Genomic DNA, 234,421 nt, shown 5'->3' with positions numbered 1-234,421 from the left:
TGCTGCACACCGAAGTACGGTGGTGTCTAAAGGAAAGCACCTAGACAGTTCTTTGAGTTGTGAGCTGAACTAGCTGCTTTTTTCATGGAGCGCCACATTTACCTGCAGGAATGACTGACAGACAAACCATGGTTATCAGACTTGGGTATCTGGCAGGTCTTTTCTCGAAAAACAATACAAAAAACCAGAGTGTGTCGCTTCAGGGAAAAACCTGACGGTACTTGTTGCCAATGATACAACTCAAGCTTTCAAGTGAAAACTAGAATTTTAGAAAACTTGTTTCTGCCATGAGCTTTACAGCTTCCCCACACTTAAACTTTTCTGTTGAAACCATCATGATTTTTTAAATAATATATAATGAAATGTATTGACATTTGAAACATCTGCATAGCTCAGTGAATCATTTTCCAAATGACCAATGCTTGATGTTACAAAATTATCCCTGGGTAAAAGATCCAACCAAAGTGCAATACAGACTAATTGGTTACAATGAAACGTTGTACAAAAAGGTTATTGATATAGTTTCATTGCAACTAACCCTTAAGAGCATACCATCTGTCAAGTGTTGATGTAGCATCAAAGAAGAATATCCAGGATCACACAAAAAGGCTACAAATACCAATGACCCTCGAACAACATGGGTTTGAACAGCACTAGTCCACTTATATGTGGACTAGTTTATTACAGTACTACGTGATCTGCGGTTGGTTGAATCCAGGGTTGCAGAATCATGAATACTGAGGAACCGAGCATACAGAGGGTTAAGTTATGGGTTTTCAACTTCAGAGACCCCTGTCTTGTTCAAGGATCAGCTATATACTATTCTCTTTTCCAACTACGTATCTGTGTGAAACTAGATTCTCTTCCTATACGGTACTTTAAACAACCAATACATAGCAACAGATAGAAAGCTCAAGTAGATTTTGAGAATCCAGTTGTCCTCTATCAAGCCAGATATTAAAGAGATTTGCAAAAATGTAAAATAACTGCCATGCTCTCACAAATTTGGGGAGGTGAATATAGTTATTTTTCATTAAAAGTATGTTAACATGATAATGTGTAATGGGTTTGTTTCTGTTACTTTTAATGAATTAATAAATATTGAAATTTTTTCTTAGTTTCCATTTTAATATGGTAAGTATTGACAGATTGATAGATATGATAGATATGACTCCAACAAAAGCTTTTTGGATCTTCAAACGCCACTCTCAATTTTTAAGAGTGTATGGGGGTTCTAAGATGAAGAAGTTTGAGAATTGGCCCACTAGACCATGAGTTCCCCTAGATCCACATAGTATCTTTGTGAATTCTGAACCTGGTGCACAAAAAATTCACCAGGCAAATGTTTACCAAGTGCCAACTCTATGCCTGATGCTATGCTACACTGGGGATTCAGAATTGAAAAAGACAGTCCCTGTTCTGGAGATCAGTGAAGGAGGCAAACAGGTACAAGGACAGTTATAACAGGGACTATGAGAATGTCAGTTAGGAGCCTTCACCGAAAACATGCACCTATTAGGTGGAAAGGGTGGTCGGGACAAGTGGCTAGGGAAGGCTTCCCAGAAAAGCTGCCACTTGGTCTTTACAGCCACCAGGAATCAGCCAAGGGAAGAGCATTTTAGGGAGAGAGAACAGAAAGGTGGAAGCTTCAAGAAAAGTATGGTGATTTCCAGTTCCTGCACTTAGCTCAGTATGAATGCTGCACAGAAGTACAAGTCTGTGTACTGGGGGTGAGGTTGGATATGAAAGGAGGTAGAGCTAGAGAAGTGGGCAGGAGCCAAAACAAAGAGCCTTATATACCATATTAAGAGATGTGGATTTTTCCCATCAAAAGAGGGAGGGCGAAGGGAGGGGTTTGGGAGGATTTTAGGGTCCTATTTGCACCAACTTTAAAAAAAGACTTTTGTGTAACAATGTGGAGGAGAGCTGGGGAACCAGGAGTAAGACCACAACAGACACAGGCAGGAGGTAATATAAGGAGCTGCCCAAGGCAACCCCAGAGACTTCAGAGGAGGAACCTCATTTGTAGGAAGTAGAACCTACAGGATTAAGTGGATGTGGGAAGTGAGGGACGGGAGCTCTTGATTACCAGCCAGGGGTCTGGCACTGGCTACAGGGTGGATGGAAGCGACTCTCAAGTGTTTGGGGAAACAAGGAGACGGAGTGAACACCGCGAGATCAGTTTTGTTCCATGTGTAGCAGCAGTCGCCTAAGCAGATCTAAATACATTTCAGAGCCCCCTCCCTCCCCGCCCCCATCTCACCCGGGGCCCGGGACCCATGGTTCCCACGGTTCCCGACCCGCCAGCAAAAGCCAGGCCTCCCGCCCCTCTGCCCCTGGGGAGCAAGGCTTCCTCCGCCTGGTCTCCCCGTTCCCCCCTTCCAAGGCAGCTCTCCACTTCCTCTCCCCCCACCCCACCCCGAGAAAAACGAAAACAGCCTGGCGACCGTGCCTCTGATTTCCCGACCCTAGGCCCCAGCTCCCGGAGCTCTTTCTGGTGGCCTCGGTCCGAGGGGACACCGCACCCCCAGCTCCTGACGCCCAGCAGCTCAGTAACTCTTACCCTCGCCCCTGCCTTCCTCGCCCCAGCCCGGCTCCGCCTCCCCACGGGAAACATCCCAAAAAAGGGCAGAAAAGAAATTTCAGCGTAAAGCTGGCTCACAAGGGAAGAGAGGAGAGTCCGCCGGGAGAAGGGGAGGAGAAGGGAGGGCGCACGGGGAGGTTAGGCGAGAGCGGGGGTGGGTGGGGGTGAGTGGAGGGGCGGTGGGGCCGGTGGAGCCCGGAGCGGGGCAAGGAAGGGACGCAGAGGGACGCGTCCCGGGAGGGGATGGAGACGGGGGAGGAGAACGCGCCGCGTCCTGCCCGGCAGAAGCCGCGTGGAAAATATGCGGGGCACGTGGGGGTGGGGCAGGCGGGGCACGGAGCTGGGTTCCGAGGCCCGGCGACCATGGAGGAGGGGCCCTGGCTCCAGAGGCAGGGGCTGGAAGGGGCTGGAAGGGGGAAGAGAGGTCAGGCCCGCCCTCGGGGGCAGCCCGCCGGGCCTCGCCCCGCACTGCGACCGGGGCTCTGGGCTCCCCTCCTGACTCAGTTTCCCCAAGTCCCTGGAGAGACTCTCCGCTATCACTGCCACGTCGGTAACGCAAACCCAGAGTCTGGGACTCAGGGTAAACTGAGGCACTCGAAAGGCGGAGGAGCCCCGCCTTCCAAGAGACATTTAATCCGAGGGGATTTACAGGAAACTTCTAAATTAAGTGCAGCGGCTGCTGCAGCCGATGGGGGGGACACTCCGGTCCTTGCGCCCGGGCAGCTGCCGTGAGCTCAAACCCCGAAATAGCCCCAGGGCCCCCAGCCGCAGCTGCCACTGGGCCGGGCTGTCACTCAGAAGAAGCGCGGAGCCCCCAGCCCCAGGGTCCCCTCCCCTCTGCAGCTCTACGGTGTTTTCTTTCGACAGACTCTCCATCTACTTTCCCTTCAGACGGCCGTGGGGGGGGGGGTGGGGGGGGAAGGGAGGGGGGAGAGGCGGAGCCCCGAGGGGGTGGGCGCAGGGGGTGGCCGCGCCCCCCGACCCTGCAGCGCTTCTGCCCCTACAAGGTTTGGGCTGCGGTGGGGGAGGGTCCTGGCCCCCGGCTCCGCCCGGTCCCTCCGCGCCTTTTAGGCGCCCGCGCGGCTGGGACATCCCAGTCCCGGTTGGTCCTCCTCGCCTGCCACCCGTGCAACCACTTCGCGCAGCCAGCCCAGTCAGCCCGGTCCACCCCACAGCCCGCCGGCCGGCCGGTCTCCCACCGCAACCATGGACGCCATCAAGAAGAAGATGCAGATGCTAAAGCTGGACAAGGAGAATGCCATCGACCGCGCTGAGCAGGCTGAGGCCGACAAAAAGCAAGCTGAGGACCGCTGCAAGCAGGTGGGGGCCCCAGGCCCGGTGCATCCCCTGCCGCCACCCCACAATGCGGGTGGGGTAGGCCCTGCCCGGTGACCCCCAGCCTCTGGCCTGCTGTCCAAGGCTCTCTACTTTCCAGTGTGAGGGCTGCTGGGCCTTCACGGTACCCCCCAGGGCCCTAGCCAGAGCCATGCTTCATCTCACCCACCATAGCCTGGGGAGCCCCGGTGCCCCCCTTTCCACTCCTGCCCTTGCAGAGCCATGATGGCCCTTGCTCCTTGGGGTCGGAAGCTCTCTCTCCCCTCCCGCCAGGTCCCTACAACACCCCTGGCTGCACTGTCCCTCCTCTGCTATCCCTCTTCCTCCCTGACAGCCTCTACATATCTCTTAGTACCCCCTCGCACGCACCACTGCCTCCTGCCTGGGCCTGGGCCTGGCTGACTGAGGCTTTTCTCTCCCAGCTGGAGGAGGAGCAGCAGGCCCTCCAGAAGAAGCTGAAAGGGACGGAGGACGAGGTGGAAAAGTATTCCGAATCAGTGAAGGATGCCCAGGAGAAACTGGAGCAGGCTGAGAAGAAAGCCACCGATGTGAGTGTGGACCTGGGGGATGGTGGGAGAGTTAGTGCACTGGGAGGGGTCCCAGACATGGGGACGGAGGGGACCTTCAGCACCAGGACAGAAACCGTTTCCTCTCAGGAACCCAGGCTAGGGCAAAAGCTGGCACAAATAATCCAAGACAGTGGGTAAATCAAAACCACTTCCCACTTCCCCCAGAGGACACAGTGTTGTAATTTCGTTTGGTTCCAGCTCTTAGCGTGTACAGTGACCAAGCAATGAGTCACCGCGGGGGTGGGTGGTACAAGAATTTACCATCCATCTCAACTAATCCCCCAGCTGAACATGGAAAGGAGCCTGCAGCTACCTTTTCGGGGTGCGGGGCAGGGGGAGGGGAGAGGAGTTCAAAGAGGGGCCCTGACTTGAGCTACACCCCCGGGGGGGCCATTAGAAATTCCCTGGCCTTGACTTCTGGCTCCAGCGGCCCTGCTGTGCACAGGGGCGCCAGCTCAGGTTCTGTCGGTCCCTCACTTACCCTCATTAAGCTCTTGGCCTTGAGACCATGCCAGGCCACGGGGCAGAAGGACAGAGCCACAAACGCCACGGCAGCCACCTTGGCAAGTTCTGCTCACTCGGAGATTCCTCTGTCCACCGCCCGCTAACCAGACTTCTCCACCTCCTGCCATTCCCAACCCCTCCCCCCACGAGGTAGGAGAACGGCCATCAGACTTTGGACATGGTACTTTCTCTGCCTCATCCTCCCCGTTTGCCTTCCACCCAGGCTTAAGTTTAAGATGAGCCTGCGGTTGGGTGGATGGGGGGATTCGCATACGCACGGTCTGAACATCCAAGATCAGAGATGACATTACTGTTCGTATTGACCATTATCCTTGTTCCCCATCCCCCCCCTAGCCCCAAGGTTGGTTTCTCTGACCTCCAGCCTTCGGTTTTGGTTCTTCACCAGCCCTGGCACTTGGGAGGGAACTGACCTGCAGCTGCTAGTGAAGACGACCCTGGGCATCTGACACTCTATAAATAACTGAGGCCCAGTGCAGCTGGAGTAAGGACTGGAAACCCAAGGAGCTAGGTGGGGGCTGGAGGGAGGAGGGGAAGACAGGGACAGAGCTGGGGAAGCAGGGCAGCAGCACCAGTAGAAGATAGGAAACGGTGCCCAAACTTATTGTGTGACCTTGAACACAGCACTTAACTTACACGGTGCCTCAGTTTCTCCTTTCTCTCTTGCTTCTTATTTGTGCAGAGGGGACAGCACTGCCTGTCCTGCAGTTAGAGGGCAGCATCCGTAACTGGGAAGAACTTGAGAAGCAGAAAATGGCAAAAGTCATTCCTGTGATGCGGGCCCCAGGACTTCCCAGATTCTCCAGTCATTTGTCACCCCACTACCATGAAGAGTTTCCCTTTTGCAGAGTCTCATCTCTCTCTAGAATAGACCTCCAGTGTCCCCCAGAGTCATTCTTACCAACCCCAGTGCTGTCCCAGAATCCTTCCACACTGAGTCATATGGCCCTGTGCCCAGGATGGGCTCTTGTCACTCTAGGTGGCCTTCAGCACCTGGAGGATAAGCTGCAACTACTTTCTATATATGGTGTTGTTTCCCCTGCCCTACACTATCACTCAGGACCTGCTTTCTACTCCCTCTACCCCCAGTGCTGCCACCCATCTCTTCCCTGTCACTCTCTTCTTCCCCTACACTGGTCCTTTCTCCTTTCCAATCCTAAATCTCGCGGTTTCTGTGTTTTGTCCTTGAGGGAGAGACAAGGGATAACCTAACGTTTATGGGGTGTGGACTCTGCAGGCACATATTCAAGTGCTTTCTGCATATTATTTTACTATTTCCCAAGATTGCTTATCATCAGAATCCCTTGGAAGCTTTAAAAAAAAAAAAAAAAAAAAAAAGGGGGCTTCCCTGGTGGCACAGTGGTTGAGAGTCCGCCTGCCGATGCAGGGGACACAGGTTCGTGCCCCGGTCCCGGAAGATCTCACATGCCGTGGAGCGGCTGGGCCCGTGAGCCATGGCCGCTGAGCCTGCGCGTCCGGAGCCTGTGCTCCGCAACAGGAGAGGCCACGGCAGTGACAGGCCCACGTACCGCAAAAAAAAAAAAAGATGGAAAGATTTCCAAGCCCCTGCCCTGGAGATCTTAGTTCAGTGGCTCCAGCATGGAGCTAGAGAACCTGGTATTTTTTATACACCTCCCAGATGATCCTGTTATTAATCCAGTATTAGAAGCACTGCATTATCTCAGAACAGCCTACAAAGTAGGAACTGCTATTGTCAACTCCAATTTAAAAAGGAAGAAACTGAGGCTTAGAGAGACTAAATAAGTTACCCAAGGTCACACAAGTAGCTCAAAGACAACAGTGTCACTCAGAGCTGACGCTCTTAACACCAAGTTGCACTACTTCTCTCATTTTCCTTTATTGGGGCCCTTCTTGCTCTGTCCTCTCTTTCTCAAGGTATCGTCTGTTTCTGTGCACGTTCTCCAAAACCACCATGATTTTGCCTCTGTACTGCAGGATCAGTGGCTGATCTGCCACTCACACTGCCCTCGCACCGACCTCACTTGCCTCGGGCATTGGCAGGGAGTACCCTTGGTACAGCCTAGGGTGTCCTAAATAGGCCTGGCTTGCTTCCGGAGCCTCCCGCTAGGGGTCTGCCTGGCAGCGAGTGACATCACATAGCTTGATCCTGTGATTGGCGGTTTTTAGCAGCACTGCAGTCTGGTTGGCCTGATTCTTCCCCACCCCTTGCCTGGGCCAGGCTCTGGGGAGGAGTCGTCAGGGCTGCCTCAGACCTGGTCCCAGCAGTTGGAGGGCTCTCAGGAGGGATGGAGGGATCTGTGTGCAGATAACCATTGGAGATTATGCACCGTGCTGGAAGAGGCCCTGGAGCAGGGGAGTGGAGCTTGTCCAGGAGGGCATGTTTTGGGCTGGAGCACAGAGTCTGCACAGAAGACGGTTGGTTTGGGGGAAAAAAAAAATAGGTTGAAATTCTGGAGGTCAGGAAACCTAGGTTCGTCCTGACAAGAATCTTAACCATCCTCTGAAGCCTCTCTGACCTCTGACCTTTGACTCACAGGCCGAGGCAGACGTGGCCTCCCTGAACCGCCGCATTCAGCTGGTAGAGGAGGAGTTGGACCGGGCGCAGGAGCGCCTGGCTACAGCCCTGCAAAAGCTGGAGGAGGCTGAGAAGGCTGCTGATGAGAGCGAGAGGTGGGCAGGGGCGTCCTCAGAGGGTGGGCCGCGGAGGGGGCTGGGAGCCTGTCTCTGCTGGTCCTAACCCGACCCCTGCCCCTCTCCCTGACTCTCAGAGGAATGAAGGTCATCGAAAACCGAGCTATGAAGGATGAGGAAAAGATGGAGCTGCAGGAGATGCAGCTGAAGGAGGCCAAGCACATCGCTGAGGATTCAGACCGCAAATATGAGGAGGTGAGAGCCCTGCCCCACTTTCTTCTCACTCCCAAGCCCCAGACACCCCCAGTCATTCACCATGGATCTCCTCCTCCTCTCTTCCCTATCCCCACAGGTGGCCAGGAAGCTAGTGATCCTGGAAGGAGAGCTGGAGCGCTCAGAAGAGAGAGCTGAGGTGGCTGAGAGGTGAGGACACCACAGGGCGGCAAGTGAAACTCGGCTTGAGCCCATGGCTCTGGGGCACTCTGCACAGTGGGGAGGCAGTTTCCCAGGCGTGGGACCACAGGGACAGGTCCTGCCTCTGACCCCTACCTGCTGCCCCCAGCCGAGCCAGGCAGCTGGAGGAGGAACTGCGAACCATGGACCAGGCCCTCAAGTCCCTGACGGCCTCAGAGGAGGAGGTAGTCACCTCTCTGGACCTTTCTGGGCAATGGCACCTTCTCTAGGCTCACCTTCCCCTCCATCTCAGGCTGCTCTCTCTCACCTGCTGGGGGCCGGGAAGGGCCTGGGGCTCCTAAACTCTGCCTGCTGTCACTCTCACAACTTTGCTCTTCTCTTCTCTCCTCCACCCCTCCCCCACTGTGCCATCTCCACTGTCTCCCCCACTGTGCCCTCACACCCCACCCTGCCACACACCCCCTGCAGTAAATGTGGGGACCTAGAGGAGGAGCTGAAAATTGTTACCAACAACTTGAAATCCCTGGAAGCCCAAGCGGACAAGGTAGAGGGGGGTAGAGGGGCAGTGAGGATGGGGTCCTTCAGGGGAGGGAGGCGATGGGCCCAGGCAGGGCAGGGCCGGATGTTTGATGGAGACAAAATCAGGAGTAGCCTGTGGGGCTCCGTGGAGAAATGAAGGACTTGTGGAGGCGATGAACTGATGGCATGTGTCTGTCCCTAAAAGTATTCCACCAAAGAAGATAAATATGAAGAGGAGATCAAACTGCTGGAGGAGAAGCTAAAGGAGGTGAGAGTCCTTCCAGTCCAAATCCCCCTCAAGCCCCCCAGTACCCGCCAGAGACCTCCTGTGGCAGGGAATTTGGGGACAGGGACGGAAGAGAAAGTTGATAGCGTCTGGGAGGGCCTAAGCTCCTGTCATTTTCCCCATCTTGCCTTTATGCCCAGGCTGAGACCCGAGCAGAGTTTGCCGAAAGGTCGGTGGCAAAGTTGGAGAAAACCATTGATGACCTGGAAGGTAAAAGGGATATTCCTGTGTACCCCTGAACCTTTTAAAATAGGTCCATATTCCCCATGACTTATCTTCCCATCCCATGATACCTGCCAGTGGTAAATTAGGGTTGGACCACCTAGGACTCCACAGACTCTGGCGGTCTGTGCCTCCCATCCAAGTAGATGTAGCCCGGTCAACTCCAGTGCTTCTCGAACTTGAGCGAGCATGAAAATCCCCTCAGAGTTTTTAAAACACAGATTCCTGGGTGCTGCTCTGAAGCGACTGCTGACTTGGGGCTGAACCTGTGTCTAACGAGCCCCTGGGTAACGCAGATGCTGCTGGTCCTCACGTCGCACTCTGAGTAGCACTGATCTAGACAATTCTGTGTCCACGTGCAGCACCTTCTTCATTAAATAGAGAGGTATTTGGTTTAATATCTAGGTTTTCATGATAACATTAATGGAAAATACTTTTTGAAGCTAGATTTGGTGAAAACAAGCATCCAGGGATTTGCTAGTCTGTAGCTACTTCTCACTGTTACCGACAACGTTGTGCCTAAAGCTGTCTTTCCTTTTTACTTCACTTTCATAACTCCCTCTTCTCTTGCTTCCAGCCTTCTCAGGCAAGCCTCAGTTTTCTCTCCAACTTTAGGACTTTAGAACTTTCTGGCTTGAGCGCCCTCCCCTTGAAGCAAGCACTCCTGCTTATGCAAAGCACTGTGCCCCCAGGCCCCTGGGGGAGGCAGGAGCTCCTGGGGGGAAGCACCAGTTTGGGGTACAGAGAAGAGCAAAAGACATAGGGGTACAGAGAGGGGAGGAGGGGGCCCTGACAGCTGTCCAGCCTGTTCTCTGGCCTGTCTCTCTCACTCCATCTTCGTCCACCTCTCTCTGATTCTTGTTCTCTCTTTCCATTACCCTCTCTCCTTCCATTCCTCTTTCCCTCCATTCCCTCTCCCCACACTCCCACCTGGCCCCCCTCCCCTGGACCCCCCAGACGAAGTCTATGCACAGAAGATGAAGTACAAGGCCATCAGCGAGGAGCTGGACAACGCACTCAACGACATCACCTCCCTCTGAGCCTCTCACCAGTGTGGCCCGCGGCCCCTTCTCTCTTCTCCTTTCCATTCTCTGTATGGGGAGGGGGGCAAGCAGGAGGAGCGGAAATTGCCAACATTGCACAGCCAGGCCGGACGCAGCCTAGGAGAGCCCCCGTCACAGCTGCTGCCCACCCTGGCATTTGCTTCATCCTTCTATATCCATCCACTCCTCCCTCTACCCGCCAGCCTCTCCCGCTCTCTGCTGCTCAATAAACTCAACTTGGTCTCCACGCTGTTTTCCTGCCCTCCAGAGAGCACTTCCATCACCCCCACAGAGCACTGGTTCACTGCTGAGACCCTGGCTCCTACGGGCACCCCTGATCTTGTGACCCCCCCCTCCTCTACTGATCTCACCCACAAAACACTGTGGCCCACACCGGAACCCCCTCTGCATGACTCTTACTGCCGCATGTGGGCACTTATGACCACGTCAGTCAACCACGGGCCCTCTGGTGCCTCTGAGACACACGCCCTTCTACAGACCCAGGCATGTCACTGCCCTTGGAGCATTCAAGCTGTGATTCCAGGATCTAAAAGAATGACTGGAAGGGAAGTGGAATGGTGAGGTGCAGGGGAGGGGCGAGAAGGTTGTGAATGGTCTGGGATGAAGTTTGGAGAGACACTGGATGGCAGCACCATGGGGCTTTCCCTGCAGGTCTGTTTTCTGCCTCAAGTCTGTCTGTCTGTCTGTCTGACACTCCCTTTCCTGGCTCAGTCTTTGTCTTTCCTCCTGCTTCCAACTCTCTTCAACCTTTTAAAGAAGGAGGGTAAATTAGTTTATGACTCAGGCCTTCCCATCCCACCTCCACAGCCCCAAAGCCTTGAGTGAGGCATCCCTGTCTGCCTTGTTCAGTCCATCCATTTGTCCCACCCACAGGGTCCTCAGATCCCTGAATGTTTGGGTCTTCCTGTGCCTCCAGCCCACTCCGTGTCTATTTGTCACATTCCCTGTCCATGCCTCCCCATGTTTCTCCCCCACAAACCTCACGGGTTGCTTCCCCTCACAGAGACCTTGGCCAGTGCCAAGGAGGAGAACGTGGAGATCCACCAGACCCTCGACCAGACCCTGCTGGAGCTCAACAACCTGTGAGGGCTGGCCCTGCCCCCAGCCAGGCTGTAGTTGCCACCAAATAAAACTGATGTTACCAGTATCATGGGGCCCTTTAAGCCTTTCTTGGGTGTTGGGGATGGTGGTGGTGGTTTTCCAAAATGGAGAAGGTAGAAAGGATGCCCCAGGGGAAGAGTGGAGTTGGAAGGACCCCTGCGTGAGCCAGAGGGGTGGGGCACTGGGCTCACTGAGGAGGGGTTGTGAACAGGCTGTGTGAAGCAGAGAAGCCTGGCAGGGCTGGGGGAACATCTGGCCCTTACTCCCCACAGAGCAAAGGAGCTGCTATCAGCGGCACTGCCCCATTCCAGCAAGCAGCTGGGCCGGACAGCACAACTGGAAGGCAAAACTGCAAAGCTACATAGCTTTTACTTGAGCAGGGTGAAAACCCAAAAGCCTCAGTGTGATTTTAAGCCTAGAGACCAAGCCTGCCCACACACACACACACAGTCATTCCAACAATACCAGTCGTTTCTCCCTGCTTCCTGATAACATCTACATGAGGCAGAATCATGTCCCCCCACCAAAGATGTCCATACCCTAATCCTGTGAAATGTTACCTTACATGGGAAGGGGACTTTAGTTAAGCTAAGGATTTTGAGATGGGGAGGTTATCCTAGGTTAACTGGGTAGGTCCAACATAATCACAAGGGTCCTTATAAGAGGGTGGCAAGAAGGTTAAAAGCAGTTGTAGGAGATGTGACAATGGAAGCTAGAGATTGGAGCGATGCAAGGAAGGGGCCACAAGCCAAGGAATGCTTGGCTTCTAGAAGCTGAAAAAGGCAAGAAAATATCCTCTCCTCAGGAGTGTCCAGAAGGAACCAGCCCTGCCAACACCTTGACGTTAGCCCAGAAGATTCATTTTGAACATCTGACCTCTAGAACTCTTAAGAGGATAAATTTCCGTTACCACTGTTTGTGGTAATTTGTTACAGCAGCAATAGGAAATGAACACACCATCCTGTTGATTTGGGGAACAAGTACACGCCTTCCACAGATTTTATTAGAAATATTTATTAAAAAAAAAATCTTTGGAGGCTTAAAAGGAAGTAGTGTAATGGGCAGGACAAAGTCTCCAGCTCCCCCTCAGATTCCTCTGGCCAGCTTCTCTGCACATTCTCCAAGTTGCAGGCCTCTAGGCAACAGTCTCCGTGACCTCTGCCGGGTGGTACCTGACACTTCCTTTGGTCCCACTTGGGTGTCTACACAACAGGGAACCCTAATCAGAAATCTCACCAAGGATGAGCTCATTTGCATGCAATTTGCATGAAGCTGTTCTGGACTCCACTTGGGGAGCAGGGGCTGGGCCTAAGGGAGAGGGTTAGTAAAATACCTTTGCTGCCTTCTCATTTGCACAAGGAAGGCGATGCTGGTAACAGCAAAGAGAAGGCCAAAAACCAGGGCCAGGATGTCTCCTGGAGGGAGGAGGAGAGAGACTGCCTCAGGGAGTGAAGAGGAGTCTGTAGGGTTCCCTCAGAGCCTCTTCCACCTGAACCCCACCCCTGCCCCAAGTTCTCCAGCTGCCCCCAGCGTCTCCGAATCCAGCAGAGGCCAGCAAAGGGATGGGGGTGGATACACAAGAAGGGGTAAGATAAGCACTTTTTTCCTCTCTAAAAACAAAACGAAAGAGGTTGTTTGGGAAGGAGGATGCAAGGAGATTTCTGGAGCTTCATTCTGACCAACTCTTGCACTGGGGACAACAGGGGAACCCCCCTGCCTTGATCTGACGCTATCCTATTGGGGTTGGTGTGTGCTCTGCAGAAACAGAGAGGCAGCAGTGGTGGTCCTGACTAGCCCCTGAGGCTGAACGGTGCCAAGGGATGCCCCCAGCCTCAGGAACCAGAGGAGGGGCACAGACTCACCAGCAGCGAGACAGGAATTCAGGTGGACTGAGGAGAAAAAGGAGACGTTAGAGCCAGGGGTTGTGATCACCAGTGACAGACAAATGAGGACACATGGGGAGGATGAGGGACCTGTGGCTGGGGGTAGGGGGCATGGCATCAGTAGACAAAGCTGCACCTGGCCCAACGGTCCCAGGGCTGCTGTCCACTCCAGCAGGGAAGGAGGCCTCAATTATTCGCCCATTCAAAGGCTGTGTAGCTCGGAAGTTCAGCTGTAGCCGAGTGTCATCAGGTCCCCACAGGGAGTCAGAGAGGGCGTGGAGCTAGGGAGGTCAGCAGACAGTGGGGGTGGGCTCATGACACAGAAGCAAAAGGGTCACAGGCTTACAGCCAACACCTCAGGGACCCACTGTCCACGTCCCCCTCATCCCCAACACGGCCACTTCATCTCTTTATGCCTCCTCTTTCTCACCTCCACCTACAACCGTTTCCCCCTCATCCCCTATGTCACCACCACACCCCAGCCCCACCTGCTTAGCACTCAGCTTTACTGTCTGGTTGAACACAGTCCAGATGACTCCCTGGGCACAGGGGGGTGTGGTGAGAGACCCCTCATATCGGAAGTAGCGGCTGAGGTCAGAGGGCAGCAGTGCAGATACATCCAGTCCTGGGACCCAAGTCTCAGAGTCTGTGGAGAGGACCTGTGCTGGAGTCCCACATAGATTGACCCCCCCCCCGCCATACACACAACAAAGCTTTGGGGTACAGGAATACATTTTTATCTCCCAGAAGCCAAGCTGACTCAACTCCCTGAAACCACTTCTTCACTGAGTGTGTCCCTTCCCATAACTCAGCACAACAAGACATGACTCAGGAGGAAGTAAAAGGCTTTGGGGCGCACAGAGTGAGAGAATTGCTCCCCTGGCCCTCCCCCTGAGTCTTCACTCTTAGTTTGCACACTGTGATAACACGCTGGAATGCAGATTTAAGCCCAGAGTAAATCAAAAGAGAAAATGAGTTGAATAACTTGTAAATAAATACCTATAACTTTAAAAACAGACACAAAACTCAAAAAACACAGTTCTCTCTAGTTTAGCAAAACTTAAGGTCCAGTTGGGCAAGTGAGGTTTAAAATGACCTAGAGTGACTGAGAAGGAAAGAAAGATTTCCAACAAAAGCATTTACAAATTTAAAATATTTGATGCTTATGAAGGAGTAATAGACATCTCTCAGAAAAATTTTAGACTCAACCAGACTCAACCCCTGAAAGTTCCAAACACTATTTTTTTGGTCTTATTTGGTTTTTGTCTTATCTTAGTTTCTGTTTGGTTTTTAAACATAAAGCCTGTAGCCAGCAGTTTGCCTTTGCCTGTTTGCCTGTGTTCGGCTTCATAGTTATTATCAAGTTCACAGTAGGCCAGTTCACATTTCAACCCCTCTGTGTGGGAGGGAGCCCTTCTCCATCCTCAGACCTGAGGCTCCCCAAGGGCGGTTCTTTATGAACAAGGGTATCAAGGATGGTGGCCAAACCAACAAACTGACCTTCCTCGGCGATTTCTCCCAAATGTGACAGCAACTGCTCGTAGGCGCTGTTTTCTTCGGGGCCTTCCTAGGAGATGATAATGCAAGATAGATTCATACATGTATTTAGGGTCATGGCTGGAGGCCTGAAGGTGAGGTGGGTTCCCATAGTCCTCCCCCAGTTCCCAGCTCTGAGAACGCTGGGGGAACACAATATCTCATGTATTATTACTCAAGGTCGATATACTCCTACTTTGCAAACTGATGTAACTAGGCAGACTAGTTTTCAATGGCAAATTGGAGGAAGAGGAGGATGGTGGGTCACTTTACTAGGATACAAGGTTCTCAATGATGGGCTCTACTTACTTTTCCAATCTCACTCATCATTAACTCCACACACATTCTATGTCCCCACCACAGGAAACCCCAATAACCTTTGTATTCATGTTAGCTCTGCATTCACCTTAATAATTCATGTGTTTGAGTTTTGGAGCCAGGACATGCTATTTCCAAGGTGCTTCTCTGAACTTTGCGCTGTGAGGCTGGCGTTCATGAGTCAGGGAGGGAGTGAGCCTAACAGGTGTTTCACCATCCCTCCAACCTACTAGCCTCCTCTAATCATTGTGTATGTACTCCTGATCAGTATAGGTCCAAAGAGGTCACTAAATGCTTCTCTAGACAATATTGCATTTTGCAAAGGGGAAATTACGGGTTACAAGAGTATTAGAGAAATGACTCTTCCTTATGTCCATTCTACTGCATCTGCCATTCCCCGAATGGGCCATATTCTGAGTCTTTACATGTACCGTTCGCTCTGCATGGAATATCTCCTTTTCTTTCCCACTAGTGAAGGCTTCAAGTTTCACCTCCTCTGTGAGGCCTTCCCTGACTACCTTGTTGACTCTGCGTCCTGTGTATATGTCTATCCTGTCAGCCTCCCTCACTGGCTGTGGGGAGACAAGGATCCACAGTTTCGGAATCTTTTGTTGGAGCCCAGCTCACAGTGGGTGTTAATGAAAGAACTAATGAGTAAGTGAAGATGATAGCCAGGTGCGGGGTGGGGTCTCTGGGGCAAGATACTCTGAGCCCGAGGGCTGGGGAAGCAGCGGTGGGGGGTGTCCAGGGCTGGTACCTGCAGAAAGGCAGTCAGCACGGCCAAGCCCCCCGGGCGCCCCAAGGCCTCGTCAGCTTTGGCAAATGCAGTGCTGAGGTGAACCACGTGGATCTGGAGAGGACACGGTAGGAGTGGGCGAGATCCCCTACCCCGCGCCCCACTTCGACCCTCCGCGGACAGCTGCGCGCTCACCTCGGCAGGGAAACGGTGACCGCCAACCGTGTGCTCCGAGCCCGGGCGACCCGCAGCCCCCCAGTGCAGATGCAACTGCAGGGCCCGGTACTCCTGCCCGGGACCTAGGGCCATCTCCAGCCCGGGAGGCAGACTCAGCTGCACTGCGCGGTGAGAGGCAGGTGAGCCGGGCCCGCCCCTCTCTCCGCAGAGCGCGAGCCTAACTCCCAGGGACAGTCCCTCATCCCCAGCTAGCCTCCGCCCCTTCCCCGAGGCTCCGCCCCGAGACCGCCTCACCGGTGTGGCCATTGTTGCGCAGGCGCAGCTCTGGTTGTGGCGGGAGCTCAAAGCCAAGGAGTTCCAGGGGTCGCAGGGCTGGGCAAAACGCGGTGAGCTCTGGACGGATATCTACCGGGGACTGAAAACGGCCAGCGCAGGCGGGGGACACCTGGGGCCATGGCGGAGCGCCTGGAGTGGGAGAGTATGTACAGGAAGTTTGATGACAAGATCAGGAACTTTTAGGGAAGCTGAGTAGAAAAAGTGATGGGGTCGAGTCAGGAGGCATCCAGACAGGAGATAGAAATAAGGGATGTGGAGGGAGAGAGGCAGCGGGTGGTGTCAGGGACTGGCAGACGTGGATGCGGGGGAAGAGGGCGGGGGGTGCAGGCACTAGCAGAGCTGGGTGCCCACATTGGGTCTGTACAGGGGGTGGGTGTCTCACCTCCATAACGCCAATGACTGTGGTCATCCCCTGCATAAATGAGAAGAATGAAGCTGATCTTTGAGCCCAGTCCCTCCCCAGCGGCCAAAAGGAGGTGGGTCTCCTTCACTAGCAGAGGTTCACAAATTCAGATGTCTTACAGAAGCATAGCAGGTAACAGAAATGCCTGAAGCAGGCCAGGTGTAAAGCACTATAGATGGCAGCCAAGTAAAACGCCACAGCTTGACGGGCCACACAAAGATCCTGCTGGCCCGGGAGATACCAGTTTGCGACCACTGTCTCAGGGTCTCTAAAATGGGTGGAGGCCTCAGTTCCCAGGCCCAAATCAGTAGACCTTTTTCTCCCTTATTCATCCCTCCTCCCCACTCATCCTGTTCCCTTTCTGGTCTCCAGCTCGATTTCCAAAGTTCCTGGCTTGAGAGTCAAGATACCAGGTTCTCCTACCTGCTGTTTCCTTAGTCCTAGGTCTCAGTTTCCTCATCTGTAGGCTGAAGATGAGGTAATTTCTACAAGCCCTTCCTGCTCTTCCTCTGGTACACCCCCGTCCTTCCTCTTCTCTCCCCTTACTCTGACTTCTCTCCACCTTTGTTTTCTCTCCACATTCCTATCTTTCTCCTCTCCAGTCTCCCCCTTTCTTCTTTCCCATCTCTTCCTGCTTACCTCTCTCCATCTGTGCCCCTTTTTGTCTCCCCATCTAGCTCTGAAAGGGGGTAAAGGGCTAGTGGCATGGGAGCCCCTGGGGTTGGGAAAAACTACCATCAGAGTACAGGCTCCTCTCCTTCCCTGAATAATCCCTACCTGGGTTGGGGTTTAATGAGGGGAAGCATCAACCTCCTGGAGCCTAGATTTGCAGAGCTGATGACCACTTACCTTTTTTGTCTCTGTGGGCATTATTCTGGGGGCCTTGAGTACCCCTGGGAGTCTCAACAGTAGGTAGATCCTCTATCTTCAGAGAATCCTCCTCTCCTGCTTCAGTCTTCATTCCAGGTGGATCCAACTTTCCAGGTGGGTCCTCTTCTCCAGGTGGGTCCTCCTCTCCAGGTATATCCTCTTCACTGGGCAGGTCCTCCTCACGCAGTGGATCGTCTTCCCCAGATGAATCTCCTCCTGTGGTGGGAGCCCCCTGCATCCAGAGCAGGCTCTGGGGATGGGCAGGCACCAGGAGGAGCAGTAACAACAGCAACTGCACAGCGGGGCCTGGGGCAGGGGCCGGGATCCACAGAGGGAGCCAGGGGCTGGGGCACAGGGGAGCCATGCGGCTGACTGTGGGATGTCCTGGGACACGGTGTGTACGGTCTGTACGTGCATCAGAAACAGGAGCTGGATGGGGGAGGAGCAAGCCTGGAGGGGAGCAGACTGGCTCACAGAAGGCCCTTTTGTAGAGATGGAGCCAAAGCCCTGCAGGTCTGTCTGGCCCTGTGCCCCCTCCCTGATAGCAAAGTTGGGCATGGGGTGGAGTGAGCGGCAGGTATGTGCGCAGGCAGAAGGTTATCAGGGTCATGGGCTCAGCTTGGAACCCAAGGCACCACCTGGCACTATACAGGTTCCACCTGGCACTATACAGGTTCTCCCTGGCACTGCCTGGCTGCTCGCCAGCCAACCTCAGCTAACCCTGGCCTGCTTCCCAGTCCCAGGCAGCTGGGGACCCCACGTCCTCTGGCTGAGAGGGGAAGCAGCCCATATATACATCCCTGGCCCAGCCAGGGAGCAGGTGAAGGGGTAGGGCAAGCTGCGGGGGGAGTCTGGGGGTGGGAGGGTGGATGGATGGGTAGGTGGGAGGCGAATTTGAGTATGAATGGAAAACTGTATATATTTATTAGAGAGTCTGATAGGTTTAAACTAAATGTATTATTCATCATATTACACCTTTGCTCAAAAACCTCCATTGGCTTTCCACACTCTACCAAAGTATCTTCTATCTGCCCATCTTCTCCCTCTAGTTGACTTCCAAGTCCCCTCAAAATACTACCAAAGAGACTTTTCCATCTTTTCTCCTACTACTCTCCCTCATACCCTAGCCAAATTAAACTATTCATTTTTTACCCAAACCTTTGACCGCCTTTGTTCATTTAGTTCTCACTGCTGGGAATGCCTTTCACTCTTCTATTTATTTAGCATCTACCATATGTCAGGCATTGGGCTAATAGACTAGATGTATGGAAATGAATAAGACGCAGTCCCTGTCCCAAGGAGCTTGCTGTCTTGTGAGTGAGGGCAAAAATTATCATAATATTTGGGGGAGAGAGATGAATTCTGCCTCAGAAAGTAATACAGAAGTAGGCAAAATTTGATCCGGGCTTAAAGAAGTAGCAGTTCAATTGGTTTAAAAAAGAATGGGGGAGGGGCTTCCCTGGTGGCACAGTGGTTGAGAGTCCGCCTGCCGATGCAGGGGACACGGGTTCGTGCCCCGATCCGGCTGGGCCCGTGAGCCATGGCCGCTGAGCCTGCGCGTCCGGAGCCTGTGCCACGACAGTGAGAGGCCCGCGTACCACCAAAAGAAAAAAAAAAAAAAAATGGGGAAAATGGCATTCTGGGCAAAAGGGAGGCACCAAATACTTTGAGCAGAAGAATGACAGAATCCAAATCTCATTCTAGGTTATGTTGAAGGGTAGTGTGGAGTACGAATTGGAGGGGGAAAGTGGGTGCAAGGAGATGAATAGTGAGAGGACCCCAACAATGGGCTGGGATTCCCAGTCTGCCTATTCACTTAACATTTGGTAAGCTTCCTCTAGTCCTCCAGGCACTGTTCTAGACCCTAGGGATGCAGCATTGAACTGGAGAACAGCCTCTGCTGTTCTACAGCTCACATTCTAATAAGGCCCCTATGGCTTCAACAAACCAGAAGAGAGTAAGGCCATCTCAGGAGATCCTTATCTGGGGCTAACATTCAGTAGGTACACACACCAGTATGGTTGTATAGGTAATTAAATATATTGGAATATTTATAATCTGGTTTGTAACTAGCCCCTAACTCCAGGGTGCTCCTGCTACCCCACTCCTCCCTAGGGACTGTCCTGACCTTATGAACTCACTAAAGAAGTAATGCTTGACACAGCAGGGGCTCCAGGACCCCACTTGAATGCCCCAACCAGTTTCCACTCTGGTAGGTCAGTAGTTGTGCACGAATGCACCCACTAACATGTTAAACAGCTTTACTATCTCCTCTGTCTAAATCTCTTCTATTATTCAAGACTCAGTTCATACAACCACTATGGAAAACAGTATGGAGGTTCCTTAGAAAACTAAAAGTAGAACTACTATATGATCCAGCAATCCCACTCCTGGGCATATATCTGGAGAAAACCATAATTTGAAAAGACACATGCACCCCAATGTTCATTGCAGCACTATTTACAATAGCCAAGACATGGAAGCAACCTAAATGTCCATCGACAGAGGAATGGATAAAGAAGATGTGGTCCATATATACAGTGGAATGTTACTCAGCCATTAAAAAAGAATGAAATAAGCCATTTGCAGCAACATGGATAGACCTAGAGATTATCATAGTAAGTGAAGTAAGTCAGACAGAGAAAGACAAATATCATATGATATCACTTATATGTGGAATCTAAAAAAACATGATACAAGTGAACTTATTTACAAAACAGAAACAGACTCACAGACTAGAAAACAAATTTATGGTTACAAAGGGGAAGGTGGAGGGGAGGGGTAAATTAGGAGTTTGGGATTAACCTATACACACTACTATATATAAAATAGATAACCAACAAGGACCTACTATATAGCACAGGGAACTCTACTCAATATTCTGTAATACCCTATATGGGAAAAGAATCTGAAAAAGAATGGATATATGTATAACTGAGTCACTCTGCTGTACACCTGAAACTAACACAACACTGTAACTCAACTATACTCCAATATAAAATAAAAATTAAATAATAAAAAAAAAGACTCAGCTCAAAGGCCATCTCTTCTAGGAGGTCTTGCTTGACCAACTTTACACCACAGGAAGAGATTTCTGGTGCCTCTGAACCACCACAGTTCTTTGCCCTCACTAACAACCTTGTCTAGCATCCAATTCATATTAAGGTGATTTATGACATTATATCTGCTCTAATAGCCTCGAGGGCCATAAGGGCAGGGTCCAGTATTTGATTGATTGAGTCTGTCTTTTGTTCAGTATTACTTTATTATTGATCATTTTTCTCTCTGCAGATCACCGAGACAGGGCTTGAGAAAAACCAAACTAAATGCCTTCCCTGCCCTCAGGGAGCCCATTGTCAATGGCCTGTGTGTGTCAAACCGCAATTATTCCAGGAGCAGGACATCACATTTCTACAGCACCCCAAACTGTCTGCCTTGTCAGAGTGACTGTCATACTGTATGCCAAAACTTGTATGGCTGAACAAGAAGTCTTTTTAGGAGGTAGTCAGCCTAACGATCTAGGTTGCCATTTCTGGAGCTAAATTAAGAGCCATCCATGGCAATCTGATCCAGCGTGAACTCCTGATGGTCAGCTCATTGTCTTGGTCAGCTGTGTTGTCAGAACCTTGGTTGGACCCAGACACATGGAAAGTACATGGTAATATCTAAATTGGATGGGCCTGGACAAGACAGAATGTGGTAACAACTAATCTAGTTGAGGTGGAGGAGGTCATGGGAAGCATGGAGGACAGAAACACCATGCTAACTGAAGTCTGGAGTCTGTATGTCTAGAATTTTCTCCAACACCAATCTTAGTTTTATTTCATTTTCCCTCTTTCCAAATGTTTTGAATGTTTCCACCTTTTTCCTTTTTAGATCTCCGTCAGGGTCTCCTTGTACAATTCTCCTTGGCACTTCTATGTGTCCACGTGTCTCCCCTCCATCTCTGCTGCTTTTTCTCAGTATTTCAGAGTCCAGATTGCATCTAGGTACAGCTCTCTCTGTGTTACAGCTCCCTAATTTCCCAAGTGCCATTCTCCATGGTGCTGTCTCTTTCTTGAGCTCTCTGTCTCTGTGTGTGACTATGTCTCTGGTCTGGGTGGGGAATGTGGACTCTGACCCAAGATTGTGCTTTTGCAACTGGGAGTCTGCCAAACCCTAAAACAGGTTTGAGCTCCCAGAGTCTTGTTTCCTGAGTCTCCCCAGGGACAGAGTGTACTCAGGACTGATTGACTAAGGACACCCCCCTCCCCCCACCCCGGCCTGACACACGACCTCTCTGTGGTTGTTTAAGGCCAAGTTTTTGGTCATTAGGGTCTGTGTCTTAAGACATCGAGGGCCATGTCTCTGCTTATCCCAGGGCTGCAGAGGAGGGAGCTATTTGCTGGTGAAGTAGGAGGAAAAAGAGCCCCCTATTCCCCAGATATGGATTGGAAGCAAAGACAAATCACAGCCCTTCTGGGGCGCTGGGGACTTGTCTGTAGTCTATAGTCTGTACAGGAACTACAGGGACTTACCTGTAGTTCTGGCCCAGCTCACCGTCAGTATTATTTTCCTAGGACTGCTGTAACAAATTAACACAAACTGGGTGGCATAAAACAACACAGATTTATTCTTTCACAGTTCTGGAGGCTAGAAGTCTGAAATTAAGGTGTTGGCAGGGCCCTGTTCCTTCTGAAGGCTCTAAGGCCTCTTCTAGCTTCTGGTGGCTCCAGGCATTCCTTGGCTTGTGGCTGCATAACTTCAGTCTCTGCTTCTGACTTCACATGGCCTTCTTCTCTTGTCCTTATGTCTTCTACTGGATGTCTCTTATAGGAACACTTACCATTGGATTTAGGGCCCACCAGGATAATCCAGGATGATCTTAAGATTCTTAATTTAACTACATCTGCAAAGACCCTTTTTCCAAATAAGGTCACATTCACAGGTTCTAGGGGTTAGGACATGGACACATCTTTATGGGGGCCACCATTTAGCCCACTACACCATCAGCCATTTTGGAACTGAAGTGGGTGCACGGGATGAGAAGGAATGACCTTGTGTTGGGGACCCTCATGTCTTCTGCCCATATCCCTCTTCATGTCCTTTGTAGGCAGTTTCATTTACTCCCATGGCTTCTATACTAGATGACAGCCAAGTATCTCCAGGTTGGACTACCCCATGTCAGATCTATAACCACCTGCCAAATGGATATCCCCACTTGGATGTCCCACAAGTATCTCAAATTCAACAGGCCTCTAGCCAAATTCATTTGTCCCCAAAACCTCTTCTTCCATACTCCACCAAGTGGTCTAAGCCAGGAACCTGGTGCCATCTTTCATCTTTTCCTTCACGTCTGAAGGAAAGTCAAGTCATCAAGCACTATAGATTCTACCTTCTAAACTTTTCATCCTCATTTTTCAACCTAGTCCACACTTCCATCACTTCTTACCTGGGTAACTGCACCAGCCTCCTAATGGGTCTTGCTGAGTCCAGCTAGCCAGGGTGATCTCTCTAAAATGCACATATAATCTCACTCCCTATTTAAGACCTTTGAATGTTTCCCATTGCCCTTAGGATAAAGTCCATAGTACTACTTGACATGGCCTTCAGAGGGCTGCCATTGCCCTGTTCTCCTTGATGGGTTTGCAACCTAGGTGGGTCCAGTCAGAGTGAAGCTCTCTGTCTCAAGTATTTGATAACTGAGGGAATTCACTTTCACTTTGTCCAGACATGGATGAGGAAACACACAGCCTCTGGAACTGTGGGCAGCCACCTTGTAACCCCAATGGAAGCCAGCCTTAAGATGATAAAACCATGGAAGGCAGAGTAGAATGATAGAAAGCAGTCCCTGGTGATTTGACTGAGCTGCTGGATTAAGCTAACCCAAGTCCCTCCCACCCCGCCCCGTATCTGGACTTTTCAGTTGCATGAGCCGATAAATTATCTTATTGTTTAGCCACTTTGATTTACGATTACTTGTGACACAGTCTTACTGATATAAATTCCCTCTATGGTTTGGCCTGTGTCTACCTCTCCAGTCTCCTTTCTCATCACACTTTCCTTTGCAATCTGTGCTCTAGTCTTATTAAACTTATAGCAGTTCCTTGAATGCATTGCATGCCTGTGCATGTGTGTTTTATCTCCAAGCCTTTGTCCATGCTATTTGTCTCTCTGTCCACCACACCCACATTGCCGGCCCTGCCTAGCCAGGTTTTGTTTTGTTTATCCTCCTGGCATCCTTCAGTTCACATGTTACTTCCTCCAAGAAGCCTCCCTGACTCCTAGGCTAGGGCCAGTCCCTTCACTCCTGCATGCATAGAAGCCTATATTTCCTTTGTAACGTGTATCTCGCTTTATGGTGACTCCTTACCATGTGTGTCATGCTGGATTAAAAGCATTCATAAGGGCAGGGGTCACATTTCTCTTGTCCCCCATTTCATCTCCATGCCTAGCATAAGACCTGGTGCGTGAGAGGCATTTAATTTTTGTAGAATGACTGGTAATTATTATTCAAAGCATCCCTAGGGCTTCTCCAGTGAGTTGAAAGCAGAGGTTGAGGGTAATTAAAGGACAGAGGAAAAAAAAAATTTTTTTTGGCCGAGCTACGTGGATTGTGGGATCTTAGTTCCCTGACCAGGGATTGAACCTGGGCCCCCGGCAGTGAAAGCGCCGAGTCCTAACCACCGGACTGCCAGGGAATTCCACCCCCTCAATTATTTTTATTTTTAAAATTTATTTATTTATTTATTTGCGGTAGGCGGGCCTCTCGCTGTTGTGGCCTCTCCCGTTGCGGAGCACAGGCTCCGGACGCGCAGGCTCAGCGGCCATGGCTCACGGGCCTAGCTGCTCTGCAGCATGTGGGATCTTCCCGGACTGGGGCACGAACCCGTGTCCCCTGAATCAGCAGGCGGACTCTCAACCACTGCGCCACCAGGGAAGCCCTAAATTTTTTTTTTAATTAATTAATTAATTTATGGCTGCGTTGGGTCTTTGCTGCTGCTGCGCGCAGGCTTTCTCTAATTGTATTGAGTGGGGGGCTACTCTTCACTGAGATACGAGGGCTTCTTATTGCGGTGGCTTCTCTTATTGTGGAGCACGGGCTCTAGGCGCGCGGGCTTCAGTAGTTGTGGCTCAGGGGCTCTACAGCACAGGCTCAGTAGTTGTGGCACATGGGCTTAGTTGCTCCATAGCATGTGGGCTCTTCCCAGACCAGGGCTCGAACCCGTGTCCCCTGCATTGGCAGGCAGATTCTTAACCGTCTTCCCTGGCCCCTCTTTCCTTTGGCTTTAGGGGAGAGCTGCGGGCAGAATATGGTGTGCCTGACCTGCTCTGTGGGACACTTGGTCCCCAGGGAATCAGTTGTCTCCAAGTGTCCTCACTGTGTCTTGCTCAGCTTTGCCCTCTTCTTCCTCAAAAGTTGAGTGACTTCCCAACCTGAGCTCACAGCAGGCTCTATTCCCCTGTCCTCTTCCATCCACCTAAAGCACATTCGCACACTGGCAGGATACCCAAACACACCCATCACTGACTGCACCCTGGGAGTGTGCTCTGTTCCCATTACCTGGGCTCATGGTGATACCAATTGTCATGAGATTATCTGCCCCCTTCCACCCTTGAGCTCTTAGTGTGGACTGTCCCACATTCACCTGAGACAGTGTAGTCAGTCCTCCACCTATGTGGCATCACCAGTTCCCCTGTGACCCATCCAAGGTACAGTCTGACCCAAACTCTCTCTTGCTTCCATCGAGCCCTTCAAGTTTTTCCCTGATCTAAGTCCAGCATTTCTCCTTCCTCAGCATACTTAGAATGTCAGAGAGCTAGAGGCGACCTCAGAATCCTGACAATACCCTGGTTCTTGGCTTCGGGCCCAGATTCTTAGGAGTCCTCAGTGGTAGGAATAGGGTCTAAAGTTTCTAACATTTTGCTTTTTAATAGCATTTTTTTTCTAATTACAAAGTAATGCACGCATGCTCAAGCAGAAAACTTGGAAAAAGCAGAAAAGTATAAGGGAATTTTAAAAGTCACCCTATTTATCCCATTCACCCCCTCAGTGGGCCAGTGCCTGGAACAGATTTGGTGCGTAATAAATATTTGTTGAATGAATTATCTTTGATCCCATCACCCAGAGATAAAAGCCACAATCACCTTTTGATTGTTTATCCTTCCAGTCATAGCTATGTTATACTACCTAAATAAGATCATATGTACACAGTTTTATGGCCTACTTTTTTTCTCTCGGCAATATACTTGTGTTTTCCCATATTGATAGCTTTTGGCCAGAATTACAGCAATTCCGACCCACCATGTTAGTTATTGACACTTGCTGACCGGAAGCTAACTGGCTATCAGGTTTTGGATCAGTATGGAAAGAGAAAGCAAGTTAGTGACTTAAAGCCTATCAACTTTTCCGGGGGCCAAATTATTCAAAACCTGGTGACCCGTGAGGATTCCTAGTAATAAAAGCATTGGGGACAACTGGACCCCGGTGTCTGGCATGGGTCCCGGACAGAATCTTAATTCTACAGGTGGGGCACTGCGACCCTGCCTGCGTCTAAACCCCCAACTCTCCTGACTCGAAGTCCACGCTGCTGCCCCAACTTAGTGCTACTCAAAGGAGGGCCACCCACTTGCCCCAACCTGCCCTGCCCCTAAAGGTGCCGCACACCGGCAGCGCCGCCCTGGCGGTGACCTGATGCGGTTCAGCTTGCAGCTGCGCATGCTCCGTCCTGCGCGCAGCCTCTAGGCGCCAGAGGGCGCGCTCCCCTCCAAGGCCCCGCCCCCACGGCCCCGCCCTCTGAGCCGTTGGGATTTGAATCTCCGGTGGGCTGCGGCTGGAAGTGCCGACCCCTCAGTCCGGCATGGAAAGCCCGGGCCCCAGCGTACGGTGCCCGGTGCAAGAGCAGCGTGCCCGTTGGGAGCGGAAACGCGCCTGCACTGCCCGGGAGCTGCTGGAGACCGAGCGGCGCTACCAGGAACAGCTGGGGCTGGTGGCCACGGTGCGGGGCCCGCACACCCTCCCGTAGGGGCGGGGACCCCAGGGTGTGAGAGGGCCCCTACGAGGTCGGTGACCCTGACTGGGGTACCGTGGGTCCTGACCTGGACGCCTGCACGTAGGGACCTCAGGCCGACTTACACAGTTTCTAGCGGCGCCTTGGCACTGGCTTCATGTTTCTGCGGACTGCATACCGGTATTCTCTCCTTCCGCAGTACTTCGTGGGGATTCTGAGAGCCAAGGGCACCCTGCGACCACCAGAGCGCCAGGCCCTGTTTGGGCCCTGGGAGCTCATTTACGGCGCCAGCCAGTGAGTAGAAGGGGCGTGGGAAGAGAGAAGGAGGGAGAGCTCTGGCCTCTGGCAGTGCACGGAGCTCAGGGTCGGAGCGACCCCGGTTCACATTCGGAGTCTGCCAGTTACCTCACTTGTGGTCTTGGCCCAGTGCCTTAATCTGCCCCAATTCTCCACCCGTAAAATGGGGTAATAGCACTACCTCCGGGGCAGGGGTAGGAGAATTAAAAGAGGTGGTGCTTGAGTAGTTCTTGGGCTGCTCTTTTATTGTCCTGACCTACGCAGACAGCTGCTTCCCTACCTCGAAGGAGGGCGCTGGGGACAGGGGCTGGAGGGCTTCTGCCCCCACCTGGAGCTCTACACCCAATTTGCTGCCAACGCTGAGAGGTCCCGGACCACCCTGCAGGTAACCTGAAGATGACCTCAAGTCCTCCTTCCCCTCTTCCTCCATACATTGCCTCTTCATCTGCAGACCCAAACTTCATTTATACTGTTCCTGCATTTATAGAGCCCTATGGGTGTCCAGCTCTGTACTAAGTTCCCTGTAGGGAGACGGGGTTCTCTCAGGAGCACACAGCTTCCTGAGGGCTGGGGATGTGTACACCGAAGAATACAATAGTAGGAGAGGCTTCTCTCCTTGCTGCCAACTCTTTCCCCGTCACTCTAGGAGCAATTAAAGAAGAACAAACGTTTCCGGAGGTTTGTGCGACTTCAGGAAGGTCGCCCTGAGTTTGCGGGCCTTCAGCTCCAGGACCTGCTCCCTCTGCCTCTGCAGAGGCTCCAGCAGTGAGTGAACTCACCCTGACTCAGCCAACTTCTCTTAGAATTCTGAGTCTGTATGATTGCTGCTCTCAGCTTTGTGGGATTCCATGGGATTTGTCCCACTGTGTCTCTCCTGGGACAAATTGCTCCCAAAAACTTTTTGCAAGAGTAAATGTGAACCCACTGGAGTACCTGGGCTGTGCAGCCTCAGGCCCTTAGCTGGGATTGTGGAACTTACACTGAAGTGAGGGGCCTGTAATAAGGCTAGCAACAGGGTTTCTGGAGATGAAAGGCTCGCCTAGCTTAGAATTTGTCCCTGCGGATGAGTTAAGAACTTAGTTGTCTGTAGCATCCTCCTTAAGTTGATTAACTTTCACCTTGGGATCTGGCCTCCTGAACCTTGGTCATTCTGCCCCTCTGACTCTTCAATGTGCAATGGAAGAGGGCCATGTGGTGTGAACCCAGGTTCTGAGTCTCAGATGAAAGAGGGGGATAAAATAGCCACAAGTAGGTCTTTCCTGGCTTTGCAACTGAAGTTTGTACAGGGGGTGATCTGTGTGTCAGGCAGAGGAAATTTTGCCCAGCTCTACTTCCCCTCATAACTTCCAACTGTCTAATTCCAGGTATGAGAATCTTGCCATTGCTTTGGCTGAAAACACAGGTCCCAACAGCCCTGACCATGAACAGCTCACAAGTATGTTCTTGCTCCTCCACAGCAGTCCTTGGAGACTGCTTCTCTTGTATCCATTTCTGGTTCTGACCTCCAACAATGTCTGATATGCCCCTATCTTCCAATGACTTGTATACAATGTTCCTATTGCCCTACATACTCTTCAAGAAGTTAGACTCTGACCCTAGTCCTCTCTGGAATAGCCTGTCTTTCACCACCACCATTCACCCAAAGTCAAAGTTGTGTTGGGAGTGGGGCATGGAATATTATTCCAGGGGCTGCCCGGCGGATAAGTGATACTGCCCAGAGAGTCCACACCATCAGTCAGAAACAGGAGAATGACCAGCACCTCCAGCGTGTCCAGGCTCTGCTCAGTGGACGGCAGGCAAAGGGGCTTATCTCAGGTAGTCTGTGTGCTTCCCCTCAATCCTCAAACTGCCCTTTTCCTACCCCCATCCTCTCTTTTGCCAGCACCTACCCCCCATTTCCTCAGCCTCCCTTTCCTTCTATTCCGTGCATCACGGTCCTGAAGGTGCACCAGAATAACAGCTCTCCCATCCCCCAGGTCGCTGGTTCCTACGCCAGGGTTGGCTGCTGGTGGTGCCTCCCCGAGGGGAGCCTCGGCCCCGAATGTTCTTCCTCTTCTCTGATGCACTCCTCATGGCCAAGCCTCGACCTCCATTGCATCTGCTGCAGAGTGGCACCTTTGCTTGCCAGGCCCTCTACCCCATGGCTGAGTGTCAACTCCACAGGGTCTTTGGCCACTCAGGAGGCCCCTGTGGTGGACTGCTCAGCGTAAGTAACAGGCGAGAGCCCTAGGTGAGGTAGGCGAGGCCCAACATATACCTCAAGTGCCTGTGCACCATTCATCTCCTAGGCCTGGGCCCCCTCACAGGAACTGAGCCACCTACATCGAGAGCACAGTAGGGCTTGGGGTTCATACCTGGTTCTCACTTCAGCCCTAAATTACCTCAGTGGAAACAGCAGGGCCTTTAGCTTAAGGCTGGACATTTCTAAGCCATGTGCTAAGAGGTGGTCTCTCCCTAGCTGTCCTTTCCCCACGAGAAGCTACTGCTTATGTCCACAGACCAGGAGGAGCTGTCGCACTGGTACCGCAGTCTGACTTTGGCCAGCAGGTAAGTTATTTTCCTTCAGAAGAGTGCTGTGGTGAGGCCCACGAGCTGGAGGCAGCAGTTTGGGGCCTCTCTCACGTGTGGAACTCACTCGCACCCCTCACCCCACTCCTCCATCCAACACCCTGGGTGGTTTTGTCAGAATAGAGTGCTCGTGCCAGTGCCTGAACTATCTTCTCTCCACAGCAGCCAGAAGAACTAGAGGAATCTTACAAATTCGAGTCCAGGATACCTCAGAGTCGGGAGTACAAAGGAATCTTCTTCAGTACTAACAAAACACAGACTCTTCACGGTTTGAGAAGGGTCATTCTGTGTTTGCGTGAGACCAAGACACGCCATGTCATTTGACCAGCTCTTGAGAATCCGGACACCAAACCTGACCCAACTGAACCTCAGCTGAACCAGCTATTTTTATGTTGTATGTAGTTTCTATAATTTATTTTCCCACAGGATTTTAGTAAAGTTTTTTCTTTTTTGGAGAAGGCTTTTTATCTCAGCTATGCAATATGAGAAAAGGGGTTTCTGTGCCCTGAAGGCTGGCATGACGGTGGCCTCAGGAATACAAAGAGAAGGACTGGAGCTCCCTCTGTCTTCTCAGCTCCTGCACTGGAAGACAGGCTCTTTATGTCCTAATAAGGGAAGCTTTTCAAGAAGGCCCAGTTGTTTTTAGGCACCTAGTATGGGTGGGTGTGTGTGTGTGTGTGTGACCAACTGGAATGGAAAAAGCACACAGGATCATCCAGTCACAAGAACAGACTCTGTTTTACTAAACTGTCAGCTGTTGTCCCTCCTTCCCGGTGGGGGCTGTGACTGGGGCCCTTTGCTGCAGCCTTCCGGCATCTCCTCCTTAGCCCCTGCTCCATTTCCCTGGGAGTAGCTAGGTTCCTCGTCCCTGTGCTCCAGTTTAGGGGCTCCTCCCAGGCCTGACTGTCACCAGCCTCTTCCTCGTCCTCCTCTATAGATAAGTCCTCAGGAAAGGGTGTGCTGGCCTCTGTGAAGAGGAAGATCAGGCATGTTCCAGTCTGAGCGGCTTTGTCTCTACCTCCACCAGACTCTCACCTCCCAACCCTGTACCTGGTTCTGGAACCTCCACACCCTTGTTTGGTTTGCTCTCTCGTAGCAGCTGGTGGATGGCCTGTAGCTTCATGTGCAAAAGCTCCTGCTGGGCTCCAGCCAGGGTAGTCACACTGCAGATATGTCCACTCAGAGGCTGCCCAATCTCTGTGCCCACCTCTCCCACCTACCACAAGTTCCCCTGGCCACAGGGTCATTGCTCTGCTTACCGCTCAAAAAGGGGCTCCAGCTGGGCCATCAGACTGTTCAGGTGTTGTTCTGTCTGGGCCAGCTGTTGTGTCAGCTGGGCCAGCTGTTGCTCTGGGGGTAAGGGAGAAAAGGAGAGCAATGGTTACCAACCTTCTGCTGTCCCTTAATCCCCCCCAAGTACAGACTTCTGCAAAACCCACCTGACTGCAGTGAATCCTTCTTGCCTGCCTCCTCTTGGAGAAAAGTAGCCTCATCTTTCCCCTGCTGTGGAAAAAGGCAAGGGCAATGAGGTTCTCAATAACCTCAGTCTTGGGGCTTCCCTGTGTGGTGCAGTGGTTAGGAATCCGCCTGCCAGTGCAGGGGACACGGGTTCGAGCCCTGGTCCGGGAAGGTCCCACATGCCACGGAGCAACTGGGCCTGTGCGCCACAACTACTGAGCCTGCGCTCTAGAGCCCGTGAGCCACAACTACTGAGCCCACGTGCCACAACTAGTGAAACTTGCACACCTAGAGCCTGTGCTCTTTAACAAGAAGCCACTGCAGTGAGAAGCCCGCAAACCTCAGCAAAGAGCAGCCCCTGCTTGCTGCAACCAGAGAAAGCCCACGTACAGTAATGAAGACCCAATGCAGCCAAAATAAAATAAATAAATTTACAAAAAAATAAGTAAATAAATAACCTCAGTCTCCAAAGCCAGAAGGAGGAGGAGGACAATTTCAGGTAGACAAAACTAGTGGGTTTTTACCTCAGAGAATCACAATCACAACTCGTCCAGCTCCTCACCCAGGACAGGAAGCAACATGTCAGTATGCCCCGCACGTGGTTGTTTAGTCTACTGAAACACTTCCAGGAAGGAGCAGCTGTCATCAGTTTGATAAAGTTCTGGTTGTTAGTTTATACACAAAGCCAGAAACTGTGCTGTGTGCATCTTCTTTTCATGGTACTGATCAGAGCCTTCCAAAATCATATCTTTTCAACGTGATAGCCCCTCAGGAATTTGAAGAAATTGGTCATACCCCCTGTCTTCTCTGGTTTAATAGGGCCAATCTTTTGCAGTCAGTGCTCATTTGACACGGTTTTCTCTGGTTGCTTTACTCTGGTTTGTTTTAAGAGCATGTACTGCTCTTAAAACAGTGCCCTCAAGACAGTAAAGTTCTCCAGGAGTGTTCTGATCCGAAGATAAAGCACAATACCTCCTTCCTAGCATTGATTTGGGAAGTGGGTTATCACATCACACAACTGAACTCTGTCAAATAATAAACTGCTGCCAAATTACGTTTCTTTCGTACTATACTTGGGTCCAAGAAGAGAATTTATTATCTATCCTTGTCAAATTTCATCATTATATTCAGTCCCTCATTCTAGCCTGTCAAGTCTATTCTGGATCACGATTAGCCATCCCTTCTAGTTTCATATCCTCTCCAAATTGGCTCAGCCCTCTATATTCCAATGCAAGTAAGTGACAGGGCCAGGGCTAAAGGGAGAGAGCCCTGGGAGGTACTACTTTCCATTTCAACAGTTTCAGTCCACCACAATATACTGTCAGTTCACATTGCAGGGCCTCCTTCCCAAGGAGAACTTGAGACTGCTTGTTACCTCGAACTCTAAAAGCACTTTGGCTACAGTAATCAACTGCTCATGCCAAGGTTGGAATCTCACCGGGAACTGCACTTACTGTAGTATGGACATTTGCTGGGTTCAAATCCCAGCTCCACCAGTTACTAGCTCTGGGTGGTCTTGAGCAAGTGACTAAACCTCTTCACTGGATTGTTGGGAGGATTAAATGTGATGATCATTATTTATTTACAATTTACCAAGGGCCCTTCATATCCACTACCACGCTGGATGCTCAAAATAACCCCATAATCTTAGAAAGCCAGGGAACTCTTGTCATTTTACAGACTGAAGGGAAAATGTGTCTTCCTCTTGGTACCATAGCGTCCCCCTGGGAGATTCAGGCTCGGGGCATCCCCACCCCAGGTCGTCCCGCACCTGTAAACACTTGTATAGCACAAAAACCACGGCGGCTGCGGTGTACAGCGCCCCCAAGGGCAGCGCCCCGGCCCAGGCCCGCTCGCGCTGGTTCTTGGGCGGTGGCGGCGGCGGCCGCCGCCGGGTTTCCGTGGCCCCAGGGCCGACCTGGGCGGCGTCCCCTGAAGAGGAGGGCAGAAGCGGTCAGTACAGCTGGGGTTTGGGGCCTGTGGGCAGTCCCAGCCTCCCTCCAGCTGCCCTCGCTGGTACCTGGGTGTGCCCGGCGGTCGGGGCTGGTGCGGTCTCCGAGCACCTCGGGCAGCGCTGACACAAGTAGCAGCCCCAGCGAACCCGCGAGCGACACCACGCTCGCCATTGCAGGCAGACACCGCGAGAACCGAGGCGGCGCCGGCGTAGGTCGGACGCAACCGAGCGCTCCCGAGCCCGTTCAGCTCCGGGCTTCCCAGGAAGGTCACGCCCACCTAGTGTGTGGGCGGGGCCAGGTCTGTTTGCATAGCACTGTGGGTCCAGCTTAGTTCATTTAAGAAATTAGCTCATTTCTTACCTCTATATAGGTGTTCTGTTAGCCAGGATGTCTCCAGAAGCGTACAGTCTTAGAAGATTATAACTGGAAGTGGTTTTTATTTGCCACGCCACCAATTTCCTCACCCTAACCTTAAATAAATTTCCCCGTGGAGCTATAAACGGTTACAGCACACCACATACGACGTAGCTCGTGCTGAAGGCCTGTTTCCTAGGCTACAAACTGGGGACTAGTTCCTTACTTGCGCCTAGGGGAAAGTCCCCGGACTTCTGGCAGAGAGTGCCGCGTGCGCATGTACGTAGACCTTCCCTGCTTCTCACGGTTAAGCCCGCCAAGAAGCGATCCCGCAGGTGGTGGGGGAGCCGAGCGGCGTGTTGCGGGGGGTGTCATCCGTCTACTTCTATAGTTACGCAGGCAGTGCGCCATCGTGCGCACCAACCACACGGGGCTCATTCTCAGTGCGGCTACTTTTGTACCTTTATAGAAAGTAGGAACTTTTGTACCTTTATAGAAAGTAGGAAGTTGCACCCCTGAGCTACTCCTTATTCCTCCCCTTAACTACTTGTTCCTCCTGTGGCCTAATACATCACTGTATCATTTTTATGCAATTCCCATTTCGTGCAACGGCTTCCTCTTCCCCACCCTTTCCATCTGGCAAGTGCCTGTAATATCCACCATTTATCGTGTAGCATGGTAACACGATAAAATTTGATCTCTGCCTGGGCTAGAATCCTGCCTCTCCTATTTGACTAGCCGACCACCCAGAGGCAGCCTGGGCTGCCCAGCAGAGTAGTCCAAACCTCGACTCTAAGCCAGTTGACATAATCAATGTAAATAAGTGGTTCAGGCCAGGTGTAATAGGATAAATGGGCCCCAGCTGATTGTTGCCTTTAGGGAATTTGGGCCCACTATTGCCAGGTCTTCTGATTTTTTTCCAATAGATCAACAAATCGGGATTTCAAAATTTGGAAATCTCCAGTTTTTAAATGTTGACGAGGAATCAGTGGCAGACTTAGTATATTTGACACCTGAGAGATTTTTAAAAAGTCTCCTCTTCTATATAACAAAATTATTTTCAGTAATAATCAGGAAATGAAACAATAGGGTCCAGAAAAGAAACTAATAAGGGCCAGAAATTCAAACAGTGAATTATTTCTTTTATTGAACTCTGTAGATACAATCTTGACAATATAAAAAAATAGTTAAAATTAAATATACATTACAGAACAAGAAAGGGTAATGGGTTAATATTTCTTAGTTACATTATTGTATTTTTTGAGAAAGGGGCAAAAAACTTATACTTACATTTAACCTATCTGAGTAATGGATAACTCTAATTTCTTTTTTAAAGTTAACTTCTGCAAATTCGTCAAAAGTAATTTTTGCATATTCCTATTTAATAGAGAATATAGCTAGATTTGTCAATCTCCACGCATAGTTGATTAAAGAATGCTTTTTACTAATTTTCATATCAAAAAAGTTTCTTTCACATGAAGCAACAGACATACAAATAGGAAAAGAAAATCTTAAACATAAAGATGTTTGGCAAAGATTCATTAAAATTCCATTTGTCAGTAAATTCCAGAAATTTTCAATACAAATAAAAACTAAGTGGTCACCTAGAATGACAGAATTAAAGTAACTCAACGTCATTTTATTTGACTTTTTAATCACTGTGCTACCATTGTTCATTGTAAATCTACTGGTTAAATGCAGGACTGTGTAATATCATAGGAGACAGAAATTGTGCCCAAACCAAAGAATAACTCCAAATGGTTAAGAACTAATTCTGGCTATAAACACATGTAAGATGAACCTGTTTGTGTCAGGAGCCAGTTGTATAACTGGGCGTTCTACAGATTAACTTCCATGTAGATTATAATAGTTTTTTTTTTTTTTTTCCTGGCCGCGCCACACCGCAGGCAGGATCTTAATTTCCCTGACCAGGGATGGAACCCTCATCCCCTGCAGTGGAAGCATGGAGTCTTAACCACTGGACTGCCAGGGAAGTCGTGGATTAGAAAACTTCTAAAGGATAAGTAATATAAATGTGCTAATTTGAAGCTTATATAGTAGTATTAAAACTCATCAGTAACTACAACAATTTAGAATGTAGATCTACAAAATATTTATGAGAAAGGAATATGTTATCACTGACATTTTTTAGAATTGCTGAAACTTGGTGATAATAAAAAAGGACACTGATTTTTAGTCAGTTTTGTTTTTAAATTCTCTACAGACAATACCCTCTTACTGCCTGGAGGGGCAGGATCTCTCCTGCCATCCCCATCCTTGGCACATTACTGCAATGATTTTAAATTTTTGAAAAACATTGTATGGGCCAGACAAAACAGATCTCTGACCTCTGGTCTAAGGTTTATATTTGGAACTTAAATCCCTCTTCCCACATCAACAGCCTCCCATGTGGTTGGGCTGTTTCTGGGCAGGGCAGGTACTCTGCTGCTCCCTGAAGCAAACAAGTGCAAACACAGGGCTGTTTCCCAGGACAGATCTGGGGCAGAGGTTGCTCTAATTCAGCTAACTTTTTTTTTTTTTTAAGCCATCTTTAAATTTATTTTCCAAATATAAATCTCAATTAATGTTCATACACTGTCATTTAGCTTCAGGCTTTTTTAACCTAGAAAAAAATTCTCTTTTAAAAAATACATCTATTGAGGTATAACTGACAAACAATAAAGTACAAACAAAGGTGCACAATTTCATGATTGCTGACATATGTATAACGCATGAAAGCACAAGCATCACCAAGGCAATGAAAACATCCATCAGCCCCCACTCATCTTCAATCTAGAACACTGCTCCTGTCCCTCCCCATCTCTGTCTTTCATGATATTGACTTTCAGGAAAGCTTAAAGTCACTTGTCTGGTGGAGTGTCCCCCATTCTAGATTTGCCTAATTGTTTCTTCATAATTTGATTCCCATTGAACATTTTTGTCCAGGACATCACATGGGCAATGTAGAGTTCCTCCCACTGCATCCCATTAGGGACACAGAACATCACTTTGGGCACTTGGTTCAAGAGGTGTCTGCGAATGTCATGATAAAGGTCCCTTTCCCTGTCATCATCACAAGTGGTCTGTCTCTGGTACCCTGTTCCTTAACAAAGGCTTTGACCACCCGTGAGGATTCTTGCTGGCTCAGTGATGGCATTGTGGGTAGCAGATGGTGGTTCTCTAATTCTGCACAACTACACTTCACAGCTGGCATCTTCTCTAAAGACCTTTCCTTCCCCGACTCCCGCTCCTGTGTTTTTAAAGGCACCCTTGGGTTCATGAATTCTTTTCCTCCATCCAATGTGTGTAACCCAATATCTTCCTTTTTGAGGTCCAAAGTGTGCTGCAATGTGCCAGTAGAGCCCTTCACCCTGCCTCTGCATCCTTCTGGGTCCTAATTAGTTTTCAAGTACATCACTGCTGTCAGATATGAGCTTTCATTCTACTTCTTTCCTGAGAGTGGACCCAGAGCCAAGCATTTCTCCATGACACCCTGACTGCCTTTATTGGTGAAGGACATTGAAAAATCAAGATCTGGGGAAGTAAACCCTTTTCAGTGTTTGATGTAAAACATTTGAGGGTGTACATGTTAAGAACTATGAAGGATCTGAATCAGCTAACTTTTGAGCTTGACAGCTCCTAGGGACAGTTTGGATGAAGTGGACCAGGGGGAGGTAATCAAGCTTACTCTAGCCCCCAAACTATTATACCAATAATAATAACAACGACAAAGGTCATCTTAACACATGCCCCTCGGGTCAGCCTTAGGGTGTAGTAGGACTGTAAGTACCAGGGGGCCCCCTCATCACATTTCACTTCAAAACATGCTCACTGAGGAATACGTTCTCTGTTCTCTGTCATGGGACTCAGAGTTGGAGAGAAAAGGCATACACCCTGTGGCAGAAAGGAATCTCTGTCCTAAGGCCTGGCTTCCTTGTTTTGTCGCTCCCGCCTCATGCCGCTTCTGCCCGCCTTGGGGTCGTCATGAGCTCACCTGCCCAGTGGCTCAGTAAACTCAGGCCTGCCTCTTCTCTGGCCGAAGTTGCTACAGGGTACAGGGGAGAGATGGGGGTGGGGGCGGAAGCCCAGGATCTGCTGGGTAGTGCAGGTGCAGGCACAGGGTGGTGTCTTTGTTCTTTCACTCATCCCTCCCCGCCCCCTTCCTCCCCGGAAACCAGTAACTTTGCCACCACCCGTATTGGAGGTGCTGAGCCGTGGGGGCCAGGCCCAGGGAGGGGTGGGAGTAAAGGGGGCTGCCGCAGCTGTGTTAGGCCATAAATCAGGCTGACCCCTTGGCTCAGGGCAGGATGCCTGCAAATTTGGCTTCTGTACCAGCAGATCTGAGCAGAAGTGACAACTACACGGATCTGCTAGTGCCTGGTGAGCTGGGCGGGGCAGGGGCAGGGGGAGGGGTCACGTGGCTCCATGTCCCACCTGCTGGGACCTGGAGGGTTAGGCTGGGCAGTAACACACACACCCCCCCCCCCATCCTCTCACATCTACAGGAATCCCCTCCATGACCAAGGCCTGGGGACTATGGGCCCTCTTAGGGGCTGTGACGCTGTTGCTTCTCATCTCACTGGCTGTGCACTTATTCCAATGGACTAGTGGCTGGAGCAGGAACCATCCGGGACAGGGACGGTGAGTGGGGGGCAATAGAGATGGGTTGATCGAGAGTGCCCCCTTACCAACAAGCACTCTCTCATCCCCTAAACTCTGTGTTGCAGGCCTGGAGAGTCTGCGGAAGAGGTCCCTCTGTACGGGAACCTGCATTATCTACAGACAGGTAGGACGCTTTCAGAGGGTAGCGGCACAGTGGCCAGGGTGCAGGGGGAGGAACAAGAAGTGACCAGATTCCTGTTCCCTGTCCTAGGACGACTGTCTCAAGAACCGGGGCCAGACCAACAGAATCCAACACCTGGAGGCCCTGCCAGGGTGAGTCAGTTGTGGCTGACGAAGAGGGGAGGGAAGGTAGTGGGGGATTTTTCAAGGGTCCAGTGAACTTCTAACAGCCTTGCATCTCCAGGCTGCAGAGGAGGTGATGTGCTATACCAGCCTGCAGCTGCGGCCTCCTCAGGGCCGGATCCCCAGCCCTGGAAGCCCCATCAAGTACTCGGAGGTGGTGCTGGACTCTGAGCCAAAGCCCCAGGCCTCGAGCCCCGAGCCGGAGCTCTACGCCTCAGTGTGTGCCCAGACCCGCAGAGCCCGGGCTTCCTTTCCAGACCAGGCCTACGCCAACAGCCAGCCTGCACCCAGCTGAGACAGAGGGCCTGGCACAGTGGGGCATACAACTCCCCCGCCTCCTCTGTTGCCAGGGTTACTGCTACCCTGTCTGGGGCATGACTGTTTCCCAACCACCCCCTAAAGACAGGCAGCCATTGCTCAGTCACAGGAGTTATGCTCCCCGAACTTCCTATCTGAGCTGTGAGGGAGACATCAGAGGAATGGCAGGCCCCCCGTTTCTTGAGGGTGGAGGAAGCAAAGGCAGTGGCTCCCTCTCCACCGGTTTTTTCCCTCTATCTATTCCTCTCAATCCCCAAACTCCCAGGTCCTCACTCCTCCTTCCGGAGCTTAACCATATCCTCCCCACTCTGGCTGCCTCTTAGTCTACCCCTGACACCACAGTGTCTCCTCAGACACAAGAAGTGTGGGGGGGGGGAGGGGGTAAGAGTCTGAGAGGACACAGGTGGGCATCCTCCTCAGGAGCCCACAGGCTGGAGGGGTCCTGGAGCTCAGTGACCTGAGAAACCCAAGCCTGGTCTCTGACTTGAGAACCCTGGCAGAATACCAGTCTCCATCTTGCCATCTCTGTTATGTGCCCAAGTTTTTAAATAAAACTTCTGAAAAAGTGTTTAGATTTCACCTAGAAAGCCACACACCTGCAACAGGCCCCACATGGGCTCTCTGCACAGAACACTTCCGGGAGCGTCTACCTGGGAAAGAGGCGCCAAGAAGGGCCGCAGCATCAGTGATGCAGGGGTGGGTGCTACGGGTGGAGGCCCGAGCCCAGCTGCTGCGGGAACGTCCCCAGGATTTGCACACAGAGCCTCCCCACTCCCATCACCTGCGGTCTGCAAGTTTCCCACCCTCTGACCTACTTTCCCCAGGGCCATCACCCACAGCCTGAGGTCTGGGCCATTTCCCCTACAGCCTCTGTAGCTCTCTTGACAGACCCTACTGAGGTTTGAGCAGAAAAAAAGGGGAAGCTGAGGCTTTTACTTCCAAACTTCTCTCCTTCCTACTTAGAGTCCCAGAGAAAATCCCAGAGAAGGGAACCTTGAGCCTGAGACCAGCCTGGTGGTCCCAATGAGAAGGGTGACACGCCTCTCCACGCACACACAATAACCCAAATGCCCCAGGGTTCCTGGACCTCTGAGGACCCCCAACCTGGGCCTCCCCAGAAGAGGCCCCGGTCGCGGTTAACGGCAGGCAGCTGGGACTGTGTGGGAGGGAAGATGGCTTTGGGGGCGGGCACCGGATGCGGGGAACCGCGGGCAGCGGGATGTGGGGTTCTGAGGGCTGCTGCGCTAAAGACGGCTCAACGTGTCCGCGGCCTGGGAGACGTGACGCCCTGACCTTGGAAGAAGCAAGGGTTGGGGTCCCGCCAACCTCCTGGGACGAGCCGGGAGCCGCAGCCGAGGTCTTAAACGCCGCCAAAGTAGGAAGCCGACCTCCGCTCCCCAATCTCCCTCTCCCCGCGGGGTTCCGCGGCGCCCGAACCAAGGCCCGGGCGCCCCCGCCTGGTGCGACGCGGCCTCGCCACCACCTCTGCGCAGGCGTAATGCTGCCCTGCCCACAGCATGCTGGGAGATGTAGTCCAGACCGTGCGGGGCTGACCCCGAATGTCTCCCGGGACTTCTCGAAGCCCTGGCCGTGTAGCTCTCAGAGCTGCCGCCTCCCCCGTTCGCGGAACCTAGCGGACTCACTCTGTCTGAAGCTGGGTGCTATTTGAACTTTGTTCTCCTTCCAGTTCCCGAACGGTTTTTCTTACCGTCTTATCTCGCCTATCACCGAGGCTCGTGCCCTAGCCTAGGCCCTCAGGACTGAACGCCAGGACTGTGGCAACTTACTAATAGATCCCTGAGTCTAGGAAATAAGTCGGGGTAGCCAGATCCGCCTCAGACACCCTTGCCACATCTCGCTAGCTGATCAACTCGCCTCACGAAATACCTGGTAGTTCTCGCCCCTTCCACAGCTCCAGGTGCTTTCCCTAGCAGCCTACCTTCCCTCACTGGTGTCTGTTTCCAGCCAGAAGGAGAGCCCTGTCCTCGGCAAATTCCCAGGGGCGAATCCTTAGGGGAAGCCACCAGGGCCCGCGGGGGTGGGGGTGTGGCCCCGCGTTCCCCCTCTTCCTGAGATTCCGGCTGGGAGAACAGGGTTATGCTCAAGGCTCAAGAAGCAAAGAGGCACGGTCTTTGGGTCGTCAAAGGCTTAATGATAGGAAGTTCTTAAGGAATTACTTATAGGTGGGGAAGGGCCTCGAAGGCCCTTCAGGCAAGGCCCCTCCAACGTTGACCTTGCTCTGCACTGTCAAGATAACTCTAAACTTACAAGCTGGTTTTGTCTACAAAGGAGGGAAACAAAGCTGGGACACGGAGAGAGACCAAGTCTTAATGACTTCATTTGAAACCTTGAATCCAGCCATGCCCAGAGCTAGACCCGCCTACTGAAGTTTTTGGTTATGTAAGCTAATACAGTCCCTTTTTTGCTTAAGTCAGACTAAGTTAGATTTTCTAACTCTTCCAACTACGAGTTCTGACTAATTCTGTGGGGAAAGACCAGCTGACCAAGGCCAGCTGAAGATGCTAAACCTCATTGCTCAACTCCTCCACCAGCCACCCTCCTCTGATTTAATACTTGAATGTGCTATCATGCCATTTGACCCTAAGAGATTTCTGCATACTGTGAGTTAACCTAGCCTCTTGCCAAACTTTTACATTTCTATAGCATTGTATAGCTGGAAGGAGGCTGACAGATCTGACCCAAACTTATACCCACTGCAGGAACCACACTGTGAGCTTCTTCTTAAACACTCCCAGAGATTCGGAGCTCACTCCCTTACCAAATGCTGCTTTCCTATCTTTCTTATTGAGACTTTTTTTTTTTTTGGCGGGGGGAGCAAAATCTGCTTGCATGTTACTTTTCACTAATTCTGCCTCCTAAGCTACAGGCATACAATCAGTCTTCTTCCTCCTGTACATGACAGCCCTGGAGGAATTGGAAGCCAGCCTTGCTGGATGGCCTAAGCCTTTTTTCCCCCCTTCTTCCCAGGAAGAGCTTTCTAAAGTTCCTTTTACAGTTCTTTTATAGACCATATTTGCAGCCTACTCATCCTTCCCATTGTTTCACTTGACCAGAATCTCTCTTAAAGTGTGGTGCTAAGAAGGGAATATAATACTGGCAGCAACAGTGGGGAGCCATCTCTTTATTGGGCACTAAATCTACAGGGACTTTGTTGATAATGAATACACTCATTTAGCCTAGCTTAAGTAAAGGGGTATTTATTGTAAGGAAACCTGGGGTAATTAAGAGACTGGATGGAATGGGAATCCCAGAACAGTGGCTATGATCTGACTGGGCCTGTGCAGACTGTTATTGGATCTCAGATCTTGGCATCACTGGGGACCTTGGGACAGGAGGATGTGGGTCTTCACACTCCTGCTCCTCCAGTCCTGTGACTCAGATTCTCCGTCTCTGCCTCTTTTATTTCCCAATTTCTTCCCACTTTGCTAATTTGCATCAGCATCCCTTAATGTATATTCTCTACTTCATGCTTCTGTTTCCTCACAACAGCTTTGTATTTCCTCCTCTGTCTCATAACCTCAGTTAAATGTTTAATTATAGGAATAGTGTGAGCACATGATAAAAAAGATCAAATAAATCTGAAGGGTATACAATAGTGGTTCTCAACCAGAAGTGACTGTACCCTCCAAGGTTTATTTGGCAATATCCGGAGATATTTTTGGCTGTCACAGTTGGAGAGGGAGTGCTATTGGTCTATAGTGGGTAGAGGCCAGGGATGCCGCTAAACACACAGATCGGCCAATCTCAACAAAGAATTTCTGGCCGCAAAAGTTAAAAGTGCCAAAGTTGAGAAATCCTAGAAGAGGGGGACAAAGCAAAGTAAAAGGTTGTAGTTCCCAGAGGCACCTACTATTAATGGCTTCTGTTTTTAAGTCTTTTGGTGAATATCACTATATCTGTCAATAATACCTAGACTACCCAGAGCAAGGGGATTCTGGGCATGTGGCCACCCTACAGAAGCTTCCACACACCCCCAAAAGCTCCCAGCTATAGGTGATGAACTTTTTTTAAAAAATTAATTGATTTATTTATTTATTTTTGGCTGCGTTGGGTCTTCATTGCTGCACGCGGGCTTTCTCTAGTTGAGGAAGTGAGGACTACTCTTCGTTACGGTGCGTGGACTTTTCCTTGCAGTGGCTTCTCTTGTTGGGGAGCACGGGCTCTAGAGCACAGGCTCAGTAGTTGTGGCGCTCGGGCATAGTTGCCCCACGGCATGTGAGATCTTCCCTGACCAGGGCTCGAACCTGTGTCCCCTGCATTGGCAGGCGGATTCTTAACCACTGCACCACCAGGGAAATCCCTAGGTGATGAGCTTTATGTGGGCTCTGCTGAACTCCTGGCTGAGAGAATTCCCTGCAGACAAGTTTCTGGAGAACAGTCTCAGAGCCAAGAGCAAAGACCTTCAGGAAGGCAGCAAGTCCCAGAAACAGCCTGCTTCCCAAGAACAATGAATGGCTTTACTGAGTTTCCCTGACTCTCCAAAAAATTCATAGTGGATTGACTTTCTCAGCCCTTGAGGCTGGGAGAATGCAAACAAACCAGAGGGCAGAGAGACCTGCTGGAGGAAACAGATGAACCTCTGACTGAAAAAAACGAGAGCCTGGAGGAGATATGTGTGAAGCTCAAACACAAAGGATTTTCCTGAACATGAAAATGTGATATCAGAACTAAAAATGTCCATAGATAAATCAAAGGAGAGGATAGTCACTGATAAAACTCAAAAACAGGTCTAGAAAATCAAATAGATGAAATATCTCAAAGCATGGAACAAAAATATGCAGATGCAAATCATGTGGTGAAATATGGAAATTGGAACAGACCCAGGAGACTTAACTGCAAATTCTATGAGTTCCTGGAGAAAAAGGAACAGGAGAGGAGTGGTCATAGTTAAATAATAGATGAAATTTCCCTGAGCTGAAGAAAGACTCAAGTTACAGACTGGATTGGTAGGAAAACACACACACTTATGAAGGCAGTCGAAAGGCACAAACTTCCAGTTATAAGATAAATACTAGGGATGTCATGTACACCATGATAACTATAACTAACACTGCTGCACGTTATATATGAAAGTTGTGAAGAGAGTAATCCTGAGTTCCTATTACAGGAAGAACATGTTTTTCTATTTCTTTAATTTTATATCCATATGAGATGATGAATGTTCACTAAACTTATTGTAATAATCATTTCATGATGTATGTAAATCAAATCTTGATGCTGTACACCTTAAACTTATGAGTGCTGTATGTCAATTATATCTCAATAAAGCTAGAAGAAAAAAACCACACACTTAGCCACATACAGGTTAAAATTCCTAAGCTCTAAAGATATTAGAAATCTTACACATATCCAGGGAAAATGAAAGTTCTTTCTTCTTATCTGCTACCGTGGAAGTTAAAAGACAGCAGAACTGAATTTGAGTTAATGAGAGAAAAGGCCTGCGACCCAGAACCAGCCAAGAAAGAAAGAAAGATATTTGAAGATTTGCAATAATCACTCAGTAGCTCATCTGAGAAATACTTTTAAGAGAAGACTCTAATGAAACAACAAATGAATCAGAACAGAGACTTCAAGATAGGGGAAGATGAAGAGAAGAGGAAAGAAAGCAGTGGGGAGCAACGAACCATGATCTATGTATTTATATCTATATCTCTATGTATTTATAACGTGTAATAAAAATGCTAAATAAGGACGCTTGGAACAGATGGAACACACCGTGAGGGGAATTCTAATAATGACTAAATTATCTCAATAAAACTCTGGAATCAGGTAGTGGAGATAAGGGGAAGGTAAGTGTTCTAGCACTTAAGTGGCAAGGGGTTGGGAGGATGAAAGAGAGAGGGAGGGGTAGTGAAAATCAACTAAAGACCATATCTTATTCGGGTGTAGAGGAAGTAGAAGATAAATCGAGTAGGATGGAAATAGCTGTTCTGGTTCACACACTAGGAGAGTCATGTGTGCCTATATAGAGAGCAGGGCAAAGGATAGTAACTATTAGTAGAACGATGAACTCCAAATAACAAGGGGGGAAATGGGACGAACGGCCATTCATTCAATCCAGCAAAGGTAAAGAAAAGAAGAATTAACAACAATGTTAAATTTAAAAACAAGTAAGATGGAAATAAATCAAATACATCACTCATTACAGTAAACACAATCCAGCAAAGGTAAAGAAAAGAAGAGTTCACAACAATGTTAAGAAATTTAAAAACAAGTAAGATGGAAATAACAAATCAAATACATCACTCATTACAGTAAACATGAGTGGACTGAATTCTTCCATTAAAAGTCTGTCAGACTCGGTTATAAATCAAATTCTGGTCCATATTATTTAAAAGAAACACACTTAAAGTGATGAAGAAACTTTCAAAATAAAGATGTGGGAAAGGGATACTAGGCAGATAAACAGGAAACAGTGGTAATGCTGATATCCAACAAACGGAATTTAAGTTTCAGGCTGAAACTGGTGTGAGGACTGCTTAGAAAGCGGTAGGAGAGAACTTTTGGGGTGCTGGGAATCTTCTGTATCTTGACTGTGGTGGTGGTTACATGACCAAATACATTTAGCAAAACTCATAGGATTGTAATTTAAAATTGATAAAATTTAATGTATGTAAAAAAACTTTATATATAAATTGCAATACAGTAAAGCTGGTTTTAAAAAATGACAAAATTACCGTGTTCGCAAAATTTAAATGCTGAATGAAAAAATAGTGTAATACCAGAAACCATCTCAATTACCCTGTATCATATAATATATTATATCCCTGAAATACCATAAAGATAGCAAGCTTTTAAAAAGAGAGGTAAAATAAAGGGAATAGTTATTTCAAAAAATTAGAAAAATAGCAAGGAAAGAAACCAAAAGTAATCAGGAAATAACAAAAGGTGACATGAATGAATGGAAACAAACAAAAATACTAAGAAGCACAAATTTTTAAAAAGTTCTTTAAAAGTGCTAATAAAATAGAAAAACTTCTTGCAAGCCCAAGCGAGGAGAAAAAAAGAGAGAGTAAAAATAGAAAACATTAGTTATGAGAAAGAAAACATTATTACAGTTAGAAGAGAGAATTAAAGAATTATTAAAAAGTGCAACTTAAAATTACTCAGCAAACAATTTGAAAATTTAGAGGAAATGGATACATTTCAGGAAAAATATAAATTACCAAAATTGACCCAAAAGAAAGAGGAAAGGTTGAATGGTTCAACTGATCTTAGAAAAAACTAGAATAGAAAGGTAATTAGGGATCTACTTTTGGAAAAGACTGCGTTCAGTTGGTGCCACAGCTGAGCTTTATCTAACATTCAATAAGGGTAATTTCCATGCCATTTAAACTTGTTATAGAAAAAGAAGAAAAGCTCCCATATTTAATACATAGAGCCAGCATAACTTAATACTGTTCCTAATAAAAACTCTAAGTAAAAAAGGATACTGCTTAAATATATCAGACTTTTTACTAAACAGCAAGTACTGTTCTTAATAGTGAAACACTAAAATCACTTTATTAAAATAAAAATGTAGACAGAAATGTAGCCTGTTATTATCCTCATTGTTTAACATATCTTGAAAGTTTTATCAAATGCAGTAAGACAAAAGAATTAATTGTTATGATTATCTGAGAAAATATAAAGCTTTTTTTTTGCTGATATGATTATATTATCAAAAAATTCCAGACTAGTAAAAAAAAAACTAGTAAAAAGGCAATACGGTTTGGAAAGTTGACTGGATACAAGATAAATATAATGAAAACAAATTGCTTTTTTCCTATTCTAGCAATAAGCATCTTTTCAAATTGAAAATGGGGAAATATTCAATTCAGTTATAAAATTATAAAATTCTTGGATAATAACAATTATAGTCACCATAATGCCATGCACTCTTCTAAGTAATCCTCACAACACCCTCTTGAGATCAATTACTATTATCATTCTTATTTTACAGAAAAGAACACTGAGAAACAGAGAGATTAACTGATTTACCCCAGATCACTGGCTGGTAACATGTTAAGTGTTCAGATTTGAATCCTGGCAGCTGGCACTGAGACTACCCTTGTAACCACTATGGTACAGTATGTAAATTTTTTAAAAATTGAGATATAATTGACATATAACATCATATTAGTTTCAGGTGTACAATATGACTCGATATTTGTATATATTGAGAAATGATTACCACAGTACCTCTAGTTAACATCCATCACTGCACATAGTTACATTTTTTTTTTCTTGTGATGAGAACCTTTAAGATCTACTCTGTTAATAAGAACCTCTGTATAACACAGGGACCTCTGCTCAATACTATGTAATGACCTATATGGGACTAGAATCTAAAAAAGAGTGTATATATGTATATGCATAACTGATTCACTTTGCTGTACAGCAGAAACTATTGTAAATCAACTGTACTCCAATAAAAATAAATTTTAAAAAACTACTCTCTTAGTAACTTGTTTTTTAATAAATTTATTTATTTATTTTTGGCTGCATTGGGTCTTCGTTGCACGGGCTTTCGCTAGTTGCGGTGAGAGGGGGCTACTCTTTGTCGCAGTGCACGGGCTTCTCATTGTGGTGGCTTTTCTTGTTGCGGAGCATGGGCTCTAGGCGCGTGGGCTTCAGTAGTTGTGGCATGAGGGCTCAGTAGTTGTGGCGCACGGGCTTAGTTGCTCCGTGGCATGTGGGATCTTACCCGACCAGGGCTTGAACCCCTGTCCTTTGCATTGGCAGGCGGATTATTAAGCACTGTGCCATCAGGGAAGTCTGTAACTTTTAAATATACAATACAATATTATTAACTGTAGTCACCATGCTGTACATTACGTTCCCAGGACATTTTTTTTTATGACTGGAAGTTTTATAGTATGTAAATTTAGTCAAGAATTGACTTCATATGTACTCATATGAAGAAAGTTATACAATATAATTAAAAGATACAAAGCAAAAGTAGGACAAACAAGAGAGCTTCCCAGGTGGCGCAGTGGTTAAGAGTCCGCCTGCCGATGCAGGGGACACGGGTTCGTGCCCCAGTCCGGGAAGATCCCACATGCCGCCGAGCGGCTGGGCCCGTGAGCCATGGCCGCTGAACCTGTGCGTCCGGAGCCTGTGCTCCGCAACGGGAGAGGCCACAACAGTGAGAGGCCCGCGTACCGCAAAAAAAAAAAAAAAAAAAAAAATGACTTCATATGTACTCATATGAAGAAAGTTATACAATATAATTAAAAGATACAAAGCAAAAGTGGGACAAACAGAAAATGCAACCATCTCTTTGGCGGTGAAAGTGCTGAATCCTAACCACTAGATCACCGGGGAACTCCCTCAACCCTCCCTCTTCCCTTCCCTTGGAACATAAAATATCAGGAAAAAATGTCAATTCTTCCAAAATTAAAGTATACCATTAAGATAGTTCCAGTTTGTATCTCAAAGAAGAGTCAAGGACAAATATTTTAAAAGAAAAAGAGAAATTTGCCTTACCAAACATCAGAACGTGCTCTAAGACCACTTAAATCAATAAGTAAAAGGGAATCAATAGGTAAACAGGAATCCCAAACTAGGTGTTTGTGTATAAGGGAACATGGCAATTCAATTCATTGGAGAAAGGATGATATAATAAGAAATGGTCCTGGAACAGGAGGCCGTCCTTACTGAGAGCGGAAGCTGGGCTGGGACTGTGTACCAGCTGGGCTTTTGTTCCAGAGCAGTGGCACCTGGTGGGGGAGGGCACAGCTTCTCTTGCAGGACACTCACAGCATCACAGCTGGAGGTAGTGAGAGACTGACTGGGCTTCCAAGCTGTCTTCATGGGTCTGGCTTATCCCTGCCCTCCCACTTTCCATTCGCCTTGCCTCCCCAGCTGCCTGCCCTGCAGACTCCAAACTCCAGCATCAGAAGCAAAGATAATGACCTTTCACAGACCGTTTAACTAGTTCTTATAAGTGCATTAATTGGGTAAGGGCAATTTCCTGTAACAAATCTCTGAATTGAAAAAAAATTATGTGCGTGTATGTATATGTGTACACATACCCTAATGGTCTACTTCTCTGCGCCATTTTTTATTGAGATATAATAACATTGTGTAAGTGTAAGGTGTACAATGTGTTGATGTGATACATTTATATGCTGCATTATGCTTACCACCATGGTTAGCTAACACCTCTATCATGTCACATAATTGTCATTTCTTTTATGTGGTGAGAACAGTTTGAGTCTTGACTGGCATACTAGATGAAGGACATATAAGTATTCATTGTATTATTCTTCCAAGTTTCCTCTAGGCTTCGAATTTTCAAAATAAAATTCTGGGGGGGAGAAAAAGAATACAAAGGATCTAACATCAATAGAAGAGCAAATCCAACTGGTTAACAAACATGAAAGTATGTTCAAATTCACTAGGAGTCAGGGACATGCAATTTAAAGTAATAAGGAGGTACCACTTTACATCCATGGTGGAAAACTGGGGCTCAAAGCCACTGGGAAACGCTGAGAGCCAGTGTAGACCATGTGCCCTCAGTTAGCCCCCCAGGGTGAGGTTGCTAGGGGGTACACCAGTTCCCACCAGTCATCAGTTGAGCTGCTCTGGTGCGAGGTACTGATTTCCAGCACTTTCTCACTGCCTGCCAAAGAAAAGCTGCAAAGATGCTGGCAGTTGGAAGCCAGGCTGAAGCACACCAAGTGGAAAGACCAGGGGGACAGGGATGGCTGAGGCGCTGCGTGCTTCTGCCTGCATCACTCAGATCCACTCATGCCCCTCCTTAGGTCACGCTGTCACTGCTTCTCCAAGGTCACAATTTCTTAAAAGTGGAGGAGGAAAGAGAGGAAGAAAACCTTACACTAGGAGGGTTAGTGGGATAAGCTACACTACTGTAGCTGGTGCTAAGGCTGCAGCGGAGATTCTTCCTTCTCTCCATCCATTCTAGACTCCCCCTCGCTCTCAAGCAGCACTTGATGCTGGTCTAGATGGCTTGTCTGGTCGGTAACCCAGACCTTCATTTCCAAGGGGTCGGAGCTCCGACAACTGTGTCCTTTTCAGGCTGGGGTGGTCACCCTTGCCCATTTGTGGATAACGTATCACTGGGCACGAAGCACCAAGGGGTGCCCACGACTCTCCTGCGTGCAGGCCCGCTCCCCCTGCTCGCGATAGGTAGCAGCAACCCCATCTCCCTGTGATAGTCAGGCTGGCTTACCTGCCGGGATAATCCCCCTGCCCCAAGTGTGTGAGAGGGTCGGAGCCAGGCACAACTGCTAAGCATGGGAGGCTCCGGGCACCACATGGACTCTCTCTCTGCATCCTTTCGCTTCTGCTCCCACTGCTACCTGAGTGCTCATCTCCATGTTCTCCCACTGAAATTCCTGAGAACGAAAATTTGATAAGCTCACATCCTCTCTGATTTCCAGGCCAGGCCACCCCAGAGGCCACTGGCTGGTCTCTGAACAGGCCAGCCTTGAGTTTGCTGTCCACTTGGTTATCTCAGTCAGCTGAGGTCAGAGGGGTTGGAGGTCACATAACACAATTCTGGGGGTCTAGGGCTACCTCATCAGCAGGGGTTTGGCCCCCCTTAGAAGGGGCTGTAGGTGTGGCTGGCACAGTGTTTGGCATATTTGGTAAAGAAGCTGTAGTCCTATGGGACAGCCTTGTGTCACCAACCCTCCTAGTCATACGGTTAATTCATAATGAACTTATAGCCCACTGAGTGTAGTTTCCTAATTTGTAAAATAAGTGGGTCAAACTAAGATCATTCTAGCTCCAAAACGACTGATAACTGTCTCTCCCCTCAGACATGTATACATAAACTATTTTTAAGCCAGGACTGCCTCCAACCTATGCTTATGTAATTTATTTTTTGAGCCCCAAGTTTCATTTTTCAACAGATTCTAGCTGTTTTATTTATCTTTATTATATTTCAGTCTGTGGTTGGAGCCATCATTTCGCTCTGCTGCAATGTTTGAATCATGAGTTTGCCTTTTGGTGTATTTCCTTTTCTTTTTTTTTTTTTTTTTTTTTTTTTTTTTTTTTTTTGCGGTACGCAGGCCTCTCACTGCTGTGGCTTCTCCCGTTGCAGAGCACAGGCTCCGGACGCGCAGGCTCAGCGGCCATGGCTCACAGGCCCAGCCGCTCCGCGGCATGTGGGATCCTCCCAGACCGGGGCACGAACCCGTGTCCCCTGCATCGGCAGGCGGACTCTCAACCACTGCGCCACCAGGGAAGCCCTATTTGCTTTTCTTTAGAGCTCTGTGCCATCAGCATACATGAATGTGCTTTCTGTGTCACCATTCAAGACAGGGCCAAGCAGAGGCCTAGGGCACTCACTGGAGACCTATTGGCACTCTGCCTTCAGTGATCAAAGAGCTGCACGAATCCCCTTAATAGTGCTGTCAGATGGCCCACAGTCCTCCCTCCTGACTCTGAAGCTATTTCAACAGACTTTTAGCGATGCTTTTGCTAAAATTAACACCTACTATATCTCCAGCCATGAACCCCTTGAGTGATGTCAGATATCATCTAGAAAATTCCATATTTTACAGATAGGAAATTGTGACTTAACCAAAGTCACACACTGTGGCAGGGCTGGCTTCTTTATCTATGCCATGTTCTTTCCATTACATCATGCTTCCTCCACAGTTCAGGAAACTTATCTCTTGCTGCCATCACAAATTACCACAAATTTAGCGGCTTACAAAATACAAGTTTCTTATCTTACAGTTCTGTTGGTAAGAGGTCTGACACATATTTCACTGGATTAAAGTCAAGGTGTCAGCAGGGCTGGTTCCTTTCTGGGGGCTCTAGGTGAGGATGTGTTCCTTCGCCTCTCCCAGCTTCTAGAGGCTGCCTGAGTTCATCAGGTCGTGGTTCCCTCCCTCTAGCTCCAGAGCCAGCATCTGCAGGTGGAGTTCTTCTCATGTCATATCTCTCTGCCCCTCCTTCCATGGTTGAATCTCTTTCTTCCCATGGCCCTGAAAGCTTCATCCTTCCAAAGACTTGTGATTAGATTGGCCTCCCGGGATAAAACAGGATGATTTCCCCATCTAAAGGTCCTTAACTTAATCACGTTAACAATTTTATCAGGTAAAGTAACCTATCCTGTCCACCGGTTCTGAGGATTAGATTGTGAACATTTGGGGGAGGCCATTTTTCTGCCTGTCACATGCTATCTGTAGATTAGGACCTCCTGGAGTCAGTCAGTGGGTTAAGGTAATGAAGATGGACAGAACCTGACTTTCAGAGTCTCAGGAGACTTCCTTGACTTCCTGATGTTGGCTGGACTTCACGAAAGTTTATACAGATGAGCCCCTTTTTAAAAAAAAAAAAAAAATTTACTTCACTGCACCAGGTATATTAGTTGCGGCATGAGGTATCTAGTTCTGTGAGCAGGGATCGAACCTGGGTCTGCTGCATCAGGAGTGTGGAGTCTTAGCCACTGGACTACCAGGGAAGTCCTTAGATAAGACCGTTTCCATACAGCACATTCTTTCCCGAGGCCCTCATAGCTGGGCTCCCTCCTCTTGTTTACTGTAGAACCACTCCCTGAAATAAGCATGGAGGGGTCAGGAGAGGGCAAGAAATGGGCTTTGGTGTTTGTTCTCTAGGATCTCAGATGAAATTATGATCCTGGAAAAGCTGAAATGTACAGCACTGGCCCCTCAGCTCTGAGAAGCCCCCAGGCATTCCTGACATTTGGGTAGGTGAGGTGCAGCTCAGAGTTACAGCTGTCCTTTCTGATGTCCAGCCTCGAAAGGAAATGTACATGTCAATATCGCAAAGACCCCATGTGGCACACATGGGGAAGGAGACGTACTCTGCTCTCATATCTTCTTCACAAAAGAAGGCCACACGATGGTCTAGGACTGAGGGAATGCAGAGTGTCATAAGGAGATGTGTATCCATCACCAAAAGAGCTAAAGAGGACAGAAACACAGACCGGCTGGCCTAAGACATCCAAGGCATTGTGGGCGTGCAGTTTAGCTCATCCAGTCCCATTTGGGCACCCTCCCTCCTAAAGCCTCCCCAAGGGTCGAGTTAGGCAGCATGCCCATTGATTCCTTTTTTGAGCACATACTCATTTGAAGATTGTTTTTGGCATTTTACCTGGCATCCAGGCCCTGTTGCACATGGGTTCTGAAAACTGGGACATTATCTCCAGTTTACAGAATTCCTGCAAGTGTTCCTGCAATTGATTTACACACACGCTGTCCCTACACCCCATGCCCTGTGCATCACAGGTACCAGTACCCTGACCACGCCCCCTCACTCCTGCCACCAGCTGCTCTATGCACTCCCACTCACTCTCACAGGCCCCTGAGGCCCCCAGGGAGTCATCAGCACACACCACTCTCACTGTCTGGGAGAGGGGGCTGGGGTGTTGGAAACTTTAATCAAGCAGGGACGGTTAACAGCTGCAGGGACACCCTAGAAAAGAGTGAGCCTTCAAAAGGATATACTTATGGACTCTGTCCCCATGACCTTTTAAGACTTATGAAAATGACCTGTCATTTCCCGTCATGGAAAAAAACCACAGCCATCACATGCACCCTTCAGGCCCCAGAATCCTCCATGCTTAACCCTCCAGGCAGGCTTGGGCAGAGATGCTCGCTTCTCACAGATGCCCCAACAGACTGCAGACACCTGGGGATGCGGGTGCATGCTTGCACACTCACACCCATGTGGATGTCTGCCTCTCCCCCCGACACGTTTCTCAGGTGACAAATGTGTTCTTCTGTGTCAGTGGGCACTTTTTCTGGGCAGGCTGGATGACACTGTTGGGCAGAGCTCTCATCAGACCCATAGGCCTATCACCCCTCCACACACCACTAACCGTACACTGCGAGCTGCTAGCATGGGGGGAGGACCTCTTTCTCCTTCCTTTTTCCTCCCTGCAGCTGCGGGTTGGGGGAAGGGTTCTGAGGGGGAGGATGTCACCGACTCAGGGTGGGTTTTTCCCACCTCCATACCTTGTCTTGCCCCAGCCTCTTCTCACCCGCAGTGAGCCCTTGGGGGATCACATTCTGATAAAAAGAACTTTAGGGAGCACTCTGCACCTCTGCTCAGCACGCACACCCTCCCCCCGTTTCCTCTTCTCCATCAGCCAGGCCTCTCAGTCCCTGGTCTTCCTCCACAAATGCCCCCTTTTTCACTGGGGCTGGGAGTAAAGGGACAGTTAGTTTCTGCTGTATAACAAAGTGAATCAGCTATACCTATACATATGTCCCCATATCTCCTCCCTCTTGCGCCTCCCTCCCACCCTCCTTATCCCACCCCTCTAGGTGGTCACAAAGCACCGGAGCTGATCTCCCTGTGCTATATGGCTGCTTCCCACTAGCTATCCATTTTACATTTGGTAGTGTATATATGTCCATGCCACTCTCTCACTTCGTCCCAGCTTACCATTCCTCCTCCCCGTGTCCTCAAGTCCATTCTCTACGTCTGCGTCTTTATTCCTGTCCTGCCCCTAGGTTCTTCAGAACCATTTTTTTTTTTTAGATTCCATATATATGTGTTAGCATACGGTATTGGTTTTTCTCTTTCTGACTTACTTCACTCTGTATGACAGACTCTAGGTCCACCTGAGGGACTTGTTAACGAAAGAATTTTACTAGGAAAGTACAAGAGAAGCCAAAACCGAACCAAGAAGAAAGCAAAACCTTGGCTGGTCCAGAGTCTGCCCGCTCAGAACCCAGCCCTGCTCTTTGCCTCCCCTCTGAGAAGCTGCAGTCCATCTTCATCCCCATGCAAGTCCTTTGCTCATCTGCTCCCTGACCCCCAACAAGGTGCATGAATAGTCAGTGCTGAAGGTTTTTCCAGAGGCACACAAACTGTGGTGTCCCTCACCCTCACCCTCAGCCCGGGCTTTCCCAGAGCTTCTGCCTCTTGGACTCAGCTTGCTGGGTTTGGCTCAGATACTGGAACACAGGGGTCACGTCAGTCTGCCAGAAGGCAGGATGGGACAAGGAAGAGGCTGACTGGCCATAGGTGTGATCATTAGGGCAACAAAGGTGGAGGAGGCCAGGGAAAGGCTGTGAAGCGAGAGTCTGGGGGCGTTTACACAGGACAGTCAGTTTGGTCCCAGATGCTCTGCATCCTCCAAAGTGTTGCCTCATTCCCAGGAAAGGCTTTGGACTGAGAACTTCTCTGTGTGTGGGATTCTCAGCAGCTCTGTAGCACTACAGTAGAAGGGGAGCCGGGCCCACCCTGAAAGCCCCCAAACTGATGGAGAGAAAAGTCCCACCAAGTCAGGGACCCCCCTTCTGGGAACTCATATCTACTGGGAACCTCAGGATGAGGAGGAGGTAGGGCTCCACACTAGGACCCCTCAATCTGATGGGGAGGATGAAGCCCCACCCTGGAGCAACGATTAGGGAGATCCTCTTTGGTCAGTTGAGCACAAAAGAGCTCCGACTGCACACAGAAAGCCCATGGACTGGGCAGCCAGGAAAGAAGCGTGGAGCAAATCAGGGTAGTTGATGAGGGTGGGCGTTCGGAGCCCAGCACTGTCAAGGTGGGTCTGGGATGTATGAAGGAGGAGCACAGACAAGACACAGGGACAGGCCTGAGTATTGGTTCTGTGACACCCCCCAGCCCTGAACCCCATGCTCTGGACCTCAGGTTCCCCTCCCCTGCCCCTCTGGCCAGGGCTCAGGGATGCCGTCTGCTTCACTGAACCCATCTGTCTGAGACTGGGTCACATCTTCCTCTTTTGTGACTGGAAGTTAAAGGGCAGAGCACTAAGCTGTGCAGTCACGGAGGAAACACAGAGCCTAAGAGTGTGAAGGGACAGAGGGGAGAGTGGCAAGGAAGCCTGGAGCCGGTGGAAGAGGAGAGAGGCGAGTGGGAGCAGAGGTGCTCAGGACCATGGCTGAGGCCATCACCTACGCAGACCTGCGATTTGTGAAGGCTCCCCTGAAGAAGAGCATCTCCAGCCGCCTAGGACAAGGTAAGGGTGGATAAGGTGTCTCCTTGATTCTGCATCTCCATCCTCCTTGAAGACCCCACCCCCACCCCAGAGACCCCAATCCTGACGCCACCTTTTCTCTCCTCTCCAGACCCAGAGGCTGATGAAGACGGAGAACTCACCTATGAGAATGTTCAAGTGCCCCCAGGCCCAGGAGGACCCTCAAGCTTGGCTTCCGCTGGATTAGGGGACAAAGCAGGTCTGGAGAGCCCAAGGGATGTGTGTTTATGGGGGACTGTGTCTTGCGCTGGGGAGTCCACAGCATTCTTGGGAGGACAATACCCTTGGAGAAAGGCTGGGGATTCTCAGGAAGAGAATGAGCACCAATTATGGGAGCTAAGGAAGAATAAAGCTCCCAGGGGGTAAGGTGGAGATCCCGGTGGGGAGCTAGGGCTCTACGGAGGGATCAGGGCAGCCCTGTTGGGGAGCTGAGCGCGCGTGGGAAATGGGGAGTCCCGGGAGAGAGAAGAGAGGGGAGGGGGGAGGGGGGAGAGCACTCCCGGGGAGAGGGTTTTGGCAGACAGATGAGGGACCCCAGAGTAAAAGATAAAGGGAGACCCAGGAGGGCGATAGAGGGTCCCCAGGGAAAGGATAAGGTAAGACCCAGGAGGGACACGAGAGTCCCAGGGGAGATACGGAACTCCGGAGAGCGCTAAGGGTGTCCCAGAGCAGTGGCAGAAGGCACCTTAGGACAGACTGGGGTCTCGGCGCGGTGGAGGGGGTGAGTAGGGTGGGGAGAAGGGGTATTTCCTGGCTTTCCCACCTTCAAACTGGAGTCGATCCCTTCCGCAGGGGTCCAGTCGGAGCAGCCAACTGCCGCCTGGAGCCCCGTGACGTCACCAGCTGCCGGGCGGATTCTCGCCTGTAAGTACCCGGTCCTCCCCGCCCCGCGCGCGCCACCCGCTGCCCAGCTCTTCTCGGGCCAGCGAGTGGGGGCGGGGCGCGGCCTCGGGCTGGGCAGCCCTCCCCCACCAGGCCCCCCGCGGTGGTCGCGGAGTCAGGTGCTGGCACCGGTCCCCGCGGGAGGTGGTGCTGGGCCACGCGGTGTGCAGGTCTGGCCCACGGATTGAGCCTGGGGCGCAGCCCTCCAGTCAGCCCGGGCAGCCCCGTGACACCCTCCCCTGCCGCTTTCACCCTCATCCTTAGAGAGATCTTTCCGACGCATCGACCCAGATCGTCTGCCCCCTTCCCCCTTACTATGGTCCCCATTCACGTACCCACTTCTCCGGTCTCCGTCTGAGATTTAGTTCCCCGTCCTACCAGGTAGTGCCCCTCAGTCGTTACCGGTAACAATCCCCAGCCCTTATTCGGGAACACCTTACCTCCTCCACCTGCGGAAACTCTGCCAGACAGAAACCACCACGCGTGCTCCAAGTCCTCTGCGGGATGCTCTTTCCTGTGAATCTCCTCCACCCACACCCCTCAGTCTATCAACTTTCGTGGGGCTCACTGCCCCCCAACCCACTGTCTCCCTAAGGCCAAGCATCCTACATGCAGTACCTCCTCCTGGGCCTGCTCCTCACCTGCCTGCTGTTAGGGGTGGCTGCCATCTGCCTGGGAGTGCACTGTGAGTATGGCTGCCCCCCATTTCCCATTTCCCCCAGACAACGTTCTCCCCCACTCTCCCCAACAGCTGCCCTGCCTCAGCAGGGCCCGGAATCACTACCACCACACCCTCAGCTTTCGTCTGGCTTCCAGCCGGGTCTGTTTCAGAGTGCGGTGACTTCCTAAATTGTCCTCACCTAATCCAGTACCTCCTTAAGCTTCAGGCAGTCAGATCTTATATTCCATTCCAGCCTGTTATGCAGAAAGTTGCAAGAAGCAGCAAAAGGACTGATGCTGAAGCCTCAGGGCACTAGAGCATGGCTGAAGATGTCCTCCAAATCTCTCTTTATGGCCAAACAGATTTCCAGGTGTCTCAGCAGCTCCAGCAGATGAACAGGGTTCTGGAAGCCACTAACAGCACCCTGAGGCAGCAGCTGCACCAAAAGATAACCCAGCTGGGGCAGAGGGAAGAGGATTTGCAGGGGTCCAGGACGGAGCTGGCCCAGAGTCAGGAAAGACTACAGGTGGAACAGAAGGTAGGCCAGGCTACCAAAGAGCAGTTGCAGGCCTGCCAGTCAGATGGGGAGAAGACAAAAGAGGCCTTGAGAAATAAGGAGATACAAAGGATGAACTTGGAGCAGAGGCTGAGCAGCGTGCAGGACACACTGAAGCCCTTCTTCACATGCCCCTCACCAGGTATCTGCTCTGGGAAAGGGGAGATGGTAGGACCTGCCATGAAGGATGGATTGAAGTGAGGGGTCTATCTATCTATTAAGCCTGAACTGAGTTGTTCAGGAAAGGGGTAATGAACCAGAGTGCTGGCCGACATGACCTGTGCAGCCTGGGCCAACAGGGCAAAGGATCTAGCTGCATACTGGTTTTAGGGAGGGCTCACCCAGCTCTAAGGCTGACCCTGGAGGGGAGAAGAGGGTGGTAGCCAGCAGTGCAAATGACACTGTCCAGAGCAGCAAACTCAGGGCTCACTTGGCTTGACATCAGTGTCAAGGATCTGGGAACCCCCTGAATTTGGATGTGAAATTGATTGTTTGCATGTTTTTCTAAAAAGAGGACCTGTAGCTTTAATTAATTCTCTCTACATCTGAGATTCCCCAAAAGATTAAGAATTAATGATGGATGAGGTACAGTCTGGGGCTGGGGCAAGGCAGCTGAAGCTCTCGTAATGAGGTGGGCAGGGATGTTGTAGGACAGGGAATTAGGGTGGAATGCTCATCCCTTTTGAAAGGAGGAGTCCAGCCCGTGTGTGGGGATGAGGGAGGGGGACACATAGAAGGTCTGCCAAAGTTGGCTGAGGTTGAGGCAGGGTCCCCAGCCCAAGGGGACTGGAATGTCCATGGACTGGTTGTCTAGAGGTTAGGCTCTGTCTAGCTCAGGGGCATCTGGCTACTCCCCCAAGGCTTAAAACAGAGAGGTTATGTACAGACACCCCCAGCCCTCATTTCTTTAACCTTCTCATTCTCTACAAGCCTCAGTTCCATGACAGTGCTGCCCCCTCCTTCCCCACAGCTGAACCCTAGACCTCAGCATCCCAAACTGCTCTTCCGCTGAAAGGATGGCTTCGGGTCTTCGCTCTGACCACAACTGGCCCTCTATAGGCTTTCCACACACTTCTTCTTCAACCTCACGGAGGCCTCCAACCTGCTGGCTCCCCTGTTTCCTCCCTTCCCATCAGCCATCACCTGTCTTCACTTCTCTCTCTACCCATCTTGGATTTGGGGGCCCGTCACTTCAGCCACCCCACTCACTCCTTGGCTCCATTGTCCTGGATGAATGCACATGCCTGCACCCAGGGCTGACAAGCTGTGCAGTCATTCTGCTTCGTGCCACAAATCTCTAGCCTCAACTTCAGCTGGGGCCCCAGCACTGCCTGCCTTGGCAAATCTGCAGTGGTCGGCTGGCTCTCTGTACCCTACTACCCTCTCTCTCACTCTCGGCAGATGCCCTCCTCTGTCAGAGAGGAGCACCCTCTATTTTTGATCAAGTCTGTATATCCATTTGCATTTTCCCCCATCTTCATGTCTTGCAAGGATAATTGCAACAGCTTGCTGAATGTTTTTCCTAAACATCCCCCCTCCAAATCCACTTTTCATGTTGCAGCCAGAGTAATTCTTTAAAAACAAAAATCTGACCATGTCATCCCAGTTAAGATCATGTCATTTCACTTAATTAATTACATCAAAAGTTATGGAATACATACTATATGTCTAGCACTGTACCCAGGCACTTGGGATACAACCAGAGTACAAAATGCTTCAGTGTAAAACCCTACCTTGACTTTCTCTTGCTCATAATATAAAAATAAAAAAAATCCTCAACCTGGCCTCCAAGGCCCCTGCCTACCTTTCAGCATGCTGCTTGTCCCCTCGCCCTCGTCCATTTGGCCACACCGACTTCTTTTTATTCCTTTAAGTTGCTGTTAGACAGTAACCTAAGGCGGTAGCTGGGTGGGGATGAGAAAAAGTAGACAGAAGAGAGGGAGCTGGAGGAGAAGGAATGACTTTTGAGTGATGGAGGCAGGACAGATGGGACGAAGCAACGGAGGGAGGTGGGTTGGGATCAGGAGCATAGACTGGGGTGCGGGATGTTAAAGAAAGAGGTGGTTTATTTCTGACAGATAGTCAGGAAAAGAGGAACAGAGAAGAGACAAATTTTGAGGTGGAGAGGAGGAAAATGGAGAGAGTTCACACGTCAAGTGTCTGAATTTCAGCAAAGCAGACAGCAAGGTTGTCTACTTATGGAAGAGTGGAGGGGAAGGTGGTGGCTAGCCGCTTGAGGAGTGTGGGAAAGTTTGAATATGCAGTGAGAAATGCTTTAGGGAGCCAATGAGATGAATGGGAGGCCTATTGAACACTTGTTTGTCGGGGGCCCAGGTGAAGTTAGCCAAAATGGGGGAGTAAACGGCAATTGTTCAGAAATTGGGGATAGTACCACCAGTCCTTTTCAAATAAGCCTCCTATATTTTAAGGAGTAAAGTTGTTGAATGTTAAAGGATTTTACTAAGTATGCACAGATATGGCATTTCCAGGGGAGGCAAGAAAGAAAGATTGCAAAGATTAAGGACCAGAAGTCAGTGAAGGCACTGAGGTTCGACCCCAGGGAACATTGTTAGCAACCAGATTGTTGAGTATTTGCTTCATCCCAAGTGTTGAGATCTCCCTCCTGGGTCTGGGCAGTGCTGTCACGCTCTTTCTGCTTTTTAGATTCCTGCTGTCCCTTGGGATGGATACCGAATGAGAGGAGTTGCTTTTACATCTCAATTACTAAGAGAAGTTGGGAGGAGAGCCAAAGCCATTGTAAATCTCTGTCCTCTGAACTGGCCAAAATCAGCGAGAATTCTTATTTATATGGAGTAAGAAAACCCCTATTCAAAGACGGTATGGGTATTGTTGGGTAAAGGGACACATGTCATCAATCAGGGATGGCAGCGCACACAGGGCGTGCGTCCCTTTTCCATGCAGCTTCTCAGCATAGTGCTCCAGATGGCCCTATTAACTGATTAGGGTTGGCGTGAGAGTTGAAACTTAACGAGCCATCTTTACGTTAACCTGTTTCTCATCTCAGCTTTCTGGTCAGCTCTGGGCTGCTGAACAGGTTCTTTGACTCTCATGGCCTCTCAGGCAGACAGGTTCCATACCTGGTGGGCTGGATTGTAGGGATTGGTTCCTTGTGACCAGAACAGCCCACAGAATGACTCTTCTTCAAAGGCTGGCAGAAATTCTTACCCAGCGTGTGTGTGTGTGCGTGCGCGTGCGCACACGCACGCATGTGAACTGAAGGGTCAGCCTGCATCTGCAGGGTGGCACTTGAAGGATGCGGGGATGGTCACCGATGAGCCGATGTCACGCACCAAGGTCGGGCACAGTCCTCTTGCCAAAGCTCATAGCCTCTCTAGTGTTCATTTTCTTCCATCAGCCCAGGTGCCCTCCTCCTGACACCCCCTCCCTCCTCCTATTCCAATATTTCCCATCACTCCTCACACACCTCTGGTCTCTCCGAATCTCCCTTCAGACTTATGCCAGAAGCTTACGTAAGGTGTTGGCACAAGGTGGTTCAGCTGAATCATACTGGATTGACGTCAGAAATAAGTTCTGGCCGGGGAGTGATGATACAAGATACAATGGGTAAGTTTGTTAGGACTTTTGGGGAACAAAAATCCTCTATAATCCCTTCATAAAGACACAGTAATGAGATCTCCCTCCAGGTCCTACTCTCAAAACTTTTTCACAAATCAATGTTATAATTGCCCATTTGTCCACTTCTTCTATTTGATTAATAACAGGCAGGCTTGCTTTCTATTCTATCCCCAGTACCTAGCCATCCCTGGCACGTGATTAAAAAAAAAAAAAAAATTACCAGTTTGGGACCTATGTCATCTTTCTCTCAGGGGGATAACTTGAGGATTTAGCTAGGGCTTCACAGCTGATAAAGAACCCCGGCCTTCTAACTTCTCAGCCCAGACAAGGCTACCCAAACTGAGGTTGTACTTTTTTAGTCAAGGCCACTTGGTATACCAGAGTTGCCCCAGGGAAGTGAGAAAGGAAGCAATGGGGTAACTTTGAGAATCAACCCCAGGGACCCTGAAACAGGGTAGTTACCTAACTGGAGTTTCCATCTTTAGGACCTTGGGTGACTTTTTTCCCTCCCTGGTCCTCTAGCCTCTTCGGGTTGGGGTCCAGACACCTGTACCTGAACCATCCCACACACGGCTTTAGGTAGGCAGGGTGAGTTAGGACTTGGGTTAGGTTTGTGCAGGGCAAGAGAAGGGAGGATGGGATAGGAGGGGGCCAGAACTTATCCCAGTGCTACATCACCACCCTTTAGGTTTTATAGTCAAAGGCAAAGATGTACCAAGGTAGATGGCGAGAGGCAGCCAAGTCTGAAGACAGAGTACTGTTATTCTTCTCTTCCCTCCATCTGTGAGCTGGAAGCTTTCAGGTATCCAGATGCGGACCCCTCTTTGCACTGAGCTGGGTAAGTGTCGGGGATGGGACTGAGGCGTGGGAGTCCGGGGGCAGAGGGTCTCAGGGCAGGGGCCCAGAGGCCAGGGGGAAAACTTGTTCCTGTAAGTGACAGCCATGTCCACAGCCTCCAGGCTGTGCTTATGTAAGGGGGTGCTGGGCAGGGGAGGCTGGCTATGTGGCTGTCCAGGGAGCTGGGGAGGAGATGGGGTGAGCTGGATGAGGGTTCTTAGGGACAGTCAACTGTGGAGCTCCCTGATGCTTTAATCCTCCAGATACTCACGCCAACAAGAGCCTAAGCTGTAGCCTGCAGGTCCTAAGATCCACCACCCTCCAGCGTGTCCTCACTCTGCCTGGACAGTGCCTGGCCAAGGGCTGATCCATGCCCAACATTTCTAGGCAAGCCTGCTGCCAATAGAGATCCTGTCCCAGAAACTGGACTGTTCCCAGGGAAAGTGTGAAGCAGTTTCTAGAAGAGATTTTGGCCTCCCCCAAAACCTCCCATAGTGGAATGGGTGGGGAGGGCGCATGGGCTGAGCGGATAGGGGCAGCCCGGAGCCAGCCAGGCAGTTTTATTGAAATATTTTTAAATAATTTGCACGTGTTAGTCTCGTGTGTCGGCAACGCTTTGTCTGGTTCAGTGATCCCCACGGGAGAGCAAGCTCAGGGGATGCAAAGGAAATGTTCTGTTCCTCATGTCCATGCCGAGGTTCCCCTCTACAGGGAGAAGAGCTGCTCAGCCCATCCGGGGCTGGCACAGTCCAGCATGTGCGCTCTGTCCTCACAGGGCATCCTGAAGGCCAAGGGTGGAGGCCGGAGACCACAGGCCCCACTGCTAAGAGCGTGCCCCAGGCAGCTGCAGGCTGGTTGTGGGTGGCTTGGCATGGTGCCCCCGGTGGCAGAGGAGACTGCCCGCCTCGCAGTTCAGATTGCGGTAGCGGGCCACAGCTGGTGTGGGGCGGGGGCACATGGACAGGAAGCCAAAGCTGAAGGGGCTGAGGCAGCAGCCAGGGCAGGGCAGCCCCTCCTCGGACTCCCGGGGGGCTGACGGGGGCGGCGAGGGTTCTGTCCGCTCCAGGGCTGCTGCACGGGGCAGGCTATGCTGGGCCCGGTTCCAGGGCTCCCCAGCCCAGCCTTGTGGGGAGTTCACCACCACGGCTGGGGGGTTGTTGTTAAGGGGGGCTCCTGATCTAGGGGACCAGGGCTGGGAGGCTGAGGAACAAGTGCTGATGAAGTTGTCTGTGGCCACGGCCAGGGGCAGCTGGGGAGCTGGTCCTGGGGCTTCTGGCTCAGGGCTACTGCCCTCACACTCCATCTTCTCTTCAGCCGAGGGGCCCACAGCAGGAGGGCCAGGACCTGGCAGTGCTGTTTCCATACGTCGGGGAAGTTCAGGGGATGATGGTAGTGAGCGGCAGCGGCGGGCAGGTGTCCCAGGCTGGACCAAGGTCTCTGGAGTGGTCACCAAGGGCAGCTGGGTGGAGGGCACTGGTGATGGTGGTACAAGGGGTAGGGGGGCAACTGGCTTGCTGGGTGTGTCCAGGAGCTTGATCTTGCCACCTCTGAGGTCTTCCCGTAGTGAAAAGGGGTTGACTCGAGTCAGATTGTCCCCCCAGTTGGGGAGCGATTCTGGCGATGGGGGCAGGAAGAGGTCTGACCGGCTTCGGGAGAGCCGAGGGTCTGGCCTGGGAAGTGTGGCAGAGGGGCCCCCTCTTGGAACAGACCCTGTAGACAGAGAAGTCTGTGGTCACTGTTCTCAGCATTGATCATAGTTCCCTGAGGGTCTCATTATTCACCAGGAGGCTGGTGGGACTAGAGCTGAGAAAAGGGCATCCCACAGGGTGCTTTGGAAAGGGGGAGATGTCCCCTCCAGCCCCCTTTACCTCTTCTTTCCTTGTTCCCCTCCCTCAGGCTCTAGAATTAGAAAACTATCTTCTCTGAGATGGCCTCTCACCCCACTCCCGCCCCCAGGCTCCTCAACTAATAAAAACACTTGGTCTCCCCGGACGATTCTGAGTTCTAAGGAAGAGAGAGGCAAAAGGACCCCAGTTGTGCTCACTTACCCTGACTGTGTGCCAGGGGAGCCCTGAGGAGGGGGGCTGGCTCAGGCAGCTGCTCCAGGATCCATTCCAGGTGCTGGGTGATTTCAGTGAAGGGAGCACGAGTGCTAGGTTCCATCTGATGGGGAGAGACGGGCAGCTTCACTCAGTGCTCCAGAAGAGGGTCCCTGAGTTTCCTCCTGTCATCTGGGCTGGCTGGCCTTGTCAGATGGTGGGTGGGGGTGGGGACAGGGAGGGAGTGAGGCTCTTACACTGCAGCAGTGGATGGCCAGGAGCAGGAAGGGCAGTGGGCAGTCATCCCCTACCAGGGTTCGGAAAGCAGGCACATCCAGGCCGAAGTCCTGTGGGGACAGAGAGGAGGGGCCTCCAAGTCAGCCTTCCTCAAGTTCTCCTCCTGTCCCCCAGTCAGGACCTCAACCTCCAGGGAACCCTCCCTGGTTATGATGTGCCTAGTCTGGAGTTCCTCCTTTTAAACCTGGACGCATCATTCACCTCAGTACGGGGTAGGTAGTCAGGGTCCGCAGGTACTCGTGCGATGAGCTCACAGAGGACAATCCCAAAGGCAAAGACGTCGGCCTAGGGGTAGGAGCGAGTGTCAGGGGGAGGCACTGACAGTTTCATGTAAGAATTTTGTCAGAATACGTCAGAATTTGGGGGAGTCTTGACAGTTTTCATGTGTTGGAAGGGGTGTGAGGGGTAAAGGGGATCTTGGGGGTCTTCTGAATATCTGGTAGGGTTGCTGAGGAACTTGGGATGGAGCCTTATAAGAGTATCTCAAGGGTCTCTGGAAGGCCTTGGGGATCTGAAGGATTGATATCTTACCTTCTCATCATACAGCTCACCCCGCAACACCTCTGGAGCCATCCAGTATGGGGAACCCACCACAGCCAACGGCTCCTTCCTTGCCCCTTCCCTGCAGGGGCAGGGGCAGAGTGGTCAGGAACATCCTACTCAGACACCCTCCCCAAACAAAAGGGGATGAGGTCAGCCCCCTCGCTACCCCAAGGGAAATGTCCCTGTGGGCTTCACTTAGATAAGGGGCATCTGGGAGATTTAGGGGGATGGGGCATTCACCTCACCTATACACAGGAATCTTTTCAGCCAGCCCAAAGTCGCCCACAACAGCTGTGAAGCCTCGGTCTTCCCGCCGGATCAGACAGTTCTGACATATACATATAGCATCCCCACATACCCATTACCTTCTGTTCTCTGATCTCCCAAAATGCACCCCAAGGACCTGTCACTCCAGAATAACCCCAACCCTCTCTGATATCCCAGTTTTCCAACGCACACCAATCTTGCAACATCATCCGTCACTCCAAACACAGCATGGTACCCAGTCCCTCAGAGCACTCCCCTCACCCCAGTCCCCCATTCTCCAGTGTCTTGCTGCCCCAACATCCTAATGCTGTCTATTATCCGCATTCCAATACCCACGGGCTAGTTACAATCTAATCTCAAATCCCCTTTCATGCCTCCACCCACCTGGCCAGCCTACCTTGGATGTGAGGTCTCGGTGGAATACACCTTTGGCATGCAGGTACCGCAGGCCACTGGCGATGTCCAAAGCCAGGCGGAGCCTGACAGGCCAGGATAGGGGTTCGGGGGAGCTGAGCAGCTGTTCCAGGGTCCCCCCATTCATATACTGGGACATAGGGGTAGGAGAAGGGGAATGGATATCAAAGTTTCAGTCTGTCCTCTAGGTCTCCCACTTATAAGCCTGGGGACACTCAGGAGGATCACAAAAGTCAAGAGGGTGAGTCTGTGCCCTAGGGTCCCCCATTCATATCCTAAGGCTAGCATGTCCCACACAGGTGCACCTATTTAAATTTAAATTATTAAGTTTAAATAAAATTAAACATTCCGTTCCTGTCACACTAGCCACATTTCCAGTGCTCCTTAGCCACATGTGGCTAGTGGCTATGGTTTTGGACAGCACAGCTACAGAACATTTTTATCACTGCAGAAAGATCTGTTGGACAGCACCCTTCTAAAGGATAAAAAGGACTGGAACCAGCTGAGGCCTTTTATTTGTGGTTTGCCTGAAGGGAAGTTCAGGGAAGCCTCCCCCGGGTCCTGTTGCCTCTCATTACTCCTCTGTAGACGCACCAGGCCGCTGACTCTCTCTCCCCTTGGTGGTGGTTGTGGTGGAGCCCCCCCCTTCCTGGCCCATCCTCACCTCTGTAAGAGCGTGCAGCTGCCCTTGGTGCACACAGACCCCCATGAACCTGGAAGAGGATGGGAAAGATAGCAGTGTAGGCTGTAAGAGCCCCGGCCGCTCCGCAGTTCCCACTTTTCCCGCGGGATCTTTCCCCTATCCCCCAGCAAGCTTCCCAGCAAGCGGCTGGGGCCGCTCACCTTAGAATGTTGGGGTGCCGGAGCCGGTTCATCAGCTGCACCTCCCGCAGCGTGTTTCCCCGGTTACTGGGGAGCCTGTTCATTTTCAGCACCATGACTTGCCCTGACTGTCGGTGTCGAACCTGGGGGCAGCAGGGGATGGCGAGTCCCGCGCAGGTCGGGCGGGTCGCCAGGGTCCGGGCCCCCTAGTTTCAGCCTGGCGTCGAAGTCTCGGTCCCGCCCCTCTGCCCTCTCTGCTGGTCCTACCTTGTAGACCTCAGAGAAGAAGCCGGCCCCGATCTTCTCGGCGCAGTGGAAATCGTCCACGCGCGCCAGGCTGGACACGGCGCTGCGGAGAGCCCGGTAGGAGGAGGGGCGGCCCCGGCCCGGGCCTCCGCCCGCGCCCCCGGGCCCCGGAGGACCCTCCCCCGGCGCCTCTCCGGGCCCGGGCCCTGGGCCCCGTAGTGGGGGCCGTTCCCCGGCCATGGCCGGGCCCCCAGCCCGGGGCCTGCCTCACATGGCAGGGTCCCCGGGGCCCGGGCAGGCCGCGCTCGCCATGGGAGCGGGCCCAGCCCGATCAGGGGCGCAGGGGCTCCCGCTCCCTCTCCCGCTCCCGCCCAGGAGAATGGAAGATACGCCGAAGATCCTGGGCCCGCCCCCGCCGCGCCGGCTTGCTGGGCCCGGGTGGACGCCGCTCCGCTCCGCTCCGCGCAGGGCCTGGGACAGGGCCTGGGCCTGGGCCGGGCGGTGGCGGTGGCGCTCCCGGGCGCCGGCGGGCAGGCGGGCGGGCTCCCCACAGGCGGAGGCGGGCGGGCGGCGGCTGTTCAGCTTCGCCGCTGGGGCTCAGGCTCCGCGGCCTGCCGGGGCGGGGCTGAGCCGGGCCTCTGCTTAACTCCTTCGAGCCCGGCCTCCGGGCAGCGGCCACGCCCCCTCAGGTGCGCACCCCGCAACCCGAAGCCGGGACGCCCTAGGCGAGTGGGTCTGCGACGTCGGGGTCAAATAAGTTCAGGCCTGAGCTGAATAACTGAAGGGAGTTCAGGGCTGATTGTGCGTACGCGCAGCTCAAATGTCTTTTAGCTGCCCTGGGAATCCTTTCTCCCCTCCCTCCCTCAGGTCACTGTCGGTTGAGGGTCTGGCTCCGGAAGCCGCCAGATTCCTGGGCTCCAAGGACCGGCAGGGCAGAAAAGTAGACCACTCTGGCCCAACTACAGTCGGAGGTAGCCCAGCAACCTACCCGCCTTCTCAGCCTCTGCCCTGGCCCAGCCTGCCCATTTCCCAGTTCTCGACCTTTACACCTTAAACCTCTGGACTCCCTGACACTTTCTACCTTCTCGGGCGATTGTGATGCCCCGGAGCTGTAGTGAGCCCTTGGCCAGCCCATTCCGGGTGTGTCCCCGACTCCTTCTCACTCCATCCCGCCTCCCTTGAAAAAAGTTCAGATTCCAGAGCCTCTGTCAAGCGACCACCCAGCCTGTACCCTACTCTTACTATTTCGTCCAAATGCCCCTCTCTCTCAAAAGAGAAGCCTCCACCTGTAGGGAAGCCCCTCTTTGCGCAAGATCCCACCCCTTGGCAAAACCCCGCCCTTCAAGGAGCCGTTCCCCTCGGAGACGCCTCTCTTTTTCAGTGAGACCTCTCCTCAGTATGGCACTGCCACCATCAGTGTGTACCAGAATCCCTCAGGGCGACACCCCTCCTTTGTGTATTCCTCCTACGCGGTGAGACCCCACCTCTCAGAGTGACTCCACCAGTAATTGTAACCCCTCCTCTCGACGTGAGTCCGCCCCTCAGTGTGACCCCTCTAGGCAGGTACCGCCCGCATCACGTAGGAATCGGGTCTGCCCCCTCAGGCGGGAGGAGGACCTGCAACCAGCCGCTAAAGCGGGGCGGGGTCCTGAGTGCGCACGCAACGTTTCAGGACCCTGTGCGCTCGCCGTACCCAACGCTTTCGGTTCTCCGCTGGCTCCTCCCCCCCGGTCATCGGCGGAATAGCCAATCATCGTCGGGGATGGGTGACGTCACTCGATCCCGGCGACTGGGCTGGGTCTAGCGGTGGTGGGCGTCGGTGAGCCGCTTGCCACCTAGCGGCGGCGTGGAGGGAGGCAGGTGGGCCTCGGGAGTCAAACGGGCTGCGACAGAGCTTGAGGGAGCGAGGCTGAGTTCTTTTCAAGTATTCTAAAGTACGATATTTCTATTTCTGTGGTAAGCTAAAAGGAAAATTAATTGCACAGTCCGCGTCCGTGTGGGTGACCGCCTTCTGACAGAGTCCTGTCCCATGTTTGTAGAGAGAGTCTCAGCAAAACAAGCTCATTCGTCACATTAAGTGCTAGCATCTACAACTATGTAATTTGTTTTCTATAGTCGTATAAGATCTGTAAACACTAGGAATTTATGCCTCCTTTTGTTTAAGTAATAGAATAATTTAATCGACTCGTGTCTGACCCTTTACCCAAGTTTGAGAATATCTATAGCTGGTAATAGTAATTCTAAGCAGAGGAGCCAGGTTCCTGTTTTAGACAGATTATTGTGGTTGTATGGAGGCAGGGAGACTAATTAGGAAAGAGGTGCTGACAATGCTTCTGGTGAGGAGAGGATGAGGACTGAACTAGGATAGGGATAATGGGGAAGGGGAGGAGGAAACAATCACCTAGAATGGGAAGACTTGATTGATCAGTATCCAAAGTCAGTCAGTCCTGTAGAGAGAAAGAGCATCAGTCAGGATAATTTTAAAGTTTCTAGCTTAGATGACTGAGTATCAACTGAGATAAAGAATCCAGGAGGAGGAAAGATTGGGGGTGGGGGAGGTAGGTGATTGCCATGAACTAAGGGGTGATGTGATGGTAAAGAAAACTGAAGGTGGTTGCCATTATCCAAGTAGGGAAGGAGAGATAGGCTGACAATGGACTTCTAGGGAACACCAACAGTATTAAAGTGTGGGTGGATGAAGTCCATGAAGGAGACACAAGAAACATGCTGAAATATAGGAAGAGAATTTTTTTTTGAGAGTGTGTAAAATTCTTTATTTAGAACAATAAAGCATAAGTGTTTATAATGTAATTTCAAATTCAAACCTGTGTATGAAAGGGTCAGGATTTTACCTGTTTTAAGAAGTACACATACGGTACACACATACACATCACATTTTACAACCTTTTTTATTTAACTAAAGTCATAATAAAACTGTTTAGAATAGAGTTGACATATATTTACATTACAATATGCAAACTCCAGTCTATGACTGAACTAGCAATATATCTGTGCATCCATCTGAATGTCTGAATACTTTTCAAGTCCACTGATTTAAAAAATAGTGGCGGGTAAAGAATCCGCCTTCCAATGCAGGGGACGCGGGTTCCATCCCTGGTCAGGGAACTAAGATCCCACATCTACAAGTACTGAGCCCACGCGCCCTGGAGCCCGTGCGCCACAACTAGAGAGAGAAAAACCTGCACGCCACAAGTAGAGAGAAGCCCATGCATCTCAGCGAAGAGCCCACGCTGCAATGAAAGATCCCGCACGCCTCAATGAAGACCCTGCATGCCTCAACGAAGACCTGACACAGCCAAAACAAAAAACAAAACAAAAAAACACTGGTGGCAAGTGGAATCCAAGGAATGGAGAGTTTAGGAAAAGTGGAATAATGAACAGTATTAAATAGTGCAGAGGGGCGTGCTAAGATGAGTTTTAAATGTTCCTTGAGTCAGGCTACTAGAAGATCCTTTTGTTGTTTTTTCAAACTTTTTATGACGGAAAATGTCAAACGCGAAAAAAAGAAGAACACATAGAACAATGAACCCTTATTTACCTTGGGTAAGACCATTTTGTTGGAGACCCATTGTTCAAAATCACCCATGCCTCAGTTATACTGTTGCCATAAGTGACCAGGCCGAGGTGAAAGTATCTGCTTTTATGTACCTTCTATGCCAGTGATCCTCCAATAATCAATTCGTGGGCAATCTTGTTTCATCTATACTCCTGCTCTTTCCCCCCACCCAGTTATTTGGTGCATATTTCTGACATTATATCATTTCATCAATAAATATTTCAGTGTGTTACCTCTAAAAGATAAGGTTTCTTCTTTAAAACAAAATCACAGTACCATGTCACACCTAAAAAAAAATCCCTTAATATCATCCAGTATCTAGTTGTTCATATCTCCCCTGTTGAATTATACTTAGTTTTAAAAAATTGTTAAGTTGAATCAAAATCTAAATAAGGTCCGTGCTTTGAAGCTGATATGTTTCTTACATCTTTAACTCCATCCACTCTCTTTTTTGCCTTTTTTTTTTTTTTTTAAAGAAACCAGGGTATTTGTCCTGTAGAGTTTCTCAGAGTCTGAATTTTGCTGAGCTTCTAGTGTGCTTTAGCATTTCTTCAGTCCCCTGTATTTCCAGTAAATTGGTAGTTAGGGACAATTAGGTTTATATTTGATTATTTTGGCAAAACTAATTTTTATCATGAGGTATACAGTGGTGGTCTTTTTGTGATGTTAGTAACTGATGATGATCATTGTCTAGACCAGAGTTTGTCAAATGTGGCACTATTGACATTTTGGACTGGATACATTCTTTATAGCAGGGGGCTGTCCTGTGCATTGTAGGGATGTTTAGCAGCATCCCTGGCCTCTAGCCACTGGATGTCAGTAGCAACTCTCGCATTTGCGATGACCAAAAATGTCTCTAGACATTGTCCGTTGTCCCCCTGGGGGCAAAATTGTCCCTGATGGAGAACCACTGGTCTAGGTTCATTAATATAGGAATTCAAAAATAACATTCTCATTCTGTCCTTCCTTCTTTATTAGGTAGAATACCTCTACAAAGAGAAACTTATCCACGTTAAACTATTTGTTACTCAGAGATATATTTTATGTGGGAAAGGCAAGAAAAATGCTTGATTGTTTCCCTTTTATATTACCAGCTTCTCAAGTAGTGAGTTGGTTCTGTAGCATCCTCCAACAGTGACCAATGAGGTTTGCTTTTTTTAGTACCATCATGAACTCATAATTTAACACATATATGATGTGCCTCAATCATTGGCAATTAAAGAAATCATTTTTGATTCTTAAATTGTCCTTTTTTGGCCACTGGACACTTATTCAAGTTGGCTCCTGAGTCCTTTTGACATGACCTTTAAGAAACCCTCCCTTAAGGTTTCTTGGATTTGATATAATAAAATGTTCCAGGCTCATTTTGTGCATTCCTAGACCGGAGCTGGTATCAGCTATTTTTTCCAATGATTCATGGTCCTTTCAGTTGGAAATGGTATTTAGAGACCACAATATGGGTACTAGGGATATAAAGTTATTTAACCTTAGGAAGAGCAGTTAAATGAATATATTGATAACGTGTTCTTTTCAAAACAGCCCCCTCCACCATATCTTTTTTTTAAAATTTATTTATGTTATTTATTTATTTATTTATTTTTGGCTGCATTGGGTCTTCATTGCTGCGCATGGGCTTTCTCTAGCTGCGGTGAGCGGGGGCTACTTTTTGTTGCAGTGCGCAGGCTTCTCATTGTGGTGGCTTCTCTAGTTGCGGAGCACGGGCTCTAGGCACACGGGCTTCAGTAGTTGTGGCATGTGGGCTCAGTAGTTGTGGCGCATGGGCTTAGTTGCTCCGCGGCATGTGGGATCTTCCCAGACTAGGGCTCGAACCCTTGTCCCCTGCATTGGCAGGAGGATTCTTAACCACTGCGCCACCAGGGAAGTCCTAACTTCAAGGCTTTAAGTTCTATCTATACCCTAATGACTCCCATTTTTCTCCACCTCAACCTCTCTTCTGAACTCTAGACTCCTGTATTCAATTGCTTATTTATCATGTCTAGTTGGATATCTAGTTGGCTTTTCAAATTCAATGGGTACAAAACAGAGCTCTTGAATCCTCCCCCTCTTCCCCAGCTTTTCTCTAAGGTTTCCCCATCTCAATAAATGCAGCCTATTAGGTACCCAGGCAAGACAATTTAGAGTTATCCTTGATTCCTCTCATTCTCTCTATCCTATGTCCAGCCCATCAGTAATTTGTGTATGTTCTACGTTTGAAATCTATCCGTAACCTGACCACTTCTGACATTTCCACTGCCTCTAACCCAATCTAAGCCACCACTGTCTCTTGCCTGGGTTGTTGCAATAGCCTCCTTTGTAGTCTCTCTGCTATGCCTTTGTCTCCTTGCAGCCTATTCTCTACACAGTAGCCCGAATACCCTTTTAAAGTGTAAGTTGAATCACTTTGTCATTCTGCTCAAAACCTGTCACCTCACTGAGAATCAAATCCAAAATCATTCCTATAGTTTTCTAGTATTTATACCTTTGCTTTCTATTCCTTTGCTTAAGACCGTCAATACAATGTTGAGTGAAGTAATGGTAGTAGACACTCGTGCTTGTTCCTGATCTTTAAAAGTATGCTTTTAACGTTTCACTATTAAGTTTTATGTTAACTGTAGGGTTTTTTTTGTAGCTACCAATACCCATTAGCTATTATCACAGAAGTGCCATGTAACTAGCCATGTCAAAACTCAGTGGCATACACTTGCAGCTGCATGGATGGACCTAGAGATTATCATACTAAGTGAAGTAAGTCAGAAAGAGAAAGACATATGATAATCACTTATATGTGGAATCTAAAAAATGACACAAATGAACTTATCTACGAAACAGAAACAGACTCACAGATATAGAGAACAGACTTGTGGTTGCCAAGGGGAGTCGGGGGAAGGAAGGATTGGGAGTTTGGGGTTAGCAGATGCAAACTATTATATATAGAATGGATAAACAAAAAGGTCCTACTGTATAGCACAGGGAACTATATTCAATATCTTGTGATAAGCCATAATGGAAAGGAGTATGAAAAAGAATATATATATATATATATATATATATATGTATAACTGAGTCACTTTGCTATAGAGCAGAAATTAACACAACATTGTAAATCAACTACAGTAAAATAAAAAAAAAACTCAGTGGCATAAAACAGTTATTTATTCTCAGAAATCTGTGGTTTGACTGGGGTCAGCATTCTGAACTAGGATTGGCCACATGGTTTAGCTGTGCTCCATCTGTCTCTCACTCCTCCTGGGACCAGCAGGATAGCCTAGGCATGTTCTTGCCGTGGTGATGGAAGAAGAGCAAGACAGGAGCAGTTTTGCAACTGCTTTTCATGTCTTTGGGTCACATCATGTCTATCAACATTCCAATGGCCAAAGCAAGCCATATGGCCAAGCCCAAAGTATACCATCTATAGAGGTGGTGGTAGGAAGGGGAAAAAGATTTCTAAGCAATGGTACATTATATTCACTGTCTAATGTTAAACCAACTTTGCATTTATAGAATAAACCCAACTTGATCTTGATGTATCCTTCCTTCCCCCTTCCATCCTTCCTCCCTCTCTCCTAACATCCTTCCCTCCCTGCCTTCCTTTCTTTCTCTCTTTTTTTTTACATTATTAGATTTGGGTTGCTTTTCTTTGCATTTTGCAATTTTATTTAAAAAAATTTTTATATAAATTTATTATTTTTTGGCTGCGTTGGGTCTTTGTTGCTGCACGTGGGCTTTCTCTAGTTGCGGCGAGCAGGGGCTACTCTTTGTTGTGGTGTGCAGGCTTCTCATTGTGGTGGCTTCTCTTGTTGCAGAACACAGGCTCTAGGCGTGAGGGCTGCAGTAGTTATGGCACGCGGGCTCAGTAGTTGTGGCTTGCGGGCTCTAGAGCACAGGCTCAGTAGTGGCACATGGGCTTAGTTACTTCGCGGCTTGTGGGATCTCCCTACACCAGGGCTCAAACCCATGTCCCCTGCATTGGCAGGCAGATTCTTAACCGCTGCGCCACCAGGAAAGTCCCTATAATTTTATTTTTTAAGCAGCTTTATATTGAGATATAATTCACCCATTTAAAGTTTATAATTCAGTGGTTTTTATTATATTCAGAGTTGTGCAAATATCACCACAATCAATTCTAGAATATTTTCATCACCAAGGAGAAACCTCATGTCCATTAGCAGTCAATCTCTGTATCCACACCCACCACCACCCAAAACTCCCTTACCTCCAGCCCTAGGCACCATGAATTCACTTTCTGATTTTATAGATTTGCCTCTTCTGGACATTTCATGTATGGAGTCATACAATATATGGTCTCTTTTATCTTGCTTTTACTTAGTGTAATGTTTTCAAGGTTCATGCATGTTATAGCATGTAGCAGTACTTCATTCTTTTTTCATTTCTGAATAATATTCCACTGTATGAATATACCATGTTTATTTATCTACGCATCAATTGATGGTCATTTGGGTTGCTTCTACTTTTTGGCTATTATTAATGACGCTCCTATGAACAATCATGTACACGTTTTTTGTGTGGACCTACGTTTTCATTGTCTCATGTCTTTTTTGTTTCGTTTTGTTCCTCTGTTCCTTCTTTACTGCCTTCTTTTGGTTTAAATAAATATATTTTTTAGCATACCATTCTAGTTTTCCTGTTTTTTAAACATATATTTTAATTACATTCTTAGTAGTTGCTCTAGGGATTACAATTTAGTCAAATTATTGAAAGACAAACGCACAATGACCTATATCATATATAGTCGATTTGCTTTAGATAATCCTCTGAAGAACACCTATTCTGCCATAATGCTGGAAGCGCAGGTCCTCCAATGTGTCATCTAACCAGTAATGCTGGCTAATATGAAAGCTATTAATATTTGAATATATTTTTCATTTAATAAGCCATCTGATAATACTCTTATTAGTTCTTGCTGTTTTTCGGTTACTTCTCTGGGTTTTGTAGTTAAGCAAGTAAACTTTTTCTTCCTTTCCAACATTTATGTCTTATTACAATGAGACTTTGGTATCTGAGGGGCGAAGGGGGAGGGGGTTGGGGGGTTAGGGGGTTGGTTCCAGGACCTGCCAGAGATATCAAAATTCGAGGATGCTTAAGTCCCATAGTCCACCCTCCATATCCGCGGTTCTGCATCATGAATTCAACCAACCACTTATCTGTAGTACTGTAATATTTATTGAAAAAAAAAGGTCCATGTGTAAGTGGACCTGTGCAGTTCAAACTTACATTGTTCAAGGGTAACTGTACTTATTTTTGTTTCATGCGCTGTCTAGACCATATGTTGAACAATGTTGAATAATAAAGGTGATAGTGCGGTCTTGTCTTGGTTCTGACTTTTTTAAGATTGCCTAAAGTGAAGGATTATCAACTCTACACGCTAGCATCCATCTTATGCCCAGGGCAAACATAGCGAATCCTTAGCACTTTTTCCTGCTAAGCCATGACCCTATTTCAGAAACCTCACAGTAACATTCCCATAAGTGACTACAGTTAATTGGATTTAGTACAACGCATAAGACCCGTTTGCCAATCCTGGCTCTGGCTTCTCCCTTTGATGCAGTTTGATATTGGTTGTTCATTTCGAGTATTCTTTATCATGTTTATATTCCTGGTTTACTAAAAATCCTTTAAAAAATAACAAATGGATATTTAATTTTATGAAAGATTTCCTCAGCATCTGTCAGGGTGATCAAATGGCTTTTATTTCCTTTGGTTTATTCATGTTAATTACATTAATAGAAACAGAGTTTCTATTTTAATCACTGTTGCAGTCCTGAAATACATCCTACTAGTTTTAATGAATGTTTTCCTTTACGATATTGCTAGATTTGTTTAGCTTATATTATGCGCCAGACACCTGTGCTTGATGCTGGGGCTACAACTGTGAACAAGATAGACAAGGTATCTGCCCTTATTGAGCTGTCAACTCAGGGGTGACAAAGAGCAGGACATTTGCCAGCATTCCCCTCATTCTGAACCTCTGGCAGAAATCACTAAAGATATGCTGTCTTGCAGAGCCTTGGGAGGTCTCAGAAAGTGGGCTGTGATCATTTAGTGGTAACTATTACTGGAGTCAAGGAAAGAAGACCATGATGGCAAGCATCTTGCTACATGCTATTCCTGGCTTGATGTTTCATTTAGATTTTTCATCTGTTGTAAGACTTGTATGAGGTTTGTTAAGTCTTGAATTAAATTCATACTAATTTTGTAAATTAAGTGTAGTGTGGGTCTTCTGGTAGGTGGCGACTATTTGACCGCTTTTTCAATTTCTTCTATGGTTGTTATTTTATTTTCAGATATTCTGTATCACTTGGGTTGATTTTGATTTATATTTTCCTACACAATTTTAATCTCAGTGAGATTTTCTGGTTTAGTTATATAGAGTTTCAGCTAGTATTCTTTTTTTTTTTTTTTGCAGTACGCGGGCCTCTCACTGTTGTGGCCTCTCCCGTTGCGGAGCACAGGCTCCGGACGCGCAGGCTCAGCGGCCATGGCTCACGGGCCCAGCCGCTCCGCGGCATGTGGGATCTTCCCGGACCGGGGCACGAACCCGCGTCCCCTGCATCAGCAGGCAGACTCTCAACTACTGCGCCACCAGGGAAGCCCCAGCTAGTATTCTTTTATAATTAAACAAATTCCTGTGTGTCTGTGGTTTTAGCCACTTCCTCAAGGCATTAGGGGGTTTGTGTAGTGTTTTTTCTTTTGGCTATCTGTGCCAGTAGTTTGCTTATTTTGTTGTCTTTTTTAAAAAAAACAGTTCTTGGGCTTCCCTGGTGGCGCAGTGGTTGAGTCTGTCTGCCAATGCAGGGGACATGAGTTCATGCCCGGGTCCGGGAAGATCCCACATGCCGCAGAGCTGCTGGGCCCGTGAGCCATGGCTGCTGAGCCTGCGCATCCTGCGTGTCCGGAGCCTGTGCTCCGCAACGGGAGAGGCCACAACAGTGAGAGGCCCGCGTACCGCAAAAAAAAAAAAAAAAAAAAAAGAGAGAGAGAGATTGAGCAGATGTGCAGAGGAAAGCACATGGCCTCAAGGAGAAAAGAGCGAAAATAACTGCCTTAGCTCCTGTTAGCTTTCAAGTTCTCAATTTCAGTTTCCATGAGGCCTGGCTATAAAGCAGGCTATACAGTCCTTTCCTTGGACACTGATGAAATCTAATTCATCCTTAAGATAACCTCTCTTCCTCTGTACTTGCTATACTTGGGCCAGCAGAAGTAGACAGTTGTTTCTTGTAACAAAAATAGCTCCTACTGGAACACTTGTTTAATGATAATTTTGACAGTTTATTAGGTACCAATAACTATTCTGTGTTACATATACCATTTAAATTAATCCTTACAGTATTACCATTCTCATTTCATAGATGAGGGAAAAAGAGATTCAGAGAGGTTTACTAATTTACCTAAGATTGTACAGTTAGTTAAGTGATGGATCTAGGATTAAGCCTATGTCCTTAGTCGTGATGCCAGTATACACTTGAGGCTAAAAATTGCCCAACATTTAGACAATTTTTAAATGCCCTCTTAACTTGGGGCAAAGAAAAGAAGAGTGATTATACACCATTTTTTAGAAATAAATGAGAATTCAATCAAAGCTGAATTTAGAGGCAATTGGGGTTTTTTGTTTGCTTGGTTAACCTAATTTTTGTTTTTTATTTACAGGTTTGTTGTGTTTGTGTGAGAAAATGTGGTTTATTTGTGCTTGTTGGGATTTTTGAGATTTTTCTTTGTGGCCTATTATAAAGTCAGTTGTTTTTGTTTAAATCTACATTGTGGTGTTTATACTGATTTTCTCTGTAGCTCTCACTCCTCTTTAAAATTGTAAAATCACTGAGGTCAAGAATTATATCTTATTCATCTATTCATCTCTGTAGTGACCAGAAGGTAATTACCTAGCTGAGATGGTTAATGAAAGTTAGTGGAGGGACTTGGCTGGTGGCGCAGTGGTTAAGAATCCGCTTGGCAATGCAGGGGACACGGGTTTGAGCCCTGGTCTGGGAAGATCCCAAATGCCGTGAGCAACTAAGCCCGTGCACCACAACTACTGAGCCTGTGCTCTAGAGTCCGCGAGCCTAGAGCCCCTGCTCCGCAACAAGAGAAGCCACTGCAATGAGAAGCCCACGCACAGCAGCAAAAAATAGCCCCCGCTCGCCGCAACTAGAGAAAGCCCGCAGCGCAGCAATGAAGACCCAATGAAGCCAAAAATAAATAATAAATTTATTTAAAAAAACCAAAAAAAACTGATGCTGTGGATTTGAAGAATGTTATACGTGTAAAAACGCCAGAAAGAGATTCTGCCATTTCCTTTGCTTTGATCCATCCTCTATGCTCAGAGCAGTGATATCCAGATAGTGGCCTGTTTTCAGGAAAATTTATAAGTTGAATAAGGCTCATTTGGAGCTGCATCCTAGGAGGCACATGCACATTTTTTTTTTTTTTTGCGGTACGCGGGCCTCTCACTGTTGTGGCCTCTCCCGTTGCAGAGCACAGGCTCCGGACGCGCAGGCTCAGCGGCCATGGCTCACGGGCCCAGCCGCTAAGCGGCATGTGGGATCTTCCCGGACCAGGGCACGAACCCGTGTCCCCTGCATCGGCAGGCGGACTCTCAACCACTGAGCCACCAGGGAAGCCCTACACATGCACATTTTAAAGTATGAAACTTTAAAAATATAGTTGCGTTTAGAAATGACTCTAATTAGCAGATGCAAACTGGTATATATAGAATGGATAAACAAGGTCCTACTGTCTAGCACAGGGAACTATATTTAATATCCTGTGATAAACCATGATGGAAAAGAATATGAAAAATAATGTATATATAACTGAGTCACTTTGCTGTACAGCAGTAATTAACACATTATAAATCAACTATACTTCAATAAAAAAATGACTAAAAGCACATCAAAGATTCTGCTATTTAAAAAAATCATATATGTTTATGTTTTATAATACATAAATATGAATATAAAATGTAAGATAAATATGTATACATAAAAATGTAAAATAATATGTATATATGTTTAAAGCCCATATAATATTTGCATTGGCAAATAGAGAAGGGAGTAGGAACTAGAAGGAATCTTAATAACAATCCAGTGCATCTCTTTCATTTTACAGATGTGGAAACTGAGGCTCAAAGACTAAGCAATTTGCCCAAGCCTGCTCTGTTAGGCAGGACTAGACTATGGCCAGTTTTTAAAGTTCCCTGTGTGTAGCTAATAAATCATCCTTGTTCAGATTCTGTTCTTCTTTAATATTTTGATTTCTTGAGCACTAAAACTAGAAAGTATATTCAAGTCTTATCAATACCACTGTTTCTGATCATTTCTGTTTGGATTCTCCCCAACCCCACCCCATTCCACGTCTTTGGATGTCAACTGCACAGATTTGGGTTTTCATAATCCTTGGTTTATGATACACTTTAATCATTGGCCCATGGTTTAATTCATTCATTCATTCTAATGTGTAATAATAAGCATTTATGAAATCACCATCCCAAACGAAAACTGGGACCTTGACAATAACGTACATCTACACGTATGGTCTCCTCCCCCTCCACTGTCTCACTTCCATGCGAGGTAAGCAACTGAACTCATGTTCATCATTACCTTGCTTTCCTGTTTATGTAGTTTTATTGCATCTATATATTTTAATTTTAAAGGGTGTTATGTTGTATGTAATCTTTTGGAGTTCATTCTTTTCACTTTTTGTTTCAATTTTGGTTGTCTCTTGATCTGAGGAATTTTTTCCAAAGGTCTCATGATTTTCTTTTAATTCATCCTCATAGAGGGGATTTATGCTTGCCCAGTACTGACGTACAATCAAGTGATTGATCTGGGATCTATGTGAAAATTTTTTGGCTGATAAATATTCTGATTTTTAAAAATTGAGATATAGTTAACACATACCATTATATTAGTTTCAGGTGTACGACATGATTCGATATTTGTATTTATTTACATGAAATTTTACAGCAATTCCCAGTCAGATCAAAGGCAGAGCACAAGAGAGTTGTAGACTGCCATTTGGGAGACCCAACAGGCTGTGTGGAGTGAGCAGGGCACTGTCGTGACTTTCCTAACTGGACCTTCATCTTGTAGATGGGTGTAATCCCAGAGAAACATTTCTCTGCTGCCACATCCAACACTGGCCGCTGGGTGTGGCAGCTGTCGTCAGGAACAAGTTGTGGGTAGGTTACCATGACTATCCCTCGGAAGGAGGCACCAAGGCAATGAGCATTCCTACAGGCCCCTCAGCTAGCTCTTCCACTCCTTTCCCAGGTTAGAATGTCCTTCCAATCTTCAGGGATTTAGAAATACTCTCTACACAGATGGAAACAATAATAGTAACAAGCCATTTCACCAAGAACAGTGAGCTGTTTCTTCACAAACCATGAATCTAAGACTAATTATAATTTGTTTCCTAACTTATATTAACTCTTACCCAGATTCTAGCTGCCATGGTCTTTTCTGCAGAATTTGTTCCAGTCCCTGCATCCTAATCTACATCCCAATTTGAAATTCTAACCTTTCCATTTCTCAACTTCACAGACTCTTTCCCCTGAACTCCCAGTCTTACTACTTTTTTCTTTTCTCCCATCCTACCAAATTCTAACTAAACACAATGAATTGCTATTTACTTATTAGCAAGTTAGACACTGGGCCAGCTGCTCTTTTTGCATCATCTCATCTACGATATCCTGCTCAATGAGGTAGTAACATTAGTTTACCCATTTTATAGATGAGAAAACTGAGGGCTGATGAGATGAATTTGGCCAGGGTCTGTATCTCTAGTGACTAGGATTTGAACTAGTGGGTTTTTTTTTGTTTTTTTTGTTTTTTTTTAGAACTAGTGTTTTTGTTTTGTTTTGTTTTACTTTTATATTATGACGCCTTTGGCTCTAAGTAACAGAAAACTTAAAGTGGCCTTAACAATAATGAAATTATTTCATAAGAAGGTTGGTTAAGTCAGAGGCTCAACATTACCATCAAGGACCCAGGCCTTTCTATTCTGCCATCCACCCTGGATGGATTCAGGCTTTGTCCCCAGGTTAGCTTAGCTTTCCACAGGTTTCATGATGCCTGCCAAGGTTCCAGCATCACATCCACAGAATTTCTAGAGGCAGGAAAAGACATCATTCCTTCTTGTCCATCTCTCTTTCTCTAATTTGTTGTGCATCTTTTTAAGAGCAAAGAAACTCTTCCCAGGACACTCCTTCACCCCAGCAGACTTGCCCTCATACTGTCCAGGTTGCCACAAGCCCATGCCTAACCAGTCACTGGCAAGGGGAATGGGACTACTATGATGGGCTTAGACTAATCCAGACTCATTCCTGTGGCTGGCTCCAGCTTCCCTGAAGTTCCTGACTGCTTGGCAGAACGAAATTAAAGTTCTGTTAGGAAGAAGGGAGACGGGGGTAGGGAATAGGTATGAAGTGTGCAACCAACAGTGTCTGTTACAGAATCCAGAAGTCCAGGTTGTTAGCCTTGACATATTCCTGCTCTTCTGGGCTCTCCCCTCAGCTCCCACCCTCACTCTAGCATATTTCCTGGGAGCCAAGTCCTCTCTAACTCTAGCTCTAAGTGACACATACCAAGTGTCCACATACCAAGTGTCCTTGGCAGAACACTGAGGAACATGAAATGTATTCTTTGGGGCCCTCTTGTGCAATTCCCAAGAAGTCAGTGACACATGCTCGGTTAGCCCAGGCACTGGCACAGTCAGGTGTGGGGAGGAGAGCAGAGGCTCTGTGTCCTGGAAAGGTGGACCAGCCTGGCCCTGAACCAGCCGCAAAGTTCTAATCATGCTCCCCTGCCCCCATCTTTTTCCTGGTCTGTACTGCTCTTAGGATCTGAATTGTTTTCTTAACAAATTCTAATTTGCCCCCTCATTAAACCGCAACATTACCTTCATATCTCCTTCCCTTGAACTCCCACAGTGAGAAAACCTGTAACCCCTGAATTTACTAACCATTCATTGATCTCCCATTTGTGTTAGACGCTTAGAGACAATACTAAACAATAGGAAAGGAAATGAAGTTTTAGCAGCTGCGTGCCAGGTGCTGGGGTAAGTTCTTTCACACACACTATCTGGCTTTATTTTTAACACCACCTTGGTAGGTTAGGCTATTTTAACCTTCATGTTAAGAGTTTAGGGATTTCAGGTTCAGAAGAAGCCACCTGCTCAGAGAAGGTAAGGTCGGCTCAAGGTCACAAGCTGTTAGGAGCCCATGGCTGCCGGACTTCACGCCTGTGCCCTTTCCCCTACCCCACCATTCTGGCTTCAAGGTGTTTGTTACAAAGCACATCTGCATACATTAATCTGAGCCTCACAACAGTAGCAGGGTGAATAGTAGCACCTGCATTTTGTAAATGAGGATAGTAGGGTTCAGAGATACTAACTGACTTGCCCATAGGCACGTGGAGCACAGCCACGCTGTCTCCTACTCCTCTGCACTTTCTGCCACTGTAGAGCGTGCCTGGCAGAGCAGGGCATATTTGTTGAATGGATGATCATCCGGATTATAGTAGTAATTCTTGTCCTTACGTTACTGAAAATAAACAATGTCACTGCCTAGAGGTCTTTAGGTTCCTTTTCTCCCTATCACCTCCCCGCTGGGCTTTCCTAGGAATTCCATCACTTTCAACCAAGACTCACAGAGAGTAGAATCCACATCTCCTCAGGCAGGTGCTCAGAGAGGGGCTTAAGAAGGAAGGGCCCTCTTTCGAGACAGAGCTCAATGGGCCGGTCCGTTTTTGCTCCCCCACCTGCCACTTCAGGGCTTCCTTTGGTTCTGCAGTGGCGAGGCTGTACGCGGCCTTCTCCCTGCCCCCAGGTGGCAGGGCTGCCCTTGATCCGGAGTGGACGGACCAGTGAGCCTCTACTCCCCTGCAGCCCGGGCCCTGACAGCCATCACACTAGTGCCCCAACCCCTCTCTCCTCCCTGAGCCCCACCTCCTGCCTCTGGCTCGGCCTCCCAGCCCTTGACACAGTCAGCACACACAGCCCAGGAGCTCAGCTCAGAGAAACGGCTCAGAGAAACGAAGGGAACTTCGCCTGGGTTCTCACAGCTATGGCTAGCACCTTCATACCAGGGCTGAACCCTCAGAACCCTCATTATATCCCAGGGTAAGACTTCTACCCAGAGCACATGTGTTTGCTTCTGGGAACAGGGGTGTAAAAGGGTGTAAAAGGTGGCAGAGTTGTGCCACCTCGGCCTTGGGGGCCAGGTGGACATTCTGGTATGGGAGGCTTATGGCTGGGATGTCTATGATGTTGGATGGAAAAGGAAAAGCAAGGGAACAGTAGTAGCCGGGCCTGCTATGAAGCTTTGTGTTGTGCTCTCCATGGTAACAGGGTAGCAGCAGAGGGGAAGGGTTGAAAACCCAGACAGAGAAATAAGAAACGCCTGCTCCAAATATATACACAGCTGAGTCCAGAAGAGATCAGGGCTTCAGAGGTCTCTGCTTCTGCCTCTGGGGATGGTGAGGCCGGGGATTCTGGAGGTGAGTGGGTGAGACTTGTGCTACAGGTACACTGGACACTGCCCGCTACTTCGGTTCAGCATGGGCCAGACCTATGGGCAGATGACTGGGCAGCTACTTCGCGGCTCTCCTGGCCTAGTCCGGCCCCCTTCCCACCGCACACTTCTGCCTCCCATCCGGCCTCCAAGATCTCCCGAGGGTCCCAGGAAAAGCCTGCCTGTCAGGCGTGGACACGAAAGGCTCAGCTCCAGCATGATCCCTGGGTACACAGGTATGTACCCAGGTATGAACAGGTACCCCCCATCCCAGAACATGGGTCCCACACACTAACAAATCGTCCTTGCCCCCTGCCTACCTAGGTTTTGTACCCCAGGCACAGTTCATCTTTGCCAAGAACAGCAGCCAGGTCTGGGCTGAGGCTCTGAATGATTTCACTCAGTGGTATGGGCGACAGAGGAGTCAGGAGCTGCCAAAGGAGGCCAAGGGAGAGAAAGATGTGGAGAAAGACCAAGAGCCAAAGCTGGAGGCAGAGCTAGAGACGGAAAAGGAGCCAGAGCTGGGGCAGGAGGCGGAACAAGTGAGACCGAGAAGGCTGATGGGGAGTATGAGGCGGGAGTGGGGAGCCTTACCTCTGTGTGGCCAGGTCTGGGGTGGTCATGTGTAGCATGGCTGTGGGACAGGGGATGTGGGCTAGACCGCCAGCCTCACCTCCCTGGGAGCTTGTGTTACAGCCCAGGGGCTGAACTTGATAGCCCTGTTTTTCTTCTATCAACTTCTCCTCAGAAGGCTTCCCCTTATTCCATGGATGACAGAGATCCTCACAAGTTCTTCATGTCAGGTGAGAGGAAGTGGGTAATGACCAAAGGCCTGGGGAGGTGCCCAGGAGGTACTGACTTAGTATCCCCCTCCCCTAGGCTTCACTGGTTATGTGCCCCGTGCTCGCTTCCTCTTCGGTTCCAGCTTTCCTGTGCTCAGCAACCAGGCACTGCAGGAATTTGGACAGATGAAGTCAGGGGGCAGATCCCAGAAGGATCCTAAACATCTCCCCTCACTTTCCAGGACCTACCCTCAGAACCTGGGCCTTGTACCTAAATATGGGGGCTATGTGCCAGGTGAGGACAGCCCCCAGAGGGAGGCTTTGGGGACTGGAATATTTGTGTGTGTGTGTGTGTGTGTGTGTGTGTGTGTGTGTGTGAGAGAGAGAGAGAGAGATAGGTGGAGGTGGTTTAGGGCTTGGAACTAGTAGATATGGGGGGACCTTGGGTCAGCTTTATCACTGGGCAGAAAAGGAAACTGATGTAGCTCCTAGGGAGTAGTTAGGACTAGATTTTGAAGGATAACTTGGAGGTTCTAGGCAACTGGCTGAGAAATAACTTTTCTATGCCTCTGGCTACAAATGACAGAATCTTTTGGCCACACAGGGTATAAGTTCCAGTTTGGCCGCACATATGGGCATCTCACCCATGATGCTCTGGGCCTCAGCACCATCCAGAAGCAGCTCCTGGCGTAGGTACCTAGACTTCAAGTTCTCTCTTTCCTTTTCATCCTATCCCAGCCATCCTTTTGCAAAGAAGAAAGATGGTCTGGAGGGTGGGAGAAGGCACAAAGAGAGAATGGTTTGGAGGCCGAGCACCTTTTTTATTAATAGGTGTAATAAATAAATAAATAAATACATAAACAGAGCCTGGGCTCCTCCTCCCTCCTCTGACCACCAGGCACTGGCCACAGCCTACTTACAGCTGGGGGCTCAGGGAACTGGCCCCAATACTGTCACCCATCCTTCTCACCACCTGGCCTAGGGACCCCCACAAACGGGCCTTCTGGTCACCTCCCTCCACAGGGACATGCCTGTCTGTACCCATGGGAGGGCTGGCCAAGATGGGCGGGGGAAATTCTGGCAGCCCAGTGCTGCGTCCCTTCCCTCCTTTCCTGGGGGGAGATCTGGACGAGGTCACTGGGACAGTTAAGGGGGAGTAATTGATACTGAGCACAGGGGTATGCGGCCCCCAGCTCTCGGTCTACTCTCTGTAACCAGGCCAGAGGGCTTGGGAAGGGCTCTCAGGCTACGAGTCTAGGGGTTGTGAGGGTCCCTGAGGCCACCAGCATGCACAGGGCCTCAGTTTTGGCTGCTTCCAGGGGTTGGACTTGGAGTTGGGGTCAAAGTCACATAGGCCAGAGGCACCAGGCCAGTGTCAGGGCCACGGCTGCAGCGCAGCCAGTCTCCTCCGGCTGGCCCCAGCACCCGCAGGATGTCTCCCTTGTGGAAGCTCAGCTGTCCAGGGCCTGTGGCCAGATGGTGGCACAGTGCCTTCACCTCGCTGGGGAAACAACAAATGGAGGTCAGAGAAACCCCACCCAGAGCCAAACCCAGCCCCCAAATCCCTCTGTCTCCCAGGGCTCACCATGGAGTGCTGGAAGGCAGGGCTGGAGACTGTGGCTCCTGCAGGCTCTCCTTGGGCTCTGGCTCCCGGCGGGCACCCACTGTTTGCGCCACTAGCTGGAACATGGACTTATCCAGGCTGAGCCAGTCCGAGGGTAGCCTAGGGGATAGCGGCCGGGCTCTGGCTCTGTCTGTGCCCTGGCTTAGAGCAGGCACCCCCGCCCATCTGTCTACACCAGGGGCTGTCTCTTACCTGTTTGTGGGCCGGGCCTCCCGCTGAGCCTTTCGGGACCCGAAGAGGTGTCCCCACTTGATGACCCCGGGTGAAGGCTCTAAGGCTCCTTCCTCATTTTCTGCTGGGGGGGCAGTGGGCCCCTCCCTCTCCCGGCTGCGCCTCAGCTCAGCCAGTACAGAATCAGGGGGGCTCCCCATCCAGAAGGGCCAGCCCCTCTCCCGGCCAAGGGTCTCCTCAGGGGCAGGGCAGGCCTCAGCTCCCTCCACGACTCCCTCTCGGGGGGGTGGCCCCCCACCTCCTGTCCCTTTCTTTTTCTCACTGCTGCTGCCACCGCTGCTATTGCTGCCACCCCGGGGGAACCTAGAGCCCTCAGTGGAGCCATCGATGTAGACCTGGGAGCTCTGCATGAGCTGGTACCACCAGCCAGCCTGCCCACTTCGGGCCCACCTGCCACGCCCTGAGCTCTCAGCTGCCTCTGTCTCCTTCTCTTCTTCCTCATCTTCTCCACCTTCTGGGGCACCCACACCCTTCACCCGCTCCCCACGGGCTGCCCCGTCCATGTCTCCAGGGCCCTCCTGGCCCCGGGAGCGGGCCAGCTGCAGTGTCGAGTGGGCGGACAGCAGCAAGTCCTGGGACACCCGCAGCAGCTCCTTGTGCTGCCGCTGCCGCTGCCCACTCTGCAACAGCCGGTGCTGGAACAGCAGGTCGAGGCTGAAGGGCAGGAGGGCCAGGGGCTGGAGCAGCAGCAGCAGCTCCTCCAAGAGGCCAGGGCACACCGTATGCGCCGCGTTCAGGAAACCCCACGGCTGGTAGTGGGTCTGGATGATATCTAGGGGAGAAAGAGAGAGGGACTGAGCCACACAGAGAAGCAGAGCCCGGCCTGGGGTGGGCCTGTGAAAGGCAACCTGGGTGGAGTCACTGTGTACTGCTGCACAGGCTGTGTGCCGTGCCACTTAGATGCACTACAGTGTAAACGATGCCTTCTGAAGTTGTGCAGTGCAGAAGCTCCACAATCTTAAGTGGCAGCCGTGAGTTCAGAGAAGAGAGGTTCCTGGCCACCCTGACTCCCAGATTGCCTGAGTATCCCGCTGACTCCAAGGCTCTAACACAAGCAGAGGCTGGGAGAGGACTTGGGTAGAAGCCCAAGCCTTGAGGATGAAAGCTTGTGTGGTTCTCCTCCCCACTTCTAGCATCTGAAAAGACAGCTGTGCCTCCCTCTTTTGATCCTCCGAGGTCTGGCCTCTGTTGAGTTTGCAAGACAGAGCAGGGTTCTGAGCATTACCTTCATGGTTATAGAGGTGATTAAACCAGAACTCCAGGGACCGGATGCTGTAGGGAGATAGGTGAAGAGAGTTGAGTCTTGTGTGGATATAGCCAGATGATAAGATACAAAGAAGACAGATATGGGGGGGTCACGCACAGGGCAGAGGTATAGGTGAACATCTCCCTGCTATGGCAGTGATGCTACCTGGTTAATAGGGAGGGGGTGAACATGTGATTCACAAGCCAATCACTTCCTCTTAGAATGGAGTTGGCTTGCCCGTGACCCAGGAAGTCAGGGCAGCTGCTAAGTGAGAGGACAGGATAGCTCAGGACCAAAGGGGATGACCTCGGCCCATACTTGAGAAAAGAAGGATACTGTGATGTGGGTGCCAAGGTGAACTGGGTCAAGCAGGATTTGGAAGCAGTGCTGGAATGGACAGGATCAGGGTTACAATATCCAAAGAAACTGAGAACCAGATTAATTTCCAAATGAGCCAGATTATGGATTTGTAAAAGCAGAAGACCATGTTGGTGATCAGTGCCAGAGACTGATGGGTCTGGTGGGAGACCAGTGACCTACTGAGAGAGGCTGTAGCTAGGTGGGGAGAAAGTGAGCCTGGGCCCTGGCCAAAGATCCTGCAGATCCACCCTTTCTGACCCAGTCTAGGGAGCTGGTTCTTCGGAGGTGCCAGAGCCCAGGGGAGGGGACCGGTGGTTTGTAGATTTCCACACACTCACTTGAGCAGGCCGAGGATGAAGGCGTTGAAGCGCATGGTATGACTGGTGAGCTCTGGGAATTGGCTGACTTTGTTGTACAGGCCGTGCAAAACCTTGGTGGATGGGCCTGGGAGGAAGCCAGAGTTGGAGGTCACGTGCCCAATCCTGGAACCCTAAAATTCAGCCTGGGGTCCCTATCTTGCCAGCCAGCACTTACCTAGCTGTGTGGAAGCCTCAACCACACTCCACGGGGTGTTCTTCCGTTGCCCGATGATGACATCCAGCACAAAGGCCTTGAGCCCGTCCTCCAACACCGCCCGGACCGCAGGGCACAAGTACTTCAGAACCAGGTGGCCTACATTGGGGCTCACAGAACTATTCCCCAGCTTTGCCTGTGGATGCAGTAGGGAAGTACAGGGAATCATCTGGAGCCTGACCTTGGTCCTCTCTGACTCTCTTAGTCCTTACGGTGCTTCTCTTGCGATCCCCATCTCTAAGTACCCAACTCTGAGTTCTAGAGGCAAGAGAGCAAGGGCAGGTGGTAGCAGAGAATAGGTGAGGGTCAGCAGGGTAGAGCTCAGCTCTCCACAGTGTCTTGCCTACCTTTACCCCAGGATCCCGGCTTGTGCCAAAATGGGCCACAATGAGGTCTACAGCCGTGTTAATAGCTTTCACCAGCCCTGCAAGTGAGAATTTGATGTGATGGGTCCCTAATCAAGTCCCTGGGCAACTCAGCTGGGACTGAGCCCTCAGTGGGAAGAGGGAAGGGCTTCCACACACACACACACACACACACACACACACTCACTCACTCTCTCTGTCCCTGCACACACAGCAGGCCCTGGCCTCTTCCTGTTTTTGCCCGGTTCTCAAGCCCCTCCTGTTTTCACCTCCCTGCCCAGACCCACCTCAATGATTCCATTGTCAAGACACTCAACATCCCCACTTCCTTGCCCTCTTGCTCCAAACCTGGATCACTCTAGCCATCTGTCCTCTCCACTCTGAGAAACCAGGCTATTGGCTGTTGTTGGAGAAAGTCCAGCGCTACTCACACCAGTGCCTGGGAGAGGCACTTCTTTGATGTGTGCCTTGTAGCACTCTTTGCTATGCTCTCAAGTTGCCTTGCCAAATCTTGACCCCCCTCTCAAGCCCTTGGCTCTACTTCACACAGAGAACAGAGGCCACTGGTGATGAATTCAACTTCCCTGTCCATCCAAAAGACAGAACTACATTACAACTATCTTCCTTCCCACCTGCCCTCTCTTAATCCCTTTCCAACTTGGAGGAAGGTGGCTATTCCCATTCTTGCCTAAGGTTCTTCCCTCTCCCTAAACTCTGAGTCCCCCACTCTGCCTCTGCGAGGGACTTTAGCTTCATCTTTCTCCCTTTCACAGGCTGCTTCTCTAAGGCCCGCAGTTATGCTCAGTCCTCTCCCCATCATCTCACTTAAACAGGTCTGCTAGATAGACTGGTTCCTTGTCAGTCCTTACCTTATTAGATGTTACCATCATGTTTACCCAAACCGCTAGAGCTTGTAGCACTTGAGCTCCCCCAGTATAGCACATGGGAGTCTCCCTCACTATACTTAGCTCCCTGAGGGAGGAAACTAAAACCTGATTCTTACGCATCTGATAAAGGATCCTTGCTCACTTGCAAATACTCACGATCCACAGTACAAAGACTTCTGCCTCTTGCCCCAGTACCTGTGCTCTCTAATTCCCTCCCAGCACTTGGAGTTCTAAAACAGGGAAATATTCCAAAGGGCTAGATAGTAGGGCAACAGGCACAAATAGGTAGTGATAGCAGATTTCCCGTCCGGAGCTAGGAGTAATATTCACCTTTTTTCTGAAGAAGGTCAATGGAAACGGCCTCTGAGTTGCCATCTGGGGACAGACAGAACTCAGCTGGAGGCTTCTCAGTCAAGGAAAAGGGGTCTTGGAAGTCAGGGCAGGTCAGTGGTAACGGCTTCACTACTTGACCTGAAAAGAAGAGAAAAATCAATCCCAAGCAATTCTCTTTCTGAGTTGCAGCTCAGTTCAGTGCCTCATACCCTCTGAGCCATGTGATTTTTGGGACTGACCCCTTCTCTAGCCCCTCCCAGCTATGGCAGAGCCTGCCCTGGGTTTACTGGGGATCTGGCCCACACACCATTCAGCCGGCAGTTCAGATGGCCAGCAGCACTGAGGGAGCCAGGGAACTCAAAGATGGGGTTCCTTCGGGCCAGTCGACCATCCTGTGGCCTTCGGTCTAGGCTCCCTGACAAACCAGGTGGCCCTAGAGGGTTCTTCCTCCTGTATTCCCTCCACTTGAGTGCTTGAGGGGATAGATGGTTGGCTGAAAGCAGAACAGATTAGCAAAAGAGACAGGAAATAGTTAGAAGACAGCATTTCATACCCACCCAGTGGGCCCATATAAAACATGAGGGTTGGGAATGTTAGCCACAGATGCAAACACTGTAACCTCTGACCCCAACCTGGAGTATAAGAAACCATTCAGTGGGGAGGTAGCTTGCTTGGGGTGGGGTGGGGGGCAGGCACTGAACCTCATACCATTATTGGGCCTGGAAGCCATGCTGCCCTCACCACCTCCCCGGGCCAGGCTCTCTGCCCGGCTGAGGCTAGATCTCCAGGAGCCCAGAGGAGGCAAGCTTCCTGTTCCATGGAGTCGGTACTCAGCCAAGGTCAGTATCTTCTGATGCTCCTTTTGTGGCTGCTGGGAGGTGGCAGGCCGGACGGCAGGAGGACAGGAGCGGCCCCATGGAGGTGGGCTTTCTGTGGCTGTGGTCTGCTCTGGGGGAGGGGAGCACGAAGTGGAGGCAGAAGAGTCGGTGCTGGGCCCAAAGGGGCCGGCACTCCGGATGGGGGAGTAGCTGCCCAGGGGTGACGGCCGTGAGGTTTGTGGCTCAGGCCCAGCTTTCCTGGCACCTCCGCTGCTGGATGCCTGAGACTCCCCTGAAGGAGCGTGCGCTGGGACCTGAGCAGTGGGGGCAGCCAGGGGGGCACGCTGCGGTGCACGGGTGCAGCCCGAGAGGCTGTAGAGCTGGGAGAGGCTGTGGAGGGCCCGGGACTTGGCCAGCTGCTTGGGGAAGTGGTGCTGGAACACGAAGGGCTGGATGGGCAGTGTGGTTGGCCTCTGCTCCTTGCTGTAGCGAAGGACTGGTCGGCTCTCAGCACCACCCCCTGCGGCAACAGGGATGGAGAAGGAATCAGATGAACACTGAACTCACGTGAGGGGAAGACAAGAAGCAGGAGATGACGCTCCCTGGGGAAAGGGGATGAGAGGGGTAGGACCTGGGCTGAAGGAATTGAATGGGGTAGGGGTAATTCAAGTTTGTGGAATGTGCTCCTCCCGTCTTTTGTAAAACTTTTCCTAGTGTTTTTATGACATTGACCTGTCTTGTACCTCTTGACTGTTCAGCCCTTCTTCATTTTCTTGACTTCAAAGATGGGCATATCTTAAGGCTCAATTCTTATATTTCACTCTACACTTTCTTCCCTGCCTTGTTCACGTTCAGACAGTCGTACAGGCAACTCCTGAACCCATGGGTTTAGCCCCAACCTTCTTCTTGATCTCTAGATCATTCTGCTTTAGGGTTCTGCTTTCATTTAAAATTTGCCATTTTAAAACACCTCATTCATTCTCCTGATGATTTCCATTTCTGCCAATGGCAGAACCATCATCTTCTCTGTTTCTAAGCCCTAAAGACTTGGAGTTAGTAATATATTTTCAGGGTCAAGATGTTAATTTACTTCAAGCTTTCACCCATCATCCCGTCTCCACTAGAGCCGACACATTTCATTTTTGAGCAGATCTAACCACAATAAAATATTTCTTTACTTGCAGCTAGAATCAGCCCCCCTGTCACCCTATCCATCCTACTCCCACTCTTTCATGATCCTGGTATTGGAGCCCCAGAGTCCACATCTGCTCCCTCTACATAGAGGTGTGTTCCCCAGGAGTGGTCCTCTCCTGTTCTTTCAGCCAATCTTCTAGTCAGTGTCCCTCAAAACATGGGTCTCACTCCAAAACACGGGACTCACTCACACAACAGGACACTGCACAGAGGGAAAGCCTTTGTGTATGGGCTGTGCAGCTAATGAAACACTGCACACACTGTAAACATGTAAAAGAACACAAGGTGGCGCTATAAGCATCCATACCACCTGAAACCCTGGGTGTGGTTCATTGGCACCCCTGGCTCCACAGTTCTGAGGAAGGAATTAGTATCCATACTTGAAAGATCTGGGTATTGGAAATTTAGAGATTAAGTCATTCGCCCAAGGTCACACAACTAGAAAGCTGCAGAGCTAGAATTCTGCCTAAGTCAGAGTTTGACTTCGGGGCTAATGTTCTCTTTACCACATTGTACTACACGTGAAATGATATCAGGCTGGATTTTCCTATTCCTCATCTTTCCCCATTTATTTACTTCAGCGAGTCTTAAGGGGATGGTGAACACACCCTGTAAAGGAGATGTTTCAGAACCACTCTCAGTGGACATTTTCAGACTATACCCTCCTGCTATTCCCAGTCAGTGATCAGAGAACAACCCTTGTCATTCTCCCTGGCTCACTATGCTCCAGCAATACCTTCTTCTGTCCTTCAACATGCCAAGTTCATTAACATCTCAGGGCCTTTTGTTCTCGCTGAAATTGTCTCATCATTCAGGCATCAGCTCAAGCATCACTTCATTAAGACATTCTCTGACCACCCCAGTCCCTCTGGCAAGTCATGCTCTCATCACCCTGTTTTATTTCCTTTTTAGCCATTTTTCACTATCAGAAATTATCTTATTTGTTTATTGTCCATTACTCCTTATAAGGGCTCCAGAAAAGCAGGGATTTTTAAATTGTTTACTGCTGTATCCCCAGTGCCTAGAACAGACCCTGGTGCATGGTGGGTACTGAATAAAGATTCGTTAAATGAATGAAGCCTCACTGTCACCCTCGGTTCACTATAGGCTCACTGCATCCAAATCTTCTTACATATACCAGCTTTAGGAAGTATTTTATTTCCTGTGGCGCTACTGCCCACAGAACAAAGTCTGATCTTCTCAGTCAGGTAGGTGTCCACACCTGCCACAAATTAGGTGCTCTCCCCTCAAACGTCCACACCTGCCATGCTCATTGACACCACTCTTCCCCCCCATTCCCATCTTTAAGCACACTGCTTTTCCTACTGGGAATGTCTTCATCCTCTCCACTTACTTAAATACCAAATTTCAAGACTGAGCTGACGCTGGCTATCAGAGTAGGCCCTCCCAATCCCAGCTTTACTGTACATGCTATGTAGAGTATGTCTGAATTAGACTATCTATTCCTACTCTTTTAAAAATCCTCCCTGCTAAGTTCTCAGGCAGTACGATCAGGGAAGGGGGAGGGGTGTCTACTGTGGGGAGTGGGTATCAGTTCTACCCTCAGGGAATACAGGGAATAAGTTTTCTCATTTTCTATGTGACAGCCCTTAAGAAAATTGGAGATAGAGACCACATTCACTCAAGTCTGTTCTTCTGTGGGCGACCCAGCCCCAGCCCCTCGGTTCCCTCTTAAAATGGAGTGTCCAGAACTTCCAGGAGGGCTCTAAGTGGTTCACAAGGGTGAGGGGGACTATCAACTCCTCCCTTCTCGAGTCTCTAAATGAATCCAACCATTTTAACTTTTTGGAAGCCCTTCCAAACTGCTGACTCATTCTGAGTTTGCAATCAATTAAATATCCCAAATCAACTCAAGTACAGCTTACATTATGAAAGTTCATATTGGTCCCTGGAAGAACAAAACATTCTTTCCCGACTTGGTAAAACCCTTTTGAATCTTGATTCTGCTGCTCAGAATCTCAAAGAGATCTCACTTCTTTTGTCATCGTTTTTTGATATAAAAAAAAAAGTCGTACAGAATCAAGAAAAAAGCCCTGTGGTAAGTCACTGGAGACTTATGGAACAAAACAGCATCTCAATATGAAAATTCTTACCTGATAGCAAAAACACTTTTAAGGCCTCTCCTCCCATCTCTGACCAGGGCTGCTCTTGCCCTCAGACTGCAAGCCCTGTGCCTAGATATCACCCACCAGACACTGCAATCTCAGAAGAGCGTGGGTTCCAAAGCACTCTGACCAATCCCTGCTGTTTCTGACCCCCCTCTTCCCTAGAGACCCTCCTGCATCCCTTCCCCAAGGGCACCTCCTCTATGTTTAGAAGTGTGAAGTCTTCTGATAGACTGTGATCTCCCTAACAGCAGAGATAACACCATTTATGATTTTTTTTTTAACCCTTTTCCTTTGAGAAGCCAACAGACCAACCTAAGGCTACAGACAGCCAATTCCCCTTTATCGACCTTTCCCCTGCTTTATCTCCCCTTTCCTTCCAAACCTTCTGAGATCTGGCTTCTACGCTGGCCACTCCCAAATGCTGCTCTTGGGATTCTTCAGCCTTAATCCTAGGGATTTCTTTTCAGAGCTCATTTGTTGAACTAACTCTTTTTGAAACGTTCTCCTCCTTTGGCTCCTGTGACTTCACCCTCTCCTGGTTTTCCCTCTATTTTCTTGGCTAATTTTTCTCAGTCTCCTTTGAGGGTTGCTCTGCTCAACCTGAAATCACTGTATCCCCAGGGCTCCGTCCATCATTCCCTTTATAACTCCACACATTCTCCCTGGATGTTCTCATCCACTCATAGCTTCAACTACTATTTTTATTCCGATGACTCTCTGATCACAGGGGTCTCCTGACCTCCAGGGAGACATCCTTTCTAATCTACCTTCCACCCAAACAATCAGAAATCTTTCTAAAATGCAAATCAAAACATGCCACTATGCTGTAACAAACCAAAAAATGCCACTTCCCTGATTAAAATCCTTTAATGGTTCCATCCACATTCCCCTATGGCTATATTAAATTATCTGCAGTCTCTGGAAAGCATCAAGATATTCTGTGCCTTTGTGATTTTGTATAGACTACTGTATGGGCCTAGAATGTTCTTTTTATGAGTCTCCACAAAGCCTATTCCTAATCATTTTTCTAGACTGTGCTTAAATGTAAACCGTATTAGCACTCCTCTGACATTTTGGTCTGTTTAGCTATCCCTCTCATAGACTAGTACCACACACCGCCATCTCTACATTTTAATTTTGTACCACACACTGCCATCTCTACATTTTAATTTTGTTTCCTTTTCTGTTTCCACCCTTCATCGGAATTCCTTAAGGACAGAGATTGTTCCTCTCATCTATCACCAGCACCCACTTAACACAGAGCTTTTAAAAAATAATTACTTAAGTGTAATAAAGTAAATAGGGAAAGAGCTGGCCTGGGAGGCTTAAAGGTTAAGTGTCAGGTCTCAGGTTCTTTGAAGAGTGGCTACAATCACTGATCAAAGAATGAACTTACTGATACCCAGGGTGGTTTGCCTGTTGGACATTTCCCTTAAACACTGCAAATTCCTTAATGTCCAAAATGGAACTCATGCCTTATTCCTTTTCCAGTAAATCTACTTCTGTGTTTACAGTCCCTAACCATGCATCAACATATTTCCAGTCATCCGGGCTTAGAGTCACAATCTTTTGAGTACTTCCTTTCCCGATACATCAATCTCTAAGTTGTGCTAACTTTATCTCCTTGGTGTATTTTTTATTCTCCATCCTCCTTCCCCCTATTACAACCGTAGGACATGCTCTGGACTGGAAAGATGATTGATCTAGGCTGAGGAACCTCTAATGGTATGCGTGGGGTGGTGGGCAGGGCCCTACTACTGAGGAGGCCATGCACACACCCTGGTATTCTCCAGCCTTTAGGTTCCTTACCGTCAGCTCTAGCTCTTGCATCCCTCTGGGTATGGCTGCTGGCTGGGCTCCCTGGGAGAGCAGGCCCTGGATCCATCAGCTGGGCCAGGGGGCCTTGCCCAGCAGCTCTGAGGCCAGCAGGTGGCATCTCACTGGACTGGAGGCCCTGACAGACCTGGGTGGACCAGGGCTCTGGGCCAACTAGGTCCAGGCCTGGCCCCAAGGGCATGGGTGGTAGGCTATGGCTACAGTGAGTGCCCTCATCTAGTGGGCCCACCCTATCTTGCTGGGCTTCCTGGATGGGTGAGAACTCCTGGGAGGAGTCCCCAGCGCTCACTCGCAGTGGGGGGGAGCCAGAGCCTGCAGCTTTCTTCCGGCCCTTGGCGAGTTCAGCAAAGGAGGTGACACGCCGAGGTGGGGAACTAGGCCCAGTCAGGGCTGCAGGGCCCTCACTCAGGCGTACTGGGCAACTCAACATGCGTTCCAGTGAGCCCAGGCGGATAGGAGGGCTGCGCTCTAGGCCGCGGTCGTAGCTTCGAGAGCGCTGACGTCCAGTGCTGAGGTTGGGGGGTGAAGTATTAGTGTACACCTGCCCCTCGATCACAGTGGGGCCCACGGGAGCAGGTGCTTCCACTTCGGAGCCCACTGCTTCTTGTTCCTCTGTCTGGACTTCTGGCTTCTGGAACAGGTAATACTCAGAGGGCTGGCTAGGGCCAGGGTCTGGGCCAGGGCCTGGCGCAGGACTTATCTTGGTGTGTTCCTCTGAGCAGCTGGTGATGGAAGAGCCAGCTGGGCTTGGGGATGATTGGGAGGACAGGTCACAGGTGACAAGTTTATAGTAATTCTGTGTGGCCACAACAAGACGGGCCTGGCTCTGGAAGCAGGCTGTGAGGTCAGCCACAGCTGGGCAGGGCTCACAGTGCGAGCGGTAGGAGTTGCAGTTGGCATCAAGCTCAGGAGACGAGGCATGAGGACAACCATAGCCACCTTCCCTCCCTCCACTGTCAGGGTGGTGGGACTCACAAGACATCTTAGACTCTGCTGGGGAGGGCTGCAGGTCCAGGTAGAAGGCGCTGGGGTCTGAGTGGCTGCAGAAGGAAGAGTCGCTGCAAGATTGCGGGGCAGAGTTGAGATTGGCGTGGGAGTTGCCGTGCATCTTGTTGTAGAGGGTGCTGAAGGTGACCAGCACTCCGTCTGAGCTGTTGCAGGAGGAGTCGCTCAAACAGCCCATGGACTGGTCAGCCGCCTCGGATTGACTGGATGTGCTACTGCAGCGGCAGTGCTGGGGTCCTGAGCCTGAGCATCTGGGGTTCCTTGGGGATTCATCTGAACTGAGCTTCCACTCCTGGTCAAAGGAAAAGCCAGAGGTATCACTGGCTCCACCCCCGCTGCCACTCCCACCAGGGCCCCCGTACTCATCCAGCTCCATGGTCTCTGCTTCCGGCTCTGGCCGGCAGCTGTGGCTACTGCTGCACTGCTGGGCATCCAAGGTGGTCACTGGCTCCTGTTCCTGCCCCTCCACCACTCCAGCCCGACTATGTGTTGCCTCCCATGGCCTGCCCACTCTGGGGCCAGGTGGTGGCAGCTGGAAAGAGGAGGGATGGAAGGTGGGCTGGCCAGCCCCGTGCAGATGGAAGGACTGCTGGGTGGCACTATCACCAATGCTGTCATCATACAGGTCACCAAGTCCTGGCTCAGCAATACCCTCTTGCAGCAAAAAGGGATTGTGTCGTTTAGGGGCCCCGGGGCCTCTTCCATCCCGACCTCTGTTCTTGGTGCTGTCTGCAGATCGCGCAGATCCCCCGGGAGCAGAATGCAGACTGTTGTATAGCAGGGAGTCGGCTTGTCCCAGGTCTTGATCAGGCTGGGTGATGCCCAGCTCAGGTGGGCAGAAGGGATTGGGTCTTGTGCTCCCGCTACCTGCACTTGCCCCTCCGCAGCATTGCCTGTCTGGGACTTGACAGTGTACCAGGGGGATGTGGTGGACGATGAGGGTCTCTCCAGTCAGCTTTGGGGGACTATCCATTCTGGAAAGTTCGAACAAGGGCATCAACAGCACCAGACACTGCCCCCGGAGCCCAGTGGGGCAGAACACATTTCATCAGGAGAGCTTGGTACCTGGAGAGAGAGGGAAAGAAAGGGAACCTAATGTCACCTTCCCGAAGTCAGGGACATGCCCTTACCCATATCATTTTCAGATGGAGAAGAGCCCAAGAGGAAAAAAGATTCAGAGTCAAGATGCAGCTGGATAATACAGCCCGTCAGGGCACGTTTTCTGCATTGCACAGGTCCAGCTCTTGAGTTCCCCTTCATTTTAAGTTCGTCATGCATCCACTTGCAACAAAATGCCACATCTGAAGGTCTGGGGAATCTCAGGGACAGCATTTTCTCCTTCTCTTTCTTAGCAGTAAATAACGACTAGTCCTGAGTACAAAAAATGTATGAATAATGACATAACTAAGAAAAAACCGTCTAAGATGCCTGAAAGGGTACTAGGCACTGAGGAGATACAGAGATGTCTTAGACACAGCTACAGCACGTTTACAGATGAGGGGGGAAATCACAAATAACGTATCATGTATGCATAGCAATAAGCTATAATTTTGCAAGAAAAATAAATTTTAATGTATTATATCATTTGACACCTATGTCATCTTGGACACCCTTTCTCCTCCTCTGAGCCCCAGAATACCTGTCCCTCTCTGATGGCTGTGGGCTAAAGGTCCTCACTCTCTCCACTACTGTACTGGAGCTTCTTGAATAGAGACCGAGTTAGGCATCAGACTACTAGTATGGCTGATGCCAGCCTCTTCCTTCTCAAGGCGGGTAGAGGTCTGTTTTTATCTTTTTTGTATCATTCTAGCACAACATCAGATAAGGCTTGGCAAACATGAGGCATAATATATCCTTTTTAAAAAAAATTAATTAATTTATTTTTGGCTGCATTGGGTCTTCGCTGCTGCGCACGAGCTTTCTCTAGTTGTGGCGAGCGGGGGCTACTCTTCCTTGCAGTGCGCGGGCTTCTCATTGCGGTGGCTTCTCTTGTTGAGGAGCAGGGGCTCTAGGCGCACAGGCTTCAGTAGTTGTGGCACGCAGGCTCAGTAGTTGTAGCTCGCGGGTTCTAGAGTGCAGGGTGAGTAGTTGTGGCACATGGGCTTAGTTGCTCCGCAGCATGTGGGATCTTCCCGGACCAGGGCTTGAACCCACATTCCCTGCATTGGCAGGCGGATTCTTAACCACTGCGCCACCAGGGAAGTCCCCAGGCAAAAAATATTCTTAATATTTATCTAGCTCAGGGTACAGATCTGAAGTGCCCAGATTCTGCCCAGTTTTAGCCAAAACTTTAACTATGAGGGTCCCCTAAAAAGTCTTCTCTTCCCAGTTTTACTTCTGATAGGTTAAGGTCAAGTTCTCTACACAGAGCCCATTCTAAGCTTCTCTGGTCTCTTGGCTGGACCATGGCAGAATGGCCTCCTCAAGTTCTAGTCTCCTGTGCTGCCAAGTTCAGGTCCCAAAAGACTTCACTTGCTCAGACTTCTCCTACCTAATTTCTCCTAATTCATTCATTTCTCTTCTTTTCCTTATCATTCCTGTCATTTTCCTTACCTACCATGAGTCTAAACCCCTCACTGCCTATAAGTTCTGCATCATTTAGTTGAACCCATATACCACCAATTTTTAAAAGTGTAACTCATTTAGATCACAGGATCAGAGCTCTTCACGTGGAGTACAGTAAAGGGCCAGGCAAGTCACACATGCTCAAGGACATGAACAGGCAACACACAAAAGAAAAAATTCAAGTGTCTAATAAATACATGTGCAAGGGACACTATTAAATATATTCTTTTGTGTTAAGTTAAATTACATTAAAATTAAAAAGCAAGTATTTACCTTCTTTCTTCCTCCTTTCCTTTCTGAGAGGAAGGCTCCTCTGTTGGACTTCCCAAGCCTTTGTGTGTTGATTGAGGTAAGGAGTAGATATGCAGAAAGGCAGAAATCAGAGAGGCTAAACTGAGCCACAAGGCTAAGAGTTACAGAAGAAAACATGGGAGTAAATGCATTATCTTAGATTAAGATTAAGATGGGATGCTTTCTTAGATAAGATACCAAAAACACAAGTGATAACAGAGGAAACCTTTGTGCCTCAAGGGAGACCATCAAGAAAGTGAAAAGACAACTCACAGAATGAGAGAAAATATTTGCAAATTGTGTATCTGATAAGAGTCTTCTGATTAGAATATACAAGGAACTGTTACAACTCAACAATAAAAAGTACATAACCCAATTAAAAACTGGGCAAAGAACTTGAATAGACATTTCTCCAAAGAAGACATACAAATGATTAATAAGCACATGAAAAGATGTTCAACATCATTAGTCATTAGACAAATAAAAACCACAATGAGATACCACTTCATTCCCACTAAGATAAAAGGCAATAACAAATGCTGGTGGATGGATGTGGAGAAACTGCAACCCTCAAACAGTGCTGGAGCCATTGTAAAATGGTGCAGTCACTTTGGAAAAACAGTCTGGCAGTTCCTCAAAATGTTAAACATAGAGTTACCGTATGACTTAGAAATTCTACTCCTAGGTATATACCCAAGAGAAATGAAGACATATGTTCACACAAAAGCTTGTATACAAATATTCACAGCAGCATTATTCACAGTAGCCAGAAAAGTGGGAACAATTCAAATGTTCATCAACTGATGAACAGATAAACATAATACGGTATACAGAATGGAATATTATTTAGCGATAAAAGGAATGAAGTACTGACACATGCTACATACAGCATGACGGAATCTTGAAAAGGTAAGTGAAAGAAGCCAGTCATAAAAGGCTTCTTTGTATGATGTTATATGATTCCATTTACATGAAATGTCCAGAATAGGCAAATACACAGAAACAAAAAGTAGAATAGTGGTTGCCAGGGACTGAGGGACTGGAAGATGGGGAGTGACTACTAATGGGGATGGAGGTTCTTTTCGGGGGTGATGAAAATGTTCTGAAATCAGACAGCGGTGATGGTTACACAAGTCTGTGAATAAAATAAAAACTCCAGAGTTTTATGGAATGTGAATTATGTCTCAGTTTTATAAAAGAGTGGATTTTATGGTATGTGAATTATACCTTAACAAAGCTGTTAAGATATAATTTTTAAGTAGGAAAAAAGATTAAGGTTTATGGGAAGAGGGAAGGGAACCAATGTTTAGCAGTGGAGGGGAGTGGGTATTTGCAGAGACAAGATGAGAAAAAGAAAAGAGAGGAACAGCTGCCTTAAAGTATGGGATTTTGTAGAGAGGGATAAAGATAATTTTTAGGAAGTTTTGCTATGAGGTACGTGAGATAATTTCCCCTTCACTCCTTCCCATCTCTTCTCTTCCTTTGCCAAGAAAACTTTGAACTCAAATATATATGCCACAAGGATAACAGAAAGTTGGGAACACACTAAAATTCCAACAATAATCAGTTTTAAAATTACAGAACAGGGACTTCCCTGGTGGCACAGTGGTTAAGAATCCGCCTGCCAATGCAGGGGACACGGTTTGAGCCCTGGTCCGGGAAGATCCCACATGCCGCGGAGCAACTAAGCCCATGTGCCATAACTACTGAGCTTGTGCTCTAAAGCCCACGAGCCACAACCGCTGGGCCCGGGTGCCACAACTACTGAAGCCTGTGCGCCTAGAGCCCGTGCTCTGCAACAAGAGAAGCCACTGCAATGAGAAGCCCTGAGAAGCCCACGCACCGCAACGAAGAGTAGCCCCTGCTCACCACAACTAGAGAAAGCCCACGAGCAGCAATGAAGACCCAACGCAGCCAAAAAAAAAAACCAAAAACGTACAGAACAGAGTATCATTAAAACAATGTTGGTTAATTTGATTATTATTGACTTGAGAAACTATTCACAAACTATTAAGTGAAAATAGCAGATTACAAACAGAATTTACAGTATGACACCATTGTTGTAAATAAATATATCTCTATATCTGTCAGTCCATTCAGGCTGCTATAACAAAATACCTCAGACTGGGTGGCTTTATAAACAGCAGAAATGTATTTCTTACAGTTCTGGAGGCTGGGAAGTCCAAGATCAGGATGAAGGTTCCAGCATGGCTGAGTTCTGGTGAAAGCCCACTTTCTGGTTCATAGTTAGCACCTTCTACCTGTGTCTTCACATAGTGTAACGGACAAGGGATCTTTCTGTTTTATAAAAGCGCTAATCTCATTCAGGAGGGCTCTGCTCTCAAGACCTAATCACTTCCCAAAGGCCCTACCTCTTACTACCATTACCTTTGGGACTTAGAATTCAACACATGGATGGCGGGGAGGGGACACACAGACATTCAAACCATAGCAATATACATGGAAGAAAACTTGAAAGCATAAACAGTACCAAAATCCAAGGGTGCTCAGGTCCCTTATGTAAAACGTCGTAGTATTTGCATATAACCTACACACATCCTCCCGTTTACTTTAAATCATCTTCAGATTACTTGTAATACCTGATACAACGTAAATGCTATGTAAATAGTTGTCAGAGCATGGCAAATTCAAGTTTAACTTTTTGGAACTTTCTGGAACTTTTTTTCCTGAATATTTTTAATCCTTGGTTGGTTGAATCTATGCATGCACAACCCACAGATATGGAGGGCTGACTTTACAACAAAATGTTAACAGTGATTACTGCTGTTGAGTGATTTTCGATTATTTTTTAATTTTATTCTTTTTGTTTCATCTAACTTTCTAATAAATATCTGTTATGTACATATATATATATTTATTTATTTATTTATTTATTTATTTTTGGCTGTGTTGGGTCTTTGTTGCTGTGCGCGGGCTTTCTCTAGTTGCGATGAGCGGGGGCTACTCTTCGTTGCGGTGCGTGGCTTCTCATTGCGGTGGCTTCTCTTGTTGAGGAGCACAGGCTCTAGGTGCATGGGCTCCAGTAGCTGTGGCTCATGGGCTCTAGAGCACAGGCTCAGTAGTTGTAGCACACGGGCTTAGGTGCTCCGCGGCATGTGGGATCTTCCCGGACCAGGGCTCAAACCTGTGTCCTCTGCATTGGCAGGCGGATTCTTAACCCCTGCGCCACCAGGGAAGCCCCTATGTACATAATTTAAACAGTTTTTTTTCTTTAAGTGCTACAGATACTGTGGGTTTGGGGCTTGGGAAGGGGGCTTCCCCTTACGTATAGTACTATGCTTCCCCAGGGTCCAGGCCACAGTCTGAGGCCTGGACTAAATGGAGCATAAAGAACTTTCTTGCACACATGGAAGTAATTTTAGGAGTACCTATGGGCTACAGCCATCGCTTGATCTTCAATGAATACCCCTCCACCCCCTTTTATAGCACGATTTTCAAAAGGCATTCACAAGTAATACGCGCATAAGAGTTTCTGATTTTGACCCACAAAACCACTGACTGGGTCATATACACATTCAAATGGAGAAACAGAGCAACACATAGAGTCTGGAAAGCTGACTCTCTGAATCAGGGATAAAGCACAAATGAATGTGGAGGGTGATGGAGTACCTTTGGCTGGAGGGCGCTGAAGGTTTATTATGTTACGTTTACGTATCTGTCCCCAGACTAGAGTGCAGTTCCTTGAGGAACAGGGTAGGGACTGTATCTAGGGATAGAGTCAACCCTGTGTCCCTAGAACCCACGCATTGTGCTTGGAACATGGTAGGCACAGTAGGTTAGTTATCGACTCCTGTTCTACCCATTTTAAAACCTGACTTGTCTTTTTATTGTTGAGTTGTAGGAGTTTTAAAATTTATTCTGGATACAAGCCCTTTGTCAGATGTATGTCTTGAGAATATTTTCTCAAGTGGCCTTTTCTCAAATGTGGCTTGCCCATTTGTTTTCTTAATGGTGTTTTTTAATTAATAGAAGTTTTTAATTTTATGAAGTCCCATTTATCTGCTTTTTTCTTTATGGTTAAATCTTTCTGTATGCTAAGAAAGCTCTGCCTGTCCCAAGATCATAAAGAAATTCTCCTCTTTTTTTCCCTAAATGCTGTATAGCTTTAGCTTTTATATTTAGGTTGTGTTGAATCCTATTTTAAGTGTAAAGCTCTTTCACTGGTTGATTCCATTTTATTTTATATTTTTGTATCTCAGAGAAAGTCTTATTCCTTCCTGATCTGCCAGTAGTTTCTCCACAGACAACTCCAGTTCAGCCAACTAAGGTAAAGTTCTATAGACACCTCATTAGACTTTGTACTCATGTCTTTTGCCCCGACACATTCACATATTTTACAAAGCACTTCTTTATGTATGTCATCTCATTGATCCTCACAACAATGCACCAGAATAGGCAGAGCCACTTCTTTATTTAAAAAAATAAGGAAATCAACACCTAGAAAAAACAAATGACTTGCCCAAGATCTCTCAATGGATAAATGACAGAATTAAGTCAGAGTCAGGAATCCTAATGTTTGACCTTTTTTCTTGATCAGTTAGTAATGTAATGAGAGTATACGGTACACGTGACTTGATTTCAAACACCACAGGACACATTTACTGAAAGCATATCTATTAGACTTCTCCCCCGGGAGAGACATGTTCTATAACAAGACAAGTTTAATATTGTGGCCCATGAGCGCTAATAAAGGTGAAGAGTAAACAGTGAGATGGAAGAGCTCATTCCAGATGCTTTTTGTACCCTGATTAAATGGAGAGACATGGGAGATGAAGATGGGGAAGGAATAGAGAACACAGAATAGGAAGAAAGTGGAAGAAAGTGCTCAGCTCTGCCTACCAGGTGGACAAAGAAGTGGTGGGCTTAGTCAGCATAAAGTTACGAGGTCTAGATCTCTAGAATCAGGGAAAGCTCTCCACGAGAGCCCTCTTCCTGGCCCTCATCACAAATGGGTGTCTCCTGGCCTATTATAATAATACTATTTATTAGTGATCATTTACTGAGAACTTACATGTAAGGTGTTTTACATATATCATCTCTAATTTCACTATAATCATTTAAAGTAGACATAATCATCCCCATTTTACAGATGAGAAAACTGAAGCTTAGCAAGTGTGAGAAGTTAGCCCATAATTATACAGTTGAGATGGACGCAAACCCAGGTCTGCCCAATTCTTAATTCTTTCCACTACAACTGCCTCTCAGAGAAAAGATCAGGGCCACACCCTCTTCCTAAAGCCCCTACATTTACTCTGCTACCAAAGCAGATGCTTCCTACCTTTTCTGGATAGGCTCACACTCTAGTTTCCATTTACACAGTTTATACTTACCCACTTTACTATTCTCTGAACCCACAGTCCCTTTCATATTACTGCCCCATGCTCTAATAAACACTCTTCATTCCCACCTCCTGCCCCACTTCCCAGCTCACATCTCCCTGCCCCATTCACAGTCCTCAACGCCCCTGTCCCCTGCTCTGCAGTTCACATTCCTAGTGCTTCCTGGGAACTAACACCTCCCACAACTTCCCAATGTATTATCCAACCACATTTTGCACAACATGGAACTACTGACTCCTATTAGCATATGTTTTTGAATCCTCCACCAAGGTGATCAATGGAGATGGGAATTTAAAGAACTCTTCCTATCTGCTCAGCAACAGGGTAACTCTGGGCAGGAAGATGTTCTAAACTTCAGAAGAAAGGTTTCCCTTGTCTTTGGTCTTCAGCATCTTTCTGCCAGTCATAGAATCCCTTCCCTCTTTTTTTAGCCTCCTGAAGGAGGACGGGGAAGATGGTGATACTCGGCTGTTACTCTCTAGCAATCTGACCTTGACCTGAGGTCTGATGGGGAGCCTCAGTAGCACTGATAACCCTTTTCCTGTCTGGGTTCTCTCTTGGACAGGATTGAAGGGAAGAGAGCAGGAGGGTGGATTTGGGAGTATCAACTTATGCTCAGGTCTCTTCCTGTTAGGAATCTAAGCCTGTATAAGAAGACCAATTATAATAGGTCAGGTGCCCTAGGCACTACTTATCCCCACCAACCAATAATGTGGAGCCTCTTGGTCAACATTCTTTCTTATTCCATCCTTATCTGTAGCCTCTTGGCTCCCACAGCTCCAGAAGATATGGTATGTGTGTCTAGTGCATGTACATATGTGCATGGAGGTAAAGGATGGACTCAATGCTTCCCAGTACCTCCTGTGTGGATCCCTGCATGTCTCCATCATAAACTTACAGTAGCTGTAGGGGTATCTCCTCCCTATTAAGGCTTTGTTTCTAGATCTGACCCCCTCTACGCTGACCCGCACTATAACAGCCTCATTAGAGATGCTCAGAAAGGAGGAAGGGGATTTTCTGCTTCTTGACAAAATAGCATTAGCCCAAGCCTGTTTTTCCCCATCTCTGCACCACAGCCCAAATGTATGCATGGATGAGCTTGTCTAATGTTTGTGCTCATGCTCGGTCTCTCTCTCTCTCTCTCTCTTCCTCTTTCGGGAAGACAAAGCCAACCCTCAAAACCAGGGCCCAAATGTGCTGATCAGTTATTCTAGCATCTCTGCCCTGCCCCTCCCCCCAGCTCCGCTGAGCCATACCTCTGTAAGGAGCCTTAGCTGTATCTGGAGGCTTCTGTTCCTTTTGCACTCCGACCAAGCTCTATCTTGACAGTTCAAGCTGAGGCACTGTTCCACAGGACCACACAGGGGGAACTGGGCTGATTTCCTAAGATCTGATTTCTGCTAATACAATGGCATCGTTGCTAATGCAGGGAGGCTGCGCAATCCCAGCCCCAGTATCCTTGCCGCTGCTGCTGCCTCTGGTGCTGCGGTGACGTTGCTGCTAAGGGAAGGGGGAAGGGAAAGGAATAGGCATGCCCACAGTACAGCCGCTCAGCCTTCCTCCCTGCCAGTCCCTGTGGGCCCTTTAGCCTGGGGAAGGGGGAAGGTAGAGAAAGGAGTCAGCCACAGAGGGCAGTCAGTGCTGGAAGATGAGAACTCTCAAAGCGGCAAAGAAAAATAGTGAGAGAGCTGGGCCTCGCTCCTCTCTCATCCCTAGGAGTCTCAGGGAAAAGGTCTGGGAGGAGGCTTAGAGCTTCCTTCCTTCCTTAGGCCCCTCCTTTTAGATCTCAGCCAGAAACCTCTCCCTCCTCTTTTCACCCACTCTGAATGACTCCTTGTTTTCCAGCTTTTTCCCTTCACTAGGATTCTAGACTAGCCTCAGGGTGGAGCAGCCAGCCTGGGAGGGGGTTCCTGAAGCCCTGCAGGGAGCCTGTGGGGACCAGTCATCATTCCACCAGCAGTAACACCAAGTTCCTAGACTTGGCAATAGGCTTTCTAGGGAGTGCCTCTTCAGAGAAACGGGGTCTGTCTCAGAAATAAAGATAGACTGGGCCATAGAGGCTTCTATATACAGGGTGGTAGTGAGCCTTAGGATCAAGTTGGCTACAGGCCCCCTTCCTACCACAGGGTCCACTTCAGTTCCCTGGATCTTCAGCGGGTCTGCTAGTGGGGCTGTAGCAGAACCTTCCGCCCTCTCACCTACATCAGTTTTTGGTCAGTACTGAGTGGGGTCCAGCTGGGCCTGTGGGAAGGCAGAATCCCTTTAGCCAGGCCAGGGGGCAGAAAGCCTACTTTCCTAGGGAAAGGAAGGCTAAGGAAAAGGAGTGGTCTTCCCCAGCCCAGAGAAAATTCTCAGTTCTGTCTGAAGAACTACAGAGCCCTCCACCCCTTCCCTGCTCCACCCTCGTCAGGTTCTGGGCCAGTTCTGTGGGAATCAGTAGACAGTGGAGAAGCCAGAGGCAGAGCCAGCTGTACAGTAAGTAGCAGCATGTCTCTGTCCAGTTCATGCCACTGCCGCCTGCTGCCATCCTTGAACGCAGAGATGGTGGTGTCAAGATGGTCTTGGCCCTCAAGCACTAGCCCTGCATAGAGCTCCTTCCAGTACTGACTACCATCTGGACGCCATAGGCAAGCCCTTGGATTTCAGGTCCCTAAAAAGAAGCCTTAGGTCTACTGGCCAGGACCACATCAGCTACCACTCAGGATCCAGAAGATACGTCGTTTCTTTCCCCTTATTGTTGCTTCTATTCCCTATGAGACTCAAATGCTCAGTGACAGCATCCTAAGATGAACTGAGTTGTAGAAGAACAAAAGTTGCTGAAGACTCAAAAACCTATCTCCAACCTTGAAATAAATGTTTGAGGGGCCATGCCTTCTTGATTCTACAAAGCAGGAAACAATGAGGAAGGGAAGGAGAGAGGAAGGCAGCTGTTCATAAAACTAGCCATAAACGATCCCCTCAAGGACAGTGAAAGATGTCACTGTACTTCCCTCTCCCCTAGCTGGGCTGTAGGCTGGGGCAAAGTCAATCTCCATGACCAGTGCTTAGAATTCCAGTAAGAGCTCTGGGCCCAGGGTCTTTGTCCCTGAAATTTCTGTGAGACTAAGCCATGCATTGTACTAGAGAGCTACTACTTAGGAAGTGTTTCCAGCTGCCTACAGAAGGTGGCAGCTATCATACTTTCAGTGCTTAACTTACTTCACTATATCACAGACCACATCATCACCTACTGTCCACCAACTATGGCCAAAGATCTATAGGGCTTTGATGAGAAGATCAAATTTTTTTCTGGCTAGAAACAAAATATAAAAACCATCACATTATAAACCACAATTGCCTCCTAACTAGTCTTCTCACCTGCAATTTACCTTCTATCTAGTACTGCCAGATTCATCTTCCTGAAGCCCCATCTTTATTCAACATGTCACTCCTGCCCCTTTTAATGGTTTCCCATTACCCAGAGAATCAAGTTCAAACTCATTTTGGCTTTCAAGGTCCTCCATCTTGGCTGTCTACTCCCTCTCTACCCAACCTTACTTCCTATCCCCGGTCATGTAGTCCTTCAAACCTGTTTCATAAGCTCTTTCCACTCTTTGTTCAGATTCTCCTGCCTGTTACACTTGGCTAAACCTATGAGGAATTATCTAAAACCTGCAAGGCCCAGATCAACTCCTCCATCAAGTCTTCACTGATCACCTTGGAGCCAGAAATGATCTCTGTCTTCCGAACTGTGGCTGGAGGTTGTTGATTTTACAGACAAGAAAAAAATCCCACAAAAGCCAGGGGATCAATACAATACCAATATCTTATATCACCAAGTAAGATCATTAAACAACAACAACAAAAAACACCCTACATCAACTATCACCATCATTTCATTAAAAAAGCACACTGTCATTATTTTTCTTATTTCATTGTATACTGACGGAAGCTTCATCAGAAACTAACATCAGTTCATGAGAGGTGTTCTTTTAAAATTTATTTTATTTATTTTTGGCTGTGTTGGGTCTTCGTTTCTGTGCGAGGGCTTTCTCTAGTTGCGGTGAGCAGGGGCCACTCTTCATCGCGGTGCGCGGGCCTCTCACTGTCGCGGCCTCTCTTGTTGCAGAGCACAAGCTCCAGACACGCAGGCTCAGTAGTTGTGGCTCACGGGCCTAGTTGCTCCGCGGCATGTGGGATCTTCCCAGAACAGGGCTCGAACACCGGTCCTGCATTGGCAGGCAGATTCTCAACCACTGCGCCACCAGGGAAGCCCCATGAGAGGTTCTGATTAAGTATATCATTTGTCACTTGACATGGTTATGTTCTTTTTTGCATATCTGCCTTAATGGCTCTTCTAGACTGCAAAGTCCAAGTTATAGTCATCTCTGTATCCCCAGTACCCAGAGCTTAAGACAGTATCATTTTTATTTTGTGCTTCCTATAATACTAGCACAGTGTTTGGCTTATAGAAGGTGGTTAGTCAAAGTCTTGTTGAATAAGAGTAATACAAAAAGAGTGAGAGAGTAAATGAAAGTAAGTGGTGGGCAGATCTGACTCAAAAGGCTGACAGAGAAGCCCCCTGCTGTTCATTAGAAAAAAGAAAAAGGTCTGTTAAAAGAAAGCTTAGCAAAAAAAGGAATAATCCTTCATAACCTTGAGTTAGGTAATGCATTCTTAGACAAGATACCACAAATACAAGTGACAAAAGAAAAAAATAGGTAAGTTGGGGCTTCCCTGGTGGCACAGTGGTTAAGAATCCGCCTGCCAATGCAGGGGACACGGGTTCAATCCCGGGTCCAGGAAGATCCCACATGCCGCGGAGCAACTAAGCCTGTGCGCCACAACTGCTGAGCCTGCGCTCTACAGCCCACGAGCCACAACTACTGAGCCCATGTGACACAAGTACTGAAGCTCACGTGCCTAGAGCCTGTGCTCCGCAGCAAGAGAAGCCACCGCAATGACAAGCCCGTGCACCGCAACGAAGAGCAGCCCCTGCACGCCGCAACTAGAGAAAGCCCAGGCACAGCAATGAAGACCCAACGCAGCCAAAATAAATAAATAAATTAATTAATTAATTTTAAAAAAAAGTAGGTTAGTGGCTGCCAGGGACTTGGGGGAAGGGAAAATGGGGAGGGATTGTTACTGGGTTTGGGATTTCTCTTAGGGATGATGCAAATGTTCTAAAATTAGATTACGGTGATGGTTGCACAGCTCTGTTAATATACTAGTAACAATTGAATAGTATACTTAAAAAATTTTTATTGGATTATAGTTGCTTTACAATGTTGTATTAGTTTCTACTGTACAGCAAAGTGAATCAGCTATACATATACATATATCCCCTCTTTTTTGAATAGTATACTTTAAATGATGAAACAGATGTCAATTATATCTCAATAAAGCTGTTAAAAGAAAAAAAGAAGCTGCAGCAGTGAATGGTGTTGCTCAGCTCCACAGAGGCAGGAGTCTTTAAAGGCTCTGTGACTGGGTGGGCATGGGGTGGCAGAAACTCAGGTGTACTAGAAAGCAGAGGGTATCACTGCCATGTCAACCTAAGGACCTTAGACAATTCCCCCTTCCTTCTGTTTTTTTCAATACCAAAATTCTTAGAACAATGAACTATGTTAATTCTACTTTCTCCTTAACTATTTCTTAAACATCGGAAGTCTGACTTCTTTTAATTAATACATGAACTGTCTGAAACAGTTCTAATTTTTAAACCCATAATATTTAAACTGCCTGACACTTAGCCATCCCCTCCTACTGAAACCCTCTTTTGCCTTTGGCTTCCATAACAACAACCCTCCTAGTTCTACTTCTTAGATCATTCTTTCTTAGTTGTTTAATACAATACCTGACCTATATTTAAAGGTAGATTTACAGCAGGGCTCAGACCTGAAGTCTTTTTCAACCTGAGAAGTGTTTAGCCCTTCCCATTATACTGTTGATTTCCAAATCTTACATTCTTCCTGCGTTTCCAGAATCAAATCTCCAATACTGTGTTAGGTACTTCTTATTATTACCTCAAATTCAACACGTTTAAAACCAAATTGAGGGACTTTCCTGGTAGTCCGGTGGTTGAGAATCTATCTTGCAATACAGGGGATGCCAGTTCGATCCCTGGTCGGGGAACTAAGATGCCACATACCGCAGGGCAACTGAGCCCACGTGCCACAACTACTGAGCCCACACGCTCTGGAGCGCGGGTGCCACAACTGGAGAGCCCACGTGCTGCAACTACTGAGCTCGCGCGCTCTGGAGCCCGCACACCATGACTAGAGAGAAGCCTGTGCACCGCAGTGAGGAGCCCGCGCGCTGCAATGGAAGATCCCACATGCGGCAACTAAGACCCGTTGCAGCCAATAAATAAACAAACAAACAAATAAATATTAAGGAGACTGTCCTTAAAAATAAAAAATAAAGCCAAATTGATTTTTCTATTTCAAATCAGCTTTATTTGGACTACCAGTAACACAAAATTGAAAATACAAGAATCATCTGGAATCTCTCCTCACATTCAGACAATCACCAAGTCATGCTGAGTCTAACTTCCAATGTTTTAGGCATTGATCTAATAATTTGCTGTGCTCTTACCACATTCCAACTACTATGCTAAGCACTTACATTATCTCATTTAATCCATATAACCACTCTCTAAGCTAAGTATTAGTATCTGTGTTTCATGGATGAGAAATCTGAGGCTCAGAGCTGTTAAATAACCTTCCTAAGGTAACTCAGTCAGTAATGTCTGATCTGGGATTCAGACACAGAACTGTCTGATTCCAAAGTCAGTGTTCTTAACTACTTGTTACATTGCCTTTCAAGTTCCCATCCCTACTCCTATCATCCTAGTTCAGACCTGCAGCATCTCTCCTCTGAATTATTATATAGTCTTCTAACTAGCTTTCTTGCTTTCATTTTGGCTCTTTCCTCCCAGCTATCCTATATACTGACACAAGACTAATCTCCCCAAGTATACTGCCTTCAATACGTCACCTTACTACTAAAAAGCCTTCAGTGGCTCCCAACTGCCTACAGGATCATCCAAATTCCTCAATGTGGTATTCAAAGTTCCTTCCTACTTATCCAACCATGTTCCATCACATGCCAAATTTATTCTGAATTTTGAGTTTTGGCTCACTCCACTGGGAAGATATCTGGAATGCTCTCTCTCCCTATTTCTCTTGCCTTTTTTTAAAGAAAAGGATCTAGCTCAAATTCTACCATTTCTGGAAGCTTTTCTTTATCATGAAAGTCTTTTTTTCTGAACTTTTTCAATACCAATTATCTGTACAACTCATTTGGTACCAAGTCTTGGCCATTTTATTTTGTTATTTATCTCTTGATGACAGCAGACTTTTGGAAGGTGGGACTGTGTCTTATATCTTGATAAGTAATTCTGAGCCCAGGGCCTTGGCACTTAGTCGGTCACCACCAATGTTTGGTAAAGCTACTGAATGGCAAGCCCAGTGGGCTAGCTGGACTCAAGTCTGCTTTCAGAAGGTTAGCTTAGTCTGAGAATAGCATATTTGATAAGAGGTGAGGAAGGAAGGAAGGAAGATGAAAACCAAAAAGCTGAGCCTTAGTAAATAAATCTTCAAGGCCAAGATCTTAAACTCTTAACTCCTCATTTCTCTGTATTTCGTACTGAGAATGGAAAGATGACTGAACAGCCATGTCTTCAGTCAGTACTTCCCCACCATTTATTCCCACAGTCATGATCCTAGAGCAAAGGCTGCAAAGTGACAGCCTGATGGTCACATCTTGTGTGTCGACAGATTTTATGTGGTTTGCACAGTAAAAATGCCACCATAAAATTTTTTTTTTTTTTTTTAGATTTTCAGTTTGTGTTGCTTGAAAAATCAGAAGAACTGACCATACCAGTCCCTCATTCCTAGATGGTAACAATCAGCTAGAGATATGGCTGCCCTTATTTATAAGATGGGCATGTGCCCTTCAGTTTCACATGTTCCCATCATTCCCTTTGGTCTTTTGTACTAGTCAGCTTCATTGCTTCACTATACTCATTTGCTTTATTTGCCTGGATCCTACAAAGCATTTGAGTTTACAACCCCTCCCCAGCTATGCTTTTCCTTTATATCCTCAACCCCCGATTTACCTCACATTACCACAATGATGTTCAATGCAGTATTATTTACAACAGCAAAGACCTGAAAACATTCTAAATATCTAATAGAAAAATGCCTAATTAAATGGTGGTCTAGCCATGCAATGGAATATAATGAAACCATAGGAATTACGTTTATAATGAATGTTTACTGGTATAGAAAAAGGCTTAAAAGCTAATAAAAAAAAGTAGGATATCAAATTGTACAGAGAGACTTCTGCTTCCTGCATTACAGTGAACAAGATATCAAGGGAGCCCCTTCTACTACAAAAAACTATATCCTGTATAACATATACTTTTTAAAGCATTTCAGGGCTTATAGTAAATAGGAAAAATCTCCAAGGCTACTTGCTCCACCCCCCAAAAGAGGAAAAAAAAAAAATCATGAGCTGTGGAATAAGCAAGGGGTCAAACAACAGTTTCTTGAGGGCTAATTCCCAAAGCATTCCTATTACGGTCAGAATGACAAGCCCTGGACCACTAGTAAGGTGAGGGAGCCAAACCCAAGACCCCCATAGTAGGCTGAGACCCTTGAAGCAAGCTCAAGTGATCCAGGGTTGGTGGTTCCTCCCAACTTTTGGAGGAAAATATCTCCAACTTTAAGTTGACAGCATTCTCAAAATTAAACAGTAAGTAAAAATTAGTTTGTATCAAAGATCACAAATATACATGGAAACAAGAAACCATGAATGAATAACAGAAAACAACAAATAATAGATTTAAACTGCAAGAATTTCAAATATTAAGAATGCCATGGGCTTCCCTGGTGGCGCAGTGGTTGAGAGTCCGCCTGTTGATGCAGGGGACACGGGTTCGTGCCCCAGTCCGGGAAGATCCCACATGCTGCGGAGTGGCTGGGCCCGTGAGCCATGGCCGCTGAGCCTGCGCGTCCGGAGCCTGTGCTCTGCAACAGGAGAGGCCACGGCAGTGAGAGGCCCGCGTACCGCAAAAAAAAAAGAATGCCAGATACAGAACGTGAATCAGCTATGCGTGAAATGTTTTAAATAAAGGATAAAATCTCAAAGATACGCAATTAGCAAGAGACTTATTAGAGAGATCCAGGGTGGTGAAAATATATCTGAATATAACCATTGGCTACTGAGCATTCTTAGGCCTGGATTAGGCTATTCTATAGGGAATCACTAGGCAAAAAAAAGGATGTGGAGGCTAAGGGGAGATATTATACCTCATGCTACGGATCTGAACAGTGTCTACTCAAAACAGTGTGTGAAAGTGCTCTATAAATGTTTTATAGAAATGTAATGCATTGTTATTACTCTTTAAAAATGCCAGCATCCATTGAAGATTTTTACCTGAATTAGTTATTTACTGTGATGGTTGAAAAATGATGATTTTCTCTCTATTATTCCTCCTACATTTATTAGCTGGCATTCCAATATGAGAAAGATTTCCCTTTTCCTTCCTATTTATTTTTTTGGTATTGGTATAGATTCTCGGCTTTTTTTTTTTTTAATTCAATGGGTCATAATCTATTGTTGGTATTATTGATTTTGTTGGTCATTATCTCAGATTTGGCACTACTTGGCATTTTTCTTTTTCATTGTGAAGATCTTCATTATTGTGTACAAATTTTTAAAAATTGTTTATTTTGGAATAATTTTTGGAAAAGTTGCAAAGATAGTTAAGAGTGTTCCCGTATGTCCTTCAACCAGTACCCCTAATGTTACCATCTTACATAATCATGGTGCATTTGTTAAAACAAGGAAATCATCATTGAATATATTACTATTACCTAAACTTGCAGACTATATGGATTTTGCCAGTTTTCCCACTAATGTCCTTTTTCTATTATTTGGCTTTTTAAAAACTAAACATATATATCACTTTTATAAAACATAAATTGATTAAAAACAAAATAAAGCCACCCACCCCCCCTTCAAAAGATATGTAGATGTATACTGGAGGCTACAGATAAACAGCTTGGACGGTGTTTTAAGGCAGCTTAGCGAAGAAAAAGATTTGTACTTCCCATAATCAAGACACTGAGTAGTTTTGGAAACTATCAGGCAGGTAATTTTTAGCGAAAGCAAGTAATACTGAAAGTAGATAAGGCTATGTTATCTTAGTATATTTCTGTCCCTAGTGTTTCCCAATAATCACTCTGCTTACCTTTTACCTCAGGACATACTTCTTTGGAAGTACTTTTGCTTGTGTTGATCTAGTCAGGTATTACACCAGCAATAACCTATGTTAAGTATTAAGTAACTCCTTTAGGCCATGTTTTTACCTCAGACTGCATGACTGATTGCAGTAGGAAAGGTCAGAAGTGCCCAAATCATAACAAATAAACTATGATTTACTATATACTCTCTTTTCTGGTGTAGAAGCATCCCAAGGCCATTAATTAATATCATCTCAGGAGTCAATCAATCAAACAAGCAATCAAGCCACAAGTATTCACTGCACACACTTCTACTGTGTATAAAGCACTGTGCTGGATGTTTAGGGGTAAGAAAGCTCAACTTGCGAGGCTCATAATTTTGTTAAAATCATTGCCAACATGTCTCTGGGGAGGGCTAGGGCAGCAAGAAAGATGTTTTAGGATGTAAGACAAGGGTTAGAGCAGTGGTTTCAAACTTTTTAGCCCCAACACATAAAACAGAGCTATTCTGGTTGAAGCAGGGAAGGCCTAAGGCCCCATACACTCCAACTCCCTCTCTCCACTGCAGGGCCCCCAAAGGCACTTCCAGGGGACCCTAGGGCTCAGAGGAAGAAATTCTGAAAACCTCTGGGGAAAGACGAAGGCAAGACTGAACATGGTTGGTTGGGGTCGGGGAAATGGGGAGTGAAACAAATTATTAACGGAGAGAAATCATCTTTCTTTTTTCATGGCTCTCAAATCAAATATGTTTGGAAAATGATGTCAATTAACTGCACTAACAGCAGACTTACTTACTTCTGAGTACAGAAAATAACTTTCTATGTGAATTCAGAAAAATCAGTTTGTATAATTACCCTTCATGCCTGCTAAGGTTCTATGTCTTTATAGGCCATGAGATTTGATGGAGACTCTGAATTACCTATAAAACAAATACTTCTGAAATGTGTGAGAAGTGCTGAAAGAATTTGGAGATTTAAGAATTGGTGCTAATAATGATTCCTGTGGTGTCTGGGCTGAGTTGCAAGGAGAGAATAAACAGGCTGTTAGATGCCTGAGAGCACCTGGCTATGGCATCAGGAGTCTGATTCACAAATGGAATAGCAGCCAATGCCCAGGAGCGCATCTATCTTTCCTCCAGGTTGTGTGTAGCTGCTCCTAGCTGAGGAGGCCACTGTTCCGAACTGGTATTATGTTATTTTGGACTCCAAGTGAGGCCAGCCAGCATGATAGGAGTGTGTTAGAAGAGGCCTAGCCTGCTTCCTTATCAGGCCTCCCTAATGCAGAGTCTTCTTTCAAAGCACAGAGCTTGCTTTGCTTTTGGGTTCTCAAATACGTTACAGAGGGACTTCCCTGGTGGCATAGTGGTTAAGAATCCACCTGCCAATGCAGGGGACACGGGTTCGAGCACTGGTCTGGGAAGATCCCACATGCCGCGGAGCAACTAAGCCCGCACGCCACAACTACTGAGCCTGCGCTCTAGAGCCCACGTGCCACAACTACTGAGGCCCATGAGCCTAGAACCCGTGCTCCGCAACAAGAGAAGTCATGGCAATGAGAAGCCCGCGCACCGCAATGAAGAGTAGTCCCCACTCGCCGCAACTAGAGAAAGCCCGCGCACAGCAGCGAGGACCCAATGCGGCAAAAAATTAAAAACAAAAAAAAATATGTTACAGAAAGGTTCAGCTAAAAGTCCACTCCCAAAAGTCAAACACACTCTAGAAGAGGTTTGGTTCTGAAGTAGAATGGGCTCTTTCCTAGGACCACCTGGTGTGGATTTATCGTCTTTTCCCCAAGTCTATCACCTCCCTTATGAACTGGAAATATGCAGGCATCTTTAATGTAGCCAAAATCACAGACAGAACATCTAGGGGTAGAACCCCAAACAAGCTCCAAGCCTTTTACCTCTCAGGCTCAGCTGAGAGGAGACTGCAGCACTAGGAATTATACCCAGGAAAAGAATAAGCTAGAAGCCACTGACCTCACTGAGCTGTAAAGGGTTGCTTTCCTTTATTCCATAAAAATAAAATAATAATAAACTCAGCTTTGTTCCAGGTTCTCCTTCTGCTCAAAAGGGATTACACCTAGATAAATATTCTCTTCCACCAATCCAGCCAGCAAGTATATGCCTTCCTCCATTAGATCAATCATTTGATTTCCTCCTTAATTCAACTCATAGCACCTGTTTGTGGAGGCAAAAGGCTAAATCAGATGACTTCTTAAGGTCCCTTTCAGCTCTAATTACAAACTAAGCCAAATTAAAACCTTGGGCCCAAGGGAAGGTTCCTATGAAGGGTGCTAATAAATGTCCTCCCTCTCACCCTCCTCCCTTTCAACATAAATACACAGATACACACACACACACACACACATCCCTATACTTCCAAGTGCCTTGCTTCTAACTGCTACAATTAGAAGTCTCTAAAGATTGAGAATTTGCTGTAAATCCTACCTCTTTTGAGGATGTAGGTTAGGGATAGAGAGGAGGACTATAGGGAATGAGGAAAGATTTAGTTCCTACCTTGACAGACTGATTTCTTCAGATGGAGGGGATGGAGGATGCAGCAGTGGATAGAGGTAAAGCCTCCTAATGCTGCGTATAGGTGAGCAGCAAGGAGCAGGAAACCACGAAGACCAGAGACAGTGTACCAGGGGTGGGTCCAACGTGGGCTGCTCTACTTGGAGGATAGCTCTCAAGTGTATATTTGCAAAAGCAAGTTAGCTGGGACAAAAAAGGCCCCTATGCTTCTTGACTGTTCAGCGTGGTCAACCCTTTGCTCTTCCTTTGGCTGTTCCTTTTGGTTTCTAGGCTCTAGGAAGCAAAGCCAGAGTGTTTTCTGCTTCCCCTCCCCCAAGGCAGTGGACTGAGTCCTGCAGGCTGGTAAGCTGTTATCCAATCAGACTGTCAAAGGCTGTAAATAAAAGGCCACATATGCACAGTGAAATAGGCTATGAGAAGAATCTAGATTGAATTACCACAAGCCAGTTGTGGAGACAGGGTGGGGGAGGTAGGAGAAAGGATAGAGACGCATAACTGCCCTTCAAGGAAATACTTTCATTCAAGCACACTCCTCCCTCAGCATGACTGCTAGAAGCCATCAAAGCCTTGCTCCCCAAGGAACTAGGTTCTAGTCTGACCCTATTCTCAGCAGAGGGGTCATAGTCCCAGAGACCCCTCAGTCAAGTCAAAAGCCTTTTCCCGGATGTGACTTACATTCCAATAGACTTCAGGTAACAGTCTCTGAGTCCAGCTCACGGTGCTTGGTAAGAGCACCGGGACTGCCTCACTAGCGGTCAGCGGCAAAGACCATTTCTTTGTACCAGATACTGTATCTGCTTTGGTTATAAGACTAAAGTAAGAGTAAACTGATATTAAACAAAAAATTTTTAAAGCAGGTGTCTGGAGTCTTGTCTGGGTCTGGAATATTCAGGAGCCTAGGTTCTGTAATGATTCAGAGTATGGATTTTGGTGTTGACAGGTTTGGATTCAAATCTGACATGCTACTTGCCAGCTGTGGACTTCGGGAAGTTATTCAACTTCACTAAACTTTAGCTTCCTCACTTGTAAAACTGTCATGATATTTTCCCTCAAAGGCTTGAGGGAGAATGAAATAAGATATTATACGTAAGTGCCTGACACAAGGTAAGTGCTCAGTTATGGTCACTATTATTATTATATCTTTGTCAATGACCAATGGAGTCCTTACGTCTCTCCTTTCCCAATTTCCCAGAAAACCTAAAGGCCCAGGTCCAGGGAACTGGCAGGCAAAACCTCTTCAAAAGAGCCAAAGGAACTGGAAAGAGTCATGTTCCTTTTTTCCCCTCCCCTGCACTAGGACTGAATTAGTAATCCGGTGCCCATTACACTCTGGCCTGGCAGGCTGGCCCTAGGAGCCTAAGGCTTTCCCAAACCAAAGACACTAATCCATCTCTAGTACTACCTGTTGTGGGGCATGCTCCCAGACTGCTGGTGCTTCTCCAGGGGCCCCAGATCAGATTCCAGTAGACGGAGGAAAGAAACAGTCTGATCCCAAGCTGGCAGGATAGGTCTGTCCAGGCTGTTGTCTGCCCATCACAGCTGCCTGTGAGGCCTATAGGTTAATAATAGCAGCTCTGATGCGAGTGGATTAAGACAGCACTGTAGGAGGTGTTTATTTTTGCACTCTGCCGTCAGTATCAAGTTCTACTGGTTACTGCCCAAATCTAGGGCAGCTTCCTGCTACAGGAGTGGCCTCAGGCTTCTCCAGGATGCTAAACTGGATTCTGGAGGAAACAAGCCTTGTTGAAACAGTTTAGTATCAACAGGGACAGGGAAGGGGAAAAAGGAACAAACAGAGCTGTCATATGTCCAGCTGTCTGGTCCCAAATCTTCGGAACCAGGTGGACCTCAATTGAGAGCTGTTGTTCAAGGCATTTTCCTGAGTCAGGTAGGCCCTGGACAAGAGACTTAATACGTTGTTTTGGAAGGGTGGGCACACACACATACACACACACACACACACACACACACACACACACACAAGGGTGGGCACACACATACATACACACACACAAGGGTGGGCACACACATACATACACACACACACACACACACACATGCACATTGGTTGCACTGAAATGACTTGGATAAAATCAAGGAAAGACTGTTCCTTAACTAACCAGAAGCTCAGCCTTGTTCAGTCACAAGTTCCAGATTAGTGCTGTGAGTGCTGACCTTGTGAGAAAAAGAAAAAAGCCCACCTGGGAGGGTTTTACAGGATATTTGAAAGAAAGGATGGTTAGGCTGGTCCTTATTTTATTTGCACAGAATTTTTAGCAGGTATATCAAATCCCTTGAAAATTTATTTGGCCAGAGCTTCTTTCCTAGAAATGACACAATAGGATAGAAATACCAAGAAACCAGCTTTCATCTGGCGAGGAGTCAGTGCCCAGAAAAATCTTTCCTGAAAGCCTCTTTCTCCCCCAAGGGGTCCCAGGGACCTTACACTTTGACCACAGTATCTGGAACTCCGTGGGTATCCCACTCACGTCACTGAAAGGCAGTTCCTAACACAGTTTCATCTTGTCCCATCAGGCAGACAGGGATGCGAGGAGGCTGGCAGCTGGATAGCTGATGTAAATAGATGGGGACTGGCCTACTGAGAGGTCATGTGCACAGCAGGCCGCTGTGGAATGACAAAAATGTACCACATACCAGGTAGGAATGCTGAAGTGCAAAGAAAGCAGCCAAGCAGCCAAGCACACAATAACAGTGACTCCACCATCTCCCTGCCTAAGGCTGACTCATAACCATCATCAGAGACACAACATATCAACATCTCGTGGAGCAGGAAGGTAGGCTGGTGAACCATTCGTACAGTACTTTTTCTTCTGTCATTCAAGGCTTATCTACCTGGTCACCATAACAACAACGCAGCCTCAGAAACAATCAGATATGATGACTAGAGATATAGGGTTTGACCTTAGCTTCATCTGGAAGCTACTCATGCCTAGGATAGTGGCAGGATGCCCAAGAATAGGAACACTGCTTTCATTCTTGGCTTTTTCTCTGACTTGCTGGGTCATCTTGGGGCAGGGTACCTGTCCTCTCAAAGTTCTAGGTTTACCATTTGGAAAAGGGGCTAATTGTATCTACCTTCTGGTGTTATGGCCAGAAAAAAATATTCGAACAATTAGAATAATAAATAGCAAAAATGCAGCTAGAGATGATCCTACTAAGTGAAGTCAGAAAGAGAGACAAATATCATATGATATCACTTATATGTGGAATCTAAAATATGACACAAGTGAACCTATCTGTGAAACAGAAACAGAATTACGGACATAGAGAACAGACTGGTGGTTGCCAAGGGGGAGAGGATTGGGGGAGGGGTGGAGTGGGAGGTTGGGGTTAGCAGATGTGAGCTATTATATGTGGAATGGATAAACTACAAGGTTCTACTTTGTAGCGCAGGGAACTATATTCAATATCCTATGATAAACCATAATGGAAAAGAATATTTTAAAAAAATATATAATAAATATATTAAAAATATATCATAAATATATAGAACTGAATATATATATAAAAAACTGAATCACTTTGCTATAGAGCAGAAATTGACACATTGTAAATGAACTATACTTCAATAAAAAATAAGTAGCAAAAAATTTAAATGCTATAAATTCTTTGGATAAAGTATTTTAGAAATATAACTGTCATTCATGTATATAGGTAGAGAGCCCGGGCCTTATGTATTTTCCTTCTTCTAGGTCACGGTGGCCATGTTGGGAAGTGAACCTGGTCTGTGCTTGGAGGTACAGTTCCTTTCTTTCAGGCCTATAATCCCCACCACTGGTTTGAGGAATGGTTGAAACAGTTAGGAATCTGTTTATCTAGATACAAGGTATTAACTTCCACTAATGTGTAATAGAGAAAGTAGAAAAATGCAAGCAAAAAGAAATGCCTCTACTCACCCACTTGCTCCATCTACAAACCTAATTCTCCCTTACAACCTGGGCCCAGGACACTGATCTGAGACTTGTATCCCTTTGATACAGCACTGAACAGTAGTATTTCAAACTAGATTTAGCCGAAAGCCCTGATAAAGCAGCATTAATGAAAGGATGTATTCCACTGCTCAGTTAGAACAAAGGCAACACTGTATTCTAAACCCAACACAAGGCTTCACTCTTTCTGGCCCGGCAATCGGTTAGTTTGCCAGGTCTCCAGAGCTTTTGGAGAGGAGAAATAGAAATCTATTCTTCATTGATGCTGATACCTCTTTTTCTGCAAGTGCCTACCCTAGGGTTCAGAACAGACTCTGCAACATCCTGCAGCTTCTGGTGAGCTTTCAGTAAACCCTCCTTTCAGCAAACTCTGTCTGTAAAGGGCCAGAGAGTAAATACTTAGGCTTTGTGGGCAATGAAGTTCTGCTACATATTCCAACCTCCGCCCTCCCCCGCCTTTTTTAAACAATTCTTTAAAAATGTAAAAACCATTCTCAGCTTGTGTGAATGTAAAAACCATATAAAGTTACTCTGGCATGGGCCATAATTTGCTGACCTCTGCTCTAGACCTTAAAGCCCTCTCTATTCAAAGTATATTTCTCAAAATTCTGACTCTGCTGAGCCTGCCTAGGGATCCTCTTTCCTCTTCCCACAGGGCTGATGCATATATTTCAGAGGCAGCTCCCCCCTAAGAAGCCACTGAGGAATGTGAAGGAAGAATTCTGAGGTTATTTGTATTGAAGCTGACAGACTGGCTAATTCCCTTCATATAAAGTGCTTCAGAAACATCTGCGGAATTTAGCTTATTGCATTATCATTCTGGAGTGCAGACTGAGCCATAAACAGTCTTTATCCTTCTATTTTTGCTTAATAATACTATCCCATGCCTCTACCAGGCCTTTTTTTCTTTCTTTCTTTCTTTTTTTTTTCCCTTTTCTCCTGCTCCCAGGTTCCAAACCCACACTTGAATTGACTTAGGTCTCAAGTCTTTCTCTCTTCCCTATCTCGCCCACTTCTATATGTGGTATGGTTGTGGAGAGCGAGCAAACTATCAACAGTTAGATGAGTTTGGACATAGTAAATATGGATAAAAGGCCTGAGGGTAGGGGTGAGCTTATTTTGAGCAAAGACTTAAGGCTGTAAATCTAGGCTCTATCACAAATAGTTAAAGGCTTTGTAAACAGTGATCAAACTACTATAGAAGCAACCTAAGAACAATGTGCAAAGGGTCAGTAATCACTGGAGTTATACCTCACCACACACCACAGGCTAGAAGGAAATGAATGACTTATAGATAAAGACTAATACTTATAATAATAATAGTCCGCTGTGCTAGATGTTTGCCTAATACTTTATTTCAGGGAAGAAGCAAAAGCTACAGGCATGTCTAAGGCAAATCATAATTCACTGAGAAAGCTATTTGTTATTTTGAAAGATTCAAGTTACATTCAAAGTTCTAAAATGCCACATATTAGCTTGAGAAAACTATGGAAATAAAAACAATTAATATAAGAATATTCTTGAAAGTTGTGCCTGCCCATTTCATGAATAATTTAGTAAAATAACTGCTCACATCTAAAAAGGGGAGATTTTCTTGTATTTTTAAAAATCATAAATTAGGAAGCCCATAAGTTCACACGTGGATATAAACCTGACGGTTAGCTTTATAAGAGAGTTAAGAGTAAAAGAATTACATAAAGTACAAAGGACTATAAAGCAAGGAAGTGTATTATAATTGTTTATATACATTTTCTCTTTCCTCCTTGGTTGCACGTTAAGGATAGAGACTGTCTTATTCATCTCTGTAGTCATTTAACCTAGCCTAGAGCCTGGCACATGGCTTAAAATGTTCACTGAATTGAACTAAGGAGGAACTGAATCTTCACCAAAGTAAATTGGGAAAATTTCCTTTTCTAGAGAAGAATTTGGTTCATTACAGCTGTGGACATATTTACACACACTTAGTTCTAGTCCTCCCTCTTGGGGTATGGGGTGCTAAGAAGATAAAGGGGGTACAGTGGTTGGCTTCTGGAATGTGCAGGGCAAATATCCCCAGGTACAGCTCCTCTCCCTTCACCTCAACACTGAACTCCCTTTACTGCTAGTGCGAGCTGCAGCATGAGAACCAGAATAGCATGCTCCAGCCAGAATGACAGACATCCTCTATCCCTCTTTCGTTATCTCTCCCTGCTGAACCTCATCAGTCTTCAACTCTAGCCTGTTGGCTGCTTCCAATGGGGCTGCTGAGCATCTAGGAAAGAATGCAGGATGTGTCTCAAAAAATCCAGCACTAGCTGAGGAACAGTTTGTTTTTTCCTAAAAAAGGGCAGTCTGTGAAGTTACATAAGACTTGGCTCTCCTGGCTAGGAGCTTTTCCAATTCCAGCTGGAGAGATTCCTCAAGCTGTTTAGAGTTCAGGAAAAGGGTTTGGAATTCCCTGATTGGCTAACGTATATTGGAGCCATCTCTGGGTAGCAATGGGGAGGTTCCAGCAGAGTACACAGTAACTCTGTGTTCTCACTGCCCCTCAGTTGTGGCCCCACTGAGTTCTCCTGAGAACAGGAAATAGCATGATCCATTTACAGTTAATATCTCAGAACAAAGACAAGCCCCACTGCCAAAACCAGAGCCCCAGTGGCATCAAGCCTCTGGGGCCCCACCCAAAGGAGGCAGGACCTAGGGAATCTAATAGCCCAACCTAGAAGCACAACAAGGCTCTGGGAGGGCTTCCTTCCCTGCTTTGGGCAGATGTATAGAAGAATTTGTTTGTGGCCCTGAGAACCTCAGATGCCAGTCTTGCCCAAGGACTAGATGAATCAGTCAATAAACATTAACTGAGCACCTATGAAGTGCAAGGCACTGCACTATGTGAACAAAGCAGACCTGGGGCTGGCCTTCATGGAGCTTATAGTTCACCTGGGGAGACTAACAAATAATTAAATAACTATGCCCATACAAACTATAAAGTAGGCTTCGGAATGTGCTATATTCAAAGGAAAGACAGCTAATCCAAAAAGCCATCTCTGTCCAGGGACGTCAGTTAGCATATTTATTAAATCAGGGACAAATTTATACTGAATTGACAACCCAAATTACTTGTGTTTTGGTTGAAAATTCTGACCCTTGAAGGAGTCACTAGAATCTCAATAACTTGCTCTCAGTTGAGCCCCATTTTTATTCCTATTCATTCTGCAGGAGTTCAGTCCCTATTTACATCACACACTTTTGTTTAAGGCATAGGAGCTCACTTCAACTAACAAATTACTGTCCATTTACAATGAAGAAATTGAACCCTGATTTGCTCTTTCCAGCTTCAGGCCATGCACTTTTATTTCTTTCTGGCCAACAAAGGGAGCTAGGGACTTCCCTGATGGTCCAGTGGTTAAGACTTCAAGGTTCCAGTGCAGGGGACGCGGGTTTGATCCCTGTTCTGGGAACCAAAGTCCTGCATGCTGCGAGGCGTGGCCAAAAAAAAAAAGGGAGCTAAGAAAAAGCTGGTACATTAACTCTGCTCTTACGGACTAATTCTGTAGCACTGGGCAAGTTATTTGATTCCCCTCAGTTTTGGTTTCTTCACCTGTACAACGGGGATAATAATAGTATCTCCTCTTACAGGGTGCTGGTGGAAGTTAAAAGATATAGAAACATCTAGAACAGTGATTGGTATTTAGTGAGTGCTCAGTAAACGGCAACTATAATGAACATGAATCAGGAATCTCATCTTTCTTTGAACGTAAATCCCTCCTATTGCCTTTTGAGGCTGCACTACCAACTCACACCAGGGAATCTTGTCACTGTCATACCCAGAGCATTTCTTTTCAACAGGCCCACCACCTCAAATTTTTTAACCCTCATGGCTCTGTTCTTTGTCCTCCTGAAAGTTGTAAAGTGGCTCTGTCCCAGAAAACATCCTGAGGGCGGGACTTCATGGGTGGCGCACTGGTTAAGAATCCACCTGCCAATGCAGGGGACACAGGTTCGAGCCCTGGTCCGGGAAGATCCCACATGTCGCGGAACAATGAAGCCTGTGTGCCACAACTACTGAGCCTGCACTCTAGAGCCCACGAGCCACAACTACTGAGCCTGTGTGCCACAACTACTGAAGCCCACGCGCCTAGAGCCCCTGCTCTGCAAGAAGAGAAGTCACCGCAATGAGAAGCCCACGCACCACAACGAAGAGTAGCCCCCGCTTGCTACGACTAGAGAAAGCCTGCACCCAGCAACGAAGACCTAACACAGCCAAAAATCAATCAATCAATTTATTACCAAAAAAAAAAAAATCCCGAGGGAATACATAGAAAAGTTAGAGTAAATATGCGAATTATCTGTGAATCAAGAATTTCCCACCCAGTGAATACAGCAAATTCAGTTACATGACTACCTGAATTGCTCACCTGTCAGCAGAAGACAGTGAAAGCGAGTCCTCTACATAAACCCATGGGCTGACAAGATTCTCCTTAAAGGGTCTAATTATTTCCAGACATGTATCCCAGGAGACCCTACCCAAGTCCCATAGCTTCTGCCGTAGAAAAGCCTCTCTAGTCTATCCTCTCTTCTAATTCCTACAATCAGTGCTCTAATTCTAGGCCCTTCTTCAACACTTCTTTCGAGGATTATTAATTCAGTCTTTGGGCAGATTCCTATAGGCCAGGAAGTGGTAAACAAAATAGATACTATCCCTGCCCTCATGAAGTTTACAATCTAGTGGAGGAAGGCAGACAAACAATCACATAAATAAAAATATAATTACAAAGTGTGATAAATGCCATGAAAATAAAGTACAGAGTATTAAGAGGATCTGATTAAGACTGACTAAGGGCTTGATTAAGAGGTCAGGGAAGGCCTCTCTGGGAAACTGATGTTCAAGTTCAGCCTTGAAAGGTGAGTTGAAGGAAATTTAAACAGGTGAAAAGCTGGGGACAACATTACAAGAAGAGGAAATGACATGTGTGAAAGGGCCTGAGACAGGAAAGTGGTTGGTGTCTTAGAAAAACTGAAAGGAAATAAGCGTCGTTGAAAGTGTCCATTTTTTTTGGCAACCGGGAGTTTACTGGTGATCTTGACATAAACAATTTCAGGCGCGTGGTTAGTGGAAATGAAGCTAGACAGCAGAGGGTGCAAAAGTGAATGGAAAATTCAGCAGACAGTCTGGGTGGTCAAAAAAGGTTGGCTGTTAAATGAGACAGTCAATACCCAGAGGGTGATGTGGTGTCAGGGGATTTTTAAATTAATATTTATTTTATCAAATTAATATATGCACATGGTTACAAAGATAAATTGTAGTATAAAGTTTATGATGGAAAATAGCAGTCCCCAGCTCCACCCCTTTCTACCTCTGTGTCCTTCTCCAGAGACCACTACTTTCAAATGTTTTAGCTGTCTCATCTGGCATTTATGTTTATAAATCATATGTGTATTTAATTATTTCTTGATTTTAAACATTCTCTTGACTTCCTACATCCACCACCTTCCTCACAATTTCTTTTTTTTTTTTAATTTTAATATTTATTTATTTGGCTGCGCCAGGTCTTAGTTGCAGCATGCAGGATCTTTTTAAATTGATCTTTGTTGCAGCACGTGGGATCTAGTTCCCTGACCAGAGATCGAACCTGGGCCCCCAGCATTGGGAACACAGAGTCTTAACCACTGGACCACCAGGGAAGTCCCCACAATTTCTGATTTAATTAATATCCAGTGTTTGCTATGACTTGGTAGTCTGTGGACCCTTATTATTACTGTATAATTTATAATTTAATTTTACTACTTGACTCTCTTTTGTTTAGTTTTCTATATATTTGTCCCTAAATCTTCATAAATTCTCTAGCGGAATGGTAAAAATTGCTCTCAATCTAAATCTAACTTTCCATATGGTCAAACACAGTTCCTTTTTGTTTCCCCCAGGAACGTAATCCTTAAGGAACTTTCTTTTCTGATACATTCTGAATTGACTCTCCTCTCTGGCTTACAACACCACTTCATGCTGGACTTCTCTCTCTCATCATGCTAGGAATTGCCTTTGCCTCTCTTCTGTTAGTTGCCCTGTGTTCTAGATCCCATGATTTCTTCTTTCTTGTTGGGAAGTCCTTGTATGTAAACTTTTAAAAAAATGACAGATTAAAAATTTCTCTATATCCCTAGTTTTCTAGATTTTTATGATGAGGTACCCTGGGGTAGGCTATTTTTATTTGTTGTGCTGGGCACTCAGTGGGCCCTTTCAATTTGGAGACTTGTGTCTGGGAAATACACTTGGTACTCTTTCCTTTATTTTTTTATAACTTTGCCTCCACTGATGTTGAAGGTTTAGAAAGGAGGAATTAAATGATGAAGCAACACCCCTGAGAAGCAGTAGTGGCTCAAGAATTTCTATATAGGGCTTCCCTGGTGGCACAGTAGTTAAGAATCCACCTGCCAATGCAGGGGACACGGGTTCAAGCCCTGGTCCGTGAAGATCCCACATGCCGCGGAGGAACTAAGCCCGTGCGCCACAACTACTGAGCCTGTGCTCTAAGAGCCCATGAGTCACAACTACTGAGCCCACGCGCCGCATCTACTGAAGCCCGCGTGCTCTGGAGCCCGTGCTCCACAACAAGAGAAGCCACCGCGATGAGAAGCCTGCGCACCTCAAGGAAGACCCAACGCAGCCAAAAATAAATAAATTGATTAATTAATTAATTTAAAAAGTTTACATACAAATAGAAATCAGAATGGCATTCGGCTTAACAATGATGGAATCTAATTAGTAAGCAGTGGACCAGTACTTTCAGATTTCTGAGAGGAATTGATTTCTAGCCTAAGGTTTCATGCACAGCCAAATTATCAACTGTGAGAGTTTAAATATATATACTTTCAGACATTCATTTCAAAAATGTTCCTACTATGTATCCTTTCTTAGAAAGCTACTATGGAATATGCTTCAGCAAAATGAGCCAAAAATAATAAATTAAAAAAAATAAATTAAAAAAAAGGATTTCTATATAGGTTGAACTTAGGATCAGCAAACAAATCAAAAGAGGTGCGTGGAAGTGGGGTGGCATCAGGGAATTGTCTTGAAGTTCCGTTTGTATAGCAATCAGTGTTTCTACTCAGAGTATAGGTTTGTTTGGGGTAGTTTACAAAGTATATCATTTAGGTTTAATACTCTCTGCTGTATAAAAACATCTCAAAACAGCTAAACAATAGAGGGTATGCAATCCAGTTCACCAGGGAGAGATTAGCTTTTGTTAAGAGGTGAGGTGCTCCTCCATGCAACTAGTGAAGAGAGGATGGCTATAGACAGATTTGCAGATTGGTGGTAGGAAGTAAGAAAGTTCATGTTTGATGGCTTCCTTTTTCTTTGAGGTATATGAGTCAAGGTCATCATAGAGTATATGGAAGGAAGATGGGAGGGTCAGAGGTTGAGGAGGGTAGTGAAGGTATAAAATATTTGTTATAAAGAGTAGAGGAATAACCTTTTAACAGAAATATAGTAAGACTGCTGGCCAGCATAAGTTTGGTGATGATGAAAGTGACACTAAATCTACTGGACTGTACAATTTTCTCTAGCTGTTTAAGTACAGACAAAGAAAAGGTAAGGGGTTATTATTCAGAGTTAGGTTCATTACTAGGTGAGTACATTTTTAAAAGAATGATTGTAATATCAATGAAGTTTTAAAGATGTTAAAGGACTACCAGTGAGGATATTTCAACAACTGAATAGAATACACTAAGCCATAAACCATAAAGCCTAAACAGCAACATGGATAAATGCTTATGAAACAAGGTTAATTAAAAGAAAGCAGAATACAAAATAATTTTAATGCTAACAGTTATATTCCTGCAAAATTATATATGCATGTAAACAGAAAGGATAGGCAGATAGGATTACAGGTGAATTAAATTTCTTTTATTTTGTTATTGTTTTATTTTTTAATTGTTTTTGTATATTTATCTTAATTTTAAAAACTCTTACTTATGTTCATGTTCAGCTCAGTTCATAGATCTTTTTTTAGAAAGAGCTTTATCTAGTCTACCAGTCATAACTGACCATTCTGTCTTCTTTAAAAGTTGCTCTATAGGGCTAAAACCAAACTCATCATAGGGCCAGTCTATAATTTCTGTGACTGTCACTAAATTCATGGATCCTTGGTGATAGAGAAAAAAACCTCAGAAATGTAGCTGATTTGCTGAACTAGGCTTAAAGTCATTTCAGCTGTCATAATTTATTCATTTATTCTACAAATATTTATTGAACTTATACTATTTGTCTGGCATTGTGCTGGGCACCAGTGAGACAGGCTGGGACCTGGGACCCTTTGCTGCAGCGCTGCAGTGCTTGTACCTGGACACACCTCTCCTTCAGCAACAAAATACAAAGACACTGTCCGGGACTAAAAATAATTGCATGCCTGCAGTTAGGGTAAATTCTGGACCCAAAAGATACAAAGAGACCAAAAAACCCAACTGCCACTTTTGAAGAGCCTGGAGCAAAAGCAGGGGGTGGGGAGCAAAAGCAGGGTCCTGCGGATGCCCCCTGCCCACACCACCACCTAAGGGTTGGGCAAAACACCTAAGCCACCCCTCTGGCCGGAGCTCTGGACACACCCCTACCCTCACCCCATGTAAGAAACAAGCTTGCCCCCCCTCAGGGAGCCAACAAGCAAGGGAACCTGTTGTTTGTTCTCACTGCCCACTGCTGCAGCAGGGGCCCCAATAAAGCCTTGCCTGAATTTCTTGTCTGGACTCTGATCAACTTCTACTGATTAAGGAGGCCAAGAACCCTGGTTGGTAACACCAGGAATATAGAGCAGAAAATAGAGTCTTTCACAAGTTGGGGAAAAAAAGGACAGGAAAATCTTTGGTCCAAGACTGACAATCACAAAGGGCTTCAAATTAGCCTTTTATCCTTATTTACACATGAAGTTATAAATGTAGTCATTAAAAAAAAAAACCAACTCTTTTGACATATAATTCACATACTATAAAATTCACTTTTTTAAAGTGTTCAAGTCAGTGGCTTTTAGTGTATTCACAGAGTTGGGCAACCATCACCACAGTCTAATTTCAGAATATTTTATCACTCCTAAAAGAAACCCTATATCCATTGATCTTGCATCCTACAATCTTCAACTCATTTATTAGTTATAATAGTTTTTTTTGTGGCTACCTTAGCATTTTCTATATACAAGATCATGTTATCTGCAAATAGTTCTACTTCCTTTTCAATCTGAATATCTTTTATTTCTTTTTCTTGTCTATTTGCTCTGGCTAGAACTTCTAGTACAATGGTGAATAGAAGTGTTGAGAATGACCAACTTTCTCTTATTCTTGATCTTAGAGGGAAAGCTTTCAGTTGTCTTTCACCATTAAGTATAATGTTAGCTACGGGGATTTTTATAGATGCCCTTTACCAGGCTGAGGAAGTTCTACTTCTAGTTTGTTGAGTGTTTTTATCATGGACTTGTCAAATTTTTTTTCTGCGTCTACTGAGATGATCGTGTGGTTTGTCCTAAATACAGTCATTTTCATATTACAAAATGAATTTGTTAAGGTAAATATTTTAAATATACCAAAATTATTAGAATTCTGCTTTGGATTTCAATCATTTTTAATACATGAAGAACTTAAAAAATGGAAGAGATCAAGCTCTCTCTCTGGATCTTTCAGAGACCCTGGATTCAAAGACTATTCCTGCCCTCACAGAGTTTACAGCTATGTAAATAAAGCGTTATCTGCTGTAATGGAGCCCCAGACAAGGCCAATGATAGCACAGTGGAAATTATACCCAAATTTGCAGGGGGTCATCAGGAAAGGTTTCGGAAAGGAGTCATATGAGTAGATTCTTAAAGGAGGAGTAGAAATATGCATGCAGGTCAGGGGAAGGATTTCAATCAGAGAGAACCATATGTATAGAGTTCTTTATATTATTCAGCCATGAGAAAGAAAGAAATCTTACCATTGTGACAATGTGGATGGACCTTGAGGGCATTACGCTAAGTTAAATAAGTCAGAAAGAGAAAGACAAATACTGTATGATATCACTTATATGTAGAATCTTAAAAGGCCAAATTCATAGAAACAAAGAGTAGAATGGTTGCCAGGCGCTGGGGGGTGGGGGAAATGTTGGTCAAGGGGTAAACATTTCCGATTATAAAATGAATAAATTCTGGGGATCTAATGTATAGCATGGTGATTATAGTTAACAATACTGTATTATATATTTGAAAGTTGCTAAGAGAGTAGATCTTAAATGTTCTCACCACAAAAAAGAAATGGTAATTATGTAAAGCGATGGAGATTTAACTACCCTATTGTAGTAATCATTTTCCAATATGTGAGTGTATCAAATCAACACACTGTACATCTTAAACTTATACAATATTATATGTCAATTATATCTCAATAAAATTGGAAGAAAAATAAAGAGAGAGACAGTTTGTCACAGAAATCTGTACCCAATAGCCTCAGACTCAGGACATAGATTCCCAGAGTATTTATTGAAAGAAGGTGTACCGAAGTCACAACAGAAAACTAAAGATTTGACCATATAGAAACTGTAAAATTCTAGATGTCAAGTCATAAACAAAATTAAAAGACAAATATTTGACACAAATATAACAAAATGCCAATATCCTTATATGTAAAGAATTTATGTGAATTGATTGCTAAAACCTAAGATCTTTTTTTAAAATTGAGGTAAGAACATATAGCATGAGATCTATTCTCTTAACAAATTTTTAAGTATATAGTGCATTATTGCTAACTATAAGCATAATGTACAGCAGATCTCCTGAACTTATGCATCTTGCGTAATTCAAACTTTATACAGGTTGACCAGCATCTCCCCATTTCCCTCTCCTCCAGCTCCTGGCCACCACCATTCTACTTCCTGCATCTCTGATTCTGCCTATTTTAGATTCCTCATGTAAGTGGAATCATGCAGTATTCGTTCTTTTGTGACTGCCTTATTCACTTGAAATAATGGGAAAATGGGTAAGATATGAGCAAACAATAAGATTTAAAATATTATCTTTTGTTTACCAATTTTCAAACAAAATAATAATAGTTAAGGGAAGGAAAGTAAAATAGGCATTTTCACACTTTGCCAATATAAGCATATTTTGGTACAACCTTCATATTGAGGTTGGGGGTAAAAAAAAAATATATATATATATATATATCTCCAGTCTTAAAAGCGTTCAAATCCTCTAACTCTTACCTCTAGAATTCCATACTAAGGAAACTATCAGAGATTTTTTTCATAAAGTTATTAATCTGAACATTTTTTAGAAAAGAGAAAGCTATTTTTAAAACCTTCAAATGTCTAACATTTGGATTAAGTAAATTATGGCACATTCAAACAATGGATTTGTTACCTAACTATTCAAAATTTGACTTCCAAAAACTGTTCAATGATGTGTCTTCATTTTATACTTGTCTGTATTTTTCTAGATTCTCAACAGTGAGACTATATTTCACCTATAATTAGAGAAAGAGACAAACCACTTTCTCAGAAAATATTTTTAAACAAAATAGACACGATTTATTTGTTTCAAAGGAAAAATATCATAGTATCCTTCATTTCATCTTTCCCCATAAAAAGACAGTTAAGTTTAAACATTTTCTAGGTTAAAATCTGAGCGGCTAATACCATTTCCTTAGGACTATTCTCCACAATCTCTTAATCTTGAATGAGTGATAGATTTATAAACCTAATCTCTAAAGGAAGAAAACCCAGTGTGGAAATGATATGCTTCAAATCACACTCTTAGTGGCACTATTTGGCCTTTGATTCTTGGGTCTTGTGCACTAGGGCTTTTTATTTTTCTTTTCTTTTCTTTCAAAACAAAACCAAAAAAAACAAAAAACCAACAAACAAAAACCTTTATGTTGATTAAATCTGAGAACCATTGATGAAGAGGCTGAGATTATAGTTTGGGTCTAAGAGTAGTTCTACTCAAAGTGCGGTCTATGGACCAGTAGAATCAGCTTCTCCTGGGAATTTATTAGACTGGTAAATGCTTGGGCCCAGTGCCAGACTTACTGAATCAGAATTTCAGGGGTGAGCCAGGTGATTTTTCTGCAGCCTCAGGTTTAAGAAGCACTTGTCTAGAGGAAATTAAGCAAAGAAGCTAACAGTATGCAAAGGGAAAGAGGTGCACAGCCCACCTAATGTTCAATGTATATTTTTTAAAGCATATACATTATTATATAATATTCTAAAAACAAACCTTTTTTTTTCTTGTTATGAACTAGAAAGTATGGCTAGAAAAAATTTTCTTGGCTTTGGACTAAAAAAGGTTGACAGGGCTTAGGATTAAAGGGCAAAAGGAATCTGTAATTAATTCCTGGTTCCATGCAGCTCACTAAATTAAGGCTAAGGGTTTCACATAGGAATTTGGGAACTGTACGTATGCAGTAAATATTTTGGTTATATTTCTCTCAAGCCATGATTGCTTACTGGTGGGTGGCCATTTGAAGATGATGGGATCTCAAACCCAACCATTTCTTTCAACCTCTTTCCACTTTGGAGCCATGACTCAGTAGGCAAAATTCAGTAGTCATGCTTCCCTGGTGGTCCAGTGGGTAAGACTCCACTCTCCCAATGCAGGGGGTCTGCGTTTGATCCCTGGTCGGGGAACTAGATCCCACGTGCATGCCACAACTAAGAGTTCACATGCCGCAACTAAGAAGTCCGCATGCCGCAACTAAGAAGTCCGCATGCCGCAACTAAGAAGTCCGCATGCCGCAACTAAGAAGTCCACATACTGCAACTAAGAAGTCCACATGATGCAACTAAGAAGTCCTCATGCTGCAACTAAGAAGTCCACATACTGCAACTAATAAGTCCGCATGCTGCAACTAAGAGTCCACATGAGACCTGGTGCAGCCAAAATAAATTAATTTTTAAAAATTAATTTAAAAAGAAAAGAAAATTCAGTAGTCATGTATCATCTTTGGTGACTGGCTTAAAGTGTGCTTTACGGAGCCCCCTCATTGACAATGAAAGGTAAGCAAAGGGGATGGAGAGGAAAGGAGGGAGAGACAGATGAAAAGGTTAGACTCTACTTCTTCGAACCCCTTGCCTTTAACCAAAACAGCTCAGCTTTTACCTTTTTGTGTCCACTTTCCTGTGGAATATACTTGAACAAAGAGCTCCTCTCAAAAAAAAAAAAAAAAAGAGGTCCCCTCTAAAAAACATTTTGAAATTTTCTATTCTCTACTACATATTCTCACAATCCAGTAAAAAGCCATAACTGTCTTTTCCCCCCATGAGATCAATGCTCCTTGTTAACTATCTATCACCACAACTTGGCTGTCAAAAAGGACTCACAAATGCATAATAGGCAGGTGGTCCTGCTTCCAGGCCTCCCTTCTCCAACCACTATCATGAGGGATGAATAAACTAATAATGTTGCAAGTTGCTGTGTTGGATGTGAGGCAAAGCATATTATATAAATTAGCCTATAAACTGAAATAGACAGTACCCTACCTAAGAAGTTAACTATAGCTATAAGTATAAAGTAAAGAGAATAATATTTTCAAGAAGTAGAATAGCTCTGTAACACCAAGTAAGAGAAGTCCTTCAAAGTAGTCACCTTGGGAGACAATTCACTCCAGTAATGCTCCTATTTAAAACATTTCCAGAACCCATCTTTTGGAACTGCAAAAACCACCTAGCCAACTCACAAAACTGTGAGACATAATCAGTCATTGTTTTAAGCCACTAAGCTTTGGGGTATTTGTTATACAGTAATATATAAGCAAGACAGAAATCTTTAAATCACTATGATTTGGAGGATATTTAAAAGGAAATGATTAGGGACTTCCCTGGTGGCGCCGTGGTTGAGGATCCACCTGCCAATGCAGGGGACACGGGTTCAATCCTTGGTCCGGGAAGATCCCACATGCTGCAGAGCAACGAAGCCCATGTGCCTCAACTACTGAGCCTGAGCTCTAGAGCCCGCAAGCTGCAACTACTGAGCCCGCGTGCTGCAACTACTGAAGCCCGCACACCTAGAGCCTGTGCTCTGCAACAAGAGAAACCACCGCAATGAGAAGCCTGTGTACCGCAATGAAGGGCAGCCCCCACTTACCGCAACTAGAGAAAGCCTGTGTGCAGCAACGAAGACCCAACACAACCAAAATAAAAAAATAAATTAAAAAAAGATACTATCAAAAATAAAAAAATAAAAGGAAATGATTAGCCTTACAGAAAAACTCTAGCTATCTACAACGTACAGGGAATAGGTTGGTCTGATAACAAAGTTTGGCTGTATCTTTAAATAAACAGAATACAACATCCTTCAGATAATAAGAAAATAACATTTTGTACGAGAAACAACTCTTGGATGAATGGGATCAGCACTACGTCCCCAACTCTCCCATCTTGAGTTTTTGCTTTTTTCCTTGGGGTCTTCGAAATTCTATCTATACTGACTTTAGGAATATGCTTATCTCCTTTTTTTTCCTTTACCTGAACATGGATAAAAAATAATTTTCCATTTTTCCCTAAGTACACTAAATATAAGGCTGCATTTTCTTTTTTAGAATAATTATACAAAAAAAGAAAGGAAGCACAAAAGTATAAAAACAGGTAAATGAGTTAAATATAGATTTTAGGATTCTAAGATAAACTTAAGTATAAACTTTGGATCCTAAAATAACTAAATCTAGCCAGAAGTTGGCTGGCCCTTTTTTTCCCTCTCCACCCAGTTATCAATTTGTTGTCCTTGACCACAGGACCACACAAGAAGCCAAAACCACAGAAGACATTTCAGAGCTGTCTCATTTCCTAAAGAAGATAAAAGACTAACTTATTAAACCAAGAATTCCAGAGAACAGAAGTTTTCTTCTTTAAGTATCGAAATTAATTTTTTTTAAACTTTAGGTATTTTGATAAAACTCTTTTAAAATGTACACTTTCACTTACACACTTTTTTTTTTTTTTTTTTTTTGCGGTACGCAGGCCTCTCACTGCTGCGGCCTCTCCCGTTGCGGAGCACAGGCTCCGGAGGCGCAGGCTCTGGACATGCAAGCTCAGTGGCCATGGCTCACAGGCCCAGCCTCTCCGCAGCATGTGGGATCCTCCTGGACCGGGACACGAACCCACGTCCCCTACATCAGCAGGCAGACTCCCAACCACTGTGCCACCAGGGAAGCCCCCACACTTTTGTTTTAATCACAGTGTATAGGCTATAACTTAACTTTTTCTTGATGACTCACTGTTAACACTAATATACTATGATAAAATATAGTTTTGTTCTCAGCATCTGTTATGGACTTACATCCTTAAGCATCAAACCAAACCAATCATCAAACTCCTAAGACTGTGTGTTAAGAGTAAATATGGTTCACTTTTGCCACTTCTATTCAACATAGTATTGGAAGTCCTAGCCAGAGCAATTAGGCAAGAAAAAGAAATAAAAGGCATCTGCACTACTGTTGGCAGATGACATGATCTTATACGTAGAAAATCCTAAAGATCTACCCCCCCAACTGTTAGAATTAATAAATGAATACAGCAAAGTTTCAGGACACGAAGTCAACATATAAAACATATAAAATCAGTTGTGTCTCTAGACAATAATAATGAACAATCTGAAAAGGAAATTAAGAAAATAATTCCATTTACAACACATCAAAAAGAATAAAATATGTGGGAATAAACGTAACCACTGAAAACTATAAAATGTTACTGGAAGAAATTAAAGAAGATACAAATAAATGGAAAGATATCCTGTGTTCATGGATGGTAAGACTTAATATTGTTAAGATGTCAATACTTGCAATATTCGACAACATGGTTGGACATCATGCTAAGTGAAATAGGCTAATCACAGAATGACAAATACTGCCTGATTCCACTTGTCTGAGGAATATAAAATAGTTTAATTCATGAATCAAAGAGTGGAATGATGGTTGACTGGGGGAGAGGGAAATGAGGAGTTGTTGCTCAATGGGTATAAAGTTCAGTCAAGCAAGATGAATAAGCTCTAAAGATCTGCTGTAAAACAATGCACCTACAGTCAATAATATATTGTAAACTTAAAAATTTGTTAAGAGGGTAGTTCTTTCCACAACAACACAAAGGATGTCAACTGCCCAAAGCAATCCACAGATTTAATGCAATCCCTTTCAAAATCCTAAAGATATTTTTTGCAGAAATAGAAAAATCTATCCTAAAATTTGTATGAAATTGCAAAGGATCCTAAATAGTCAAAAAAAATCTTGAAAAAGCAGAACACAGTTGTAGGACTCATACTTCCTTACTACACAGCTTACAGTCATCAAAAGAGTATGGTACTGCCTCATGCTGGTCAGAATGGCCATCATTAAAAAGCCTACAAATAACAAATGCTGGAGAGGGTGTAGAGAAAAGGGAACCCTCCTACACTGTTAATGGGAATGCAAGTTGGTGCGGCCACTGTGGAAAACGGTATGGAGCCTCCTCAGAAAACTAAAAATAGAATTACCATATGATCCAGCAATCCCACTACCGGGCATACATCTGGACAAAACTATAATTCAAAAAGATACATGCACCCCTATGTTCATAGCAGCACTACTCACAATAGCCAAGACATGGAAACAACCTAAATGTCCACCAACAGATGAATGGATAAAGAAGATGTGGTATATATATACAATGGAATACTACTCAGCCATAAAAAAGAACGAAATAATGCCTTTTGCAGCAATATGGATGCAACTAGAGATTATCATACTAAATGAAGTAAGTCAGAAAGAGAAAGACAAATACCATATGATATCACTTATATGTGGAATCTAAAATATGACACAAATGAAACTATCTATGAAACAGAAACAGAATCAGGGGCATAGAGCATAGACTGGTGGTTGCCAAGGGGGAGGGGGTGGGAGAGGGATGGACTGGGAGTTTGGGATTAGCAGATACAAAGTGGTATATACAGAATGGATAAACAACAAGGTCCTACTGTATAGCACAGGGAACTATATTCAATATCCTGTGATAAACCATAATGGAAAAGAATATCAAGAAGAATGTATATATATGTATAAATGAGTCACTTTGCTGCACAGCAGTAATTAACACAACTTTGTAATTCAACTATACTTCAATAAAAGATAAATTAAAAAAAAAAAGAGTGTGGTACTAGCATAAAGACAGACACACAGACCAATGAAAGAGAACAGAGAGCCTAGAAATAAACCTGGCATATCTGGTCAAATGATACTCGACAAGAATGCCAACACTATTCAAAGGGGAAAGGACAGTCTTCAACAAATGGTGTTAGGAAAACTGGATATCCACATGCAAAAGAATTAGATTGGGCCCTTATCTTACACATCATACAAAAATTAACTCAAAATGTATCAAAACCTAACCATAAAAGATAAACCTATTTTAAAAAACTTAGAAGAAAACACAGGGGAAAATTTCATGACACTGAATTCGGCAATGATTTCTTGGCTGTGACACCAAAAGCACAGGCAACAAAAGAAAAAAATAGGTAAACTGGATCTCATTAAAATTTAAAACCTTTTGTGCATCAAACAATACTATCAACAGAGTGAAAAGGCAACGCATGAAATGGGAGAATATATTTTCAAATCATAATATCTAATAAGGGACTTCTATCCTGAATATATAAAATACTCTTACAATTCAACAATAGAAAGACATATAACCCAATTAAAAAATGGGCAAAGGATTTCAATAGACTTTTCTCCAAAGATATAAAAACGGCCAATAAGTACATGGAAAGATACTAAACATCACTAGCCATTAGAGAAATGCAAATCAAAACCACAAGATACCATTTCACACCCATTAGGATGACTATTATTTAAAAAACAAAACAGAAAATAAGTGTTGGCAAGTTTATGGAAAAACTGGAATGCTTTACATTGTTGGTGGAAATGTAAAACGGTACAGCCACTGTGGAAAATGGTATGGCAGTTCCTCAAAAAATTAAACACAGAATTACCATATGATTCAGCAATTCCATTTCTGGGTATATATCCAAAGGAATTGAAAACAGGGACTCATATTTGTACACCAATGTTCATAGCAGTTTTATTCACAATAGCCAAAAGGTGGAAACAACCCAAGTGTCCATCGATGAATGTGGATAAAAATAATGTGATATATACATACAATGAATTTTATTCAGCCTTAAAAGGGAAGGAAATTCAGATGCAAGCTATCACATGGATGAACCTTGAAGACATTATGTTAAGTGAAAATAAACCTGTCACAAAGAGACAAATATTGTATGATTCGACTTATATGAAGTACCTAGAGTAGTCAAATTCATGGAGAAAGAAAGTAGAAAGGTGGTTGCCAGGCGCTGGGGGAAGAGGAAATGAAGAGTTAACCGTTTAATGATTATGCAGTTTCAGTTTGAGAAGATGAAAAAGTTCTGGAGATGGATGGTGGTGATGGCTGGGCAACAATGTGAATGTACTTAATGACACTGAACTATATATTTAAGAATGGTAAATTTTATATTATATATATTTACCACAACTTAAAAAAAAACAGTAAACATGGTACAAGAGAAGTTCTACTGTGAGTTGTTAACTTTTCGTTAGAACGCACTCCACACCCCACACTCATCCCTTGAAGTTAATCCAGAGCAATGTTTATATCTGGCCACTCAAAATAATATGCTCATTTTGCAAGACAGACTCATTTGACAGGAATTACAATATCATATGTCAATGTTTGATGGGTGTTTTCTGGGTAACCTAAACACTGACCAATTGCACTATCTCTACAGAGCCTGCCCTTACCCTAACATGCAGTCAGTGAGCCATCTCAGTCAAGTGACATTTAATAGGGTGCTCAGTCATTGTGTATGAGCAACAGAAGAAAAGGATGAGTTATTGTCCTAAAGTTGCAGAGAGAAAAACAGAACACATAAGCCTTCCCATGAACTAGGGTTGCCAGCTTTAGCAAATAAAAATACAGGACACCCTGCTGTTTATCTGAAATTCAAATTTAACTTGGCATCCTGTATTTTATCTGGCAACACTCTGAAGTATTGGAAGTGAAGAAAAAATAAATCAAACAATCCAGAGTGTTTTGGGGCTACTGAGGTCTTAACAGGGATCCTAGACAGGGAAAAGTAGAAAAGCCCATTAAAAACATATTGGTTAACAAAAAAAAAAGTACTGGTCTCCAGATACCATGCCCCTGCTTAATTCAGCTCAGGAGCTCTTTCCTGCTTTCAGTATCTGTGATCCAAGACTTACTTTGTAAAGTTACAAAGATAAGTCAGAGAATGGTAGAAAGAAAAAGTAAAGAAGGATAAATCAAAGCTAGAAATGGGTGAGAACATACCCAGCTTCCAGTTAGGCAGGCCTTGCCTCATAAAGGAACCTTAAACATTTAACAAAAAGGAACCTTAAACACTTAACATAAAAATCAGAGGAAATCAGATTTTGACCTGGCTCAAAGCAGAAAAGAAACAATGATGTCACCACACGGGTGACACCACACGGGTAGCAGAACACCAGAGACAGTGGTGGGATCTCCCCACTCCCCTAAACCATATCACTGCTTAATTTCCATGGAGCCTGCTAAGAAACTCCAGTCACTATTTTACCTACTAATACGCTGAGCCCCAGTGACAATAATGCCACTATTAGTCAGGCAACTACTTCTTAGCTCATAAACTCCTGCAGCTTGCCAGCCATTGTTTCATCACTCAGCAATATCATCCACTTCCCCACGGAACCGGGGCCAAAACTGAGGTCGCCGAACCCTGTCTTAGCTTCAGGAAACTGAATCTGTTCAGGTCATCCTCTTAGGAATCAACAAAAACAGGTTTTAGGCTTTCTGTTCTTTGAGAATCCCATCTTTAAAAGGCCTGTGTTCTTGTTTATTACTGCCACTGTTCACATAGCAGTAACCCCTGCCTGATTCTGGTCTACTGAGATATAAATGGCCCATATGGCCTGATCATACTTCAGTAGTATTTAGGAATCTTTGATATTTCTCACACTAGGCCAGCCTGGAATGTCTACCCCTCCAGTGGAGGAAAGGGGAGGGGAGGTATCCAGGAGCTAAAAGGGTAAAATAACTGAGGTCATTCCTCCAACCTGTCCTGAAGCACTAGCTGACCAGCTACACTGAGTAAGGTTTAAAGACTGTGGCTAGCCTCCACAGTTCTTCTCTAGAGGGAGCAGTTAGTCGCTAGGGCAAGAGGAGGGGTGTCACCTGGGTAAAGCTCTTTCAAGATTATCTGGGCAGCCTCTGAGGCACACTGACCAATAAAAATTTCTGCAGCCTTGGCCCTGACTTTTTTTTTTTGTAAACAGAACATAAAGGGAAATCAGCTGATAAATAGAAGCTTCTATGTAAATGACATTAGATGCATGAATTGAGAGACTGAATATGTTCAGTTCTATGCTCCCAACATAAGCACCACAAGTAATCCCCTAGATGCCCTTCCTTTTTTCCCACTTCATGTAACTAGTGACATTTTTCTCACTAAAGCACTCTGCCTCACAGCCTCTGCATTGGTCTCATTCATTCACCCACCCATTAAATATTTACTGAGTGCTACCATGTGCCAAGCACTGTGCTGGGCGCTGGAGATACAAATTAATAATGTACGGTCCTTGCCTCCAGGGCAGTCCCATGGCGTCCTCAGGGCCAGCCTGGTAATCCCAAGCCAGCCCTGGGCAACGGGAACACGGTGCCCTTTGCAACAGGTAAGAGCGGTAGCAGGGGACTGGCAAAGTGCCAGGCCAAAGGTTTTCCCAAGGTAAAACGGGATATGAGAGCGATCCCAGCCCGGCTCAGGCAGACACCAAGTTGGGAAGCAGGGGCCAAAGGGGTGGAGGGCGCAAAGGACCCGGTTGTGCGGAGGACCCCGCCGCAGTCGCCGGGCTGAGTGCTGAGCGGCCGCGCTACCCCAGAGCCGTCACTGGAGATGTGGGTACAACGATGACTACTGGGCGCGAGTCAGCTGAGGGGGTGTCTCCGAAGGGACACTTTGAGGAGACAGTTGGGGTGGATCTGGGGTGACGCCCAAAAGGATGGTTGGTCCTGGGTGTTTGACGGTTCGGTGGATGGCAGAGCTGAAGGGTCAGGACAGGACTGAAGACGAGGTCGGTCCAGAGGGTCGAGGAAGACCGGAGGGTGAGGTTGCGGCGACGAGGGGGAAGGGCGGAAGGGAAGGGGCGCTAAGGGTTGGATAGGTGGGCAAACTGAGGGCTTTTCTCCTAAGGGATCATTTGGAACGCGAGGGCAGTGGGTCTCCGGGACTTCTTCCGATCCCGAAGAGACGTCCTACCTGGTTTCTCGCCTCAGTTTAGTCCTACGGCGTAGGCGGCGGCGTAGTCTCGCGCCCTGCAGGGGTCGTGTTGCAGCCTGGACCAGCAGGAGCCCCCCTTCTCTCAGACAGCTTGGTAACGTCCGGTCCCCCCTGCAGCTGTGGCGCCGATGGTCCGATCTGAATTGCCTTCATGCCGCCCCTCAGGACGGCCAGTGGTTCGGTCCGTTGTGGGCCAGCGGGTGCTCGCCCACCTCCCCGCTCCTGCGGCTACGCGCGCAGCGAGTCACGCGCAGTGCTTTCCCGCGAGGGGAGCGAGCGGCGAGGCTTCAGCCGTGGCCCCGCCTTCTGCGGCGGCGCCCCGCCCCTTCGGGGGTGGTGCCGGGCTAAGCGGGCTGGGGTGTACTGGAACCCGGAGAACCCTCGCCCGCAGCCTAATTGGCCTGTGGAAGGCAGGTACATTTGCGCACCCACCTTAGCCTAATGCCGCGATTCTCTGCCTGACACCGCAGTAGAACCTCTTGGGAAAAACAGAAAAACAAAACTAAAGCCTGACCTCAGCCGAGACCAGTTGAACTGGAAGCACGGGTAGGGTGGAGTAGGGGTGGGATGGTGTCCAGCCTTGATATTTTTAAAAGCACCCCATGCGTAGCCAGGGTTAAAAAGCCCGGTAAAACCTAGAACGGACAAAGACTGTCTCCTTTGGCTAAAAATTTAGTCAGGCTTTTCTGGGTCTGCCCTGGACTTAGGTTGACTTTGGGCTTTCCTCTTTGTCCTTGTAGAATCCAGTTTGAGCAAGGATCTCACTAAATCAGTTTATTGGAAGTTCTCCGCCCTTGGTATCTGACCATCCTTGGTGTCTTATCACCTTGGCCTGCCTTCAGCACGAATTCTGTTGAGTTGGTCTACCAAGAATCCCCCTTACCCCTGATGTTTCTTCTTAGTAACTGCTATGATCATGTCCCTCCAAAATTCAGATGTTGAAATTCTAACCCCCAAAGATTAGTAGGTGGGGCCTTCGGGAGGTGATTAGGTCATGAGGAGCTCGCATGATTAGGATTAATAGTTTTATAGAAGAGATCTCACAGAACTCCCTAGCCCAATCCTCCAGGTGAGGAAGTCTGTGACAAGAGAGCACTTAGCAACCATGCTGGCACCTTGATCTCAGACTTACAGCCTCCAGAACTGTGAGACATTTGTTTATAAGCTACTCAGTCTGTGGTGTTTTTTGTTTGTTTGCTTGCTTGTTTTGTTTTGTTTGGCCGCATCGTGGGGCATGCAGGATCTCCGTCCCCAACCAGGGGCCGAACCCGTGACCCCTGCATTTGGAGCACAGAATCTTAACCACTGGACCACCAGTGAAGTCCCTGTGGTGTTTTATTATAGCAGCCAGAGCAGATTAAGGCTGTAATTTTCCACCCACTGACCCCTACCCTGCTCCTTGGCTAATAAATTACCACTTGTCTTTGTTGGGGTCTGAGTTGAACTCAATCTCTCCCCCACTGCAGCACCCATTGCAGTGGTTCCTATAGCTACTCCATGGTCCCTGCCCCCCTCAGCTCCCGTAAATAATATCTGCCTTACCATCTTTAACAAGTGTCATGAATAATTTTTACTTTAACGGAACTCATGCACTTCCTGCTCCTAGGCAGGGTGTATGTGGGACACTGAGGATTGTGTTGTCTTCTTCTTCTATCCAAAGAGGGGTGGGGGCAGGTGGTCATTCAACAAATAGTTATTAGAACCTCACTAGGTTCCATCCTCTGTGAAAGAGTTGAGACAGAGAGCCTGTGCTCTTCCAAGACCCAGGCTTGTTGGGTCAAGGAAGCAGATAAATGTCATACTGTGTAATGCACCCTCAGGCTTCACAGAAGGCATGTGAACTGAGGTTTGAAAAATGAATGGGAGGTAAAGGGTGTGAAGGAATCAGCATGTGCAAAAGAACAGAGGGGCAAAACAACTGATATGATTGAGATGTGGGACGTGATGGAGAGAGCACAGCAGAGATGGTCAGGGGTATGATAATGAAGAGCCTTCCATGACATACTAAGGAGTTGGGACTCATCCAGTAAGCAGTGGAGAGACACTTTATGTGAAGGCAGGAATGGTAAATCAAATATGAATTTTCGAACTACAATTCTGGGGGCAAAGTGGAGAGGGCTAGGACCAGCCAGGGAGACCAATGGAAAACTGGATGTTTTGCAGTTAAATGGTGCAGGGTGGGGACTTAGCCTAAACTAGGCCAATTGGAATCCCCTCCCTGAAAATTTGGATTTGGGAGAGAAAGAATTACACCCTTACTCATTGTTAGACTTATAATGGAAATTTGAGAGTGCCGAGCGACCATCTTTTACTTGTCAAATGACCTGAGTAGCAGAGAAAACCAGTTTGCTGAGAAGTATCAATCTGTTGCCTAGAGAGGAGTCAAGTCTAGACACAAAGAGACTACTCCCCAGCTTCCTGGGGCCCCCAGCAGCTGGTTCTACTTCTTACTGAGGCGAGCTTGATTGTTGCCCTAGCTTGATGACATATCCTTCTATCCATTCATATAGTCTCATTTTTGGCTTCAGCAAGTGGGGGTTACTTCCTGTTATTTGTGTTAAGGGATAATTTTTCAAAAAGGTAAAATCATGAGTCTTATACAAATATAAAATAAATCTATATTAAACTCACTAATTAATGAGAGAACCAGTAAGACACTAAGACTGGTTCACATGAGTATTTGACTTTTAGAAATGTAAATTCTCTACCAGACAAAATTAATTTGCATCACTGGGAATAGGAATTATTTGCATTGTTATGGGCAAAAATATTTTGCATTATTATCAGTATTTGAACAGATTTGAACTTAAGAAATCTCACTCTAGTTGGAATGTAGATATTGAATTAGAGGAAAGTAAAGAGACCAGTTAGGAGACTGTGGTAATTATGATGAGAAATGGGAGGGTCTGAATTAGGACAGTGGCTGAGGGGTTAGATAAGAGGAGATAGATCTAAGAGAGATTAAGTGTATAGAATCTATAGCAGTGGTCCCCAACCTTTTTGGCAACAGGGACCAGTTTCGTGGAAGACAGTTTTTCCACGGATGGGGGTGAAGATGGTTCAGGCGGTAATATGAGCGATGGGGAGCGGCAGATGAAGCTTTGCTCGCTTGCCCACCACTCACCTCCTGCTGTGCGGCCTGGTTCCTAACAGGCCGCAGACCGATATCGGTCTGCAGGCTGGGGGTTGGGGACCCCTGATCTATAGGACTTAATGATTAATGTGTCATTGGGGGTTGGGGGTAAAGTAGAGTGAATAGTCTAGCATGACTCTCAGGATCCTCCAAACGCTGAGTTTTCTCCAAAACTCTTTGTACATATCTTAGAAGATTTGGAGCTAGAATTACGGGGAAATGTTGGGGCTAGGACAGTGCTCCCTTGTTTCTCTGTTTCTGGCAGTGGTAAATATGGTTATTTCCCCCACAGTTTCTTATAGAAAAAGATGTTAAGGATGAGCCAAATGGTCCCGTGACCTCTCCCTGTTCCTGAGAAGCTGTAGATGAGGAACAAGTATAAGCCTATGTAAGTTGGAATCACCTCTCTGTTTTTGCTATTGGCAGCTGTTCCATCTAGCTCAAGTGAAAAGATCTCATCACCAACCCAACTTCAGAAAACCCCTCATGGGGTGCTCTCCTGGAATGAAACAGTGTCTTGTCTGTTTCCCTTTGGACATCTGCTTTATTCTTCTCTCTATAGACTAGACACATTGGCGTACTTATCTTCATACTTATAGCAAGTCATGGCCACTTTAAAACGGAGGCCTCTCTTCCTGAAACTACATGACCTTTTAGTAACTATTCTCATCACTGACTTAGTTTCTTGGAATTCTAATTCCCAGAGAGAGCAGGTATATTGGGATTATATAACCACTCTTCACCAGTTGTGGCTGGGAGTAGTGGAGTCAACTGGCACAAATATGGGACGACCTAGACCCACCCCATCATCAGGAGCTGTGTGGGAAGAGTCAGTAATCTATGGATTTAGCACCATTGAGTAAGTCAATGGGCTCATTTGATAAACCAGTACCTGCATCTTCTGTAGCCCACCCACAAAGTCCTTTGGTTTTATCTTCAAAATATATCCTCTATTCATCCACTTATTTTTTCACTGCTTCCACCCTAGTCTAAGCCACCACCATTCCATGCCTAGACAACTGTAACTGCCTCCTAAATAGTCTCCCTGATGTCACTTTTGCACTCCTATTGCCCGTAGAATAGCCTGACCAATCTTTTCAAACTGGCTTTAAAGCCCTCCACTGCTTCTCATCAGGCCTATCTAACCACACTCCCCTTTGCTCACCATGTTTTGTCCACATTAGGCTTCTGTTTCTTATATACAAAGCTTGCTCCTGTCTTCAGGACTTTACACTACTTACTCTGCCTGGAATGTCTTTCCATTAGATTTTTGCAAAGCTAGATCCTTCTAGTCACTTAAGTCTCATGTCACATGTTATTTCCTCAGAAAGTCCTTTTCTGACTACCAAATATAAAATTAGCTACCCCTCCCCCCTCACAGCCTCTCACTGTTAAAGCAGCTGTTGCAGTATCTTCATAGCACTTATTATCTGAATGATCTTGTTTACTTTGACATTGGCTATTCTACTAGAACATAAGCTTCATGGTAGCAGAAACCTTTTTTGTTGTCTTTCACCGTATTGGCAGCATCTAGAACAGTGCCCAGACATGGTAGATGCTCAATAAATATTTGTTGTATATGGATGAATGTGATGAAAGGGAGTGTGTGTGTGTGTGTGTAATTGGAACCTTGAAAGAATGGAATGTGTGGGGTCAGTTTAACTATAAAATCATTTTATTTTGTTTTCTACTCTTTTAACCTATTTATGAGACTTTTACTTCATGAATTTTCGGTCAATTTTAGGTAGCAATCAGTACTTGTTACTTTAAGTTTCACTTGAATAATTAAGATGTCCACACTAATGAAATTATTTTTTAAACTTCTTACTTTAAAATTAAAGCGTTTCCCATCTCTCAGCTTGGCCCTATTGCAGGTGGCCATGTTCAGTGGGGCTTAGTAGATGTCTATCATTTCCCACTATCTCTTTCCCATGCCCCAGTTTGCTAATCTTCTTTCTCCAGGGTTTGAGCAGGGTGGAGGGAGAAGAAGGTTCTTACTTGACTAATACTGTCATAAACTAGTTTTAGTGTTTGGCAGGTATCTAAACCTGACAGGAAATTGGGTGTCAGTGAAGGCTCCCAGAGGAAGTGACCAAAGCCGCTGAGATTGAAGATCAGATACACATTAGCTAGATAAAGGAAAGAATATATTCTAAGAGGAGAGAACAGAAAGGGCCAAGGCACAGTGGTTTCTGAAGATAATGGAACCTTTGGGGAATTGCAAATAATTTAGTATGTGCAGCAGAAAGTGGCGATGAAGCTGGGGAGGTAGGCAGCACCAAGGCAGGAAAGCTATGATGATTCACTAAAGGACTTTAAACTGGCAAATGACATGATCTGATTTGTATTTTTGAAAAATCACTCTCTGTGGTGTGGATCATGGATTGGAAAAAAGCACAATCAAAGGCAGGGAGACCTGAGAGGAGGATGTTGGCATAATCTAGGCAAGAAACAATGAAATCAATGGGATTGGGAACAAATAGGAAGAGAAAGAGAAAGACTTGAAGACATTTCTAAGACAGAGTATATGGAACTTGGTAACAGAATGGATTGGATTAGAGCAATGGAAGGGAGCTGTCCAGAAAGACTTCCAGTTTTTTGGTTTGAGCTACTGAGTGGTAGTGCTATTCAGGGAAACAAGAAAAATAGTCAAAGAAGCAGATTTAAATATTCTTTCATTATATTTGTTCATTTATTCAGTAGACATTTATTAAAGGCCCATTATATGTTATGAATAGACAAGTAAATCAATGATTACAATGCCCTGTGATAAGTGTCACTGACAGAGGTATACACAGGGGAGCAATTGAATAAACAGGACAGATATATAAAAGTCACACTGAGGAATTAGGGTAAGCTCTTGCAGGAGACAATGCCTAATTTGAGTTTTTAAAAAATTGAGGTAAAATTCTCAGAACATAAAACATTCTCATAACCCTTTTTAAGTATACGATTCACGGGCACTTAGTACATTCACAATGTTGTTCAACCATCACCTCTACTTAGTTCCAAATATTCCGAGTTTTGAAGGGTGACTAGGAATTTGCTTGATGACAAAGGGGGTGAGGGAAAGCATTTTAGGATATGAGAAGAGCATGCTTGACCACATGAAGACCAGAAATAGCATGACTGGAGTGAATGCAGATGGGGGAGAAGTAGAAGACAAGACTAGAGAGGGCCTAATAATAATATGTTCAAATTTTACCTTGATCCTGAAGGCGTGCAAAATTCTTAAAGGGTGCTAAGCTGGGGCTTGACATGATCAAGTTTGCAGTTCAGAAAGATAACTCTGGAAATGGTACTGGTGATACTTTAGATAGGGGAAAGCCAGGAAGATGAGAGGGGAGATTTTATGCAGTAATCCAGGTCAGAGATGATCAAAGTCTAAACGAGGACAATGGTAGTAATAATGGAGGGAAGTGAAAACAGGACATGATGAAGTTGCTGAATTTACATTACTTGATGACTTATTAGACATCAGACTATATAGGAAGAGTATTGTATGATTCCCGTCATTCTGCTTTGGGTGAATGGGATGATGGTAGTGACATCCTGGGGTGAAATTTTGGGGGAAAATGTTTAATACAGGTTGGTGAGTTTCCTGAGATTCAAGTAAGTGAAGGGTCTTAGAGTCAGTTTAATAAATGGATCTGGATCTCAGAAGAGAGATCTAGGAAAGAGAGAGAGTTGAGAATCTTCTTTCTATTGGTAAATAAAGTCATGAGATTAGAAGTTGTCATTCAGGAAAACTATACAAAGAAAAATGAGCAGAGAACCTAGGGCTGAGCTTTGGGAACTAACATTTAAGGTGTGCAAAGAGGATAGAGCTACATGGTTAAAAGATGTGGTCATACTGAGGCCAAGATAGAGTTTAGGAGCAGGGGGAAAAACTGGAATGGAAGTGAAAACGTAGTTGGGGAGGGGGAGGGAAATATTGGTCTCGTTCAAAAGGGGTCTATAGACCAATGATATCGCTTGGCCTAAGTTATTATCACTGGGGCCCTAACAGACAATACAAATCTCTCTACTCGAAAATCAGCAATTTATTACTTATCTATAAACTTGTTAGAAGCAATTTCCCAAGTACATACAATTTCTTCTCAAAATAATTTTATGGAATGAAGACAAATGTTCACCAATTATGGCTTATGTCCCTCAAGAAAAGATTTTTTTAAATCCCCTGCAGTCTCCCCCTCCCAGTTCTGAGGCCTGAAAAGGTATCAGTTCTTGGGTCAAAGGGGTCAAAGAGAAGAGAAGGTGGCAAAATCTTGAGCTGTCCTATCAAGGCAGGAACCACCTCCATTCTTTCTTTGGTCCAGAAACTCTCCTTTAGCTTCTTATGACCGACTTTTCATAGCTGCCTCTTCCTTTTGCTAACCAGGCCCTGAATCCCTCAGATAAACCTGAGAAGGGTACCTGGGTGAATATGTTTGTGGGGAGCCCTGGCAAAATTTATGGTTGCTCTGGGTATGGGAAATAGGGCCCAAACTAAGATTCTTAGGTCCTATTTTCTTTTCCCTTCCCCACCTTCCCCCTCTTCACCCATTATTTCCACATTTGCTTGTATGGATTAAAACTTGGAAGGGTTGGTAGAGGGAGGCCTGACATCGCTTTTTCTTGAAATGCTATAACTCTGACAGATGTCTGGGGGCCCTTTACCTTTCCTTGCCTTACCTGGGCATAGCCTTCTAGGGAATGAAGAGGCTGAGCCCCTGGAGTGAGAGTGGAAGAACAGGTTTATGCTGGTTTCCAGGGACTCTAATCTCTCCTTATTAAGTTGTGTGAATACAAGGGAGGAAGAGCAATGACTGACTCCTTTAGGGCTTCCGTAAAGGCCTCTACTTTTTAAAAGGAAAGCTGTTTTTCTTGGACATTTTGGCCCTCATTGTCTTGCCGGAAGTGATGAGGGCCCCAAAGCCCTGTTTGTGGGAGAACGCATAGGCAGAACGTTGAGAGCTTGCATGTTTCCATTTGGTCCGGCTTGGGTGTGGCAGTGGATGTCTCATGCAATGATGAATTCTGTCAGTAATCTAAAGCCAAAGCATGGGGGACAGGGTTTTTATCCACAGAGGCAAAGGCAAAGAGGGTCATGAATTATATCTGGGTAGATTCCCTGTTCCACTCACCTTGTCCACACTGACGGGCCAGAATAGTGGTTTGAGAAATTGGTACCCAATCACAGGCAACATACAGAGGACCACACTGAGGACAATACTCAGCCACATTTGCGGCAGGTTCAGAGTGTTCCTGGCCACACCTGTAAACAATGAGCCAGAAGGGAAAGGCAGAACCAGAGCCTAGAGGAAGGGGGCTGTCAGCCAGAACTTAGGTCTATCTCTTCAGTCCAAAGAAAGAAGTTATTGATTTGGAGGCAGTTAGTCTCCTGAGAAATAATATAAATGTGAAAGGATTGCACTGAGGTTAGGTCCTTGGTGCAGCCAAAGTCACTGTGAATTCACATGCCTTTGTCTCCCTCTAAAGGCCGGGCAGGGCAGGAGAGGTGGGGGTAGGTTATAGGAATCCTAGAGCATTGGCCTGGACACAAAAATGCGATAGAGGGTTTTGGAAGGGAAAAATGAGTGGCTTGACAAGAGGTAGAAGCCAGCTACATCTACACATCTACTCTGTATTTTGTCCTCATCACAGTGGAGATGAGAGAGAGGGAAATTAATGTGGGAGATAAGAAGGCAGTATGCCACAGTAGAAAGGACATTGGACTGGGAACCAGGAGACCTAGATTTGAGTCATTTTTTAAAAACCTCCAGTCTCTAAAATGGTGTAATAATCCTTGCCCTGTCTATCTCACAGGATGCTTGTAGAGACCAAATTAGGTAAGAAGCTTAAAAATATCTTAGAGACTCTAATGAGGTAAAATATTTCACCTAGCTAGATTTTGAGTCCTTTTAGGGCTGAGACCATGTCATAATCATATATATATATATATGATATATATATGACAGAGCCTAACACATAGTAATAGCTGCTCAGTAAACATTTATTGAACAAATGTACTTGGTTCACACTACCACCCCCAGCCCCAGCCCCTTGCCACAGACTGGGCAGAATCTTACCTAGGAACTGGAAGATGTTGGGGAACATTAGGCACAAGCCATCACTGTACAGGAAGAATAAGATGCAAAAGTAGAAACCCAGGCTACCCCAGGTGAAGATGTGGCTTATCATTGTCCAGTAGGTTGTCTCCAGGGCAATCTGAAAAGCACCCTCTTATGTTCATTAGTCTACAACCTGGGACCTGTCAGCCACCTCCCTTCTCCAATTTTGTAAAGGAAGATGCTCCCTTCCCACCTTCCCTCCCTCCTTCCCTTCTTCTCTTCCAGACAGGCTCCCCACCCAATCCCCTTACCCCACCACTGGCCACACCTGCACTGTGACCACGCAGAGCAAGGAGGTCTGCACTATCATGGAGAAGGACTGGTAGTCGGAGATTTCCTTCCCATCACTGCGCACTGAATTGTAAACGGTCCCCATAGGGATAAAGAACAACACTAAGGAACTGTAGATCCCATGCATCAAACACTTCACAAATTCCTTCTTGTTGAAATAGAGGTTGTGCTGGCCTGGCTCATACAGCTCTGGGAAACGTAGGCTCCATGTTTCATTCACATCCTGGAAGCACCAGAGGGTAAGAAGGAAGGCTCAGGGTCTCTCCATAGAAGATCCCATTTCTAACAGACTAGAGGCTTCTCCCCTTACTGAGTCTGCTGTTAGGCTGCCTAGGAGTTTCCTCATGGATTACTTGAGAAGTGGAACCAGAGAACAGAGCAGTGACCACAGACCCTTCCTAAAGTCCTACTCTCCAGGCAAGGATATATGTGGTGGAAGAAAGCTAGAAGGGCAAGATGCGGAGTTAAGAAAGGGGCTATTAGGATTGGGAATAGCTGAAGGGAGGACTGGAGCTTGGGATGGGGAAGGCAATTGGGACATGAGTCCCCAGTTTTAAGTGTTCCTTTAGTTGAGTATCCTTTGTGTCAAAAGCCAGTTGGAAGAAAGTGGGAAGCCAATGGAGACAAGTTAGTCCCTTAGAGGTATGTGTGTTCTGTGATGTGATGCTGCTCCCATTCCCATAGCTACTGGGAATTCAGGTGAGGGGATTCTCTGCGTGGGTGACATTGGATCATCTTTATCTGCTAAATCCGAAACTTTGGATAACAAAGCTGGAGGCTTGTTTTGAGATGTTGTGGATCCCTAGAGTTAGACCATTGAAGCTGGATAGGACTGTTGAATGACATAATTCACCCCCCTTGTTGCTCTGAGGCTGTCAGCTACTTTACGGAGAATTTCCCTTCCTACCCCGATGGAGACCAGGAACCATGATCCCATGATGTCTTCTTTCAGCTACCTTATTCCTCTTTGGAGGTCCCTTTTCTATTCCATGTGCCCAGGACTGGAGATTGGGTAGAAGAGGAGGGAGAGGTAGGGCACCAGGACCCTCAATGCCCAGGGAATTTCTGAGAGGGCTAAATGGTATCCCCTAGGCTGACTCCCTATGATTCAAGGCATCATACCCCTACTCCCATGTTTGGCCTTCAGGATTCCCACCTAGGCCTCCCTGAATTGGCTTATCTCATTATCTCTCTATGGGTCGCTCCTTTCTTGAAGCCCCTTGCTTTACCTAGTCCTGCACCAATAACTCTATTTCCTTTCACTTTTGTACACACTCGATTTACTGTGCAGCACAATTTCTGTGTTTCTCTCTACAAAGATAAAATTCACACAGGAAAACCTGGATTTCTACAACTGATGTTTATTCTCTGTGGCAGAGGATTCTTTACTTTATCCAATGATACCTCTGTAGGTGATCAGCTCCCTCCCTTGCTCTATAAACTATTCCATTTACATTTGACTTTGTAGAGCTTGGCTATTGCTGTCCTCCTCACTCCTGGGAATACTCTTCAAGGGCCCAGGGGCTTCAGCCCTAAGAGGCTTGCTGCTGGTCTTACCTGGTCAAACAGACTCAAGCCCAGGACAGGGAGGGAGGTGTAGACCAGGTTGTAGAAAGTGATAAACCAGGTATCATAAACTGTCTGGAAGAATACCAAGGAGATTTCTTAGACTCTTCTCTTCTCCAAAGTCTCAGTTCCACCTCCCAGGTCCAAGAGAAGCCCTTCTGCCCTCCACCTACCCATCACCATACTAACCTAGAGCAGGATTTGGATTTCCGAAATCTGACTGAGAAGGCTGACCCCAGACTCTGTTTGGTCCCTGGGTCCCAGGCTGGGGTAAGCCCACATCAAACTTGTTTGTGGCAAACCTGACAAGACTGATTTAGACCAACCCCGCCATGACCTGTACTGCTCCTCCCTACACAGAAAGGACCCTGAGTGGCTGTTAGGGAATGCTAGGTGTAGCCCTGCACTCCCAGGCATGTAAGCCTCTGGGTTCTTTATCTGCTTTATGGCATTCAGTAGTTTCTATAACCCTGGACATTTTCTAACACTGGTAAGCAGAATAGACCCGATGACCCTTCCCCAGCTGGGTGCTTCATTCTGGGCCTAAGAGAGGGCTCCTTTCTTTACTAACCACAAGAGGTCAGCAGTAACACATATATACACATACACCTCCCACAAACCAGACTGGCTTTGTTAGACACTAGGGGTAGACAAGCCTACTATTGTCTGCTGACTGGTCTGTTTCCCCTGGAGCCCAAGGTAACAAAGGTAGTAGAGATCTCCCAAGATAATCATTCCTGAGGTTGTTTCTCTTTGGGAATCCTTGAGAGACTCCTGAAAAACTTCTCATAGGAAAAGGGACCTCTCGTAGAGCATCAACATCCAAGTGTCACCTTTCCCCACTTCTGTGGGGGAGGCTTCATATTCATTAGAGCAAAGATAGGGTGTGTTTGGCAGTGTGATATGTCTGGGTGAGGAAGGAGAAGTAAAGGGAAGCTGTGTTTCCAAGTATGGCTACAGGTAAATGCCAGAACCAGTCTGTCTGGCAAGACCCAAAGGCCCCTTGAGACTTAGCCTGTTCCATAAAGATTACTCTGGACCCTAAAAACCCTCCCAGATCCAGGAATCTCACCCCCACCCCCATTAAATATGTTTGGAAATTCTAGGTCTCTGTGTCATGGAAAAGATGAAAATATCTCATGGGAGAGTTCTGTTGGTAGGAGTCAAGGCCAAGTCAGAGCCAGGACAGAAAAGTTAGTGTTTCGAAATCTAAGGTTAAGTGTAGGGTTAGGAGATGGGATCATCATGGGTGAGGAGTTTAATGGATAGATGACAGCATGTCATACACACGTCTCTAGAGGAGAAAAGGGGTCTGAACTGGTTGAAGTGGGGGGTGATTAGAAAAGACCCAGTTGACGAGAGTGGGGAATGCCACTTGACTTCCTACCTGTGCAGAGAACCCGCTGTAGAAGGCATACCAGAAGTGCACCAGAGTGAAGGCAAAGTTTTTGTAAAAGAAGTAGCTGAGAAACTTGCACATGCGATTATAGGACCAGCGGCCATGGACCAAGAGTAGACGCTGAAGATAGCGGAACTGGGAGAAGGCGTAGTCGCTGTTGAGCATGGCCTGCATTCCCTCCTGGCCATTGATGCCGACTCCAATGTGGGCAGCTGCAAAGAAACCCCAGAAACTTCTCAGCCACAGAGCTTGTCTTCTGGGCTCCCGGCCTGGGAAGTGTAAAAGGAAGGCTGAGATCATGTTGCATAAGCCCCTTATTTTACATTTGAAAAACACTGGTAGGCCCAGCTCAAGGTGGCACTTACTTATGGAGTCTTTTCTCCTTAGTGGATTGCCCCTCCCCCACAAGTCAGACAACAACTCTTTCATCTGCACTTTGTTTCGGATGCTGCCACTCAAGAATGCCACGTACAGCTAGTACTAGAAAACTGTCCTTGATGGTTTTGCACCTACTATAGCCATCTGGGCTCTTCCCTACTGCCCAGATGCTGAGGTAAAAATTCCTTGTTATCTCTCGAAGCCACTTAAATCAATTAAAGATGCAGGATGAATGTCAACCTAACATAGTTTTTAATTACCTAAGTTTATCTAAGGAGCCAAAATCCAACTGTTGGGAGGAATACGTGATGCACATACTTTGTTAGTAAGAAACGAGTTCTTCAGGAAGCTTAAGGTGACTTTTTCTGGATAAAGCAAGGATTATGCTTGACGGAAGGTAAGACTTAAGTTTCTAAAAGTTTTAATCAGTCTGTTGTAATATAGGCCAAATTCTTTGATCTTCTGGTATATACCTATTACATTGCTTAACAGAATAATTGAAACCTCTAAGGCTCTAAAAGCCAATGAAGTTCTAGAAAGTGGGGAAAAGAGCAAGAACACTTCCTAGTATTGAAGCCGAGGCTGGAATATCTGCTAGTGTTTCCAGTACGGGGAGAGAGCTTGGACTAGAGGACCCCTAGATGTTATCCATATCTCACAGAACCACAAGTTGCTGGAGGCTAACAACATTCAGCTGAAATTAGCACCAGTTTCAGCCATTTGCTTCTGTTGGTCCGAAGCATCAGTAAGTTTGCTATTCTTCTCCAGCCAGGGGAGTCAGGGCAAGCTCTTGGGAATATTGCCTCAGAGAGGAAAAGATCCCTGCATCAGGCCGCACAGCTAATTCCCTGGTTGGGCAGCCCTGTAGTCTGTCTAACACTGCTCAGCTCTACAGCCTTCAAAAAAGGAACAGACCACGACTCCTGCCCAGGGGTCCTTTCTGTGGGCTTCGATGCCATCTCAGAAAGATGGCGTTGTAGTTGCACAGCCTGTTGTTCTGTGAATATGCACACGTGTTCTTATTGGAACCATGGGTATGTGAGTGTGTGTGAGTGTTAACGTACATGAATCTGAATGTGTGTGCATGACTGTGGATGTGGGCTGGTGTAATGATGTGTAAACAAGTGGGAACTGAGGTGTAGAGGAACACGAATGAAGCTGCAAAACGCTATAAATGTACAATACATATGATATGCAGGAGAGTGAGCCAGCAACACAGTGCCACCCAGATCAGTTTTGCCCATGGAAGAAGGGAAGAGCAAGCGCGTGGCTAGGCACTACAGCCCCCCCACCCCTCACATGCCTTTGATCATGCTGACGTCATTGGCCCCATCCCCGATGGCCAGTGTCACCGCCTTCTTGTACCTCTTCACCAGCTCTACCACCTGGGCCTTCTGAAGGGGTGTCATCCGGCAGCAGATCACTCCCTTGCACATGCACGCCGTTCGCAGCAGTTCCAACTCCAGGTTCCCTTCTAGAGCATGGGCCTGCAGCACCAGGACACACCCATATTCCAGGCTGCCCCAAAAGACTCTTGGGACAGAACCTTCCTAGGCCCTCTCCTTCCCCTCCATACTCCCCTGTCAGGCAGAGCTTCTCCCCAGGTGCTCCACTCCCAAGGGCAGCCAAGCCCCCAAGTCAGTTCTAGGCATCCTGACCCAGCCTCCAGTGGAAAACCAGTGAGGGTCTCTCACTGGGTCAAATCAATTGACTGGGTTATAAGGCCAAGTGATTTTTTGGAGGACCTGGTTCTGCTCACTTCCCCCCTTCCCCTATGTGATGGGCCACATCAGTAGTGAAGAATTTGGATAAGAAAGGACTATACCCTTGGCTTCTCTTTCCTCATTATTCTTGCCTAGAGAAGGCTGGGGAAAGGTGTCTGACAGGCAAGGGCACCTGAAGGAAGGGGGAATAGGGTAACTCATGGAATAGCAAAAGGATCTTGAAATTTCCCTGAAGTGGGTTGGACCTAGGAAAAAAGTTCCTTGGAAGAAGAGAACAGAGTTGTAGGTCTGTGTTGCCCACCAGACTGTAGCCATTGATGATCAAGCCGTAGTTGCCATTGGGCATCTCCTCGGGTATTTTGAAGGGCATTCGGGGATTTGTGGTGAGGTAACTGTTTACCGGGTCTGATTCCAGTAGAGACTCAGGTTTCATCTTTTCCCTTGCTGACCTGAAAGCCAAGAGTAATGGTTAGTGTCTGACCTGAAGCCCCAGAGCATAGGAAGGAAAATGTGTCCTCTGCAGAGCACCTCCCAGGGCCTCATACTCAACTGCTTTCCGAGACCTGCCACTGCCTTAGGTCCCAGACCATCTACATACAACACTTCTCCACCTCCACACTCCAACTCCTTGAGCCCTAATGCTTCTTCACAAAATTCTCTCGAATATTTTAGGTTTTTTTGTTTTTCCCTCCCCCATTTCTTCTCTGTTCCTTCTGGTAATGTAGGAGCCATACTGGGTGAAGTGATGCGTGGGAAATCTTGGTTCCAGGGACAGGCTGTGGCAGCTCTCCCATCGTACCTGAGTTCTTGCCGAACAGTCTCATCATCCTTGCCTTCCACGATAAACATCCCATCCATTTCATCCTCAAATATGTTACAGGCATAGGCAATGTTCACAGCAGTCTCTGCAGGGCAAGGGGGAACACAGGTCGCATTTTGGCTGGAACAGGGTCTTTACAGTGTACAGGTACAAAGGCACTAAACAGTGGCCTGCAGAGCCCATATGTCCATATTTGCCATGGATGCAGTCAAAGTGTGTTTTTCGTGAGCCAGTGGAGACTATATTCAAACATCCAGAGGAAAATGTCTACCTGGTACAGACTTGCAAGTTATTTATCAATAACTAGGATCATTCTGGCTTAGCTTTCTCCACAAAGCCTTCCCTTATTTCTTAAAGCAATTCCTGTCTGTATTCACTTCCGGCAATCTGGGTATATTTCCTTGAACAGCACTGTGCCTGTTTCTATGCTAGATTTTATGGGGGACTGAGATATGTTTAGGTTGTAGTCTTTCTTTTGCATCAAGAAATCTTGAATTTGGAATAAAGTCATACTAAGGAAAACAATTTTTTTTAATTAAGTCCTCAACCTTGGCTACAAGTAGTATCAAAATTCAGAGGAGAGATTGCAATTGTCTTAGAAAGTTTCTTATAGCAAGGCCTTAAAGGATGAGTAAGATTTGTTTAGGGGGAAAAAGAATTTCAAATGGGGAAACAATCCAAACAGAGGGCATAGAATAGGAATTGGTTCGGGACATAATGAAGATATGGTCACATTATAATGGAGATAAGGATGTGTAGGTAGCAACAGATTATCAAGGTCTTGAAGTCCAGACAGTGGAGTCCGACTTTACCATGTGAAGTTGCTGTAGGTACCTGAGTAGAGGAGTAACGTCACAAAAGCAGTATTTTAGGAAGGTTAAACTGATGGTTTAATGTAGGCTATATTGAAATTAATAAGGTCAAGAGACAGATCAGTTCAGAAGTTTTTGCAGAAGTACAGCCAACAGGGGACAAAGGCTAAACTAGGGTGGTGGCATAGTTAAGAGGATTTTCAGAAGAATTAGTGGAACATGGTAAGACAGTAAATCTTTGGGACAACAGAGAGGGTATAGTCAAAGACAACCCTAAAAGTTTTTAGCTTGTGAGTTCCTGGATGACAGAGGCCATGTCTGACTGATTCATCTCTGTGTTCTCCATGCCTAATACGGTATCTGGCATAAAGTACTATATATGCTTAGCAAATTATATGCAAGACTGGGAGTGAAGGTGTCCTCTAAGGACTTGACCTGGGTTATAAGGCATTTGTCAAATAAATGGCTAAGAAAAAAAGGAAATGAAAAAGAAAAAGAAGAAATGGCTAAGGTGGACAGGGAAGAGGATTGGTCAGGCAAGGAGCTCCCCTTTACCTTGCTTATCTCCAGTTAAAACCCAGATTTTAATTTTGGCTTTGTTCAGGGTGATGATGGTCTCAGGTACTCCATCCTGCAGCTTGTCGTCTATGGCTGTGGCCCCTAACAGCTTTGAACAGAAATATCAGTGAGTGAGGCAAAGGAAGAGGCTCATTGCCTTTAGTGGTACCCAACAACCCGACTGGCACCTCAGCATCCTCCTTAGTAAGCTGGCTGTGTCCTGGCACGAGGACCCCAATGGTATAAAACTCACTACACTCTGCCCCTCAACAGACAGCTTTACAACCACACACTGAAATCAAATTTAGAAACACAGAATATAAGGAACCAAAGAGGGAAAAGACTTGCCCAAGTCGTACATGAAGCTTTGTGCCACTTCTAAATCCTCTGTTTCTCAACACACTCTCACTTCTCCATTGCTTCATAGCACGTTTCCTGGCTTTGGTCTCCAAAAGCAGTGGGTCCCAGACAAGGGATCCCCAAATCCAACTCCAGTTTTTCTTTCAACTCTAAAAGGGCTTGGGTGAACTTCAATTGTTTGTACCTACTGAGGGCCTCTAAGGTTTTCAAGGCCTTTCCCACACTACATTGAAAGTATGTTGGTCCAACACCATGCTGTCTCTCAGTGATACCCTAATAGTACCAACTGACCACAGGGACGGTCACCGGCACTGGGTCTGAGGAACTAACAGCCGGACAAACTACTGACTAATTTCTGCTAGGCCTCTAAAAGGACAGACTAGAAATACTAACCACAGAACTGACTATGGAAGGAGATTTGTGACCTTTGGGATCTCTAAATTTTCCCATTTGGTATCAGCAATTTCTCTTTTTATAGCAGAGCCTGTATCAATCTGGTCAAAAATCTTGGGGTCATCTTTAACTTCTTTTATCATATTCTATAATCTAAACCATCAGCAAATTCTGTTTGTGCTACTTTTAAAAGTGTACAGAATTTGACCATTTCTTACCACTTCTACTACTTCTATCTGGTCCAAGCCATTATCATTTCTCACCTGTACTATTACAACTACTTTCTTTCTTTCTTTTTTTATTGGGGTATAGTTGTTTTACAATGTTGTGCTAGTTTCTACTGTACAGCGAAGTGGAGTTCCCTGTGCTATACAGCAGATTCTCATTAGTTATCAATTTTATTCATATTAGTGTAAATAGGTCAATCCCAATCTCCCAGTTCATTCCACCCCCCCTTCCCCCCCTTGGTGTCTATATGTTTGTTCTCTACGGCTGTGTCTCTATTTCTGCCTTGCAAACTGGAAAAGCAACTACTTTCTAAATGGTCTCCCTGGGTCTGCATTTGCTCCCCTACAGTATAATCTCAACATGGCAGCCAGACTGATCATTTTAAAAGCTATCACATCACTTCTCTGGTTGAACTCTTCAACTGTTTTCCATGGCTCACTATAAGTCTTTATACGGGCCTGTCAAGACCCCTTACTGCTTCTCTGTTTCATGTCCTTTTATTGTCTCCTCACTTACACTGTACCAGCCACATGAGCTGCCTTACTGTTCTACTAACAAATTAGGTCTGCTCCTATTTCAGGGTCCTTGTTCTTGCTGTTCCTTCTTTCTGGAAAACTGATTCCCCAGAGATCTGCTTGGTTTGCTACCTTCTTCAGGTCTCTGCTCAGATGTCTCCTTCATAGTGAAGACTAAGCACCCTATTTAAAATAGCAATTATACTCTACCCTCTACAACACACACACATATGCTGATACTCCCTACCTTTCTTCCTGGCTTTATTTTCTTCCATAGAACTGTCATCACCTAACATACTGTATATATATTACTTTTTTGTCTGTTTTGCCTACTACTACATGCTCAGGGCTTAAAACAGTACCTGGCACATTGGAGGCACTTAATAAATATGTTGAATGAATGAGTGAACATTATTGTCTTGATTATTGCATCAATTAGTTCTGGATCATCTAATTTGTACATTATTCAGACCCTGATTTCTTCCAGATTTCTTAGCTTCTGTGGACAGCTTTGGGATAAGAAACACTACCAGAAAGATGAAATTTAAAACAAGTACATTCTTTCCTTATTTATGGATTTCAAAGATCCAAGATATCCTGAATCAGCTTGGATTCCAGTATCTAGTATCCAGAGAGAGCCTGAACCTATGATTTGCTGGAAGCCATTCTCAGAGCCCTTGCTTAGTCTCCTGACTGCTCCTCTGCCCCCAATCCTGCCTCCAATCTGTCCCTGGCTTCCTCACACTAACCATCAGGTCTTTTTCGATCTCTTCACAGACCATTGATATTTTATCTTCCCGATTCTCCAAAGACAGATAGGCTTCACTGTGCTTCCTGCTCCAGTCCTGGAAGAATGCATTGTCCAGTTCTCGGTAGGCCACCATGAGGGTGCGAAGGCCATCACTGGCAAAATCCTGGAAGACATGTGTGCACTTGGGCTGGATTAGGGCTGAGTTAAGGAATGACAGAGTAACCCCACAGGCTCCATCTGCCTGCAAGATAGTGTTTATTGGTTAATATCACAGGGCTAGTACCTAGCCTAACCAGAAAGCACCTGTTCAGTTTTCTCAGTCAAACGTCCTAAGGATGGTGCCAGCATAGCTGGGGATAAAGGCTGAGAGTACTTCTGAGAGACAGAAGATTCTAACTTCCACTTGTGGTTAGGCAATTTGCTGTGTGACCCTCATAAAGAATGACGCCTTCTAGATTTATTTCTTGTAAAATTGGGCTAATGATTCACCCTCTAAAGAGAAGATAATGATGTCTATAATATGAGAAAGAAGAGAGTAATAAAGTACAAAGGAATTCTTATAACAAATAATCAAGGGTGTTACTGTTTTTTTACAGGTTTACATTTATTTATTTTCATCTCTCCCTGCCTTCGTTCATCAAGTATTCAATGGGCATCACAAATAGCAAATTTGTGTATTTGTCTACAGCTGGGTGGCTCAGTTAATTAGTCATTGCCAGTAGTGTTAATGAGGCCACTGCTGAAATGCTCTCTGGGTGAGTCAGCATCTTTTGCTCTTTGGCCACCAATATATCCTAACCACGCATAGCTAACTATCTTATGGAAGTATACTCTTGGTTATAAGGAAAGCTAGGTGAGAGTGTGGGTAGTTTAGGGCACAATTCATATTTAACTGAAGGAGGGTTAGAAGCAGATTTTGTGTGTTGAGAATTGCACATGAATAACAATTCTACATAATCACTGTTTTTTTTTTTTTTTTAGATGCTGCACTGTGCACGGCACGTGGGATCTTAGCTCCCCGGCCAGGGATCAAACACGTGCCCTCTGCAGTGAAGGTGAAGTCTTAACCACTGGACTGCCAGGGAAGTCCCCATAATAACTTAATAGTGAGCTTCAAAATAATTCACTTTGGCATTATAAGAGCAAAGAGAAACAGAATTTATCATCTTGATATTTTGTTCTTAGTTCTCTGTGTAACTCCTGAGTACTTCATGTTAGCTGTCAGGTAAAACTAATATAAGGCAGTATCTGCAGAGAATGCTATCTCTTAAACCTCTGTATTCTTGGCAGATGAAGCTATAAAAAAGAAGGCTGAGAGAAGATCTCAAGAGACTTCTTAAGAAGGAAATATCTCCATACTGTTTTCCATAGTGGTTGTACCAGTTTATATTCCCACCAACAGTGTATGAGGGTTCCCTTTTCTCCACATCCTCTCCAACCGTTGTTATTTGTCTTTTTGATAATTAAAAATAGAATCACCATATGATCCAGATCCAGCTATTCCACTTCTGGGTATTTATCCAAAGAATATGAAATCACTAATTCAAAAAGATACATGCATCCCTGTGTTCACTGCAGCATTATTTACAACAGCCAAGATATGGAAACAACCTAAGTGTCCATTGATGAATGGAATACTACACAGCCACAAAAAGTAGAAATCTTGCCATTTGTGACGAGATGGATGGACCTTGAGGGTATTACGCTATGTGAAATAAATCAGATAAAGAAAGACCAAACACCAAACGATTTCACTTGTATGTGGAATCTAAAAAACAAACAAATGAACAAACAAAACACAAACTCATGGATACAGAGAACAGATTGGTGGTTACTAGAGGGGAAAGGGGTTGGGGGGGTGGGTGAAATAGGTGAAGGCGGTCAATTGTATGGTGATGGGTGATAACTAGACAAAGTGGTGATCACTTTGAAGTGTATACAAAAAACAAATTATAATGGTGTACCCCTGAAACTTATATAATGTCATCTACCAATTTTACCTCAAAAAATAAATAAATAAATAAATATATATATATATATTCAGCAATTTAAAATTATATCAGCCATTTTATAAATTTATTTATTTTATTTTTGGCTGTGTTGGGTCTTCGTTTCTGTGCAAGGGCTTTCTCTAATTGCAGTGAGCAGGGGCCACTCTTCATCACGGTGCACAGGCCTCTCACTATCGCGGCCTCTTGTTGCGGAGCACAGGCTCCAGATGCGCAGGCTCAGTAGTTATGGTTCGCGGGCCCAGTTGCTCCGCGGCATGTGGGATCCTCCCAGACCAGGGCTCGAACCTGTGTCCCCTGCATTAGCAGGTGGATTCTTAACCACTGTGCCACCAGGGAAGTCCAGCAGGCCCTATTCTGAAGCAAATTCTAGATGTGACCACAGGACCTCCCGAGCCAGGAATCATAGAATGAACTGTTCTGACTGTGGTAAGTGCTCCCACAACACAATCCTCTTCATGCCCCTGGGATCCTGGGCCACCCAACTCCTTCACACAGAAGGTGGCAATGTGGTCAGTGAGAATCCCACAGAATGAGGTAGTTTTTATTCTTCTATCAATTAAAGAGACACAGACACCTATGTACCCCATACTGAAACACACTGACATGGGGACATATATATGGACACACATACAGATACACAGAGCCATCCACAGCTTCCCTCCCCTGCAATCTAAACACTTACATCTAAATGTTCCATGGTCACGTCTCTGAGGGATCTACAGGATGGATGAAGTAGCTGACAGAGGATCGTGTCTGCACCCTTGCAGAATAACATTACGCGATCTTCAGGTGTCCTCACTAAGGATAAGCAAATTAAGCAAAGTAACCATATAGGTCCATTGTTACAAGAACTTGTCTGGGCCACTGAGAGATGGCAGGAGGCTGTTCCCATGACATTTGTTTCTGACACCTTTGGGGGCTAAGCACTCAATGAGTGGTCACACAGGATAAGTGATGTGGTGAGGGCTGGTGAGAATGAGAGAGGACCTTTTGGAACCAGTTTTTCCATGGGTTCAGTATCACCTATGGAAGACTCTGATACAGAATCACATTTAGCTTCTCAAGTCCAAGTTCCAGACCAAGGCCCACACCTAATAAGGACCAAGGATGAAAAATGACTTTCTTCCTCTTCGGCCTGAGGCCCAAACTAACTGAGAACAAGATAGTATTACTTTCCTCTATATTGTCTGCCCCCATTTCTTATTCCAAGTTCAGGCTTTATGGGTTTATTCTCTGTTCTTATCTTGGCTTTGAGGGTTCTGACAAGCTACTACCCAGGATCACTAAATAAGGGTCCTAGCACATGGCAGTAAGCTCACATATGTGTATATGAGAAAATATAAAGGATTATGAGAGAGAAAGTGGGAATGGCTATGTATTTGTATTTGAGGCAGAGTGCCTGTGAAATGGCACGTGGGCAGGAGAAAACATTTGTGTGTAGATAGAGGAGAAAGTCAACGTGTGAATGTATATGAAAGACAAATAAGGGGAGAGGGCCAACTAGGAGGGGCACCCACCAATAACAGACATCCTCTTGCGCACACTGTTGAAGTCCAAAATAGCCAGTAGTTGGTAGATTCTGGTTTCCCCCATTTCGACTACCATGATTGTCTCAGACGTGCGGGAACGGAACACAAAGCCAAAGTTCCTGGCAGCAGTGACCAGGGCACCTTCATCTGGGGACTGAGCCTGGTAAGTCAGCTCACCTGGCAGGAGAGAAGAGAGCAGCCAGAGCCCCTAGAGATGTGCAGATGAAGTCCACCCAGAAGTGAGATTGTCTTCCAAGTGGCTTACATAAAGATGGAGCCCAGGAGGGGACATCTTTCTTCAAAATTTCCACCCAAGCCTGGCCCTAAAAGGCCAGGTTGCATAGAACAGGTCAGTTTTTTCATTCTTTCCAATATTCTAAACTCATTTCACAGACCTGAGTTAGTATTACAGAAGTACACGGAACATGTGTACAAACAAACAAAACATAGGCAGTAGCCTTCCAACTTTAGCGGGTAAAGATGGCTCAGGAGATTGTTAAAAATGAAGGTTCCTGGGCCCCACCCAAACTTACTGAATCCAGAATCACAAAATCTGGGAGGATGGCCCAGGAAATTGAATTTTAACAAATCTCCTGAGTGAGTCTCATGCATATGGTCCTACATAAAGTGCTCCTGCACAGGACTGGCCGCACTTTGATGAACACTGCTATAAGGTAATAAGATTGATAGTTTAGTAAACAATTAAAAATATATATATATATATGAATGAGTATTGTCACCTTTGAAACTCTCACCCTGGGAAGGTAAATGACTTACTCTGTTGAATCAATCTTTCAATCTGATATTACTCAAGACATTTCTGGAACTCCTCTTTTAGAATAATCCCCATAACCTGAGATATATTTTAGATTATTTCTCTTTTGAAGGTTAATTTGATATTTAAAAACAGTTATACATCTTCAGAATCTTATACTTGTGAATAAGGTAGGTGGGGGAGTATAATTTTAAGTCAGACATAAGATGTGTCTATGGGATAATAAGATTACTTTCTTGTGTGTTTCCTACCTTGTCACTCAAGGCAGTAAACATAGACAAGTCCAAATATGCTTCAAGTAATACCAACTTGTTGGAATGTCAGACCCGGAGAGGCTTGTGGAAGGGTGGGAGCTCATGGGGCCAGAAGACATGAGATTTGGGTTCTTATCCCATTTATACCTTTCTTAGCTATAGGATTTTAGTCGTCACAATGTCTTTTTTTAAAAATTGGGGTATAGTTGCTTTACAATGCTGTGTTAGTTTCTGCTGTACAGCACTTAATTTCTTTTAGCTTCAGTTTCCTTTGCTATAAAACTAGGATCACTTTTCTTGTTCTGCAGAGGGCTGTTGTGAAGATTGTGGAAGGTAATATAAATGAAAGCAACTTGTAAAATTATAAAGTGATGTACAAATATAAGGTGTTACTCATGGTGGTATTATATTAAGACTACATTGACTTTGAAGGATGTGATTTACTTGGCTGCCTAAATTCTTGTTTGTTAAGGAAAAAAGTCTTCTTAATTTAAAAATCAGTAATTTCTGAAAAATATTTTGATAAATTCATGGATGACATAGTCATATTTGGTTACTAAAGAAATTAGGGTATATGGGGATACCTTTAAATTGTGAAGCAACAAGAGGATGACTCAACTCATCCTTCAGGAAGTCTTATCAGAGGTAGTGGGGTTGATCTTGGCAATAAATCAGATAAACTCTGTGACAGAATATTACAGAGTCTCAAGATCCGAAGCTCGCTAGATAGCACCAAGTTTGACCCCCATCCAATGAATGAATCTTCTTTAAGACAAAGACGTTGTTTTCTACTTGAATATATTCAATGGCTAGGAGCCCACTACTTATCTTGACTATCCGTTCCATTGCTGGACAGCTCTTCCTATTAGAAAGTTCTTTAGATTAAGCCATTACAAACGATATCAAACCATCCCCCCCTCCAATCAGCCTAGACTCTATGACATATTCTCAGTCCATGAGGCCTCAAGCCCCTTCTCACCTTCTACTTTCTCTTCTGGTATCACGGTATGACACAATGAGAGTGACAGGAAAAACAAGTGTACCCAGCGATCTCCCCTTTTCACTGCTTCCACCAAAGTCTTGTCATAAAATGAAAACTTAGGATCAGCCAGTCTGTTGTAGGAGAAGTCGACCTTTTCTGTTTTCTGGAACACATAAGCCAGAACAAACAGCAGCTTGACACTTTATAGAAGGTCGACCTGGGGGCAATTTCTGGAATGTGATGAGAACTCTTAGGAGGATGGGAAAAGAAAAGCAAGATAAGTGAAAGAGACCCTGTGCTGGTTTCTAAGCCTCTGTAGCTCTGACCTGGTCCATCCATTCACTTGGAGAAGATCCACCACACAGGAGACAAGCTAGCACTGCTTGGCAGACCCTTCTTGCCCTCTTTCTACTCCAGCTATCCTGAATGATTAGTGGCCATCTTCAGGCTCTATTCTTCCAAGTGCCAAATCCATGATAAATCAAACCTGAGGACATGAGAGAGTAACTGTTCCCTATTAGTAAATGGTTTCTGGAAAAAGTCTTATCTCTGGCTGTCCTCTGCCTGATTTTGGGAACTGGGAAGGGAGCTAGGTACAATGACATCACTGTGTTGCACTATCCCTATTTTACCCCACAAGGGGGCTAGAGAGGAATATTGCAAGACAGAGGCAAGGCTGTATAACAAGCAAGCTTCAGTACAGACTTCTTGTTCACAGACTTAATTTTATACCATTTTGCATACCTGATTCAGCATACCTGATTCCTTCCTGCCTCTAGTCCTCAAGGTTATTGACCCTGCCTCAATCTGTGGACCTAATATTAATATTCACTACCATTTTCCTGGCTATGAGCTTGGCTCCTTTAGATGTTGACTAACGTTCTTCATGTCAGGTAGGCTGCTGGTAGGCACCTGGGGTAAACATTCTTTTCTGGCTCAATTTGGTCCTGAGACTCTCTTATGCCCACCCTGGAGTGCGGTGTTATTAACAGATTTCTCCATCCCATATCAGAACTCTCAAGGATATTTCACCAGTTCATTGTAGTTGTGGTGCTACCTGGGCTGGGCCCCAATGTGTCAAGTACAGACACAATTGCGCTGCTTGGTGCTATGTTGGGGAAACGGAAGTTTGTAGTGGGCTATACTGGCTCTTTTCTATAACCCATCTAGAGGGAGTTTTGTCATGATAGTGAGGAAGTATGGTCAGGTCCAGAGCCAAGTCCTAGACCTGGCCAACCACAGACTTGTGAGCTCTGGGAAGTTTGTGGGTTTAGTAATTTAAGATAACTCATTATATAGCATCCTCTGAGGCTCTTCTATAACTGGGCTCTTGTACTGGTACATTCTTTGAAACTTAGAAGCTGGTGAGTGATGTGAGAGAAGTTGGAGAGGTAGATATGAAGCAGATCCTGCATTACCATCTTGTATGCAATAGGGAACCGTAACAATTTTCTGCTGAAAGTCATATGATCATATAGTCCTCTGGTAGCAGCATGGAGAATATATTGGAAGTAGCAAGATGAAAAGCAAGGAGACCAGTTAGAAAGCCATTCAGTAATTCACAAGAGAAATGATAAAGTAGTGACAATAAATATTAAATTAAGGGTATGATTTGAAAATACAGAATTTGATGACATGGATATGACAAGTGAAAGAGAGAAACAGTTAAGAATAATTTTATGTATCCTAATTGGGATAGATGGTAAGACCATTCACTGAGATAGGATACCCAGCAGGAGGAGATTTTTGACAGACTGACCTGGCGATACCTGAAGGACATAAAGGTAATAATGAAAGCAGGCATATATAGTTTTGAAGCTCAGGTAAGAGATCTGAGCTAGTTTCTAATCTCCCCTTCCAGACAAGTAATGTTTGAGAACACTGGACCTGGCTGGGTACAGGACTGAGGCAGGGCTGGCTTGGAGCTGCAGTACAGCATGTTCTGAGGAGCAGTATTCATGAATTACTCTGCAATTGAAAGTTAAACACCCAGTTGAATAAGACTGAATGGCAAATCCAGGTACAAGACAAAAGGATGGAAACCGGGGGTATCAGATGAGAAGAAACGAATTCAGAATGGAGGGTAGAGGAGGCAATTGAGGATACTCTTTGAGATTCTGTGACATAGCTATAGATAGTTTTTATAGGATATCTTTAGCTTTGGTCACGGATAGGGAGGGAGCTAAAAATGTTCTTGGATATATGGATTTGGAGGTCATTAGTAAGTAGGCAGTAGTTAAAGTCAGTAAAAACACGAGACTATAAAGATGGAAAAGAGGTACAATAATAGAGCTCTGGGGGAACATCAGTACCTATGGCCAAGAAGATGAGAAAAACAATCATACAGGAAGAAAACACAAGAAGAGAGTTACTTAACAGAAGCCAAGGGACAAGAGAGCTTTAATAAAAAGTGGAGTTTTAAGTGTTAAAATCTGCAGAGAAATTGGGTAAGGACTTAACAACAAGGTAGTCATTAGTGACCTTGGCTAGTTTCAGTGGACATGATAGGACAGAGTCTAATTATATAGGGTAGAATGAGGAATGAATGAAAGGTGAGGAGTTAGAAAGACTGCTGTAATTGTCTATTTCCTTATACACTTTTCCTCTAGTCTGCCAACTCTGAAGGTAGGGAACAAATTTCCTTTGTTTTCCTTGAACCTTTAACATTTATTCAGAGTCTGACATATGGTTGATACATATGGTTGAACATTTTGGACTGACTGATGGAGTCAGAGCGTAATGCAGGATGAAGGAAAAGTTCTAACTGCTTTAAAAAATGAATAAAATAAGATATAAACATTTATTAGTAGTGGTTACCTCTGGTTAATGGGCTAAGGGTTACTTTAACACATTTATTTTATTTTAACTTAATACTACATTTTTTAGAGCAGTCTTACATTCATAAAAAAAAATTGAGCAGAAAGTACAGAGAGTTCCTATATATTTCCTTTCTTCTTTCCACTCCACATTTCCCCCTATTTTCACCTTACATTAGTATGGTACATCTGTTACAATTGATGAACCAATATTGATACATTATTATTAACTGAAGTCCATAGTTTACACTAGAGTTCACTCTGCTTTGTACAATTCTGTGGTTTTTGACAAATGCATAATGTAATGAATCCACCATGACAGTATCACACAGAATAGATTCACTGCCCTAAAAATCTCCTGTGCTTCATCCTTCTCTCCACCCCTCCCCAAACCCCTGGCAACTACTACCTTTTCCAGAATATCATACAGTTAGAATCATACAGTACACAGCCTTTTCATATTGGCTTCTTTCACTTAGCAATATGCATTTAAAGTTCTTCCCTTTTCTGTGTATATGTGTGTGCGTGGCTTAATAGCTCATTTCTTTTTATTGCTGAATAATATTCCATTGTATGTATGTAGTGAGTGGTGTTTTTTTTTGTCTTTTTAAAGAAGGGATAGATTTGAGCTGAGGGGAAAGAATCATATAATGGGATAAGTTTCAGATATTAAGAAACAGAGAATACAGGATTGACTGAGGTTCCTGAAGAAGTAGAAAGGCATGGAATCAGAATATATGAAGAGATTAGTATTGAAAGAAAAAGTTATACCTTTTGTTGAGACTGAAGGAAAGGGGGTAAAGGTGGGTTCTGATATTTGTACAGAAAAGGGTACTTAGCTGATAGTTTGGATTTTTCTCAGCAAAGTAGAAAACAATATCATGTACTGCACACTGGGGAGAAGGGAGTGGGATGTGGTAGAAGGCCCAAGAGTGGTGAGTTTTGGAATAGCTAATATGGAAAATTAAGAATTAAGCTCACCATAAATAGATTAAAAAATTATCCAAGTGGCACTGGAAGCCCAGAAGAGTTTGGAGTCTCTGAATTTGTAATGGCTTGTGATCCCCAAAAAGTGCTTGGCATTCTGAGATTAGAAACAGAGAATGGTAGATGGCTTGGTTAATTCAAGGTTGAGATTTGTTGGGCGATCAGAGAGGGGAAAAAAAAGGGAGAACTAGTAAGGTATTGAAGATGCTTATGATCTTGGGTACAGATGGGGGGGCAAGATAGGACAGGAAGTAAAGTCACAAGGGATTGACAGAGAAAAAGGAGAACAGAGAGTTTGTAAATCTTCCTTTGGTAAGAAAGCAGGTATACTAGGAATCAAGTATCAAGAGAACTGGAAAAATAAGGTTTGTGACCAGAGATCATGACAAAGGAGTTTAGTTTCAGAGTAGTGCACTTCTGGGTGGTGACATGATAACATAGAAATGGATGATATAGATTTTTTTGAGTCCAAAAAGTCATTTGAAAGATATATTCTTTTAGACATCTGAAAGCATCTATGTTGCTAGATCATCCGTAAATAAGCCAATACCACCCAAGATGATAGCAGGGATTGGGTAGAGAGGGGAAATATGAGCTAAGGTTTCAAGGTCCTCAGTGAATGAAGTGGAGAAGCCAGAAGATTTGTAAATGTCAACGACAAGAAGAAAGAGGAATATAGCTAGAAGTCATAAGCATCACAGGAAGAAAGATTATATGAGGGAGAAAAAGTGATAGTTTAAAAGTGACACAGGATGGGCTTCCCTGGTGGCACAGTGGTTAAGAATCTGCCTGCCAATGCAGGGGACACGGGTTCAAGCCCTGGTCCGGGAAGATCCCACATGCCGCGGAGCAACTAAGCCCGTGCACCACAACTACTGACCCTGTGCTCTAGAGCCCGTGAGCCACAACTACTGAGCCCACGTGCCACAACTACTGAAGCCCATGTGCCTAGAGCCTGTGCTCTGCAACAAGAGAAGCCACCGCAATGAGAAGCCCGCGCATTGCAACAAAGAGTAGCCCCCGCTCACCTCAATTAGAGAAAGCCCATGCGCAGCAATGAAGACCCAAGGCAGCCAAAAAAAAAAGAAAGAAAAGTGGCACAGGATAATGAGGACAATACCTTTGGACTTTTGGTATGCGGAGTACGAGAGATGGAGGAAAAGGGATATCCTCCAGGAAAGTCATCTTTCAATCAAGGTAGAGAGAAGAAAGCATTTTTATGAAAAGATAAGGCTGTGGGTGTTTGCTTACAAGAGAACAAAGATTCCAGGGATCCAGAGGAAAATGTGTTATGGTCGATCAGTAGCAAAAGGAGGAGGAAGGGAAAGGTAACTCCAGGGTAACAATTTACTCCCTAGAAGCTATAACTTTGTTTATATTGCCAAGGTCATTAGCAAAGTCCCTGGAAGAGGATTTAAGGCAAATACTGATTTTATTCTCCATTTCCAATCTCTCTGGATGGATAAGGGTGAGGCAGTAGTTGGGAGCTGGAGTTACCTGTTTAGTACATAAGTCAAGTGGCTAAAGGTTTGGAATTGGTTCTAGTAGGAAAGCGATAGGATGAGTAGTATCCTGAATGTAATGGAAGAAGCCCTATGAAGGGATGCTTAAAATCAAACCCATAAACAAAAGTTGAGATCCAATACTGGAAAAAACAGTAAAATTGAACCAGGTAGAGACAGGAAGAATGAAAAGGAAAATATTCTTACAATTGTGTGGGTTAGGACTATTGAGTATGTCATAAATCCTGAAGCTATAAAGGAAAAAGACTGATAGAATTAATTACATAAATTAAAAACTTCTAAACAAAAAACTTTAAACAAAAGCCAAAAGACAAAAATGGAAAAAAATAATTGTAACATATGTGCCAGATGAAGGAAAAGTTGGTATTTTTACTATATAAGGAGCCCCTTGAAATAAGAAAAAAAGGACGAAGAATATGAACAGGCAATTCACAAAAGAAGTATAAATGGGCAATAAAGTGATTGGGAAGAAGAAGGAAAATAAGCACATAAAATGATTCAATCTGATTAGTAATCAAAGAAAGGTAAATTAAATGAGATATGATTTTCACAATTAAATTTCTAAAGATTGAAATATTAATACCCAGTACTGACAAGGATACAGTATGGGAAAAGAGGAATTCTCATATTTTTTGGTGGGATTATAAATTGATGCAGTCTATCCAGAGAGCAGTATGGCACTATTAAGTGCATTAAAAATCTAGCCACCCTTTGACCAACTAATTTTACTTCCAGGACTTTATTCTAAGGAAATAATTTTCAGAAGAGGAGACAAAAATGTATGTACCTGAATGCTTATCATAATGCTGTTTATAATAGCAAAAGACAACAGAATAAAAATAGGGGATTGGCTAAATCAATTAAGATACATCAATGTAATTGGCTACGACAGCCATTCAAAATGATGATGTAGACCTAAATACACTGACACGGAAGGAGGGCCACAATATAGTGTCAGGTGAATAAAAGGAGGCTGAAAGTAGCATGCATGCTACGATCCATCCATCCATCCTTCCTTCCTACATACCTACCTACCTACTAGACCTAGGTGTATATGTGTGTATATATACATATGAAAAACATCTGAAAGGATAAATATTCCCAGATTATACACTGGTTATCTAAATGGGACTGAATGATTTTAATTTTCTTCTTCACACATTTCTATATTGTTTGAATTTTTTTTTATCATGAGCACAGATAATTTTTTAAATAGAAAAAGCCAATAAAGCTGTTTTCATTTTTAATTAATTAATTTGTGTTTAAAGGAAATTTTAATAGCGCTATTCAGAAAACAAATAATATTCATATGTAGAATTAGAATTTATTCTCAAGTAATGTAATGTCTTCCGAAAAAGTATCTTAAACCACTATTCATTTGCTCTCCTAGATCATTTTTATGAGCTCAAGGATTCATCCCTTTGCTGGTTTCTTCAGACATTCCTTACTTTAAAAAAATTTATATATTATTTATATATAATCACCTTCTTATAATAAGCTATTTTCATTTAAAAACACAAACCCAAATACCCTCAAATAAACAGAGTTCATTTATATAATACTTTCTGATATTATGGGGCCAATAACAGCTGTAATATTTCAGGGGCTAAGGGAATCCCAATCTGTGTTAAAGATGCTGCTGTGCGGCGCAGCCTCACTCAGGTGCCACATGCATTTCACAGGGCGCTGTAATCACTCACCTCCGAGACTTCTACCCTCTGTCCATTCTTGTCATAGACAACACCTGTTGGTAAGTAAATAGAATACACATTTGGCAAGGGTTTTAAAGAAGGGTTTACATTTTTTTATTGTGTAAAATATGTATAACATAAAATTTTTCATTTTAACCATTTTTAGTGAACAATTCAGTGGCATTAACATCATTCACAATGTTGTACAACCATCACCATTATATATTTCCTAAACTTTTTCAGCATCCTAAACAAAAACTCCTCACTCTTCCCTATTCCCAGCCCCTGGTAACCTCTAATCTGCTTTCTGTCTCTATGAATTTGCCTATTCTAGATATTTCATATAAGTAGAATGATACAATATTTCCTATTGTGTCTGGTGTATTTCACTTAGCATAATGTTTTCAAGAATCATCCATGTTGTAGCATGTGTCAGAACTTCATTATTTTTTATGTCTGAGTATTCCATTACATGGATATACCACCGTTAGTTTACCCATTCATCTGTTGATGGACACATGGGTTGTTTCTACCTTTGGTCTCTGGTGAATAATGCTGCAATGAACACTGGCATACATCTATCTGTTAGAATCTCTGTTTTCTTTTTCTTTTCTTTTCTTTTTTTTGGTATATACCTTGGAATGGAATTACTGGGTCATATGGTAATTTAAAGGAGGATTTTTAAAAGCTTATTCCTTCTGATTCTATCATCCTAGACTTGCAGTTAAGCTCCTCGAATCCCCTCAGGCCACCTAGCTCTCAGTGCCCTATGAGCTCCTTTCCTCAAGCCAATGGTAAGAATAATGCTGCTTGGGGTGCAATTCTTCTCCTTAAGTGTGAGTGAGTTGAGGCTGGAGGCTAGTCATTTATGAGAGACTTCGTACCTCCGGAAGCCTTTCAATCAGAAACGTTACCCAGAGGATGTGTGAAAGTAGTGCTGGAATGTTTAGGATTCTTGGCCAGTAGACAGCATAGACAGAATGGGGGTGGAAGACAGTCTGATGCCAAGCGTAGAAACACGCATGACCCTTTTCAACCTTATCCTTACCCATACAGTGAGTAAGAAAATTAAGATCCTCACCCAAATCAACCATCCAAAAATAAGCTTTCAGAGTTTATACGTGTGAAAACTTGTTTGGCAGGGGTAATAGAAAATATTAGAGTGCTCTAGCTTTTTTTAAAATTTTAACTTTAATTTTTTTATTTTTAAAATTTAACTTAAAAATTTTTTGAGGTGAAATTCGTATAACATACAAGTAACCATGTTAAAGTGTACAATTCAGGGGCATTTAGTGCATTCACAAGGTTTTGCAACTATCACATCTTCCTAGTTTCAAAGCTTTTTCATAATCCCAGAGAAACACCCCATGTGGTCTATCTTTTTAGATGTGATTGCCTTCCTTAGCTAGTTAGTGCAGTGGGCATGAATGTTCACACATATAAGGACTTAACGCTATCACAAAAACAAGCTTATGCTTAAGGCAGGAAATAAATGAATAACTGGGCATGGGAGACACATCAAGCTCTGAATACCCTTTGATGGCTTCTTTCTAGAGTGTTTATTGGTCTGAGGGGGAATCAGGAGAATAGCAGCTTCAGAAATATGCTGGTTGCACCATCTGATTTAATGTGAGAGTAACTAACATTGCCCAGACATTGGGAATTCCTTGAGGATGGAGATTAATTCTTATACATCTTCATATTTTCAACATCCAACACAATGGATTGCATCTAAAAGGTGCTAAATAAATGCTTTTGGTTAGAACTGAATGGGCTAGGTGAGCTTTGCTTAGTGAACAGGGCAGGTTGTGAGACTAAGAAGTAAATGTGAATTTAGAGGCATATAGATTTAGAGATAGATCATTCTTGAGAACAATCTGCAAAGTAATATTTCCCTAAGACTCAGGGAAAGCAGAAAAATATGCATACCATAGAATTTCCCATTAATAGAACACTTGTTGAAAATCATGATGTTCTGAGTCAGGGTCCCTGTTTTGTCAGAGAACACGTATTTGACCTGGCCGAGCTCCTCATTAAGGGTGGTGGTACAAGCCCGTGCTGGTGTGTTCTTTAGTTCATAAAACATCCTCCGATCCCAGTTGATATAGAAACTGTTGCCCAATCTTATTATCTCAACACTAAGGAGAAAGCAAGAAAAGAAGGGTCCTGGGTCAAAGCAGGGCAATCAAATTCATCATCCTGGTTTCTTCCTACCAGTCCGGTGGTAGAAATGAAAATCAGAATATCTTCCTTGGGAACCTACAATCTTGAAGGACCCTTCGTACTAGCCAACCCATTGTAATTCTGACTTTGACCATTATCACTCAAGGCTTTACTTGATTACCAGACATACTGATTAACTTTGCTGAGGCATACTCCCTTCACAGCCTTTCTTCCAAAATTTTTGAAATTCTGCAATAATGCAAGGCCTGCCAGAGTTAAGAGCTAATTTATAAAACGTAGCCTAGGCTTAATCAGAGAGTTATTGCTGCTGTCATGTAAACTCATTGGTGGGGAAGAGAGAGAATCTTCAGACTTGAAATAGCACTTTGTTTCAGAAGGGAAAGATCTGTGAGACTCAGAAACAGCTTACAGGAGCTGACGACCCTCTGATAAATTTCTAGGCAGATCCAGCCTGCCTGTGGGGTAGCTTTTCCCTAGAATAGCCTCCTCTTCATTTTATCCGAGTTTTCCCAATTGTGTTTGTCACATTCCACTTCTGTTCCAAATAACATGCATATAGATTCTTTATGGTTAACAAGCATCTTCATTTTAAAACAGTGGAGACTTTTAAGTGGCTTCCTTCCTATCATCATTCATATTTAGTTTGTGGTAGTTTAGACTGCTTCATTAGTAATCCCTGTCTGAGACAACTGCATTGGGCAACGTGGATTTTTTGTTTGAGGTGAGGGAAGAGGTGCTCAGGCCCACATTATTGACTTTATTAGTCCTCATGTGTTGAGCCTTGACCTCTCCCTTCCTTCACCATACCAGTCACCATAGCAATCTCTCTAAACCCAGACATTTAATGATATTATTTCTTTCCTTAGAAAGATCTCTGCTGCTTTTAGGATAAAACCCAAACTCCTTGGCCTGGCATTCAAGGCTCTCCTGAATCTAATCCTAAATTACCATCCAACACCTTAGTCTAGGCTACTCACTCTTCTATGACCAGATCAAGCTTTTAAAAACCTCCAAACCTTTGTACATACTGGTCTTTCTGCTTGTAATATTCTTTTCCTATTTTCTGCTTGGTAAATTCTACTCTTTTCTCAAATATCAGTTTGATTATTACTTTTTTCTGTAAATCCTAAGCCTCTACAGGCAGAACCAACCTATTCCTTTTCTAGGTTCCCATAGCATTCACATATACATTTCTATTACATCATTCTTCATATTGTACCTTAATTATTTACTTAAGTATCTGTTTCCATGTCTATGTTGTAAGTTTATCTAGAGGAAGGGTTGTCTTATTATTCATGTTTCTTTCTCTGGCACCTAATATAGTGCTTGGCACATAGTAGGTGTTCAATAAATATTTATTAAATTAGTAAGATAATTTAGTTATATTGGGTGCTTTTGGAGTTGGGATGCCACAGTGCAGGGTTTAGGAAACCTGAAAAGAAGGATGCAAAAAATATGTTTGTGTGTGTGTATGTGAAAGGGAATGTTGAAAATAGAAAAAGCAGATCAGAGTACAGTAAAGACTTATTTTACCTATATTTCAAATTTTTGTTCAAGGTGCTCATGAAAAGGGGAAGGAAACATCCTTCATCTTCTCCAACTTTTGGGAACCAGAACTTAAGTCACAATTATACCTATCTACCATTTGCCACATTGTTTCTGTGGGAAAACTCATTCTGAGTTCTGAATTAACTGATTTACAAATGAATGGAATCTGTCTCACTGATAAACTAGGGGCTGCCTAGATTGTGCTTTAGCATCACCAAATTTGTGTGCATTTTTTTCTAATTATTTCATGTGTTTGTTTGTCTTATTTAGTCATGTACATTATAAACTATTTGAGGGTTGGGATAATTTTCTTTTGTATAACCCACATAGTATCTAGGGTGGTATTCTGGATATAGAAAACATTTATGCAGTCTCTAGATATGTCTCAGAGTGTTTTGTGCACCAGGCACTGTGCAAAGTAAAGGGTTAAAGAGCACAGAATCTATGCTTTCTGAAAGTTCACAGTCTAGTTGGGGAATTAAGTAGGAAGTATGAAGTCAGCTTGTCCCCCAGTGGTCAAAGAAGCCTACCTGACGTAGAGGGAAATAGGCACCACGGTGTTGAGAATAATGAAGTAGGACCAGAATATAAGGACGGCAGAGACAGCTGATGAAGAGACATATTCTTTCCATGGCAGAAAATCCTGGAAGTAGTAGCCTTTCTTGCTTTCCCAAATGCAATGACCAACTGCTAGGACAAAACACATGCTGCCTAAAAACAGAAAAATCTAGAAATCAAAAAAAGAATTAAATTAACATTTCATCCAAGACGTGCTGCTTCAGTTCTACCATTTGGAGCCTACCTCTCAACAAAGCCTCTCTCTTTTCTTGGAGGGCAGGGGTGCCCTGACGCTCACAGTCTCTAGGCAGTAGTACACAGGACAGAAAAGAAAGCCCAGCAGGAGCCATCCTTGGGATTTTGACAGGAGATAATAGTAACTAAAATATAGTAAATATTAATTAAGTGCCAATAATTGTGCTAAGTACTCTACCTGTATTATTTAATTTAATATTTATAATACCCGTCTTTTAATAACAGACAAGAAACTTGATATTAAGAATGGGAAAGTATTTTGCCTAAAGTCATTTAGCTACTAACTAGTATGGACAGGTCTTGAACTAGTTCCAGAACCCAATCTCTTAATTACTCCATTACTGAAGTGAGGTTCTGCTTTAAAAAAAATCTAAAATGTGTGGCATTGGCTTAGCAGCTGGGGGTGGGTGGGTGGTAAGGAAATGGATATAAAAGGCTGACAATATGGCAATCATGTTTACAGTAGAGAATATGGTAAAACTGGAAGACAGACCATGTGCCTACTGAGGCTAGAGCTCTAAGGGAAATGGTTAGAATTAGAATATTAGTGTGTGTTGGCTGACTTTAACAAAAGAAAGAGTTGAAATAGGGGAACAACTGGCCAATTTTAAGCAGAAATGAAAAGGAATAGCGTGAAATCTGGGTCATCAAAGGACTGGAAAAGCCTATTACTTTTAGACACCAAAGAGGAAAAAAGAGACAAGATTGAGATCTTAAGCAAACAAGGCCCAATAATTCTTTTCAGCTGAATAAAATGAATCAGCCTGGAGGCAATGTTCAGATTAAAGATGGCACCTTTTTACCGAACCAAGATTATTGTTCTAGATAACCTCAACTTTCTTGTCATTAGGTTGAGAGAAAAGGGCATGGAGGGGAAAGGATGCAAAGAAAGAAGACAGATTTGAGAAAATCTGTTTAGAAAAGAACTTTGGGGAGGAGGGGATAATAATCCTGAACTCATTTTACAAAGCCAGCATTACTCTGGTACCAAAGCCAGAGAAGGACACTATAAGAAAAGAAAACTACAGGCCAATACCCCTGATGAATACAAAATTTCTCAATAGCAAACCAAATTCAAAAGCATATTAAAAGGATCATACACCATAATCAAGTGGGATTTAGACATTAATGAAAGAAACTGAAGAAGACAAGTAAATGGAAAGATATCTTATATTCACAGATTGGAAGAGTTAAGCAATGCTAAAATGTCTATACTACCCATGCTATCTATAGAGTCAATGCAATCCCTATCAAGATTTCAATGGCATTTTTTATAGAAATAGAAAAAAAATCCTAAAACTTGTATGGAACCATGAAAGACCTCAAAGAGCCAAAGCAGTCTTGAGAAAGAAGCAAGGTGGGTGCATCTCATTTCCTGATTTCAAACTATATTACAAAGCTATAGTAATCAAAACAATATGGTACTGGTATAAAAACAGACATATAGACCAATGCAACAGAAATGTGAGCCCAGAAATAAACCCATGCATATATGGTCAACTAATATTTGACAAGGGAGGCAAATGGTGTTGGGAAAACTTGATATTCACATGCAAAATAATGAAACTGGACCCCTATCTTATACCACTCACAAAAATTAACTTGATATGGGTCTTCCCTGGTGGCGCAGTGGTTGAGAGTCCGCCTGCCAATGCAGGGGACACGGGTTCGTGCCCTGGTCCAGGAAGATCCCACATACCGCAGAGTGGCTGGGCCCATGAACCATGGCCACTGAGCCTGCACGTCCAGAGCCTGTGCTCCACAACGGGAGAGGCCACAACAGTGAGAGGCCCACGTACCGCAAAAAGAAAAAAAATAAATAATTAATTAACTTGATATGAATTAAAGACTTAAATGTAAAACCTGAGATCATAAAACTCCTAGAAGAAAACATAGAAACATAGAGAAAAAGTTCCTTGACAGCCATCTTGGCAATGACTTTATAGATATGACACCCAAAGCACAAGCAACAAAAGCACAAATAAGTGGGATTACATCAAACTAAAAAGCTTTTGTACAGCAGAAGAAACAATCAACGGGATAGAAAGGCAATCAGTGGAACGGGAGAAGATATTTGCAAACCACATATCTGATAAGGAGTTAATATCCAAAATATATAAGGAAATAACTCAATAGCAAAAAAACAAATTCAATTAAAAAATGGGAAAAGGTCTTGAACAGACATTTTTCCAAGGAAGATATTCAAATGGCCGGTAAGTACATGAAAAGATACTCAACATCACTAATCATCATGTGATGCTCTTGGTGGGAATGTAAATCGGTACAGCTACTTTGGAAAACAACATGGAGTTCCTCAGAAAATTAAAAATGGAACTACTATATAATCCACTTCTGGGTGTATGTCCAAAGGAAATTAAATGACTCTCTTAAAGAGATATCTCCACCCCATGTTCACTGCAGCATTATTTACAATAGCCAAGACAGGGAAATAACCTAAGTGTCTATCAACAGATGAATGGATAAAGAAAATGTGACACACACACACACACACACACACACACACACACACACACACACACTACAAGGGAACATTATTCAGCCATGAAAAGAAGGAAATCCTGTCATTTGAGACAAATGCCCAACTCTCCAAAAAACTGCCAAATGCTTTCCAAAGTGGCTGTACAATTTCACATTCCACCAGCGTCACATACCTGCAGAGAAGACATGTATGATGTTATTGTGAACCACTTCTAAGTCTACTCAGGGGTCTTCAAACCTGTGCCCTTTATCACAAGGTGTGAAGTGCTCAAAGCAACCCATCCCCACTGCTAGAAAATTTTAGGTCTCATCTTTGAGTCACTGATAGAAAGTCTTTGGAGACAAGAGTATGAAGGTAGGAGGAAAAGATCTAACTGGGACCATTCTCAGAAAATGAGATTTAAAAATCCTTATTATGAAAAATTTCAAACACATATTAATGTATATAAATACTATAATGAACCCCTATGTGCCCATCACCCAGCTTCACCAATTATCAATTCGTGGCCAGTTTTATTTTATCCCAAACCTCCTCTTCCCCTGTCCTCCCTTTTATTTTAAGCAAATTTCTCACATTATATAATTTTTTTTGCAAACAGTTTAATATAGCTCTTTAAAGGATCTTATTTAAACACATAATCACAATACCTTTATCACTTAAAAAGTTAGTAATAAATCCTTAATATCATTCAATATTTGAGATTTGAGAGTTGAATAAGGGATGGAGGAGAACAAAACAGGAGGATCAAGATAAAAAAGAATAAAATCTGCTTTCATTCCTAGCCTAATGCAGATTCATACTGAGTAGTTCCGCTCTTTGTGATGAAGGTTTCTTCGGGGCCATAAAACCCTTCTTAATCTTACTCCTCCTTCCTTATGCTTCTTTTTAATGGGTCATGTGAAAGCATGGCTTATCCTCATGGTTCAGATTAAACTTCAGTGATGAGTTCTACTGGCTTTGCTTCCCCTTTGGACAGTCTATGTGGCCAATATTAAACCTGAGACCATATTCCTCTACCTGCCACTTCTCCAGGCCCGACTCCATCAGCTCCAGTGGGAAAAAGTGGGGAAGGTAAAATGATTATAATAAACTATTATTATTTATTTATAAATATAAATTTATTTATAATCTATTTGTTTATTATAAATTATTAGAATAAATAATTTGATACCTTCTGAAGCTGTGGGAGAAAATTACTGAGTGAACTTCAACACACTTTCTGCTCCATACCTGTTGCCTGGATAATTGAGAATTACCCATCAATCATTTCCGGTGCTGTGCCATCCCTCCATTGTTAGACTATGAGTCCTCCAGAACCAGATCCTTTTGTTCAGATTTTTTTTTAATTTAATTAATTAATTAATTTTTGGCTGCGTTGGGTCTTTGTTGCTGCCTGCAGGCTTTCTCTAGTTGCGGTGAGCTGGGGCTACTCTTTGTTGTGGTGTGTGGGCTTCTCATTGTGGTGGCTTCTCTCGTTGTGGAGCACGGGCTCTAGGTGCACAGGCTTCAGTAGTTGTGGTGCACGGGCTTAGTTGCTCCGCGGCATGTGGGATCCTCCCGGACCAGGGCTTGAACCCGTGTCCTCTGCATTGGCTGGTGGATTCTTAACCACTGCACCACCAGAGAAGTCCCTTTCTGTTCAGACTGAGCCAGCAGAAAGGAAGTCGGCTTTATCAGACCAAGATCCTGAGAGCAGGGCCTCTCCCCCTTCAGAGAGGCCTTCCGGGGCAGTACACAGTCTGCTCTTTCCTCATTCCTAGAGCTTTTCCTGCCATCCTGAGGCTTTCTAAACCCTTGCAGATGTTCTCTTTCTTAAGAAATATTCATGTTGTGATGGAGTTTATTGGTACTTAGCCTAAAGCTTCACTTTGCTTCCTTTCTATAGGAAGAAAGAAACAAGAAATTGGTTTTTGCTACAAACCCCAGATGTTACTTGTTTATTACAAGAGCCAGTCAGACCCAAGAAGACCTGTGTGTAAAGAGTGGTTCCAGTAAAGGCTGAAAGAGATACTCAGTTTTGTCAAGAACTAAGGCCATTGCTGGTCACAGTGGAGCTCCCAGGCATCACAGGCAGTCTGTAAAAAGAGAGTACTCCTTGGTCCTTTGGCCCTTCACCTCTATGCTTTTCATTGTGCCTTACCCAAGAAGTATATCCTGGATTTCTGGCATCATTCAAATTTCAAGCACTGTGCCCCACAAATACGTCCTACTTAAGAGACTAGGGTTCACAAAGCATTGTCATTGTGAGCTCTGGGGAGATCTGGGGAGGGGGAAAGGACCAAACTCCAGCTCCCCTGTGGGCTTATCAGGAAGGAGTTTTACTAAACATGCTTCCTGTGTCTGTCAGATTTTCCCCTAAGAATCATTTCCAAAAATGGGAAAAAACGAAGTGTTTAAATCAGGAAGGATTTCTTCTTCAGCTTTGAGAAATGACAATGCATTATATCTAACTACACTGACAATGTCTTGGCAAAAATACCACATAAACAAAACTGCTGAGCTGTTAAGAACATAGCTAATTCAAGAACATTTCTTTATTTAATAACCATTCAAAAGATATTTCCTGAGAACCGTTTTGTGCAAGGCACTCCCAAGAATATAGAGATGAATATGGCATAATTTCTACCTTACAGGCTCATAATTTGGTAGCTCAGGTATTCATTCATTTTTTTCACTAACTCAACACATAATAATAACACATTTTTTTCACTAACTCAACACACATAACTCAACAACATAATAATGATGCTCCCATTATGTGTCAAACATAATTCTAGGGGCTGGGATACAGTGGTGATAAAAGACAATGCCTTAACTCTCAGAGAGTTTGTAATCCTGTGGAGATATGAGGAAAACAGATATGTTAAGAAAAGAAAAAATACAAATTAACTAGTGCTAAATGCTGTGAGGAAAATAAAACAAGTTAATACAATAAAAAATGTCTTAATGGAGGTGGCCACTTTAGATAGGGCGGCAGAGAAGGCTTCTCTGAAAAGGTGACATTGAATACTGAAAAAGAAGCAAGCCATGCAAAGGCCTAGATAGACATTGCCAGCAAGGGTAAAGGTCCCATGATAGGAACAAGTTTGCTCTCTCACTTGATTTGTAGTTTACCTGGGTATAGATTTCTAGGTCAAAGTAATTTTCACTAAGAACTTTGAAGGTATGACCCTATTGGTTTCTAGGGCCCAGTAGTGTTAGTGAGAAATCTGATGCCAATCTAATTCTCATTTTTTGTTGGTATCTTATTCTTATCCCTATGAAAAAGTTAAGGGACTTCTATACACCATTGGCGTTCTAGAATTTCATGATGTTTAATGGATGCTTTAAATCTGAAATTCATATCCTTCTTCAATTCTAGGAATATTCTTCTATTATTTCTTTGACAATATTGCCCCCTCCATTTTCTCTTTCTGATACTCCTGGGAGATCATGTGGGGGCTCTTGGTTTGGTCCTCCATTAAAAAAATGTATTTATCTCTTTGACTTTTGGTTTTATGGTCTAGTAGTATTCTTTGACTCTTTATTTCAGCCCTTCTATTGGCTTTTCAATTTCAGTAATTTTTACTTTCCAAAATTCTTTTTGTTATTCTTAGATTGCCTTTTTTATTCTTTCATTAAAAAAAAAAATTTAGGGAATTCCCTGGCGGTCCAGTGGTTAAGACTCTGAGCTTTTACTGCTGAGGGCCTAGAGTGGATCCCTGGTTGGGGAACTAAGATCCCACAAGCTATGGCGTGGCCCCCCCACAAAAAATTTTAGCCTATTCTTATTATAAGAATAATCTTATTCTTATTCTTATTCTTATTTTATTTGTGCAATTGCTTCTTCTAAGAATACTAGTAAAATTCTTTTGAAAGTTTTCTTTTCTCTTCCCTGAATTATAATCTGTTTTTTCCAGAGTCGGTTATTCTATTTGTTCATCCTCATCCTCCTCTTTTGTGCTCCTGGTTTCCTTCCAGTTCACTTAAAAACAGGAGTAAAAGAGTAGTTTCATCATTATAGGTTGGTTTTATTTCCTTGGGTTAATTTTGTTTCTCGAGCAGACCACTCCCCTATGGGAAGATGGAACCATGAGTTCTGTGTAGGTAGGCAGAATGTGTTCTTTCACTGGTTTTACCCTAGAGTACACAAGGAGCTTGCTGGCAAACTTGAGTCCCCCAAATTTAAAATAAAGTGGGTTTTACTCTGAAGTGATGACACCCACATTAGAAGCCCTACCCCTCTGCAGATAGATTGTTAAATTTCTTCGGAAAGCAGTTCTCTTGTTTGAGACTAGAGGTCAGATAAATTTTTACTGCTATATGTATGCCTATAGGAGTGGTAGGATGGTACAGAGGGCCAGGTGTTGTCCATGTTGTTTCTTGGGCAGTTTTAAAATTAATTATCCTGATTATTACCCCCACATCTTACTCCTGCTCTCAATTCCTGCTGAATCTAGCTTGGAACTACTCTTGAGGAATGCATTTCCGTGGAAGCTTTCACTACTCTGGTTTATTTATGGGTATAATCTATCTACTTTCTGCCTTCCAAAAGCTCATCAGCATCTTGGGTCTGCTGACAGTTCTTCACACTCTGTCAGGGGATTTATTTTCTATTTGTACTTCCTCACAGTCATTTCATTAGGCTCAAATAGGAAGTCTCAATGTCCTTCTTAAAACTAGATGCCCAAAAGTGAACATGGGACCCAAGATAATATTCCCTACTTTCTGAAGGAATGATTGCATGAATGACCTCATAAATGTAGAAATTCATAGCAGCTATTCTGCTAGTTTAGCTGCTCTGCGTATTTACACTACTTCTCTGCTGCAGCCATCTTGTGAGAACTTGAGCAGAGAACTGCATTCTCTTTGGAGACTCCCATTGCAGATCCCTCTATACCTCTGCTTTAATCTGCTCTGGTGTTCTCTAGGCCTGCTATTCAGCTACCATCCTAGGACTTCCTTTCACTGTTCTCATGTTTCCTGGCTTCCATATCTTTCTTGGTTTATTCTCTTGTTTTGCTTGAGTATATACTAGAAGCTTCCTAAGAGAGGATACATGATAAGTAAATTTTTTGAGTCTTTGCACATATGGATATTTCTTTATACTTGCATTTTATTGATAGTTTCAATGGATTTAGAATTATAGGATGCAAATAATTTTCTGGCAGACGTTTGAAGCGTTGATGTTTACCTTCTGCTGTTGCTGTTGAGAAGGCCAATGCTATTTTATTTATTTATTTTTTTTGTGGTACGCGGGCCTCTCACTGTTGTGGCCTCTCCCGTTGCGGAGCACAGGCTCCGGACGCGCAGGCTCAGCGGCCATGGCTCACGGGCCCAGCCACTCCGCGGCATGTGGGATCCTCCCGGACCGGGGCACGAACCCGTGTCCCCTGCATCGGCAGGCGGACTCTCAACCACTGCGCCACCAGGGAAGCCCAGCCAATGCTATTTTGATTCTTGAATATGACATTTTATTTCTCTCCGGAAGCTCTTAGGATCTTTTAAAAAAAATTTATAATTTCTTCACATGTGGTCAGTCTGCCATGTTAAACAGATTTGTCATGTGTTTTAATTTTGTCTCCCCAGGGAAATAGCAAGTATAGCAGAAAGAGCATTAACTCTGAAAAGTTATGCCTAGGTGGATAGATGTGATTATTAATAAAATTATGTATGTAAAGCATCTGGCACATATTGATGCCCCATCTCCCAAAAGTGAACGTATATACTTGAGAGCTGGACCCAGGACTTATAAAACCTTATGATCCTCACAACACCTGGCACATACTAGGCACATACTAGATTCTCAATAAATATGACTTGATCTCACCATACACAAAAATAAACTCAAAATGGCTTAAAGACTTAAGTATAAGACATGACATCATAAAACTCCTAGAAGAGAAAATAGGCAAAACATTCTCTGACATAAATCATACCAATGTTTTCTTCGGTCAGTCTCCCAAGGCAGTTGAAATCAAAGCAAAAATAAACAAATGGGGGCTTCCCTGGTGGCGCAGTGGTTGAGAGTCCGCCTGCCAATGCAGGGGACACGGGTTCGTGCCCCAGTCCAGGAAGATCCCACATGCCGTGGAGCGGCTGGGCCCGTGAGCCATGGCTGCTGAGCCTGCGTGTCCGGAGCCTGTGTTCCGCAACGGGAGAGGCCACAGCAGTGAGAGGCCAGTGTACCACAAAAAAAAAAAAAAAAACAAAAAAAACAAATGGGACCTAATCAAACTTACAAGCTTTTGTACAGCAAAGGAAACCATAAACAAAATGAAAAGACAACCTACTGAATGGGAGAAAATATTTGCAAATGATATGACTGACAAGGGCTTAATCTCCAAAATATACAAACAGCTCATACAACTCAACAACAAAAAAACAAACAACCCTATCCAAAAATGGGCAGAAGACCTAAATAGACATTTCTCCAAAGAAGACATACAGATGGCCAAGAGGCACATGAAAAGATGCTCAACATTGCTAATTATTAGAGAAATGCAAATCAAAACTACAATACGGTACCACCTCGCACTGGTCAGAATGGCCATTATCAAAAAGTCTACAAATAACAAATGCTGGAAAGGGTGTGGAGGAAAGGGAACTCTCCTGCACTGTTGGTGGGAATGTAAGTTGGTACAGCCACTGTGGAAAACAGTATGGAGGTTCCTCAGAAAACTAAAAATAGAATTACCATATGATCCAACAATCCCACTCCTGGGCATATATCCAGACAAAACTGTAATTCAAAAAGATACATGCCTATGTTCATAGCAGCACTATTCATAATAGCCAAGACATGGAAACAACTTAAATGTCCATCAACAGATGAATGGATAAAGAAGATGTGGTACATATATACAATGGAATACTACTCAGCCATAAAAAGAACGAAATAATGCCATTTGCAGCAACATAGATGCAACTAGAGATTATCATACTAAGTGAAGTAAGTCAAAGAGAAAGACAGATATCATAAGATATCACTTATTTGTGGAATCTAAAATATGGCACAAATGAACCTATCTATGAAACAGAAACAGAATCACAGACATAGAGAACAGACTGGTGGTTGCCAAGGGGGAGGGATGGAGTGGGAGGCTGGGGTTAGCAGATGTAAGCTTTTCTATGTAGAATGGATAAACAACAAGGTCCTACTGTATAGCACAGGGAACTATATTCAATATCCTGTGATAAACCATAATGGAAAAGAATACCAAAAAAGAATGTATATATATACATAACTGAATCACTTTGCTGTACAGCAGTAATTAACACATCATTGTAAAGCAACTATACTTCAATAAAAAATATGATTTGATGACGATGAGTCTTTGCCATTATTTTTCTGTGGGACTTTATTTATGATATTTATCTTCACTGTGTCTCAATTTGCATATTTGTCAATGGGGAAAATACTTCTTGACTTGCTTATTGTTCATGTGTTGTGAAGCTTCAGTTAGTGAATGTGAAAATTTTCAAAAAAGTTAAAATCCCTCTACAGATGTCAAGTACAGTTTCTGGTCTCAAAGCTGAATGAATTTTTTTTTTTTAACATCTTTATTAGAGTATAATTGCTTTACAATGGTGTGTCAGTTTCTGCTTTATAACAAAGTGAATCAGTTATACATAAACATATGTCCCCATATCTCTTCCCTCTTGCATCTCCCTCCCTCCCACACTCCCTATCCCCCCCCTCTAGGTGGTCACAAAGCACCGAGCTGATCTCCCTCTGCTATGTGGCTGCTTCCCACTAGCTATCTATTTTACGTTTGGTAGTGTATATATGTCCATGCCACTCTCTCGCTTTGTCCCAGCTTACCCTTCCCCCTCCCTGTATCCTCAAGTCCATTCTATAGTAGGTCTGCATCTTTATTCCCGTCTTGCCCCTAGGTTCTTCTGACCATTTTTTTTCAGATTCCATATATATGTGTTAGCATACGGTATTTGTTTTTCTCTTTCTGACTTACTTCACTCTGTATGACAGTCTCTAGGTCCATCCACCTCACTACAAATAACTCAGTTTCGTTCCTTTTTATGGCTGAGTAATATTCCATTGTGTATATGTGCCACATCTTCTTTATCCATTCATCTGTTGATGGACACATAGGTTGCTTCCATGTCCTGGCTATTGTTGAATGAATCTTCCTAATTTTCTAAAATCCCATTTATTAAATCCAAAGGATATAGAAAAAGAACTGTAACATTTACCATAATAAATAACAGAGAACACACAATTTGTAATTCAGATATTAATGAGAAATGTACAGAAAAAGGGCACTTTTATTTTCTAAGCAATAGAGTAAAAATAAAATATAAAAAGTAATGGAATCAAGTATAGGCAGCATTGAAACCACTCAGTCATGCAGAGAAGCTGTGTAAGTGAAGAAATTAATCTGTCTATATCTAACAAGAATAAAGGCAACCCGTATATAATAGCATGGAAATAAATTAATTAGTCTTCAATTTAAACTTCTATTCTCAAAGCTGATTATTATCTATTGAGTGCTTATAAAAATTTTTTATTGGAATATAGTTGATTTACAATGCTGTGTTAGTTTCAGGATACAGCAAAGTGAATCAGTTATACATATACATATATCCACTCTTCTTTAGATTCTTTTCCCATATAGGCCATTACAGAGTACTGAGTAGAGTTCCCTGTGCTATACAGTAGGTCCTTATTAGTTATCTATTTTATATATAGGAGCATGTATATGTCAATCCCAATCTCCCAATTTATCCCTCGTCCCCTTGCCCCCGGTAACCCTAAGTTTGTTTTCTACATCTGTGACTCTGTTTTGTAAATAAGTTCATTTGTACCCTTTTTTTAAGATTCCATATATAAGCTATATCATATATATTGAGTGCTTTTCAAATTTCATTTCTTAGCAGCAGAATCCTTTATTTTCCAACTGAGATCTTACAGAACAGATAAATGTGAAGCTGCTCTTTTTAAAGCAGAAACTTCAGAATGAAGAGGCCAAACAAAACTCTTGATCTTCTCTATTCCCCCTGCAGCAGACCTTAGACTCCTCTAAGGAAATAGAGTTTGAAAATCATTGGTTTAAGTAAGGTGATCTATTAGTCCAAGTAAGGTTTTATTAAAGTGGTCATGAGTAAAACTGGCTATGAAAAAAAAGTGTCTTAATTTCTAAAGCAGGGTCCATAATCTATTCTGGTACCACTAATCAAAGTATCAAAGCTTCAACAAGTTATGACTGTCCTCCACAACAGAGGTATAAACTTGAGACTCCCTTGTCAATGAGTTCTGTTCTTTTCTGCTTCAGACATTAGTATGTGGGGCCCTAAAACTGCTTGAGGTTTTCAAACAACTAAATTCTGACTTGAAAATACCACCTACTGCTGTGGAAGGAAGGGAAGTATGCCTATTTGTAAAGAAACAGAAAAAAGTCTTTAACTTACCCAGAGCACAAGGACATTCATGAGATGGTCTATGTGTGTCCGTTTAAAAGTGGACTTTCCACTGTTCTGCATTAATTTGGTGTCTGGTCCTAAGTGAAACAGGGAGACATCACCTCTTAGAATCACTGAATATTCTCAAGAGGATTGAAATTGGGTTAAAATGTACCTTTATGACCACTTTATCAAACCTCTTTCCAATGCTAGGGGATAAAGTCCTGGAGAAAGGCTCATGCTTGGTGCCAATAACTCAAAGAATGGAAAAGTTGTTTCTAAGGATAATCCCAACTACTTCTGCAAAGTGCATCAATGCTTGACACCTCCCTCTCTTTGCTGCACCTTAGTCTAGTTTTTCGTTGATAAGTCAGAATAGGAGCCACAAGCTTCTCTCTCATCACCATCTGGTTTATTTAGCTTAGAAAAGGGATTCTCTGATAAGGAGAACTTCACCTTCTTTTGAGGAAACCCATTGCTGGACCAGGCTCTATTTAAAGTTTCTAATTAAGAAATGGAGAAAGGAAAAGGCAATGGCAGTGATTTCTCTTGAGGTGGAAGCTTGGGAGCTGAGATTTCTCTGGAGCTGAGAGACAGAGACTCTGCATTTCTTCATGACAAGGCAGATAGTAAGTAGAAATAAAGAGCTTTTTTTTTTTTTATAAGAGCTCCTATAGGAACCAACATTTTTTTTTTAAATTTTATTTATTTATTTATTTTTGGCTGCATTGGGTCTCCGTCGCTGTGCGCGGGCTTTCTCTAGTTGCGGTGAGCAGGGGCTTCTCTTGTTGCGGAGCACGGGCTCTAGGCACACGGGCTCAGTAGTTGTGCCTCGTGGGCTCTAGAGTGCAGTCTCAGTAGTTGTGGCGCACGGGCCCAGTTGCTCCATGGCATGTGGGATCTTCCTGGACCAGGGCTCAAACCCGTGTCCCCTGCACTGGCAGACGGATTCTCAACCACTGCACCACCAGAGAAGCCTTAAAGAGCTTTTAATGGCCACTGGGACTAGAGTTGGAAATTATTATCTTACTGTGGTTGTTGTCATCAATGCCCACTGTCACCGAGGGCACAGGGTGGCACAGAATCTTCCTCCATTTTCCAGCACTACCTTATAACTTAAGAAAATCCCTCAATAAGTATAAGGGATTATGGTTCTAAATGCCATCTCAAGATGGGCCACTGCTAATGAGCCACATGTGCCTTTTCTCTGGTATGAACACTTCATATTGTATTTTATATTCTACATAATGACCACCGTGTTTATTTTTTCCTCATGGGAGCAATCCACATGTATACTCTCCCCTTTCACATGTTCCCCTTTCATATGCTAATACTATGTGTACTTCTATGTGTATACCTTCTCTTGTGTCTAGATATGTTTAGAAAGACTTATGAATGCTCTGTGGTCTTGGAACACAAAGCCTTCCTCTAACAAAGGCAGGGCTGATATGCTGGCAGCTCACTGCTTGGAAAAGAAGTCGTTTTTTTCTTAAATTATCCATCCATCTATCCATCTACCTGCCTCCCTTTCTATCTGTCTCAAAGCCATAGTGTTCTGGTACATATCTGAGCACCATATCTGCATCCTGAAAACTAAGTACCCACAACGTGGCTACTAATGGAATCCAGCAGGCTGGGGGTCTGTGGTCCCCACAAAGACGTACCAGTAAAAATTACCAAGCCATAGCACCAGTCTGTATTCCTGATGATGCAGCCTCGGAGAATCAGCCTGTCATGATCCAGGACGTAATTTTTTCCTTTATAAATCAGTATTCCTGTGAATCTGTCCAACCTGTTATTGGGAGACTCACACCTCACTTCTCCTGAAAAAAAAAAAAAAAAAAGAAGGAATAAGAGTCCTGACTCTGTAATCTTAATTCTTTCCTAACAGGACAGAGGAGGCTTAACAGAAAAGAGGAAAGAACATCCCCTTTTCAAAATATACACACATCTTTTGCCTATCCTTTCTCAGCCGCTGCCCATTTCTCACCAGGCAAAGGGTTCTGGGCATCAAAGAAGAGTAATTCTGTGACATGGGTCATCCAGAGAGAGAACAACCCACACGATAACCTATCACCATCAGTACTTCTAGATCAAATGAGCTGAATCTGAAGAAATTTTAAAATACTTAAAGCAAACCTAGTATTTGTTTCAAAATGGAAATAATTTGACTTTTTCATGATTAGTAAAGTAAAATACATTGTAAATACATATACAACATTGTAAATACATATACAACATTAAAAGGAGAAAGTAAAACTCACCCACTGCCTCGAAATAAGCACAATTAAACTTCTGTAGTACATCCTTCCAAGTTTTTTTCTATACATGTACTCATAAACATACATATGTTTCCAAAAACAGGTTTATGTTACATATACTATGCACAGTGTATTGCAATCTTTTTCATTTATTAATATGTTGTGAACATTTTTCCATGTGGATAAATAGCAACTTGCACGTCGTTTTTAATATAGAATTCACTGATGGATGTACCACACTTTAACCAGACATCTACTAATAAAAATTTGGGTTGGCAAACCTATTCCCTAACTCACCATCAAAGGCAGATAGTAGCTTCAGGTTATCTTCCATCTCACTGGTAACTGAGATGGCTTGCTTCACTTTCAAGTTGGTTTCACTAGAGTAAAGAATGCACATACATAACAGCATCACAGGTCCAGTTTCTCCAATTTTAGAAAACAGTTGTTACCAATAGAGCTTGGGCTCTAGGCTTGAGCCGTGAGAGTCACTCCCACTGTTATCCTCTCTCAAGAAAAGTATTGAGGTGGGATGGTTCCACAGGGAAGCTAAGCATTAGCCCACTTGTTCCCCTCTCTCCCTGAAACACACATCAACTGCTTCAACCAACCTATGAGACCTTGCGGGTCAGATGCTCTAGAAAAGCTGAAGAAACATCACAAGACAACCTGGAGGGGGTACCTGCTCCCTTCAAGAATAAGGAGCAGGTCCTGGTAAGAATGTGCATATACCTCCAAGTAAACATACTCCTCATCTCATAAATATTTACAGGATCCATGAAGGGATCCCACTTAACCATTTGCTGATACAAGAATGCACAGAGACAGAAGTAAAAAAGAAGCCACATTTCAAAAAGTTTGTGGGCACCAAGAGGAATAGTTGTAAGGACGCAGATCGATACAAAACTCCACAGGACAAGCTCTCTGAAGATGGCCTCTATACTCCAAAGATCTTAGCTTTTGCACGTTAATGAATTTCTACCTTAAGTCCTTTCTAGAACATGGTTTATCAGTACATAATTACCTCCATATTCATTCCCCCCCTGGAAACTTTGGAACTATACTCTGAAATTTTACAGTTCTGTTAACGTCTTTCCTACCACTCAGCATTACTGAATATAGATAGACAGAATGTCTCCAGTTTAGAGATGGAGAATACGGAGTTTATTTGCCCAGATTCTGCACCAGTGGATGCTAAATTATTGCTGTCAAGAGCTCAGCCTTAGACTTGAGGTCCCAAGAGTCTGGCCTCCTATCTTGTCTAGATATTTCTAGCCTCTTTTAGCACTTCATTCTCTGCATCATGTTCTCCCTCAGTGAGAAATCACTCTAAGCTGGCTCAACCGTCTTAATGGATTATCAGGAGGGAACACTCACCCGTCCAGTTCTGCTGTTTCTATATATGTCAGACTGTAGGGCTCACTGCTAGAGAGTAATAGTATATCAGCCTGTGGTCAGAAAAGTCAGAGAAGATAAGGAAGGCAGGAAGGCAGACTTTTAACATTACAGTGTAACAAAAGCAATTACCTCAGGAACAGATGTTCATCTTAAGAATATTATAGACATTTGGTTTACTTTCTTTGTCTAGGACCCATCACTGCTACCACACACCCCCTCTCCAAAAACTAGTCATGTTTTACCTGTAGCTATGGTGAGAAATGGACAAGAACAAACTTCTTACCACAGGAGATGTTGATCTCTGGATGCAAAGTGAGGAAGGTGAAGGTCACCAAAAGGAGTGGTCACAGAAGTTGCTAAAAGGGTTCCTATTCAAGCCAAAAGAGAAAAAGCCACAGCCCAAAGAGGTACTCACCGTGACAACCTGATTATTTTCTAGTTTTATTATATCTCCCACTTGGACATTCATCCATTTGTCTGTCACTATCCTGCAAAAAAGTGAGCCTTGAATGCCTGCATGCCTGCTCTGAGAATTTCCCCCCAGCCCTGTTTTGACAATCAAGAAGAAAAAAAAAAAAGCTGAGATGAACTCAAGGCTCAAAGGAGGACCAAACTGGGTTTGTGATACTCCTTGCTACAATCAAGAATGGGGCCCACTTCTCTTGACTTAAGACTATAAGAGTTTTCTAAAACTCTATAAGGGTATATGTAGACATACATGCACATAATTTTTCTTTAAATAAAAGCAATATATGCATATGGTAAAAAAAAAACATTTCAAATAATTAAGAAGTATGTAAGGACTTCCCTGCTGGCGCAGTGGTTAAGAATCCGCCTGCCAATGCAGGGGACACAGGTTCGAGCCCTGGTCCGGGAAGATCCCACATGCTGCGGAGCAACTAAGCCCGTGTGCCACAACTACTGACCCTGCGCTCTAGAGCCCGTGAGCCACAACTACTGAAGCCCACGTGCCTAGAGCTCGTGCTCCACAACAAGAGAAGCCACCACAATTAGAAGCCCACACACCACAACGAAGAGTAGCCCCCGCTCACTGCAACTAGAGAAAGCCCGTGCGCAGCAACAAAGACCCAATGCAGCCAAGAGTAAATTAAAAAAAAAAAAAAGAAGAAGTATGTAAAAGGAAAAAGTAAAGTCTCTTCTCTCCCCAAATTTTAGTTTTCCTTCCCCCAAGGTAGCCACTGTGAGTAATTTTTTGCATTTCTTTAGAGAAAATATCAATCCATATAATCCCATACAAGAAAAACATTTAAAAATTACATAATAGATACATAATTTTCTGCACTTTGCATTTTTCATTTAATAATATATCTGGGAGAACACTTATAGAAGATGTGGCTCATTCCTCTTGATAGCTAAAAAATGCGGCTTTTAACTAAAGATGTGCTTGTAGCCAGAATTACTGAGAAATTAAGATGACAGAAATCACAACTTGAAAAACAAATTTTTTTCAATAGTAGCTTTGCTCAAACTCATGTGCTCTAGAAAAAGAAAGCCACTTTTTGGAATATAGACAACTCACCTCAAGTGTTACATCAGTCAAACATTCACTGGCTTACAAAGTCTAACCACTAGGGACCTGCTTGTGAACTCCTACTCTAAAACCACTCTATGACAAATTCTTCTCTAATAATCTTATAAAATCCAAGTGCTCAAGCTCCTTGGGAAGTTCATTTGACTAAATTCATTTGGTAACTCCCTAGCCTTGCAAATTTCTTATACACTCAGTTTTATCTTTTCTTTCTATTTCTATTACCTTCCTTTCTTTTTTAATTTTCTTTTTAATCACACCTGACTTTTTTGGTGGTATCTTATGGGAGGCTTCAACAGACCAAAACACTTAGGGAAATAATCCACCATGAGTAAGAATCAGCAGACACAATAAATAACAGAATTAGATGCCCAAGCATGTCACATAATAGAATCATACGATTAAAACTACAGCTGCTGGTATATATACGATGAAATATTATTCAGCCATAAAAAAGAATTAAATTTTGTCATTTGCAACAAGGATGGACTTGGAGGGTATTATGCTAAGTGAAATAAGTCAGACAGAGAAAGACAAATACTGTATGATATCACTTATATGTGGAATCTAAAAAATACAACAAACTAGTGAATATAAAAAAAAAGAAACAAACACACAGATAAAGAACAAACTAGTGGTTACCAGTGGGGAGAGGCAATATAGGGGTAGGGGATTAAGAGGTACAAACTATTACGCATAAAATAAGCTACAAGGATATATTGTACAACATGGGGAATATAGACAATATTTTATAATAACTATAAATGGAGTATAACCTTTAAAAATTGTGAATCACTGTATTGTACACCTGTAACTTGTATAACGTTGAACATCAACTATACTGCAATTAAAAAATATGTTTTTAAAATATAGCTCCTGGGTATTCTGTAAGGTCACCATGAAAAAAGACTGGACCTCAATCTTGAATTCTTTCAGATTTGTACTTCTTTGCAATCATGATTCTGCAAACACTGGTCACTTTTCCTTTCATACAATCTCTGTTTGTTGAATTCTTTCCCATCCCTTAAGGCCCAGCACAAATATCACCTCTTCCAGAAAGTCTTCCTTGATTCCTTTAGCCAGCTATGATTGCTCATTTTTATTAATTCCTATGATAATTTTTTGTACCTCTTATGATAATCTTCACATTTTGCCTTATATAGAAATCATGCCTGTCTCCCTCTATTCCTGCCAAAGGTAAATTGCTCAAATTTTGCAGGAACCCACAAAAAATACAAACATTGACCCAATACTTTAGATAGATATGACCAAACACTACAGCAATGGAGTCAACACCAATATTTTCTTTAGATTGCTAACAAAAAGATGTCCTAACCAAAGGCTACAGTAGAATGGTCAATAAGCCATGTAGAGTCGATTGATGTTCTAAAGACAGGTGTCTCCATGCTGACCACTGTACTAGTAATAACCACTTGCACATTAATACCATGTCATAATTTATTAATTGCTTTAATATATATTATTTTGTTTTCATTTTCATAAGCATCCTCTAAGGTATAGAATATTATCTTCACTTTATAGATAAGAAATATGAGGCCCAGAGAGGTCTGAGGTCACATAGGAAGTTCAGGGCATACTAGATCTAGAAACAAATTCTTCTTATGTCCAACCTGAGGCTCTTTTCACTGTCCTGAATCACTTTTGCAAAGCACCCAGCACATCAAGTTTTAGCAAGGCCAATCCTCTCCCAGAGTTGGTCCAACCTAAACTGGCTTCCCTAGGACTTACCTGCCATCCATCAGCAGCAGAACAGAACGACTGTTGACTTGATTGTCGTTTTGGTGCCTTTTCTAAAATTATATAAGAAAAAGTTCAGGAAATAGACATAAAGCAAACTGCATGTAGAAGGTTAATATTTTGAAGTATTATTCAATGTAGTTCCCCTTTTTTGTAATTCTCCCTCACCCCCCTCCTTCACCCTCCCAACCCCAAGTCCTTCTACCATGAAAACCAGGCCAAGAAGCTGATTGTCTCTGAGAAGCTGGGGATGGAGGTCAGAAAAAGGACCAAGAGAGAAGAAAGAGACAAAATCTTGGCTTTAATATCAAGAGCCAAAGCCTGGGGTAATGAGAACAAACAACTTACGTCAAAAGCCACAGAGGAGAGAATGCAAAATGAGGGGTAGGACTAGAACCTCATACACCTTGGTAGGTGCAGGGAAGTTAAGTATTCACAAGCATGCAGCTACCTTCACCCCCAACCACAGTCAGCATAAGAAGCCTCTACCATGGACGCAGTGAGGAAAGAAGAATAGAGGTCCATTCAAAGACCAAATAAGAAGGTGACAAATAAGGGTATGTCCTGATGCTACGACTCACACAAATCCCCTCCTTCCAGTTGAGATTACTCCCTGCGAAAAGGGTAGGACTGGGAAGAGGGCAGAAAGAATCCTGAATTTGTCGGTTTATCCTAAAGAGACTGAGTTCTAAACCAGAAGTAACTAGGTGGGTTATCCTGAATTGGCAAGTTTACTTTTCAGCTTTCATTAAAAAGGGTTGAGATGGTGAAGTGCTGGTTATGAGCTACATTGAGTTTAGTTACAGAAAATTAAGTTATATTTTTGCACACCTGAGTTGTGACTGAAATTTCAACCACTATATGTGCTAATTCTGGTTTTAAAGAGTTACAGAGTTAGAGCTGGAGAAACACCCTGCTCTCAAACTTTGGTATAAAAATCTATCCTGTCAAAATCAGAAGGACTCTCTTAGGGAAGCTTCAAGCAGGTCAACGGGATGGACTTCCCAAATCCCACTAGTAGGCGTAGTGCTGGTTCCTCACCCTCACCCTTCCTTGCTGGGCCTGCTGTAAAGAAGCAAAGAGGAAGCCATGCAGCACTCACTGAAAGCCAGTTTCTCCCTCCAAGGCCAGGAAAGGAGTCAGCCTCTGTTATGTCATGATCTTTCTAAAACCAGAGGGTTGCTAGCTATGTGTACCTGATAGAACTGAAAGTTGGAAAGGGAAATAAGGGAGAGTTGGAGAGGAGAAGAGCAATGTGGAAAGGGGAGATAAGAGCAGGAGAAAGCAGGGGGGACAGAGGGAGGAGGGAAGAGGAATATAAAAATGGGAGAAGGGTGAATGGAGAAAGGATGAGAGCAAACCCAGAGAGAGCTAACTGAAGGAAGAGGTGGGTTATTAAAAAGGAGATGGAAGGAAACGTGGAAAAGGGTGGCAGTAGGAAGAAAGAGAAAGGCCTTGCATTACCCCTTTCTGGCCATGTATGGCTCACCAATCTTGGGCTTAAGGGAATTTCATATTCCTCTGGGATGGATAAGGACATAGGGAAAGGAAACACCTCTTTCCTTTCAGTGCTTCTTCCTAGCAAAAGGTAGTCCTGGGGAGTCCTTCTTGCCCCCCACAGCCTGACTAGGTACAGTGAGAGACTAGAGGCCCAGGAAGCCACTTCACCACGTCGTCGATGGCATCTTTCACTGCTGTTATGGACAGCACCACCATCAGGGGTACCACAGTCGTGTACCATGCCAAGGAGGAGATCTGGGGAATCAACTGAAAGAGGGACGGGGAGAGAAACTTGGGTCAAAAAACTTAAAGGACAGTGTATTCCCTCCCAATCCCCACCCCACCACCATTTCCCCCTCCCTAGATTTATAATAAATTCAACTATCCTAGTTGCTTTCCATTGTTGTAGCCTCCAGACAACCACCCAAAAATCAGGAAACACCTCTTAAGAAAGGATTAAAGAAGAGGAGATGGTAAATTGCTATGTATCTGTCCTGAACTCTAATACCTTTGTCTTGATGGCAAAGAGCCATTTCTCCTCTGATAATGAAGGTGCTGGGGGTAGGGCTGTAAGAGTGGACACAGGAAAACCACATAACCTCCCATGCCCCTCCAGCATAAGGGGAAATGAGATGATCCGTCTCTCTCTCCCAACTTGTGCCTACCCTGTGCTCTGCTTCCTTGCCCTGTGCTTGTGTTCTAAACCATTCTCCTCCCTCAGCACTCCCGTGTGTTAACTTTCTGTCAGGGAGGCTGAGACAAGAAGGAGGAATGGGATGGCAGCTGAGGTTGGGGTGAAGAGTCAAGTCTGTGGCCTTTTATGGTTAAGCTGAACTGTGGCCGTGCAGCCATGATGAGGGAGCACCCCTTTACTCGGGACTTGGCGACCTTGTCCCCTTCCTCTTGTAGAGTCTTGTTTCACCCTGGCTAATCCTGACCACAGCTACTCTAGGAGACTGGCCTGAGACTCCAGCCATCCATTTGCCTGTTATCTAAAGAGAGAAGACATCTCTCAGTTTAAGGAGGAGAAGGACTGATTACATAACCTGACCCCAGAGAGACTGATAAAATACTTTGTGGAAAAGGCCCTAAAAGGCAATACCTGTAGGAAAAGCAAAAAGAGGAAATATGCATTTGCAAGTCTCTGGAACTGTTCAAACAGGTTCATAGGCAAGAAGTTAAAGGCATTATATTTTGAGGTCTTGATGCTATTGTTCTGTGAGTAAAAGAACACAAGCACAATTAGACGAATGAAAGACCCCACCTCCCAGTCTTAACAAAAAGGACCAAGACCACTTCATAAAACAGGAAAAAGCCACAGCCCCCCAACATAGTGGGAGAAGGAGGGAAGAAGTGTTTTTCTCCCAACCCCCTTTTCTTTGAGGCCTAGAGAGGCCTAGAGTATGCAAAGTTGGCAGAGCTGATCAATATGGGACATTTTTAGGAGGGGCAGGATTTATTTATGCCCTGAATAGAATTCTTTGTTTATTGATGCCATTGATAATAATGATGATAATAAAATCAACAATAAAAACTTACACTTATTGAATAGTTACTATGTGTAAGGCACTATTCTAAGCATTTTATATGGAGCAGCTTATTTAATTCTCACAACCACCATATGAAGGGAGTAATATACTACCAACTTTTGAGGATGCAGAAATTGAGGCACTGAGGTTAATTTATTTGCCCAAGACCACACAGTTACTTGCAGAGTTTAGATTGTGCTGTCCCCTGAGCCCCAGTTCATTTGTACAGCCATCCAAATGCTTTTTTTTCTTAGAATCAGAAATCTTTCAGTTTCATCTTACCCTATGACCCAAGGTCCTTCTCAGCCCTAAACAGCAGGCAAGTTTGCCATTTGTGTTAGCTCTACTCAGAGCTCTCTAATGAAGCTTTTCTTAGCCTGAAACCCACTTTGTTGTGCCTTTACATGTTGCTTTCAATGCTGAAGGATATCAGATGCCAAAAGCAAATTACTGTCTTTCAACCTTAGCCCACTGAAGGTTCCTACACTGGTTGCTGTCAGCATTGGAGACTCACTTGCCCCTTAACTGTCCCGACAGAGGTCTGAATAGTTTTGGCCTACATCTAAGCTATTATTTTGCTGAGTGAAAATGGGAACTTGCTACCTCTTCAATCCTGATCTCAAGATGTTGACAAGACCATCTTACTTTCTACTTTGGGGTCTTCAGTCGTTTGACCTAAGATGTGAGAGTTTGAATCTAAGAGCTCAAGAAAAGCGGAAGAATGAGACCAAATAATCCCCTAAGGACAGGGCTTCTCCCCCACCGTCTCCATCTATAGGGCTTGATGAAAGGATAAACCCACCTGCAGTCCTGAAATACAGATACTGCTCAAGTATGAAGAATCTCTTGCTGGGTCCTACCTTGGGAAGACATCTGAACTCTTCTGTCAGAGAACCAACATCATTCTGTACTAAGGCTAAAACTTGCCTTGGAAGGCTAGATAGGCTACTCAGTCAAGCCTTGCCTAAGGTCTATTTCCCTAGGGAAGGGAAGCTGGTCAAACATTTTAGCACTTAGGAGTTTAAAGATCCAAGTTAAACCTAGGATTTCCTTCGTGTTTCTCCATGATTTTCCAATTAATGATCAATCAAACACTATACATTTCTCAAGGTTTGCTCTGTTCACAGCTCTATTATGGGCTATCCTAGTAGAGGCTGAAAAAGAGTTAAACAAGATCTATCCTGGAGAGCTCACAGGTATGTCTTGAAAGGAGTTCTAACTAAATGACCTCTAAGGTCCTTTCTAGCTCTGAGAGTAGGTTATTCTAACATAGAAATAGTTTTCTTTGATCATAAGATACTCTGAATTTCTTGGTGTCTAAGTCCAGACGACTCTGATACTTGGATCCAAAGTTCTCTTGATCTTTTGCCTTACTGAAGCAGCTGGCTTTCATTACTGATTTTCCATTTGATTTTATAGTTAATGTATTTCAGGTTTCTATTCATTTGGGTAGCATTTGTTTAGAAAACAAAGACAAAAGCTAACCCGATTCTGTCTCAAGATAAACATAGCATTACTTCTTTACTAACTTGGCAACTAGAGTGTTTTGTTCTACTCTTAAATGTCAAACCAGAAGCAATATCTCAAGAATGTAGAACATCTGCTTAACTATGAAATTCCTCAGTGTTTGGTTCTTTTGGCATGATAGAGGTGGCAGATTTTGGTTTGGGCTATTTATTTATTTGGGCAGGGGTACCTGTTTGACTGCTAAAGCGGGGTATAGAGAACAGAAGGCCAAGTATATAATGAGAATCAGTAGTTAGGGGATTGAGAAGAGGAAAAGGAATAGGAATGGAAGTAATTAGAGAAATAGGATGAAAATGAGCAATGGATAGGCAGGGAAATGAAACGGATGTTAAGTACATAATAGTCAAACCTGTTTATTCATTCATCAGCTATCCAGCAAATGTTTATTGAATGCCATTTATGTGCCAAATATTGTGATGGGAACAGTGGTTACAGAGATGAGTGAAACTTGTACCCTTTTGTCAAGGGGTAATAGTTTCTTGATGAAAGAAAACTAACATTTTTTTTTTCACAACCATATTTAACTCTAACAATCACCATGTATGGTGAACATTATTATGCTCTTTATATAGATGAGGGAACTGAAGAAAAGAAGTTAAATAATGTGCCTAAGGATACAAGGTTAGTAAAGACTAGAGCTGTGTTCAAACTCAGGTCTGTCTGATGCCAAAACCTAGTTTTACTGCACCATAGAGCTTCTTATGTAGCTCTAGAAGGTAGAGAGGGGGAAACCTGTTCCCATGGCCATATCCTAAATATTGTTATTATCCAGAGCCTCTCTAACTCAGAAATCGTAAATATCCTACAGAGACTACAAATATGTATATCTATGTATATATATTATATACTTATAGCACTATATATATATATCTCTACATGTGCACAAAGTAACATATATGTAAAAATTGCTTGTAATTATAAAAGATTGGAAACAATCCAATGTCAATTTAAAAGGAAATGGTTACATAAACTATGCTTAATCTGCCTAGGAAATACTATGCAGTTGAAAAAAGAAGGAAAAAGCTCTCATGAAATTATAATTATGAAAACATCTCCAGGACATACTGATAAGGTTCAGAATAGTTTAAGAAAGTGGGAAAATGAGAATATATATTTGTATTTGCTTTATTTGCACAAAGAAGCACTGCTGAATACACAAGAAACTCATAAAAGTGGTTCCCTAGAGGGAGCAGAGATGAGGGCAAGAATAGGGTGTTGGAGCATGACTTTTAAACATATATCTTTTTATGAGTCACTTATTTATAAATAAATTAAAAAGTGAAAAAAGAATCCAATAGAAAATGGGCAAAGATCATTAACAGTAGTTTCCATAAAAAGAAATACAGAAGGCTAATTAACAAGAAGAGATTATTGCTCTCACTCAAAATTAAGGAAAGATAGATAACAAAATGTCATTTTTCATCTAAGAGTCTGGCAAAGATAAAAAAGACTGATAATATCAAGTTTGGCAGGAATATGGAGAAGTGAGCAGTCTTTACTATAGGTAGAAATATAAATGGATATAATCTTTTTAGAGGGCAATCTGGCAATATGTATCAAAAATTTTAATGTGTTTTCCTTTTGACCCAGCCAATTCACTTCAAGGAAACTCTCATAATGTATATTCACACAAATGTGCTGAAGTATATGTAGTATAATGGTGTTCACTTAGGACCATTTATCATAGCAAAACACTGGAGAAATTTTTTTGGAGGGGACACCTGCATATAAATAGAGACATTTAAAATGATAATAAGAAACTGGTTGAATAAATTAAGGTATATTGATACAATGGAAAACTATGCTGCTATTAAATGAATTAGGAAGGTCTACACATATCGTCATAGAGAGATGTCTAAGTGAAAAAAGAAAGTTGTAGAACCATGCTTTCATTTGTGCAAGCTACAATATTTCTTTTCTAGAAGATATATATAAAACCCAAAATTTGAGACACATTCTCCCCTGAGTCTAGGTCACCGTATTAATTTGGTTTCTGAGCCCTCACTGTACCAGCCCTCATTGTATAGGAGCTTGAAAGAAAGTAGAACCTATGTTGTAGAATCTACATCTACAAAGAATTTCCTGCCTCACTGACAACGGGGATTATTAGAGGAAAATACCAGCCCTCTCCTGAAATAGCTAGAGACCTGATACTCACCGGATATCCGAACAGACTGTTAAATTCTCTGTTGTTGGCTTGCAGATACCTCTCTTGTTCTGAAAAAGAAGAGAGAAATGATGAGAAGGATGCCCCTCTGTAGATCAGCCTGGGATGCTGGCTGCTAATGAAGACTTCACTAGCTTCTCACACTTTCTCACTGAGGATATCTGCCCACAAATAGGATTTTGTCTCTCTATTCAGAGAATCAAGAAATACAATAAAAATAGAAACCCTAAAGTGTTTGTTGAAGCTTTCTAGAGGCAAGAGGACAAGTAACTTCTGAGGAGTTCTCCACCATTAATGCTTCTAGTAATCCTAGATTATGTTTCCACAGACAACAAGCTGGTGTGCACCAACATTACTGCCAAACACAGAAACCCAGTTCTCCTTCATAAGTTAATTACAGAGCCATAGTTTAAGATATCTGAGGTTCATTCCAAGGCAGCCTTTCCTAAACTTGCTTGACTAAATTTGAATTAATAAATAATTACTGAGCATCTACTGCACAGAAACCAGTGTGCTGGATGCTGTGGGGAGATAAAAAGATGAGTAAGGCAGAGTCCTGACTTCAAGGGACTTGCAATTTAGTGGAGTCAGCCTGATAACGACAACACATACAAAATCATCACATCAAAACACAAAGGTGTTACAAACTATTACAAGTAGCCCATTATCATGTTATGAAAAGTATTAAAAATGTATATTATCAATAGATCTTTCTGTCCTGAATAAAACATTCCTATAGCCTCTTCGATTCTTCATTGGTTCAACAAGCATTTACTGAGTTCTTAGCAGGTGTCAGGCCCTGTGTTATGAACACTCACATACGAGTTTTTATGTGAACATGTTTTCATTTCTCTTGGGTATAAACATAGGAGTAGAATTGCTGGGTCATATGGTAACTCTAGTTTTAACATTTTGAGGAACTGCCAAAAAGGTTTTCACAGCAGTTGCACTATTTTACATTCTCACTGACAATGTATGAGAATTCCAATTTCTCCATATCCTTGCCAACACTTGTTATTGACTGTGTTTTTCATTTTAACCATCTTAGTGGATATGAAGTAATATCTCATTGTGATTTTGATTTGCATGTTCATAATGACTAATGGTGACATTGAGTAACTTTTCATGTGTTTTATTGAACATTTATATACCTTCTTTTTTTGATTTGTTTGTTTTTTTAATGAGAAAGGAATTTTTTAATTAATTAATTTTGGCTGTGTTCGGTCTTTGTTGCTGCCTGAGGTTTTTAGTTGCAGCGAGCGGGGTCTACTCTTTGTTGCGGTGCATGGGCTTCTCATTGCGGTAGCTTCTCCTGTTGTGGAGCACAGCCTCTATGTTCGCAGGCTTCAGTAGTTGCAGCACGCGGGCTCAGTAGTTGCGGCGCATGGGCTCTAGGGTGTGCAGGCTTCAGTAGTTGTGGCGTGTGGGCTCAGTAGTTGTGGCTCGTGGGCTCTAGAGTGCAGGCTCAGTAGTTGTGGCACACAGACTCAGTTGCTCCGTGGCATGTGGGATCTTCCCAGACCAGGGATTGAACCCGTGTCCCCTGCATTGGCAGGCGGATTCTTAACCACTGCGCCACCAGGGAAGTCCTATATATCTTCTTTGGAGAAATGTCTATTCAGATTCTTTGCCCATTTTTAAACTGGGTTAATTATCTTTTTAATCACTGAGCTATGCATTCTTTATCTATTCTGAATAGAAATCAGTTATCAGATATGTGATTTGCAAATATTTTATCCCACTCTGGTTTTAAATGTCATTTTTATAACGTACTAAATTCTAACATATTGAATATAATTCTGGGTTTTCTATTAAGTTCCTTTGTTCTATCCATCTTTAAAAATATATTTTTTAAATTGAAGTACAGTTGGTTTACAATATTGTGTTAGTTTCAGGTGTACAGCAAAATTATTCAGTTACACATATTTTTTTTCAGATTATTTTCCATTATAGCTATTACAAGATATTTAATATAATTCCCTGTGCTATACAGTATATTCTTGTTGCTTATTTTATGCATAGTAGTTTTTATTTGTTAATCCCATACTCTTAATTTATCCTTCCTTCCATTCATCTTTTAAATTATGTAACTTTTAATATAGGATAGCAAGTCTTCTTTTTTAAAGAAACCTTCTTGGCTACTCTTGTCTATTTTCTCTTCTAGATAAACTTCAGAATCATTTTGTCCAGTTTGCTCAAGATTAGAGTTTTTTTTTTTTAAATAAATTTATTTTATTTATTTATTTTTGGCTGTGTTGAATCTCCACTGCTGTGCATGGACTCTCTAGTTGCAGTGAGCAGGGACTACTTCTCGTTGTAATGCGTGGGCTTCTCATGGCGGTGGCTTCTCTTGTTGTGGAGCACGGGCTCTAGGCGTGCGGGCTTCAGTAGTTGTGGCACGTGGGCTCAGTAGTTGTGGCTCACGGGCTCCAGAGTGCAGGCTCAGCAGTTGTGGCGCATGCACTTGGATGCTCCGGCGGCATGTGGGATCCTCCTGGACCAGGGCACGAACCCGTGTCCCCTGCATTGGCAGGAGGATTCTTAACCACTGCGCCACTGGGGAAGCCCCAAGATTAGAGTTTTGGCTAGAGATGAACACAAATAAAATTTTATTCACTAAAATTCTGTGGATGGAGTGAAAGTGGGTTATTAGAAAAGGCAGAGCTACCTCCCATGGGAAGAACAGTCAGGTCTGGAAAATCACACTTCTTTCCTCAGGGGGCTAAGATGGTAGACTTCTGAAAGCTGAGGAAAGAGCCAATGATAAGACAGGGACTTTTATAGTTCTTCATGTAATTTCCTTTATTCCTCCTCTGGTTGTCAGCAAAAATGACTAAATATCATGAAATCAGCACAAGACTAAATTTCTTACAGAAAATATAAGGGGCCAAAGTCTGCACAATGGGCAGTGCTTGAAGTTCAGAGATTTGCACAAATTGTAGGAAAGGTGAAACTGGGATGTTTACCTCCTTTTACTCAAGGATTTGAGTACACAGATTTGGAAATTACACAGATTAATCTGGAGAGAGTTGACCTTTTTGCACTATTAGTCCCCCATCCAGTAGCATACTACATCCCTGGGGGGAGACTGGCGTGACCCCAGGAAGCCATTTCTTTGTGCATGATGATCATGTCTGTACAATCAGCTTGCTAGCAATACATAAACAAGTGGCTATAAGTCTTCCCTGGGCTAGTTTACCACCCAGTTATGCAGCTTACAGTTTGTTCTCCTGGACTAGTGTATTTCTTTCTTCTTTCATTCTTGTGATTACTAGGATTAGCTGAATAAAGAGAGGGGAAGTTGAGATGGGACTGATAGGATGTTTTGTTTTGTACTCTGTTTTGACTAGTTAGTGGCTTATTTACAATCTGGTAATACAACAGCTTCTGCTAACCATTATAATTTAGGTTATCCAAAGCAGTGGAACATGTATGGCTCAGATAATTTAGCTGTGTCTAGGATGTAGAGCTGCTGCATGGCCTATACTCTTTCTGCAGGGACTTTCTCAGGGGCCCAGATGGCTGCCTGATTAGGGCAGAGTACCAGGATAGTACTGGTGTTTCGACTGACGTTGAGATTTCCAATCCACGAGCAGGCTACTTTTCTACTATGTTCATACTCAATTTGCTCAGGCATTGGTGAATAAAATCAGTCTCTCTCATGCCATTTGCCCCTCCAACCATACCCAACAGACCAGCACAGCCCCTCAATTTATTCAAAAATATTATTTTATGCCTCTTGATAAAGTTCTAATATTTTCTTATTGAATTTCACATTTCTTATTAAATTTAATCCTAGATATCACTAACTATTTTTTTAACTTAATAAAGGTCTAACAGGTTTTCCCAGCAATTTATCTGGGTGCAACAGGCTATTCTCTCTAAGCCCAGCAACCCCAAGGGATACATGGAGTTGAGGCTCTGCAAAACAACTAAATACATACGTCCCTCTTTGAGTTTAGGAGTAAAGTAAAGCAGGTAGATCCCAAAGTTCAGAGCCTGAGTTGGTGGAGACAGATTGAGACTTCTAAGTGGGGGACGGCATTAACCAACACCTAGTTCTGGCTCTTTGATCCCCGACCTACTATGAAAGAAAAGGAAAGAAGAAGGAAAGTAGGATTTTCACCAGGAAGGGAAGAGCAACTGAAGGCTAGAAAGTTGGTTTTCATAAGATGCCTCTAAAAAAAGGAAAAGCAGGAACAATGAGAAAAATGGTTAAAACTTCAGTTTGCACAAGCATCTAGGAGAAGAAACTAAAAGTCTGAGAGAAAAAGAAGACAAGCTTAAGGAAAGAAGGTAGCAAGTCATGTTTGAGATAATAAAGGCAGAAAAAATTTTTGGATGAGATAATGAAAGATTAATTCAAGATTCCCTAGGGCTTGTGAATATTGTTGAGAAAAGACTGTGATGACCAAGTGTTTTCCCCATCACTTGTTAATTCAAAGTTTATTTCTGTTTGACTGAAACAAGAGAGACAAAATGTGAATTATGGATGAGAGGTTAGAACTACAGAAGATTGAAAATTAGCTTAGACAAGGAGAGTCTGGGAGATGGTCTAGTTGAAGTAGTCATGGCTATGGAATTCAAGGGGACAAACACCTAGCTCTAACCTATGGTGACTGTGGAAAATGCATCCTTCATTGGGAACTAAGGGTTGAGTCTACAGCCTGTTCAGCGAAGACCTGGTTTCACAAGGACCTGTGCTGAGAGCTGGCCTGAGGGTGGTAAAAATCACTGAAATGAAAGGGTCAGACATCTTGGTGAAGCAAGGCAACTTGGTATTATAAAATGTGCAGTTGACTTAGAGTTAAAAACATGGCAGGCTTCCACAGTGCTTAAGAACATAGGAACTCGGGACTTCCCTGGTGGCACAGTGGCTAAGAATCTGCCTGCCAATGCAGGGAACATGGGTTCAAGCCCTGGACCGGGAAGATCCCACATGCCACAGAGCAACTAAGCTCGTGCACCACAACTACTGAGCCTGTGCTCTGGAGCCTGCGAGCCACAACTACTGAAGCCTGCACGCCTAGAGCCCGTGCTCTGCAACAAGGGAAGCCACTACAATGAGGAGCCTGCGCACCACAACGAAGATTAGCTCCCGCTCACTGCCACTAGAAAAAGCCTGCGGGCAGCAACGAAGGCCCAACGCAGCCAAAAATAAATAAATAAATAAATTTATATTAAAAAAAAAAGAACATAGGAACCATATTCAATATCTTGTAATAACCTATAATGGAAAAATAATCTGAAAAAATATATATAACTGAATCACTTTGCTGTATACCTGAAACTAACACAATATTGTAAATAAACTATATTTCAATTAAAAAAAAAAAGAACATGGACAATTGAGTCAGACTTCCAGAGTTCAAATCTCAATCTTTCACTCACCAGCTACATAGCCTTGAGGAAGTTACTTAACCTTTCTGAGACTCATTTTCTTCATCTGTAAAATGAATGATAATAATACCTACTCATAAAGTTATTGTGAGGATTAATAAATCGAGGCATGGAAAGCACTTAAGAACAATTCCCAATACATCAAAAAATGCTCAGAAAATTTTAGCAGTTCTAGACTGGGCTTTGTGACTAAACTGTTAAGTGACTTAGGGCAAGTCATTTTCCATCTCTGGGCTTTAGTTTCCTCATGTGTAAAACGGGATAGTAAAATCTACCTTATATGCTAATATGAGGGTTAAATGAGATGGTACTCATTAACTGTCTACATAATACCTGACACATCAAAAGTACTCATTAAATGATATTTTTTTGTCCTTTATCTTATGCTATGTCAAGGAGATTCCACAAGGATCACTGATACAGTTGTCTGTGCTCAAAGTAGATTTTGAACTTTCAGCTATCTCCTGTGGATATACTAAGCTGACTCAGCCAGTAAAGAAGAAAGGGTACAAAAGCCACAGTCTAGTGATGGAAAATCCCTTGGTGGGATGTTAGTAGAAGAGAAGTGTCAAAGTAGGAGAAGCCTCTAAGTATGTACTTAAGAGTTTTGAATCAAATGCTAGAGTGAAAAACATAGCTCTTATGCAATCTTGATGTAATCCAATCTCAAGTTTTAGGAGTTAAAGCTACAGAAAATTGGAGATGCACCCAGAGAAGGAAATGGCAGAAACTAAAAAGGAAAATGGGCTCTGTAAGAGGGAACTAGAAAAAGTGGCACACAGAAAGAAAAAGAAGCAGGAGGAAGAAGGAGGGAGGGAGAAAAAGGAAGTCAGGCCAGGTGGTCAGGAGGCAATCAGTCTTAGGAGGTTCTGAGCAAATACCTCCTTGCTCACAGTGGGAAAGCAATCACAAATAGGATTTTCCAACTAAAGACAGAAGAGCAGTGAGATGACCTTTAGGAGTGCAAGTCTCTAACCAGTAGATTAGTCAAGGTCCCCTCTCCTTACACCACCAGACTCCCAGATCAAGGAAGCCCAGGTGCTGGTGAGAGAAACTCAGCAATAACCCCCTGCTGTCATTCTAGATCAACAGGCCTAGGTGATTTCACCCAAGTCACTTAATGCATATGACTGAAACTTACCCATCTCTAAAAATCAGTGAAGAGAGTGCCAGGGGAAGGATAACTGACCAAGTTCTGGAATTTCTGCTCAGATTAGTTGGAATCAATTTACAGTAGGAATTCTGGAATTTCTCAGATTCCAAATGATCACAATTTATCCTAGTAGTCAAAAAGCATAATGGGAACATTATAGCTATCAGTTGATTTAGCTGCCCATATGGCTTCCAGTCTTGGGTACACAAGAACATTTATATTTCATCTCTCCAGACTGCATCTCTAAGATATCTTGAGTGCAGTCACCAGATGATATTTCTATCTAAAGAATGGTACGAAGAATAGCTAAATGACATAGCTGAGAGTCATCATCGGAAAGTCCAGGGTCAGCGGTCCTGCGGAAGAGGCAGTAACTAATTTGCTGTCTCATCACCATTTCATTACGTGTTTCTGGTTCAGTCTACCCATTGCTATGTCTCATGGTTTACATTCAGCTCATTTATAATACTTCTAATACCATCTTCTCCCACTAAACAAAGACCTCCTTAAAGATAGAGACCATGTCTTTTTTACTTTTTTCTTTTCTTTAAATCTCTGTATCCCACTGGTTAGCTCAGCATTAGGCCCTGGATTTAACACATATTTGTTAAATGAACAAGCACACAAGTGAATAGATGCTTAGAAACACATTCTGTTGAATCATGGTCAGATTTCTGTCCAAACCCCTCCAAAGGAGAATAATCACCTCCTCCTCCTTGTGGGAGTATCTATATAATCACAGAACAGCTGGACTGAAAGAGAAACCCCAGCTAAGACTAATTCTTTGTTGATCTTTCTAAGGTCAGCAAACAGGAGGATAATCAGCATGACTGAAGAGGGTGGGTAGAGTGCAGTGTCAAAAACAACCTGGAGAGGAAGCTCTCTAAAACCTTGAAGGTCATGAAAAGTCTAGTTCTTGAACTACTGTAGCTCTCCTGTTACCATGCCTCTGATCATCCTCTGTAGCTTCACTAATTCTTCTGTCCAAGTTTAGCAGAACAAGACTAGAATTGCTCAAAGGACAAGACACTAAAGAAAAGAAAGATAGTAAAAAGCAAAAAAAAAAAAAAAAGCAAACCCTCATTTATTAACAGGATGTCATATAAGATTGATTTGGCTGACACAATTCAGAATGTGCTCAAAACCAAAGTCCCCTCCCCCTACTCCTCTTGGAGACCTTCGTTTTTTTCCCCTTTCCTCTCCAAGGGAGAAGCTGACAGAAACATCAACTGGGAGATGGGAGTTGAGAGTGGTGCTTTACCATTCTGACCTCATTTGAAATGTAGAACTAATGATTTCTCATCAATGTGGTAAAGGTAAAAACCATCATGTTTGACTGAACTACTAGACATCACTTTCAGTGCTTCTCAATCATAAAACCTTCCTTGGGATAGGAGATGAGAGGTTGGGAAAGTTATGATAAAGGCCATCAGAAACAAAATGCCATTCACACAAAGCTGGACCTAAGAGCAAACCCTGGTGATGCCAAAGAAACAATTTAACTATAAAAGATTCAAAATTTAATTCCCTTTGTTTAGCATTGCCAGATTTAGCAAATAAAAATACAAAAACAAAATATGTCCCAAATATCACATGGTGCATACTTACACTAAAAAACTATTCACTGTTTACTAAAATTCAAATTTAACTGGGAATCATGTATTTTATCTGGCTACCCTGACTTTTACTGAGGTCAAGAAAAGTTCCTACAAATTAATTCAATTGTTGCTTTAAATTTTCTAAACAAACAGAATTCTAGAAACTAGCTCTAAAAATATTAGATGTCTGTTTTATTTTAAGTAACTTTATTGAGATATAATGTACATTCTATACAATGCATCTGTTTAAAATAAAATGTACAATTGAATGGTGTTTGTTATGTTCACAGAGTTGTGCAACATTGATGTCTATTTTTTTGTGTTTATTTAGATGTGGTGTTGCATAGGATTCTATTACTAAGGCTCTGATTAATTTTCTGCCCTACTGCCCTGCAATATCTATGCCCTCTTCCTTCGTACTATTTCTTCTTCTGTCCTTTCTTTCTAGTTTCTCCAACTTAGTTTTTTTTCCTTTGTGATTACACTTTTTTCTTTAATTGTTTTTCAAATCACCAAAGTAAAGCAAGCATATTTTACCTGTAAAAGATCCAAACTCAAAAATATATAGAGAAAAAATGTAAAGTTTCCTTTCCCACGCCTTCTCCCTTTCCTAAGGAAACCACTGTTAACAGATTGGCGTATATCCTTTGGGGGGGTCCCTTCCTTAGAGTATTTACTTACAAACATATACATATACACAAACACCTATATGTGTTTTTTAAACAAATGAGATGCTACTATATGTATTGCTCTGCTAGTTGCTTTTTTCTTTTCATAATATGTATTGTAGATCTTTCCATGTCAATACATACAAGTGTATCTCACCCTTTTGAATTTACTACCTAGTATTATTTAACTACCTATCAATACTTATTAATAATTTTTACTGTTGTGTTGTGGTAGTGGTGATGATAACAAGGATGATATTTGTATCAATATATGTGTATGGGTGGTAAAGCTGAGGGAGAGGAGAAGTATAATAAATGGGACAAGCTTGTAAACTCTCCAGGACAGAGGGAACTCTGTAGGCACTGGGCTAGGTAGATAACTTAGTAGATAAACTCAACATATATGCAAAACAGTAAAGTAAAAGTTCAAGGCAGGATATTAATAAGATTTACAATGAATTGTAGAAACCCAAGAGAATTGAAGTCCACACAAAAACTTGTACATAAATGTTTATAGCAGCATTGTTTATAATAGCCAAAAAGTGGAAACAATGTAAATATCTATCAACTGATGAACAGATAAACAAATAGTCGTGTGCCCATACAATGAAATGATATTCAGCCATAAAAAGGAATGAGGTACTAATATATGCTACAATATGCATGAACCTTGAAAACATTAAGTGGAAGAAGCCAGTCACAAAAGGCTACATATTACTTGATTCTATATATATGTGTATATGTTATGCATATATCATGTGTAGAATAGACAAGTCCATACAGATAGAAGATAGATTAGTGGTTGCCAGTGGCTGGAGGTGGGGGGAATTGGGAGTGATTCCTAGTGGGTACGGGGTTTCTTTTGGGGGTGATGAAAATTTTCTAAAATTGAATTATGGTCATGGTTCACAATTCTGTGAATGTACTGAAAATCACTGAGTTGTATGCTTTGAAATGGTGAATTTTATGACAAGTGAATTATATCTTAATAAGGCTATTATTTTTACAAATTATAGAAATCAAGCACTATAGGAATTCAAGAAGGAAAGATAATGCCAGGGGCGTGGGGGGCACTGGTGGCTAGAGTTGCTGGAGAAGGCTTCATAGAGGACTTGCACTAAACCTAAAAGATGAATATAGATTCAATATATTGATAGATGTAGGGAACATATATCTAGGCAGAAAAAAAGAACTTAATGAAATTTTCAGCACTGAGACTAGACAAGTTGTATGATAGTACAGTAGGTAGGAAGAGTCTGAAGGAGGGAGGAAACAAGACTATAAAGTCAGGCTTTTAATGCAGGCTAATGACCTTAAATTTTATCTAGTAGCTGACAAGGAATCCCAGAAAGATTCTGAGCAGGGAAAAATGTGATAAAACCGGAATTTCAGAAAGATTAATATGACGTATTTACAGAGGAACAGATTGCAGAATAAAGACTTAAAAGATTGCTGCAATAATCAATGCTTGAAACAGTGAGAACTTGAACTAAGAAAGTAGTGAAAAATAGAAAGGAGAGAGTAGGTAAGCAAAATGCTGGAACCAGTCAACATCCACTCTATGTACTATGTGTTTTCCAACCAGAACAGGCTGATAGCCTGGAAAAGGGCAGAGTTACCTGCCAAATACTGGTTTTGCCACTGCTATTTTGTTGACTCAGGCCAACAGGATGGACCAGGATTAACTGCTCACTGCTCCAAACAGCACAAGCAATAACTCTACTGCAGTAGGTAGACTTAGCCTATCTGAAGGAATTCAGACCAAGAAAACTGGTTCCAATTACTTTTCATTGGTAAAAATTTTGACTTTTTGAAATGATCCACATTTATAAACATTCAAGTTCTTAATTATCTTCCTGAATGGGAGCACCAAGCTCTTATAAATTACTTTTTACATAAATGTTTACCTAGTATTTACCATGTGCCAGTGCTTTACAAATATTACCTCATTTAATCCTCACAACATCCTTATGAGGTAGCACTATTATTAGCCCCATTTTATGGATGAGAAGCTGTAGCATAAAGAAATTAAGAGATTTTCCCAAAAATAACAGTAAGTGGTGGAGCTAGGATTCAAACCTAGACAGTATGGCTCCAGAATCCACGGTCTTAACCACTGTGCCTCCCATATGACCTTGACTTCCTAGCACTTACCATAGATATAATTTGACATTTCTCTGTGCTATTATTTAATGTCTTATTACTTAATTAAAGGCTGTCCCTCAGTAAACCATAATCTCCATTAGGTCTGGGATTCTGTCTAGTTTTGTGGCTACTGTATTGCCAGCATGTAGCACAGTGGCATTTGGTGATCAATAAATATTTGTTGAATAAATTAATCAGTCTTTATTGACTATCACATTCTTCATTAACCTTGAACTTACTGCCCCCTAAAGTATTTTGTCCTCTATATTTTCTTTTCTTAAAAAGTTATTTATTTGTTGAAGTATAGTTGATCTACAATGTTGTGTTAGTTTCTGGTGTATAGCAAAATGATTCAGCTATATGTGTACATATATTCTTTTTCGGATTCTTTTCCACTATAGTTTATTACAAGATATTGAATATAGTTCCCTGTGCTATACAGTAGGACCTTGTCATTTACCTATTTTGTATATAGTATTGTGTATCTGCTAATCGCTAATCCCAAACTCCTAATTTATCCCTCCCCCTCCTTCTGCCTTTGGTTACCATAAATTTGTTTTCTATGTTTGTGTTTGGTTCTGTTTTGTACATAAGTTCATTTCTATCATTTTTTTAGATTCCACATATAACTGATATCATATGATGTTTGTCTTTCTGTCTGACTTACTTTACTTAGTATGATAATGTCTAGGTCCATCCATGTTGCTGCAAATGGCATTATTTCATTCTTTTTTATGGCTGAGTAATACTCCATTGTGTGTGTATATATATCTATATCTGCTTTATCCATTCATCTGTCAATGGATGTTTAGGTTGCTTCCATGTCTTGGCTATTGTAAATAGTGCTGCTATGAACATAGCGGTCCATGTATCTTTTTGAATTATAGATTTGTCTGGATATATGCCCAGGAGTGGGATTGTTAGATCATATGGTAGCTCAATTTTTAATGATTTGAGGAACCTCCGTAATGGTTTTCCACAGTGGCTGCACCAATTTACATTTCCACCAGTGTTAGAGGGTTCCCTTTTCTTCACACCCTCTCCAGCATTTGTTATCTGTATATTTTTTGATAATGGCCATTCTGACCGGTGTGAGGTGGTACCTCACTGTAGTTTTTGATTTGCATTTCTCTAATAATTAGCAACGCTGAGCATCTTTTTCATGTGCCTACTGGCCATCTGCACGTCTTCTTTGGAGAAATGTCTATTTAGACCTTCTGCCCACTTTTTGATTGGGTTGTTTGGGGTTTTTTGTTGTTGTTGTTATTGAATTGTATAAGCTGTTTGTATATTTTAGAAATTAAGCCCTTGTTGGTCACATCGTTTGCAAATATTTTCTCCCAGTCTGTAGGTTGTCTTTTCATTTTGTTTATGGTTTCCTTTGCTGTGCAAAAGCTTATAAGTTTGATTAGTACCATTTGTTTATTTTTGCTTTTATTTCTATTGCCTTGGGAGACTCACCTAAGAAAACATTGTTACGATTTATGTCAGAGAAATGTTTTGCATATGTTCTCTTCTAGGAATTTTATGGTGTCATGTCTTATATTTAAGTCTTTAAGCCATTTTGAGTTTATTGTTGTGTATGGTGTGAGGGTGTGTTCTCGCTTCACTGATTTACACTGTCTTCCATATTCTCTGTTCATAAGAAGATGCAGGAGAAATTGGTCAGTTAGCCTGTTTTCCTCAACCCTCTCTCTTTCAGCAGTTCTGAGAGTAGGAGAGGACTTCTTGCTTTTTCCTTCTGTTGGGAGCTCCCTGACTTCCTCTTCCTAGAACCAGGGCCTGTGCCCTTGGAATGGGCTCCTTCCAGGAATCAGACAACTGCATAATGACAGAAAGTAAAGAAGGTATAGTGTGGCGTTAAATCAGTGACCTAATTTCATTCTCTGCACCTTCTCCACTCCTCAAAAGGAAGCCTAAATATAGAACTACAGTCTGGCTTGCTTTCTCAAAATTTTATGTTAGAAAAAGGTTTCTTTTTTCATGTCAGGCAGCTTCATTCTTAAAGGTGGCTTGGGTGTGATTACCCCAGCTCCTTTTAGTACTTTGAAACACCACAGGAAAGCACGGAAGTGGTACAGAAATCCTCTCTAACACCATAGCCAGATCCACTTGCTCTGTTTGCAAAGTCTGCAAAAGATGACTTAATTAGCCTCAGCAACTGCTTTTCACATTAACCACTTCTTTTTTAGCAGGAGGCGGTTGTGAAGGATGGGGAGAGGAAAAGGAACACATGCTTTCCTGATGAACTTCCAAATAAAAGTACAAAATAAAATAAGAGTACAGATAAAAGAACAAAAGATGAGCAAGTATAACTACTCAAATTAGAATTCTCAAATGACAGAACAAGGGAGCTTGAAATTGTAAGTACAAAGTATTTACTTCTGCAAAGTATATTTCCTTTCCTGGTCAGTTTGCTAAAATGGTAGTTTGGTAGGTTGGCCGGTCTATTTATCTGTCATACGTGCAAGTGTACACACATGTGCGTGCATGTGTGCACTTTTTAGAGGCAACAATAATGACATACAGACTTAGAGTTCACCTACCTCCATTTTGTTTGTCCTCACTTTCCTTTTCAAATACAGACATTGCAGAGTAGTTCCAGTTAAAATTCCCTGGGATTTCTGTAAAGGAAATAAAAAAATTTAGAAGGGGAATTTCTCATTGCCAATACCATTTTACTTAAATGAATGTTTAAGAAACTTGGAACTTGATCTCTGAAATCCAAAATAAATCTACCTCTAGAATACATATGCTAAATTTTAGAATTCATTTCATACAGCCTTATCATAAAGTTATATTTCCAAAACTTGGGAAACAGATTCCACTTCCTGGCAACCAAATCTAAGCTGATAACTATAATCTGCCGGAAAAATTAGCTGAAACTTGGAAACAGGAAAAATAAATCATTGGGTGATCTTTTAGTGAAGTTCTGGGCTTACACCTTTGATTAGTTTTCTGTTGGACTATTCTATAACCCCATATAGGGCGGCAGTTAACTTGTAGATTTTCATCTAATATAGATATAAATATTTTCTCTCTGGTGGAAAAGATAACTCCAAAGGTTATGATTAATGTACTTTAGGACTTTAAATAGTTTTGTATATAATTGAGAAATCTTAACTTTTTTTTAATGAAATTGCCTATATATACACAGCTCCTAAATTTTTATTTGAACTGGTCTTAACATCTTACTGGTTCCCTCATTAATTAATGAGTTAAATAAAATCTGTGACACCTGTCCATTTTATATTTACATGAGAGTCATGTTTTTTAACCTTTTGAAAATTATGCTTTATCAAACCCCATGACTATGCTACACAGAAAACCCTTCTATCTCTCCATTCTTAACCCAATTCAAAAAAGGCCAAAAAAGTATGTTTATTTTAATTAATTAATTTCTTTCAGGTCTCCTAAGTCACTAAGTATGCATAAGCCAAAACTAGAAAATATTATATGTATTTTCATCTTAATTATCCCAAACAAGATTAGATGGGACAAAAATCCATAATTTGCAGGGGAGTGTTAAGTCTAAGTAAAAGAGTATTTACAGCCAAGGGATGTTTGGCTGTCAGAAAAAAAAATTACCTGGGCAACTGTGATCACTTTGGAATGAGAATGCATCTTCCAGTTCTGCCCTCAGTGAGTCCCAAGTGACCTCATTAAGGATACAATTCATATTTCAATAATCTAGGCAGAGTTGCATCAAATAACTTTAGGAGCCAGGGAGTTAATAGCAGTTAGGTGTAAAACAACAAGAAATGAAGTGCTGGGCATCGTGACCAATTGGTGAGTGCATGCTTCCTATAAAAGCATCCAAAGTTTTTAAAAAGTAAAATTAAATATTGTGTAGGCCGAAAAAATTCACTTGTGCTGCAAATTTTGTACCCCAACCTAAGGTCTGTTTCTTCTGTCAACAGAATCTGTGTGTTCCTAACGAACGTGAGCAGTTCTAATAGCATCACTCTCTAGGCACCCAGTCCTACCTTCAGTTGCCTAAGAATTCTCAGGGACCCCCACAGTAGGCTTGGGGTTCCTACTGTTGAGAAAGGAGAGCCAAGGATGGGAGGTCCTGAAGTTCTGGATTCTCTCCAACCCCTGCAGGGCCATCAACAGCTTTGAGAGGGTAGCCTGGCCAAATGCACACAAGCAGCACAGCTTGGAATTTGAAATGGTTGCGACACTTAACAGCCAGCCAGGGACCTGAGTAATGACTATTTAGCTGGAACCAGGCACTCACCCAATCTTGTGACGCTCTCTACACGCACATCACATTACATAGCTGCCAACTGGAAAATACATTTAAGCTGTTAAACTCAGAGGAGGAGGAGGAGAATGTGAGGGTAGGGAAGAAGAAATGCGATGTGGGAGGGAAAAGGGAAGAGATGGAGTAAAAAAAAAGGATTAGGAGCTAGAGAACTGGGTTTCATTTCAAAGTTTGCTACTAATTAACGACAGTGTGACTTGGGGCAAGTTATTAACCACTTCATGCCTTAAATTTCTTCTAAAGTGAGAATAATTTTTTTTTTAAGAAACAGAAAATAAATTTAGCAGATACAAGATGGAGAAAAATCTGATAAGGAATAAATTTGCCAGAGAGAGGTTTAGAGGTAATTATGTATTACAAACTAAGTACAACATTAGTTTCCATTAGGGAGCTAAGAAGAACTGTGAGAGGATTAAATTAAATAATGTATGAAAACGTCTGCCACAGTACTTGACACAAAGTAGTCAATCAACAAATGGCAATGTTTTAAAATTTTAATATACACACCCACCAGCTTAGTAAAAAAAAATTTAAGTCTAATAATATTGTGCTAGAGAGAAAGTGGAACCACTGGAACACTTACATACTGTTGGTGGTATTAAAAATGGGACAAACCACTCTGGAAAACAATTTGGCCTTATCTAATAAAGTTGATGGAGAATTTACCCTATAACCCAGCTAGTCCATCTTATTTATATACCTAGGGAAACTGTCATAATATGTCACATACGAAGATGTGTGCAGTAGCACTGCTCATAACAGCAAAACTGGGAAACCAGCCAAATGGCTATTAATGATAGAATAGAGAAGTAACTTGTGGTATGTTCATAAAATGGAAAGCTACATAGTAGTGAAAATGAGTGAGCTAAGTTATACATATTAACATTGTTAAATCTCAGGAATATAATATTTAGGGAAAAAACAAATTGCAAAAGTATACATAAAATATTATGCCACTTATGTAAAGTTAAAGATCATGTAAAACTATATCATCAGGGATAAATACTTTCAAGGTAAACCTATAAAGAGAAACAAGGGAATGAAAAATACCAAATTCAGGATAGAGGTTAGGGAGAGGGAAGGCGATGGGATGGAAAAAGCATACGGAGTGTTTCAAGCTACATTTGTGCTCATGGTGTTACTCTTTACAACTTACACATTTGTGATAAACTTTATATCTATTCAATATATGATAATAACAAAAGAACTAAAAAATTAAAGTGAACATACCAGATAGGAAATACTCTTCTTATGAGGAAGAATAATTACTCTGGAGAGTAAGTTTTATTTTTTATTTTTTTAATAATTCTATTTTAGTTTTTTCAGCTGCGTTGGGTCTTTGTTGCTGTGCGCGGGCTTTCTCTAGTTTCATTGAGCGGGGGCTACTCTTCTTTGCGGTGCGTGGGCTTCTCATCGTGGTGGCTTCTCTTGTTGCGGAGCACGGGCTCTAGGCATGCGGGCTTCAGTAGTTGTGGCACACGGGCTTAGTTGCTCTGCGGCATGTGTGATCCTCCCGGACCAGGGATTTAACCCGTGTCCCCTGCATTGGCAGGTGGATTCTTAACCACTGCGCCACCAGGGAACTCCTCAGAGAGTAATTTTTAATTAACACTTACTAAAAGAGTTGGCCCAATTCAGGTTACTACATGAAAAAAATTTTTTTATTTTGAGATAATTTTAAACTTACAGAAGAGTCGCAAAAATAGTATAGAGAATTTCCATACACTCTCCACCCACCTTCTTATGTTAATATCTTACATAACAATTAAACAATTAACAAACTAAGAAATTAACCTTGGTATAATACTATTAACTAAAGTACAGAAAATATTTATTTTTTTACCAATTCTTTCCACTAATGTCCTTTTTTGTTGTTGTTGTTCCAGGATCTAATCCAGGATCCCACATTACATTTAGTTGTACGTCTCCTTCCATATGTGACTGTTCCTCATTCTTTCCTTGTTTTTCATAATCTTGAGAGCTTTGAAGGGTATTGGCCAGTTGTTTTGTAGAAGGTGCCTCAACTTGAGTGTGATGTGCCCTTCTCATTGCATCATATCAGGGGATACATGCTGTCATATGGACTCCTAGTGATGTGAACCTAGAACGCTTGGTTAAGATGGTGTCTGCCAGAGCTCTCCACTGTAAACTTACTATTTTTCCCTCTGTAATGACATGGTTATAGAAACTAAAGCTCTTTCACTTAGACATGAGAATCTAAAGGTAGAAATAAGAGGTTCCACCTTGAGCTGATAATCTCCAAGCTGCCTGTGATTCTGTGCTGCCAACATCCTATACCCTCCCCACACTTATTATATACAAAAACTGGCAAATTTACTAAGTACAAAGTATTAGAGAAAGTCTTTATATATTTAGCTCAGTCTGAAAACTACATAAACTAAAACACAATGCAGTCTAGCAATGGCATATTTGTGATATAAGAATAGCCAATGACTCTTAGTACTAGAATATCATAGACTGCATGCACGTAAGTCATTATTGGCTTTCAATGAACAAATCTGTCTTCCAGAGAGTAGAGTTCTTTACCAACAAGGGAATAAATCCCTGGTTGACTTGAAGGCTTTTGGGAATCTGAGGAAAGGACTCTCACATAGAAGCAGATGTGCCCATCATCCCCTGACTAAAATAAGAACTATGTTTTCCCCAAAACAGTTGTGTAAAATCATGGAAGCTTCCAGTTTACTCCATTAAGGTTTCTCTGCGTTAGCTATTATATCCGATGCACAAATCCCCAGAGTTACTCTAGAAATCAATGTTCCCCCAACCCAATTCCCACCCCATGAATCTAGCAAAGGTAACAAAAGTTTTCTTTTTAATTTTTTCTTTTTTAAAAAAAAACGCAACAGAAGCACATATACTAAAAAAATAAATAAATAAATAAAAATTAAAAAGCAAGCCTTACCCTGAAATGCTTTTAAACGGCACAGCCTGAAAACTGCCAGGACTCTACACTACACCTCTCTTCTCAGTTACAGTTCCTGCCTTATCCCCTCCTTATTTCAACCATAAATTCTTTCTGACTGGAAAACGCTCTAGGAAAACAGAGATCTTCTAAACTTAGTAACTTTAAAACTCTGGGAGGGGTAGGAAGATGTTGAAACATCTACTAGTCTGTGAAGCCATTTAGACGACTAGATCTCCTTCAGCTTCCTACGTCTGATTCTCGGCTTCTGGGAACTTGCCAAATTTTTTTTTTGTGGATTTTGAAATTCTGTTTCCTCTAGATAGGGAAAATGAAGAGAGTTTCAAAACCCTTGTTTGCAAACTGCTTCTTCCAAAGGTGGTTCATGGACCCCTCATAACCTTTCCATTAACTTGGATTTGGTTTCAAGTGGTTTAAAGCAAATAGGTGAAGATGAATATAAAACTAACTTCAAACACAAATGGAGTAGAAAAAACCCTGCAGAACACTATAGTTTCTTAGCCACTGCTTTCATTTTCAAACTCATGGTCTTCCCCAGGAGTTACCTGCTCAGCCTATAAGGCAGGCTTTGTAAAGCTACTGTGTGCTACAAAACCCCTCTTTTCTGCCTAGAGCTTTAAATTGGGTCTGAACAAATATTGGAGTCCACACAATCTCCTTCTGGCGCTTGTAATTTTGCAGTCTCACAGAGAAAGCTCCTTATTCGGTAATATAATACTGATACTTTGGGATAGTGTATTTTCCATTTCTTTTAGTCTATAAAAATGAGTCAGTGTTTATTAAGCGGGTCTTAACTGTTTTGCACGTATATGTAGTTAACAAATATCTACTGAATGGAATCTTAGAAATCAAGTGATATGTTCTTTTTTAAACAAATTTTATTTGTTTTAAAACTGGGGACAAGAGTGAGATAATAGAGTGCTGACTGTTGGGGAGTTTGAAAACTCCTGTTCTATTCTCAGCTGGATTCCTAAATTATTTGTACCTAAAGCGAATGACTCTTTCCTTCAGTTCTCTAGCTTTTCTCATCTATAATAAAGGGCAATACCTGTCATTTCCCTTTGTCACCCCCCCCCAGTTTAATGCAAAGCAGGGGTTTTTCAAACACTATTATGTACAGCAAGAGGTTTCAGAACCCTTTTCTGAAGTGGATTAAGGGTAGAGGGGAGCAAGGAGGAGGAAAAGGGTACTCCCTCTCCTTCAACTTGAATAACTCTGATTTTATCTGGGATTTTCCTATACCCTAAATTGAAAAAGTAGTCTCTCCTGCTAAAAACAAAGTTGGAAGATCAGCTGGTGCTTTGGGGGTAAGTGCTTATTTGAGCAAGTTAAAATGTACATTTGTAGATGGAACTCAACCTCCAGCCAGGCCAGGTGCGGTTCAAAGTCCTTAAACAGCCTCTCTCAATGTACCTAAGATTGGCATCTATGTGGTCTTGACACAAATTCCCAACAAAAGCTGGAACTTCTGGGAACCACTGAAGATATTTCACTTCCTCACCTCCATCTTTTCTATTCCCACAGTCACCCCATAGTTCATTAAGACACTTTGTCTTCTCCCTTGTTTTCATGACAATTAATTCTCCTGGTTTTCCTCCTCCTGCCTCTTTGACAGCTCTGCAGTGTGATGTAGTAAATTTCCGCTGACCTAACTCTAAACCTTGGGGCCACCCAACACTGTCAAATGTATGACCTTGGTCTAATGAGATAATCACTCTGAACTTCTCCTTATCTCTCACATGAAGATAATCACTTCACCTTGGTTGCAAGGATTATATAAAATAAAGTATATCAAGCTTTTTTTTTTTTTACAATGCCTTGCACATAATAGGTGCTCTTCCCCCAAGGCGTTGTTCTTATCCCTGTTTGCTGTGTGTGCTTTCCCTGAGTTATGATATATCCTCTCACTGCAGCTCTAGCCCTGGCTCCTAAAACTATCTCTAGTCCCAAACTTAAACTGTTGGACATTTCCTCTTAGGTGCTCACTCTCGTCTCAAGATAAACATGTTCCAAAATGACATTTCTTACCTTCCGTGATTTTAAGCATATCTGATCCTCTGCCTTATTATTCTGTAACTCTTTCATAAAATTTAAGAGTTACCATCTATTCCTTCTCTGATCACCTCTCAGGTTCTATATATTACATTTGAGGGTCTCTTGACGCTACTACCCCCTTTCTAATCCCACTAATATCATCAGATTCTTTATACCTTCCTCCTGGATTCAATATCCTGATATTTGCTTCCAACTTTTATAAAGTACCCACTGCTGCCCGAGAGCAGAACACTGATCATGACTTCTTAGCAGCTCAAAAACCTTCGATGCCTTCCCATGGGTTACTGAATGAAGTTCAGATATATTATCAGCCACACATTCAAGACGCTCTAATTTGAACTGTTCTCTCATCTTTCTCTTCCACTATTTACCTTTATCCAAACTGGCCTATGTACTTTTCCCTCTATATGGCCCATGCTTTCCTGCATCTATGCCATTGCTCACACTGTTCCTTCCAAGGGTAATGCCCTGCACTATATCAGTCAAAATCTTTCAAAGGTTATTTTACAAAGGCCTGCTCAAATCCCATGAACTTCTCAATGAAGTTTCTCTGCTCCCCCAATCCAGAAATAATCTTTCCCCCATCCTAACTCCCATACCATTTGGTTGATATTATTTTCCTAAAACTAATAGTTTTCCTTGTGCTATAATCATCTTTTTTTTAACATCTTTATTGGAGTATAACTGCTTTACAATGGTGTGTTAGTTTCTGCTTTATAACAAAGTGAATCAGCTGTACATATACATATACCCCTATATCTCCTCCCTCTTGAGTCTCCCTCCCATCCTCCCTATTCCACCCCTCTAGGTGGTCACAAAGCACCGAGCTGATCTCCCTGTGCTATGTGGCTGCTTCCCACTAGCTATCTATTTTACATTTGGTAGTATTTATAAGTCCATGCCACTCTCTCACTTTGTCCCAGTTTACCCTTCCCCCACCCCGTGTCCTCAAGTCCATTCTCTACATCTGCATCTTTATTCCTGTCCTGCCCCTGGGTTCTTCATAACCATTTTTTAATTAAAAAATTTTTTTAGATTCCATATAAATGTGTTAGCATATGGTATTCGTTTTTCTCTTTCTGACTTACTTCACTCTGTATGACAGACTCTAGGTCCATCCACCTCACTACAAAAAACTCAATTTTGTTTCTTTTTATGGCTGAGTAATATTCCATTGTATATATGTGCCACATCTTCTTTATCCATTCATCCGTCAATGGACACTTAGGTTGCTTCCATGTCCTGGCTGTTGTAAATAGAGCTGCAATGAACATTGTGGTACATGACTCTTTTTGAATTATGGTTTTCTTGGGGTATATGCCCAGTAGTGGGATTGCTGGGTCGTATGGTAGTTCTATTTTTAGTCTTTTAAGGAACCTCCATACTGTTCTCCATAGTGGCTGTATCAATTTACCTTCCCACCAACAGTGCAAGAGGGTTCCCTTTTCTCCACACCCTCTCCAGCATTTATTGTTTGTAGATTTTTTGATGATGGCCATTCTGACTGGTGTGAGGTGATACCTCACTGTAGTTTTAATTTGCATTTCTCTAATTATTAGTGATGTTGAGCATCCTTTCATGTGTTTGTTGGCAATCTGTATATTTTCTTTCGAGAACTAGTTAGGTCTTCTGCCCATTTTTGGATTGGGTTGTTTGTTTTTCTGATACTGAGTTGCATGAGCTGCTTGTAAGTTTTGGAGGTTAATACTTTGTCAGTTGCTTCATTTGCAAATATTTTCTCCCATTCTGAGGGTTGTCTTTTCGTCTTGTTTATGGTTTCCTTTGCTGTGCAAAAGCTTTGAAGTTTCATTAGGTCCCATTTGTTTATTTTTGTTTTTATTTCCATTTCTCTAGGAGGTGGGTCAAAAAGGATCTCGCTGTGATGTATGTAATAGAGTGTTCTGCCTATGTTTTCCTCTAAGAGTTTTATAGTGTCTGGCCTTACATTTAGGTCTTTAATCCATTTAGAGATTATTTTTGTGTATGGTGTTAGGGAGTGTTCTAATTTCATTCTTTTACATGTAGCTGTCCAGTTTTCCCAGCACCACTTATTGAAGAGGCTGTCTTTTCTCCATTGTATATAATTATCTTTTTGAATTTCATCTCCTCTATCAGATTGGTAAGTGCGAAATGCCTGATTAATTTCTGTATCCTCTAAAGCCCTAGCACAGGGCCTGGCTTCTAAGCAGGAGATCAGTTAAAAAAATTTTTTTTGAACTTAAAAAAAGAATAAAGACCAGCAACAGGTGAGTTCATTAAGAATATCAGACCATGGAAAACCTTTCTGAAAAAATACATGTTACAAGATGTCTCCTGCTGATAACTTCATCAAGACAATTGCCATAAGGAATACAAACACTTTATCTGGTGGTGTTTAAAGTCAGTTCTAGGATCTGTACATCTCGCAGTTAAAACCAATCCAAAGACACATTCCCCTTAGCTGCCCTACTTCGTTAGATACAAATATGGCAGCCAAAAAGTGGGGAGCGTCTGTGACTAACATAACGCCAAATCTAAACCACGAGGGATTTTCGGGCCCCACATGTCACTTCTCTGCGTGTGGTCTGTGCTCCATTATTCTACTTCACAGCAGAAGGCAGAACATTTCTAATGCTACCAGGTCAACAAACTGTGGGAATTTAAGTCACTCCAGTATGAGGTTCCCAGTCCCCATATGTCCCCAGGAAACCCTGGCTTTGAGACTAAACTGGGAACATCCCTGGATCAGTGCCAACTACAGTTGTCAAGTGGTTTTCTCACATCATATGGGGTTTTATTGGGTCTAAGGAGAGCCACAGAGGGATCAGAGTCAACTCAATTAAACTAAACCCAAGTGAAAAGAATCACATTGCCTTCCACTCCCACCAGGAATGTCTGGGCTGGGAGCCATCCTGGATCTTGCATGGCCTCTCAGGGTCACTCTGATTCTGAAAATTACAGAATTTCACAATTGGAAAAGCACTGGGAGATATCTGGTCCATCCTCCCCCCCCAGAGCAGTCATTCCCTGTGTTCAGCAACCCTGGCCACCTTGCTTAAATACTTCCAGTGAAGAAGAAATCACTGTCTCTCAAGACAGCCTCTACATTTTCAGACAGCTCTATTTATGAATTCCTTTATTCATTAAATTTCTCCTGACTTCTATAAGCCCTGAAGGCAAGCAAGCACCAACAGTAGGGCCTGCCTAAATTCTACCTTTATCTTTTCCCATTTGGTGAGCACTGACATGAACAAGCATCCAGCCCTTGAGTGTGCTACCTTATATATTACTCTTCACTCATCATCACCTTCCATCATGTGGTAATGTGGTCAAGTGTACTGGGTGCTGTGCCCCAGGGTCCTGAGCCCTGAAATCTGGCTGATCCACCTACTACCTGAGCAGCAACCAATAAAACGAATCATGAGCACCTTACTTGTTTTTCAGCACAGATCTCGCACGTCTTAGCTTTGCTGCTTGCCCTGATTCTTTTTCTTTTTCTTTTTTTAACATCTTTACTGGAGTATAATTGCTTTACAATGGTGTGTTAGTTTCTGCTGTATAACAAAGTGAATCAGCCAGACATATACATATGTCCCCATATCTCCTCCCTCTTGCGTCTCCCTCCCACCCTCTGTATCCCACCCCTCTAGGTGGAGACAAAGCACTGAGCTGACCTCCCTGTCTTGCCCTGATTCTTAAATGCACCCCACTGCAATCTTATTCAACCTCAAACCCTTTTACGGATTTCAATTCTCTATTTTATCTCTCAGAGATTTACAATAACCTTACTCTACATATTTCAATTCCAGTCCAACAAATCCAAATCATGTGCCAGCCGAACTGGTTGGGCCTACCCAGACAAATGCTGTCTAAAGCAAGAGTAACAGTTCTGCTCATTGCAGTTCTAACAACAGATTGAGCAGGTGGGCACCGTTATTTATGCTTACAGGTTTTCTCAACAACTCTAATTAACAGAGAATCCTGACAACCCTGAATTTCAGTAACTTCTGATGGACTTCTGGGTTATGCTTAGTGGTCAGTTGTACCATTGATCTCAGGAAGCTGTGTCGTGCTTGATAAGGAAGCTACAGGATCCAAAAAGACATATATAGTAGAATTTGCGAGCCAGATTTTAAACATGCTCACCCATGCCCTTGAAAGAAAGTTAACAAGAATTCAACATTCATGAATGTTTAACCATCTATGGAAATATTCTCTGAAGTAATCTGCTTAAGAGATGATTTTAAAATGTGCTGATAAGATTAAAGTACAGCCTAAATAAATCTCAGCATGGGGCTTAGGTCCCTTTCTAGAAAGGGAGGCATGAAGTTAAAATAGAACTAATCTAAGAGAAGCTCTACTTATTAAAACCAACATGCTGGTCATGACAGAGTGAAGAAGTGACAGTTTTTAGAACAGAAAAAACTGAAACATTTATTACTATTTCAACCACTGTCTGGGGAAAAGTTTCTATGATTATAATGCCTATCAGAGTTACTTGGAAAGAAATATCACTACAACAGAACAGACTATCACACTATCAGAATACCATATCTTAATGTAAATACCACACAGCTACATACAGTTTTCTTTGTTGTAATTCTGGGATCTCGAATTTGGTTTCCTGGGTAGAGGTGACCACTAGAAGGCAATGCCCTGAACGTTACAAGATTTCCCATGGTGAAACTTCTAAATTAGCTCTTTTGCTGATAAATTGTTCTTTCCAGAAAGAAAAGAGTGAACTAACTGATCCCCTGGGACCCGTTCACTCCTAGGACAAGCTGTAAATTGAACCAAATTTGTAAACCCTTGGATTGGTGATGACTACATCAGGATATAGATTTGAGAGGTTTGACCTTGGCAGTTTGTTGTCTCAGTCTCACACTCTCTCACCTCTTCACAACAATATGGTATTTTGTAAAACACAATGATTAGAGACTCAGGAGACCTAAGATTTTAATTCAACCCTGTTAAGACTACTCTGAGTCTCAGTCTTCTCATCTATACATGAGAAGGTTGGACAAGATAATTTCTACTGCCCCTTCCAGTCTTGGAATCATTCTTGTTATTAGAAATAACAAGATTTCAGTAAGGTGCCTAGTTACAAAATAAATTTACAGCTAAACAGCCTTTCTAGATACTTATAAAAAGCAGTTGGAAAAAAAATGGAAAAAGTGCCATTTAAATAGCAACAAGATTTAAAACATCTAGAAATATGCCTAACAATAAATGTATAGATCTATACAAAAAGCCATGAAGTTTTACAGATGGCCACAGAAGAAGACCTGAATTAACAGAGAAATATCATGTCCCTGAATAGGGAGACTCAACATTGCAAAAATAAACTGTCCACCAGATTAAGCCATAAATTCAATGTAATCACAACCAATGGAACTTTTCTGAACTTGAATAAATAATTTAAAAATGTATCTGTAAAGAGAGCACTCATTCACTACCTTGTCCAATCAGGGTTTCCTACAGAAGGTATAATTTCATGAGTTTTTTGAATAAAAGGAAACACTTGTATACTTTCTGAGGGCAAAAAACCCCAATTTATATTTGCTTTAATACATCATCAAGCCTAGCATATAAAAGTAGTTCTGTAAACCTGGTATTCTCAGGTTTAATAGTTGTGTAAAGTCAGCTTTCATGAGCAACCTTGAAAGCTCACACTGTAGAGTGATTTTATGGAAGCATAAATCTGAATTGGGTGCTCTGTGAAGTTAGTGTGCAGTACTCAGTAAGATAGTAGGTGAGCCTAGCTGACTGCCTAGAATTTGCATCTCAAAGAGGCTGATCTTTTTATGTGTGTCTATTAGCTATCATTTATGTAGTAATTTTCATTTAAGACCCAGAGGTTACTTACCTTTTCAGTTATATTTTATTTTATATTGATTTATTTTTATTCAATTATATTTTATTCTATGGGAAGAATTACACACTACAATGATATTCACAAAGTTAGTGACACCTGACAATCTCATTCATGAATGGACGCACGCACGTACATACACACACATGATGGTTGGCTGGCCATAAGGCTCTGAAGAAGCAGAGGAAGAGCATGAAAAGTTCAGAGTGGGAACAAAAGTGGCAAGGGATGAATGGTCAAAGATCAAAAAGAAAATACAGATTGGGGGAAATGAAAGGAGACCGCAGAAACTTGTTGAAGTTTAAATGAAGTGAATAAGGTTACAGAGAGGTTCACTAATTCTTTTATCAAATGTGTCAAGTATTACACTAGGGCTAGGGAATGCAGAAAAGGATCAGACACTATCCCTATTACTGCCTTGAAGTGATAGTAGGGGAGACGTACAAGAAAAAATTGCTATATAGTGTGGTGGGTAGTATGACAGAGGTAAGGACAGTGTGTTGTGGATGTGCAAAAGTGGAACATCTAAAACAGATTGTACGGATCTGGTAATGTTTCTTGGAGCACTTCCTGAGCTGAGTTTTCAAGCATAAATATAAGTTAGCTTAGTGAATGTGGTAGACAGAGTTTTCCAGGCAGGGGTGAGGAACAACATATGAAATGGCATGGAGTGAAGTACACTGCAGAATGCCACTGAATACTTTAAAAGGTGAGTTGACATGATCAGACTTGTGATTCAGAAAGATACAGCATCAGAATGGAGTCTAGCTTGACTGATGGCCAAGAAATAAGACGCTACTATTTGTAATCCAGAGGAAAAATAATGAATAGGTGAGTTAAGGCGTTTGTAATGGGGATGGGGAGAAGGCGTTACGTTTGACAGTTTTTATATATGAGGTAAAAATCAACAAAGTGGAAGTTATCTTGGTGAATTTACTAAAGTCCAGGATCTGGACTTCAGTTTTTAGACTCAGGAATTTGGTTTTGGCTGCTCATTGAGACTGAATCCATAATTCACATTAACATCAATAAGGTTTTAGAAGCTAATGTAAAACCAGAATGGTAGATGATTATTTGCAATGAAATAGGTTAACTGCCCCAGTGACTATAATATTTACTTTGGCACATTCAGACATTTTCTCCTTGGAAAAACACATAGATGAGAAAACAATCATAATCAGAAGGTTGCTTGATCAACATGAAATTAGAGGTAGGGAAATTAAATTGTGTGTTTTAAACATTTAATAACATCAGGCCACAACGCAGAGAGAGGAATGTTCAAGTTTGTGGGCTACAATCTCTCCCTTGGACAGTACTTGCATAGGCACAACCAAAGTAGGCTTCTCACTCTCCTGTTTCTATTTTGTCTTTGTTAACTAATAGCACTTCTATGAATATTCTTTAGACAAATATATTTAGTCAACTCTTAATCTGTCCAGCTGGACTTTTATGGGTGATTGTTGGGTAGCTTTGCCTTGATTTGTGTTGATGTTACCATTTAATTCTCAGTCGTAAATCTAATTTCCCTTATTTCCAAGATCCTAGAGATGAAGGTGGAGGAACAACTGACCTCTCAGTCACCATTTATTTCCTACAAACTTCAGGTGAAAGATGAAAAAGACAATGGAACAGAGAGGGAAATGGGTAGGATCCAAACAAAATGTAGTTTACAAAGAAGGCTCTTAAAGGCAATTAACCATAGGCTGAATACATAAAATTTCATAATTCAAATGAATCAAATTTATATGCAATTTACATATGTATATCAAATAATCACACTGTACACCTTAAACTTATACAGTGTTAAACATCAATTATATCTCAATAAAGCTAGGGACAAAAAAAGAACCAATCATGTACATGTTATAGTGAAATACATAAATGATCAAGAGTGTGAATGGGGAAGATAATTAGATCTAATGATACAAACAGATATAATGCAAAAATGATAAAAATGGGGGAGGGGATAGTAAACAAAATGCCAAAATGGTTCTGAGGGAGGAGTTATTGTAAGTAGAGAAATCAAGAAAAGCTTAATGGGGAAAGTGGCATTTGTCTTACAGTAGCAGTGAAAGTCTTGGTAAAAAAGATTCAAATAATTTTTTCCCTTGATAATCACATAACCTTTTTAATCAAAGATGTGTCATATCAATTAAAAATTTATTACTTATGAATAATTGTATCTAGTTATGAAAAACTTTACGGATATAATTTGAAACATTTTTTTAAATGATAGATACAAAGGGAAAAGATAAGCAGAAAAGTAAATAAGGTGTCAAAGCTTAGTAATTGTGCATAGACCTCTGTGGTCCCAGGATTTTATTGTTACTCAAGATTTCCTTGTTTGAATGGCTCATACAACTCAATAACAAACAAATAACCCAATCAAAAAATGGGCAGAAAACCTAAATAGACATTTCTCCAAAGAAGACATACAGATGGCCAAGAGGCACATGAAAAGATGCTCAACATTGCTAATTACTAGAGAAATGCAAATCAAAACTACAATGAGGTATCAGCTCACACCAGTCAGAATAACTATCATCAAAAAGTCTACAAATAACATGCTGGAGAGGGTGTGGAGAAAAGGGAACCTGGTGGGAAAGTAAATTGGTGCAGTCACTATGGAAAACCGTATGGAGGCTCCTCAAGAAACTAAAAATAGAGTTGTCATATGATCCAGCAACCCCACTCCTGGGCATATATCCGGACAACACTATAATTCAAAAAGATACATGCACCCCTATGTTCATAGCAGCACTATTTACAACAGCCAAGACATGGAAGCAACCTAAATGTCCATCGACAGATGAATGGATAAAGAAGATGTGGTATATATATACAATCAAATATTACTCAGCCCTAAAAAAGAATGAAATAATGCCATTTGCAGCAACATGGAGGGACCTAGAGATTATCATACTACGTGAAGTCAGACAGAGAAAGACAAATACCACATGATATCACTTATATGTGGACTCTAAAATGTGACACAAATGAATATATCTACAAAACAGAAACAGACTCACAGACATAGAGAACAGACTTGTAGTTTCCAATGGCGAGGGGGTGTGGGGAGGGATGGGTTGGGAGTTTGGGATTAACAGATGCAAACTATTAAATATATGTATAACTGAATCACTTTGCTGTATACCAGAAACTAACACAACATTATAAATCAACTATACCTCAATAAAATAAATTTTCAAAAAAAGATTTCCTTGCTTAGATCTTTTGGAGGTCAAGCAGTTTTCTTAGTAGTTGGCTCTCTCAAAGGGATGACCAAGAAATTGAAAAAAAAAATTTCTTAAAAGATATATTTGGTCTTACCAACCCATGGATTTCAGAATTTTATAATTATACAATTCATTAAACTTCACTTT

At 44.2% G+C, this 234,421-nt stretch overlaps 10 protein-coding genes and 1 long non-coding RNA gene across 23 annotated transcripts; 6 read left to right on the top strand and 5 right to left on the bottom strand.

Annotated features, from left to right (window-relative positions):
- The first annotated feature begins 3,550 nt into the window (after positions 1-3,550).
- On the top strand, positions 3,551-11,464 carry TPM2 (tropomyosin 2). 5 transcript variants are annotated; one of them, XM_029203186.1, is made up of 9 exons: positions 3,551-3,904; positions 4,342-4,467; positions 7,529-7,662; positions 7,761-7,878; positions 7,976-8,046; positions 8,186-8,261; positions 8,762-8,824; positions 8,983-9,052; positions 11,132-11,278. In XM_029203186.1, exons 1-9 carry the CDS (start codon positions 3,791-3,793, stop codon positions 11,212-11,214), a joined length of 855 nt encoding a protein of 284 aa, XP_029059019.1. In that variant the 5' UTR covers positions 3,551-3,790; the 3' UTR covers positions 11,215-11,278. The 5 variants fall into 5 exon arrangements, with proteins under 5 accessions (XP_029059019.1, XP_029059021.1, XP_029059023.1 ...); XM_029203188.1 differs by having other exon boundaries at positions 10,022-11,273; XM_029203190.1 differs by lacking the exon at positions 8,186-8,261 and adding an exon at positions 8,506-8,581 and having other exon boundaries at positions 3,584-3,904; positions 10,022-11,464.
- Positions 11,465-12,238: 774 nt separating this feature from the next.
- Positions 12,239-19,873, bottom strand: CA9 (carbonic anhydrase 9). Of its 3 annotated transcripts, XM_029202914.1 has the most exons (11): positions 17,468-19,872; positions 16,598-16,627; positions 16,174-16,344; positions 15,898-16,040; positions 15,724-15,816; positions 14,613-14,679; positions 13,601-13,758; positions 13,249-13,393; positions 13,092-13,118; positions 12,563-12,644; positions 12,239-12,431 (listed from the first exon to the last, which is right to left on the bottom strand). In XM_029202914.1, the coding sequence occupies exons 1-11, from the start codon at positions 18,096-18,098 to the stop codon at positions 12,365-12,367; spliced, it is 1,614 nt and encodes a 537-aa protein (XP_029058747.1). In that variant the 5' UTR covers positions 18,099-19,872; the 3' UTR covers positions 12,239-12,364. The 3 variants fall into 3 exon arrangements, 2 of the variants coding, with proteins under 2 accessions (XP_029058747.1, XP_029058746.1); XM_029202913.1 differs by having other exon boundaries at positions 15,724-16,040; positions 17,468-19,873; XR_003790799.1 differs by lacking the exon at positions 13,249-13,393 and having other exon boundaries at positions 12,315-12,431; positions 17,468-19,873.
- Positions 19,874-26,283: 6,410 nt separating this feature from the next.
- ARHGEF39 (Rho guanine nucleotide exchange factor 39) lies at positions 26,284-29,762 on the top strand. Its single transcript, XM_029202918.1, has 9 exons — positions 26,284-26,466; positions 26,678-26,772; positions 27,040-27,160; positions 27,422-27,540; positions 28,140-28,210; positions 28,462-28,590; positions 28,752-28,981; positions 29,234-29,322; positions 29,506-29,762. Exons 1-9 carry the CDS (start codon positions 26,329-26,331, stop codon positions 29,519-29,521), a joined length of 1,008 nt encoding a protein of 335 aa, XP_029058751.1. The 5' UTR covers positions 26,284-26,328; the 3' UTR covers positions 29,522-29,762.
- CCDC107 (coiled-coil domain containing 107) lies at positions 29,341-33,004 on the bottom strand. 2 transcript variants are annotated; one of them, XM_029202916.1, is made up of 6 exons: positions 32,822-33,004; positions 32,573-32,733; positions 30,783-30,843; positions 30,603-30,693; positions 30,394-30,506; positions 29,341-30,310 (listed from the first exon to the last, which is right to left on the bottom strand). In XM_029202916.1, exons 1-6 carry the CDS (start codon positions 32,925-32,927, stop codon positions 30,063-30,065), a joined length of 780 nt encoding a protein of 259 aa, XP_029058749.1. In that variant the 5' UTR covers positions 32,928-33,004; the 3' UTR covers positions 29,341-30,062. The 2 variants fall into 2 exon arrangements, with proteins under 2 accessions (XP_029058749.1, XP_029058748.1); XM_029202915.1 differs by having other exon boundaries at positions 29,342-30,310; positions 30,783-30,846.
- Positions 33,005-35,065: 2,061 nt separating this feature from the next.
- SIT1 (signaling threshold regulating transmembrane adaptor 1) lies at positions 35,066-38,960 on the top strand. Of its 2 annotated transcripts, none has more exons than XM_029201534.1 (5): positions 35,066-35,134; positions 37,616-37,751; positions 37,838-37,896; positions 37,984-38,045; positions 38,137-38,960. In XM_029201534.1, exons 2-5 carry the CDS (start codon positions 37,627-37,629, stop codon positions 38,368-38,370), a joined length of 480 nt encoding a protein of 159 aa, XP_029057367.1. In that variant the 5' UTR covers positions 35,066-35,134; positions 37,616-37,626; the 3' UTR covers positions 38,371-38,960. The 2 variants fall into 2 exon arrangements, with proteins under 2 accessions (XP_029057367.1, XP_029057366.1); XM_029201533.1 differs by lacking the exon at positions 35,066-35,134 and adding an exon at positions 37,356-37,490.
- Positions 38,961-53,954: 14,994 nt separating this feature from the next.
- Positions 53,955-62,402, top strand: CD72 (CD72 molecule). The gene is made up of 9 exons (XM_029202845.1): positions 53,955-55,332; positions 55,442-55,549; positions 56,143-56,214; positions 56,828-56,917; positions 57,256-57,591; positions 60,114-60,262; positions 60,922-61,034; positions 61,735-61,884; positions 62,147-62,402. The coding sequence occupies exons 1-8, from the start codon at positions 55,251-55,253 to the stop codon at positions 61,877-61,879; spliced, it is 1,095 nt and encodes a 364-aa protein (XP_029058678.1). The 5' UTR covers positions 53,955-55,250; the 3' UTR covers positions 61,880-61,884; positions 62,147-62,402.
- Positions 62,403-62,427: 25 nt separating this feature from the next.
- On the bottom strand, positions 62,428-68,027 carry TESK1 (testis associated actin remodelling kinase 1). 2 transcript variants are annotated; one of them, XM_029202842.1, is made up of 10 exons: positions 66,533-68,027; positions 66,287-66,408; positions 66,108-66,156; positions 65,427-65,573; positions 65,008-65,090; positions 64,751-64,841; positions 64,421-64,504; positions 64,180-64,269; positions 63,932-64,046; positions 62,428-63,593 (listed from the first exon to the last, which is right to left on the bottom strand). In XM_029202842.1, exons 1-10 carry the CDS (start codon positions 66,749-66,751, stop codon positions 62,707-62,709), a joined length of 1,887 nt encoding a protein of 628 aa, XP_029058675.1. In that variant the 5' UTR covers positions 66,752-68,027; the 3' UTR covers positions 62,428-62,706. The 2 variants fall into 2 exon arrangements, with proteins under 2 accessions (XP_029058675.1, XP_029058676.1); XM_029202843.1 differs by lacking the exons at positions 65,008-65,090; positions 66,108-66,156; positions 66,287-66,408; positions 66,533-68,027 and having other exon boundaries at positions 65,427-65,566.
- A 14,803-nt stretch (positions 68,028-82,830) lies between these two features.
- Positions 82,831-85,205, top strand: FAM166B (family with sequence similarity 166 member B). The gene is made up of 6 exons (XM_029202717.1): positions 82,831-83,219; positions 83,623-83,846; positions 83,935-84,152; positions 84,359-84,413; positions 84,490-84,687; positions 84,997-85,205. Exons 1-6 carry the CDS (start codon positions 82,831-82,833, stop codon positions 85,083-85,085), a joined length of 1,173 nt encoding a protein of 390 aa, XP_029058550.1. The 3' UTR covers positions 85,086-85,205.
- On the bottom strand, positions 85,193-143,466 carry RUSC2 (RUN and SH3 domain containing 2). Of its 3 annotated transcripts, none has more exons than XM_029202714.1 (12): positions 143,194-143,466; positions 95,962-98,058; positions 90,720-91,349; positions 90,319-90,504; positions 90,009-90,149; positions 88,774-88,850; positions 88,388-88,562; positions 88,192-88,297; positions 87,473-87,519; positions 86,209-87,019; positions 85,978-86,115; positions 85,193-85,893 (listed from the first exon to the last, which is right to left on the bottom strand). In XM_029202714.1, exons 2-12 carry the CDS (start codon positions 97,988-97,990, stop codon positions 85,692-85,694), a joined length of 4,542 nt encoding a protein of 1,513 aa, XP_029058547.1. In that variant the 5' UTR covers positions 97,991-98,058; positions 143,194-143,466; the 3' UTR covers positions 85,193-85,691. The 3 variants fall into 3 exon arrangements, with proteins under 3 accessions (XP_029058547.1, XP_029058548.1, XP_029058549.1); XM_029202715.1 differs by lacking the exon at positions 143,194-143,466 and adding an exon at positions 106,466-107,301; XM_029202716.1 differs by lacking the exon at positions 95,962-98,058 and having other exon boundaries at positions 143,194-143,447.
- Positions 143,467-143,532: 66 nt separating this feature from the next.
- On the top strand, positions 143,533-163,699 carry LOC114884770. Its single transcript, XR_003790893.1, has 4 exons — positions 143,533-143,628; positions 146,640-146,735; positions 162,282-162,376; positions 163,237-163,699. It is a non-coding gene; the product is annotated as an uncharacterized LOC114884770 (long non-coding RNA).
- On the bottom strand, positions 149,043-223,403 carry LOC114884769 (phospholipid-transporting ATPase FetA-like). Of its 2 annotated transcripts, XM_029203963.1 has the most exons (28): positions 223,112-223,403; positions 218,468-218,545; positions 204,949-205,007; positions 200,837-200,950; positions 199,903-200,001; positions 198,226-198,287; positions 195,343-195,415; positions 194,907-194,977; positions 193,827-193,909; positions 192,933-193,091; positions 191,278-191,366; positions 179,087-179,283; positions 176,754-176,962; positions 174,834-174,877; positions 167,805-167,970; positions 165,785-165,973; positions 164,950-165,065; positions 162,254-162,418; positions 160,006-160,117; positions 158,618-158,723; positions 158,120-158,267; positions 157,398-157,581; positions 155,705-155,928; positions 154,309-154,392; positions 152,729-152,974; positions 152,419-152,557; positions 151,474-151,604; positions 149,043-151,377 (listed from the first exon to the last, which is right to left on the bottom strand). In XM_029203963.1, exons 2-28 carry the CDS (start codon positions 218,508-218,510, stop codon positions 151,186-151,188), a joined length of 3,504 nt encoding a protein of 1,167 aa, XP_029059796.1. In that variant the 5' UTR covers positions 218,511-218,545; positions 223,112-223,403; the 3' UTR covers positions 149,043-151,185. The 2 variants fall into 2 exon arrangements, with proteins under 2 accessions (XP_029059796.1, XP_029059795.1); XM_029203962.1 differs by lacking the exons at positions 194,907-194,977; positions 195,343-195,415; positions 198,226-198,287; ... (3 more) ...; positions 218,468-218,545; positions 223,112-223,403 and having other exon boundaries at positions 162,254-162,349; positions 193,827-194,097.
- Positions 223,404-234,421: the final 11,018 nt, after the last annotated feature.

The sequence above is a fragment of the Monodon monoceros genome, unplaced genomic scaffold (assembly GCF_005190385.1).
Source record: "Monodon monoceros isolate NGI ecotype Baffin Bay Population unplaced genomic scaffold, NGI_Narwhal_1 Super_Scaffold_5, whole genome shotgun sequence".
NCBI lineage: Eukaryota > Metazoa > Chordata > Mammalia > Artiodactyla > Monodontidae > Monodon > Monodon monoceros.
Note: the sequence above shows the minus strand (reverse complement) of the source record. Positions and strands in the feature narration are given on the sequence as shown.

Bases quoted from the DNA above. Each gene is read 5' to 3' on its own strand.
- ARHGEF39 (XM_029202918.1), top strand. From the start codon at position 26,329: ATGGAAAGCCCGGGCCCCAGCGTACGGTGCCCGGTGCAAGAGCAGCGT. The intron at 26,773-27,039 runs GTGAGTAGAAGG...TGACCTACGCAG, and splicing joins CTCATTTACGGCGCCAGCCA to ACAGCTGCTTCCCTACCTCG. The intron at 28,591-28,751 runs GTAGTCTGTGTG...CCCATCCCCCAG, and splicing joins GGCAAAGGGGCTTATCTCAG to GTCGCTGGTTCCTACGCCAG.
- CD72 (XM_029202845.1), top strand. From the start codon at position 55,251: ATGGCTGAGGCCATCACCTACGCAGACCTGCGATTTGTGAAGGCTCCC. The intron at 60,263-60,921 runs GTAAGAAAACCC...ATCTCCCTTCAG, and splicing joins AGAATTCTTATTTATATGGA to ACTTATGCCAGAAGCTTACG. The intron at 61,035-61,734 runs GTAAGTTTGTTA...ACCACCCTTTAG, and splicing joins GATGATACAAGATACAATGG to GTTTTATAGTCAAAGGCAAA.
- TESK1 (XM_029202842.1), bottom strand. From the start codon at position 66,751: ATGGCCGGGGAACGGCCCCCACTACGGGGCCCAGGGCCCGGGCCCGGA. The intron at 66,409-66,532 runs GTAGGACCAGCA...TGCTGCCCCCAG, and splicing joins TCTTCTCTGAGGTCTACAAG to GTTCGACACCGACAGTCAGG. The intron at 64,047-64,179 runs GTAAGAGCCTCA...TCTCCCCATCAG, and splicing joins TGGCCATCCACTGCTGCAGT to ATGGAACCTAGCACTCGTGC.
- CCDC107 (XM_029202915.1), bottom strand. From the start codon at position 32,927: ATGGCGAGCGTGGTGTCGCTCGCGGGTTCGCTGGGGCTGCTACTTGTG. The intron at 32,734-32,821 runs GTACCAGCGAGG...CCTCCTCTTCAG, and splicing joins CGACCGCCGGGCACACCCAG to GGGACGCCGCCCAGGTCGGC. The intron at 30,694-30,782 runs GTGGGTTTTGCA...CCTTACCCCCAG, and splicing joins GAAGGATTCACTGCAGTCAG to AGCAACAGCTGGCCCAGCTG.
- RUSC2 (XM_029202714.1), bottom strand. From the start codon at position 97,990: ATGCCCTTGTTCGAACTTTCCAGAATGGATAGTCCCCCAAAGCTGACT. The intron at 91,350-95,961 runs GTAAGGAACCTA...CTGTTGCCGCAG, and splicing joins TGCAAGAGCTAGAGCTGACG to GGGGTGGTGCTGAGAGCCGA. The intron at 90,505-90,719 runs GTATGAGGTTCA...TTCTGCTTTCAG, and splicing joins GGCTTCCAGGCCCAATAATG to CCAACCATCTATCCCCTCAA.
- LOC114884769 (XM_029203963.1), bottom strand. From the start codon at position 218,510: ATGTCTGTATTTGAAAAGGAAAGTGAGGACAAACAAAATGGAG. The intron at 174,878-176,753 runs GTATGCATATTT...ACTTACCAACAG, and splicing joins TATTAATGGGAAATTCTATG to GTGTTGTCTATGACAAGAAT. The intron at 162,419-164,949 runs GTAAGTGTTTAG...CATGTCTTCCAG, and splicing joins TGACCATGGAACATTTAGAT to GATTTTGCCAGTGATGGCCT.
- FAM166B (XM_029202717.1), top strand. From the start codon at position 82,831: ATGGGCCGGTCCGTTTTTGCTCCCCCACCTGCCACTTCAGGGCTTCCT. The intron at 83,847-83,934 runs GTATGTACCCAG...CTGCCTACCTAG, and splicing joins CATGATCCCTGGGTACACAG to GTTTTGTACCCCAGGCACAG. The intron at 84,153-84,358 runs GTGAGACCGAGA...ACTTCTCCTCAG, and splicing joins TGGGGCAGGAGGCGGAACAA to AAGGCTTCCCCTTATTCCAT.
- SIT1 (XM_029201533.1), top strand. From the start codon at position 37,418: ATGCCTGCAAATTTGGCTTCTGTACCAGCAGATCTGAGCAGAAGTGAC. The intron at 37,491-37,615 runs GTGAGCTGGGCG...TCACATCTACAG, and splicing joins CACGGATCTGCTAGTGCCTG to GAATCCCCTCCATGACCAAG. The intron at 37,752-37,837 runs GTGAGTGGGGGG...TCTGTGTTGCAG, and splicing joins AACCATCCGGGACAGGGACG to GCCTGGAGAGTCTGCGGAAG.
- TPM2 (XM_029203190.1), top strand. From the start codon at position 3,791: ATGGACGCCATCAAGAAGAAGATGCAGATGCTAAAGCTGGACAAGGAG. The intron at 4,468-7,528 runs GTGAGTGTGGAC...TTTGACTCACAG, and splicing joins CTGAGAAGAAAGCCACCGAT to GCCGAGGCAGACGTGGCCTC. The intron at 8,582-8,761 runs GTAGAGGGGGGT...TGTCCCTAAAAG, and splicing joins TGGAAGCCCAAGCGGACAAG to TATTCCACCAAAGAAGATAA.
- CA9 (XM_029202913.1), bottom strand. From the start codon at position 18,098: ATGACCCTGATAACCTTCTGCCTGCGCACATACCTGCCGCTCACTCCA. The intron at 16,628-17,467 runs GTAAGTGGTCAT...TCATTTATGCAG, and splicing joins TGCCCACAGAGACAAAAAAG to GGGATGACCACAGTCATTGG. The intron at 12,645-13,091 runs GTGAGTCTGTGC...TCCTCCCTCCAG, and splicing joins GAATTCCTGTCTCGCTGCTG to GAGACATCCTGGCCCTGGTT.